This window comes from Neocloeon triangulifer, unplaced genomic scaffold (assembly GCF_031216515.1).
Source record: "Neocloeon triangulifer isolate White Clay Creek 2 clone unplaced genomic scaffold, ASM3121651v1 ptg000002l, whole genome shotgun sequence".
Taxonomy (NCBI): Eukaryota; Metazoa; Arthropoda; class Insecta; order Ephemeroptera; family Baetidae; genus Neocloeon; species Neocloeon triangulifer.
The window spans coordinates 7,368,592-7,656,949 of record NW_026775545.1 but is presented as its reverse complement, the minus strand read 5'-3'; the positions used below and the strand labels follow the sequence as shown (position 1 = coordinate 7,656,949).

The following is a 288,358-nucleotide window of genomic DNA, read 5'->3' as shown; positions in this document are numbered from 1 at the left end:
CCGTATGTCTGATTAACTGTGATTAATTAATATTGTTATCGTTTACTTATTAGTAAAAAATAAATCAATCTGATAATTTTTGCGTAATATTTTCAAACGAAAACGTCCCCATTTTACAACTGACCTTTGTGCCACGTGTTCTGAAATGCCCTTCACAGACGATTTCACCCGAGTTTCTTCCATTACACAAAAGAGTATTTATCTCAGCAGCACCGCACCTTTTCATTACACGTTTCTGTCTGTTGTCTCCCAATCTATTTCAAGCATTCCCGGGTAGGCGTTCGTTTACACCGAACAAAAAACACACCTCCAGCCAGCCAGATTAAGGCGAAAACAACAAGAGCGGGCGACGGCAGGAGAATTTTATTAGAAACATTCCAGACCGTCGTTTCCCAAGCTGATGGATGCCGGTCCATGATGAATGGGTGTAATTAAGGGAGAAGAAAACCGACGGCGGTGACAAGAGAATTATTATTGCAGCAACCCCTGCAGATTGAATAAAGCAGCAATAATAATAATAACAGCGGCTCCCCCGCCACCAACATGTATAGGTGGAGGTAATTATTATGCGATGTAGGTCATTAATTAAGTCGGAGAGAGAAAGCGAAAGCACGGCAAAAAGCGTGCCGCAATCTTTCTCGAGTTGGCCCGAAATTGCTCTCACGCGTGCATGCGGTGTCATTAAGCAGCCTTTTTGCCACGGCAAATATTTTAATCTACCTCATTTATTATTTCCCACGAGGGACGGCAAAAGAAGAACTCGCCTCCTGAGAGGCTGGAAAGTTTTTGCCAAATGCGAAATTCATCGCGGAATTACAGAAAATTGCTGCGGCGGCCAAGGTACTAAAACATTAAGCCCGTTTTAATTGCACTCGGCGGGAAATTGAGCCTCGATCTCTTTTACAGGTCTACTTTCAGTAATTCGCCACTCCACCAGGTGTTATTGGCCGAAGCCCTTTGACGGTTTTTGCCAAACAGAAAAGCTAATTTCAAACGAACGCGTGTTTGTTGTTGCGACGGCTTAACCGGCAAACAATGCCTTTTGTTTTGGGCTCGCTGTGGAAAAAAGGCGCCCGGAGCACCGCCGGCTTCCGCGAGTTGTATTTTATTCGCGCATGAAAGAGCAAAAATTTCGCCTAATTTGTGTGTTTTCCTTTTTTGCGGCGTGAATTTACATTTTTCCTCTCTGCTGAAAAGTCTAATGAATTCTGTGTGAACACAAAAAAAGGGGATGAAAAATACAAATTTGCAAACAGAAAAAACGTGTGCAAATTTTTTGAGGTTCGATAGACGGTGTAAAGGGCTTTGCTTACCCGTTCAGCAGCATTTCGCCTCTGTTCTTGATCCAGTAGTTGATAGTGTTGGGAAAGGCCTCCACGTAACACTCGAGCTGCACGTCAGTGCCAAGTGGTGCACCCAGCAGCTGATTCGGCACTTTTACGACGGGCGAGACTGAAAACAGAGGCAGTGAAATTGATAAAAATCTGTAATAAATAAAAGTTCGTGACTTCAATGTGCTGTAGAAGAAAAAAAGCAAAGGTGTGAATTTGCTATAATAAAATTAGGAGTAAAAATTATGTTGAATTTGCATGTATTTTATCAAATGTAGGCACAGCATTTACATGAAAAAATACTCCTTTGCTTTCAAGCAAAATTTGTTTGTAGAAATTTTTTTATTTGTTTGAAAAATAAAAACGTTTTTGTGGTGTAAATACTTATTACAATACTGCATTTTCAGACGGCTATGTGTTTTTTTTTTCATTAAAAAAAAAAAGAAACTAATTGCTTGTTATTGGAATTAATTTCAAGCAAAAACAATCATAAAAATGCATACAAAATCTTATACAATTTTTAATATATGAGAATTATCAATATATTTTCAGACTTTTAAAGATAAAGTTTCAAATTTACTAAATTATCGAAAAAATATTTCAAAGTTTTTATTCAAAACTCAAAGATCCTTTTTCTAAATGAATTATAAAAAATTTACAATTCTATATTTTATTTCTCGGCGTTTATATTTGTTAAAATTTATTTTTAGATAGCGTTAAACAAATTGAAACTTTATCTTCAACCCCATAACAGCAAAATTAGATCCAGTCACGTAAGAACATATATTATCATCATTCGACTTAACAGCAATGCCACTTGTTTGACTTTCAAATGCGGGGAGGCGAACACACCAACTAAACTGACGCCTTTGATACAAAATTCTCGCGTGTCTCGGTTTAACGAAGCGAGAGCCAAGCTCACTAAAATTCCTCGCCAAAACAAAAGGACTTGACAAGCGCAGTTCTTGAGAGAGCAGTCGACTCTCATTTTAATTATATCAATTGCAAGCGGCGACATTAATTTGCAAGAATTAATTAATTAGGTCTCTGCATGCCTGTACATTTGAGCTTGAGAATTGCGAGGTCTCTCGCGCCCTCGCTCTCCGGCCGTTGTGGACGCTCATTATTTACCACGTGCCGTATGTACCTGCGGGCTGTGAGCTCGCTCTAATTAAATGTGGCCACAGTGCACCTCATCCTGTGTGCACGGCGCCATACTCGGTAATACCATTGACTCGGCCATTGTTCCCGAAGCAGCGGCCTTTATCAGCAGCTCTGATTGAAACAGTCCATTTGAGCTCTCTCCCATTTTTTCCCATTCTCCTTCGAAGCGCGCAGTGGCCCTTTGGCAGCTTAATATTCATGACGGTTGCCGTCGCCGCGCCGAGCAGCCAAATGGGCCCTAATTATGCATTCACTTCATAATTACGTGCGCCCGCTCTTATTTCGCAGCTGCCACTTGAAACCGGCGGTTTTAAAAATTAATGCTGTATGACGAGACTTGTAACAGAATGTTTATACAGTTATTCATAATTGTACATGCCCTCAGCAGGATTTAAATTAAGTGGGTAGGATGGTCCTTGACGCTCCCAAACGGACGATAAGCAATCGAGTGCAAACAAAAATATGGCGACTTGTATTTTTTTTTTAATATCAAACAAGAACTAATTAGCTTTGGAAAAAAATTTAGTTTCTACGAATTTATCTTTTAGTAATTGAGGAAATTAGTGAGGGTACGAAAATATTTAAAAACCTATTTCTCTCTGGCTTAAACTATGTCGGTTGTAAGTTGTAATATAAATCACCATTAGATAGTGATCTTAAAGGCCCAGGCAAACAACCCTTTATGTAGTTTGATTGGCATATTAGGTTTTTGGATCTCTATTAATGATGTTTAAAACAGAAATGTTTAAATTTTTAGGTAAATAATTATAATATTTTGGTGGCTTTTTTAAAAAAATATTTTCACTCAAATTTATATTACATAATTATCTATATTTACTTAGTATGATGTGAAAATGAAGATATCTTAAAGTTGTCACTCTTTATAATTATAAAGTTTTAAATTACGATTCAGCGCTAGGAACTTGCAATTGAATAAGAACAGCTCAGTAAATAGGACGTTAATATCTTTAAAAGAATTAAAAAACGTTTGCACATAAAAACTAAGGAAGATAAAAAGTCTTTATTTAAAAAGTTTTGCTAGTCAGCTAGGAAAAGTAGTAAATGAGAGATTACATCTTATGGAGAGTGAATTTTATTCCCTTTTTTCTTATGAACTGGGAAAAGGCCAGCAAAAGATGCTGGGCGCGAGTCTCCGCCTCTTTTTTTCCTCGATAAACAAGCGTAGGCGACGAATTGGGCCACGAAGCAGCACGAGCCAAATGGGGCCCATACATTTTATCCTGCCCGGCATCTATTTATCAGAGCAAAGTAGCTGGGAATGAGCCGCAAATAAAGCAGCCAAATCCGTTTGATATGAAAAGGGAGCGAGCGCCGCCGCGAAACACGCACTATACACTTTATGATGTATATCCCCGGCATCTTTTTTTTACTCCCTCGTCCGAGCGCTTTTTCCAAGATCCACGCGTGATAAGGGATGAAAAAGCGAGCGGCTCACAAAAGAACAAAGCCGGGACGCAATTTATAAGCTGGACGAGCGGTAAGAAGAATAATGAGCAAAACTTCATATATTGCGCCGGCCGATCAGATCTTGGCCAAATATTTACCGAGAGCAAACACTTTTGTCCTCCTCCGCTCTATAGCCGCAAAGTGATACGTTGTAAATTTTGCGAGACGCGCCAGAGGGAGACACAAATTGAATTCGCCGCCAACTTTGCTCAGCTCTGATGGCTTCACTTTCTACGCAGATATCACTTTTGAGTGGCGCTGGCAAGGCTTTTGCTATTTTAGGTTCCGGAAAATGTAAAAAAGCTTATTTATTTGCCGAAACTTTGCAACAAACATTAAAAAAGCACTCAAAATTGTGACGTTGAAGCCTAAAATTTGTGGAATCAAATCTAATGGATTCTAGGAAATTCCTGCCAAATAATTATTAATATTTTCAATTTCCCTTTTTAGAATAAATATGACTTAATTCTAATAATTTTAAGAATAATGCATAAAAAATACTGTAGCACAATTTTTAAATATTGAATAACCTTAAATATTCAGTAAATTTGGTCATAAAATATTAATTATTATATATGGTACATTAAATTCTGAAATTCACAGGTCTGGTCTGAAGTAACGAGTTTTAAATTATTCAAGTTACAATTGGCCTCGTTTTTCGTTGTAGCTTTCTTCTTCCTCTTCTTTTTCCATCTGCATACAAATTGTCCGTGCGCGTTTAATTACATCGAGGTGGCGGCAATAATGGCGAAACTCTTCTCGGTCGCGGCACGGCACCGTGTGTACTCTCTTTATCTTTTATTATTCAGGCGCAGCCCAGGTAAAAAGCAGGTAGCATTCAGAGCAATTTACGGCGAATTGTGATGCAGAATCCCATTAGAGCAGAAGCAATTTCACGGCATTCGAAACGTGAGCGCGCACAAGCGCAGCTCTTGGAAAATAGGTAGAAAAAGAAAAAGATATTGTACTCGTTGGCAAACGAGGTGAAAAAACATTTAAACGAACAATATATTTTAGGTTTTCAAAATTATTTACAAATTGAACATTTAACACTAACAGCATTCATTGTTCAAATATAAATTTTTTCAAATAATATATTTTGTATTTATGGTTTATTAACAGTAAATTTTTAACTATCTGCCATATGATCTCTTAAATTTATTAAATAAATATTAAATCATATACATTACTGTAGATTATTGTGTCAATTTTAACTGTAAATTTCGGGAAAATTAATATATGAGATTCATGAATTCTTCATTTAAACAGGATTAAATTTGATATCAGCTAAAGAAATTATTATCAAAACATTAGTGACGACATTAATTTAGGCCTTGAACAATAAAAAAAAAAATAGCAAAAAATTATATATATTTAAAGTAATACTCACAGTTGACGTTGAGGATGATTCGTTTGCTAACGGCAGGGGGCACATCGTTGGAGGCGATACAGAGAAAAGCTCCCATCTGCCTGCGATCCAGTCGCCAGAAGTGCATCAGGCTTCCGTTATACGTGTCCACTGGAACAACAAATGACCCCGGCGTGATATCAATTCCGTATTATTTCCTCTATCTGGCGGTCCGACCGCGAGAGATCCCAGATATGGAGAGGCACCCGAAGTGAATTTTCCGCCTCAGGGACGAGAAGAATAAGGAGCGAGCCAGCGGCGCGGAAAAGATTTATTTGAAATTCTAATTCCTGGCCCCATTTTTGTACCCATATCCACTGGGTGGCGCGAGGAAATTTTTATCCAATTTATACCCGCGGGCGGCCACGCGCTGGAATAATATATAAAAAAAGCAAATTCCATTTGTCTTATTGGATCGGGCGCGGCGCCTCTTAACTTTCGAGATTTTAACCTGTCTGCTGTGGATTCAATAAAGCATCCATTATTCAACGCGGTTCGGAGGCGAAATCTGCGGCTTGAGGAAGAGAGAACACTCGCTTCTGAGATATTGCGTCTGGCCCGCCGTTCACTTACTTAATGCGCACTTTCCGCGCCACGGATATTAAAACGAAGGCGGCGACCTTGTTCATCTCCGATGAAAGGTTTTTGTATTCAAAAAAATATAAAATGAAAAAAAAACTATACATATGAATTAAGAAAGGGTTCTGAATTTTGTCAAATGCGTAAAATTATTATTCTATTGAAAATTCGTGTGCCAAACAGCAATTTACGCCCAAACATTGACATTGACTGCAGAAATTATTACAAAATTGTTTTAAACAAAAATCCTGAGAGGTAGAAACGATTATATTTAAGATTTTAAAGGAAAAGCTTCTGCAAAATTCTTATTTACAAAAATAACAAACCCTAAAAAATGCTTCTTTGTCTCTTAAAATTTCTTTAGTTTTGCCATTGTTGAATCGATGCGAAGTATAACTATTATTACAATGATACATGACTAATAAATCTCTCGAATATTCAATTTTTTTATAAAGATTTACCGTAGAATTTCTTGGAAAAACATTCAAAGTCAATTAGTCAATATTTTTGTTGATACTGACCACGCTTATTTTAAATTAGAGTTGAAAGGTTGTTTAGCAATTATTATTAAAAAGGGCCATTTTCCCAAATAAAATTTTATTAGCAGTCCCACGCTTTGAAAGCGTATTTACTTGTGCGAGAGAATATGAGAAAAATCCCGGTTCGCATGAATACAGAGAGCGCCATAAAAATACGTTTAATTAGCAAACATTTAATCAACGCGCGGAGGGCGAAGAGGGCTGTTCATTCCCTCCACGGCTGGTCCAGATGCTCCGCTCGTAAAAGAGAACTGCTTTTAATTTCACACATTATGCAAGTGCATGGCGGCGAAAGGGCGGTGTGTTTGTTGCACCCGAGAGCAAGAGAGGTGCACAAAATGCAAATCGCCGGGAGGTTTATCCAGCGGAAAAATCCGCGCTCACCGCCATGCATACCAAATTGCGCTTTGCTGCTTCTCCTCCTCCACTGCATCGCTTTACTTTTTTTTTCCACTTATGAATAATAATTTAGGCATTAGAGCTCTGCAAGGAGTACAATAATTGCATTTTATTTAGCTATATAGAGTGTAATTTTATCACTCTCGGGTGTCGTCTTTCTGCAATATTAGCCACTTTGTTAGGGGCGCAATCTGCGAGCGTCCTTTCTCTCTCATTTTCACCACCGGGGATGCTCCAGCTCGATCCAGCCCCGCCGATATTGCTTTTCCGCACCGTTGCTCCTTTAATTAAATAATTGATCAGGTTTCCGATTATTACTTGTCGGGCTTCGCCGCTCTCGGCCTGTCGACGGCTTTTGATTTTCCCATCACGACGTAGGCGGACAAAAACGGTGAAATGTCAAAGCTCCGTTCGTTTGAATAAAAATTTGTTTTACCCCTACATAAAAAAATACGTTGAAGAGAAAAGTCCTGGATAAAAATAAGAGGAGGTGAATTTTTATACTGAAAAAAGCTCACATTTCATGTAAAAAAGGAAACAAGTAAAAGAGCTTATTACAAATTGTGTTCACATTTTAACTTCAAGGTCATCTTTGATCCGATTTCATTTTTTTTTTGGCCAAAAATATATTTTCTTTTTCATATTTTAAGAAGCACCTCTATATTTTTACCTTTTGTTATTTCTCTATGGCCTTTCCTAATTAGGATTGGATCTCCATCTTCCCTTCTCCAGGTGATCCTAGGCGGTGGATGTCCAGTGGCTCTACACACGAGAGTGGCATTCTCTCCTTCCTGCACTGCCTGGTCCACACTCGTTTCGTCGTAGAGAATATCAGGCGGAACTGAAACAGAGTGGCAAAATATAAAATAAAATTGCGATTTAAAAAAAAAGAAAAAAAAAATGTAGATTAAGATATTGTTAAGCTCAAATCTTTCCTTTAAATTGATGTTTTGACAAAACAACAGTTACAATATTATAACTATTTAAAGCTTAAAATAAAAAATAACATCTATTAGGCAATCTATTACACTGATTTAAATTTGTTTTGATGTTGATCAGAACTGGATTAAAAATATACATAATTATGTATTTTTTAATGCATATTTGAAAAACATTTAAATTTTAAATTGTAATTTTGTACACTAATTAAATTTTAAATTAATTTACAACTTGTTCTAATACTACAGTTTTAATAAGACAATTCTAAACTTTAAAAAAAAATGAACTTCTTTTTGACACATTAAAAATTTAACCATGCTATTCGGTAGCGAAATTAAAGAAATTTTCCTAATACGACTGGAGGAGTAAGTAATACTAATCACTAATTAGTCTCCACCCAAAAACTTTTAATTACACACCCTTCAGCAAAAATTAAGAGGAGCAAACGCCGGCTTCCCAAAGAGAAACATACCGTCGCTGAAATTAGCAAGCGGTGGCGCGGCGTTGCATAATTAAATGTAATACCGTCGTGAGAGACACTTTATTAATCTCAGCATAATTAAACGCGTCAGAATTAATTTGCCCTGGGCTCTGTTTTGCAGCGGCTCGTTTCAGAGCAGAAAAAGCAGAGCTCGCAGGTATGTAATTATGACAAACGACGTGCGACGCCGGGCAATTATTATTATCAACGAGTGCACGTGGCGCCCATTAAAAGTGAGTTGCATAAAAGATGGACCGGAGAGGAGCAGAGGGTGGGTTGGTGCCCGCGATGCGACCCAAGGGCGCCCCTCGTCGCACACAGAGAAACACGCCCGGCGTTTACGACCTTTCCGTTTGTGTTTATTTTACTTTGCTCTCGCGCAGCAGCTCGGGGGCCATGCAACAAAAAGTAATTATCATAACATGGCCGAGTTCGGCCATTGGCGCAATCTTCAACCATGTACAATTATTGCGATGTGGCCGCCGCCGCCGGCAAATGGGTTGCTGCTTTAAAGGGGTGTAAACTATGAAACGCAATTAACGGCCAAGTATAGTGTGTGTGTACACATATGCCTCCGGCCCAAGGCAAAACATGATCACTCTCGGCTTATTTTCAGTTTGGGTCTGTGTACAATGCAGACTGACCCTTTCAATACTTTTTGTGATATTATATAATTAGTACCACTCGGCAGCTGAAGAAGAGGATTTAACAACATTAATTGATAGTTTGATAATTCTTGCTGCGCCGTTATTACAAAAGATTTCAAATTTTTCAAAAAAAGTCTCCCATAACTTGAACATATTGTGCAAATTTTCTATTTCTCGGTTGTTTGATTATTAATTAAGTATTCATTGAGATACGGGATACTTTTATATTTGACAATTAATTTTCTTCATTCATCGGGAAGAAATTTTATTGAAATATATCGGCAAGGCAGAAATCATTTAAAAGTTCACGAGGTAATGGTTAAAAATTTAACGAAAAGAATTATCAAATTTTCAATACATATCTAAGAAAATGAACCGTATTTTTTAAAAACTGAGAAAACAGCAAAATTGTTGCTCGTACCACATTTATATCTAGAAAAAATGCTTTAAAAATAAATGAAATGGCAGCCTGAACACTCAAATTTAAGGCACAATTGCTCAGTAATATTGCAAAATTGAAGATCCCAGTATTTTTTTAAAAACTGAGAAAATAACTTCGCTCTAGTAAATTGAAGATCACTATGTACAAGCTATAGATGGCTATAAATAATTTATATAATTTAAACAAATCTCTTAAATCTAGTTTTTGTTAATGGGACTGGTTTAATGAGTACATTTTCATCAATTTTAAATTACCATGATTCATGATTTATTTATATTTGTAAAATTATTTAAATAATCAAATAAGTATGATGAAAATTTTATAACATTTAAAAAATATGAATAATTAAAAAATTAAATATAGGAAAATTTTTCTAGCTATTATCATTATTTTATATAAAGTAAATGTTGTCTTATTTATTTTTTTAAATATTTAATTCAGCTGTACACCATTATTATATTATTGATTAATTTTGAAGCGGAAATCATAAACTATTTTTAAATAGATTTCATCAAAATTAATTGGAGTTTTTTGCTGCATAATTACAAACATATTAAAATAATTCAGTTCAAAAGTTCAAACTTAATATTTTAAGAACAATTTGTTCGTCATAAATTCAAATAATTTTCAAAGCCCGTTTTAATTAATTCAATTCAAGATTCCTTTTGTGTTGTGACTAGTTTTACGCAAACATTTAAAAAATCCTATTGTAATTATGATAAAGTGCAGCACGTTAGCTGGAAGGGTGTTGAGGCAACAGCCAAAAAATATGAAATCTGATCCTCAATAAAACGTCTGGCTGCCTTTCAAAGCGCCGTCCCATGTACCATAACAAGTGAACGCGTACCGAATGTGTATATTCGTACTTACACTGTATGCACAGTAAACACAACACCCAATTCGCGTCTCGTCGTAAATTTGTTTATACGCAATTTCTCGGGCTGGCGCGCGAAAGCTGACTCGTCGTAATCTGGCAGGCGGATTTTCTTTTGGCAAACGCTGCTTTTCCATTATATTTGATTCTGAAAATCGAGTGTGCTGCGTTTTGCTGCCGCGGCACAGAAACAAACCAACCAACACAAAACACACGCACGCCCGCGAGAGCAGAGACAATTTGGGAAACAGAGCATGAAAAAAAATAACGCGCTCTCGGGCAGCGGCGGAATAAAGAAAAATAGTTTATATTGACAGAAGTGACATAAAAACAGAACCCCTTCTCAAAAGAGTGCTTCGCTCCTGCAGCTTCTTTTCCCAAAAGAATGCGCGCCACGCGCTCCTTCTTCCCTCGACGACGACTCGTTTCGGTTTTCCCACTTTTTTCAACTCTATATGTGCGCATGATGGTTTATCATTGCGTTTTCCGTTTTTACTCACGGTGCCAGAATGTATATATAAAGCTGCTTTCGGCAATAAATATAAAAATTGGCCGTCTTTCCGCGACTACTGCGGGCATAAAATAATCATAAAGAGCGGCAGAGAGCATTTTGCGGACGGCCGATCCGCTATTAGTTTCTTAAGTGCCGCGTATAAATTACTGCCGACTTTCCGAATCAGATGCGTCTACATATACGCAGCACATTCATAAAAAATTCCTTCTCAACTCTTTCGCGAACGCAAGCGATGACACAGGCGAAAATTTATATGCACGACTTTTGAAACGAACGTTATTGAACTCCAGAGTGGTAAGAAAGTTTTAAAAACAGATGAAAAATACACATTTTAAAATATTGATCTTGAAATTTCATATTTCGTTCAGACAAAGATTTTTAAGATACTTTCCTTTTTTTTTAAATATCAAGTGATATTTTTTTAACCATATAATATCATTCATAATCCATACAATAAAAAATCAAGAGTTTTAAATTTAATAGACAAAAACAAAAACCAATGTTTAAAAAATTTTCAATGACAATTTTTCAGATATGTAAAATTACCATAGTAATTTCTGCGAGTGTATAATTTCAATTGTCAATGTTTATGCGCCTTAAAAATAAGATCATTAAATTTAATTCTCCTTTGACTCAAGAATCTAATTTGTAAGTGATCCTAATTTCCCACCCCTGCAAATGTTGTAAAATCTTTCTTTACTACTCCACTCCCGCGCCATTAGATGATACACGAGAGTGCAGTATTTGTGTAACAATAATTATTATTGCACTTGACGTGTTTGTGAGGGGAAATCTTTCGCAGCGTTTCATTTCAACTCGAGCGTGCACATAATTGGCATGCAATGGCAGCACGTGTGTGTGTTTGCAAGTGTGAGTTTCTCAGCGAGAGTTTGCACGTTTAGTTGATAGTGCGGCGGCAGCGGGTCGTGGGACTCGAGACATCTGCGTTGATGATACGCAGCTTATCTATCCATCTCCAAGCAGCTCCCCGGCAATTATTAGCGCTTTTAACAACTCCGGTTGTGATAAGCAAGACGAGGGAAGCTTTTCCGTAATTGCATCCTGTAAATCAGCATTCGTCGGAATCGAGACGAGCACCTCGAGACGCATGAAACGTAATGACTACGGTGGAGGAAGGGGAGCGGCCGCTGCAGACTGATTGGCGAACACGTCGTCATTTATTTATTACGTTATTTGGAGAGGATTTTGGTCAGCACTGACTCCCAAGGGAGCTGGGTTGTTAGAAAGAGACACCCTTGCAATCCTCCTTTCTGTCTTTCCTTGATAGTTTTATGTCTGCGCGAGAAAATGAACTTTTTCATATCCTCTTGTTGAGCAAAGTAAGCTTTCATTTCGGCCCTGCGGTGCGAATAGGACGAAAGTAAAAAGAGTATTATTTTATTTTTGGCGAATGACCAAAACTTTTACGAGGGATATAGAAATTAAATTGTTGTTTAGTTTCCTGAGGTAAATATTTTAGTATTAATTGTTTATAAAATAAGCAAAAATATAAATTATTTTTGTTAGATAATTATATATTCAGAATATTCAGAAATTATCAAAACCATGCTGCCAAAATCAATTTCTTCACCAGAGAGAATAAAATCTTAGATTTAGAAATACTGCTCTCATGTCGCAGCGGAGTTCCAGAGCCGGAAGCACCGTTTGGATTAAATTAGGCCAAATCCGCACTCGGGCGTGCGAAAATGTACGCGGACGATTCGAGCAGTCTTTCAACCAGTGGGTTCTGCGTGTGCCGGCTAAATAATTCAATAACGCTTGAAGGAAACTTAATTTGGCTGACATCTTTCTCAACCCTTCCGTCACACACTGCTCCGGCTGGAGTTGAAGAAAATTTCCGCCGACGAGCACGTCTGGGCCCACGGTGGGCGGGAAGAGGCGCGGGTGTCGATTTTCCCTTTGCTCTCTTCTTCTTCAGGGAAAAGCTCTCGACGGCGGAGGAATGCGCGAAAAGATTTTCACGCCCAGCATGAAATCCGTGGTGCGGCTGTTGGATTTCCACGAGTGGAGAAGAGGAATGCAGCTCGGTGTTGTTGCCGCTCACTCTCTCATGAGATATTCAACAAAGGGCGCGAACAAGTGCTGCATCCGAATAAAAGATGAGACGTCGGAAATCACAATTGAATTAAATCTCTGCTGAATGCCGTTTTCTCTATTATTAAATTTTTTCAACTCTTACAATATATTGCTTAAATGAAGGTCGCTATAATTGGATGATAACTCAATATTTTAATCCACAAGAAAAAAACACTCTGGACTCTGTTCTTTTTTTAATTAATTGCTTTTCAAATCACTCATGTAAATTTATAATTTTTTTTAATAATGAAACCCTCAACCATACGAATACTGTTTTTTTTTTTTTATTCAAAGCAATCAATATACTGTAAAATTTTATTATTAATATATATTTTTTTTTTTTTTTTTTTTTTTTTTTTTTTTTTTTTTGAATAAAATATGTGCCACATAACTTTCATTTTAATGCAGAAAAAAACCTTCCCATATGTTTAACTGATTTAACTCGCGTGACTGCAAGAGACACTTTGATTTAAATTTTATTTCTGAAAAAACAATAAATATAAATTTAAATATAAATTTTTTTTTGCACAAACTTAATTTAAATAATCTAATTTTGGTGTCAAATTTAGTAAATTCTGGTGCACCTACATCATGAGCTCTTTAACATCCGGCTGAAAATTAATTTACAAATGAATTTGGCTTTCGCAATTCTTCCTTCATGCAGCACACAGAGATGAGAGTGGAGGTGGACGGCCGGCGGCGAAATTAATTTATGAATACGCGCGGAGAGGTCGCGTGTGACATCAAAAGAGATTAAACGGGGCTTTTTGCATAAAAGCGATGCCAACGCTGTTGCCTGCTCTCTACTTGCCACGTATATACATATATATTTTGTTACATTTTATTTCATAATCCAGAGTTATGAGCGTTAAGTGGCTTTGGTGAGTTTGGTGGCGCCACTCGCGCATAAAGCACTGCTCCTCACTGCATTATTTGCAATTCTATTTTACATCCCCGCCGCGCCTTTGCAGCTCTGCTCATTTGCACTGTTTGCTCTCACGGGGAAAAATGAACGGTCTATGTCCAACAGTGTAATCATTTATTTAGAGAAACAAGACTGTAATTTGTTTACAACATGATGTAAAGCACAACCCGTTCAAGAAAAGAAAATTACATAAAAATGCAACTCATATGCTTTGAAAAATACAATTTCCTCCTTAAATTTTGTCGGCTCGTCATGATATTGTGCGACGTTTTTTGCTCGATTTATGAAGCACGTATAATACGTAAAAATTGGAGCAATAGCTTGATTAATTAAATAATTATCTGTGTGCCGTCGATATAACCATGTTAATTGATATCAAAGAAAAATGGCGCAATTTGCTGAAAATTACAAATTTATGAAATTTTATTTTTAAATTTATTGGTTTATTCAGATCAGATGAGGTTAAAAAATAATATATGTTGATGACTTACAATTTTGTTTTTTTTAAATTATAAATAGTTATAATTTTAAAAATTTCTAATACTGTTGCTATTAACATGCTCAATTATGGTTCATCTGTAATGAATTTTTAATGTATATTCTTATTAATTTTTTTTTTATTTCTTTACGTCTTGGAGGAAATAAGAAGTTAAAAATTTTATGCATTTAGGTGTTCCCGTGATTTATTCATAAACGCGAGCCAAATTTCTTCACACAAATATTCATGGCCCTCATATTTCCACGCACAGCAATTTGCAACGTTACATACCGGGTTTTGCAAACCAAAAGATGAGGAGCGATGCGAAGGAGCAAATCTTCACTTTGCGCCATTTATCACCCGGCTGGGCCTGAACAAATTGCACTGCGCAAACACAATTTGCGCTGCGAATTCCGGCGAGTGTGCTTCATACCTCCGTACGCCGTTTCTACCCACGCACGGTCGCCCAGGCCATTTTTTGCCGTCGCGAAATTGCACAGATCCGCGGCCATTTCTGACCGCAAACCGTCCTACTCCATTTGCCATACAGATTGCACTACGTGAATTGCGGAAAAGGAAAATAAAAGAAAACTGTTTCGTGCAGTTTCGGCCTCCGCTTGTTTTTGTTTGGCCAATCCTTTACGATTTGATTATATTACCATCTCCATTATTGTCAATTGCCTTTTTACTGGCGTCCCCCTTCCGAACCCAGAAAGGCATAAGGCATTACTGCGCATATAAATGCCCAAGTGCCCACTTTCGTTCGAGCGCAAAATAAACTCGCCGCTGGCCATTTTATAAGCACTGATGTTATGGGTTTGTGCAGCCTGGTCCCTATTTTCCCAAGTCTTATCTATAATCAAAATATTGCAAATTGCAATAAAAAATATTGATATAAAATTATGCTCTTTTAAGGTCAATACGAGGTCAGATCCATTCTAAATTCTAAACAAAACCAATTATTGCAGCTAGCAAAATATTTGTTCAAATAATTTTTTAAATGTTTCAGAGTTAAAAAATTTGCAGAAAAAAAATATTTCTTTAGTTCCTATAATACATAATTCATAATATATCTATTTTTTTTATAGATGCTTCAATTTTATCAAAATAGTAGAAATACAAAAATTAAACTTTAATTGAAATAACCCTCCTCCTAATAAATAATCGCTCCTCTCTCACACTTTTTAAATGAGTATTCTATCCAATCATTACTTTGCCCTGAGCAAACTTGGCTCACTCAAGATAAGTTTTACTCGCAAATTGTAACCTACTTCCGCTTCCAATTGAATTCGCGCTGTGAAATGAATCGCAATCTTGTGTACTGGATACAATTTTTCCCTTTGTATTGTATATTAGAATCTGAATAACCCTGCTGCTCTGTCGCTTCAAAACTACTTCGTTGCCTTCATTGGCCGCAGTGCCGGTCTGTGTGAGCGAGAACGAAAAGAGGATTCTTTCCTACATTTCATTCTATTATTTAATACCTAGTATATGCACGAGTTTCACCGCTGCGCGCTTTGTTGAAAGAGAGGATTAGTTCTCACGGGCGCTTTATTGCGAGCTTCGTGGAATGAAAGTACTGACGCTTTTTCAATTTTTCCTCATTGTGAAATATTTCGCAAACTTTCTGCTAGGTTATTAAACGCTCAAAGGAAGCAAAATAGAGAAAAGTAATTAGCTGATGCTGATGTTAATAATGTAGTAATTGAAAATAAATTTCACACAAGGTAAATTGGCTGTTCTACTTTTGTTCTGGGTTCTGGCCTAGAAAGTTTTGCTAAGCCATACAATGTATATTTGTTGGATTTAATAAGATATTTAAAAAAAATGTTTATTTTTAGTTTACGAATTAACTTGAAATGGATTAATTCGTTTCAAATTTTAATATGTTTATGAAAGCTCTTATCCCCTACAATTTTACTATGCAAAATTAGTAAAGCCATGTCAAATTCATGCAATTTCAAGAATCTTTACAATTATTTTGAATTATCTCAGATCTCCATTCGGTTTCATGTGCAAAGATTTGTTACTTTTAAATCTAAAAACGTCACCAATTTAAAATAACTCATTCTGCACTCTCTAAGGAAATGGAGCAGCTAAAAACATTTGTAAAAACATTATCAATATTATGTTTTCAAATCGACTGTCAAGATTTCTCGGAACAGACACACCACATGAGTAACCCTTTTGGCAAACTTTCGAGTGCGGCAGAGCGTACGTGTTGCCAACGGCAGCGGTCGGCAACAAATCGCCAAAATTTGATTAATCCCCTGCTGCACAAATAGAGCAAATAAGACGGGAGCACATTCGTCGGCAACGTTTCTGCGTAATGTAACGCAATTTGTTGTCGGCGGCGGCACACGCCAGCCGCAATAATGGAATTTGAAATACGGTGGCCGCTCTATGGCCGTGCTTGTGAGCCCTGCTTGTCATATATAGGGCGAAAGAATAACAGCCTGTGTTGCAGGCGGAAAAGGTCGGCCCAGGCCTGATGAGAAACGGACCCGCTCGGCCAAGATGGAGTGGCCCTCGTATATTTTCGCGTGGCTGCCGCAAATATTGTTTTATCTGGGACAAAAGCAAAGCGACGAGTCTGATGCAGCAAAGGGACTCACGCGTCAAAATATTATTCAACTTGGACCTTCAGGGGCATAAAATCCGAGCTGGTCAGGTTTTGCATTTCAAAGGGGATTAGTAAAGAAGTTTTTTACATCCTAACGTAAGCGCAATCATCTCCATTTCCGATATGATCACCACAAATTTTATGCAATTAGTCTACAAGAATAATTATTCAACAATTAAGAATATTTAACTGATTTTGATGAGATTTGGAATTACATTTTTAATTGACATCATGTTCTCTTAATTTGCTCAAATTAAAATATTAATTTCTGACTTTTATTATTATTGTTGCATTATTGATTGAAGTTATTGAAAAATACGAAATCATTCTGCAAACATTTTTAAAAATTTAAGTTTATTTTAGCTTTTTAATTAAATAATAAAATAGTATACATAATATTAATAAATGACGGTCATTAGTTTGTTAATTGATTTTATGCTAGAATTTGTAAAATATTTATTTGTTCTGTACAATATTTTTTGTCTATTATAAAAACTCCTGTTTGGAATGGGACGTAGTACAACCTTGCATTATATATTCTAAAAGTCCAAAAACCAATCAAGCCGAATGGCAGAGGCAAGTCCTCTTTGTACTTCCCCTTTGAATCATTACCGAGTCAACCCTTTCCCGGCAAATATATATATTATGCAAACGTGTTCCCTTGATGTGTTTATGTCAATATTTTCTCATTCAATGACGAATGAGTCAAAGAAAGCTGCAGCTTTGAAGTTGCAGGGAAAAAGAGCACCCAAGTCGGCCCACGAGTTCGTTAAGATCAATCTTTCTCGGCGGGAATTCGCAGACTTCACAGGAATAATGACGGCGACGTTGGCCTTAAATTGGATGCTGCAGGAAAAATTTGTGCCACGTCAGCTGGATATTGCACTGCAGCGGAGGTTCGTTTATTTTGTGGGACCATGAAAAAGTCGAAAAGGCTCGCTGCGTCGCACTAAAATATGCCAGAGGGCTGCTCGAGTAATAAAAGGACCAGTCATATTAGTTAGAACTTTGAAATGCAAATTCCTGCAGCTCTGTAATGGCAATGCCGCAGTGACAAGAAAGTTGCTATTGAAAATAATAAATCTAATTTAAAATGTGAGTAAATGTGGAATATATTATTGCTAAATATTTTTTTTAACCAAGCTTCAATTTCTGTAATGTAAAATATTCATATTGTTATTGTTTCAGTTCAGTGTCGCAAACAACGGAAGTAAACAATCACAAAATGAATTGGCTTTCTGCTATTGGGAAAGGAAATACAAGCAGTTATTTACTCCCCTGTGACATTTCCTGCTTTACAGTTTTGTTTGTTCGGCCGGCTCGCTATAGAAACAATCGCAAATTTTATTGCACGCTTTTCCGCCTAAAAAACCGCACGAAAACTTTGCAGTTGGTGGAGCCCAGTAGGAAAAAAGGAAATAATATAAATACACACACAGGAGGAAACACTTTTGTCGGAGGTAATTACGGTGCTGCCTCTTTTGCGCCGACACCTCTGTTTCTCACAAAAGCGCCAGTGGTGGTTGAAGCGAAATCTTGACAAAGAATGCTAAAAATGGCGTCGACCACGAGCATTTTGTTAATTAGCGCACCAAGTCCGCCTTCTGGCTCTCTCTCTTTTTGCAGCCCATCATTTACTTGTCTTCGTTTCCTCATTAAGCAAACCAAAAGAGAGCGAAGCCGGCAAAAGGATTCGTTTGTGCAGAACAAGCGTCTAATTTGCATTGTTCCGCATTAAAATAAATCCGCTGCGAGCGCGCCGGAGAGCTTTTTTACCGTGAGGTGAGGATGGGATTTGCATTTTTGCCGTGTTTTTCCTCTCTTGATTCTGAATAATGAATGCCACTCTACAATTTCAAAATGTTCACATTTTGTGAACCTCTTTGCGCTTTAGTAAAACAACTTACTTAATAAAAAATTTAAAGAAAGGAACATTAAAAATATAAAACACTTCAAAGTTGGATGGAGTAAATTTATGATGGATTTTGTAAATAATAAATAAATTTGCTGATGAAATTGAATACTTGATTGTGTTTGCTTCCACTTACGGAGAAAATGTTGAAAATGGAGAAAGTTTTGTTTCTGAGGAAAATTTAATGCTGTTTAAGTTTCAGAAAAAAAATGACTTATTTCTTTTTAAAGCACCAAGTTCGTATTTTTTGTGGATTTTCAGTTCCAAATAATAAAAATAAATCAATCTAAAACTTTCTAGACTATCAACTGCAAGATATAAATTTAGCTCAGTTTTAACGTTTTTGCGGTTGACATAAAATTTTACACTAATTGTAAGCCCACGTGCATCGGTTATGCTTAATTTGCTTATATTATCATTCATGATTCGACGAAAATTTATTTTTACTCATTTTATCTCCTTATAAAAAAAATCAAGGTTTTTTTTTTACTCACCGTGAACATCGACGCATCCGACCTGCTTCTTCATGATGTTGGTGTTGATCTGACACATGTAGCACCCTCGGTCAGCCTCCTTGACCTGCTTGATGTGTAGATTCCACGTGCGGTGGTTGTCGTGGGTCACCGAGATGCGCGAGTTGTGCGTCACCACCTTGTTGTGCAGCGTCAGAATCGTCTGGTCCTCCGCTCGAAGCCAGCCCACCTGCCAAAATAAAAATAAATCAACAAACACAATAATTGCTGCCGTAAAAATAATGTTTATTTGGCGTTGTTTGGTTGTGTTTGTTTGACAAACACGCTGCTTTGTTTTGACGCCGTCCTTTAGCAATGTACTCACAAGTCAGTTTGCCAAACGCCAAATAAATAATTAGTGTGGTTCCTCGCTATATTTGTCTTTTGTCATTATTTGCGTGATTCAAACTCCGTCAACAAAAAATATCATAAAGGAAAGAGCAGAGCGTGTGATATTTAAGATAAAATAACTCACATATTTCATATTCAGAAAGTAATCATTAATTGCTTGTCTTACTAATATTTAATTGTATTTAACAAACAAGGAAATTCTCATTCAAGGTTTGATCATTTACATTTTGTGAAATTTGGATCTTCCTTAAGGCGCCAAACTTATGAGTAGGAACATTGTTGTTTGCACTTTGTAAATAATATAATACAAACATTATTCTCATTAAATTTAGAGAGAGGAAAGTTTAATTAAATGGCGAAATCGTGCTTAAATTAATAAAATTAAAACACAGTTTTAGATTTCTTTATAAACAATAATATGCAGGGCAAATTTTTTTTTAATTATTCAGTCAAAGTTTATTTCTTGGAGAATTTAATTTTAAGCTTCAAAAACGTTTAATGCATCTATTAATTTACGAACTAGTTGAAATTTAGTTGAAAAGAGTATTATTTTTCAAAATAACAAAAAAATAATTAATCAATTGATAAACTGAACATTTGAAAAATGAAGCAAATACTATCAAATATCAAAATTATTTGACCACGCATTGTGTTCTGATGTGTTCAATAGCATTAAATTTAATTATATATTTCTCATGATCTGGGAAGATTATTTATGATTGTAATTATTTAAAATGTAATTTTATTGAACTACAATGCTGCCTCTATATTATCAGTAAAAAGATGAAATTTATCGCGTATATATTAACGATAAAGTATAATATCTTTTGGCAAATTCATCTTATAGCACTGCCTCGCAATCACTTTGCGCGCCCACGCCACTTTTCTGATGCGCCCTATTGACGCGCCCGCACCACACATAAAAGGTGTGAATGTCGATCGCTCGCTTTTTGCGTTTAAAAGCCGAAAATAGCGTGTTGAATGAACTTCCACCGCAGCCCTATATACCACCACTAGCTGCATTGCCGACGAGCAATCAATAGGCGAATTGTGTTGCGCGTCGCTTCAAAAGCATCAACGCTGCAGGCACTACAATATATGCAAAAAAAAGTAAATGGTGAAAAGGGAGAGCAAGCTAGTGGCTTGCTCCTTTATTGATTGTACCTCGACGGAGGAAAAAATAGTGCTGACAAAAGCGACAGTTTTGCGTAATGTTCTGAAATCCATTTATCCTGATTGTTCATTGTTAAATTTTTTCCATCAATCTTAAGTGTGATTCCACACAAAAAAATAAAAAAAGAGAGAAAAAACCAATTTTTTACGGATGCAAATAGTCGTCAATTTGCAATCTTTTATTTGTCTTATCAGAAGGAATTCATTAATTTTAAATGAAATTTTATACGGATTTTAATTAATTTATAATTAATAATTAATTTAATTTAAGACCAAAATTCCGTAAGATTTTGTGAAAATTTTTTATTTTAATAAAAAAAAAATTAATTTTAAATTTATAGTTTTCACATAAAATTTGACTTTGTTGTTCCATGTTTGGAGAAAATAATGTTAGTTTTTAAGCAGGATCTTATTTAAAAAATTTCAATTACAATTACAAAATATATTATCCAGTTCATGAACTTTTGGAAACTACATATCTTTGCTTATATCTTTAACACTCACCAGATCTTAGTTCATCAAGATTTCCGGGACACGTGCACACACATAAATATGCAAATGATCACATTAGCTGCGCCTCTTTGACTGACAAGTTTAGTTTGCTCAACGAGAATCCATTCGACGCCACCTGGCGCGTGCGAGTTGCTGCTAAAGAGCTGCTCCTAGGCGCCAGGCTCGATACATCCGCGCCCTCTCATTTATGCAGGCAGAGCAAACCAAATAAGAAATGCAAACAAAGGGGAGAGAAATTGTGCTCGATGCTCTCCCTCGGATTGCAAAACTACTGCATCGTGCACGGGAGCTGAGCGCTAATCCGGTGGATGCCCCAGGTGCGCGCCGAATTTTCCTTATTTCACTCTGGGCACCGATCGCGCGTGAAAAATTCGCCACCGCGGAAGGATTGGCCATCAATCTTGCAGCTCGGTCTGACCCAATTTCGCACAAGTTTGGCAGCCGGAAAATCAGAAAGTCAAACAAGAATTATTTGTTTTTAAAGAAATTTTTTTCCTAAATAATAATTTATGCGTACGTTTCAAATAAAAATATTCATATTTTAAAACTATCAACTTGATTGTATTGATCATTTTGGATTTTTTTTTTTTTAAATAAGAAGAAATCTCACAGTAAATTAGTTTAGGGGATACAAGCATTATTGAACAAATCAATATTACCTAATAATACATAAAAAATGCATAAAAAAATAATAGTATTGCAAAGTAAATCATGATTGTTTAATTGACACACCATCAATGGATTATCATTGTTGTGTTCTGGTGTTCAGTTATAGAGAAAAAACTACGGCAGAAATAAAGTCAAGTCAATACGATACATTGAAGAAAAGCTAGTTTTACTTCCACTTTCGCTCAAGCAGAACACATAAAAAATGCAATAACAAATAAATCACTAATTTTATTTTATTATCAAGCATAATTGCATGTTTCCATGATTATTTATTAATTATTTATTTATTAAATTCTAGGATGATGTGAAAATCTGAACAGATCAATAAATACATAATGATATTGAATTATTTATAAAAATTTTTTTCAAAATATTACACTAATTAATATAAATTTTAAATTACGCACAGCTTCATAAATTCAACATGCCAATAATTTAATCTCATTAATAATAAAAAATGACGTAATTTTCGAAAGAATAAAAGATTTAAAAAGAAAAAAAAGTTTTCTTTCTAAGTTCATTCAATTAGAGAATGAAAAATATATGAACCAATTAAGCAAATTGCCAATTTTTTAACGAATGACGGTGGATTTTCCTTAAAATTTTTTTCTTTTCCTTGCAGATTAATCTTTCTTTCCTTCCGAGGAGAAAAAGTGCTTGAGCTTTTCAAGATTCGCATAAATCACGGTTTGTTTGTTCAGTCAAGTGCAAAATTATAAGGATCCAGTAGCATTGTGAAAGTTAGCAACTTTCCGTTCAAATCAATGCTCGGCCGAATCGACTGCTACATGGGAAAATAATTTTCCAGCGCGATAGCTGCGAATATTGAAATTGATTTTCAATAATTGAGCCCAAGAGGCTCATTAATTGGCGCGGGTGAGCTCGCATATAATAATAATTCACCACTACCTCTGCCCGCTATCCCAGTATCATTATGTACGTGTGTGTGTGGGGCGGTTGGTACATAGGGCAGTGATGAATTACGCCGCGCCGTGTTCGCTCTTTCGTCTTATAGAATTTCAATAAGCTCCCGCAGGAAAAATCATGCGAGACGCTGCCGAACGGTTTTTTCCTCGCCGCTCTCATTTTGAAAAATATATCGAGACACGCGGTGATTAATGACCTTGTTTCTGATCGTTCTCGCCTCTAATATTTTCGTCGCAAATTTTCGTACAAAAGCCCTTTGTGGCGCGTCAGTTATTTACGAGCGGCAAATTAACACCGATAATCTGTGAATGGGAAAAGCACGCTGGTGAGGGAGGCGGTTGGCACAAAAAAAAAGGGAAACGCGAGCGACCAATGAGTGATGACTGCTCCATTTTTCACGAGAGCTAACCGACATTGTCGAAAGCGTGCCCAATCAGTTTCCCATAAAGTATGTGCTGGATTTTCGAGGAAAGTTTTGCATAAAAGTGCTTTTAAGTAGTTCACAATGCGAGCTGCCACTCCAAAACGGGGAAAATGCTTAAGTCATGTGCGAGAGCTTTTAATTGCAGAGAATTGAGGAATGAAAATTAATAGGGAATAATTTAAATACAAAATTTGTGGTTTCTTATCGGTTAATTCGATTTAATTATAATCTTCGCCCCCCTCTCCTTGCTTTATATTTATATTTATTTGTTCCTTTCAGGGCCTCACTAGAGTCTCTAGAATTAATATTTATTCCTAAATTCCGTTAAGAAGAATTTTTTTGTAACTGATTTCGAAATTGCGATCCAAAACTGCACGCTCAAAATGGTTAATTTCATCAGGAGTTGAAATTATTTTTACTTCCAAGTGTATAATTTTTTACTGAATTTTTACAGTTCCAATTAACGAAACAGTTAAATAAAGTCAGTTCAGATATGCACTTTTAATTAGATTCAAACAATTGAAGCACCCTCAGCTAGCTTGGAATGCGGAAAGTTCAAACCATGCATCGCTATTTTCCACTTCACTTGATAGTTCTTCATCACTACTGGTTGAGTCTCACAAACAACACTGAAGCAGACAAATTTGCACATTATCAATATTGTTCGTGGAAGTGCTTCAGTATTCACTTGATCTAGGAACAGGTGAAAAAGTCAATTGAAATTTTTTGAAATAAAAACAATCTAATTTTTTTCTTTCAAGGAAAACACTGTGGAAAAAATATTATTTTTAAACTATACATATTACTTGCAATTAAAGATTGGTTTTTCTTCATAGCTTCAATTTTTTTTTTCATTTTAGTGATTCAAAAAGAAACCTTAATATTATGAAGATTCAAAACGAGACAGTAATTTTTTTGTAACAAGAAATAATCTAAAAAGCTTAACAATTTATCGCAGTTTATTTTACCAATAAATTTCTGCTAAGAACATAGCACATAAATGCCAGGAAAAACGATTCACTTCCTCGAAACCAGATGCAGAAACGAATGCCGTGCACAGTGTTTAATCTTGCATGCATTTTGCCCCACGTTTTCCGTTCTTTGAAATATCATCAGTCGGATAATCTTTCATATACGCGTGCCTGGCGCTTTTGCATCTTTCTTTTCCGCTGCAAAACGACAACCAAGAGGGTTTCCAGCGCATATTATGTACTATCGTACGGAAGCAAAAAGCAGCGCCTTTCCGCCGCAACCAACATCAATCATATTTCACAACAACGCCACGGACATATGTGATCCGAGAGGCTGCTTCGACGAATCAGACTTTTTTGCTCGGCAGCTCGAGTTCAATTATTTGATTGGACTTCTCGGGAACATGGGATTATTTTTATTTTCCGTTTTGTTGCCTGCCGGTACAAACCGCGATCCGACACAAAAGGCGGGGAGCAAAAAAGGATAGAGGAATTGGTCCGGATTTGTGCATCTCAACTGACCTCGAACTGAATTTCAACAAAATTTCGTGATTAGATTGAGTTTCATTTCCTTCTTTGGCTAATTGAAATTAAAATTATTTTAAATCAATAAAAAACCTATTAATTAAATTAGGTAGCTCCGCACAACTCCATTGATAATAAAATTTTACATTTTTCCGTCATAAGAAACAGAAAAAAAAATTTCCAACTTTGGCGAATGAGCTGTTTTTGATCTCTGAAGTATTATGAAAATCTTTGTCGTGTTATCCAACAATTCAATATTTTTTCCTGTCCTTTCTTTCTACGCAAATTTTAGTTGCAAGAAGCAAACTAAAAAAATAAATAAATAAATAAAAATTAGTATTCAGAATAAATAATTAAAGAAATGAAACATAAAAAACCTGTTAATATGGAATATAAAAAAAGGTGATTAATTCTTTAATTTGTACTTTTGAAATATTACAATAATTTTGGTGCAGGCATGAACATGAAATTTTAAAGAATGCTTGCAATAACGTTATTAATTGTCCTCTTTTTGCTACATTATTATTAGATTAACGGGGCGCAGAGCACGCATCATTAATTTCAGTTTGAGAATGTTTGCTCAAGCCTCTCAATAATATTACTTTTTTGCTAATGGCCTCTATCAATTAAGGTGAGTTTCCGTCCGTTCGAATTAATCCTTCCTGGCTGGGTAGGCCAACCCCGACACAAACAGCCTCCAACTCAGATTCGCAAACAACAGATCATTTCCTAGCCGACTGCCGAATCTCCGGAGCTGTTATAATTGAAGCTGAGCAAAATGGATTTCGCCCGACCCGGGGTGCCTCCTAAGCAGCTCTGCTAATGGAGGAGCGCGCTCTTAATAATGAATTGATGACGCGGGGACAAGAGTGCCGACGAGACTTTCGGCCGCGTGCGGTTTACGACGTGCGCGATTATGGACACTTTTGCTAATGGATTTTTGACACAAATTATTTAATGGTGGCAATTCCCCTGGGTCGCTCTATTTATAAAAACTTGCGGCTCCATAAATATTTTTAAAGTAGGTAATTTAAGCTAAATAAAACCGATTAAATTGTTTTCATTTGTCTCATTTAGGGAGTAGAAATTGTCTTGGAGAATTGGAACCCGGCTATTCGTTTGTAGATGGGATATACATTTTAAAATTATATTTCCACAGAAACTTGAGCAAAACGAAAATTATTTTAACTGTCAACTTTTAATAGAGTTTGATATTATTATTCTTCATCATTAAGTGTTAAGATTAATGATATTTATAAATATTTTATAGTACATATAATAGTAGTCTTACTAATAAACGTTACCTAAGCATATCCTTAATAAAGGTAATGTAAAATTAGGTTTCTGTCTGGATCATAATTGTATTGCCCGCTGTGGAAATAAATATAATTTACAATATAGACTATTCAAATTATGAAAGATTTTACATGTTATGTAACAATTGTTACAATTTTTATAAGAATAAAAATAAAAATTGTTAAATAAAAAATTAAAAAAATTAACAATTAAAAAATAAAAACTGTTATTTTATTATCTTAATTAAATATTTAAAATTTGATAATATAATGTTGATTTTTTCTGCAAGTTAAAAAAAATGATTAAAAATTAAACAAAAATAAATACATATGTTGTAATCTCACGACTCGTCTCATTACATGTTTCTTTATAAATTTTCCTGGAAAGAAAATATGCTTCACTTTATCTTATTGCTTTCTGAAAAACCATGTAAGCATATTGTAACGTATTTCAAAGTGCTGCCTTTATTCACTCTCACGACTTCTCCCTTAACAAAAAGACAGCCAAAACTAGCACAATTTCTAACTTCCCAGCTCCCGTCAGCCTTGGGAAGAATTTAATTAATTAATTAAACAGCACGAACTCGTCTCCGCGAAGGGAGATGCTGAAAATCTCTCTCATTTGGAGAGTGAAAGGTTAAAACGTCGAGTGAGCGTCACTTTGCCGAATTCAAAATAAATCCCGACGGGACAAAAGTGGACGGACGGGTGTCGGCGACAAAGTTTGATCTTATCCGAGCCAGTGGCAACAAATAACGGAGTGCGTGTGTTCATCCCTTTGACACCTCGGGCGTTTGTGTATGGAGCGGGTGTTTATGGCGTGTTTATCTCGATGGTCGTCGACACACAACAGGGGGCTTACTTTAAACAGTGCCGACTGATGGCCAGTTAATCAGAGGTGACAGAGCCTGTGTGTTTCGTGTCGCGCAGACAAATATACGTCGGCGGTCCACCGCAGCAAAGAGAGTTTGTTCCTCCCTTGCTCTCTTGTTGTTATTTGTCCGTTTTGCTTTGCCTTTGCACCTTTATTTATCGCACTGCCGCAGCCGACCGCAAACTGGGCGATAATAACGCGCCCACCGCCGGGATTAATGTCCTGCGAATTTCCAGCCCCACACGCAACTCGCTTTTGCAGATTTAACTTTGAAATGCATATGTGTGCGCCTTGTTTTTTTGGCTTCTCACTTTTCGCTCTGCTGCGTAGATGCTTCATTAAGTTAATTTGGTTTTTGCTCGCTTTTGATGTGTGGTGTCAAATTCTGATGTTTTGCGAAATGAATTTCAAGGGTGTTTCCGTTTAACATTATAATTTTGCTGATTAAATTTCAAGACTGATGAAGTTATCTTGCCCCGTTCTTGTTTGAGAACCTAAAATATTAACAACGTTAAAAATGGCTCAAAATTGCTTCAGTAATAGTTTTTCTTTTTATAAATGTTGCCTCTTTCTAAATTAGCGCATCATCAGGAAAAGTAGTAAAGTCTACAGATCACATTCAGGAAAACCCAAATAATATATATTTAGTATTAAAAAATTCACCTTGACTGTGAGCTTATAAAAAACTGCTAGAAAATAAACCAGGTAAAAAAGGTTTCTTTGAATTTGTTGCTTCTCTTGCTTTTCAATAATTATAAGAGGAGCTTAATTTTCCCTCTATATTTTGAGATTTTTTGTGATTTTCCTACGTCAATGTTGCTACTTTTTGGCAACAAATAGTAAAAGCAAAATACAATTTTTTTATTCATGTCCTTCATAACGATTTTACTTTAAGCTATTTTTTCACTCAATTTGCGAGTCCTAAAAATGATATTTTCTCCAGTCTCAACTACAAGCATAAATATCAAGATAAAAAAAAATTCTAAAAATTTAATATAATATAGGAAAAAATCGTTGCGGAAATAATTGTAATAAATTATACTTATTTAACAAGCCATTAAACGATCCATGAATCTTACCATGGCTAATATCATGATTTGAGGGAGGATAATTTATTTTCATTTTCTAGCAAAATAAAAAAACCTGCACTTTAATCCAGAATATATTTCATGCCGTTAGCGTATAAAGGCAGCATGAAGGTACCTGTTTTTCTTATTTTAGATTCGGCTGGGCTCGGCCGTTTTGGGAGTGGTTAAAAGCATGTCTTCTTTGAAGAATGGTTCAATTTGCAAAATCTTCACGTGGGTCTGTCTTTTTGCTCATGATCGACACACATACGCAATAGAACGAAATTGGTTCAATCTATGATCGGTGGTGCTGCAGTGGATGGGCGGCGGAGAAACTTTTTCTAGCATGTGATGTGACATACTATACAGACTCCATTATCCGCCACGTTTGGCGAAGATTTTCCTTGTAAAAGCGTCGCACGCATCGTGAACACAGTGATTTCGCGCGCGCGATTCTTCCACCTCCTCTTCAAACTCTTACTTTTTTCCTTTTCTTTGCCGAAGAGACGCCGCGGAGGCAGAGAAAAATCGCAATTTTGTCACGCTCACTTTGCGCGGAGTAACGAAATTTGAGCTCAATCCAGGCCGTGCAATTTTCTCCGTGTGTGTTCAGCTCTTGCTTTCTTTCCTGGTTGCTTCGCCCGAGCTCATCCGCGAGTGCGCGACGGTGCGTGTGACAGATTCTCGTTTTCCCCAGCAATAATCTCCCTGCTTGTTGTTTGCTGCCTGCTCCCTCAGCCTTCGAGACATTTCGGTTGCATTTGACATTACTTACAAATTGCTTTTCCAAAACTTGGTTCAAAAACACACATACACAGCTTCCAAAGTTGTCAGTGTATTTTTGTTTGGTAAAAAAAACGACAGCAATTAAAAATAAAATTAAATAATTTTTGGGGTTGATGCATCAAAATTTTTCCTCTTCTATAACCACACGAGTTTAGTAATTAAAATTATTTATTTTTTAATGGTATTTTGATTTAAATAATATCATCTACAAAAAGCCTCTTAAATTCCATTTTTAATAGTTATTTTTTCTATATAATTGTTTGGAAAATACTGAATTTTAAATCAATTATATAAGCACATTGTGAAATAATACAAACGAGTTTGAAACAATGGTCTGTTCTATTTATGAAGTTGAACAAAAGCCAGAACCCCTATTTAATTTCCCTGCCCAAACCCCGTGATATGAATTTAAAACTCTCGTCTGCCTCACAAAGCTCCATTCCGGTTCATAACCCCATCTCGGAAGTGGCCAAAGTTGCACGGCATAACTTTTCATTTTTCGCCTTTCATCTAAAATAATTGCGAACGACTCAATTCCCCGGCCGGCCAAACGAGAACGAGCTGCGCAGCCCAAAATATGCTCACACATTTTCGTATAACTACTTGTTAGAGTTTTTAGCTTTCTGCTGGTCGTTCCGGGGGCGTGTAATTGCGGGTCGGCCGCCCGTATTTGAATTCGTCGGGGTCGACTCGCTCGTCTGCCTGCGAATCGAGCGTAATGTGGAGCTGGGCGAGCGAGAGAGGGAATTGCTGCTATTCACGGTTATGGTGTGTTGGTATCATAATTATTTATTATTATTGTTTCGTGTGTTGGTACACGGTCGTAAATTTGGAAAAACACAACAAACGAACACGTAATCTGCCTCCATCCATTTGTAAAGAGCAGCCGCCCTTTATACGAACACAGCGCTGTTTAATCTGCAGCTAATGCGCTTTTAGCCGATGATATTTTATTGCACACAGCGGCCCGTCCTCCCACTAACCCGTCGGATTACCAGGAACAAAAGGTGTGGGCGAGATATTCAATTGGAAAAGATGAGTTCCAGTAACGATCACTTGTATGTTATAAAAAGGATTCTTTGCCGACTAAGCGAGAAAGAACAAAAATAATCGAGTTGGAAAATATTGGTTGACAAAATTTTCTCAGTTTTAAAGGAGAGAAAATTTGGAGAACACTCCATGAATGTTTCAATAGAATCTATTCAATAGACACGATAATAATTGCTTGAGCATTGCATGATAAAATGATTTGTAAACTTCATGTAGTTATTTACTATAATTTCTGAAATATTATTGTTTTTAATAAATCATCTATTAAATTTATATCATTTACAGCTTCAACACTTAATTTTATTTAATCGTATCTTGCATTATGAATTTGATGTTAATATATTAAGTAATAATTAAAATATGCAGTATAATCTACTGCAGTTAAGAAAAAGTAATTTTTATAAATTCCATAGATCGTTTCATTATCTAATAAATTAAATGTCTTTCGTTTAACTATTTTTAATAACATTTAGTTCCAATACAATCTGTATCATGCCTGCATAAAATTAACACATATTAGTCTTCTATATTGAAAGAATTTTTTTTAAATGAAGACTTTCATATTATAATTCTATTCAATTAAATTATTATCTTCATTTAATTAGACGTGTGACCTGAGGTACCTCAAAAATTATCATAATTCTGTTTTATTTAATAGCAATTCCATCTGCCTTTGATAATTTTGAATTAATCGTGTGATCGTCCAACGAGATTGGAGTCTGGTGAGTCAAAGGACATCAACTCGCAGCGCACAAAAGCGGCAGCCGTCCGTTTTCGCCGGGAGGATCAGCACCCAGGCCAACATGCACACACAGAGGCCAGCCGGGCACAATAATTGCCCTCACAGATAAGGGTCAGCCGGCTGGCGGTCGGCGCGAATCACGAGAGCGTGCATATTTATTATTAAAATGTCGCCAGCACCGAAAGCGGGCAGTTTCATCAGCGGCCCGCCGTTTGCCATCAAGGTGGCCTTTGTTTAGCCCACGCCGCTCTTTGCAATAACAATCTTATGCCGCACGGCCTTTGCGACAAAAGCCCATCTTGATGCGACGTAATATGTACGGCCTCTCTTTTGTTTGTTTTGCATAGGCCAGTTTATTAAGGGCCCACTCATTGTTGATGTATGTTACGGCTGCCTCGTTTGATGGATTTTCCGGATAGCTGGATGATGAGCCGGTTGGCTGGATCTCATCACCCAAATGGAGAACGGGGCCAATTACTTAAGGAATTGACAAAACAGATACACAACCTGCTTTAAGGGCGATAATTTATTTGAAATTCCTTTCATATTGTTTTGTTAATTTTGTTGTTGCTCCCTGAGCACTGCCAAAATAATGAAAAATTATTTTTTTTAATTCATAAATTTCTTATCTGTATAACAAATTTTCAAGGTTTAATTATTTAAAACTAAATAAATTTTTCAGAACTTTTGGTTGGGAGGGACGATTCGTAAGTTTTTGGGTTTATTGGGAAAAAATATTTGATTAATATGCATTGTGGTATTATTATTTTTTTAGATACTTATATACTTAGATTGAGTTCTGATTTTTTTGTTATAAATTTCTATATTTAAAAATTACCCTTGCCTGCCCTGGCCTTACATGAGGATGTCTTTATTTTATATAGTTCCATGAAATATCTAAACACTATACTACTATTGTTTACAATTGATAGTTAATATCACCTGAAATCACCTATTTGATGAAAAATTAGCTCAGACTATTTTCACTATCAAAAGTAAATATCAAATTATTTTCATCGTGAGATTTTTCACATTTAAACTTTATTTTGTGACACACAATTCCTTCTCTTAAATCATCCAAAAACAATAAATTATTATTCAGAAAAGGATTAATTAACTATTTCAGCAAAAAGAATCAATTGAAAAATGCCTATTTCGCTAAAATAATCACACATTTTCTAAGCCTTTTCCACTCTTGTGCTATTTGTTTAAATTCTAAGAAGAATTTGATTTCGAACAGAATATTCTTTGCGAATCAATTTTCATAATTTTCAGCGTCACTAAAATAGCTCAGAAAAGTGTCACCCAAGTGTTATTGACTTTTAAGATGTTTATTTTGCGCAGCTCCCATCGTGCAGGCGAGAATTATCTCGCCGGCGCAAAAGCGCAGAGGACTGATAGAAGGTAGGTGAGCTGCTGGGTGCTTTAGTTAATTAAGCTGACGACGCGTTTTTCGTCCGTTCGCTCTTGAACGTCCCCAGCAGACCATCGAACCGATTTTAATTGGACAAGTGCGCCAGGAAGAGAGCAACTAACTAAGTACACGTCCCGCGAGAGAGAAAGGGAGGGAATGATAAAAATGGATTCGCACTAAACGAAGAAAGGAGAGAGAGAAGTGGCTGCGGACTTTTAATCCCTCGAAAGCCACACGAGCACCGGCGGCGGATAAAATTTTATTCAATTCGATTACGAGAGAGAAAGAAAGAATTGAAAGCGCCCCAAGAGGTGGCAATTTCATCCCCAGAGCTTTCCTCTTTTATCTTCCATTCAAATAAGCGATCGCACAAATTTCTGAATTTTACGCTGTGTGGCCTCAATTGGCGAAAACAGCGCGCATGCCACGTCGTTTATCACGCGCAGCGGCTGGCCAGGGACAATATCGGCCGCAAATATTAGTCGGCTGTAAATTTTGATGCACAACATTCAAAACACATGGCGCTGAGAGAATTTGAGAGCACATCAAGTTGAGAACTCCTTCCTTCTTGTTCCAAACGCCATCACAACCAACTGCCGCCGCCCGAAGGCTTTTTTTTGCGCAACCTGAGCCACTCGTCCCAGCAGCATTCGGAAAGAGAATTTGTGAACACGCTTAAAACATGAATCTCTGCTGCAAACGGTGCGAAAATGTAAATTTTATTGCTTCGAGTTCAACGCGGCAACTGTATGATCAACAAAAAAATTATTTTTATTAAAATCATTGCGGCATTGCGCTGCATAACCACAAGAGCGCCTGAGAAATCATAGGTATGCAACCTGCACTACTGAATTGTCTAGCATGTTGCATGATTATGTTTATAGGGTCAGGGTTAATAATTTGGACCTGTGAAAATATATATATCTTTAAAATTCAGCAGTTCACCTTAGGAGCGCATTGTAACTGATATTTTTTTTAAATTCTGCTGCATAGTTTTTCTTCAAGGAAATTTGAATATTTACACATTACCAATAATTTTCAATCTATAAATTTATTTGAAAAAAAAAATAAATCAAATATTAAATCTGGAAATGTATAAAAAATAAAAAAAAGTTTAATTATTTTTTACTTTATATTTATTGTAGGACTTTTATTTTATTTCTACAGCGTTTAGCTCAATATTTTTTGCCTTATGCATGCCACTATTAGCCTTGCTTTGTGACGCTCTATTTACGCGTTTTTATCGTGAGACGACACGCCAAGCATGGGAAGTTCCCCGGCAGGGCGTGGTGCGGCCGAATAACAATTTCTCAAAGGCTAAAGGCCAATACATAATGATGCTGTTGTGGGCGCTCTTTTATCCCCTGGCTGCCGGTGCTTCCGTGATCAGCCGGCTTAAAAGTTGGTTTTCCTTCGACTTTTCCTTCCTGCCGTACGTGCAGGGATATTGCTCCGCATAAGAAGCTATTACCAAGTCTCGTCGCGAGGAGAAACTTTCGTTTTATAAGCGTTCTCGGATTGAATTTGTACCGTGAGTTGCACAGAATTTTTTTTTATATTTGCTGGATCAAAATATGAATGGTTGAACAGGTAAAGAGGAAAGTGATCAAAAGCGTCATTTCGCATTAAATATATTTTATCGCTGAATTTAAATTTTGTGATTTTAAATGAACGCATTAAACTTGAAACCGGATTCAGTTTGATCCAAAAAATTTCAAATTGGTCGAGTAATAAAGTAATTTGGCAAATTTAAAATCGAAATAACCCATATGAATGCTTTTGAGCTCTGATACAAAATAATGCCAATTCCCAGAACCCGTATTTGCAAAATCGACCAAATTTATTTGAATTATCACGCACGAGCATCAAATAAGCGCTTTGATGAACGAGGCAAAATAAATCTTCATCATTTCACTTTCGCGTGTGTGCGTCTCGCAGAAACAACCTGTTATTCGTCGCTTTTGAAATTATATCGCATTCCCAGAATATAATTCTGCACAGCGAGCGCCGCCTAATTAATAATGTGGCTCGCACACATCCGCCATTTGTATTCATTTGTACTGCAGTAATAGGATATAACAAAGATTGATCATAATTAATCGTCCGCCCCGCATGGCGGCCAACGAATGAGAAGCGGCAGAGCTGGCTCGCGTGCTGACTTTTTGTTCCTATGTTATCTGACTAAATTACAAACATACTCAAAACTACATGCAAACAGATTGAGATTATCAAATTGCGGCATTAGTGACAAGAGATAATTTCAACGTGGACCATCTACAATGTGGGCACGATATGAAAATTCGCTTTCTTTAAAGTGCCTCTAATTTATCAATCATCATTAAAAATTATATGAATCAAAAGCTAATAATGTTTTATTGAATGAAATGTACAATCATTGTTGAAACACCAAACTTAAAATTTATTTAAAATCCTAATGTGATCTGCTGCAACTTGATTCTGCAAAATAAAAATAAAATAGAACCGAAATAATTAAAAAAAAATAATCATAGAAAACCAGAAAATAGAAAAACGAAATTTTAAATTCCTGCGAAGAAATAAAATATCATAAAAATCGAGCTTGAATTATTTTCTTGAGCAAAAGTATAAGTCAAGCATTGAGCGAGTCAATTATTTCCAAAGAATGTCCATCAAATCTGATGAATGTCAGTTGCAGCTCTGCGCTCAAATTTAAACTTGGCCTCCCTAACAAAGTTGGCTCGCCTCTTCGATAGAAGGCAATAATAATTGTAATTAGCAATTCTCTATGAGCGCGCGCTAATGAAGCCGAACAAATTAATGCCACAAAATGAACTTTGTCTGCGCGCGGGCACAAAGCGAAACTGCCGAGTGCGCACTTTTTACCTGCAGGCCTTTGTGCCTCATCGACTCCCTCGCCCTTATGCCAAATGAGCCGCACCGACTTTTTGGTGTGCGTTCAAACTTTGACCTTTGTCAAGGAGAGCCGCTTATTGTTAATTGTGAAACGGGGGGAAACTTCATTTTTTTCCATTCAGCCGGTTGAAAAATAAACGAGGAAAAGTAAGTTTGTAAATTCAAAAATGTATTTTTACCTTATATTTGCCTAGGTGGTCCACCACGCAAGACAGCACCACTTCGCGTCCGAGGGGCACTGTCGCGTTCTGAATAGGTTGTCCAAAGTCGGGATCCTCAATCATTCTCGCCACAGACCATTCTGAAAAAGAAGATTTTCATGAGCTCGCACATCGACTAGATTCTTTTTAATTATTTTTTTTATTTTTAATGACATGATTATTAATTTGAAAGAAAATTTTTGTACATCAAGACACTTCTGGAAAAAAAAAACAATCCTGAGATAGCGTGACACCAGATACGTGGTGAAGGAAAAGCAATGCAAAATTATATTTTTTATTTATTAATATTTTTGTTTATTTGTACAAATGTTACTTAAAGCTGTCTCCTAACCATCATAACACATTAAAAGTATTTCAAATATGTAAAAAATTAAATTATATAATTTAAATAATGAAACTCTTATTTTGAAATTTTTATAGAAAATAAGTAACAAATCCTTTTTATAATTTCAAATTTATTATAAATTATTACATTATAATAATGCAATTATTTGATTTATATTTAAATAACATTGAATTTCAATAAAATTGCATCACAATCAGGCTCCAAGTGAGTATGCCATTATATACTTTTTTTATTGAAAAAATCTCGTTACAAGGAAAAATAAAAAATTTAAAGACACCCGACCCCAAAAGACAATCTCGAGTGTTAGCATTCCTTTCTAATTAATGTAAATAATCAATGTTATAACTTCATTAATCTCCCATGATGATCTCCTTTGAATACAGTTATTGAATTTTTTTTCTAATTTGGGACGAGATGAAAAACCTCAAATATGGTAACGAGAATTCCGCCTTCTATTGTGTGCGTTTGTTGCACGTGAGTGTGCCGGCCGGGGTATAAATTGGTCACACCGCTGGCGATGATGGTTTATTGCCAATTACTGGCCAGCAGGCAGGCGGGCACGCTATTACGAGAGTATGTGCATGTGTGTGTGTATCCATTTCCCAGCAGCCGAGCGAGAGCGACGCTTTATTGTTGTGGACGAGCAGTTGATGGCGAAATGGCGTTATGATGGCGCTAAGTGAATATAAATGGCCCATCAAACATGCACAAAGAACAAAAGTGCACCGATGGCATATTATTATACATCCACGCGCCGGGTTGGGCTCAGCTGCAATGGGCCGGATTATTTTATGCGAGTCTACCCTCTCTGTTGACGCGGGAGTTGCGGAGCAAAAAGGATAATGAGATTTGCCGCTTTTCTATATCAGTCGGAATTTGCAATTCTGATTCACCCACCACTGCTCTCTGCGAAAAAAGGCGAGCTGAATTACCACCAATCCATGTATGAATAATTAATTGTTAGTTAGTACGAACGCTTTTGTTGAACTTTTTAATGGATTTTGCACCGAGGCACGTTAATTACACGAGGATATGAGAGAATGGATTACTTTATAGAACAAAAACTGCGCAATTAATAGAAAATTTACATCAATTTTTTAGATTTTAGCGTGGAGTTGTGGATGATTCGTTTCAAATAATTGTCCGGCGGATTAAAAAATATTTATAAGAGTTGACTCTTGACCTCCTGATTCGATTCTTTCTGACACCAAAGGAATAAATGAATGAAGAAAGTGTAAATTTTTCAATATTTGGTTATGTACAGTATTACAATTTAGCGATTTTCTAATAAAATGAATCAAATTCATTCAGATTTAATTTTGATAATAAAATGATCTTGAGACTTTCACGTCAGGCCAAAATAAATCCATAGCAATAGTAGATTTTTGTCAGTTTGAAACTTGGTGGCTTTTCTGAAACTACGACAATGAGAATAATTTTTCCTTTCAAGGAGGTTGCCTGAAATCCATACCATGAAATGAGAGCAAAATTTGCATGATACAAAACTAACAAAGCATCTAATATATATCTTGATATCTTTGATTCCCAGCCACATAATCTTCGCGAGCTGTTGGCAATTTCCACGAGAATTTATTGTTTGGTTTTGTAAGAAGCTTTATTACTGCTCTTTATGAAATGCAAACTCAATGTGCATTGTCTGAAAAATTACATACAACACATACTTCGTGATTTCCGCTGCAGCTCCCACTTGGCGCTACTTGAAAGTGCAGAAATCTGCAGCGAGCTGCTGCAAGTCCGTATCAAATAGAATGTATGTAAGCACCATAAAATTCTGCTAGGAAGAAACGGGGAGGCGCATTAGCTCTGCGCCAGTAACTTTCTTTGGTTTTATTTCCCGGCGAACAGCAGCGAGATAAAGTTGTGGAAGCTGCTGCTGTTGCTAGAGAGAGGGAAAGAAAGACGGTGAATCCAAGATTGGATGGAAAATTTACTCTTCCCACGCTTCCTCACATTTTTTATTGCAGTCGGAGAAAATTATTTTTATCCAGCGCTTCACTCTACCGGGAAATTTTTTTGTTTCGTCTGCGTACAAAAGTAAAAAAATTCAGAAGAGGAAACAACACACATGGCTTGTTAGTTCTGGCAAATTGGCTCACAGTGTAAGCCAGGTTCGCAACACCGTGAAGCCCAATCGCAATCACGTGGCCAGAAAGACGTCGTCACGGTCTTTGCTTTCAGCTCTCATTTAATTATTCAAATTGGATTTTTACATCTGCAGTCAGAGAGGAAGGAGAGATTGGAACTTTTTCGTTTCAGACTTTCTATTCATGAGATCTACCAAGATCACGATTTTAATCCGGACCTTTTAATAAATTGAAGAATACAAAACACTTTTCTTTTTCAAATGTTCAAGAAAAAAAATTATTTCATTCCTCCAGCAACTGGCTGATTTAATTTTGAATCATGTTATTAAGACGCCGATTTTTATTTAAATAATAAGAGTCTGTTTATAGAAGAAGATAATGAAGCAATGGAAACAACATATTTTATAACCACTATCTCATAATTAAGAACATGGCCAAATATTTAAAAAGAAATTGTAAAATAAAAAATTGATAAGAAACGCTTACTAATTATGTACGGTGTTTGGCTTGACCCTCAATGATTTTTTATTTGTGTATAGTTTCATAGGAAATACAGAGCAAGAATAAGAAACGTTGCAAAAACGCGTGCCAGGGGCCAGGGAAGAATAAAAATTTAAGCATCAGGAACCAACCATCAGTTAGGCAATTTTCCTACAAATCTCTAAACTATTATTAATTTAAATTGATTTCACTTGTTTCAAATCTCCAGCAAGTAATGAAATTCTGAGTCGCAGAAATATAGAACTATTATTATTATTTTTATTTTGTATCTAATTGCGAATATAAACAAGAAATTTGAAAGCTTAACCACAAAATTAAAATGTCTGAAGGTGGTGGGTTGCGAAAATGAAAAATTGCGAGACATAAAGCATAGTGGGTTGAATTCTTAAAGGAACCAGTCAACTCTTTGGACCCCTAGCTGAAGCTCATTAATCATTAATTTCATTTCGCCCGGCGGCGAGAAGTGCATCTGGGTTGGCGGCGCGAGAAACGACTTAAGTTGGAAAAATTCGCGCGGCCCCAGATACCATTACCAAAGTTTTGGTGTGAAATATGAGTGCGAAAGGAGAAGAAAAAGGCCAGCGCGAGATGAAAAATGCGAATGGCGCGAGAAAAATTGCCACGAGTAATTACCTTCCTCGCCGCACACAAACACACGCTTACATACACTTGGTAATTTTGCAGACCCGACGCGGATTTATGGCGAATTTTATTATGCCACCCGTCGGCTCAGATTAATTTTCTCCTGCTTCGGAAATTATGCAAACATTTAATTGTTTTTCCCTCTCGTCTCTGGCTTTATTTCAATCTTCTGCTGGATTTTCGGCTCAACGTAGCAAATTTTCACAGAAAAGAAAATTGGTCTACCGAAAGGAAAATATCTTTTAATCATCAAAAGTTTTCCTTTCGTTTATCCAGCGCGCTCTCGCGAGACTTCTCGTTTGAAAAAAGAGAAGGAACAAGATAAAAGTTGACTAAAAACACTGGTGGAAGAAGCAGCAGGTTTAAAAGTCAACCGTCGCCCACAGAGACTCGCTTATTTTTGGACTTTCAGAGGGAGCGCGTGTGCTGCAGGCAGATATTATTAACGACGAGAGTCGCGTTGTGTCACCGGGTCGATTTCAATCGCAATTTTTCTTCCGAAACAAAATATGAATGTAGCTTGAGCATTTATTTGCGGTCGAGAAAAAAATTATACTTGTTGGCATTGCATAAAATATGAGTGTTTTTTTTCTGGGATACTTTTACGCCCACTCACCGTAAATATCAATTAAAATGTAATGAAATTTCAACACGATGATAATAGAGGAACCTCGGTGCGGAGAAAATAACACGGGAAACACAGCGGTCCGCAATTTATCACCTGCGCTCCATCGGCACTCTCGTTTTACGCGGCGAAACTTTTATGAGGCTAAATTGAACACGTTGCGAGCGCCAAATTGAAAATTGTTGCTTTTTGCATCGAGAAGGACTGGCCTAATAAAAGCTGGCCGCCGTGTTATCGTCCACCGCCCACGTTGGACACACACGCGAGGGAGAAGAGAGACACACACGCGAAGTGCACCGAAGACTACAAAACAAAGAGAAGGTAATAAATTGGTTTATGGCACCACAGGAAAGAGAAGGGAGAACGCCAACTTTTGGCGAAAAGTTGAGTTTTCTTAATGACAAGTGGATTAAGGCCATAAGTTTCTATATAAAAATAAGCAAAGAAATAAAAGCAGGCATTTGTGTGAAATAGTGAAGAATTCAAAATTTGTATATAGGGAATATTTAAATATTGTAAAAACTGTTGTTAAATTTCAAATAAAGCAAATTATTATTTTACACAAAAAATATTAAATAAACTCCTATAGAAATAAATATCAGATAATGACACTTTACCTTATGGAATTTAATATTATTGTTAAGATCATAATTCATTTTTTGAATATTTTGTTTTAACTTTCCTTTGCTTGCGGCCCCTGTGAGCTATTTAGGCTGTTGAGTTGATCTCTTGCCGTATAGCCAAGCACCCTTAAAACCCTTAACTAAAATAAACCAATATGTTTGATTCCTTCTTTTTTCCGGTATCGAATCACACAAAAGTGTATAATATTGACAAATTACTATTCACCGAATTTGCTGCAGTGCGGGGGCAGACCAGAGTGCAATTCATTAAATGTTCCATCGCGTGTGCCGATCAGAACAAAGCACTCGAGATGGATTCAGTGTCGCGATAACGCACACAAAGCGCCGCCACCGTGACAGTTGTAATTAATATTTCCCGCGACCCGGCGAAACATACATCATTATTAAATGTAGCAGCCATTGTTCCGCAGGCCCATATGCAAACCACGGTCTGATACGCGTGTGTGTAAGTAATTATTTGTATTGCGCACACACCCTGCTCTCGGGCTGGCAGGTTTTGGGCTCATAAATAGTGTGGGCGCGAACGAGAGTGATGCTGGCTGGTGTTTGAGCCGTGCAAGGGCGGGCTGGCAAGCAGCCTCTCTGCGTGTCACACTGTTTGAACAGTTTTGTAGCTACTCACATTAACGACTATGTTGTTTGCATGATGGCTTGCAAACATTGCTTTGCAGTACTTTTTTAGTTCATTAGCTGATACACTTATTTATCTTTCGACGGGATTTTAAATTTTCTTTTGAAGTTAAAAAAGAGAATAATCAAATTATGCGTGCAAATACAAAATTTAATGTGTTTGTATTCAAATTTTGCATCACTTAAATTATTATCTAACTATCTATTCCAACACAAAAACAGGGTTTTTCTCAATGTCTAGAAATGGTATCTGCATAAATTTGGTCAAATTCATCTTTGAAATTGTAAAAAAGAAATCATTTCTGGAGAGCAACTTTAACAGAAAAATGCTTCACTTTCAGGGCACATGTACCTGAAAAAGTAAAAAATTACGTTGGAAATTTTATTAATTATTTAGTTTTAATTAATTTTATATTTTAATAAAACCAGTTTCTTAATTAACTATTTAAATTAAATGCGTCAAATATATATAAAGCGCGCCTTTTAACAAACTCTTTCCGTGAGTGTCAACCCAGCATAGTACCTGCTGTTCTCATGAGCGACGTTTGCTTTAGCTCGCAAGCAAAACTTTGCTTGAGCGATAATTGACACACGTACAAACCGTACCGGCTAAACGCGAATGTACAGGACGCTCGCTCGTTATAAAGCTTATCAAGCAATTAAAATGCAGTGGAGCTGTCAAAACACATATTTGCACGGAACACAGAGAGACAGAGTTGGCAGCAGTCGACTTTCTTGCCGGCTTTCATCTATCCGCTCGTAAATAAGTGCGCGACGTAATCGCATGCATGCATGCAGCAAGAAGAAGGGCCCTCAAAGGAAAAAGGAAGGGGCAGAGAGAAGCCCTGGTCGGCCGGGTTGCATGCTTTGCCTTTCAACACACCGTGGCATTCATTTTTTCTTCTCTTATGCACAAACATGCATATTATATTATAAACGCCGTACAGTAAAATTCTTTAAGCTTGCAATATCTATGAGAAAATGCACCCATAATGATTTAATTACAGGTAGTATTTTTTTTACATGTCATATTATTTTAAGAAGATGGATTTTTGTAATTCAAATTTTAGTCCGAAATTCCCAGAGAAAGTTGTGTTAGATGAAAACAACTTTTTAAATAGTTAATTGAGTTTAAAATACTAATTTATTTTGAATTTTGTGTCAACCTGCACAGTTACATAAGCAATTTTATAACTTTTTGAATAACTAGATTGCGCGAGAGAGATAGCGTCTGATTGCGAGCGCTCTTGCTTTGCACAATCAAACAATGCAGCGGAAAATAAGCAATGCGACGGAATGTTATTTTATTTTTCGTTGTCGCATGCACGGAGCGAAACACAACACTACTGTCATTCGATTTGCTGCTCTAGTTGCATCCAATTTATTGTATATACACGCCGATGATATCTGCCTTTGTGTGATATTTTGCAGAGGGCACAACTAGCCAGTTGCCATTTGCATAGATTTTAATTGAAAATAAACAGAGGATCCACTCGCATACACAGACGGCGTGTTTTGAATTATTCACCCGGCGGCGTTAATTTATGCTTGGACCGGCAGCGGTCCTGCTGCAAATTCAATGCAAATATTTATGTCCGCTCGCGCGCCACATCTAAATTGATAATCTCGGACGAATGGCTTGTGTTCAGGGTGTGTGCGTCAGGCGTTGTATAATTTTCACTCTCCCTTTCAACGAGAGGGTAATGAGATGAGCTGATATTGTTTTGTGTGTTTTGACACGAGTTATTGTGAGCACGAAAATATGACGCAAGCCCGCAGGAAGCGTCACTTGATTGTGAAAAATGCATAAATTAACCCCAACTGTCAGTTTGTCAGAATCATTAATTTCGTGTTGAATGATTGATAGGGAATGTTATTTTCCCTTAGGAATCGAGCATTAGAATTTCGAAATAAATGAAAATGAATAATTTGCAGGTAACAATATTGATAGGAACATGTATAGCAGATGTCAACATATTCATTTTTTATTAAACCTTATGCTGAAAAAATTTCAATTTTTTTTAACAAAATTTTGAATTTTATATTTTTGTGTTATAAATTAAAAGTTATCTTGGAGCATTGTTAAATTAAGCTGAATATTTGAAAAATGTGTAAGAGTGATTTTCTTTTCTAGACTCTTATAATTTTAAGATTGAAAATTCATTAGTTTGAGTGAATAATAAATCCGTAATATATTGACCAATCAGGACTTCCTTGCTGTTGTTTTTTTGATTCAACATAAAAACCGGTTGTTTGATCATAAATGAGGATTTTTGCACTTTTGACTTCATATTTTTTCCTCCAAAATGATTAAACTTTTTAATGAATTGAGATTTTTTTCTATCTATTATATTTTTTTTTAAATAACTTTTTTTACAATTTATTTCCTTCTTGTACTGCGCCTTGGGCACACTTTAACACCTCCATCCCTAGTCCGCACTGAAAATCACAGGGAGGTACAAATTTATTGCATGCAACAGTCAGCCGAATGGCTATTCGATGGCCCTGGAGAGCCGTTCCATTCAAGAGCAATACATAATAATGGGTCTCGCGCGCATACAAAACGGGGGCAAACTCGATATGGAATATTTTTTTTATCCTATCCACGGTCAAAAAGCGGAAAAACAAAACACCGGTAACATGCAAATTGAGCAAAGGAATTTACTTTTATCTGGGGGCTTAAGTGGCGCCGTTTATTGTCCAGGCAAAAAGTGGCCCTTAAGCAGGCGTGTCATTATCTCGCGTGTTTTCTCTCACACATAAGTCGCACCTTTTCCGGGAAAGCCCGTTAAGCACACGAGAGTTGAATATATATATTTTTTCTTGACGATCTGCGGATTAAAAATTCATGCTCGAGCTTTCAGCGGGCTGGAAAAATTCATTACCCGTCCCGCAGGCTATATAGCTGGCCGCTGTTCTCTTTCATAATGAGAGTTTGCTTATTAACACGGTGAATTATGCACGGGAGATTACTTCCGAAGAGTGATAAAAAGTGGGAAAGAGACCTTTGTGCGCGGCGGCGGCAAAAGGCAGAGCAAACGTGAGTTACAAGCCAAGTGAAACACGGCTACCGAGAATTCATTAAATTTACAGGCTTTGATAATATTTCAGAGAGAAAATAGTACTTCCTTTACAGCACCGTTGTGAAAAGTGAACAACATGATGGAAGAAGTGATATCATGAAGGAATGATTCCCAGTTTTTGTAAGAAAGAAAACAAGACCAGACATTTTTTTTATTTTCCCTTTAACAGAAAAATTGAACAAAGAAATGCCATTTATTAAAGCGCTTGTTTTAGGAAATTACTATACGGTGCAGTGGCGCAATTATTTGGGCTTGATTTTGAATATATTAAGAACGTTTATTTATTAAAAATTTTAAATTTGTTAAATGGAAAATTAGGGAATGCAAATTTAATGATAAAATTAATCAGATTTTAAAATTTCAAATTATTTGTTCTAATATTATAAGTTTGGCCAAACTTTGATTTCTGCTAAACGTTTTACTTAAATTTTAGCAAAGTTCCCATCTTAATGTTAATTGATTCTTCCGGTGCCTGACTTATGCTGTTTTTTTTTTTTTTGCAATTTCTAAATAGACTGAACGTGCTGGATGCCATTATTAAGAGACTTTGATTAAATAGAAAATGAGTGAAATTTGGGTAAAATTCAATCAGTTTTAATCCCCAACCAATCTTAACCAAATCAGGCCGGCCATCGAATAATGCTTGCTCGTTAAAAGTAATATGGACTCTCCCCAAGTTTTGACACAAATTACAGTTAAAAAGGAGTGAATTTTTTTAGTTACTGAATGATAATTTCAACCATGGTCGCTGCTCGTCTCATTATGTTAAAACAAGTCCGTTTCGTGTCAGAACAAAAAGTACCCGTCGTTTACCTGGCGTGTTATATTTGGAAGCATAATTCCATTTAACTCGCTTGCAGGCAGCACTCTCTCGCTCGCCAGCCAGGCAGATAAGAACAAAAGTCGTTAAAACTTTTTACTCTCTGGCTTCTTCGCTCTGTTTGCAGATAACTATTCTCTCTTTCTGCTCATTAGGTGGAGGTTCGCGTCAAGGTAAACTCCGTTGTTTCCAGCACGGAAAATGAAAACTGCGACAAACGCCGAGCTAATAAAAAGCGAGAAAACATTATCAGCTATATTGCATTTGAAAGTTTTTGGTGCGAGCTAAGGGGAAAGTAAAATTGGAGCAATTCGGCCTAGAGTATTTCGAACTTTATTTGAAATCCGTGTCTTATCTTCTTAAGAGTGACTTTAGTTCTTAGTTTTACTTCAATCTTCAAAATAATTGTGATTTTCAAATTACGATGACAATCCTGATTGAAAATTGTCAAAGATTCTTAATTAATGCTCTTAAAAAATAATAGTAAGTATAATTTGTGTTGAACTTCTATTGAGATATTTAGAGTATATAAATGTTCTCAACGAATTTTCTTCACTCTATACAAACACTTCCCAAAGTTCCAACTTCTTCTCTCAAAAATTTAATTATTAAAAAAAAAAAAATAATAAAATGGAAAAATTAAATGAGCTAGGGAATTAAGAGATTAACTTCGAGTCATTGTGTTCTGTTATTTTCATATGAGTAATAAAAACAAAACGGTGACTGAAGACTTAACATATTTAACTTTGTTCACCAAAATTTAACTCGACCTTCCCAACAATGGGCTCTCTCTTAAGCTCACGTGTTTGCTTTTGTCTAGACGCCGTGCAAATAAACAAGACAATCAAACTGCACTTTGTTGCCGTACGTTCCGCTCTCGACGGACTATTTTTTTTTTATTCCTCTCGGGAGAAAATTAAATTTTCCGCCTCGGGATGGGCCAATTACGCCGCAATTATTTCATACTTTTCATCCGCAAACCGTGGATGAGGAAAGCCGGCGCTCCATTATTAAACAACGCGCCGCGTGCTCTGCCGGATATTTTCCACGTCAGCTGCTCGTAATTTTTAATCTGCTCTCTCTCGCAGCAAAAAAGAATATAAACTCCTGTCGGCTGCCGAATCTCACCGAACCAGCGAAATATAAAGAGCATGCATATCTCGTGCCATCCAAGATTAAATTTTCGGCATGAAGAGTGGCTTTTATCTGTCGGGCGGCGCTCTTGTGTGTGACCGTGTTTTGCGCGTGGCATTTCGCCTTTTTTTAAAGCAGAAAAAGCAGCCCTTATGAAATGCTACGCTAGATTTAATCTGTTGTCAAGCGAAAGGAGCTTACCACGCATGAAAGCATGAAATGCAATATTCCAAGAGAAAGGGAAAATTCTGCAACGTTTTTACAAAGCTGCAATCATGCATGTATTGTTTTATTTAAATAAGTTTGTTGGATAACTTGTTTTAATTTTGGGCCAAGGCAATTTTAAATCTATCATCCTGAACTCAAAATTTCAATAGCAGCAAGAGTTCAATTCAATTTTTTTTCCCAATATTTTGATGGAATTTAATAACATTTCAAAATGGAATATATGTTTATGTTATGTTATAGTTAAATAGCAGTAAAATTTCAAATTTAATTAATTTGATATTATTAATAATATAATTAATAACAATTTTTCAAGTTTAAAATTTTATTCCATAGAAAAAGGACAAATCCCTTGGAATTCCGAGCAGGTCAGATTAATGTTGTACAATCTTTGTTTCCTTCCACTTTGTGAGCTTAATTTTTCACCTGAAGGATCAGCGTCTCTTTTTCTCTCAACAGCAAACAAATGTGTTTTCATTCGGATCGGAAATCACCAGTTGATTTCCCAGGGTGCTCACTTCATTACCTGCCTTCTTAGACTTGCCTCTCTCTCTGTTTCTCCCCAGTGGTCTGCTGGCCGAAGGGCTTGGCCCAGATTACTGTCTCTATGGCAGGGCCAAATTTGCGACAAACAAGGGTTCGTAGAGGTGCTTTTTTGCTTTCGGTCGTTTTCCCTTATTGTAAGCAACGAGACGGTCAATTTTCGCCGGACTGCCTCGGAAAACACATCAATAACGCTTCGCCTATATCGACAACCGAAGAGAGCGAAGAGGAAAAGATTGACAGGCAGATGATTGCAAACACGAGAGCATGTTTTTCAAATGATGGATTGTGCACCTCGGCGTTAAGAAGAAAGGATGACTGTCAATTTTTCCCTGAAATAACACGAAATATTGAATGGGAAGTGGTGATTTTTCCACGGAGATTTGAATGTTTCGGAAATGTTTTCAGTTTGATCAAAACGGAAAACAGAATATTATTCAAGAAGTTATTGTTAAATAAATTCATGAATCTACAACAATTTTACAGAAAAATATCCAAATTAACATGAAAATTAATCATGTTTTCAGGAATCATTTTACCAATGCTATAATTTCCAATTTTATATAAAATTATTAAACATATTTGCAACTGAAACTTTAAAATAAAAATAATTTTAAATAAAAGAAAATATCATTCAACATTCTCTCCTCTAGCAGCAAATGGCTCTGTGACGACCAGCATATCATGAAACCAGATGCAGCCATGGTGCTCAGCTATTTTTTCCCCTTATTTTTTTTCTTCTTTTTATCGCGATAAAATTCTCTTTGTTTACCCTCTGCAGGGATAAATTCCCATAGGAATTAGAATGGGTGTGCATAAAAAAAGCACAGCTATGCATGCAGCACCTCATTATTTTCATTTAACGGCGGCTCGATCTCGCGGCGAAGTGGAGTTGCTTGCATGCCACTGGTCTTATTTACCCATTTCCCGTTTTCATCTCAAGCCATTCATTATTGGCGGCGGTGACTGCCAATGCGAGGAATTATGTGCAAATGCTTTTCAAAGGCTCGCCGACTGGAAAAATAATCACGTCAGCTGATAAAGGGATAAAGTGGTGGGTTTCAATAAATAGATTAATCCTGGAGATAAAAAATAATCTTAAAGCTAGATATTTGAGAAAAAAATATTTGACTTACAAAGAAGATTTATGATTAAATTGGAGTCAAAAGTCCGCTATTTTGTTTAATTTTAAGGTGACAGATTTTTTTTTATAAATATCAAATTTTTCATTTTTTTTTTTTTATCAAATTGATAGCATTGATTGACAGTTCAAAAATCTGAACCTCAACATGATGCACCTTTCAAGAAGTCTATTACAAAGTTAGGATCAATTTAAGCAACATTTCACGCTCCACTAGTTTTTTCAATAGCCGAGAATATGTGGATGAACTTTTATTGCCGTTCGAGAATTTGCGCGCATCCCTCTCGATTTCACTCTCAGGGGTGGAACCAATAGAAGTCGCACGGTTGGCCGCCTTTTGATAATTTATACCCTCCACCAAGCGGGGTTGCAGGTGTGCATAAAAAGTGTGCGCCGCATTAAGCCCATAAAAAGCAAGTAGTGCCGACGAGAGAGAAAGAGAGAGGCACGTCATTTTTCTTGATTGCATTCCCTGCTTTAAAAACGTGCACGGCAGTGCCATTAGCCGCGACTCGCGCTGGAAAAAAGCGCAGGTTTTTTTGTTTGCCAACAACGGCGACGGCCTTTTCTTTACGTTTCACTCGTTGAGTAAAAAGACGTGTTGTTTAATCGGCGAATCGACTGCTAGGCTTGCGGCGCCTTTGCCTATTTTATTCCCGGCGTTGGTTGCGGCTCGAGCGGCGCCTGGCGCGGATCGCCCGCCGCACGTGCAAATTATTCACACGCTTATTTGCCGTGGGCAGCTGCTGGCAAATCCACCGCTCGCCCACGATATGGTGAGAAAACTGGGGAATTATTTAAAGGGTGGGATCTGTTGCTATCTGCTTCCTTGGCACAAAATGGCAAATAAAATTTTTGCGTAATGATATCTGTACTTGATTCTTATATGATTTGATTGAAAAAGGTAAGTTTATTCTTAACAAAATTCAAATTATCTTAATAATCCTGGAAAATTTTCCCAGGGAATTTTTTAAGAAAAATTTTAAAAGCAAAAAGATGGAGAAAAGAAAATATAAAGTAAGTTTACAATTAGTAAAAAAAGCTATAAGATGCCTACTTATGACATGAATGGGAAATTTTTTTCTCAGTCAGATGGAAAAATTAGTATAATAAAAATCTGTTACTGTTGTCTTCAAAGGTAAAAAAACGCACATTAAATGTATTTTTAATTTTTTTTTAAATTTTTATTATATTTTTCATTTATAAATCACTTACATGAAAGTATCAAAATGATATATTTCGCAAACTACAATTTCTATATAGAATGAGAAAAATGCAATTTAGAGTAAATTATAACATTCTGAAGTTTTATCAAGCCGTTTTGCCGATGCTTTTTTAATGATGAATCCAGTATAATATACTTAAGAAAATTAATAATAGGATGCAGAGAAAAGTATGAAGCTGACTTCTGCATTCATTAATAAAATTGTTTCAGTGACTCATTTTATGTATTTCTGATATTGTGGCGAAAGATTTGAGTGCGTGCTCTACTTTTCCTGTGCACTCATCACTGCGCCCTTTAGCATTCATTTCTGCCGTCCTTTGTTTGAGAGCGGAGCTGCATGCGCTTTTTCAACAAGGTTGCAGCCGCACGGAGAGGCTTCTTTAAAAGGACGGTTCAGATGCCTTCCACGAACGCACACAATGAGCAAGGACGATTTTTTATAATTATCTATTTGCAGGCTCTATTGCGATTCCGTAATGATGTGCTGTTCATTTCTTCTCCAAAGTGCAATCACTATAATTTTTATACCCTCTCTAGGATATAACTGCAGTTGGCCTTCCCTAGATCTGGGAATTGTCTACTTTTTTAAATTGAAAATCTAATTGAAGCACAAAATGTTCCAAATGAAGCTCATTTCAACTACGCATTTTCCAAAATATTTCTTCACACTTTTCTAGCAAAAAACGAATTGTCCATAGATTGCTTCACTTATGTCTCCTCGAGTGACAACATCTTCACTCATAACGATATTTTTCCAAAATAGTCATAATTACTTATTACAACATTCGTGGAAGTCAATTTTGAACACGTCATATAAAAAAATATAATATACAACTGTACAACTGTATATGTTTACCATTCAGACCCTGAATACCTCATGAAAAATTCAGTGGCTGGGTAAATCTTGTTTAAATTCCTCCACTTCTCTACTCGCATTTGAGGAATTAAGTTAGCTTCAACTTTCCAGGGGTACGTTTATCATTCGCTAGATAAAGATGGCTGTGGCACCCCCCGGTAAAGAGAGACACCTCCACCTTGAGCCGATCCACCCCTGCATCCACCCGATACTACGTGCAGATTTCGCCTTGGTCTTTTTATTTCTCTCTCGTGCTTATTGCGAGAGACGCGCCAGCCAGGTTTCCATCCCCTAGCTCAAGAGCACACCCTCTTACATGCGCGACTAATAAAAGCTATCGCCCCTCGTGCGATGAGCAGGAGAAATGAAGCGAGAGGTATTGCGCCAAAGAAAAGGAAAACTGCACGCTTTTGGCGTCTTCGCCGTCTGCGTTTTCGCTCCGCCGGCGTCTTTTCCGCAAGGTTTGGTTTTAATTTTCCCCTTTCCCGGAGGAACATCTCTCGAATGACGTCTGTCTGCCAAGGCAAGTTAAATTGGACTCACTATAATGACAAAAGAGAAGGTGTTTTGTTACAATCTTAACTCGTCTATGCATATTTTGTGATTAATACAAATAATCGGATAAGTTCTTAAAAAGTTCAAATATTTGCATGGTGGAATTTCAGTGGAAAAGAGTGGTTTATAAATATTTTAGCTACAACCTGAAATTTGGAAATCTGGCCTGTAGGGTTTTTTAAAGAAGCTTTTTCAGGAAGAACTACACTTTCCGTTCTAAACTTATTCTTATTTTGAAAAAACAAAACTTTTTTATGGACGAATAAATCATAGAAAATTAAAAAAAAAAAACACCTTACAAAGATCAAAATTTAATACTTTTTGTTAAAAATTATTTTCTGTTAAAAACAATTTTATTGTATATTTTTTTTTTTAATAGATTCCTTTTTTGGCTTGTTTGTATAACATTAAAAAAAAATATGAATTTAAAAACGGTTACAAAATATTGTTATATTGCATGCAACAATTAGAAAATTCTTCTCTCTGTCACATAAATGGGTTACAATATGATGTATAAGACACTTTAATTATCTAATTGGATTGTAATAATTATATTCTTTATTTGAAACTCATTTGAGTACAACTTCAACTTAACTTAAAAAATTTTACAAAGCAATTTTCAATGTGGTGCGCGACAAAATAAATTGGATTGTAATGTTTATAATTTTCAAAGAGATGCGATGCATAAATAAGAGAAAAATATATAATTTTAAGAATGAGTACATTTGAAATGTTTTGATACATAAAATTTAATTTCAATCTATACAATTTGTTGTCGTTTTATATCAGAGAAGCGCAAATAGGTTTACTTAATTTGTACTAAAAATAGGCCACTGACAAATTATTTCACCTAAAATTAGCCGACAACTAATCTTTGACGGATAAAATCAGGAATTTGGCTGTGTCCATCTAACTATTTGATCAGTACCTATTTATTGATAATTTGGTCGCCCATTTCAGCTAGAAATATTAGACCTAAAGAGCTGCTAAAATCTCATGTTCTTCCCATAATTTGAACAAAGGTTTTGCCTATTGCTTAATTACTATGGCCTTGCACGCGTCACATATTAATTAGCTCCTTAGAAAGCTATGAGCCAAGCTGGCGGCCTCACACTTGTTGCTCGATCAAATTTCTTGCCAGCAGCAAAATCATCTGATCTGCCGTGAAGATAAAATCAATTCCTCCAACGTCGCCTTCCCAGCTTAAATTGACCATTAGACACGTGGAGGCCAAGGGGCGAAGGAGTTGCCAGGAGAAATATGAGAAACTCGTTGCAGCAACGGCGGGGGCACATTATTAACTTTATGATAATGAAGCGGAGCTGTTTCTCTTTCTCGCAAAGTTTCTCGCCAGCAGAGAGTCTATTCACACTTCATGTTTAATGGAAATTCAGGCGCCGTGCCTTGCACACACCCACCAGCAGTGGCGCGGCAACTTTTGCACCGCATTAACTCTTGCAGGAAATGTTTCCGTCCGTATATATAGGGATGGTTTATGAGACTTTGTACGCACGTGAACGGCCAGCTTTTATTTATTTCGCCCTCACTGCTCTGTTCAAATAGGAAAAATCCAAACAAAGACCACCGCTTTTTTACCGGCCGAGAGTGGAGTTGTGTTTGACTTGGCTCGTGGCAAAATAAATAGTCGGAATTCATTTGGAGCGGAAAAAGTTAAGAGCGTGCGAATTAGTCTCTCTCGCGGAGGAGCGATTTACGGCCAATTTTTCTGCTATCACACTTCGGCGAGATTCTTTCGTAATTACACGCGCAAGGCTCAGCTGGAAAAATGCGGTGGCGCGTTCTTATTAAAAGAAGAGGAACGACGGAAAAAGTTGTGCGGATTCTGGTTGGCAATAAAATAGAGATGCGGTGTGGCGTGAAAGAAAGTCTTGACAAATTCTTGGCCAAAATGCCTTACACAAAAAGGAGATGAGTTTTGGAGATGTGCTCATTTTGTTCTGTCCAGGGGGTCGCCTCTTTAGCTGACAATGAGACACAGCCGGCTCCCCTTTTTTGGCACCAAACTCCCTTAAAAATAATGCTGCGAACACTACTTTCAAGGGAAAAAAGATCTAAATTTATAAATCTGCTGCTTATAATTTACGTTTGAAAAATTTAAAAATGTATTTTAATTAAAAAAAATAGAAAACTTTTAAAAGTGACTAAACATTTTGTTTCAAAGCATATGCACTTTGTTTAAAATAAAAGTAATTTTAGGTAATGAAACAAAAATAAAATTAATTTTACTTGTATCAGTTGGAACAAAAAATACAGATCCTCTGTGTTTTATTTTAGAACTTTTTTTTTAAATATAATTTGGTCTGCTTCAAGGGTTTAAGCTTGGTCTCTTAATCAGTACAATGCGGTTTAATTTTTATACATCATCTATAACTTGGTTGAGCATTGAACCAAATTTATCTTTGGAAAAGCTACTGCTTCATATTTGTACAAGGCCAAATTTGTATGTAAAACGTAATTTGACGCTCCCATGACACTGGTGAGCTCCACTTTTCAGCAAAATCACACCCTTCGCCGCTGCAAACGCTGAATTTTACAACCGACCACTGTGCCGAACCAAATTGGATTAAATATATCCAGGCGTCGACGATTTTTTGTGCGGTGCGCACGCGGCCAAAAATTATTCTGCAGTCTTTGCAAAAATAAGGTACATAAATTGCAGATTCTGGCAAGGTTTCAGATATCGTCCCGAAGCGCGCGCGGTCAATTTATCCGCGGCTGCGAATTTACATCTGATTTGCATTTTAATCGGACGGAATAGAAAAGCCGGTTTATTTTTGCAGCGCCACCAAGTGAATTATTCGGTTCGGCAGAATGTCAGAGCGCGGAATAAAATACCTAAATGAATTCTTGCGTGGTCGCCGAGCGACCGGCGGCGCTGGAATTTTTCGGCTGGCGAAACAAAGCGAGTGGCAAAACCGTTCGAGAGTCGGTTAAAGGGTTGACGGATGGGCATTCCGCCCTTTTGCTCCGACGAACGAATGTGTGTTGCCGCTGCGGCAGCGAGGGCTGGATGCAGAAGAGTCGTGCAGTAGAGAGAATGAGAGGGAGAAGCACGTCGGTGAATAATATTTGCGCTTCAATTCACATCAGGATATTGTGGCTGAATTCTGATGAAGCAGCTAACGAATTCACATATAGAGAGAGACGGGGTGGAGCAGTGCGCGAGAGGAACCCCTTTCGTTCGAGTGTCTTATTTGCGGCAATGGGAGTTATTGACCATCGATTAATTGGATGCGGAAGGGGGATTTCGCAATACGCACTTGAGGTTGAATTAAATGAGACTTGCGTCCTAATTGCATAAGCCGTGTTGAATGAAGCCAGGAAATCAGTTTTGATTTTGAAGAAATATGAGCTCCGAATTTGTTATCAATTTAGGTTAAATGGTGAAATATATACGTTTTATTAAGCATTTTTGACTTATTATTTCCATTAATTTTGCTGATTAATTCACTATAAAGAATAATAAACTGTAGTTTTAAAATGTGATTTTAGGAAACATAATTAAAAAAGAAAAGAAGTCACTGAATATTGGAAAGCTGGTGCAATTAAAATATTTGCAAAAGGAGGGAAATTTAATTGATTTAGTTGTGTGAGTTGTAAAATGAATAAATTACAGGCCGCAGAAAATTTAAGAATTAAAGAAGTTAAAAAAAATCTGAAATTTCAGAATTGCAAGCATAAAAATATTGGATAATTTGCGCGTTTTAATTAACCATGGGAATTTTTAAATTTACTTTTTACATAAAACGAAAGCGAGCATGGGATTGTTGCGGCTGCTTTGAGTATATTGAAGAAGGTAAATACTACAAAATAAATATTATTTAATGCTCATTAAATAATTTTCATATTTTAAACCATTTTTTTAATCAACCTGTCAAATATAAGAACCATTTACAGGATCAGTAAATATTGAAATACAGTTTCAAAGTCGCAATTACTGATTATTCGCGTGGTTTTTATTTTATGAAATTAATTTTTGTATTCTATACAGAATTGGTAAATATTTAAATAAATAAACATACTTTGATTTAAAAGTTCAATTGCTGACAAATTTTTGTTTCATATTTTATTATTTTATCAAATTAAACTTTGATTCATCTCAACAGCTTCTAAATAATGTACAGAATGATTATATTTTGGTTTAAAGTCGCAAATGATGATAAATACTCGTTTGATATTATTATTTAATAAAATTGTATTCCTATAAATTTTGCCAACTTTAAAATAATCCAATATTTAAAAAGTGTCACAATTTATAATGAATTTCTCCGAACGCAAAATTTATCAAGTTTGCTCGGAGGGCAAAGAGAGAAAGCGACGTGCTGATTTGTGCGTGCTCGGCGTGCGAGTCTCACAGACAAGGCGCGTCACGTTTTGGCAAATCTGCCGTTTGCGAGTTGTACTCTCCGTGTTGTTGTCGTTGCTGCTGCTGCGGAGAAAATGGCTCAAGCAAGTTGTAATCAGTGCGAATTGTTGCGGAATTTCGGCCTCTCCCTTATGGCCCGCCCTGCTGCTGCAAACAGTTGCGGCCGTAAAGCAGAGCGGCGCGCACATGATGATGATGATGGTGGCGGTTATTTGCATGTGCTACGGCAAACATAAGCGTGGGACACACGGTTTCCTCGCTTGGGTCTGTAGGGAATGAGCAATTGAAATATGCATGGCTTGTTCACACTTAGAACGGGAAATTTTAAAGTTGTATATGTATAATTTAATTATGAGTGGTTGAATGTAAATAATAAATTTATTAAAAGTTTAATGAATTCAAAAACAATGGAAAAAAGAGTTGAATTGATTATATCATAAAAATATGAATGTTATTATCTCAAATTCACTAAAGTGTGTAAGTTTAGCACTATTATTACACCACCATCATAAAAAAATGTGGACAATCGAATTATGTAATGTATTTTGTCTTTAATTTGAAACAAATTAGAGCAAAATCATACAATTTAAATGAAATAAAATAACTGCCGATTTAAATTTTTATGAACAAACAATTCACAAAAATTTTGTCTCACAATCAGACGGAGCAAAATTTCGAGCCGCTATAACATTCCATCGGACTTTTTATCAAAATATTGCCAAAATGCCACTTTTTTGTTTCAACTACTGTTTTTACTGGTTTATAAAATTTTGTAATTTTTTCCATTTGACTTGTCACACATTTTTTTTTTTTTTATTTGCCGAGTTCAATCATGAAAAAATAACTTATTTCTTAATTACTTCATTTATCTTTTACCTTGTTCTTTACAGATTGTAAGCTTCATTCAATGGGCAATTAAGCGTGGATCTGTACGAAAAATCCGATCCCAATAGGCCACAAACGCATGTAATTAGGGTACACGGCAGTGGGCTGTTTTTGTCCCGTCTTTTGGTTCTCATTACCGCGGCATTAGGCGAGAGCTAGGCGTCGCAGACAAGACAATTTGCTCCGCAAATATTAATCCGAGAGTGGCGAAGTCCGATGCACCCATTCTGCGGCGCGCACAATGGCCGCCCTAATGAGAAGAGAAAGCACGCCTTTAGTTCAGATGCGTCTTTGTCGTCTTTCACAGTCTTCGTTATTATTCCGGACTTGGATCCAAAATAATAATCATTGGGCGCACGAGCATTTTTAATGAGTGTTCATCTGTCATCGCGCCTTGCTAGTCTCTCCGCGATTAATTTTGTTTCTTTCGTTGCAGGACACGACGACACACTTCTTTGCGCGACTTGCAAATTGGATTAGTTGTCAGCGCGCAGCCAACGGACGAAATTAATGAATTAAGGCGACAACGTCGACGACGCGCAGCTGGCAATTCACTTGAGATTTAACGCTTGAATGATGTCCTTTCACGGAGGGACTTTCCAAGAAACACGCAAATCGTGTTTTCAGTGTGAAAAGCAGCAGGGGAGAAAAATCTTATGAGTGACACATTGAAGATTCCATTGAAAAATTAATTTAAGGCAACCAATTGGAATATTCTTTACTCAAAAATTGCGTAATTTCACTAATTTCTTTAATTGGAGATAGACTTCTATAACAGGAAACTTTCGCTTCAAAAATAAAAATGACAATTATGTAACCGATTGTGAGATTGTTCTTTTTAGATTAAATTCAATTGATTATTTTTGATTGTTATTTTGATTAGAACTTTTCAAGTAAAATTAGAACATAATTTTTTTATTGGGTGACCATCTTTATAAATACAAATATTTTTTTTTTCAAAGATTAATTGTTTGCAAAATTTGAATTGCCTTTCAATACGCCAGCTCTTTTGCATTTTCCAATTTCGTCCAAGATTGAAACACCAAAGGTGTGATGATATAGTGATAGGGTAATATTTCTTGCCCGTGGCCCACAAGTAATGGAAACACCGCCATTTATAAGTCGCAATTTTTCAGCTTTATGTACCGGTGCAGCCCGCCGGTGTATGGCATTTTCGTTCCAAACCACCTTATATTTATGGAGAAAAGAAAAAAGAACAAGATCATCTTCGGAGATTGTCCAGTCGCACTCCATCGTGTGCAGTATAAAGTGCCGGGGGTGGAGCCCGAAAAGGGCAATTTTATTTTCTGTTGCTTTTTATTCGGCCGCTGGGTGAAATCTTTCAAACTCGTCCGTAGACGTGTTTATACACTTGCGCAGAGATTAAATTTTGGACTGCGTGCGGAATCCCCACGACGGCTCATAAATTGAATTGCTGTTAACTCTCGGATATTGAGGACATGCCCGGAATGGCTATGCCAACCAAAACAAACCCCGAGCTTGTTTTCTCCTCGGCAAAAGCCACGTCGGCTTTTATACCCTCGGTGTACATATTTTGGATCTCTCTTGTGTGTGGGGAATTTTTTTCTCTGGCGGGCGGAAAAAAATTGGCTCTGCACACGCGGCAAGGCTCAAGAGTGAAAGAGGTGAGGGTGATTTATTATTCACAAATCTTGATTAATCTCATCATAGCGGCGGAGGTGAGAGGGCGAATGGAAGTTTTTTCCTTTCCCAGCCGCTCTCACTCGCGGATAAAACGCGCAAATTAAAATTTATGATATTCCGCAAGAGGAAACATACGGGCGCGTGCATTGATGGTTTTACTCCAATTGGATGTGGAGAGCATCCGGATTAAGCTCGCGGTGAAATTTTATACCCACATTTTTGGCACCAAACTGTGAATATGAAATTTATTTCGCTCATCTCTTAAAAAAAATCATCAAAAGGTGGAAATTGCGATTTTTAGAATCATTATAAAATTTTAGTTTTTAATTGTAAAGATTAATTAAATTAAATTAAATTCAAATCAAGTATGCTCATTTTTATCATAATCAGTTCATTATTCTTTTCTTTTCCGCAAGTCCCGACTGAAATTGGATAAAGGAAAAATCTGTAATCCGCTAATTACAGCCGCCTTTTTTGTTCCAGTCTAATAATGGCAGCGCAGCTGATGAGTCAAAATACTCTGCAGTGAAAAAAGGAAGACTTGGTGTGTATCGATGAATAGAAGGCGGGAGAGATTGCGCCTTTTTCTCTCATCAGGTGGTGGGTCTTAATTATCATGGGAATTATGAATCAGCCGGTTGGATCTGCTGGAGCATTATTTTAGTATCTCGACGGGCACGTGCTAGATGAATAAGCCCTTTCGCGTGTGTGTTAATTAAGCCCAGGCATCCGCGAAATTCAATTATGAATGCACGCGCTTCAAATGCACGGTTTCATTGCGGAGTGTGTGTTTGATCCGCCGCCGAGCAAGAATTGAAAATGTAAATGTGCTGCAGTCAGAGCTGAATCACGGAGAGATATATTGCACAGTTAAATCATAGGATTATTTCATAAATAATTCCACTTGATTCAGTGGCTTATTATATCTATAATTCGGTAATTTATAAGCTGTTTATAAGTTTGATTTATTTTTTAACCTATTTAATTGGATTGCTGAGATCTAAATTTGTATAATAAATTTAATATCATTTGCATTTTGAATATTTAAATAATTTAATCACACTAAAAATACATTGTAAATTCACCATTCTGTACTTTTTTATTTATTTGATTTGATATTGGTCTAGCGAAGAGAGGATAATATTTCTCGACCGCCCTTTTGCGCCCCCGATCGCTCACCGCAGAAAACATCATCCATCACGGTGGATCAACACAAAAGATTGAATCGTAAAAATAATGCGAATCCAATAATACGAGAGGGGCGATACATAAATCGCGGCGAAATATAACAACTCGTACATATTTCTGATTCAATAGATTGAAAAATGATACACACCCAGCATAATTTCCTGCCCCGTCATCGCTCAACCCCGCAACCCTAATCGCCGTCGGCTCTCGAGTTCTGCCGCTGAGAGAAATATCATTATACAATGTTACACAATAGCCGTCCGTCTCGGGTCCGCCTGTGCGCCGATACAAAACAAGCCGCCCAGACCGTCAAACGCCCAACGAGGACGCGGGGGAGAAAAATTCAACGCTGCTATCTGGGTTATTAATCAATATCCCGTCGGCGTTTTTTGACAAATGATATCCGTCGCGGGATGAAAAGGAATTCGCCGTGGACCACAACGATGCAATTTCGCTATAAAAACCGCTGCTTTCACTGATGTTTTTTAACAGCACTTTTTGTTCAGGTTCTTGATTGCTTTAATTGCCAAGGCATGGGCGAAAAGAAATATGTTTCATTTTTATGTTGCTGGATTCTTTTGTTTTTGCAAGTTCAGTAACTAAAAATGAGACACGTGATTATTTATAATTTTGTTCAAAATAAAACTATATCAATTAAAATGTAATTTTTTCTTAACTAATTAAATAATTATTTTGTCCAGTACTTTATGATCATTTCATAACAAAGATCCATTTTTTTTTTAACTCAAAGATTAAGGCAACTTATTTTTAATTTTTAGCCTAGGCAGGTTTGGCTCTTGAATCGCTCTATATTAAATTTGGTACAAATGTTAGTTGATTATTAGGAAAAAGGCAAGGAGTTTAGGATAACAATTAAACGGAAAGGCAAAATAATTACAAGCTCGTTTGAAAAGACAACTTGATTAGAAAGTTTTTCTTGCAATAATAACTTTAGAATCTTTCATTGCAAAAATTTATATAAAAAAAATCATTCAGTTTTTTATTCCCTTTTCGAAATTTATCATACATCGTTTCACGTGTCACTTTTATGAAACATTGGAAATTTTTTATTTCATTTAAAAGCTTTACAACTCTGGCGTAAAATGCGGCACCGTTTTTACGCGCGAGAGGTCACAGTTCCACCATGTTAAATAATCGCAACGCAAATGCTCAAAGTTCAGTCGCCGTCAAAAGGCTTCCGCTGCAGCGCGCGACTGAAAGCAAACAAAAGGGAAATGCAGCGCCGCCAATTTGGAAGAACTAAGATTTTTTCAGCCACACGCTTCCGCAGTACGATTGCTGGCGTGGAAACGCGTCCGGCCGACAAAATAAATGCGCGGTTTTGTTGGCAGTCGAATGCACTTAGGCTGCCAGCGCGTCATAGCTGCACTGCGGGCACGGTCAGGCATAATTTACAGGGGCATTAACGCCAAGCGTGGACAGATCGATGGACTTTTGATTAATTTCAAGTGCCGTCCGATTGTGTTCGCAAAGGGTCGATGCGAAATTGCAATAATTTGTCGGCAATTATTTTTAGTGCCGCGAGTAGCCAGTGGCGGACGAGAGCAATTACTTTGTCCGCCTGCGATATTTAATGGCCTCTGCAATTACTCTGCACTCGAGCGGATTAGCCTCTATTATTCACGACTGATCTTGTTCACTCACAGCCTTTTATTGGTATCTATTTAGCCATTATCTGGAAGAAGAAGAATGGGGAAAAAGCAATGCAATTCTTTTTAATCTTGCTATTTTTATAATTGCAGCTAATTGTTTGTGAGCATTCATTGTTAATTAAACTCGACATAGAATATATTATTATTAGGAATGTACCATAATATATTTCACACATTTAAAAAAAAGCGGTGGAAATAATTTATTTTTTTCGCAAATAAAATAGATTTTTTTTCATAAATAAAGAAAAAAACTTGAAATATTTCCAGATTGGGGTTTATAATTAAAAAAAAAAAAACACACACACATTTCTGATTTTAAATGTTTTTAACTATCATCATATTCATTGTAATAAAAATTGCAATGAATGATAATTTTAATTAAATAAGTGTTTTGTCATTAATATGATTTGAAAATGAAATTGACAATAGCGATCTAAATCATCAGGTACTATGCTTTTCATCCCGGTTGTCTGATTGAATAGCCGCGCCCGCACTAAAGTCAAAAGCAACCCATTACTCAAATTTCCAAAACCGGACTAAATTCAGCGATAAGCCAAACTGCATTGTTTGTTTGTGAGCTTGATGGCGTCAAACTCTGTGGCAAAGCCAGTAATCCACGACATCGCACTTTCCAATCAGCGCCGCTGATCAATAGTCATCAGCGGCGGAGCAGTTTTCAAGTTTCGGCAGCATTAAGGGTTAGCTGCTGGAAATAATGAAACTTTTTAATTCTGCCTCTCTCGAGTAATAAACTCTCGCTCACTTCCCACCGCCGGCGAGCGAGCATCTTCAAGAGCTGAGAGAGGAAAGGCCTCTTGTGCCAGTGAACTTTGTTTTCATCATCAAGCACCGGGCCCGCCACCGCGCCGACCCATTCAAATCCCAACTCGCGCCGGGGCGGAGGAAATATTATAACAACCCTCCATCCATCCGGGGCTGCTGAACAAGTTTTAGTACGTCTGAGATTAAAATAATTAGCCCGTGCTTGACACACTTTTTGGCAAACGGAGAGCGGAGCAGAATAAGATGACGAGATGAATTCGGAGAAGCAATCTGCGCAAATGTTTGCAGATGAGATTTAATATTCTGTTTTTTTTTTTTGTGATTAAAGAAAAATAATCAGAAAGCATGGTGGTGGAGTCCAAGGATTAAAGCTAAAAAAAATTCTCAAATTGATCGGCCGTCACGGTTTTTGGCTAAGTTAAACAAGTAAATCAGTCTTATTCACGAGCCTTATTTAAAGTTATCACAGTCATAATTTATAAAGTTGCCTTTAAATAATGTAAAAATTAAATTTCATAAAATTATCCTCAAGGGGTGAAGGCAAAATATGAATTTCATTTAATTTCGCATCCTCCATTTTATAGCATATTTAAATCCGGCGTGAAATTTTTCCCTAAAAAAGAAAAAAATGCTTAAATTTTTTTATTGCTTTTCACTCCAAAAAAATCTAATTGAATACGGCATATATGAATGACTTGGCGTTTTATGCTGACTTAAAAAAGTACATAAATCAGACTTAATTATGAAACTCGTAGGTGAATTTGCTAAGCAAGGGGAAGAAGAAGGGAACTTACATGTCATAATTTTCCGCCGGCGAATCTGACTGGCTTCAGAGCTGCTCTGCTGAGATTTCAGCTCAGCTTCGCTGCTTCGATGACTGCAGAGCACGTTGCATTTCGGCCGATTTTGTCCTCTTTCGGGCCGAATTTGGGCTCAATCTAGATCCTGGCGAGACGCGATGCGAGCCCTAATTATGAAACTTGTAGGTGAATTTGCAAAGCAAGAGCAAGAAGGGAACTTATGTACATGTCATACTTATCCGCCAGCGAGTCTGATACTGGCTTCCGAGCTGCTCTGCCGAGCCAGTTTCGCTGCTACGGTGACTGCAGAGCTCTTCTCACGTTGCATTTCGGCCGATATTTGGCTATTTCAGGCTGAATTCGGGCTCAATCTATAGATCTTGGCGAGACGCGATGCACTTTGTCATCAAAGGAAGCCATTACAAATTACTCACTCATTACATACTCAAACAACCCCAAACTCATTACGTCATTACTCATATTTGGGCGTGCCCGATTGTCTTGTGTCTTGTGGGAGAAAAGCGCGGGAACGAGTCTAGCAAGCTGAGGTTTGGCTCTTGGCTCCAGGCGATGGCAACAAAAGTCAAGAAGACACGCCCACAGCACATACATATAATTATGAATTAGTTATGGCTTTTTCTGGTGGTTAAGTGCACCGTGTCTTGTCGGCGGGTCATGATTGAGCCCTGAAATAGGACAAATTCGGCCGAAATGCAAAGTGAGAAGAGCTCTGCAGACATCGCAGCAGTAGCGAAGCGGATCCGAGCAGCTCGCAAGCCAGTTGGACTCGCCAGTGGAAAAAGTAAGTTCCCTTTTCGATTTGCAAAACCTACGAGGCTCATTTGCTTGTTCAATTCGTCCAAAAACCCAATGTCAGCCATAGGGTTAATAGTATGATAATTATTTTTAGTGAATGATGTCGAGCAATAAAAAATCATGACGTATATGTATAGAAATTATAAATCAAATATATTGATCAAAATTCTTTATAGCTTCAATGGCTTGAAAATTTTCCATTTTTTTGCAGAAATAAATTTTGAAAGAAAAGAAAAAAAAACCCTCATAATATACAAATAACAAATGTTTAATTTGCTTGTGCTCATAATTTCTATAGCATTTTTCTGGTAAACTTTTTTTAATGCAAGAAATTGTTGCGAATATTTATACATAATTTTGAGCTATTTATTGCGCCCATGTTGCCTTCAACGTTATCCATTCTCACATTTCATAATATCTCTTTCACCGTACATTTTACTTGGCAAACAATTTCATTAGTTGGACATACAAAAATAAATTTTTATATCCTGGAAAAGTTCAAGCTGGATTTTATTGCGCTAGAAAGTAGTGTCATGCGAAATTAAATTAAATTCATATTTTGCTTCAACTCTTGAGGATAATTAATGAAATTGAATTTTTATATATTTAGAGAAAACTTCAGAAATAATGACTATAATATTATCTTTGTTGTAAAAGACGTACAGAGGAAGAACAATATCCTGATTTGTTTTTATCCAGCCTTACATTTTTCATGAATTATGGCCCAAGTAGATTTTGTCTTTTGGCGTACACTTAGAAGGATTTGCGCTTGAAAAAGTCTCGCAGCTGCATGAAAGGGAAAAAGATAAATTTGCAACAACGCAGTGGATCTTCGGCAAAAAGGATGCGGCTGAAAGCAAGCTTTGCGCACCTCGCGTCTTTCCTGCTCTTTGCAGGAAAAAAGATGAAGTAGTGCGTTCATACTTTTAGAGCAAACGCTGCTCTCTTTCTTTCTTCCTTTTCTCCACGGATTTGAGAAGCTGCACGAGCGTCCTTTGAAACACGTCCTCTCTCTCTCTTGCCAGCCGAGCGACCATCAATAAGGTCTAGCCTTTGAGCAGACGCGAATATTTTGACAGGCGAGCCATTTGGCGACTCGAGTGCAGCGTGTAGTGTCAGCCATCATCTTTCAAACGGCCACAGACGATGAGTGTCAGTTAATGCGGCAACGCGTGTGTGCGCGGGCAGTGAAAAGCGGCGTCAATATTGACCATCGAGTCCGCTCACTTCCACCCTCAATAAACTTTCATCCATCCGGTTTGATCTCTCCAGGGGTGAGTGAGATGACCGAGATCATCGCTCCCGCCAAATTCCACTCCTCACTTTTTACTGCCGCCACCATTAAGCTCTGCGGTTTCCGAACAGCCTGAGTGCATTTTTGCTCCTGATGTTATTTTGATAGGGGACGATGGGCAAATTAATATCCTAGCCGGAACGGGTTCACGAGTTTATGATACAGAGAGATGGGTGCCGGACCCTATCCGTTCGGCAATTTCATCGTAATGATAAAAAATGATCTAATTCTGAGTGTTATTGGACAAGTTTTGGAGTTTTTCTTGATGTCGTTGATTTAATTTGGAGTTAAATGATATTTATTATACTGCACTCTCAACCTTAAAAGTATAAACTTTCTTTCTCTTGACATAGCTGAAAGTTTTCTGCGGACGTAAAAAACCTTGGGAAGGTCAGAAAGCTCTCGAATTTATATGGCATTTATTTGTCACTTGAAGACAAATAAATAAGTCGTAATTTTTTTGATTAAATGATGATTGCTATTTTAACCATACTGGCCAACAGAAGAAGCTGACAATTAGCAAATCAGATAGGGTTGGAAAGAAACAAAAAATTTAATTTTAATCTTGATAATTTCGGCTAAATTCAATGCAAGCAATTTCCTTGAATCGAAACTAACTCTAAAATTTAATTTTAATATTATATGCTTTTTTAACAGTGGCATTCATAAAAATTTACAAATGAAATGTCTGATGTCAAATTAAAATAATTCTTGTGAATTTTGAAAAAATTGACCAATTTATTTTTATAAAATAATCAGTGCCACTATGTTTTTGTTAATAAAGAATAATAGAATGAGCTACATTTTGTGTAGTGAAAATACCAGTTTTAATGACATTATTTCTCAGTTTTTTAACTTGGCACTATGATTAATAATTAATTTGTGTGCATGCTGAATAGCATTAAATAATATAATATTCATGCGTTCACAAAGCTACCAGCATGTTTTGTAGAGTGCAATCGGCGAGATAAGCTAATGACATTGTTCAGGCTTCATCAGCCGACGGAAAACACACACATCCATTTCACTTTACTATCGCACGTACGTATAATACTCCTGAGGCAACCTGCACATTGCTCTCCATTAGTTTTACCCGGCGCCGCCATAATTAAAAAAGTGCGCGAGCGTGTTATTAATTTTTATTGGGCAGTAACTCCCGCGGGTCGTAAACTCGGCTGCCAGCTTTTTTAATGTGTTTGCTTGCATGCCGATTGAAATGCACCTATAGCGCGACGAGATGTGCTTTTAATTAAAAATTTAAATGCGTCTCTCTCGGTGGCACCGCTTAAATGCGCGACGAAATAATTTGATATCGGCGCCTCTGGTGCATGGAAATAAGAAGTTTAATTGCTCATAAAGGCACAGCTTTTATCTGCCGAGTGCAATCAGCCGTTAGAAACGCGTCGCAGGCAAAGTCACACAGTTTCCGCTTCGCAAAAGGGGGAGACGGAGGGATGCTCCTCAAGGGATTCTGCTGGAATTTGGGTTTTAAGAAGCTACAAATCTCGAGCATTTTGACGTAATGTGCTGCCATTTCGGAAGATTTATTATGACGCTAAAACTTTGTGATGGCTGATATAATTTTTGCATCCCAAAATAATTTTTTCCTTTCTTTTCCTAATTCTTCAAAATATTCAATGACACTATCGTTCAAAAGGTAGCACAAATTTTTGATAAAATTTTAGTTATAAACAAAAATACACAGAATTGTATGTAAATTATAAAATTTATAAAAACTTACATAATAATATATTCATTTACAATAAAATTCTATATTGCAAATACACACCAAAAAACGTAAAACTATCTTACTAGAAAATTTCATCCCTAGATTTGATTGTTTTGGAAATAAAAGTAAGGTGATCATTTAATTATAAAAACAGATTTTTCGCTATTAGTGTAGACCCATTTTAATTGTAAACGCCTTAATGAAATTAGACATTAATTTAAATGAGACCGTTTTTATAGCCTTGCTGCAAAATTAAGCAGCCAAAATCTGGGTCCTGAGGGCCATGCTAGGGTTGGTGCTCTGTTGGGGCTGCGTTGCCTTTTAATGGGGTTGCATGATTATGCGCGGCCGTCCAAGTTGCAGCGGCTCGTCAGCATCAAACGCCGGTGAGAGTGCGCTTGCTGCAATTACCAACGGCGTCTCCGGAGACCCGGCTGGCTGCCCGTCTGCCAGAACGGTGCAGGGATGCTTGCTTGGCCAAAGATAAGCAGCTAGGCTGCCGAGGGGCCGAGCTTCAAGTGTCGGGCCGGAAATCTACCGGGAGGCGACGGACAGATAACGCGCGCGTGGATAAAACACAAAGGCAAAATAAACAGACACACAACTATATCGCCATCGCGCTGTTTCTCACTCGAAAAACTTCTTCGCCGGTGCTCTTTTGCAGGGGAGTTTTAAGTGCTGCCTTTTGCCGCGGCTGCCGGATAAGAAATTGATTTTCATGCCTCTTTAAACCCAGCCTGCTTTTCACGAGGCGCACGTCCGAGAATAGTGTTTCTTTTTTGGCGGAAGCACCCGCGCTGCTTCTTATTCTATAGTTGCTGCTTTTTGGTGGAAAAAAATTCTTAGGCTGCTTGAGAGTGTGAAGGCATGAAAGGGAGAGCCCCTGGGGTCTCTCTTTCTCACCGAGAAATGAAGCTTTATTTCGTTAAACGCACAGAAAAATTAAAGAAAAATATTTCTTAGATAGATGATTATACAATTTTTTTTTTTTAAATAAAATCTTTATTTTATAATGGTTCAATGTATTAAAGTTATTACATTATTGCTTTAATTGAGTCTCTGAATGCTAATTAGATTTGATAAATATAAATGGAGGGAACTGCTTGAACTGGACTGCATTTATTTTTTTGAAAACCAAGAGATTACCCTAAATTGTATAAATACCAAATCAACTATTTCTTAAATCCTGAATTTTTCATTATCTGAACTTTTGTATTTATTATTTAATCAAAAGTTGTATTTTATATTGAATAATATTAATGAAAATGCAAGATTTACATGTTAAATTTAAATATTCACTAATCAACTTTTCCCACAGAGTTATCAATGGAATTTATTTTTGGTGACAGTTTATCAATCACATGAATTAATTGAAGCACTGCATGTCAAAATTTTTAAATCAATTAATCTTGTACAAATCAATTTAAATGCGTGTGATTATTATTGCTCAAAGTCCATAAAATCCTCTGTCAAAGATACAAAGCAAAAGTGGCGCTCTTCATCAAATCGGTCCGTCGCGATTTCAATCCATTCTCCTCTCACACTCCTTCTTGAGAGAAATAATTAAGCTTGATGGATTCTCGCTCTATCCGCCGGCCGGAAAAAGCACAGAAACGGCACTTTTAATCACAATTCTGCCGATTTGGCCTTTCCAGAAGCACTCTCGACGGAGACAAAGAGCAGCAAATTTCCATTCACCGAAACAAATTGCTTCTTCCCTCGCGAGAGTAAAAATGAACTCGATCGATTTGACGTCGCCTTTGGCTTGTTTCGAATTACTGCCATTTTTTTCCTCTCTCTATTTCCAAACAAACCGTCCAAAACAAACTGCGGCCAATCATTTTGGGTGACCGTCAAACGAGCAATTAATCTGCCGAGTGCGTCAAAAAGAGCGATTCGGCAAATTGAGAGCTTCCCCATTTAGGCTAATTCATCATCGCGCTGTGTGTGTGTGTGTGTGTATAATAATGCAACCCGTCAAGCGCCCCCTGCCTTTTTGTGGATAAATGAGCGCGAAAATTGATACCTGCCCGCAGGCAGCATTGAAACTCTTGTGGATGGGGTGCGTGTAATTTTCCGCTGAAACAGCCAGAAACAAAATACGTACGCGACGATATCCAATTGACCCAAGCGAGACTGCCAACGAGCGAAAGGGGAGAGAAGCCTTTGAAAAATTATTCCTACGCGCTGAAGGAGCAGAATTATTGTTAATAAGGGGCCTGTTCCTTTGTTATACTTATTACCCTCGCTCTACAAAAACACACACTCGATCTTGAAGCCGCGTACATGCACAACGTGGCGTGTAGTGGTGCGTTTTATTGTTATTTTGTGCATGTAGGTGCGGAAAGCCAACATACCAAAAATGTCCGGACTGACATAAGGTTATTTTATTTTATAATATTTTTTATATTAAATGGTAAATAATGAAAAAGCATTTAAAACAATATTTACAATATTTATTATACTATACTTAACCAGAGTTGCAAGAAAAGGTTTTTTCTTGAAATGGCTTTTGTCTAAATGGGTCTTACCTGAAATCAAAACAGGGAAAAGTTATTATGGTTATTATAGTGGTGATCGAGAGATAAAAAAAAATGCAATTTTAATTATTCAAAGCATACAAGGGCATAAAAGAAGTATTTATTTGTACCAAACGCGCAGCTTCACATCCGGTCATAAGGATATCAATATTCAGTTAATTCTTTACATAATTTAGCAAAAATCAATTATAAATAATTAAAAAAAGAACAGGCAATTTTATATTTGCTTGACCATGAAACAACAATTAGTTTTTTCTTCCTTTAAACCAATATAAAAATAAATAAAAATAGTTTCATCAGTTGAAAACTATTCTATTTAAGTATTGACTAAAAATCCACTGCTATACTTCAGCCGACCACTGCGGCATGGAACGTCTCAATTCAAAGAAAAATCCGCTTCCTGTTCAAACAATAAGCCCTCTTAGCAATTCCTAGCTCAATTTCGTGCGCAATCCGTCTGAAAACGGCCATAATCTGACCGATAACACAAAGGGAGCCGCACAGTTTTCTTGTCCCTAGTTCATTCAGCACCAAAATAAACGTATTAGGGGAGCGCACACGGTGGTGCACTTGCCAGTCCGTTCCTGCAGGGGTGGTCTCTCCCTAGCCGAGGACGGCTCTTTTTATCTTGAGAGGGCGAGGGTGGGCGCACCATCCTATGCGTACGTCTGTGTACCTCCTGCGTGTTTCTGCTGCTCGCGAGAACAGGGCGAATTCAGCTGCTGCTGGAGAACATTGAAAAGAGAGGGTCTGTCTTTCTCTCAGGAGGATTAGCAGCACAGCAATGAAGACCTCCAAATGGAAAGGGCAAATCCCAAGTGCTAACTGCGCTACAACGCACAACAACTCCGATATTTAGAGAAAATGGCTTTTTCTATTTCCTTGCCGCTCCCCAGCCTTCCTTCAATTGCGGATTTTGACCGGTAAACAAAGAAGATGAAAAGAGTAACTCCATCTCGTTCGCATCGGTAAATTTATTCTGAGCTGAAAGGGCGAAAAGTTGATAGAAAAGTCGTCGGAGTGTCTCCAGGGAGGCGCGCTGCAACTTTATTGTGAAATATGAAACAAAAAATATTTCCATAATCTTATTTGGGAGAAACCGGTGGTCCCAGTTGGAAATATAATATAAATCTGAATTAACTTTTGCACAAAAAGTTGCGCCTCCGTGATTATGGGGAGAAGTGAAATTCAAGAAGGCGAAAAAGATATTAAGTTAAACTTGTGACGTCGAAATTGTTTGGAATAAAAATTTAATAATTATAATTCTTTAATATTTTACCGTTGAAACATATCTCAAAATAAATAAAATGAAGAAATATTGCTTTATGATTATTGATTGTTACTTTTGAAATCTTTGGATATCCTTATTTACATTTAAGCTTGATAAAATTATTTATTTTTTTAAACTGGAAAGCGCTTGAAAAAAGTATTTGATGCTTTATCCGCATTTTCATGGCTCCCTCTCATTATTCCGCATAGGCCTAAAGCGTGTGTCGGCTCTGAGGGAATTATCTCAAGTAGAACATTGCATCAGTTCACGCTAGAGTGGTTGGCAGTGCCGTAGCGTCGGCGATAAATTTAATGCAAATTAAGAGGCATTTTTCCGCATCTAACGTCTTCCTTCAGAACATCTGCCGGAATTCTCAGCTCTGAACAAACGTGAAACTATTTTGTCTGTGCTCCAAAACAAACAATTTCCCCGATGAATTATTATTGCTCCTCATGAAAGAGGTCGATTAATTAATCCAAGCAAATAAATTTTCCATCTCGACGCAGCCACTTGACCTCCCCTTCCCAAGCAACCTATGTCCTCGTCTGAATAATTAATTAACTCCCTAAAATTCATCCATCGATCTGCAATTAAAATCGGCATGCGTAGGAAGGAAGGCGTTAAATGCCTTCCATTATTCTCTACCGGATGGTTGTTTGTTTTGGCAATGCATGCAAATTGACGAGGGGTGACGAATAATCGTTTTGCGTTTGTTCCCCGTAGCCTTTTATTCGCGAGGCCGTATTAATTGGGTGCGACGTTGCTATTTTTGCCCGCCTGGTAAAGTGCGTGAATTATCATCATTTTGGTGGCTGCCGTTTTATTATTTGTCAAATCACTCCCTCTCTGTTTATAGTCGGTGGGAAAACATGCTGCCAGCGCTTTTTGTGCACTACGAGTTAGATCGATGGTATACGCTAATGGACACAAATGAGCATTTAAATCAACTATCTGTGCAAATTCCAACCGCGACTGTTGGCAAAGCGTGCGACAAAAAATAAATAATATCACGAGGAAATCAAAACTCTATCAAAGCAAATTCATTTGTTAATGTGGAAAATCAAATTAACTCTTGTTATGAAATCGTCCCAATATTTTTTATTGTTAATTTTGTTCACTCCACTTGAAGGAGCAATCAAACTGAGTGCTTGGCAATTTCTTAAACACACTTTCTCAATAAATAAATAAAAAGGAAAACATTTCAGAATTTGAATCTTTGGAGAAGATGACTATTTAATCAGCGTTAATTAATTTTTGAAATTTTTTAGGACAGAATTTTCATATTTAAAAAAAAAATGCATTCCATTTCCATTTATGTTCCATTATTTTGTATCATATATGACGTTATTCGAAATCTTTTAATTTTTAACACATATCATCCATATTAGAATATTATAAATAAAATAAAAATTAAAATTGAACTTTGTAAAACGAAAATGATAAGTAAAACGTCAATTTCATATTAAAGAACATGTTAAGTTAGCTAGTGATAATTGCTCTATCTTAGCGTGAATATCGCCCCCATTGTTTATTTTATCAATAAATAACATAGTATTAATGTTCTGCAAATTATAATCTTAATTGAGAGTTCTATTTAATATTCCACTACAAAAATGTATGAGGTTAAAAATGTTTGGGTATAGTTATATTACATATTCAACTTGAACTTAAGATAATTGAAAATTGTATTCCATATATATATATATTTTTATTTTAAGCAAAGTGATTTAAGTTTTTAATCTTTCAACTCAGGAATACCAGGAAACTTTCAACTGCTTTCAACGATGGCGCGTGTTTGCGCACTCTTGAGAAAAACAAATAATCAAACATGCCTAAACTGAATGTATCGTCTCACTTTCCCGGACGGAATCTTTGCGGAACCGAAACTCTCCTGCTTGCCTCAAATTTAATTAACGGCGCACCTCCGGTGGGGCACGACCCCCGTCCCGCAGGCACCCCCCAAGATTGCTTTTTCGGTCGTCTAGAGAGCGGCGCCTTGGTTTCTCCGCAGCGCAAAACGCACTCATTTAATCAGAACGAGTGCACGCGCCCTATCCATTATGCGGTTTGGACGAAATAAATTCGACCGAGAGCGGCACAACAAATTGCAGCTTGTTTACCTGCCGCCCTGGCTTCTGCCACGGTTTGCTTTAGGAAATGAGAAGCGAGCGAGGAGGCGAGAGAGGCCGTCATAATATTGTAATAGCGAGTGCCTGGAGCGCCGCCACCACTCTGGTCGGCATTAGCTCGAGGAACCAACTTGCACACACACCTGTTTTGCCCGGCCTAATAAACCTGACTGCAAGACGCGCTCCTCCGCCTAGCTCTCTTTGGCCCGCTTCATTATTTATGGATGACACTGCACACGAGCAGCCTGCCTGTTCATAACATTCTGCGGCATTGTGGCAGCTTTTTCGCCCCTCGTGGACCACCCCCGCCCCCCACCCCACTCGGGCAAAAAGGACACGCGTCGCTCAGCTCGGTTTGTCTCCGACGCTGCTTTTGTCGCCCTGCAGACGGGCGAGGTGCGACGCGACGGATTTTTTAGTTTTTTTTTATCTAGATGGTAATTAATTATGCTGCGGCTGCTGGCAAGGCAAGAGCAAAATCAGGAAAAATTTCAGTGCAGTTTTAGGGCTTTCAAGGTTATAATAGTAAGGGTTATTGCGAGTTAATGCATGAAATGAAATATCCGATAAACCCTATTTACCCAAATATTCCGTCTGCTATAAAACGTGAACAAATAACGTGGATATGCAACACGCTTTACAGCAGAACTCTGCGGGTTGCGTCAAGCTGCTTTCAACTTCTAAAAGCTTTTTATTCCAATAATCCAAGACAAAGAAGTAATTATTTTCTTCCCTTTGATGAAAAGTTTTGAAACAAATAACATCCTCCACGACTCTTTGAGAATATCTTCAGTGCAATGCAATAAATTGCAACATTATTCGCACCAGAATGTTGAGAATAGTTTAAATGGTTTAAATCATTCGAGTGGCAACAAGTACGTGGTCTCGCTATTGACGAGTTGAGGAAAAAGTTTTTCGTTTACTTTTATTACTGACATTCTGTTTTTCCCTCAACGTGAACGAGACACGCTTTGCGAATGCAATAAATACATTTCTACACTCTCGCAAATTTGTTTCATCAGACGAGAGGCAGAAAAACAAGACGACGGTAGTAGGGAAGAAATACCGGTTCAACCACGTTTTCACTTCCGGTATGGGCAAATGGGCAAAAGGTCATGGGCAAAAGGTCATGGGCAAAAGGTCATGGGCAAAAGGGTCAGGGTCAAAAGGGTCAGGGTCAAAGGTATATGGGCAAAGGTGTATGGGCAAAGGTATATGGGCAAAGGTATATGGGCAAATGAATGGGCAAAAGGGTCAAATGGGCAAAAGGTCAAAAGGTATATGGGCAAAAGGTCATGGGCAAAAGGTCAAATGGGCAAATGAATGGGCAAATGAATGGGCAAAACAAATGAATGCTCGCGCATGCGCAGTTGAGTTTTAATGGTGGAAAATTTAATTAAGGTATATATGAAATGTTAATTATTGATCTAAAATTATTGGAAATAAAATTATTTATTTTTGTTAATAAAAATGGCGATAAATGGGATAAATTATTAAAAAATCGAATTTCAGTATTGATTATTGATTTATTGAGTCAAGTCTTCTTTTTGTCTGGCACAAATCGATATTTTGAAATCCTTATCTCTAGACATTTGACCATATTGAAGGAAAAACCAGAGCCCATAAATTTATATTGTTCTGCTTCCTTCAATATACTTTCAAATTGTGACCTAATATGGTCATGAATATCAGATTCATCAAATAAAGCATCGTTAGTTGTTTTGAAATTAATATCTCGACTAACGACTAGAGGATTAGCATAGGCACACACAATAAACATATTAGCTTTAATAGATTTTTTTTCACGTAACTCGGCTCTTAACAAATTTTCAACTCTACTTTCCTGCGATATTAAAAATTGATCAATGCTTGCAAATTTCTCAAAATTAGGTATAAGATAATCAATATATGTGTTATTGAAGAGAGATTTCCCAATATATATGCCATCATCAAGACTATAATTAAGATTTCGTCGGCGAATGTAAACATCCTGACTCCGAATGTCACTGGGATTCATTGTTCCGGCTTCGAGCTGGAGGTGCCTCTTATATGTTCCGGCTTCGAGCTGGAGGTGCCTCTTATATAGCACCCCCTCCCCTCCCTCAGTCAACCGCGCGGTTGTATAAAAAGGCTGCATGATATCTTGTAATCATTCATCATGGTGTTTAAGAAATGGGAACATCCGGTATCGGTGCTTTTGTACGGCGCCTCGAATACAGGAAAAACCGTTTTAACACTAAAAATATTGGGCGATACTGATCGTTATCTCGATAAAGAGATCCACGAGATATTGTATTATTATAATATTTATAATGAGATTTTTGATCAGTACAAGGATAAAATTAAATTCATTCAAGGGCTTCCCGATTCATTTCCAAATGATGGAAAAAATAGAGCAGTTTGCATTGATGATGGGCATACTGAAGGCATTAAAATCGCGCAATCATTGATGGTGCGAGAGGCGCATCATAAATCGATATCATTTTTTTATTTGATGCAATATTTATTCCTGTCGCCGGCGCTAAGGGTTGTTTCTCTCAATGCAAAAGTCATTATATGTTTCCAAAATTTCCGAGACAGTGTTAGTTTTCAAGCGTTGGCACGCCAGCTGCCGTATAACACAAACTTCATCACGAGTATATATAGAGAAGCGAGCAAGAAAAGATATGGATATTTAGTTATGAATTTTCAAACGACGTGTCCAAGATTGTTGCGTTTCTGCTCTGATATAATAAATTCGTATCCTGCTTACTTTGTTTCGTCTGAAGAATATAGCGGATCGCCAATTCAAATAAATGAAGACGACTAAAAGCGCACTGTTACACATTTTGAACGCTCCCCCAGAAGTGCGCGCTCTTATATTAAAAAGCGTAGACAAATTAATAATTAAAGAGTTTTGTGAAGTGCTCCACAATATAAGAGTGAGCAACGTAGATTTGACTCAGTCACAGATTGAAGCACTTAAGAACCAGGCATTTAACTGCAGGTGTATTCTACAAAAAAATCAAACTTGTAAAAAAAGAAAGTTTTACATTGCAAAGTTGAGTGAAGAAACCATTGACTTAATAAAAAGCGTACTGGAATGAATTTTAATAAGTTATTCTTGGTCGATCAGAGTGATCTTGACCTTATAAAGTCAAAGAAAGAACCGCAATTGCTTGATTATAACGAAATGTATGACCTAATGATGGAGCCGAGCAAGCAGCCGGAAACGCTTATCAGCAGATTACCTGCTAGAGGAAAAACGCTGTATGATGCAATAATAAAGACCAACAAATTCAAATGGGGCGCCGACGGTGTTTATTTTCAAGATGAGAAAATTGGAAACGACACGATTTTCAATTATATTTTACAAACAATTAACCCTACGGAGAAAATAGTTGAAGATTACGCTCCTTTTGCCAGGGCACTGGAAGAGATTGGCTATAAAAAGCCGGCGCAACGCAAAAAGTGGAGTAAATACGACTGGTGAACATGAAGCGCGTTCTCGACAGAAACTACTACGATTTGAATTACGATTCCTCTTTTACCAGTAAAACGAATATTGTAAACAAATTTAAGGATCAGTTTCCAAAAAATGAAATAATAAAGTGGACGGAATCAGTCCCTGAAATTACCAAATTTGCACAAAGAACTACTAAATTTCCAACCAACCCTGCTTACGCGTGGAGAGTTGACGCAATTTGGCACAGCGACCTAGCCGATTTTCAAGCATTAAAAAAATATAATAGACAATTTGGCTATCTCTGCGTGTGCGTCGACGTGCTCTCTAGAATGAGTTATGTGTTTCCAATCAAAACAAAAAGCGCATCTCACGTCACTGAAGGATTCAGAAAACTTTTCAAGAAACATAAACCTGATTTTGGATTGTACACAGATCAAGGCACGGAATATAACAATAGGATTTTCAAAAAATTCTTGAGCGAAAATAATTTACAATTAATGTTGGCGCGAAATGAGGAGAGAAAAGCTTTTCTCAGCGAAAATCGAATAAAGTTGATAAAATCGCGCCTATACCGCTACTTTGATCATGCAAAAACCAAGAAATGGATTGACGTGGTTGAAAAAATTAATACCGCAATAAATAAAACAACAAACAGAAATTTGGGTATGGCCCCGATTGACGTGCTCAAGTCGAGAGCCAATCAAAAAGAGGTGTTTCTGAGGCTATATAAAGACTACCTTTCAAAGAAACCCAGCAAGTTTGCTTTTGACGTGGGTGATAAAGTTCGAATTCCTTATTATAAATCGCTCCTGAGCAAAAAATACAAGCAGTCGTGGACCGACGAGGGATTTTTTATCTCGAAAAGAATTTCAAAGCCGTATCCGCTCTACACGATAATTGATAAGGACAAAGAGGAAATCCTAGGCCGATTTAGCAGAAGAGAATTACAAAAAATAACATGATTTTAATTGCAAAATCATCATCATTTACCAATATTTATACGGCAAACAATAAAACAAGTTTCACGGTTCTGCTTCCGTACATATTGGAAACGAAAAACAAGAAAATTGCACTGCTTGAGGCCTATCTCCCAAAACCCAAGAAAGAAAAACCTATATATATAACGTGCACGGGCATTCGTCATTCACTTGTGGGAGAAGAACAGAAACGACTACTGAGAAAAGCAGTGATACAAGAATCTGGAGTAATTGAAATATCGAGACCGCTCTTTATCGAGTTTGATCAAGATTATATAAGAGAACTTGAATTTGAATTGTTTAATTCTGAATTTAAAAAATTTGATTTTTTGAAAACCGAGGATAAAAAAGGAGAAAGTATTCTCGTTATTCAGATAGAATGAGTTTCGGTTGCACAACTGGAGAAACCTGTCTCCAGGGCCTTGCAATAACTGCCGGCTTAATGAATCCAACAATTGAAGTGGCTAAAAAAATTGTCAAGGCAATGAAAAAGAAATCTGCAAAAAGGAAAGCTAAAAAAGATAAGAAAGCTTCCGGTACTGGCCAGCAGGGGGCGGGCGTTAAACCACGCAAAAAGTATAAAACGAAGAAAGTCAAGAGAGCGAACCATAAGAAATCAAGGACTTCCACGAAACGATTATTTTAAATATGACGTCACTAACAGGAAAAATTGACTCGTCGAATGAGTCAGTTATCATCAAGTATAAGCCCATATCATTGCAACCAAAGGTGAAATTCCTCATTCCCAAGCAAGAAGACAGTGCAATTGACCTATCTGCAACGCAAATTGGAGTTCGCTTTCGAGTTGTGGACGCTGAAGGAGCAGTAGTAAAAGCAGTATTGGACACCGAAAATCTCTCTGTGGAAAATAATGCGCTCGGCTCATTGTTTAAAACTCTGGACGTTTACATCAATAACACACAAGTGTCTAGCTGCCACCTACAACATTATTTGTCATACATTTCTGTCATTTTGAATTATGATTCAGAATTTCGAAAGCATGGTTTGAGTATTGGATATAGCGAGGATAAGCCCACTGCAGTTGGCGACTCTAAGGGTGCTGGTGTTATCGATCGCTACAATCTAATTAAAGGGGGAAAAGATGCTATTTTAATTGGTCCGATCGAGTCTCCGATTTTCAAAACTCAGAGATATTTGCCGCCACTCACTGAACTCTCTTTGGAATTTGAGCAAAATAGTAACGATTTCTTTTTACTGACAAACAAAACTGGCCTGAAGGTTGAACTACTTTCTTGCGACCTTTTCATTAGACATGTTAAAGTAGAGCATTCAATAATTAACAAAATACAAGCGGAAATGAACAAGAGTGCATACAAAATTCCTTTCAACCGTATGCAAACAAATCATTTCACTATCCCGGCTGGCTTGAACTCATTTTCCATGCAAAATTTATTCCTTGGTAAAATTCCATCTCGCGTCGTTTTCTTTTTGGTTGAAAGTACGAAATTCCAAGGTTCCGCGTCTGCCTCAGGGTATAAAATGGAAGGTCACAACCTAAATTCATTCAAATTTAATTACAACAACGTAACCATTCCCACATACACAATCCCATTCAGTTTTAAAGATAAGAAGGTGACCGAATTGTACAATTACACGCTTCAGCAATTGGGAATTTTGAAAAGTGGAAGAGATAAGGGCTTGACTCTTGAAAAGTTCCAAAACGATACGTGTTTCTTTGCACAATCATTGAAAAACGATATAGCGCTTAACCCACTGAGCGGCCCAGGTTCAGGTGTTTTGGGGCTAGAGCTTGGCTTCGAGGTTGTGACAGCATCAATTCTTACTCTTGTGCTCATTTCCGAGTTTGAAAATTCGATTATCGGCATTGACAAAAATAAAGTAACTGTCGAGTGATGGATAGTATTGAAATAAATGAAAAGATAAAATCCTTTGGTGAATGCTGGGCCGGCGACCAGCTTCCTACTGGAGAGATAAAGGAACCAATTTTTTATATTATCAACACAAATTCTTCGAAAGAAGATAAAATCGGACACTGGATTGCTTTGAGCATAATTACAGTCAATGGCGAAAGAGTTTGCTCCTATTGCGACAGTCTGGGAATAATTCCTTGCAATTATCACATTATTCAATTTATCAATCGAAATGCTGAATCAATTGTTTGCAACAAATTTCCAATGCAAGATGAAAAATCTGATACTTGCGGAATATTTGCTATTTTATTTATCCTACACATGTATAACGGAAGACCCGCGCAAGAATTTTATCAACTTTTCCTCAATAATGTAGAGGAAAATGAAAAGCTGGCCTTAAAAATGTTTGAAAAAATTTATAAAACATAAATAAAATGATTATTTTCAAAAAAAAAATTGATTTTTTATTTGAAAAACGAATACCAATAGATAAAAATCGAATTATTTGCAAGAAATTGACAAGTTTTCTTACTTTTTTGCTAGGAAATGATAGGTTTTCCTAGTTTTTTTCAATAAATTGATAGGTTTTCCTTCTTTTTTGCTAGAAAATGATAGGTTTTCCTAGTTTTTTTCAATAAAATGATAGGTTTTCCTAGTTTTTTTCAATAAAATGATAGGTTTTCCTAGTTTTTTTCAATAAATTGATAGGTTTTCCTTCTTTTTTGCTAGAAAATGATAGGTTTTCCTAGTTTTTTTCAATAAAATGATAGGTTTTCCTAGTTTTTTTCAATAAAATGATAGGTTTTCCTTCCTTTTTGTAATAAAATTACAATTTTTTCTTCTTTTTTGTATAAATATGACAAGTTTTTCATCATTTTTGTTAGAAAATTCAAGTTTTTCCCGGAATTATTTAAAATTTAACTGCGCATGCGCGGGCATTCATTTGTTTTGCCCATTCATTTGTTTTGCCCATTCATTTGCCCATTTGACCTTTTGCCCATGACCTTTTGCCCATATACCTTTTGACCTTTTGCCCATTTGACCCTTTTGCCCATTCATTTGCCCATATACCTTTGCCCATATACCTTTGCCCATACACCTTTGCCCATATACCTTTGACCCTGACCCTTTTGACCCTGACCCTTTTGCCCATGACCTTTTGCCCATGACCTTTTGCCCATGACCTTTTGCCCATTTGCCCATACCGGAAGTGAAAACGTGGTTGAACCGGTATTTCTTCCCTACTGACGGTTTTTCTGCGAAGCTGGCCGGAGCAGAAAACGCCGGCGCTTTGAGTGGCTGCTGCTGCTGCTTCCTTCCTGTTTTGAGGAGATGTTGTTGCAAGCAGCCAACTACTTTGTTCTTTTATCCAGCTTGGCTCAAAGCGAGAGTGGGGCAGGCAGGCAGGCACTATACTAATCCACCCACGGCCGGGTACCTGATCTCTTATTTTGCCTCTCTCATGCACCGGCAGATTAACTTGAGAGAGTGAGCCTCATTTGCCGAGAGAGCCTGCTGAAGGGATGCGTTACGCAGGGGCAGTGCCGAAGAGAGCTTAGTCCACGTTGCCTAAAAGCCATGGACGGAAACTTTATGAAAAGTTAATGAAAAAATATTTCATCACTTGCAAAGATTGCACACAAATGGATTTGTTTATAATTTTAATTAAAACATTGAAATAAATTTAAATATAAATAATTCAAATTTGAACAACACAATATTTCAATTGTTTTTAACTTGCTTGTTCATTTCAGTTCAATTATAATTATTTTTATATTAATTTAAATATATTTAAAAATCAGCAAAACTCATTACCTTTATGTATAAATAATTGAATTTGCCATTGAATTTCCGTTAAAGAGCAATTTATTTGCGACGTCTACATTATAAATTTATTTTGATCCCGTTAACATTGTGAAATATATTCAAGGAAGAATTTTAATTCATATTAATTTAAATAATGTTTTTATTAAAAGTTCAGGAATTCGTTATAAAATCTTTTATTTCAAAAATATATATTAAGCATGTCGAAGTTCAATTCTATGTTGTAAATTTTTTTACATGTATAACGAGGGGATTCTGATTGTCAATTATTAAAATTTGTCCGATCTTTGATTATGGCCACTACTGATTCAAACCCACTCACAATTTTATCAAAATTTAGATAGGTAAAGGGGTATGAAAGTCTCCCTTTTACCCTTCAACAATAATATTTATTTCATCTTTTTTATTATCATAATGCAATTTTAGAGCAAAATTGATCAGCAACCCTTAAAATATTTTTCATTTCACTCTTTCATCCCAAACACACTAACTCTTAAAAAGTTCCATATTTTTTCTCACTGCCCTTGGGCTAACTTGTTCGCTCACATATGTGGCGCTTTCAACCGAGTGTTTTCATTTAATTATTCATAAGAAGCAATCGATCGCGTGGTTATAATTGATTCGCTAATGCCTCACGCCGACGAGGGATTTTAATTTATATCAGCTTACACGCCGCCGGCTGCGCTGCACGTATTTAAAGATTATCTCTTCCGCCGCTAGCTGCTCTCCCTCGCCGTCGGACGTGAAAGGGAGAGATTTTTTCTCTTTCCTGCCCATTCTCCTCGCGCCGAAGGTGGCGAAGCAGGAAATTTCTTTATTAATACTGTCGCTGGAGCGCTAACGGTGATAATTTTTGATAAAAGCGTACGGCGCGAATAATAGCCGGCCAGGATCGATTCGTCCGCACCGAGGCAGTTTCAATTTAAACCAGCGCTCTATTTCAGAGAAATGCCTGGGAGCGTATTTTGGGTTGGTCCTCTATGTGAATTTCGGTTGGCATGGTCGATAAGAACTCTTAAAATTTTTGTTTCTTATACTCTAATATGAAATATTTAGTTTTTCGATAATATTTTGCTTTCAAGTAGCAAATAAACCAAATAAACTTTCTGATATTTATTTTTTAAATCATTTTACTAGAGATGATTTAAAGTTTATATTTTAAAATTTTTCATTTAATTTATTTCCGATTAGTAATGTATTTTATATTCGCGTTTAGAGCAACGTTGAACTAAAAATCATTTCTTCAGATTTGTTAAAGCTATTTTATGATAGTTATGATTCTCAATGGAAATATGCCACGAAATTGACAACTAATGTAAAATTGTTTCGGCATCAAAATAATTTGGTCCCGTTTTTTGCTGTAAAAACAAACAAAAAGTTGAAATGCCATTTTCTCAAAATTTAATATAAATATATCAATGACTTTCACCAAATACATTTATTGAATATTCATAAATCCTTCTTTGAACTCCGTTTATTGTATCTAAAATCCATACATTTGTGTCAAAAGCTTTGCTCTTTGTTTATTTTCTAGTAAATTCAGTTGCTTTCAAAACCATTCATCGCGGTTGTCAGGTCTATCCGAGCAGGAAAATGTTTGTACAATAAATCAGTCAGCAAAAGTGAATCACGCATTTGAATAGCATTTCCTCAATAAAACCCAATTAATAATCATAACTCAAATCAGCCCAAATCAGAATTAAGCACAATCATTGAACAGTTTCCTCGAACACGGCAAATTAATTCTGCATAGTTCGACGTGGAGCACACAGATGGAAAGTTGCGAGACGAGTTCAATCACACGCTCAAAGGGCAAACACAATTTGCGTCGGCGAGCAAGCAAGCAAGCAAGCGAATGAACGAACGATCATGCAAACGTGCACAACTCGAATCAATTATTCAATCGCGAGAGACCAAGAAGTTTCCACTGGTAGTGCTTTGAGAGCTGCACAGAGAGCTGGAGGTGTTCAATAACGCAATTATAGGCAGCCATAATCATGATAATAATTTCCACGCGCAAAGGGAATAAATTCGAAACGCACACATGTGAACGACGAGAGAGACCCTTTCCAATAATACGAGACGATATTGCGGTGCGAGGGCATTAGGAACTCGACGACTGTTCTCCCAATTATGCGAGCATTAATTTAAGTTTGCCTTTAATTTCGCCTTTTGATTTCTGTCTCGTGCAGGCAGGCTGCTTCGTCGCACCCCTTGCGCAAGGGATGAAAGGAAGAGGCAATGGAAACGAGCTCATGTATAATAGAAGATCGCTTTGCTTTGTGCGACTCTCTCTCTGACTCGGTCTCTCGCTTTGCACTTTGTTGTGCGACGTTTACATTTATGCGAACCACCCCAGTCCGTAATACACGCCCTTCTCATCTCCTGCCGACCCACCCTTGGGACACGCACGACGAGAGACATAAATCGTAAGGTTGCCCGCAAATTCCTATCTAACAAGTGGATTTTAGAGAGGAATGTTGATAAATTTTGCCCTTTGGAAGATACAAGTATGCGTGTCACGCAGTTTTGGGACACATAAAAAAGTTTGAAGCTCCAGGGCAAACATGAAAGATCGTACAAAAAATTATATTGAGACTTCTAGATTTTTCACTTAAATGGAAAGTTAGTGAGGACTTTATAATTTTTTGTTGTCCTTAAAATATATTCCATTTGTAGAATTTGTGATTGGCGCCAGTATTGAATTAATTAGTATTTTAATAAAAAATTTATTAAAAATGGGAATTTATATATATATTATGCAATTTTTATATTATTATTTAACTTTAATTTGGGAAGAAAATTACGCAAGAGATCTTGTTTTATTACAATTAAGAGGAACAAAAAATTGACTGAATTAAAATTCACGATAAAATCATGTGCCTTTTCTTTTCCCCTTGCTAAACGAACGTTAATGTCGCTAATAAAGAAATTACTCGCGTTGTGCTGCAGCGTTGCGTGAGACCGTACGAGTTGAAAACGGGCAAACATACACGTAGTGAATTCTCAAGAGAGACCTTTGGTGCGAAGCGTGAGCCTGTTCAGAAATTCGCTCGCACGTTGCCTGTTAAATAATGCACAGTACTCACATCTCACGCAATTAAAATCTGCATCACTAAGTAACCGCAAAAGACGGAGCAACAAATTTGTCTCTAGTGTCTGTTTTCACACAAAATTCTTTTATGAATTTTAATGATGTATATATACTTTAAAAAAGAGATTTAAATCATTTCTCTTTTTTTCTTGAGAAATTAGTAGATTAATAAAAATGTATGTGACTATTTTAGTTATTGTGTATTCCGTATTCCGTATGAGTCATCTCTTTAAATAGTTATAAATTAGGGAAAATTCTCATCAAAATTATCTTCTCCTATGCCATTTATTTCGGCAGTAAATCACGTTCCTGGAATTTTGTAATGGAAAAGCGTTGTTTGATTTGGGCGCTTGGGGCTTATATTATGCGATTCACGTTCACATCGCAAGCCAAAGCGTCGCTTCCGAAATAACTGGTGGGCTGATGTTGGTGGCAGCCCCTGGCCGCAGACGTGTTGTTTTAATTGGAAAAATCACCCCACGCCAATTTGGATCAAACTGATTTCCAAACGCTGGCAGTCACACTCCACTGGCTCAAATTAGCTGCTGCTGTTTGCTAGTTAGCCCTGACGTGATGCCTACCGGTCACATTCTACGTTCAAGCATCTCATGCAACAATGAATTTCATTGGCTGATATAATATAATAATGCTACAGAAAATCCAAATTACCGGCATCAAATACATATTGTTGGAAACACTGGTCCTAAAGAAATACCGATTATTAAGCAAATGAAATCAAATTTTAGTAAACTATTATAAATTTTATAAAAAGGGCACTATGAAACGATATTAGCAGCATATTGAATACATTCATGAATTATAAGAATATCACTTATTCAATTAAGAAGAGACTTTTTTATTATTAATCTAAGATATCAAAAGTTACATAAATTTGAAAATTTTACTATGTCTGTGTCAAATTCTTACGTTTTTATAAAAAAAATATGTATATTATATAAATTGTCAAATTATTAAAATTTAAAATACTTGTGCTATGTATAAATTATAACAAAATATTAAATAATGTAATTTTTTTTTTTTTATAATTAAGTTAATTTGAACTTGAATTTTTAGCAATTATTTAATTAAACTTCACATTAAAAGAAAAATAACGAGATGCTAAATCTAAATTTTACCAGGAGTGGTGTTAAGCAAAAGAAGAAAACTAAAATCTATAAACGAGTAATAGTACAAGACTTTAAAGACGGGCAACGTCAGATATACTACACTTGGAGGGTAAGCGGAGAGGAATCGTAACACATTTTGCACGAGTACGTACACGACCTGGGCAATAAAAGATGAACCAATATCATGAATATTGCAGGTAGCTGGAGGCCGGCGGTACGTATCACTGCCGCAGTAATAAAAAGTCGAGTTACGGGAATAATTCGACATTACAGCTGCCTTCATTCTATCGACAGAGAGAGCGTCTCTCTTTTCTCTATTACCATCAACGGCACTTACACAATGGACGGATAGAGAAAGAAAGAAGAAGGAAATGATGGTAGTGCACCTCGCGGCCGATCATCTGTCCTTTCCGACTGGGGCACTATTATGATTGCGCTTTGCAGCTTGTTCGTCTCGGCAATAAAAAGCTCCGTGCCGAGCACTTGGTTCGGCGCCACACAAAGAGGTAGCAAATGGCAGGGGGTGTTCTTTGGCGCGCAATTAAATTTTCTAGCGTGTGAGATCCTTGCAAAGTGATTAACGTATCTTATGGAAAAGCAGAGCACAAATTAATTCAATATTAAAAATTGAATTTCAAAAGCCAATAATAAACAAATTCCAACTTTTATATTTCAAAAACTATTAACCCTGCTGAAGAAATGTTAAAATGGAAGTAATTAATGGACGAATAGTCTAAAAGAATACTGAAATAATTTAGATAAAAATATTGTGTATTAGGTTCTTTAAGTTTTATTTATTTTTTATTGCGATACAAAATAGCCAATCTAAACGCACTGCGGCAGAGATAGTCTACGTGATCTCAAAAGTTTTACCAAAATTCATGCAAGTGGTGATGTCATTTTACTCATCTGTCCTATAATTCAAAGATTCTCTCCCTACTATTAATTATTTTCCATTTGTTTTTATGTATTATGTTAAAAAATCTTTTGTTACAAATAAAAGAAATAATTATTATAATTTTCATATTGATTAACAACTAAATTGATAACTTCAAAATGAGTAAATTACAAAAATACTAATATTAATAATTACGTGGCATGTTTTTCCTTGAGGGAGTTTTTGTTATGTGTTATTTTTTATTGATTTGTAAAGCTGTAATATGGATTTGTTAATGCTGATATTATATTCCAATTATTCAATGAAATGTTCAATTTGTGCGCACAAATAAATAAAATACCTGTCAATTTAGGCTACATTAATCAGCCTGATTGTGGGAGTAAATGTCAATTTTCAAATTGGTTTTTATAACATTTGCTTAAATTTAGGGTATTATAAAAGGAATCGTAATTACCAAACTGTGTTTATCACGATTTTCAGTATCAAATATTTATGTAATAATATCAATCAACCTGGAAGAGGAAATGCGAGACCGTTACTTTTTACTTCACCAACAAAAAACCTCATAAAAATCCAGCTTGCGCCGTCACGGTCTCGAAATCCGTGCATTGATATTAAAATGAGCGGCGGCGCAATATTTTCCGCGGCACAATTTTCCATTTCACTCGGAAGGCAATAAATAAGCACGCGTTTTAGCACCACAGGAGCAAAAAGCGACGTCCGCCCGAGAATAAAAAGGCGTTTGTGCCTCCGGGCTGGGTAAAATTCTTGCCAGAGCCGCGTGCAATATTTCAGGCCGCCGGTGCTTCTTATTGGCCGCCTCGAGACAGGTCGAGCAGAAATAAGAGCCCAATAACAATTTAAGCCTGACAGCCTGAATCGAAGTGAATTCGAGCCTTTATAATGCGAAAGGGAGCTCGAGAGAGTCGCACACGGCTCACTTGCTCTCTCGCCGGCAAAGAGCAGCCCTGGCCAAGCAGATACAATTGTGACATCGATACTGATGCCTCCATCCGTGCCGCCGTCGCGAGAGAGCGCCAATAAAAATAAAAAATGTACCGCATGTGTATTTCGCGAGTTTGTTGAGGGTGCATGGGCGGGTTGTACGCATGATTTGAATTCCGCCTCGCTTTCGATTGATGCCAGGCGGGCGCGCATAAATTCACCCGCGCGCCGCCACCACAATTTCGCACGCTCCGTAAACATCTGGCTCTCGGATATATATTTGAACGTGTCGTCTCGTGGCATGCAAAGTTTATTGATCTTTCAAATCTGAGATCCCTGGTCGAATTTAAACTGATATATAATCAGACGAATTGCTTTTGAAGAGGAACTGCACACAAAATTTGTTGAGAGAAGTAATTTATTTGAAAAGGTTGATGTTGATTCTTTGACGGAACCCAATTTCATGTAAGGAAATGCAATTTAATTTTGATTTGTTTTCAAAATAAATTTAATTAATTTAATGAAAATTCAATATATTAAATAATAATCTGGTATATGCCTTGGTTTCTTTCTGCTTGATTGGAAATAAATTATAAAAATATTTGATCCAAATTAGTTCCATTTCAAAAACCTTCAATAGCTCAATTTAAATAAATAAATAGAAATTCACCTTCAAATTAATGAAACAAAATATTGTTTGAAAAATCTATGTTTCATAAACGATCACTAGATTATGTGTGATTCTCGGCATGCAATCCCCAAAACCTTGAAGCAACACTTGCATGTTATGCAATATTAGCTACACTATGCCGTGAGCTTTGAAGTAGTTAATGATAATACGTGCCCTCTCCACCTTTTTTCTCTCTCCATATATTCTAAAACTATCGCAAGAACAAAGGGGCCGGTTATGTATCTGCCGCTTTAAGTGACTTCAAACTGCTCAGCTTGGAGATATTTAGTGCGACCGGTGCAATGAAAGTGTCCGTTGCCATTCCACTAGCAATATGGTTGATCCTGATGATTCATTCAGCAAGTACTGATAGCAATGCGGAGGGATGTACGACACCTGATTATGGGACAATACCAGGTTATGGGGCAAACTCAGAGTATTGAGAAAATAACATTTAAATCCTTTTTTACTAATTTATACTTTTAATATGATAAAATCAATGCAAGGCGATACAATACTTTCTTTCGTGGCATGTACCATCAGAAGAAACAGAAGACAGATACGCCGCACTCAAGTAGAAGGTACGTTTTTTTTCAAACCAAATTTATTTGCACTCGGATCAAGTTCTTAGTTATTGAATCAAAAAGTTTTTAAACATATTTGTCTACGGGTTGAATCAATTTTTCATTATTTATTATTTGATTCTGATTCCAATAATAACCATGGAACGAACGTTTATGATTTTAAAACTATCTCAGGTGAATAAAGATATTCATATTAACTAATTATGCTCTTCAGCAGGGACATACGTTTTACCAAGTTTAATGGAGAAACCGTTGTACAACACCGACGTCAAAAAATGAATCAGTAGTCTGGAAACTGCTGTTTTGTAAAGAAAAAAATGACGTTGTGAATGTGGAACTTATTGGGGAAGGTTATGGATTGAATTTTATTAAACTTGTAAAGTGACGTAATAATTCATTTTATGCTTGCTTGTTTTGGAGTTTTTTTTAATTTTTTTTTTCAAATTGCATTTTCATTTGTTACTTCTTTAAAAGGTTGAATAAAATTGCCCTGAATTCGAACCCAATAAATATTTCTTGAAACTAAAATTGAATACATATCGAATGCTGATTCATTTCTTTTGCATTTTCCTTATTTTGAATTATTTAATTACTTTTTCTTATTAACATACAACAAATTTTAATGGCATATTTTCAATTCATATTACTATATCCTTCGCATTAAATATCTGAAAAATTAGACGCTTCTCTTGAAAAATGTAGTGCTTTGATAACCCAATGCACAGCTGGGCATTTGTGTTCCTCTTTGAATGTAACCTAAAACCTTTTAGGAGCACTTATATGGGATTTTAGCAACACAAATGCATGCTGTGAGTCATTTTAAGATAGTTCATGATAATGTGTGTATATATCCTCTCCACCACGTTTTTGCAATTCTAAAATTATCGCAAGAACATACAGCTGATTTATAGCTATTCGCTCCTTATTTACCAGTGTTTTTAAAACTGCCTAACGAATATATACCTGGTGCGACTGGTGATTTATTTTGACTTATCGGCTCGTGAGCGCCAATAAACTTTAATCGCAACCTAAGTTCTCAGTAATTGAAGCAAGAAATATTTAATAAATAATACAATTTTTGAGAATAAGAATATATAGTGAGAGATTTATTTTGCGTATTGTTTCTAATTTGATTTTGCTGTCATTGGCAGTAAATAAATTGTTGCATTTTATGCATAATATCACGAATATATATTGTCGTTAACATCCCTGTTAAAAATCAAATTGATTTTGTTTTTTAATTTGCGCATCTTAAAAAATATGTATTTGTTTGGTAACAAATATGTATATTGAGTTGAAACATTCAATTTTTTTCAATTCCACGTTAAAATTACCCAGCAAAAGAAGTAGCTAATTTTATATCAAATTGTTTTTCAAATTGAAGATCAATTTTAGATGAGTCTTAGTTTTTAGGTAAACTAAGGAATGAAATATTCATTTTACAATTTTTAAGCGTTTTAATATTATGGAAAAAAATTAAATTTTAATACCGGGATATTCTTAATTTAAATAAAGTAAAACCGATGTACCTGCGGTGTGAATTTTTCTCTTTCGTTACAATTTAGTTTTAGTATATGGAGTTATGATTTTGAATTCAAGTTTTTTTTAAAATAAATTAGATAATCAATTCATAAATTTGTTTGCTACCTTAACATTTTTAAGCATTTAAATGACATGATAATATACAAATAAATAGACGATTTCCTCAATAAGTTGATTAAATTGAAGTACCGTTTGCGAGAATTTTTCTCTTTGCAATTAAAGTCTTTTAAAAGTTATAGTGGCGCTTTCACACAATTTCAGCGACTCACGCTGTGATTCCAACGTATAATTAATGTTAATGCGTGCCCTCTCCCCCTTGTTTTTGACTCTCAATTAAGAACAAGGAAGCCGGCTAGGAATTCACTTCTTTCGGTGATTTCGAACTGCTCAGCTCGGAGGTTTCAGTTGTGACCTGTGCAATGAAAGCGTCTTTTGCCATTCCGCTAGCCATATTATGCTTGATCCAGATGATACATACTGCTAGTGGTACTGATAGCGATGAGGAGAATCAGACGACACCAGCTTATGTGACAACACCAAGTTATATGACGACAACAGAGTATGGAAAAAAATATAATTCACGTACTTTAATACTAATTTATATTTTCTATGATAAAATAAATGCAAGAGATGGCAAAGAAGGAGCTGGTGTCTTTATTAATGATGCGAAGAATGCAAGCATCGGCAGTCCGCAAAACAAGAAGCGCCAATTGAGCAGGTTAAAATTTTAGTCTTAGATGTTAATTTATTAATTATTTTAACAAAAAGCATATGAAGCATAATTATGTTTGTCATTGACACTGTATTGCATCAAATGGTAAGTGGATAAAACCAGGAAACCAGAATGCACTGCGACAATGAAGCAAATAATAAAAAATTTCTAGTGACATGTAGTGCATAACCGCATGATTATTTTAACAATTTTCTACAGAAATACCTCTTTTCGGTTACGGAGAAGAACAACCACTACAACTCCGACGTCAAGCTAACCGCCAGAATCCATATTTTGGAAATTTCGTGTTTTGTAAAGAAGAAATATTTAAATTGGCAACTTATACAGAAGGATTTGAGATTGGATTCAATTGATTATTTCAAACGGCAGAAAGATCGTTTTGATATGATTGAAGCTTTTCTATTGCAATTGTAATTGTAAACCATAAAATAGTGAATAAATATTAAATGAATGTATATTTTGTGCTCAAATGAATAAATAAAAAAAATCTAATCTAATCTAATCTTTATTCTTGTAAAAAGTTCACATTTAATGGAAAAATCGTACACTGATAGTTGAATTCTTTGTGTCTTATAAATTAAAATTTTACTTTTGTATTCCAAATTTGTATAACAAAGATCAAATTTTCATATGTATAATGATTGATCTTAAAATGCATTAAAAAATATATACTATATATAACAAATCGAAAAAGCCATAGTAAAACAGTAAAAGGTTTGATATTTTATTCGGTTTAAAATTAAATACTCCGAAGTAAACCAATGGGCCAGCTGAGAGAATATTTGTTTGTTTTATTTTGCATGCAAGTTGTTTACGTCACCAACCTTCTAAGGGCACATGCAAACAATTTACTCATTTTTAGTAATATGGTGTTAGTGGATAGTATTGATAAGGCGTGACCTCTCCATTCAATTCTAAATTCATTCCAACAAAAGAGGCCGTTTAGATCTTGTTTAAATTATTTTGGCATTATCAAATCAAGCAGAAATCTGTTGACTTCACTAAAAAAATACCGGGTCGACGCCTTTTCCGGTCACCAAGCGAGTGAAGGCGGTTAATAGCTTTGTAATTTTGGCACTAATTATTCATCAAAATGCCCGGAAAACACCAACGTGGGTTCAAAACTTTTCCAATTTAATTAGCGGACAACGCCGACGGCCATTTGGGAGGGTGTTTGTGCGTGTGTAATTTTCGGCGGCGTGTTGCTGCGACTAATTAATTCAAAATAGCTTGGCCCGGACTTGGGCAATAAAAAAGCCCTGGCCAGCCACAACGGCGGAAAAGGAACCAAAGCCGGAAGCTGGTCCTAAACTCAGCGCCGTTCATTCAATATTCATCCACATTCGCGTGCCAAGTGGGCTCACGCATGCAAGAATGTAGGCAGTTTTTAGTGCCGAGCTATTGCAGAGGGAGCAAGAGTTTGAGATTTCATCGTGATTGATTGAATGAATGTACGCTGAACGGGTCCGTTTAATTAAGCGATTGTGGATCTCATGGCATGCTAAAATATCCCACTGCGCTTGTTGCTCAATCTATCTGGAGTAAAAAGTGATTGAGTGACTTATTGATTTATTGAGGATTCTGAAATTGGTTATAAAAATAAAATAGATGGAAATATTCATGTCAGAGGAAGACTTATTCGTCCCATTAATAAACTTAAGTTTCCAAAACCATTTTAGAATAAATTAATTTTAATTTCTGTGCAGAAGGTTCAATAAAACGATTTAATGATTTTGTGTAATTCATCAAGTACATAGGAATTATTTATAATTATGAGCCTTTCGTTGACTTATTTATACATAATTTTTTATAAGTTCATCGTTGCCTAATTGTAAGGGGACTCTTCTTGTAATAATTTGAGCAGTTTCTTCTTGGACGAAGAAAATTTTATTTGAAGTTAATTTTTTTTAGTTTAATTTTCAAGTTTTAAAATTAATCAAACCCAAACTTTAAATTTTACAAAATTAAAATAAAAAATTTTATCATCTCTCCTTTGAGGGTAAAATAGTATCCACTAGCAAATAACAATTTGCTACCATTATTTAAATTTTAGGTGGTGAAATTCAGAATCAAAATAATTTTGAAGCTCTGTAAACCCGAATTAATTAGACACCTATTCAAGTGAACCCGGCTTGAATATGCATAAGGCAATTCACTGGTTGAGCGTGTACGCATATTTAGGTCTCAGAGAGCGAGGCTGAACACAACTTTATGCTTTATTGTGTACGTGGATGTGAGTTTTATTTGGCACAAAAGCCTTTTGGCGGCATGCAAGCGAAATAATAATAAGCATGTCGCGGCTCTGAATGGCCGAGCACTTTCTCGCTCCGTCCTTTTATGGGCCTACTCTGTTTATTCGCCCCGGCGTTGCGTGCACGTTGTTCTCTTTCTCGCTCTCTTGTTCCATTAATTAATTTTTTCCACTCACTCCTCCACGCGTGCGGTTTCTGCGAAAGTGGAACGCCGCCGCTTTTGCTTTTCTTTCTTTCCGAATTTCCTTCCTTTGTGCGTGCGCGACTGTATATGTACAAAAATGTTTTGTGTCGCGTCGAGAGCGCGATAATAACTCACGTACTTAGCACTGCAAATGCATGCCATTGTCCCCGGCACAACAAATTTCGCCCTGCCGCTCGCTGGCTCGCCCGACCATAATTCACCGGCGCCGAGCGAATAATAATGCAAAACAGCAGCCACAATCTCTCTCGCACTTTCGGACGCGTTTGCACCCAATTTCGCTCGCCAATTCGAGCAGCCGCGCCGTTTCCGCTGTCGACCTCCACTGATAAATTTGCTCCAAGACTTTTTCCGCAGCCTCGGTCATTATTTCGGGCTTGCAAAAGCCATTCGCCGACTAATCTGATTGCGAAAATTATGGGCGTTTCAACACATTAACCAAATCTCTACAGCAATTGCTCAAGTTGTACCACTTTTATAGCACCTTTTAACTAAAATGTTGAGATTTGTCCATCTTGAACATTCGAAATTAAATTATATGTTGTGTAAATGTTAAGAATATATTCTAAAAATCCATCAATGTCTGTTTTCATTGAACAATAGTTTTGATCAATTCATTCCTTCAAATTTCAGACTTTTTTTATTATAATAATACAATGTTCATTGTTTTTTTTATTCTTCTACTTCTTGAAAAACCACTTTCTTAAAATATTCATTTGTCGGAGGAAAATAATGAATTGTTTGAGAAAATTGCACGCCATTAGCCGTAATTGTTTGCTACAACTTCCTAGTTCAAAAAGACAAGCCGCGGTGAGATAATATAATTTATCCTATTTGTCTTTGCGACTTTGTATGACAATTAATAAAATTATTAGTAAAAAACACTGTCTAGCCCGGTCTAGGTCTGAATGTAATTATTTTTAATGCAGCAATAAAATTAAAAAATGCAACTTAAAGTAAACAACTTATTGATCAATGTAGACACCATTGTTTATTTTTTTATGTATTGCCTATGCAATACTAAGGTTCTCAATTAACTTCTCCCAGCAGATTTAATCTTAATTAGCAGAATAGTTCATTTTGGCAATGGTAATTTTTTCCAGTTGGAATATTTAAAAAACGTTACAGAAAACAGGTCAGCAGTATCAAATTATTTCTAAGTATTCCCAGATTTAAAAAGAGTAAAATTTGCATCCTAACACTTAAGTAAACGTGAAGATCAGCCGTTTGTCGGGGTTTCTAGAAGCCTGATGGCCCCATAATAATAAAGAGCTGGCAATTTTTCCGGCGCTGCTTCTCTCACTTTTAGTCACTGCAAAAATGCATGGCCCGCAGTGAGAAATGAAAAAGCCCATTCGCGGAAAGGCATTTAAAGCTTTTTTGAGCGTCATCCTTGCTCGGCGCAATTTTCCACTACATTGATTTTCCCCAGCCGCACATTCGGAATGAACGCGAAAGCGAGCTCGCGCCGCGCGTATATAAAAAGTTTTACAACTCGGCGCGTCCTCTCATACCTGCTGCTGTGTGTTTTATGCACGGGGGCGGCCGCTTTTACGCCGAGGCACACACACGGAGGTTAATATTAAATTTTCAACAGGTGATGAAGGAATAAAAATAATGGAGTGTGCGGTGAGAGGAAGATGCGCCGAAAATCATTATTTGCTGGACGGCCAAGAGAAGACAAAAGTCTTAAGTGGATCGTAAAAATATGGCCACACTCTTGTTCATCCGGCTGTGGCGAAAAAGTCCGTCTCCGGGTTCGCTCTTTGCTCTTTTGACCTGCGGCAGTAATTTGTCCAGCAGCCGTCCGGTCTCTCGGGGATCAGGCCAAAGAAAAGGAAATCCACTCAAAAGCGGAAAGTAAGGAAGCGTCCGTCGGTGGTGAATTTTTTCCGCTGCCCACGCAGGCGGCGCCGGCGGAACAACTTTTTATTAATCAGCTCATGTCAAATTTGTCGCCGCCGGAGACGGACATTCCCAGGGTGGACAAATTAAGCGGGATTTTTTGCAAGAAAACGCACACACTCCGCTTTTCCTACGGACTAATCTAGTTTTTAATAACGCAAAATGTTTCGTGGTTAAATTTTGAGTTGCATTTCTAAAACTCTAATTATAATTTTTTCCAATACGATAATATTAAAAAATTTAATTTATTTATATAAACATTACAAATTTGATTTTGATTCTCTTCTTTTATATATATTTAAAATAAACGAATGTAAACAGCATTTAATAAAAAGTATGCATCATATTCTGAAGTATAATTTACAAATTGCAAGATTTTCATTGTCTTTTTTTTAGGAATCTTAACATCAATAAAAGCTTAAATTTTCAGTTTAAAGTCTCTTAAAAATTTCCTCTTTCTTAAATGTAATAATTTTCAGTGCGATTAATCATTTAGTTTCAAATTCAGATAGAAAATTTGAAGAGAAAATGTTTATTGCTTGCGTGGTTTAGGATTCAGAAAAAGACTATGAAATCGTTTATATTCATGGTTTAAAAGACATTTTTAAACTTTTGGACTGCCCATAATTGTCTCTGATATTCATAATAAAAAATAAGCAAATGAGGAAATTTGAAAAAAAAAAAAAACTCTAATTTCATTTTTATGATTTGTAGGTTTGATTTTATGGATTTATTTGGCCTTCTCCGTCATTATTGAACAAAAAAACTGTAGCATATTGAAAATAACTTTCAATAATAAAGCGGTTTATTTAAATTAAATATTTTTTTATATCAGTTTAATCACATAAATCTTACCTTATAAAATATTATTTTTCAAATTTAGACAGACAATAATTGTGCTTTGGTTTCAAAAGTTTGTTTATTGGGTTTACACCTTTACCTCTGAAATTAAATTTCTTACTCAAAACCTTTAAAAAGTTTTTCTTGCACTAATTTTCAAACCATCACTATCCTGTTATAATCTGTGGCAATATAGCAATATTCAGCACTGTTTGCAAGTCGTACTCCAGAGTTGTATGCATGAACTTTGAAGATAATGTAAATATCTTACTTGTGAATATAATACTAGCAGCAAAAACAAGAGGCACGCGGAGGATGTAGCAAATTAGACTCTAGAGAGATGGATACCGAAAATTCTCAGAATCAAAACGTAGTTTCAAACGGGAAAACTAATAAACAAACCTTGGTAGGCGAGCGTCGAGTCGGTCAGCAGCAATGTACAGAAAGCCCAGAGGAATTTAATTAGCTCCTTCATGATTTTGTTTCACCAAGTCCAGGAAATTATGTTGACAACAACTGGTTGAATTTCGTGCAAAACGATTGTCCAACTCGAGTTCGAACGCTTTTCACACTCCTTCACTCATATCTGTCCAAAAGAGGCGAAAACTTGACTGGCAAGGGTGGTTGCGGCGGAGACGTCGTGGTCGTCGTCGGGGTGGCTGTGGAGTGGCGAGGAGCAAGCGTCCGACCGGGGGTGAGTCTTTGGTGCAACTGAGCGGCGGCGGGCGAACAGCTCGACCGTCGTTTGCGGCCGGTCTACCTGCTCAGCGCGCGACTCGGAGGGTTGCGCTTGATGTGCGCCAGCGCTCTGTGCACCCCCAAACAGACACCCTCGCTTGTTCCCAGCACCCCGGTACACGATATGTATATAGCTCAACTGCTCTTTTTTAAGTAAACTTTTATCAATTTACTCGCTCTTAGAATTATGCTGATAAGATAAAGTATTAAAATTCATAGTTTAAAAAAAAAATGCAATAATTTTAAACGTGGATATTTTATATGTTTTATTGATAGACACAGTGAGACACATCTATATAGATTAGAGAATTTTAAACTTTATTTTTTATTTCATAATTATTAATAATTATTTATAGTTTGTTAATGGTGATTCAAATTTAAAGTAAGCTTTAATATATAAATTTATTGCTTTGTGTTTTCTTATAAAAAGCAAATAAGCTTTTATACTTTTATTCAAATTATTTAAATCCTTTTTTTTAAATAACTTATGCAAGTAAATTCTTTCTTCCATTACTTTCAATTACTTTAATTGTTTTATTTAAAAATCATTATTATTAATATTTTATTTAATTTTATATTATATAACTTTAATTATTTATTAGAAAAATTAGTTTGAATTGCAAAAATTATATTTACTCCTGAAACTCCCTATCACAGCTGAACATAAAGAAATTGAGCGTGAAAAAAAATGCATTTTTATTGATAATTATTGTTTGTGTATGCTTTGCTTTATAAAATTATAAATGTAGTGCAAATGTGTTTAATGTCTTTTTTTAAAACGGTGACTAAGGCGAGTGTGGCACGATTTGGCGCTATCAGTAATGAGCGCGAAGACAACGAGGTGGGAGTGCATCACACTGTGCTGATTTTGATAACATTGCGTCTAAATTACGTCATGAATAATTCGTGTGTTGAAAATTTCTTATGGAATTGGATGGTTATAGGAGAGTTCAGGGAGAGTGCGTTTTTTTTTAATATTTACAATGAAATATTTGTTATCATTTCATAATAATTAACAATAATGTTATTTATTTTCATTTGGATCATTTACAAAATTTACAATATAATGAGAAACCTTCAAATGTTTTGGTATAGAGAATAAAAACGAAAATAATCCGCTCGCACCCCCGCATATATTATTATATCACAAGAAGAAATTCAGCATGAGACGCGACGAGATATTTGCACTTGGCGCCGTTTATCATTGTCGTGGGGGCGCAATAATCATAATTTATAAGCGCAGATTTGATCTGCCCCAGTTAGGGCGGCACTCTCATTTTGCACCCCATTGCCCTCCGCGAGCAGATGTCTCTCGGTCCGCCAGCCGCAACCGGCAATTATGAAAAATCTCGCACTTTATGCTTTCAACAGTCCTTAACGACTTTAATCTCGGGGTGAGAAGGTTAAGGTTTGTTTTTCGGTGCGCGCCCTGTCGCTGACAGCTCGTCTATAAAATTTTAATTTATTTTCCAGTGCGACTCTAAAGCGAACTTTTTTATGATTAGCATAAAAATACAATTAAAGTGGGTGAGAGACGGAGCAGGTGGACGAAAGGTGCAGCCAGAAAGAATGCGCCCGCCAGCAAACAAAGAATGAAAAAGTTTCCAACTAACCAAGTCGAGTGGTTTTGTGCCGACTTTTTGCCGATTTAATATCTGGAAAAGGTGCTCTCGGCTGGCTCTCTCTCATTATAAAAGTTTTGCCAGTTTTTCTTTCGCTGCTTCTTTGACATCGCGACTGCTGCGATAATGAGACGGGGATAACTGCAAATGACTGCTGCGGGGTGCTTGAATTTGCATACTTTGCCGCCCTGAAGGAGGAACGCCGGAGTGTGCCTGCAATTACAGCACGTAGCCTACTTTATCTCCGCTGACGGCCTTTCGTCTACGCGCCGAGCCAATTAAAATTCTAATTTATTCACTGCCTGACTGAAGCGTGTCGTCGTTTGGGCAAAAGTCGACCTTGGATGAATAATAAAACGGATCTCTTGCATAGGAATTTGATACGCCCTCTATTGCAAATTTAAAAAATAACACCACCTGCTTTGTCCCAATGAAAGAGCCTAAAAGTGAGGAATTGTATAAATATTATTTTGAACCGCTTTTCAGTTTATAATTACACATCCTTCAGTTTTACGTACTCAATATTGAAGTATTAAATTATTTTTAATTGGATCTTACAATTCATGAAAATATTTTGATACCCATTTTTTATATTACAACATTATCAGAATAAAATGCAACTTTTCTCAATGGTCGATGACAATTTGAATGATGAAGTTTACTTTTTCCAACTCCAGGTGAGCACCGATTTCTAGGAAACAAGCAGTTTGCTACTAATATCAAATTTCAGTTTGTTTGCCCTGCTCTTGACAAACGAACACGAGTACATAGACAGAGCTTTATGACCCTAACTGCTCGCGAGTACGACCATCGCAGCAAACAGGGATTATTTGCGGATAAATTGGAGTGTGTTTGACCCTTTTGGAATATTACGTGTGGCAGCTGCTGAAATGAAGATAGGCCGTCCACACACTCACGGAAAGCCACACAAATGCTCAAAACTCAAATGCGATCTCTAGTGCTAACACCTTCTCGGGTGTCTGGTTAAATTTTTGCTGTTAAAAATAATATTTTAAAATATTTAAAACCATTAATCTTTTATAACTGAAGGTTTAGTTAGAAAAAAAGACAATTCAACAGAATTTTTTTTTCTAATTGGTAAATAAAAAAATTAGATAAATTAATTACAAATATTCTTATTTTTTTTTTAAATTTTAATAACTTAATATTTTATCGCATTTAAAATAATTTTATTAGTGCAATCAAATTTTAGTGAAACATAGGTTTCATAAAATTTGAAAAAAAAAAAATCCTTATTTTGAGAATCCGTGCAGTCAGTCACCCACACCGCACAAATGCCGTGTGGGATTGAGCGTGTGGCCGCCGCAGCAGTTGTCAATATGCGATGCCACCTGTCAGCAGAATAGAACGCCCCTTCAGCAGGCGAAAGGTCCTGGGCACACGTGACCCGATTTCTCATGAGCCGATTTTCTGAAGGAGTTCGTGCGGTCATCCCCTCGGCTTTATAATAAGCGCCGGGCCGATCGAGGAGGCGAAATAGAATCACAATCGCCGCCTCCATCGCAATTCACTCGGCGGAAATCCAGGTGCATCTCTCTGGCTTTTCTTCTCGGCGCAATCGATACAAAATAAATCCGGCCGGCCGAGTGACCAACCGCAGCGAGCACACCGGATTTCAGCCGACGCGGCAGATGCGCGACCTGAATGGCAAAAAAGTGGCGAACAGGTGAACTGCTGATGAAATCAATTAGGCTCTTTGTGCTCCGAGCTCGCCCTAGCAACTTCAGCGTAGTTTTTTTTTGCGAGGAAGCGTCTGAAAATTAAGAAATCTGAAGAGGGAAAAAAACGTTGAGAGCTAACAATAAGAAATCGTATTATAATTTATAATAATTATCATTTTCAGGCTACAAGCACCCTTGAAAAGATTTTTTTTTTAATGTGCGCAGAATAATGGATTTCTATAAAATTTTATAATGTTTTTAAAAAGACTTCTGTACTTATCAAATGAAAGTACAGTTAGGGTACAAATTCTAAATTTTTCGTCATTATTATGATTTTTTTTTTAACAATCTACTTATTCCTAACAGAGAAATTTTTTTTCAATAGCAATGCACTTTTTCGCTCCACGCTTGTTTCTTGTTTTGTTCCATTGCTTATTGTCAGGAATTCTATCCTTGGGGATGTTCTTGTTTATGATTTTTTTCTAGTTTTAATAATTATATTTATTGAAAGGAGTGAAAATTTAAAAAAAAATTTTTATCAAATTTTCAAAAGTGCTTAGAATGTTACCAATTGAGATCGATTACCTTATAAAAAAGAACTATATGATGGGATAGAGTATAAGCAAGCACAATAAATTTCTTTACTTAATATACTTCAGAGTGTATGTTTCAAAATTTTACTGAGGTACCTTGATCAGATTTAATGCTACCCAGAATTTTTAAGCATCTGGATCTCATTAACAGATTAAAGAAATGCAATTGGTTTAAAACAAACAAAGTCACGCGCAATTGTAAAGTCTCACGCAAAATGTTAGCCACGCAGACCCTTAATTTAAAGTAGCACCATAAAATAAAATAAAATGCAATCAGACGAACAGGGCAAGTTTCCTTTTCTACAATTTTGGCCATAAAAAACTTCTCTGATGATGTTCTAAAAAACTGCTCTGTGTTATTTTATGTGCCTTTTTTACGTTACAATAACCTGCAGGAACTCGAGAAAAACAGCGAAATAAGTTTTTCGAGAAAATTTTTGCCCAAATTCATGAAACGTTTTTTCTCGCAGGATCATATAGAAGTCAAGCCTCTTGTGCTAATTAATTTTTCCACGTTCCGCGACGTCATTCTCAGCGGCACACGCACGCACCGGCCGCGTGAAATATGACGACGCCGAGTTCAGCGGGTTGCCTAATTTATGTGGCTCGAGATAACATCGCAGTCTCGTAAATTCGCGTTTCTTGTGCGTTCGGAACGAAACCTGCCGCACTCTTGATTAACCCCACGTGTCTATTAAAACGGGAGAGAGTGTGTGTGTACCGCGGAAATACATTTACACATATAATGTAATTTCACCCACAGATGGTATACTGCGTGTGAGCGCGCAAACTTTATTATTACAGGTGTATGACTCTTTTAACGTTGAGAGGAGAACTTACTTCTCTCTGCTGCATGAGCGCCTTTCTGTCTCGCACACTCATTCAAAATTCCTTGAAGCTTTTACAAAATGGAAATCCAACCCACGTCTTTTACAACTTGCAGCTTTGTTTTCGCATGCAAATTACGCAATTTCAAAGTTTCTAGAAATTATTTTTGGGGAATTTTCCTAAATTTATGCACTAAAATAAGAGGAATTTCAAATTTTTTTGTATTGACCGAGAAGAATAAAAAATCATATAATTTAATTTTCCTCTTCTTGTATCATGGCGGCTATGAGAAAAAAATTTAATTGTATTGTTACTTTGTTGATCCAATTAACCCGTTTCTAAATTTATATTCAATTGAAAAAAAAATGAATAATTATCAAGAATTATTTTTAATATAAAACATCAAAATAATAACAATAAGAACAAAAATTTATTTTCCCTTTCAATTTTTTTTGCTGCCTGTAAACATTTTGTAAAAATTTGGACAAATATACAGAAATTATTAAAATAATAATTTTAAAAAATACCTGAATTGCGTAACGTTCCGTGGTACAAAGTTCAAAAGTAAATCACCTCCGCAATTCCACTATTGCTTATCTCTCTTGTGTTTCCTCGCACAAAGCGTTCGAGTCAAGATCGATTTTCAATAAAATTTGTTTGCAAGTTTGAAGCAAAGTGCAGTGCATGGGGCTTATGTTGAAACACACCGACCGGTATTAAATGGGCGCGTGTTTTCTTATCAGCTCTCCGGATAGAACGAAGGGCTCTCGGCATGTTTTTGGTGCCTCAAGTTTGAAGCTGGGTGATGCAAGAAAGTTGCTCGTCTATGCATATTACGTAAAACTTGTTTGTGGTCATTACCCTAATATATGAGTGAACTTGGCAAAGCCAGCTTTGCGCCGTGATGCAAATAATTAACATTTCCTGCGCTCCTTACTACTTTGCCGCTTGCGCCTTTTAATTTGCAGCTCCCGAGCCGAGAGCAGTAACTTGCTGCCAAGCACCTACTTGGAATTCATTAATCACGCGCTACAAACAAGTGTAACGCTCTAAGCTTTGAATGAAACCAGTCTTCTCTGGTGAAACTAGATGAAACTGTTCCTTTATTCCACTTTTTGCAATGGCATGAAACTTCGTCAGTACGTAAATAATAAATATTGTGTTTCAATTTTACAAGCATAAATCAATTGGTTTTCGAGGAATTTGAGATTTGATTGGATGCTTTGGTTGCTGAAGTAACTGGTACTGCTGGTGTACTCGCAACTAGATTTTTTGTGTTTGAACTTGAGCTAATGCTCGGAGACATCAAGGTGGCTGAAGATGAAGCGACAGGTGGTGTGGTTACAACAGGCATAATAGTTGTTACAATTCCAGGCATATTAGTTGATCCATTGACACTCATATTGACCATTCCATTTACAGGCATATTGACCGTTTCATTTCCAGGAGGCATATTAGTTGTTCCATTTCCTGGCATATCATTTGATCCATTTCCAGGCATATTTGTTGCTATAATTCCCCACCCTAAAAATTGAAAGTTTAAAAAATAGCAAACAATTTATTATATGACAAATAATTTTTGTTGAAAACATAAAAAAAATTCTGAATATAAGTAACATCTGGTAACATCTTAAACAATAAAAAATTAGAACATTTCAGATGCAACATTTAGCAACGAATTAATTCCGTTTAAATTTTTTTATATAAATATTTTTTTTAATTACTTAAATTAGCATAATTATAAGCAAAAAAATTAACTATGTTATTATCCAGGCTGAAATGCCTATATTCAGAGGAGTCTACTTACAATTAATTAATTAATTTAATTTCTAATGTATTTAATGTTAGGCCTTTCAAGAAAAGGTACCTTCATGGCACCACTTCTGATTGGTCCACACACTATGGAAACTGCTTTGATTCGGCTTTTGAATTGGTTCCAATTGAATTGAATTGTATTATTACGCTTTGAGAGCCACATTTTCTTATTCAATGTAAATCATATAATGGGTTTTTTAGGAATTATAGTTTTGAAGTAATTAATCGATTGCTCCATTTTTAATGAATGCATAATTCTGTGATTTCTCATTGTATGGTTTTCATTGCGAAATTCAATTACCGAAAACTTGAGAGTTATACAATTATTTTTCATGCATGTATTAATCAGTATTAATGAAATACATATTGCATTCATATTTTTTGTTAAGAGCCAAAAAGGAGAGTACAGAAGAGGGCCAACACAAGTTGAGAAGAAGTTAAATATTTAGCTTCTGGGAAACCAAGGGAGGCACAAGGGAGCAAACAGATTGGCGAGAGGCTTAAGTCTGGGACGTTATCTCACCCTGATCAGGTCCAAGAGGCGCGAACTCAGGGCAGTTGCGGTGACTGGTGTAGGAGAGATAATTGCGCGAGAGGTTGTTGCTGTCTAGGGCGCGTAATCCCCTGGTCAGAGCGGAAGCCTTCGGCACTTTATCCCTCGTCCAAATCATGGTGTTCTCTGCGTTAAACAACACGTTATTAGCGCGTTCGTCCCGCCGAGCTCGGCGGGTGGATTATTTCACTCTCACCGAAATGCAAATCCTCGTCTGTCGGGGAGCAAGACCAGAGCACTGCAAAACTTGTGTAGTCCGTGTCGAGCAGCACCAGCTCGCTCATTGTTCCTGAAATATAATCATCATCTACTCAGTCAGCTAAAACTCGCTCACTAAAACACACCCCATTCGCGAAAATTTTGCAAATTTTAAGCTGCTTCTTTAAAATAAAAATATATATCAAGTAAAAACTGCCGCAAAAACTATTATTATTTATTTTATTTTTCAAGAAAAAAAAAGCGGAAAGGCTTGCATAATTTTATTCAACCATTTAATTAATTTTTTGTTTTTTACATCAAATTCAAAATTTTTCTTGATGCTATTATTTTGAAATGCTGATTGGAATTAATTGCATTTTTTTCCTGATGGGAAATTTTAATAATTTTTTTTTTAAATACTGCTTTTTAAAAATCCTTCAGAGTTAAAAATAAATCAGAGCACTTACCATATTCAACAATATCGAAGACCACAATGCCTTTTGAACTGCCATCGTATTTCTCCAAAGCAATCTCTGCGTCACCCATTTCCGTCATTACTTTCTTGAGCCTGCATCAAACGAGCGAATTTTTGGTGAATATAAAAATAGCAATCGGGACGCGAATTCCTTACGTGGGACTGTAGGTCTGCGTTACGTAGGAAATGTTAAATTGAGAGTTCATCTGCAGACTGTGAGTGACACATCCGATTTCGGTGCCCACCCATCGCTTGGTGCGGATCATTTCGTACCACGTCCCGGTAAACTGGGGGAGAAAAAATATATTCAAGATTTACATTTTAGTGTAGGATTTCAAAGGCTATAGAGCTATGAATGACAATATGATTAACTTTTCTTAATAATAAAAAAAAAAAACACATAAAAAATATATAAAATGAAAAACAAACACGAAACTTACATCGTTGGTGTCAAAAAAGGACATGAATTTGACCAGTGTAGGGCACGTGGCACCATTCATAAGAACCTGTGCCTCCGAAACAGTGGCACTCATGAGCACCACAGAGAGGAGCAAGCACATTGTGGACCACATTTGCACTAAATTATTATGTTTTCATGTAAAGCGTCTAACTAAAAGTGTTTGAGAAACATTTTGTGCGATGGCTTATATTGGTTTCAGGTGCGTGGCCATGTGATTTCAGGTGACCGATAAGTATTATCTTTCAGCCGAAGGTTGCTTTGAAAGGGATTTTTTAAATTCTTAAAGGGAATGGCAGATTGTTTGTATTATTGTTACATAACGTTTTTTTTTTAATTTTATTTCCCAATTTAAAAAAAAAAAATACTTAAAATAGGATTGGAGGTTACATTTTTTGGAAGGAATTTAAAATTAAAAATCTATAAGCAATCAATATTAACAAATTTAAGTTTATTAAAATGAGTATCAGTGAATTCTCAGGTCTATTTTATTTGTGAATTACCTTATTGATGATTATTTAAGGTTGCATTTTTTTTTTTAAGTTTGATCGCTGAACCAACAATATTTTAGTTGCATAAGAGAGCAATTGTTTTGAAAATTTCTGATTGATTATTTTATGCGTATTTAAATTAAAAACCAACAACAATGCCATGGCTGATTGATTTGAATATTGCCTCAAATAAACCAAAGTAGACTCATTTCCTTGGGTATGCATAGATCACTCAAACGATTCTATTTTTTAAGAAGACTGAAAAATACAAATTTTTCTTTTGATAATTCCGATAATTGAAATATAAAATGTTTTGTCAGTTGATAATATGATCTAAAGGGTTTAGAATAGACTCTGGCTTACGGTAGACACAGCAGAGGCTCATTATGAACGTGACAAGGTCGTGTCATTGTTGTCAACAAAACACGCACAGCAGTCAATTCCAAATATTTTCCCTGCTTGCGTAAAAAGCCAGTCGCTCAGATAACAGCACCTTTTGCAACGCGATCGCTGCTGTAATAATGTCTTCCTTTTCTAGAAGAAATTTCCAAGCCAAAAACATTATTTCACAAACTGTCACGCAGAGAGAAAAAATGATACACTAGAGCTGATCAAATGTCCCTCCAAGTCGCTTTTTTGTGCTATTTACTAGTTTCTTTCGCTGACATGTTTTCCACACGCTAACGCACGAGTTTGATTACAAATACGGGGCTAGGTGGAAAAAAGAACTAGCGAGCCTGTTGGATAGGAAATTGCTCTAGCCAGTGGTGCAACGTGAAATAGTGGGAAGCTCTTTGAAACGAGAGACGAATGGCCGCCCACTCGGCCGAGTAATAACAATTGGGAATACTACCCGCGCATTAGGTACAAATGATACCAATCACTGCGACCAGGCACTTCATTGAAAGATAAGACAATATCAGAGACGGTTTAATGGCACTACTGGCACCGGCATTAACCCAAGAGAATTAATGCTTCTTTTCAAAATGGTTTTTAAACAATTTTACCTTGTTTCTTAAATTCGTATTCTAGATTTTTTTTAAATTATACTGAGTGAACAAATGCATATAAAGCACTATTGCCTTTTAAATAAAATGTTTTGTGATGGATCAAAATATAGCTGGTAATGAACTGGTAAATATAAAATCTCTTCAAAAAGTTCTCAGATAATTGTTAAGTGTGCGTGTGTTTTTTCTGTTAAAATTAGTGTAGAAAAGTGTTGCCTTTTAGGAAAAAGAAAATAAATAAATCGTTTTTAGTGTCACATAGTCTATATATAAATCGAATTATATATTATATAGGCACTTAAATTTTTATAATAGCCTCAATAATAAATTTTAAAATATTCCAGAATCCAGAATTGCAAAAATATTTTTTTATTGCCGCAGAAAAGTAAAGCCCGTCATTAAAACAATTAATTTAATAATCTAAAAAAAAGCTAAACTGACCATATTCACAATAAATTGTCAGGATTTGCAATTATATAATAATAATTATTTTTCGTATTAAGGAAATTTTTTTAAATAAATGATCCAGTGAAATAATTTATAGGCAACAAAATAAACTTCCTTTTGCGAAATTGTCATTTAGTTTGTAAATTTTTCACCCTGCGCTCGGCCTGCGCTCGGCCTGCGCTCGGCCTGCGCTCGGCCTGCGCTCGGCCTGCGCTCGGCCTGCGCTCGGCCTGCGCTCGGCCTGCGCTCGGCCTGCGCTCGGCCTGCGCTCGGCCTGCGCTCGGCCTGCGCTCGGCCTGCGCTCGGCCTGCGCTCGGCCTGCGCTCGGCCTGCGCTCGGCCTGCGCTCGTCGCTTTTTCATTAATAGCACAAAAGGAAATTTAATTCTGAATGCAATGATATATTTTAAAACTTAAATTTTAAAAGTAAAAGACGTCATTAAAATAATTTATTTAAATAATCAAAAAAAAGGTAAACTGACCATATTCACAATAATTTGTCAGGATTTGCAAATATATAATAATAATTTTTTTTGGTATTAAGGAATTTTTTCAAATAAATGATCCTGTGAAATAATTTATATGCAACAAAATAAACTTCCTTTTGCGAAATTGTCATTTAGTTTGTAAATTTTTCGCCCTGCGCTCGGCCTGCGCTCGGCCTGCGCTCGGCCTGCGCTCGGCCTGCGCTCGTCGCTTTTTCATTAATAGCACAAAAGGAAATTTAATTCTGAATGCAATGATATATTTTAAAACTTAAATTTTTAACCAATTTTATAAAATTATTAAGAATGCGCATTTGAATGAATTGCAGCCTTTCTTCTGATTGCAAAAATGTAAGGTTTGTATTTTATTTCTGCATTACAAATTATAAGGATAAATATAATGAAGAAAAATACTTTTTTCAGGAAAGACTTTGCGTGGCATTTTCCTCGTTCCAATTAGAGACTCGAAACTCACGGCCTGCCTGGAAAAATGATTAACGATTGCAATTAGAAAGGCCTCGTCGTGCTTGTTTCAGATTTCAGGATATTGCATTCGCCGTGCGCACAACTTGCGACTTTTCTTCAACAGGCAGTTCAGAGCGTGATAAATAACTGTTCACCGCAAAGACATTCGCAGGGGAAAGTCAGCCTCGACTTTTGAACTGTGCGAGAAAAAAATCTGCAAACTTTCCGAGCCCGTGGCAATTCCAAATTTATTATATCCGTCTATAGCGAGGGCGGGCGGTGGAAAAGTTTCTCAAATCCAACACCTCTGGCCGTCTAATATTGCGACATTGGTTTTCGGCAAAAGGCAGGAGGGTGAGAGGATTTGAATATTGACATTGCTGCGGTAGCCAAAGTTATTGCACTTTCGAGTGGCAAAAGTATTGACACTTGCCACTTGAGGTGCTCGAAAGCAAACCCGATATCTGGGGAACCGTAACTTATTGCTCCGCAGGCGCGCTCTCGTTTCATTAGCTGCGATGGAATGGAAACTCTTGAGAATGAGTATATTGACAGGAGGAAATTAAAAAGTTTGGAACTGTTTAATTAACTCCAGTTTCACGCAATTTCACTGCTTTATTCCTCATCACATGTGTAGGTAAAATCTTTGTTTATTTAAATAATGACGACTGATGACCTTCTCGTTCAATCAATTTATTTTAATAGGAACAGAAAGTGATACTACCAAATTTGATGGAAATTAAAAATTTATTAAACCTGGAGACCGCAAAAGTGTTCATTTTAAGAGGATATTCAATTTTATAGAAGAAAATTGATTTTTTTCTTAGAAATCGTTGAGATCTATAATTTTTGTCTGGATATTGATATCATAGGCCGCGTGCACTAAATAATAGAACACGTGGGTGTAGAACACTAAGGGTTAAAAATTTCAAGCGAATTTCTTCCCTTTTTGTGAGCCTACAGGAATGCGTTTTATTGAAAATTCTCACGTGCCAATTCAAAAGGACAAGGCAGCGTCTTGTGCTGCGTCATCCGAGAAGAGGCCGACAATTCGAAATTAGTTCTCGAGACCGCAAAATTGGTGGAGACCTGCAGGCGTAATTTTCATGGGGGACACATTTCGCTAGGGCGAAGTAGGCGAAAGACATGCATATATGTATGTACTAAAAGTCGACTGGTTGTTCCTCTCAAGAAGAAGAAGAAGTAAAACTTGCAGCCTGGACTGCGACAGGCAGCCAGCCAGCGAGTCAGTTAGTTTGGTCTCTAACCCTTAGGGGACCAGTTAGCTGAGCAAAATATGAGCCGAGTTTTAATGAACTTCTGGATATCGTTTGCTGCGCGCCAGCCGGGCATGGAAGTAAAGGCGGTGCCTACACGTTTTAAAATATACTCCTCATAGTCCTCATCTCAGTGCTGCTTTTTATGTAGCAAGAGTGCATGTTTTTCACGGGGTGTATAGAAAATAACTGGGCCACGCAAGCGGCACTTTTCAAAGTTTGAAAGAGGCGAGTAGCGCAGCCAAGTTAGGATCAAGAGCGAAAGGCACAATGAAGAGCTTATCATAACGCGCTTTGTGTTTGAAAGCAAGAAAATTGTGCTTGCTATTCGTTTTTCATAAACTTTTAAAATTTAAATTTCTATTCATTTTGTTCTACTTATTTGTTTTCTCTAATTAAAAGCATTAAAAAAAAACTGATTAAGTCATACTGCGTTGGCCGGAGAAATGGTTCTTCAAGTCCTTCAATAGCAAACAACTTGAAAGCTCGGCCACTCTCTTGAAGCAGAGTGCACAGGCCGCAAGACCCATTATCAAGGGGGCTGTATACTGATTTTGCCACAAATACGCCTTGCAAAAGGGGTTGGAAACTATGTCACGGAACTCTTCTTTCAAAGCGTGTGGCAGGTCATTACACGGATTCAAGAGGAGACACAAATAAGTGGCTGTAGAGGATAATAAAAATTGGTAATTCATAAATATTATCTTGTTAAATTTAAGCTTAAATATGACTTCAAATTTAGAAAATTTTATAAAATAAATAAGAATAACTGTAGCAAATGCTTCATCACAACAACCATTCAATCAATTCATCTTTAAAAATTGATCCGAAACTACTTGATGATTATTGAATTAACCAAATTAAACAGTAACAAAGAAGTTTGAATTAACAATGGTTTATGGTTTTCAATTTGGAACCGTTTGAAAGACGTCTATTTAATTTCTTTTGAAATTAAAAAAAAAAAAAAAAAAAAAAAATCCTCTGCTCCATTGACTTTTATTTTCATCATAAATACCTTTGCGTAATTAATGTTTGAAAGTTTAATTTTGTTTTCAAAAAGCATTTAAATTGAATGGTTTCAGATCTTTTCCAATATATTACAATAAAAAGTTAAAAGCTCTAGTGGATTTCTCCTTTCTTTGAATTAGAAATATGGTGCTTCGATTAAATGACCTGCATGGTTTAAAAGCTATTCTCTTTCTTTTTTAATTTTTTTATTTGCGTATAGAGTCCATTTAACTTTTTTCCTTTCAAATCAAATTCATAGAATTTTGATGTGGAATTTAAAAGTGTCACTCGGCACAACAACCCATCTAATTATATCGGCGGTCCATTCAGGTCGAAATGCAACAGAGTGACGTGTATGTGCGAGATCGAGTGGCACACATTCATTGACGCGGCGGCCGTCAGTCATCCGGCGTAATTAGTGGCCATTAATGCAATTGCAACTGCAATTTCATCCGGCAGGCGCACCGTGAAAATTACAATTGTTAACGAGCTCTCCGGCACGCCACCTGACAGGCTGATGAATTTCAGTGCAAAATCATCTCCGTCTCGCTGCACCTGCGATTCTTTTTTTGCTCTTTGTGATTCATTGTTTGCACTCGTCGTGATTGATATATATGCCGTCCGCCGGCCTAATTAGGCCACTTGAAAAAGATGGAAATCAGCAACAAATTATACCTGCTGCTCTTTGTCTGTGCGACTCTTGCGCTGACTGATTGTTGGCTCGTGACTAGCGTTGTTGTCACGCCGGCTGCCATGTAATACACCGCTGCCAGCTGTGCTGATGCAATTTAGCTGCGATGGTGCTGCATCACCATGGGAAATTTATGCAAATTTCATTCGGCTGGTGACTTGATGCAACAAAATGCACAGTCCAATTAGTGTTCCGTCAAACGAAGCTTGGTATGTTATGTACCTCTGCATCACTTTCTTTGCTCTCTGTGAGGAGCTTGTTCACTATAATTTTCAAATAATATAATCATTTTCAGCAATATGAAAATACAAGTTACAATAAAATTCAACTTATCAGAAGTTGAAAATCATACCGAAACCAGAGGTATAGGTAAATAAACTGCAATTAATTTTCAGGAAAAAAATACAATAAAGATTGCGATTTTTAAATTTGTTATAGAATTAAAGTTAAATTAATAACCACAAAGAAAACTATAAAAAATTAATAAATCAAAACAAAATAATGTGTTTTACAAAGATACAAAATATAATTACATCTCTGAGCGATAAATTATTAAAAAAAAAAATTTTGGTGTCTAAAATTCTGATCAATGAGGGGTTCCCGCACATATTATAATTTCACCTTTTCTTTTCCTTTCCAAGTTTCCAAAATTTTAACAATTACTCCTAATCTCATAATCTCCCATTTTGTAATTTAAAAAATATGACATATAATTATCTTCTAATGAAATAATTGAATCCGTTAAATTTGATTGACTTTATACCTGAATTAGTAAGTCCTCTTGAGACCATTGAAATAATAATAGAGGGGTAATAACATAGCAAACAATCTGTGCTCGAAACACATTACCGTACTTTTTGTTGCTCAGCGTGCGTGATTTGATACAACAGTTGAAACTTTGGCTTGAACATTTTCCGATGCTGGAAGCAGAGCTCTCATTGCGCGATAGTTTATTCTAGCCATTTGCAACAGACGTGTTCTCGCGTTTAAAACGACCGGGCTAAAAGTTTAAGTTTTCAAACAACAGCAACTCGCGATTGAGCTTTTTGTGCGCAACAAATAGCGGAATAGGAAATTCAACGAACGTCAGACGCAGACAAATATAAATTATCTATTCGCATAACTATAATTTCTCGAGCTGAAAGTTTTGATGCAGTGCGGCAAGTTCTCTGTGCCGACGTGCAAAGACAATCGCAGACTCTAATTAAAGCAAATCTTGCGCAGGTACGTAATTACAGCAATTGCTCTTTGACTTATTAAAGCCAAGGGAGGGATGGATGAGAGAGAAGCGTTGCAATCAAAAGAACGATTTTCTAGCTGCAGGCTCCGACCGTCGTGATTGCTGTCAGAATAGTTTCTTTCGAGTTATGTGACTCGAATAAATACAGTTCACGTCGCGATCAGAGGTCGCGGCTCCGATCAGAGCCGTCGGGTGGATTTAACTTTAAGAGATCTGACTTGAGCTTTTTGCTCGTTAATGAAATTCTTCGCTGTTTGCTCTGACAGTTAAACTGGCCGCTAGTTGCAAAATTGAAGATGGAACTTCAGCCTGATCGTGCGATCTTCAAAGAAACGAGTTCTCAATACAATTAATTGAAATCACTGATTAACTGCTTAATTCACTTGCAGCGTCAATTTGAATTAAAATTTTAATGAAAGGCAATAAAATGTTTAAAGAAATCAGATTGCAATAATATGAAAAAAAATAACTGCAAGAAAATATCACAAGAATTTTAAATTTGAAAAAAAAAACTAAAATTAATTTTTATTGAGATTAACTTGAGTGACATAAAATTGAGTTTGTTTGCCTAAACATGAGCATTACATGTTAATCTTCAAGTTTAAACTCAAATTAAAATATTGCTATTAAATTTTTTTTATTAACACTTTACTATAAATTTTAAATTTATTACCAGCTAAAACTACAATAAAATTAATAAATTTAATTTATTTTTAATATTAATTTAATATTGTTAAAAATAAAAAATTTAAATTTATATGTTTACAGCACAGATGTGTTTTATCTTTTAAAATGTTTATTGAATGAGAAAATATTTAATTTTATATTTATATTAGGCCTTCATCCTCCATGTGTCATGATCTGACAATCTTTTTGTAATTCTGCACCCCCAATGTTGTTTTTCAGCAGTATGAATTAAATTTAAATAACACAAACTGAACAGAAAAAATTAAAACACGATTATTTTAATTAAAGAATGAAAATCATTTAATTGCACACTTTTTTCCTTCTATTAGAGGAAAACACGTGCAAATGAGGCTGCATTATTCACTGCGCGTTTTAGGGGTTCAGACTGGAATTGTTTAAAACGGAAATTTACGAGCTCGCAGGCATTTAATCCCGTTAAATTCCAATAAAATCGGCGGCGAGCAAATTTCCCACGTTCAGGGAGACGCACGACGGCAAATAAGTCTGAATAATTTGATGCGACAAGCGCCGCTGTGCGTAAACAGCAGCAGGTTAATAAATGTAAAATTGTAATTTACGGTTATCGTCGTAATAAAGGGCGGCGTGGTGTTGGTGCCGCCGGCACTGGGAGACAAACACACGCATGCACCTAATAATAAATAATCCTGCTCGGTTGAATAATAATCGCGTCTGCAACGCGAGAGAGTGTTGGGGAGCCTGCCCGGCTGGTTGCAGACCCAGCCAGGGGTTCTCCCTCCTCTTTTCGTCTTATTAACGCATTTCGCATAAACAAGGCGATAACTCATGTTCGCCCGGTGCCTCCTTTGTGCCGACGCATTATATGCCGTTTAGGCGTCCGCAGAACTTGCCGCAATGTCGGGGTTAAACGAGCATGCTGTATGCCTAAGTACCTTTGTGCTGCCTTATTTGCAACAGTGCGATTGTTCGTTCGTACGTACATACATAGCACATGCGAAGGAGAACAAGCGAGAATTCATTGGAGTCCTTTTTCGCACTTTATGTGAATTTAAATTGTTGCAGGCTTAAGCTTTTTGCCCACGCGAATACCGCAAGCAAATGTTTCGCCTGCAGCTTGACCGCTGACAAAAAAAATTGTTTTCATCCTGCTGTCAGTGAATTTAATTTTGCATTTTATTCTGGCGTGACTTAAATTTATTTTAAAAGAAATCTATATGATTAATCTAGGCTATTTTTTTAATAGGTCAATTCGTTTTTAGATGTTAAATTGATTGAAATGAAAACTTGTCTTTTATTCCAATTATCATTGTTCTCTTTTTTGAAAAGCTCACAAAATTTATGGCGAATCTGAAATACAGCTCTGCAATTTGAAGAAAATAATAAAATGTGTGACATTTACCAAAATCATTTTCCAGTGGCAAAGCTGCACAGTGAAAAAAATTGTATGAAACCTACAAAAATAATTAATTTAAAAATTTTCACCATGAGATATTACAATTATCATGGATACAATGTCGACGAAGAAAATGCCTTTTTCACTTGATTTGGAATGAACTTTAAAAACGATGTTATAATTTCCTTATACAAAAATTGAGGCTCGTCTCAAAAGCCCTCAAATTTTATCGACTTTTTCTAAAGTCCCGCTATTTCTTGTATTTTCTTATATTTTTTTCGTTTTTTATTTTTCTTTAGGTATTTGGACTTAATTAAAAATTATAATACCAAAATTTATTGTAATTTCAGTTTTTTCCTGTACATAAATTTAAATGAACGAAAAATTATTTGGAAACAGCAAACATTTAAGAGATTTGTTTGGAAAAAATAAACACCTTTCGCACACATCACACACATTCATGCTCAGGCAGCATTAATTCCCATTAAAAATTCACTATGTCGACGCCGCGTTTCAAAAGCTCTCACTGTTGGCAAACACACGCGCGAAGCAGGAAAGCGGCAGAGAGCAAAATTTCACTCTGGAGCGGCATTTTCTTCTCGCCGACGCAAACAGCAGCACACGCAGCCGATTTAAATTTACGTCCGATGCAGATGTCTGACGAAATACACATTTTCGTGTTCTCCCTTCCAACATTGCTGCCGCTGGAATTGCTTACGACTGAAAAGGTGAGGTTCGTCTCCAGCATTTGCATGTCGCCTCAAATTTCAATTACCGCGCGCGAGAGCGACTCGAAGGCGCCAAATTATTTCAGGCTAGGCCTTTTCAATTCCGGTGACACTTTCGGTTTTAAAGGAGAGAAATAATAATAATGGAAAGTGCAGAAATTCTCGTTTCGTCCGCGACATATATTTTTGCGAACGATTGCAGAAAGAGTTTTCGACTCCTCACGATTTAATGAGCCGACTGACAGGCGCGCGTTTAACAAGCTCTGTGCTGTCACCAGCACATGTGCAAAAGCCAACTTTGTTCACAGTTGACGCCGCGTGTATATTTTATATTCCTCTGAAATCCGCATTTGCAGCTCTCGCTTGATTTTAAAACGCGGGAAAGGGTTGCAGCCTTTTAGCTCTCAGTCAAAGAAAGAAGCTACTTATCAGCATCAAAGTCCAATCACCCGCCAGATAGAAAATGAAATAGAGAAACTCGCTACTGGAATCATCTCATCCGCTCACTTCCCTCGTTTTATTTTTCCATTTGAATTGCGCTGCGTTTTTCCTTATCAGTACACCCGCCAACGCGCAACAAACTCATGCATAGCTAAGCATGCGTATACATTTATAACATTCGTCTTTCTCGTACGCATTTCGCAAGGATCTTTTACCTTTTTTTCTGTTATGCAAACGACTCGGTGCTTCTTTAAGATGGCATATATATTTGCCCCATTTTGTTCAGAAGCAATCCTTTGAGGATTTTAAATTACTGCAAGTACGTTGAAGGAAGTTCATTACGGCAGAAAGCACAGGGCTGCAATTAACGTTTTGCAAATGAGACGGCTCGAGAGTCATTGGTGTGAATGAAGCCAAGTACTAAACGAAGTGAAACAAACAAGACCAAAGAAGGGTCTTTGATGAGATGAAAAAGGCTCGTAGAGTTAAATTTTACATTGTATAGTTCATATCTCAGTTAAGGAATCAAATTAAAAAAAAAACCCATCTTATAAAAAAGCTCCTAAAGTGGCAGTCATTGGCAGTAAAATTATGTGTTCAACTAAATTTTTATTTAAACCTTTAGTTCTATTTATAAATAATTTGTAAGGAAGTGATTTCACAACATAAAATTCTTATCTCTAAGTAAATGTGCAATAATTTCACCTAAAATGTTTATCTTATCACAGCTAGGGATTTTTTTTATTAATTCATAGCAAATTAATTTTAAAAAGTATACTTTTGATGAAAAAAATTCAGAACTATATTTAAACTAAACTTGAATAACTGAACATTTGGCAACAGATTTGTTATTCAGGTGACCATTTTAAAATGGCACGTTTGAGGTCACTCATCCGTGCACCCTCTCTCAGGTCTGAATCGTGGAAATGGCATTTACGGGGCGGCGACGGGTGACTTGAGTGGGTCTGGCCACCGTCGTGTTTGCCCTTCAAATCAAAAGCAATACCTCCAGATTGGCTGCGTGGGGGTCTCGAAAAGCACGCAGGCACGGTCCGTGTATGTGCTGCAGAGAGAGTGAAGCCCCAGGTCCGCACCCGCAGGCGTCCATAAGTTAACATTTGTGTACCGGACTCGATAAACAAGATAAACACAGTCCGTCTGCAAAACATTGCGTGCGGTAAATGGCAAGTCTGTCGACCGAGCCCAGTGCTTTTGAGACCAAATGTGTGTACTTTGCCTCCGTGTGCGTCGCTGCGGAATCGAGCTGTGGGTGCGCGTGTGAGAAAGGAGCAAGAGGACATGACCCTTTTTTTAATTTGAACTTTTATTTTCTAGTAAAATAATGTGAATTATTTTATTAAGCAAAATTTTTTAATTATAAACATTATGCAAATGCCAAAAATGTATTTTTTAAATCTTTTTTTGGGGTTGGGTTATACTACATACCAGTGTCTTTAAGTTTTTATCTTATATTTGTTCAAGATATAATAATTTATAAATATTCGATATTTTGAGATTATACACTAAATTACTGTAACTATTTGATAATTTATGTGGCTGTGTCTGTTATTTTTGAACAGGGAATTATAGTAAAATCACTTTTTGTTTGATTTTGCTTTTACTGCAAGAAAAATTAAATAATTCATTAAAAGCTTCAAGCAAAATGATTTTTGTTCATTATTTACCTGCTAAACTTGATCTATAATATGAGTCATATGAGTATTGATGCTATTCTTAATTAAAACGTCGCCAAATGTATTATTAAATAATGAATATTTTTGAGGCTTCGTAAACATTACCAGAAAATTAAGTCAAATATAGTAAGAAATAAAAATTATTGAGTCGCTTTTAAAAAAAATAAATACAATTGCATTATTTTTCTTCTGCTGTAGACACTATAGCTCTAAAGCCTGAGCAAATTCCCAGCGCCTTATTTGTGCACAGTAAGAGGCAAAAGTGCAGCTTTTGTGAGTGCAAAAAGCACTCAAGGCTAGCGCGAGTGGGATCAGGTCAAAATCCGCCGGAGAACGCGAGAGAGCGGTGTGTGGTCGGCAGTGCTAAAATGATCCCCGCGCAGAGAGACAACGCGCTCTTTGCCAGCAGCAGGGTGGTAATCAGATTTCGCATACGCACGCAGAGAGTCCAATTGAGATAGATCAGCACCCACGCCGCAGCTAAAGCGCCAGAGAATTAAGTTAGCCCATTGTTGTTTCGGGATTTTATTCCGTCTCTCTCTGCCGAGGCAAAAGAGAGATATGGGCCGACGGGATTGTTTTATTGCCTCTGCGCCCTCAAAGGCCTGTTAAGCCGCTTTATATCCGCACTGCGAATTAATTTCCCTGCTCGGGGTGACAGAAACTTTTTGCACTCTTCTTTTTCACATCGGCTGCTGTCAGGAAAAAATTGCACTCAAAATTTTGAAAACCATTAAACGCGCATTGCTTGGGTGCAAAAACTTTCAACCCTTTCAACAATTATATTTGCTTTTCAGGCAGATTTAATCGGGATCAATTGAAGAAAATCAGGTGCAATTAGTTACGTCACTAGTAAATATTAGTTGTTTATATTTAATGTTCTGGCAAAAAATCAAAACTTATTCTGACATCAACAATAATTATTTATAAATTTTTACTGTTTATTTGTTTAATTTTTTACAATTTCAATATTTTAAATTCATTTTTCTTTCAACTTATTGTTTCTTTATACTTTGCCATACTTGTGTGCGTTCGTAATTGCATTATTTCTTTAATTTAATTTAAATTTTCTAGCAATATTAGACATAAAATTAAATTGCAAACCCAGATATTGTTTAAAAAATTTTAGGTAAACAAAAATATATTCAAATCACTTATTCGGCTCCATCTTCAAAACATATTCTGCAGCCAATGTCTCATCTCTAAAATCCAATACAAAAAAGGCATAGACGCTCATAATTGGCATAGTTTAGAATGTAATCCGAAAAGCTTATACGAAAAATGACTTGGCAGCAATACAAGACTAAACTAATTCTTTGCGGCCCATGCTTGGCTGGACCATTCTGGAACAAATCATTTAGAGCCGGCTGGGTGGAGGGGTGGCTTTTTATTATTTTGTCAACAGACCATAAAGCAAATTTAGTGTGTCCGAGAGAAACCGATGGCATTTTCCATTACTGTTATTGCGTTTTACCAATAGCTAATTTTTTTAGTCTTATTTTGTATTTCTTTTAGATGCCAAAATTTATTATAATGCAACTGCTGGAGCTGTGATATAATGCAGTACAGGCTTGCTATGACTATAGCGATATATGGCGCACATATTGCCAATATTTCATGCGAGCAGACAGCCTAGGGTTGCATCCCCACCGTTACGGCTGAAAGAGAAAAGAGAGAAAAATACACATATAGCGTTGGTGCTGTGAATTTATTCCTGCGATTTTTATTTTCAAGTCCTCTCTTTATTGTTTCGACGGCACGTGCGAATCGAGCGGCCTCTGCGTGTGTCGCTTTGGCCCTGTGCGGGGAGACGGGGCTGGATTACGGCCCGAAAATGCAAATCGTCACGTTTTACAGTGCCGTGACACTTTTCCGCGGAAAAAGAGTTGTTGGCAGGGGTGATTCCCACGTTGCGTGTTCGTGTCAAAGGCACACGTCGTATAAATAAAAACGTATGAATACAAAATTGCACACACACTTGTGAGACCGCGGGGAGAAAAACAATAGAGCAAACTTCATTAAGTTTACCTTTTTACGAGTTGCTTTTTTGATTGTAAAATTTATCATAAACATGCTCAAGCGATTTCCGTTTAATTCAAACATAAAAAAACCAATTAAAAACGTCAAATCATAATTATAATAGTGGTATTTTAACTATCAATTATTTTTTGTGAGCAGCACCTAAAAGTTGTGTATTTAATTAATCAAATTGAGGCTATTTTTTTTTTTAATTTCTAAATACGAGGTTATCGTCAAAATTATTTTTTATTTCTTGTATTTGTACTATTTTCTGTGTGGTGAAAATTACTGGCTGGATTTAAACTATCACTTTCTTATTGAAATTTAAAATTGTTTATCTCAATAATGTAAAAAGAAACATGTATTTAGTAGCTGGGTCAAAACATGTTTAAATCGACTAAATCGAGATTAACTACATTTTTTAGAAGAAACGTTAATAAGTGGTTTTGTACGTCCTTTCAATTAATAGGAATGTCCTGGCTCACCTAGCTCATATATAAAATTTAACCTTTCCATCAGCCAATTCAGAATTCAAATGATGAAAATTTACTAAAAAAAAAAAATAATGTCAATTGTTAAAAAATCTCTAATCTTAATCCTAAAATTTTCCCCATTTGTCGCAATCCCAAAATAATTGCTTGGGCCGTGACGAAGCGAATCTGCGAGGCAGATATTCAAGTCCATTTCGATTTTATCTGCAAGGTGGAAAATTAAATCGGTCCGAATTAAACGCACGTGTTGTGGCAACGGAGCGAGAGAGGGACACAAACAAGCTTTGTTCCTCGCTGCACCAATAATTTTCCGCGTGACGTGCAACAGCCAGGCTGTGTGTGTCGGTGTTTGTGCAGCGCTGGCCGTAATTAGGCTCCTTATTCCGGCCTCGGGCACAGCCTAAGCGGGTCGACGTGTTTGCAGACGACGCGCGGCGGCCGACCGCACTACTCTGCTCTCCGGGCGTAATTTGCATCGGCCTGGGCGGGGGGTGGGGGCTGTGCACCCGACTAAAGGGTTGCAGCTGGTGCACACATGCACTTGCAACTTATTCGTGTGGCGGCCTATCCGTTTACGCCGAGAGCTACAGAGTCTGCGGCTGCACCAACACACACAAAGTCGAACCGTTCGGCTGCACCACCACAGCTGAGGACACGTTCTGCGGTCAATAATTGCCACTATTTGTGTCACTGCTGAAATAAGAGTTTTTTAATATGTACATAATGTATATTAAATTTAAAAATTTTATATAACATTTTTTCTTATTAATTTTTATAAAATATATTATTTTATTTTTATTTAAAACAACTTTTTGTTCTATTTGTCCATCTATGTTATTGGTGTATTTTTTATTTTTTTTAACTTCTTTAAAGTCAAATACATATCAATCTGATTTAAGAAAAATTCTAAGATTTATAAGAGAAACGTGATCTTAATTAATTAATTAATTGCTCTTCGAAAACTGAAAATAGAATAATTTTTATTTTCAATGATCAATAAAATGCGTATATAATAGGTTATTTTAAACTGTAATATGTAAAAATTTACGACAACTATTGATCTCCACTTCCAAACTTATGTGACAAGAATATGCAAAATTTAAAGTCGCGCGGTGCAATATGAAACTCCTGAAGATTATCCCTTGATTGATCATCATCATAAACAGCCTTAAATTTCATGAACAAAAATTAATAAATATACAATTCATTGATCTTAATGTGAAAATATTGCATTTTACAATTTTTCAAGAAAATATCAACCCAAACTATTCCAGAATTCTTTCTATGTGATAATTTAAATTCAACAACACAATCTTATATATTATGCTTTAGTTGCTAAAAATTAATGTTTTTAATAAAATAATTATATGTATATTAGATAAAAGGCGCCAGCAATTAATGCTGTCAGTTCACTGTAATAAATTTCGCACCTTTTCTTTGCTTAGCATTAATTCTAGCTCAAGCTTCAGATTGCCGAGCAAGAAGGAACGAGCAAAGCGTTATCTCTCAACAAATAAATATAAACGCGCCTTCTCATACCAACCCTACGCCTTTCTGTTACCGTCTGAAAACTTTGAAAAACTTGCAAAACCAAAATGAGGTGGAATTAAAAATTTCTTATTTTTTTTTATTTTTTTTTTATATTTTTTGAGGTTTCAAAAACTTACAATTAGGCTCAAATTCAAAATTATAGTTTTACAACTTGGCAGCAGACACAAAACTTGTCCCTTGTAGAGTTATCTTGGCTGAAAATGTATAATCTATAGAAATCGATGCTGCACAAAGTTTCCTGGAAAGATTTGGAAGCCCATCAATCATTGCAGTATAAAATCACGTGGAGCAAATGAAGTCGATATCTCTAGTCCGCAAAATAACCTCTCAGTTTGCTGGCGGCGGTGGAAAAACCGAACGAGATCATTGTCTCTGTCAGTCCGGATAAAGAGAGAGCGCAGGAGAATAAACCATTATTCGTCTTGGCGCGGCGGCGTAATAATGTGATTGTCACAAAATAAGAATGGCGTCGTCTGAATAAAGGAGATAAATATTGCCAGTGAAATAGATACGTGAATGAAATGCCAGCTCCTTTTTCACCAGCGAGCGAATCTATCTCGCGTGGAGGAGCGCATTATTCTCTTGTGAGGCCGCTGCTTTTGCTTGTTCTTCTCTCGCCAGGCCTGACATCATTTATACAAGAAAGAATTAGGGTCGTGTAAGGTCGGAAAGACAGCTTGACAAATGAAAATACCAGGTGGCTACGTGGAACTTGGCCCGGAATTCGCATCTTGCGCAAAACCCGTAGAATTTTGTTAACTGTAATGTCAAGTGAAAGACGTACGTCTGTTTTTTTCACTGGAGCAAAGTGCAATGTCACGAAAGATTAGCATAATAATCAAAATAATTTAAAAGATGAAAGTTAAGATAAAATGTCTGATAATAATTCTTCTTTTTAATAAATTGTATAATTTTTTTTAAATATAAAATCAGAAAAAATTTGATCGTAAATCTATTAAACTAATGCAAATTGAAGTAACTTCTTTACTTACAATTCACATTTTTTTATTGGAACACAGAGAATCACACGATATTGAAAAAATACGTACTTGATTTGTCCCAACACTTTTGAACGCCAAATACAAAAAGCCTTTTTCTAACTGGTATAAGTAATTATTGTTTTTTCTACTGATTTTGCAATTTAATTTTGTATTTCTCTTAAATTTGCCATTCTTTGAAAGAAAAGTTTTTGAAACCATCGCACACAGACCTTCGAAGATCCTCTAAAGCTGACGAGGGAGCCAATATATCAGGTGGAGGGGTCTCTGTGATCTCATGATGTGAAAATGTAGTCAGCTGGGATGTGACACTTGATTTAGGTTTTACTTGCGCCTCGCTATATTAGATGAAGACATCTCACACGCACTTGAGAAAGAGAAAGCGAAAAGAGGAACGGAGCAAGGAAATCCCAACGGGGACGCACTGCGAAAATGGAATGACATTTTCCTCTGTTCAAATCTTCGATTCGTGGGCGTTCGTTCTCTTCGTATCGGGAATTTATGGAGGAAACGGCAACGCTTGACTGACTGACTGGAAAAACAACCTGTCTGTTTTATCAGCCAGATGAAGTTATGTCAGCCTAAAGTCGGCTCCCTCGCACCACCAGCCATGCAGAGACACGCTGAATGGAACTTTTGCACAGCCTTAAGACGCTGCTTGTGAAAATATTAGCTCGTCTTCAGTGAGCACTTTTCGTTAATTGAATTTCGGTTTGTGGAAATATATTTAACTTTTCGGTTTTGCAAGATTAATAAATATAATTTCCAAGCATTAATTTCATACATCTAGGGACAGTTTTCTTTGCTTATTGATCTGCTTTTCAAAGAAAATTAAATGGAGATTTTAATTATGAAAAGAAGAACGATTGTTTTCAAAATCAATTTTCAGCCCAAGTTTCCTCTATTTTCTTACTTTGTCTTCAAGCATAGAAAATTCACAACAAACAAAAACACTGCTTTATAAAAAGATACTCAAGTCAGAGTGAAAATTGAAAATTCACGGTTTTATCGTTTCAGTTCACAAGGTTTTAAATTTAATTCTCATTAAAACGGCAGTTTTTCCCTCATCTCACAAGCAGAAGGAAAATGGGCATATTTTTAAAAATTATTTGCTATTAAGTTTTAATTAAAGTTGAAAATTAATTTGGCCTTTTTTAATTTACAGAATATTTCATCAGCGGCTGATTTTTCTTTATTAATTTCATAAATTAATAGCTGAGGCAGATCAACAGTGAGAGTCACAAATTTTTGTATACGGAAAGGCAAAGTTTTATGGTCACATGTTGTACCACAACGCAAAACCACACACTTGCTTTATTATTCAACACTTTCCGTTTCACCCTTAATGAAAAGTATAATGTGGGTCATGCATATATACACATTCTCTGGTTTATGTGCCGCTCTGGCTCGCATACATTATTATTGCGGTACATAAATAAATTTATATTTCCGGCTCACTCGCGTATATTAATGTGTGCGGTATGTACGTAGGGCATGAACTCGACCTCACTTTACACATGCATTGGCATGCACGCTCGCCGTCTTGGCAGAATTTTTATTAAAAAAGTTAGCCCGAGCGGCAGTTTGGTTTAAAATTTGTGGTGTGGATTAAGCTGGTGGAAAATATTTTAATATTTTCATGCAGCTTGGAAAAGAGCAGGACGGAAGGAAGGAAATTGCTTCGAGGGGAGAGAGAGCCGTCGTGCTGTGTGCGAAGAAACAAATTAAAACTGCCTTTGAAGTGGAGTATTGCTGGCAGTAGATGGATAGGCAACCGGCTGCGTCTTGGTGTTTAGCGTGATGCATAACCGGATACTTGACGGGCGTTCACTTTGCTGACTGAAAAGATGTAAGTAAATAAATTCTATAAAAAAAAAATGCAATACAACGGTCAAAAAATTTATGCTTTGTTACTTCGATGAAAGTAATAACAATGAAAAATAATGAAATACAAGTGCAATTAAAGAAAAATTATTTCTCTTTTTGTAATACTGGCAAATAAAATAATATTTTTTGATAGGCTATCAATGATAGCAATCAATGAAAGAAAAAAATTAATAAATAAATTAGAAAATATTCCCTTCTTAAAGAATTTTTTTTTTCTAATTATAAATTTATCTAATGTACTGATCATTATGTGTTGTAGAGGTCAGTGGACTGTATAAACAAGGCGGTGGCAAAGAGATAGATCGGTAATTTCTGGCAATCTAAAATAATAACTTAACAATGGTTGATCAAACCATCCTTCAAGCTCAACAAGCAAGACAGTCATTCGCTAACCAACTGCCATGGTGAAAGCATACATTTTCATATTGGGCATTCTTGTCCCCCTTTCTTGGGCCAGCTTTTGCCCAGAGCTAGAAGGAAAGCTTGATTTCAAGCCAGAAAAGGTAATGAGACAAAGCTCTCTAGTTCATCAACAAATTATTATTATAAATCACATGTCTTTTTTAGATTTTTTTTTTATTTAAACTTCATAACTCAATTGAAAAATCGTGATAAACAAAATTTCACAGGTCAAGTTTTTACTTTTACAGCATTGATTTATAGGATGTAATTTTTATTTTAAATTCATTTTGGGGTTGGCTAAATTTTTATTAATTATTTTTTTTCAGTTTGTTGGTCAATGGTATTACGCTGCATACAACACTAATCCAAACCGACCGTGGCAAATTAAATGTGCAGAATTCAATGTGACCTCTAGGCAAGTGGAAAACACCGGTCGACACAAATTGAACTACCTGTTCAGCTACATTTCCAACGAGCGCAAAATCTACGTCACCATGCACACCGAGAGCGTTGACCCCGAACTACCCGGAAGCTTCTACAGCGTGGGAAAAAGGGTGCAATCTGACTTCTGGTCAGGTAAAAAAATTTGGTTTATTTTGTTATGATTGTATTAAAAATTAAAATTAATTTCCTCGTTCAGACGTGCACAGGGCAGCTATAGTGGCAACTGATTACGAAAACTATGCCGTCGCTATCTTGTGCTCGCCGGTCTTCAGAGTGGACACTAAAGATTTTGAGGCCTCTGTGTGGGGTTACATCTGGACAAGGTCAAGAGTGCTGGATGACGAAACGTTCAGCGTCCTAAAAAATGTTCTCATAGACCACGGAGTGCCCAAGTCGACCATTCAAGACTCTCGTAACGAGGAAAATTGTTGATATTTTTATTTATTATATTAATTATGCTGCAATTTCTTTTGCTAACGAAAATTGGGTAAATTTTTAACTATTGAAACAATAAAAATTGAAATTAAACTGTCGAAAACGTTTTCTTTTGAATTCTCTTAAATGTAGCTTAAATTTTATTATTCCAAATTTGCTGATTATTTGCTAACCGGATACAACGCAGTTAAAATACTTTATAAGAATTATCTTTTTTTTAATATTATTTTTCTCGTTTTTCCATACCATTGTGATGGAAATGGGAAAAAAATTATTTTCATAAAAAAATCAATTAGTTATATTTTCTGTAAAAGAGTGAAATGAATATTGACTTTTTGAATTTATTTTATCTGTTTTTTTTTTATGACAATTAATAACGGAGGTCAAAGGTGACGTTCAAATATTTGTTAGTTAATAGATCCACATTGATGGTCTCATTGACCTGTGCCTCGTGCCCCTATGCAATGGTTGAGTAACAAACTACCGACTGCAACATTTACAAGTCAAATTAAATTATAACACAAAAATTATTTACAAAATAAAATTGAAAAAAATTTTTAACTAAATAATCCTTTTAACACACACCAAGAACGTGATGAGGAAAGTGCGCATCAATAATATCTTCAATTTTTGGCAATTACGTACCCGTCTGTCGCGACAGACGAATAAAAATTAATGTTTTCAACATATTCTTGGCGCAGTGCAGTTCAAGAGGTCGCGGGCAATGCAGTCGGATGTGATAAAAAAATCATCGAGAACTTTTGCTTTCAGTCTGAAGGCCATCGTCAAGCCGAGTACACACGCTGGAGTCAAAATGCGCCAAGAGGCTATTTTTGTGTGCGCGATTTTGTGTACGCTCGCTTTAGCCGACGACACGTGTCCGGATTTCTCCTCAAAGAAACCCTTTGACGCTGCAAAGGTAAAACTGACAATATTCAAAAACAAATTATTATGGTTTAAAAAATGTAAATACTAGACACACATAGCTTTATTAGTATTTAGTTTTGAACGCAATCTGAAAAATCTAATTAAAAAATATTACTTTTATTTATTTATCTATTTATTTTATTTATTTATTCTCCATTCAGATACAATGAAAAACACATACACAACATCTTACATCAAGTCAAATAATTCGAATTAAGGTCGAATTAAGTATTAATTCGACCTTTTTATTGACTTATAAAAGAAGGAAAAAATGTAATTAATAATAAATTTACTTCAATGCAATTTTAAAAAGAATCATAAAAATTATATTATTCTGAATGATAAAAAAAAATTACCTATCACATATCTAGCCTTTGTCTAAATCGGAAATTATATAAATGCTTTGTGAAATTTATATGTATTATCGCCCTCATTAAATTTTCAATGGCCAGTTTGCAGGAACATGGCACACGCTGGCCTACATTGAACACCCAACTCACACGGGACCCATGAAGTGCGGAAAAGTTGAAGTGACCCACAGCAAAAACGGCGCGGGAAAGACAACGCTGAACTACAAGTACGACTACTTCGAGAACGGCAAACGCAACGTGGCGTACAAACTTTCGCAGGCTCTCCACCCTGAGACCCCCGGACGGCTGCAGAGCACGTGGCGCATGGAAGGCGAAACCACCTGGTCCAGTGAGTGTCTTTTCAGAGACACAGAAAACTGTCTCATTTTCTGCAAATACCGGCTTATTTTTGGCACTAATCTTCATTTTTTATTTTCCCTTGGTCTCTAATTTCCCAAAAAAAAAATGTATTTCTAAAATAAAAATCCTTAAAAGTAATAAAAGTGCGTGGATAAGGAAAATTAGAGACCGAGGACCAAAAATAAGTTGCTGTTTGCAGAAAACGAGACTTGAAATAAGCTTCGGGTGGAATTAAGAAGCAAATTATTTCTCATCCTCGAAAGGCTCGTTTATTTTGTATGGAAGAAAATTCTTTATAGAGAAAATCTGTGTGCTTTTTTTCTTCAATCTACCTTTTTTGCCAGAGGGAAATCTTTCCAATATCAGCCCACTAAAGATGCATTCAAAGCATGGAAGAAATATTGAATACTCCTTTATTTACCTTAATATTTTTAACTGAAATAAATATTTTTCCTATTTTAGATGCTTACGAGTCCAGCGTGATTGCCACTGACTATGAAAATTATGCCGTCGAAGTTCTCTGCGCCTATTATTATATTGAGCCACACAACGCCTTCATCAGGTCTTATTACGCACAAATTCTTGGTCGCAAGACTTCCCTGCCTGCGGATACTCTGAAAACTCTCAAAGAAATCCTCACCAATTATGATATCCCGCAGAATATCATCAGAGACCTTGACAACAGCAACTGCGCTAATTAATTGAAAGGAAAAAAAATATTGTCTTCTATTTCTTGAAATAAAGTTTAAAAAAATTATGAAAAATTATTCACAAAATTTCTTCCCGAAATTCGTAATTTGTATAGTGTTTCTTAATTTAAATTATTAACGAAACAAAAATAGGAAAAGGCACTTGACAAATTTTAGATGGTATTTTCCCTGCCTCGCCTCAAGCTTGAGTCTGGTATCTATAAAGTTAAAAATAAGAATAATAACAATGCACGATAGCGCACTAGAGAAATTTTGGCCTTTAGTCTTTTCCTCCGTTACGAATTATTATTCTTCTAGAGGCGACACAAAGAAGTCAACGAGAGCGACAAGTTGTTATTAAATAACACCGAGAAGTAAAGAATAATCTGGAGCATAACATGCGCCGCTCGCTCGCGGCGCTGTCACGTAAATTATTAATAGCAAGCAGTCTCGCCACACACTCAAAGTTTAAAGGTCAGCGAACGAAGAGACCGTGTCGCTGTCGGCAAACAAGTGCCTCGCCATTTATTCGATACTCGGGCAGATCATTAAATTGATACGACCTTTAAGCTTTGTGTGCAAAATTAGCTCAGATATTGTAGATCATATTACATAATGATATTGAATCTTCGTTGAGGAAAATTAATTGGTATTAAATACATAAATATTTTTTTGTTGGATACAGAATATATTTTTAAAGGAATATTTAAAATAAAATACTCTAAAGAACATCTTGCTGGTTGGTGTTGTTGCTTTTTGTTATATATTAAATATTAATTAAAAATGTTTTTTTAGCTTGAATAAATTTTATTTTTTATTTTAAATAAATTTAAGATGCACTTTATGTTCTTTTTTTAGTTTATCCTTTGAATTTAATGTTAATTTTTTCAAAGTTTTTTAAATTTAATTTGTAATTTATATTTTATTGTTTACATTGGTGTTAAAATTATTATAAAAAATGTTTTCATTTTAAATACATAAACATAAATTACTGACTTCATCAGAAAATATTTATTGAACAAAGTAATGCACCAAAGGAATTGTTTTTAATGTCGAAATATTATTCTCTGCTCAAATAATTGGATTAGTCATTTTCGTGGATGATCTTTAATTGAATAATATATGGATCTGATATGTGGCAGACATATCGCGCGCATCACCAAAAGCCGTTTGCAATTCCTTCTCGCTTGAGACGAGCGCTGCTGGAACGCGCTTGAGATGCGAAACACAATAAACCACTTGATAATACAATCATTCCGAATTGAAATGGGATCTGCCAGCGTGAACGGGGTGACGTCAAAGTGCGAGTCGCGCCAATTGGCTCCGCATAAATTAAAGCACTCGGTCCTGCACGCGAATATTAATGCAGCCGACGTCTTATGTAAGAGCCCGGCGTCACTGTTTTTGATTTGTAAAATGTCACTCAAATTCAAGTGCTCGTAAGGTGAAAATAAAACCTGCAAACACATTCAGCTGGGCGTCTTCGTACGTTTATGATTGATAATCGACAATGTGGAAAATTACAATGTGAGCAACGCTCGTCTGCCTGACAACAGAGATAAAATTGAATTAAAGTGAGTGCCGGGTGAGTGCCCCTCCTACAATTGGCCAAGGGCACACGACCCACTATAAAAGTGGCCACCTTATCCGAGTGCATCCACACTGACCGTCTACAGGGAACATCAGCAGTCCGATCATGCTGAAATTCTGCGTCCTCCTGTTCGCCGCCCTCTCGGCCGTCCAGGCCTTCGACAGATGTCCGTATTTCTCTGCCAAAACACCATTCGATCCTTCGAAGGTATTATACATTTATTTTTTTTTCAATTTCGTTAGAATGTGAATTAATATAATTTAAGTAAATTATATTTTCATTTTGCGAAATGTTAATTTAATTATTAGAAGACACCGGTTTTTTTTTAATTCTTGATAATGATTGTGACAATTATTAAATTAAATAAAGGGAATTAAAAAAATTGCAAAACCTAAAGCCTTGTAATCGGTTTCCACCTTTAAATATTTGAGGAGAGTCAATGTATATTTCTGTATAAAGGCGTCCAGGCGAAGCAACATTATTGCTCCATTAAACTTAATTATCATATAAAATGGAAACAATATAAAATTTAGATTTATCACTAATTTTAAAATAATTTTAAATTACTTCTATTAATCAAATTGACATTAATTCCCAAGAAAGATATTTCATTTAGGTATCATTTTATCTGCTTCATAATTAATCAATTTTTTGCACCAGTTCGCCGGTCAGTGGCAGATGGTGGGCTACAACGAACGCGCCGATCACCCAGAGGTCACGCGCTGTCTTAAGGTCGACATTGTGACTGCTGAGACCGAGGGCAAAACGTCCGTCACCTACAACTACGACTACATTGAGAACGACAAGCCCAAGAAGGCCCAAATCCTGTCACAGACCTTCAAGCCTGGTTTCCCTGGACTCTTCTACGGAGTGTGGAAGAGCGAGGATCTCACCAAGTGGTCTGGTGAGTTTCAAACTAACATTATTTATTTATTTTTTGTCGCAATCATAAAAAAATAGCTATTAAATTTTTATGATTATCAATTTATCAATTAAAACAATGAATAAATATTTGATTTTAATCGAGTAAATTCATAGGAAACATTCATAAAAATTGTGCTTTTAATTTACTTTAATTGCCTGAATAATAACTGAATAATATTTCACATTAAACGGGAGATTCAGGCAAACACAAAATTAATTTAAATCAGATATTTTTTGTAATATTTCTATTTTTCGCTTTTTGATCTGCTTCACTATTATATTTTTTTAAGTCAAAATTTAGAAGAAAAAAAAAATATGTATTTTTAAAATAAAATAAATATATAATTTACTTTTTATGTTTCCAGAACCTTACGTGACCAGCATTCTTGCCACCGACTACGAGCACTACGCTTTGATCGCCGCCTGTGCCCCTACCTATGATGCCGAGAACAAGACTTTCGGCAGGTCGTTGTACACTCAGATCCTCAGCAGAACAGGCACCCTGAGTGACGACACCTACAACACCCTGAAGAACGTGCTCAGCAGCTATGACGTCAACATTGACTCCATCAAACTCATGGAGCAGACCAACTGCTAAAGTTTGGCTCCAACGTCTTGCCAAAAGCTACGAAAAGTGCATTTTCTCCAGCAACTGCCGATAAAAAAAAAAGAAATGAAAAATAAATAAGAATCGTTAAGAAATCATTTAATTTTTTATTATATATTTTGATCGCAATATCTACTTCTGTAATAGTATTAAAATTCTTCATCCAAAAATTAGAGTAAAAACATTGATGAAACATGAATTTTTTGAAAAATTTCACAAAATTTATATATATATTTTTTAATTTAATGCTAAAATTCAGCTGTTTCACGTTTAATAAATTTAAATTTCAATAATGGAATAGTTTTAAATGTGCTTGTTAATACAAACTTTGTAATGTGGGTTGCAGGTACTTTTTAAAATTTATCTCTTGGTACTTACGGGCTGAAATGAAGATTCTGGTTTAAAATTGATGTAGTTGAGCCGAGTTTATACTCAAGTTGAGGATTTGTTGCCAGAGGTAATTAGCTCATTATCTGATGCGCCGGCAGATGCACCACTTCTTGCCGGAGCAGATTTGCTGCTCGGAAGTGTGTCTCGTGCGATGAGTGAAAACAAGTTTGCATAATCTCTCGATGGAGAAGAAGTCATTGTGCAGATAAAATTAAGCTCTCTTGCAGCCTGAAGTTGTGACGCAAAGTACTCGAGACGGAAGAGTTAACGCTATGTGTGTGTAGTGCATACCCCGTAATAAGGTTTGCCTTGCATGGTAAATGAACAACATGCACGGAATGGGAAAAATAAGTGGTGGAAATTTTCAAAGTAAGCACACAAGAGCTTTTCCCACTTGCAAAAACTCACCGGCTTCACATGCATACAAGTATACACGTGGAGTAATTGGCTGGGGACAAAAAGAGAAGAACGGAAAATTGTGCTCAAAAAAATTTCGTCTCTCACAGCCATGAGTTATTGACTTTTTTATATTCCATTCTTCTTGGAAAGTTGCAAATAAAATTTCCTCCAGTTGTGGGATAAACTTTAAACTTGTTCCAAAAGTTCGCCACTCACGTCAGCAGGATTTTCCCTAAGGCGAACTAAAGGTATTTATATAAACCAAATATCGCCAATTTCCTTTCCTCCCATGGGCATTCTGAAGTGGACTTTTCATGTTTTGTGTCTCTTGTAATATCAATATGAGATTCCTTAAAGCAATCGAAAACTTACAAGAACTAAAATACAAGATTGAAATTATTTCATCGCGCAATTACCTGAAAAGAATGAAAATTCACCATTAAACCAACCATTGATTTCGTTTTTAGTTCTGAAGATACAAAAAAACTCTAAATTTAAAACCAAAATATAATAATAGGCGCATCTTCAAATTCACTATGCAATATTATAGAATTAAAGTCTTGAAAAAGAGAAATTTTAATTAGAAGTGGCATGAAGGATCCGCTGCAACCCTATGAGAATATCTTTCCCAAGAGCATAAATTTTCCTCTATTTTTGTCGCTTCCCACGAGACTCTTTGCCTCAACCCTTTTCCTCTCCCTGTCAGTTCAGGCACACTTTCAGCTGCCCAACAACTAAATGCTCACGGTCACAGACGCTCATACTTGACTATAACGCAAATTGAGCAAATACGGCGATGCTAGCTGTTAGTACCGCGCCTCTAATTTGAGTTTTAAAATAATTGCTGTTTACAAACAGTTTTATGGGCCAGCGTGCAGGGCCCTGGTGGAAAAGTATCCGGAAATTACGGCGAATAAGCGGCCGTGTTGTGTGCCGCCTGACGCTGCATATTAATTGCAGACAACACTCCGGCAGCCAAAAGTTTGCCTCCTGCCTTTTCCCGCCAGACCAACTTTTAGTTATTATACACCGGTGGCGGTGGCGCGAGCCACCATCGCCCTGTGTAATTACAAATGCGCTGTCCGTGCTTAATTTTTAAGTACGGTTTTCACGTGCGTTTCACTTTTTTTGTTCTGGGCTGTGATTTCCTTGAATTTCATCCTGAAATACAATTTTGCAGTATCTTGATTTTGGGGTTCAATGAAAAATAGCAAAGTAAGCATAATTTTCTTTTGTAAAACAAAAAAGTTTGATAAATGCGAATAATTGAAAACTAATTGTAAGATTGGGACGAAAAATCAATTGAGAAGTTAATCATAAATGAAACATTGTTAGTGTGCGTGTTGTTCTAATTATTGCAAGTGTCTTAAAACCTCTTAAAAATTATTCAATTAAGCTCCCGTGACGTCCCCCATATTCTTTTTGTGTTCTCTATGTTGGCGCCATCGTCGTGTCTCCAAGTTTTGCATTGTGAAGTGAGCTTGTGTGCGGTGGAAGATGATAATAATTTATCCTCTTTTGACGCTTTCAACTCTGATGAGGAGCTTTGAGGTTTAAGCGTCTGTGATAAAGCGTGACAACTCATTATGCTCGAGTGTTTTACAACACTTGAATATTTAACGCTCTTTGTATATCATCTCGTGAGAGGGAAATATCTTATTACGTACTAATAATGTGCTGGGTAACCTTGTTTTCCGCTTTCAAAGACTTCTAGTAGTTGTTATATTTAAGATGCATCGCTTCTTATTAACTATGGTCTGCCTGTGACTTAATTTGAAGACTTCCTGTTGTTCAGACTCAAACAATTTTAACTGTGTAAAATTATTTAAGTTCCTATAATAACAGTAAATTTTTATAGGTTTCAAACAGGTTATAATCTCCATAAATAACCTTTGACAGGTCAAAATTATTATATTTGTTTAAAATATAAACCTCAAATTAAGTAAGTTGTAAAAAAAAATTCAAGGTAACTCTTGAGCGTGTTTGAACGCATAAAATTATTTCAGTGCTCCTCAGTTTTGAAAGCATTATGCTGTTTATACTGATTAAAAATTTATAAGGATTTCGTTTTTCCCATTGTTGGTAAAAGCCACTTAAGGAAGAAGAAAATTGTATTTCTCCTGCTGGATAAAGGATTTCGCCTTGTGAAGCAGTGGCGGCGTTATTGCGAGGAAGAAAACAAAAGACGTTGCGTTTTTGTGTTGAGGCCACTTCACTCTTTCTCATCCTCCGCCGCTTTCTCTCCGGCAATTAGATAATGCGCGATGTTTCGCCGAAACGAGAGCAGCTCCAGAGCGAAATCTGCCGCCGCCGCCGCTCTCGAGTTTCAAAGAAGATGAAGGAGTTTTTAAAAATGTGTCCCGTGTGCCTTTGTTTTCGCAAGAGAAGCAACAGCGGAGCCTTGCAGGGTGGAAGTTCGGCGGCGACGCGCGGGCAGGTTGGTTGTAATTGGATTCTCTTTACAGCGGAAAAATAATGCCAGAGGTGGTCTTGTGAGAAACGCAGGCAGGGTCTCTCCTTTATGCACACGCGAGCGAGCTACACACCAGTCACTCACTCATTCCCTTATTCAATTTCTTTGCCAAGTCAAGGAAAGTAAAAAACGAAAGAAAACACGCCGCCCGGCATAAAGGGTTGCTTAAATAAGAGAGAGCGAGCGGTTCATTTCGCCATAGTAATTATTCTGCATTCAAAGCGCGCGACACGAGATGGGAAAACGAATATTAAGGAGCCGTGCGCACGCTTCTTATATATTTTTTCAAAGGGCAGTGCATCCAGGGGAAAGAGAAGCCCTCCAGCCACGCCACCCATTCATAAAGGAAAGGCTAAATTGGTTTTCTCTTCAAATGTAAAAATATGTACCTTACCCTTATTTGATCAGAAATACTTAATGAAAAAAAAATTAAACTTTTTTTAAGAGCACAATTGAAATGTGGAATTTGTTATTGTCATATAATAATATGTTCAGAAATTTGGAGGTCACGTTTAATCCAACAGTAAAAGTTAGAATGTGTTACCGAAAAAAAAATTGAATACATTTATGGAAATATTTGAATAAATTGAAAAAAGAATAAATAATATTTATATTTATAAATATATGTAGCCAATTTTTTTCTATACAACAAACATTTTGAAAATTGATACACAATATAAAAAATATTATACCCATTATAGTGAGAAAAAATTATTTTGCAATACCAAAGTTAATTAAAAAAAATTATATTATGTCACAACTAATTAAACAGGAGATCACCTGTCATCTCTTTCATCCACTAATTCATTTGAGTAAAATTTATTCCAAAAATCAATTTCTATTTTGGGTAATGTTATAGTACGCGCGACGTGTTTCCCAAAATCCCTGATTTCAGTTGGCATCACTTGCATTACGTCGCGCGTTTAATAGTGGTTTTACGTCGCGCATACAATAATGGTTTTACGTCGCGCGCTCAATACTGGTGGCGGTAAAATTGTTAAGAAAACCGATTATTCCATCGATACCTCGGCAACATGTATAGCACGCGCGACGCAATTCTTTTCCTACAATCTTAGTTAAGGGGACTGCTAGGAAGAATAGGGGCCCTTGGGATGGGTTCAGAATGGGGCAAGACGACCTCTGGAGGGCCGTGCGCACCCTTATAGCAGGCGCGACGTATCATTATGGGACGCGCGACGGTCGAAAAGCGAACTCCGGAGGGCGCTTTTCACCATCGTCAGAGGCGCGACGCACGCTTATAGTACGCGCGACGCATGCTTTTAGTACGCGCGACGCACGGCAAATTAATTTAAAGGTGTTGCACGCGGCCGGAGTTGTGGGCGCCCCACGAACCGGCAACTCGGAGGTGGGCAACCCCCAAGATTAATTTTTGCAGAAGCCGCGAGCGAGGGGTGGAGGCGCAGCGAGGTCGAGGACGTGGGGAAGGCCGTGTGGAGGGCGAGGACAAAAGGGCGGCTGTGTTCATGAGGGGGCTCCGCAGGAGCCCCCTCACGAACCCCGCCCTTTTGTCCCGCCCGGAGCCGGCCTTCACCACGTTCTCGGGCGAGCGCGCCTCCAGCCCGAAGCTCGCAAACCCACAACGGAGTTGCCCACAAAAGGTGTTGTCTGCAAAGGGAGTTGTGGGCACCACACTTTTTGCTTTCTAAGCCCTTTTTGCAGACAATTCCTTTTGAAAGCAACTCCGTTGTGGGTTTGCGAGCTTCGGGCTGGAGGCGCGCTCGCCCGAGAACGTGGTGAAGGCCGGCTCCGGGCGGGACAAAAGGGCGGGGTTCGTGAGGGGTCTCCTGCGGAGCCCCCTCATGAACACAGCCGCCCTTTTGTCCTCGCCCTCCACACGGCCTTCCCCACGTCCTCGACCTCGCTGCGCCTCCACCCCTCGCTCGCGGCTTCTGCAAAAATTAATCTTGGGGGTTGCCCACCTCCGAGTTGCCGGTTCGTGGGGTGCCCACAACTCCGGCCGCGTGCAACACCTTTCAATTAATTTGCCGCGCGTGTCGCGCCTCCTATAATCGTGCGTCGCGCGTACTATAACCGTGCGTCGCGCGTCCTATAACCATGCGTCGCGCCTCTGACGATGGTGAAAAGCGCCCTCCGGAGTTCGCTTTTCGACCGTCATAGTGATACGTCGCGCGTGATATAAGGGTGCGCACGGCCCTCCGGAGGTCGTCTTGCCCCATTCTGAACCCATCCCAAGGGCCCCTATTCTTCCTAGCAGTCCCCTTAATTAAGATTGTAGGAAAAGAATTGCGTCGCGCGTGCTATAGAGGTTTCCGTGGTAATCGGGAAATAAAATCGGTTTCCTTAAAAATTACACCGCCACCAGTATTGTACGCGCGACGTAAAACCATTATTGTATGCGCGACGTAAAACCACTATAGAACGCGCGACGTGATACTTTTACATGGGAGCATAAGTGCTGCCAACTTATGAAAAAACACGTCGCGCGTACTATAACATTACCCTATTTTGTTTAGGGACGAGTCAAATATAAAGAAACATTTTCAAATCTTTAGTTGTATATAAATCTAATGCATTGCGTCAAAAAGTTGGCATTTTTTTACATTTTCACTGTCTGTCTATTGGACGCTTCAAAAGCAGTTTTTTTTGCTTTGTTTACTGCCCAGGTCGGAATTTTGTGATGCAATTTTTAATAGTGAATTTTATCATCCCTAGCTAACTTATATTTTATTTTATTCTTTTTCAGAATTTAGTGATTTGAATCAAATGAACGATAATAAAAGTATTCTTTGACATTCCATAAAAGCAATTGCGTTTTTTCTAGCGATTACTTGGTTTGTTTGAAAGCACATTTTACTAAGCAGGAAAGTAGTTTGCTTTAAACGCACACTTTTATTTAGCTTTTGGAGAAAAGCAAGCAATTGCTCTCCCTTTGCATTATTTATCTCCAAGGAACTAGGGTGGGGCTTCTCTTCGCATCAAAAGATGCGAATGTGGAGAGAAGACACACTCAAAAGGGAAGAGGCTGCGAGCATGGAAAAGAGAATGCGATGAAAAAAATACACTCCTGCGAGAAAGTAAAGTAATAAAGGACCCACTTTGTGCGCGCGGCAGTCTAGCTTTGCCAGGCACAAAGGGAGAAATGAAAACAATGATATATTGCAATAAATAAGGAAACACAAAACTCTGTCGCGCATATACACGGTTCTCCAGAACGAATATTGTCCCTGCTCCCCATATGTGCTGCCTGCTACAGATAATATAACTGTGATGGCTCTATCGATTCAGACCATCGGCAAATACCTTGAATTGTTCTTGGATTTTCTCATTTTACTTCTTGTAAAAAGATGTGCACCAGGTATATTCTTAAAAATTTAAAAACACTGATCATCGAATTTATTCGTGATGAGGACTCTGACGACAGGCAATTATATACATATTATAAAACATGGTAATACTGGTGCTGGGAATTTACATAAGACATTCTTTGGGGAATTTATGGTTTTCTGCATTTTTCCATGTGGATGATTAAAATTTTTTGGTAGCTTCAACGTAATGTTCTCACTGAAAAGCTGTTAATTTTAAATTATTTGCGATTTTTTAAATTATATAAGTTTCACTAACAAGAAAATGCCGTACTCTTAAGTACCAGTTTCTTCTAAAAAATTTTAATTTTTGTATAGAATTTAAAATATGTGAACACATTTTTTAATAAAAATATTACTCTTTTTAATTTTCAGTTGGTTACAGTTTGTTTAGTTAACAGAATAAGGTTTATTCATGCTTGCTTAATTTATTTTTTTATATGCACTCTTTCCATGAAAATTTAAAATAATAATATTAACTTAAACTTAATGAACTTCCAAAAGAATATCAAAATATAATAAAAGAAAGTATGGCAACTTGAGTCTGATGAAATTTTCCGAACTGGACCAAAAGTTTGCCAGTTGCCCACTTCGCCGTTACTTTCGAAAGTTGGAGCAAGAGAAGAGGGGCTTGTAATAAAAGGGTCGAACGATTTCGCCGAAGGGTGAGCTGCTGTTTCACGATGCGGAGCGCCTCTGCGATCGGTTCGGCGTGCTGTTGCTTGCGATTCGCGCGCGTGGACTTGCATTGAGGTGTGAATGATTAATGGTTGCTGCGGTTTGGACATGCCCTGTGATACACCAAAGGCGCAGAATTAAATGGAATCTAATTTATACAGCTACAGTTCCGTGGCGTGATGGAGTGATTCGCTCGGCAAAGTACGCGAGCACAACGTTTGATTAAAGGCAACTTGTCGATAATGGCCCACCTAGCTTCATTACGGCTAAATACGTTCGCGCTAAATTTTGCCTTGTTGGCCTGATAGACTACGTAACACAAATAGCCTTGATCCATATAGAATTTTAATTACTTGCAATTCACATAAAAAAATTTAAGCAGGAGTTTCTTAATTCAAAATTAACAAGGTGCTAAGAAAAAATATTTACATTGATTTTTAATCATTTTTTAAAATCATGCAGTTTCCTTCAGAATAAGTCGAATAAACGTTTCCAATCAAATTTTGATTAAATTATAATTTTTTCAATACATTTTTGTAAATTTTATTTACTAATTATAAACAAAAGCCTGGAAAATTAAAATTAAGATCTGGTTTGAAAAATAGAACACAGAATTTATCACAGAAATTTTGTTGGGTCCCGTAATCTCACCAAATAAGATCAAACGTCTACGTGAAGCGCAGACACAAGAAGTTGAACTCTTCCTTTCGGTCTCCTTACGCCGTCTTTTTTCAGCGCTCTACGTAATTGAAAGATATTAGCAAGGTGAAAAATGCGAGTTCAAAGTGTAGCGAGTTGGGTGAAAAAGTCTCATTCCGCAGCAGTTTGAAAAGAACTAGACGTGCACGGCGCAGACCGAAAAAATACGGAGCGCGTTCCTTAAGATTTCCAATATTCTTGATGACAAGGTTTAAGTGAAACTTTTTCTCTTTCGCCCGCGTCGTTCGCACTGCGAGCGAAGTTTCTTTTGCACGGAGCTGATGACAGGTGGAAAGAAAAACGATTTTGTTTCAAGTGCGCGGAAAAACTTATATATAACCGCTCGCCTGCGAGCTGCAATATCGAGCGCCAACTTTATGGGACGCACCGCTAATTAATGACACACACCTCCACCGACGCACAAAGCGGCTGGTAAGGGGCTATTTCCGCCTGCGGCCGCAAATTCCATCACTTTTTCGCAGATTGGAAAACTTTACCTCAGTCCCGTTAATTGCTTAGAGGACGTGTTTTTTTCTATTAAATTCCATATTAGCGCCGCTTTCAGCACAAGAGGGGTGCTTCGTGGGCCGACCGCAGGCCGAACTCCCTTTCCTTAATCAGCGGTAGTAGTTGCGGCATCCGGAGAGCAAGTCGGCGAAAGTCGGAAATAAAATACCACACCTAATAAAAAGTTTGCCAATCTGGAAATGCTTCTTTGCTCTCTGGCTGAGCTTTCTCTATGGTATCTGTCGGTCGTTATATAAATCAACAAGTCTCTTTTTTGCGAAAGGCAAAAATTTCCAGCTTTCTTCCGTTTGTTTTCATTCTTGAATTTTCTGAAATAAGATATTAACTATTATTCATCTTATTTTGAAACGACTACTTAATTTAATTAGTTAAAATTTCACCAGTGTGGTGATGCCTTTTTCATCGCACCCCTTAATAATTTCATAATTGATCATTCAAAAACTATGTCAGCGATTGGACAAATCAATGTAAACAGCAAAAATTTAAATAATTATTTTGATGACCTTATTAAATTACTTGCAAGTCCTCAACTCTTATATTTAAAATTTATGTTCAATATTTAATATTGACTTAAAAAGTAATATTCTTACTTTATGCGTCTTGTAAGTATAACATATTCAAAACATTCCTACGATTCCTGACTGTTTTTAAGCATCTAATGATCTGATGAATGTACATTTTATTATCATTATTCACAATTATTCATTTCGATCTAGCAGATATTAAGCTTTGAGAGCCTACTTTTGGAAAATGCAAACATCAGGCATAATCAAAAACTATTTTTTTTTTATCTGGAAAGACATTGTTTTTCATTAATATTTATAAGCACAAATATAAAAGACACTTTTTTACATGATTATGCATTATGAATTTGTTACTCATTGTCAAAGATATTTTTTTAAGGAAAATTTATATTGGTTCTTGGAGATCAGAGAGAAGTTTTGTTATTTTCCACAACTTATAAATTGTATATTATTCTAGAAAAAACGCTTTTACTCTTTGTCAAAAAAGGTATCTAAAAGTATCAGATTTAGGAGACTTTAAATGTTTTTGCTTGCTCTTTGGTAAACTCCAAAGCTTTTAAGGAAACGAAGTCATTAAAATAACAACATGTTGCTCACCCATCTCGGTAAAGCGCGTCTCACTCGCCCCATTTTCGCGCATCAGCCTGGCTGACGACTTATTATTGAACGTTACAATAAAAAAAAAACACTCTGCTCTTAGAGCGACACACGCAGCGCACGCAAAAAAATTAGACACGCGCACTCAATTCTTTCTTGCAACGCACCCTTTCAAAGTAAAAGGGCTTAAATTTATTTTGCACAAGGAAAGCGCCGTTTTTGTTTCACTCCGCCTCGAGAAATTACCAAAATTTGAGAGTGTAGTCTCGCTTGGAGTTTAAAAAAAAGGCAGAGAAAGGACCTCCTCATTATCCACCACGATTGCTTCGAGGCAAAACAGCACGCGACATGCAAAGTAAACGGCCTACTCCTTTTATTTCCATAGCCGCTTCTTCCCGACATGGCAAGGAGAGAATTTTTTAAGTGTCTCCAACGTCGCGGTGGTAATTTTTAAATGCTTCCCCTTTGTCTCTTTGTCCAAGTTGTTTTCGTATAATTTTCTCTTCCAATTTTTGTGTTTAGCCACCGGACTTTCTTATTTCTGCTTTTGTGTCCTTTCTTGGCTTGGAAAAGCTACGCTACCTTTTGAAAGGTACATGCATATTTTTGACTCAGTTCCTTTCATTTCAATTACAGTTTAGGTAATTTTGTAGAAGTAATTGATTGATGCTATTAAGCAATAAATAAATTCATGTTTTTTTATGAAAACAAAACATTTTAGAAAAAAAAATAATAATTATTGAAGTTCACACTCATGTTTTAAAGAAATCATATAACTAATTAATTTTAAAAGAATAATAAGTTGTCTGGCTAAATAAGTAATTATGTTTTGAAGTTTTAATTTTATTTTGAAATAATATACAAACATAAAATATTGTTTAAAACGTTTTAAGCTTTTTAACATTTACCATTCATCTTTTTATGTTAATATTTCTTTGGCCAAATAATGGCTGCTGGAAAGTTCCTTTGGCCTGCTGCATGAACACAATTCACCTGCTGTTATCAAACCACTTGCGGTGAAATATACTTTATGAATTCAAATTTGCAAGGAAAGAAACGGTGGGAGCAGCTTGAAAAGGTCACGCGCGCATTCAAAATGACGTGCAGAAATTACTTTCCATTTCCACTTTTGTCGCCCGCGTCTCGCAGTTTGTACAAAGAAAGCAGCAGGGAAATAATGTGCGTGCAGAGGGCGAGTTTAAAATGGCGCCGCTAAAAAGGTGTAATAAAGGGCCCTTCAAGATAAGATTTCGCACGCACGCTCTCTCTCTGCAGCAAGAAGGCGGGCGGGTGACTTCCATTTAGCTCCTCTGGCAGGGCGAGAGAGGCTAAATGAATGATATTAGGCAGACACAAATTAAGCCTCATTTTGCAAATGCCTTGGCGCAGATTGGCGTGTAATTTGGGCGTCATCGCTTTTACCAAGGACAAAGAGACAACCAAAGACACGCTCGCTCAGCGCGTTGGCTCGTTTTCCAGAGAATTTCTATTTAAGGAATTTCCTGTGACCGAGGAGAAATTATCACGGCGGAAAATCTGCTACCTTCGGGACCAAAAATGTAATTTGAAATTTTTGTGCAGCGGAGATATTTTTTAAATTTCTTTTTGGCTAATGAAAAATTCCTTTTGCTCCAGCCTTTTACAGAATCTGTGCAGTGTTAAATTTTTCAATTTGAGTTAATAAAAACCCTTACGTTAAACTCATAAAAATTTAGAATGATCAAAATAATTGTTTTTCTTGATCTCTCGCACGGTTTCAGAAATCCACGTAAGAATCGGTCTTCTAATCGTAAAAATTAATTTGAATTTTGTCAATTATTATTATTATTTGGCTTTCTTTGACGAAATTTGTAAGGAATATCTGCATAGCCATTCAAGTGCACTGAATTTAACACTGCGATCAAAATTCAAAGTTTGACGCTGAATGGGTTTTTATTTATATTGATTTATTTAAAAACTTATTTTCAAATCCATGACAGTAGCAAAGTTAAATTAAATATACCATTTAATTATTGAACCTATACTCAATCCCTCGATTTCAAAATAATTTATATTCAATTATTGAAGATTGTTAAATTTAAAAAAAATCCGTTGTTACAATCCGCAAGTTTCACTCTAAAAATAATCATCTATAATTTTTGCCACGTTGAAAAGTACAAAGTACCAAACGGTATCAAAAAAGTATTTCGATGCGACACTGCATTAGGTGTGAGTGTTCGAAACGTGCAAGATTCGGCACCAAGTACCTTTTCTCGATCTGCTAGCTTCTTGCGCGCCGCTCCTCTAGTTCCTTTGCTCGTTGCTTTTTATGAACGTGTTAATGACATTTACAGCAGACGCGAATGGTTTTTGCGCACTCTGGATGTGCTTGCTTCCTCGTCGCAGCTCCTTAACAGACGGGGGAGCTGCTCTTTTCACCTTTTTTGGCCACACTGCAGAGCTGCAAATCGATTCTGCAGTAGGAGAAGCTACGTGAAAACAAAAAACAAAACGCGGCCCACCGACAAGGAAAGGGATCTTTTGTTGTTTGCGGCGAAGAGTGAGCCTCGAGTTGCTATTTTTGTGTTTGGCAGCTCCTTTGTGTCTCTGCGAAAGCAAGTCACTTGCTGGCGATAATTAATTTCCAGAGAACAGCTCGGATTCGATCAGATCTCTGAGGATGTGCAAACGTCTAATTGAAAAGAAGATGAGAGCCAAGAAATCTCGTATTATTGGTGTGCAAAATAGAATGCCAAAGTCTAGAAAATAAAATAAAATTTGGTATATAGCATGAAATTACCAAGCTGAAGAAAAATCATATCCACCAAACTATGAATTTCACTTGTAACGAACAATATACTTATAAATTTTATTACTTGTTATCTATTTTTTTATTAATTTATTATGAACAATTGCATATACCAAAAAAAAATTATAAATTTTAATTCATAAATTAAAAATAAACATAATCATGTTTTTTCAAATATTAATTATAAATTAAAATAATATTTTTTTAAACAAAATAAAATTTTTTATTTTTATCAAATATATTTATAAAACTTGTATTGGTTTATGCTATTTAATTTCTTGAAAATTTGTACACAAAATAATCAGTTTGAAAATAAAAAATATAAAAATTGAGTTATACAACTTTCTAATATGCATAGGAAAAACTGATATTCTGGAATTTTTAGCAAGGTTAGTTAAAAATTACCAATACAATTAAACTAAAAATTCCATTCAAGCGGTGAAACGAAATCAAAAGGGGTGCTAAAGTTGAAAGTTCAAGATTGATTTAGGGCACCTGTGCGGCGCAACTATCGAGAACCAAATTTATTCCACGGCCCCTACAGCCGCGCAGTTAGCTGTCTTGGGTTGAAACGTACGGCCCAGAGCCGGAGAGGTGCCACTCGCCGGTGGTTTTAATACTTCCGAGATGCTTGCCTGAACGCGGCGAGGCAATTACAAACTTCCTTCTCGCCGTCGAGCGAAACGAAAGAAAGCGGCCGTCGTGCCACCCCCGGCACGCCAGCCACACCGTGCTCGCGAATTAAATCCATCTATCTCCGACTGACTTTACCATAAAACATGCATTCCGACAACATAACTCACTTAGCCCAACGGTAAAGACTGCAGAGAGCCTTTTACTCTCGTGGTCGTTTTCATTACGGGCTGCAGCCGCGGCGCACAAACTACCCATAAACTGCTGCTGCTGGCTGGCCTGCGAACCGTCAACAAGTTCTTGCTGCTGGAACTGCAGCAAAGTCAAACAGAGTGGGACTAATTGTAAATCTCTTTGGATGTTTGCAGAAATAAAATAAAAATGGCTTACTTAGTTCAAAGTTTCAACAGCTGCTCATTTACTAAATAAAGAATAATAGAATTACACACACTTTAAAATTCTAGCACTAAAAGTAATATGTGACAAATTTCGAATTTAACGTTGTTTATTTCCTTTTTTTCTCTTCAATAATTATTTCGCACTGTTGTGATCTTTTTCATTTTTTTTTTTATATATATGTGTCACTTTTATAACCTTCATAAATAATTATATTAGATTAGATCGGATTAGATATTAACTTTGTTGACAATTTACATACATTTCATACATTTTAAAAAATAATTTATTATTTTTTTTAAAAAAAATTTTAAATGTTACAATAGTTTTAATTTCACAATAATTAATCTTTTCTATAATTTAATACATTTTTTTTATATCCAATAAATTATGCTTACAATCCAGTCCTTTTCCTCTGAAGGCATCATAAATTTTAGAAACTTTTAATCAAAATAAAAAGTAAGTATCCAATGTATGAATCTTTAATTTAAAATATGAAAAGTAAATTTCTGAATTTTAAGTACTTGTTTTGTAGGTGATTGTATTAAAGAATTACTGCAACTTGTAAATCAAACTTATATTACGTATCTTTTTTTCTAATCTAAATAGACCATTAGACACAGGTTTAGAGGTCTAGATAATATTAATTAGCGATAATTTAATATCTTTTTGGACATTCCGCACATCTTAAAAAAAATCCCACCCTCAGAAACTACAGCTTTATGCACTATATTTATTATAATTTCCAAAACTTTTTTCAAATAAATTTTTTGTAATCAAAATAAGGATTCCGCTTGTTTTTGGTCTTATGATTGGTTATTTTTTTCCAAAAATATTGTTACGTGACTTTTTTTGAAACTTACTAAATGATGCCCTAACGCCTCAAACCCACCCAGACCCAATCTCAAGCATTGAAAATTCGGTCACCACACATATTTCTATCCTTATCCTTAACCAGAATAGATCTTTTCAAGATTGGAACATTTCTCTCCACAAATGAAGGGTTGCTGGAGGGTGTGTAACTGCATGTGCCAGTCAGTGTGCGTGAGAGTGACATGTCGTGTCTTTCTCTTTCTTTCTCCGCCGCACATTGAGCTGACAACAAAAGGCACACGCGGAGACAAAAGAATGAGCGGAAATAAAGCATTTTCACATTTTATCTCTTCTTCTTATGATTCTGCAAAGAGGATTTGAAGAGTGAGTGAATCATTAAATTTACAAGCCAGAGAGATCAAATTTAGTTTGACGGAATCTAAAATAGAGAGAAGAAAAAAATAATGCTGATCGGTGCAAAAGTAGTTGCATACCTCTCAGGCTATATTGGCTGAGACCTGTCGGGCGACTACCCACGCCCTTTCCAAGTACTTTTCCACCTCATAAATCGTGCGAGAAATCGCATCGAGTTTTCGTTTGCAGTTTCGATGGGTGGGCTAGACAGCCACGAAGGTATACCTCGACAAACGGTAATGGTGAGGTCTGCAAAGCACCTTTTTTATCACACCACGTTCTCTCACTCCAATTCATTTTTTGATTTGATCAAATTCTTTATTAATAAAATATCTGATTTCCAAAGAGAAATTATACATAATAGTCTGATTCAAATATTATTATTTTTATTTATGAATAATTGTGGTTTTGGGATCATGAATTCTAACAGTCAGTGTGATCGACCATTTTAATAGAATCAATGTCGATATCAAAGCCGGTCATGAATTCGTGTAAAATTTCTAAGGTTCCTTCAGGCAGACTTTTTTCTCTGGAGTAGACGTGCGCGCACATAGAGCGGTCCATCTTCATTATTTCCGTGTTGAAAACCGGCTGACAGGAAATGGTAATTGCGAATGTCTCGTAATCTGTCGCCACGACATATTTATTGTAGGGACCTGAAAAATACGACAATTCATGTAGTTTGATGATCACAAAGTCAAAAAATATAAAAATAAAATTAAATACATACTTAAAAATAGACTAAGCCAAAAATTATAACATGGTTTTCTTGCAATGTAATTTAGCACACAAAACCTAATTAAAAATAATTTAAATAATAAATTTTTTTAATTTATTTTTTAAATATGTTGAATAATAATAACAAATAGTTCATATAATTATTTTTTTATATTTAAATAAAAAAATACTACAATTTAAATTTCTTGGCTAGCTTTTTTGTTGTTTTTTCATTTATTTTTCCATTTACAATATATTACTTGGAATAATAATATTATGTTAAGCTTTCAAAAGTATAATAATATCTATTACAAAACAATTAAAACCAAATTAAGTACTTATAAATTTTTCAAAATTAAATTTCTCCGAGTCGTTATAATTGTTACAAATAAATGCATAAATAAGTTAAGTGAAATTTAGGCTTTGTTTCTACAATCTACCCGCTAAAAGCTAAAACTTGCCCTATCTCGATAAACATGAGCAGGAAATTAATTTGAGAGGGTCGGTTGTAAATTGGGGAGATACATGCCTGACCATGTGCCGTCCTGCTGCTTGAACACCGCAAACGACTCGGCCGGTTTGGTCTTATCCGCCACGCTGTAGACCATGTCCGTTTTCAGTTGGCCGTCCAGCGTCTTGTGGGGCAGCTGGTAGTCGAGAATGGTCGAGCCTCCCGTCGTATTCACGGTCACATTCATCCTCGAGCACTTCTCCTCGGGCGAGCCGGTCTCCATGTGCGAAATCATGTGCCAGAGGCCAGCAAACTGTGAAATTAACCCATAAAGTAACACGCACAAAGTGTATAAAGATCTTGAAATCAGATAAGAAGTTTCTGAGCGTAAGGAAGGTTTGCAAAAGAAAAAGGATTTTAATTAAAATCATAAACCTTTCACTTGATAAGCAGTAAATTTAAAATAATTCTTTATTTTCAAATTTGAATTTTATAAAGTTCATATTATACCTTCTCTGCGTCAAACGGAGTCTTTCCAAAAACCTTGGGACATTTCTTCACGAATCCTCTCTTCTCGTTTTTTCCAGCAGCCACAACGGCCAGCACGCAAAAAAGGATCACCAGGAATTTCATTATTTTCGAGTCTGTCACTCTCTCCGCAACAAAGCGCGATCGAATGGAAGATCTTTGCTTGCCGAACTTTATATATCTAGGTGCTGACCGCAGAGGGGCAGAACATTGGCCACGTTATTCGAGAAATAGATGCGAATTTTATTCTGAGCGCAGTGACCCTGAAGAAGTGCACCCACCTGCAGAGCCTCCAGTTATTTGCGATGACGGCTTATCTGCAGAAGTGACAAGCAAATTCTAATAATTTTTCCTCATTATAGGGTCAACCTAGAACGTTGATCTTACTTTTTTATTTCAAAAATTTAATTACTTATCCAGAGCAGATCTAGAACATGAATGGCTAGTTTATTAATTAAATTTTTTAGCACCGACAATTAGGAAAATATGTGCTTGAAACTAAATACGCAAGAATATAAATGAGTAAAAAATATTCAAACAAAGCTTCCAATTAATCATTAATATTTTGATGTATTTAAAAGATTCATAAGCGACCCCAAAAAAGAAATCATCTGTACACGTAACATGATCAAGATCATTTCTCAGTAACTACAAAACTAAATAATTATAACACTGAATTTTATTTACACAAATATAATCAACTTGACCTCTATCACAAAAAAATCTTACCCAAAAAGGTATCTTGCAACAACAGAAATCACAATTTATGCTTGTACAGCAAAATATAGCTTGCATTATAATATACCATACATACAAAACTAGATAAAAAATTAGTATTTTATATTCACTCAAATAATATAGCACTTAAGCTAATTGTTCATAAATCATTGCACTTCGTCCGAGTGAGTCTATTGCTTTGACACAGAGAAACTATCGGCACTCCAAGAACAAAAATTTCGCTGTTCTTTTTTTTATTTTGCTTTTCAGATAAAATTGCACACCAATCATGCTTTTTGCAATTGTATTATTGGAAAATCATATATTTAGCTCGTTTTTTTTTACTTCTTATCGATTTTCCTTAGATTAATTTATATCTTGTAAATTAATGTTTCCTTCCTTGTCTGTGTCATATAATTAAACAGACTTTTCAACTAGCAATGAAGAATATAAAGTAATTTATTGTGTCTGAATGTTTTTTTTTACCTCTTATTGATCTTCCATAAATTAATAAATTAATTTATCATAAATTAATATTTTCTTCCTTGTTTGTGCCATTTTAATGGACTTTTCAACTGGAAAAGAAAAATATATAAAAATATTTATTATGTCTGAATTTGAGCACAACTTTTTAGAGATAGAAAAAAATATTCATTAAAGAATTATACTTTAATTAAAGATCTCATTTTTAAAATTTATTATATTTTTTTATAAAGAAACCGTGTAGGAATGGTTGCTGCATATAAAGACCATAATAAAAAATTGCATTTGATTTTTTTGGGGTTTTCTTCATTTTTATTATAAAAATTCTCACATTCAGGTCAGTTTGCTTCGTTTTCAAAATTGCGTTTGTCAAAAGATGTTTCAGTTGCATGAAAAGCTACAAAATCTAGGATTAAATGCTTCATCAGTCCGTGTGGCACAGCAGAGGTCGTCATAGGTTTAAATTTTTAGCAGTTGGTGTGGTCCATCAGCTTGATGCTGTCGTATTCAATGTCGTAGCTGGTGAGGATGCTCTTCAGGGTCTTCAGCTTATCCTCGGGCAGGGTGGCGGAACGGGCGAGGATGACGGCGTACAGGTCGCGGCTGAACTCCTTGGTCTCCTCATTGAAGGTGGGCCTGCAGGTGACGCAGACGGCGTAGCTGTCATAGTCGGTGGCGACGATGGCCTGCTTGAAGACGGCTAAAATGGAAAAAAATAAAATCAATTAAAAACGATTCAAAACATCGTTACTTTGGTTAAAAAATTTTCATGGCAAATTGATTCATGATATATTGAAATAATTTTGATAGTTCTTTAAAACAAATAAAAATTTGTGTTAAGCTCAAAAGTGGAATAGAAAATTTAAAACAACTTTTCGCGAGCATTACGAGCAACGCAAAATGATCAAATTCTACTGACGAGAGAACTTGCTGGTCTCCTCCTTCTTGTAGGTGGAATAGGACATGGCTCCCTTGTCGCCCTTCAGGTAGCTGATCATCTCACCAATCTTGGCCTTGCCGTCCTGGAAGTAGTTGAACTTGTAGTTCAGGGTGGTGCCAGCTTCGCCCTTGAAGGCGGCCACGCTCAACTTGGTGCACTTCTTCTCACCGAAGTTGGGGTTGGGCACGTAGGCAATAACGTTCCAGTCACCGGCGAACTGCAAAACACAGACAGAAAAATAATGATGATTGCTCTTAAGCTGCGTGCGTGCGGCAAAGAAGAAAAGCTGTGCGATTGCTTTTCCATTCAATCGGCTACTGATCTAATGGCGCAAATCGCAATAATATTTCGTAAAAAGGGTTAAAAAAAGGAGTGCGCAAATAAATCTTATTTTATTTCAACAATTTATTTGGAAAAAAAATTACCAACAATTAAAATGTTACAAAAAAAATCACGTTTTTATTAAGAGATAAGTGTTCAATTATTGAAGTTTTAACGGGCAAATAATAAAATTATGAAAATAATAATAACAGGTTTATATCTCTCAATAAAACGGCTCTTGACTTTCAAGTAGTTTTCGACCGGCGTATATAGTTTGCAGCACTAATCATCGGCCTGTTGGCGTTTTTGATTGACAGGCACACTAACCGTGCTGCATAATCGGCTGCCTAAGAGCCGGGCATGGAGCGATAATTGATTGACTACTCCATTAAGGGGCGAGCGTGCAATTACACCGCGGGTATATAGTGCGAGTGCGTGACGCCCAAAATCAATAATTCAAATGACACTCTATAGAAACACAGACCGAGCTCGGCGGATAAATCGGACAGCGAAATGTGCGTGCGAATTAGCGAAACCGGGCACGTAAAAAGAAGAGCGTGGAAAGATATTCCGCTCGGCTGGTGCGATGAGAACGGAAAACGGCCTCATTTTCATTCAGGAGGCGCATCGGACGCGTTGCATAAATACAATCTCGCTCCCTCGCTTCTACTGATTTCAATGAGAATCGCGAGAGAAAGAGATAAATAACAAAATTACGCGCGCCGTCTCCGATTTTAATTTGCAAAGAAAGTAAATTTCCTATGTTGACAGTTCGATTTGGGAGGAGGGAATAATTTACATTGAAATTTAATTACCCAGAAAAGAAAAATAATAGTTATCGAATGTTGAATAAAAAAAATTGATTAATCAAATTAATCTTTTTAAAACTTTATCAAACTTAATAAGATTCAACTTATTTTCAAATTCAAATTCAAAATAATTATGTTTGATACCAACATAAAATTAAAATCGTATATAGTTAATAATATTTTCTCAAATTTTCTCACCTTAGACTCGTCGAAGGGGTACTTGCCAGTGACCCAGGGGCACTTCTTCTGGTGGTGGTCGGCGGCGGCGACGGCCAGGAGGGCGGCGAGGGCAAAGATGTAGCGATTCATGGTAGCTGATGGACTGTTTGGCCTGATGTGGGACGAGACACTGGAGAGCCGGTCCTTTTATACACCAGGAGCGCACGCCAGGAGAACCGGCTTCGCACCGTGAGCACCTTTTGGCATTGACCTTGGACGAGAGCACACACTATAGCAACGGGCCAGGTGGGAGGACCTGACAGGGAATCGCCGAATCATTTTTCAGGTAACATCATCTGCTGACAAGCCTCCGCTGTTATCTCTGCTTAAATGCTGCACAAAAATTAACGAATATTAATTTGAATTTTTTAAGAGTATATTTTTGGACTCCTCACAGTTTTTTCATATTTCTTTTGGAACACTGATTGTGAGATTAAAGATGATTAGATGTTTTAATTTAATTTACAGGAATATCAATTAATAGCATGTTCATCTAATTTTCTACCTCTTTTTTCAGAGTGACAAACTCTTGCTTAGTGTTTTTTTTTCATTTCCCAGTTTGAAATATAAGTATAATGTGTATTATAAATTTTTCCATTTATGTTTTGATAAGATCATTCAAAGCAGGTAATTAATGGGTATGATTAACAAAATATTACTAGACTAGAGACCAGATAGATTAAAAAAATTGCATATGTCATCCAAATTGAATTTTAACTTTAATACCTTACTGTAAATGCGGGATAACTTTTAACACAAAAAATGTAGATTTTTGTTTTAATTAAAAATTTAATGTAGGATTGCAATAGATAAAAAATGAACACAAATTTATTTAATGATAAATCATTTAAAAATGTTTTTTTATCACTTATTCACTATAAACATAAAAATAAAACCTAATGTTAATATTAAATTTGTGGAGATAAATTATTTTTAAATATTTAAAATAAATTTACAAAACAAAAAATTGCATTTGCCGCTTTTAACAGAATGCTCTAGAAAAAAAGATAATTATGCTTGTAGTTTCTCATGTTGCCTGCGGCGCACGTTATGAGAACAAAAAATTGAATGCCGGTCTTAATGCATCTCTCGTGCTTAAATATTATTATTGCCTGAGAATAAATCATGCTGCGCAGAACATCATGATTTTCGGGCGAGGGGCATTTAAAGGGTAAGAGTGCGATGACCGTGCGAATAATATTCGCTCTGCAAACAATTTTTATCTTCTTTCTGCATCTCACGCTGCTCTCTGCAAATCCCGATACACGAGAGCACTATACGGTCGTGCAAAATGTTTATGACTGACGCTGCGAAAAGGGGCAGTGCCCAGAAAATGCCATGAAAGACTCTTTGTTAATTTTTATTTCTGAAGCCATAAAAATATTTAAATTATCTTCATTTTCATGGATTTTTTTAATTGTAACTGAGCAACTATTTCCAGACAGTTCTAAGCAGATATGCAATGATCTTATAGTTTCTTTGTTTTTAAATTCTTTTAATATCAGAAAAAGTAGTTATTTATTCAAAATCAAAAAGAAAGAAATCAACTAAAAAATACTACTTCTTGAATTTAAAAATATTAGTAAAATTTAAAGTTTATTTAATTTTTTTTCTTAACTCTTTCTTTTAAATAATGTATAAAATTTAAAGTTAAAATAAATAATTTTTAATTTTTTTCTAATTTTCTCAAGAGCAGAATATAAAATTATTTTTTTTTATAATTTTGATTTGGTATTTTTTTTAATAAATTTGGTAATTGTCTGCAACCATTTTTAAAGGTTGTTGATTAACAAATAATTTCCAATTACTTGAAAAATTGCTATGTATACTGCTGTAATAATATAATATTTTTAAATATATGAAATCTTTAAAATTATTCATTGGTATGACAAGATAAAACAGCAACGTTGACTGATTCATGATTGAATTATCTGTATACAAATTCCTTTTAATGCTTGTGTTTATCTGACGACAATATTTAGTGTAAAAATTCGCGAACTTTCGATGATAAGGAAAAAGCTCGTCTAAAAATTTTGGCCACTCTCCCGCGGCGGTTGGTGGTGGAGGTGATTTATCTTGCAGAGGCTGCGCTCGGCTCTTTCTCTGTTACCAAGGTACCTTTGGAGGCGCATCTGCCTGCCTGGCAACAGCATGCGTACCCTTCCTTCACCTTCGCACACAACAAAGACGTGCTCATCCTCTTCTCTCCTCGTTTTTGCCCGACCGTATTATATAATTTTGCACTTTATTTTTTTACGGCACATCAACTCCCGACGAAAAATCTCCTTTGCCTGCAATGGCCTCGGTACGCGTCGGATAATTATATTCAGCACGTTATGTAAGCAACTCGAGTGTATGTAATGCCCTGAGATCGGAATTCCTCTTTATTACCTGTGTGGTTCTGCTAATTGTAAGTCATTCGCCTGTAAACTTTGTAGCGTGGCGAATTATTTACTGCCGTAATTCGAGCACAGGATTGGAGTTTTATGACCAGATATAAGTTTTATCTTCCTAGAGATACTTTGAAAAATAAATGCTACTTAATTGATATTTATATTAAAAATATTGATCCAATTTTGGCTAGACTAAATAATTGCAATATTTTTTCAATGCTTATTATTTAAAAACAGCGTCTTTGTGTAAGCAGAAAAAAATGGAAAAATTTATTGCAGTTTGAGCTTAGCGCCGGCGCTCCCAGATCGCAGCATCCGTCAAGTTGTGCTGCTCTTTCCAAGGGTTGGAAAATCAATAGGTTTGTAGCAAGCCAAGTTAGTGCTTTTAGCGGTCCACAGAGAGAGCACAAGTTCAAATTTTGTTGCTAAATTTTATCTGAGGTCTACAAAAATTTCATTGCAATAAAATTATTGTTTTTTAAATAAATTTTCCACAGTTAAAATAATTTTTGGATTGTTCTTAATTAATTTATTTCTTGTGTTATTAAATTAAAAGTAATTGATAAATTTTAATATAGTTACTAATCAAATATTATGCCAACATTATTTAAAAAAAAATTAAACAAAGTAATCTTGGTGATCTTTTATATTGAGTTTTAATAATAGTAAATATAATTATTTAAAATATCTTTCTTATGTTATGAGATGCCTACACATGCCTGCAAGAGCCGTCAACTTTTCTTTGCCTTATTATTCATGAAGGGTGATTAGATTTATCATAATCATCATATATCCATTTTTTTCTGACAAATGGACGTTTCAGTCTTATTGTTTCGTCTATAAAAATATGAATAAATTTGAATACTAAATATCTTATTTTCATGTGCTTGAGTTTGAGAGTTCTACAAATTTGAAATATTTATAACATTAAAGGGATTCAAAATTCCCATATTCAAAAGCACACACAAAATCGTGGCGTTAATTAGTTGCACCCTGATCAAAGAGCGGTCTTTTTAAGTACAAACGCCGCGCACTCTGGAGGCTGCGTTGTTTGAACTTTGACTTGGCAAAGAGAGCCGTTTGACTGTTTGCGCTGATTAAAAAGGCTGATTACTGGTAATTCTTTGCGGCTGCCCAAAGAGAGGAGGATGCTCGCTCGTCATTCACTTGATAAAAGTGCCGGCCGCTTGCTTTCTGGCTTGATGTGTTCTCTCGTTAACTCCTCTTGTTTCTCCGCACCCATTAGGCCCCTATTCAGCGGCTTCTCTGCAACCGACCACTCTCTTCATGTTTGCAAATTGATATTTTCAGGCGAATGACATGAACGAGGAAAATTTCGCCAAAATATTCACAAACACTAATTTTGATACATTTTAGTCGATGAAATATTTTTTTTTAAATAAACTGAGGTTATTTAAATTAATTTAAATAAAATAAAATACATACAGAAATAAAAGAAAAGGTACAAAATAATTACATTTTGGTGTTTCTGCTGAATCTTTTGATAAAATGTTTCTAAATATTCTGCAACTGAATTCGATTTTAATTTAATGTTAAGAAACTTCAAAAATAAAAGTAGTTTAAAATACTCTAATTTTTCTACTTTTCAATGTGCAAACTAACTCGCACATCAATTAAAAAAACCATAGCTTTTTTATGCCGTTATGTTCCAAGTACTTGTTTTGATATTCAATTGACTATCAAAACGGGTTTGTAAAAAAATATATATTTAACTTTTGACTGGGGGCTTTTTGCGAACTGGAACCAGTTTTGCAGAGCGAATTTGGCATTATGGCAACTTATCACTCTTTAACTGTATTTGGAGTGACAATCTGGTCCACCACGCCCTGCATGATCTTGTTTTTGCGATGCTCACATTGGAGGCAACGACCCTTGCCTCCCACTAGAGATAAATCTGTAAAAAGTTCGCAACTGTTCTTCACTACATGTACTCGGATCGAGTGATACAAAAAATTGGCTCTGCTCGTCTGAATAATTCACTATCGAATATGAGATGAGGAGTTCTTTCTCTAAGAAGCCGCTTGTGCACTTCAAAGTAATAGAAATGATAGGAAAAAGGAGCGACTTGACATAACTTTAACCAACAAGATTATTTATGAGCAAAATAGAGAAGATTTTAATAATTTTTATTTAAAATAAAATATTAGATTGCTTAAAATTATAGAAAAGAAATAAAAATTGATCAAAATGTAAAATAAATTTATTAAATATTGAATAAAAAAAAATTTATTGAAAAAAATAATCATTACATTTTTTTTTAGCAAAAAACTGTATTAAAATCTATTTACATTTTTCGTTTAATATTTTTAAAATTTAAGTAAGTAAAATAAAAATTTAAAATTTTGCTAAAAATTTCAATGTTTACCAGATGTTTCAAAGATACCATTCAGTTTGATTGGACAGCAAGGGAGTGATAAATTTCTTGCCATTTTCCGTGCTAACAACAATTTAGAAACGTTTACCTGAGCTGAGCTGCCTCGTAGCTACCAAAATTCCTGAATTAATGATGACAGCATCTCATCCCATTAACAGGCTCAGTGCAAAATAGGCAATAGCAAATAGTTAACTCGCCCCTACTATCAACCCCTTGCATAGCCTTAACACGCAAGTCTTTCTTACGCTTTCACCATGTTTTTTTTTTTTGTTTATCAGTTTCGAAATTCAAAATAGATAAAACCCTAATGAAATCATTTTTAAAGATTAAAAATTTTTAAATAGAAATTAAGTTGCGGTAAAACTAATTAAACTCACAATCATATTGTTCGCTCCATTTATTCACAACCTGCAGCATTTTTATAAAATACACAACAATTTAATTCCATTTGGGACTAGTTGAGGTTTGAAAAATCATCATTATTTGTTTGTATGTTTGTCTACAGCACGTTTAAAACAACCAAAGAAAATATTTTACAGTTGTTCATGTTATCAATTTTCAACCCACAAAAAATGAAATGTCATCTCTGCAAAGTAACACATTGAATGGTTCATTTATTCCCAATTTAATTTAGTTTCTTAATCAATTATAGATTCTCATGTTTATCATTACATCACAGTCTTTAACAAAAACAGCACTCAATAAATTAGTAGTGGTTGCAAAATCAGCAGCACCTTGAAAGAAGCAGGCAAAAAATAATTATTTATTTTCATCCAATCGCGAAAATTACTTCCTTGGATTCCACTGGCAAAAGTGTGTGTTTTTATTAACATCTAGTTATTTTGATTATGTATGTACATTGCATATTAATAGAGGTTTTATAGAAACGTTCGTTGTCTCCCAAAGAAATAATTTTCTGCATGATTTTAAAAATTCTCTTAAATGCGTTTCTACTTTGATAGCTGAGTGTGTCTTAACGTTTAATGAATTTGGATATAGCCTTGAGATATGTTTTGAGTTTTGAAACTTCTGAAATGGAACAGAAATCTGCACAGAATCTAGAAACACGACAATTCCTCATCTTGAATCTCGCACGCAACATTTTGGCACCAATAAAAAAATTGAGACAAAAATCGGAATGAGCATCATCCGCATAATTTCCACCGTTATTCTGCGTGTAATTTTATTTTTTCGTTACAATTAACCAACAAGTTTGTGACAGTTTCCACGTTGCACTCTCTTTCTCACTTTTGCTATTTGAAATTTATTTATTTTTTTGAGGTAAATCACTTTTCTTTCTTTCTCTCTTTCATCTTCTCTTGCGCGTCAGTCTCGTTACTTTTCACAATGTCATCTCGCGGCCGCACTCATTAACAACATCATCACGACGACGAGGGCGAAGAGAAGGGATGGACACGTGGCCGCCACCCTGTGCGCCGCAGCCCTGCTCGCGTCGGCGGTCACGTCTTTGGCGTCGCGCCCGAGCAGCACCTCGGCCTCGTGAGCCAAAAGCGGAGGCGCTGAAAAACCAATCAGTCTCTCCTCACTTGACGACAATGACAACAGGTTGGATTTGCGTCCTTAAGACGAAGATTATTCATGCAGAGGAGGGTAATTAATTTTCGGCTTCCTGCGTTACCATGTGATGGGAACAAATTGTTTCAACTCATCTTTCCAAGCGTGGAAATTAATTAGGAATAAAATATGCGTAAAAGCTAATTGATGAATGTGCTACGACGAAAAGGCATATAATAAAAAGGAAATGCTATTAATAAAAAAATTTTCGTAATTTGAAAGCGAATTTCTGATGTAGTAATCAAAATGAGACGGAATTATTAAAGATTTTAATTTTAAAAGATATCAGGAAAGAGCAAAAAAATAAAATACAATATATTTGCCTTTCTCAAAAATTTGAGCTGTTAAAATGTAATACAGCAAAAGGAAAATAATTTATTTCTTAAACTTTTTATTATCAATTTTATTTCCTTGTTAAAAATTGATTGGATCAACTTTATTTTGACATTTGAATTTCATCTTCGCAAAACAATTTATCCTAAATTCTCTAATTATTTACACATAAAAATAACAAACTCATGACAAGGAAAACTCTTTTAATTTCATTTAATTTTAAGAAGACCTTAACAATGTTATTTAATTTATCCAATTTATCTTGATTATTTCCTCTCTTCTAAAAAAATATCTTTATTATTTTTTAATCAACTTGAACCTCCTCACATGTATGCAACCTGCTCAACAGATATGCTGTGCTGGTGGCAGCTATTGTGGAAATATTTCTTTTTCAAAACTAATTTTGATTTGAGCAAAAAGGTCTCTGTTTTTATTTCTTAGAATCAGATTTCGTTTTATAAATATTTTTAAATTTAATATGTTAACTCAATGTTTGATAAAAAGAGTTGCGCTTTTCTAAATCAACTTTTTTTGTGGCACAAAGAACTAAAAATTGACCATTATTATTCGGTCGCAATAGTTACCAAACGTGGTGGCAAGGTAGTAGATCTCTTTGATCTTGGGTGCCCTCGTCGGCCGGCGTGTGGTGGTGCTCGTTGTTGGCTGGGGCGTGGTCGTCGCTGAAACCATAGGCATTGATAATTAATTAATCCCGCTTTCATTTTCAAGCAGCAAACCCGTGCTCAGATTCCTATACTTACTTGGCGTTGTAATGACTGGAGGCTCGGTCGTAATTACGGGTGGTCGCGTCGGCACTTTGATTTCTGGAAAAACATTGATTATTATTTTTGAAACTACTGTAAATCATTGCAAAGAGATTTTGATAAAACTGAAAACATCTGCTAAAACAATCCAAGTCAAAAAAAAGGGGAAAAAACGAACCACCACATATTGTATGCAATTAAATTTTATCATCTTGGTTGAAATATCACTGTAGGTAAGAAAATCACAAAAATTTTACTGCAGCAATCACAGGCATTTTGATTCTTATTGAAAACGTTTTATATTAATTTACGAATGGACGATTTTTCTTAATGGGCTTTGACGGCTGATGCAGGAATTTTATTTTTACATGATAATATATTTGGAATCAATTGTATACCAAAATTATCTCCACCAGAATTAACTTTTATCCACTTTGACTTCCCCAGAGATGGCTATATAACATTTATGCTTTGTAAATTCCTTGATAATTTATATTTTATTTGATATTTTTCATTACAAATAGTAAGAATTTTAGTATTTACAACAAATGGTCAAATGTATTTAATAAAATAAATTTAAAGCACAAATACAGAAAATTTGGTGTATTTATAAATACATATTATATTATGGAAGAAAAATATCCAATACAAAATTTATATATTACATGAATAGTAATTAAATAACTTTTTTAAATATAGAACAGATTTAAAGTGGTGGTTTTGAATGGAATATATATAGTTGACTATAATGGTTATCAATCCTACCGTATAATCGAATAGTCCCCTCAGCCTTTCCCATTGAGTTGGTGGACACACAAGTGTAGGTGCCAATATCCCTTTTACTGAAGTTCCTGATGGTCAGCTTGAAGTGAATAGTATAAGATTTCTTAATTTCGTCCACAACATATCTCTTCCTAGAACAGAAAAATGGAAAATATGCATAAATTCATATAAAAGTGTCAAATTAGAAAAAGAAGCTTGCTACAATTATTCTATTCCGATTTAATTTGGAATTCAAAAGTCAGAGAAAATTGAATTATTAACATGAGTGAATTTCTTTTTCCTTCTGTTGAGGAAGAACGGCAAAAATTCAGTGGCGTCGCAGTTGAAAATTGCATAATAATTTTTTGCACGGTGAGTAGGTCTGAACAAAAGAACTGCCGGTGCGAAATGTAATGAGAATAATTTATATATTCCAAAGACAAGAGAGAAGAAAGAGCAAAATGAAGGACGGTGGCGGATATTATTCCAGGCAGAGAAGCAGCAGAATTAAATATCCGTGACGAGTGCAAAGCAGAGATAATTTTTCGCTCTCGAGCCGACGGGCGGAGAGGAAGAAAAATACAATTATACACGAAGCCGAGTGGAACTAAAAGGGGTAAAAGTGGCAGTCGGTGCTGGAAATCGGACGGACAAGCGGGCAGGAAAAATCAAGGAGGAAAGTTGGTTTAACTCGGTTCGCTATTCTTGGCACCGCCGCCGCCAACGCCGCCGCGTCCAAACACAAACACAAAGAGCGAAAAAAGGGCTTGCCAAGACTGACTGACGAGCAAGTCGCACTTTTGCACTTCCAGCTCACGTCCGCCGCCGCCGCCGCGCTCCGCTCGCGATGCGTTTTATCCCCGCCGTATTTACACACAATAAAAAGACGCCGGGTTTGCCTACTTTTTTCCAGCACAACACCGACGGGTGGCTACCCAAGAAAGGGCAGTGATAAACAAAGTCAGAATCTGGTAATTGTATTAAAATGCTCACCAATTAGTCATTAATGCGAGTTGTTTTTCTTCGAGAAAGAGGACCGGAAGACGCAAGATGAGTGACAAATATGTGATCGTTCAATTGAAGAAAAAACCCGAATGGGTGATTATTTGTGCATCTAAATTTATAAGTGTGGTTATAATTAGCCATTTTGATCTGAAATAAGGCTTTTAATGAGAAAGTTTGTTGTTGTAAATAGGCTGTTTTTATACAGATGTAGGTTAAATGGCTGCTTAATTCTAACTTAAAAAGGGATCATTGGGCTCAGTAACTTTTGAGAAAAATATGAAACGTTAAAAACTAAAAAGTAATCTATTTTTATTACCATCCCTATTTGGTAATTATTATAGATTACTTTGGTACTCTGAATTTTAATTAATTTAAAAAAAGCACCTTTTGAGAATTAATATTTTATCAAATGAAGTGAGTTTCTATAAATTGGCTGAAAGTGCTCTCGAGAAAAAGAAAAGCATTTATTTTCCCCCGCTCAATCTCGTCTGTGACTCTAGAGCCTACAATAAAAGTATTTTTATAATGAATGATGAGCAAGCATTTTTATTCGTATAAACTGCTCCTGGCTTAATAAACTCAATAAACTCCAATTGACATTTATGGCAAACTCAAATCAATAACAATCAGCTCATAATCATCCCGGATAAGCAGACTGTGACAGAATGCTTTTGTTCATGTGGCGGAATTATATAGGAAAAGGATGCGGCGACAAAACAAAAGCCTCTGATAAAAAAGCACGGTTAATTTGTCACTGCCCTGGGCGCAATGAAATAAAAAAAGGTTGCGCGCACAAACAGAGCGCAATCTTTTTCTGCCTGTGCAGATCAACGAGTCGGAACCGATCATTGGATGCCTTTTATTTCATATAATCGCGGCCTCTTTTCGCAGGCAAACAAACATATCAGCAGCCGTATTGATTTGGGCTGGTCAACTGGAAGACGCGGAGAGAAGAAAAAGATTTGATTTGTCCGTGCTGAGATATAAAATTTATAAGCCTTTCATTTTCCTCCTTTGTTTCTGTTCCCAAAGCAATTTCCGTTCTTTCGGTTCCACTTTTCTCGCGGGCCAAAATCCATAATATTCGGAAGTGGAATTGGTCCCAATCGAGAAAAAAAAAATGGAATGGAAGAAGAAAAAATTGACAGTTTTCATTAAAAGCGAGGGCTTATCGCGACGCAGTGGGTGGCGAGCCGGATTTATCATTTTTATTGGAAACAAATCCTGCAGTATATCGAGTGAAACTCACTCGGCATGGCGTCCGATCGAGACAAATTAATGCGGTTGCACGATTCGTGTCGCAAACGAAATCCGCTCATTATACGCATTGAACCATTCTCCCAAATTCTAATTTGTATTGGTTTCCATTTGGTTGGATAATAGGCTTTTCGAGCCTAAGGGGAGGGGGGAATTTTTATTGTAATGCAAAGAATGAAAAACTGAAAGTAATAAAATAATTATAAAATATGAACAGAAATCAATAACTGTATTATTTCGGCCATGAATTTTACATACAGTAAAAGTATAACGCTGGCAGATTAACAATTAAATCAAAATTATTTCTAACTTCATCATAAAATTTTAAATTATCTTTTATATATATTTTATATAGCAAAATCGTACTAAATTTCATAAATGTGTAGCAAAACTAACTAGTTATTGCTGCAAAATAGCTTAATAATAAATGCGAGCTACTAGCTTTGAAATAAGTGCTCTGGTTATTCAACGTGCAATACAACTGTGTGAAGCAAGTTGCATATCTCCTTTCTTAAAATAGCACTTTATTAATATTATGACAATTAATCAATATATTCCTGCTTCTGAATCTAGCTAAGTAAGTAGTGGATGGACATGCAAGCTTTTTACATCAAATGAGAACTTCTTGGATAACTTAAAATTTACTTTCCCCTATCCTTACATTAAATTTGTAATATTTTGGCTGATTTAGGCTACGATTACCAATAGGACTTCTGTTCCAATTCGTCTTTGTATCATACTACAGAGCAGAGAATTAAAGAAATAATTAAATAAGATTCAAATTAATTAAATACAAAAATTTCAAACAATAACATTTCACCCTCCTCTTGTTAACCCTTTATTTTTACACTCATCTTTGTAAATTTTCAAACATCATCAAGCAAAAACCAATAAAAAAATACAAATAAAAATAGCATTCCATTTCATCCATTGAATAAACGACCTTGTGCACAAATTCGGGGGATAGGTTTGAGTCTCCCGCAGGATCCGAACACGCAACATTAACTGCATGTGTGGCAAAGTGCGAATTGCCTTTTCCGAGAGCGACTATAATAAATTCAGCGGCGTGGCATGTGCCGTGTGCGGCTAAATAATTTAATCCGCAAAATTTATGTCTGACGCGCGGCGCACACACGAAATGCAATTACCATTTACGCGCGACTAAATGAAGCGCGGCCCCATTGGTAATGGCCCGGCGGTCGAATTTAAGTTATGGTTTACTTAATTAATGGTAAGTGAGCTGCGAGCACGGGGCCATTGCGAGATAATTGCTGCAAAGTGATTTCGACGCGGTGCCGCGAAATTTTAATCGCCTCTTTGCTTGCAAGGGTGGCACACACGCACGTGCACCGGAGCTCGGAAAATAGCGCTCGCTTATTACTTTTTGATGCATTTATAATTGAAATTAATGAAAATACAGTGTTATATTATAAAAAATAAATTATCAGTAAATGGCTAAATGCAATGTCAACTAATTGGAAATTTACAATTGATAGACTTTACAAAATGCTTATCTTATAATCAAACCAATAATCGATAACTCTTAAAAATTTTGAATTCAATTGTTCAATTTTGTTTAAAAAATTGCTTTGTGTCAATATGTAAATTTATATAATTTTTCACAAAAATGTGTTAATTTGAAAGAAAAATATTTTTAAAAGATTAATTTTTGAAATAATTTTTGTCAAAACTATTTTACAGTTGGTAATTTTCAACATATGAAAGGACAATTGTTTATTTTTTTTTTTTTCAAATAATTTCTACTGCCATAACTGCCATTATACATACAAATACATGAAGGGAAAAAATTTTATTATTATAAACGGCTTTCTTGTTTTCTGGATAAAAAGTTAAATCATCCTTAGGATGAAACTTTTGATCCATTTGATTGGAATCTTCTATTATTTGCAAATGGAAACATACGACAATGAATCTTTTGAAATCAATCACAGTCAGATTCAATCAAAGAATAGGTAAATTGTATGCTTAGAAGTAAAAACGCCTTTTCTATCAACATCACCGACAAGTGTAATAAGAAAAGTCGACGAGGCGTATGATTTTCCGCAGCAGCAAACCGGATAATAAGGAAAAGCCTCAATGCATTATATGCGACTCTGCAATCCACCAATCAATATAGAGCTGCTTGCAGGATATGTATATTTTCATTTATTAAAGCAGGCGCAACGTAACCTACTTTCCGCCGTTTTCATTTTTTGAATAATGTAACAAGCAATTATCATGCAGCAGCGGTGATAAAAGAGTCTCGCTTTTTTCCATCAACTTCGATTATAATAACGGTGAGGAAAAAATCGGAATAAGTAGCTTTGAGTCTGTGTGTTATTCCGGCGGCTCTCATTATCCATTCCCTTGATAATCCCATAGTAATAATGCAAACAGAAAATTAGACCAGCCGCCGTCAGTATTGGTTTCAACGGTGCAGATCGAAGCTGTTTTCTAATAAAACATTGCAGTTGGTTTTTCACTGATGTGCGCTGAGCAAACACTTTTCTCGCCTTCAAAAGCTCCGCTCTGTTTGTAGATTAAAAGCAGTTTGAGTTTGAAGTGTTCTTTTGAAGTTTTTGCTTTGATTTGTCCACGGGGAGCAACTTCAATATGGAACTTGTTTTACTTCAACTACTGAAGATATAAAAATTACACTAAATTTATTAATTGCGATATTTGACTGTAAAATAAAATCGGGACTAATTAATTAAAAAGTACTGACACACAATTTTTTTGTGCTCTGCTCTTTTTCCCGAGGATTAAATACAAATTAAATACAAATCTCATGCCTATTTTTCACTATAATGCCTGAAAATATAAAAATTATAATGAATTTCTCATTTAAAGCACAATATGAATAAATTATCCAAGATATTTATTTTTATTCTTATGTCATCTTTCAGGAAGGGAAAAAATATTTAAGGGCCACATAATAATGATCTTACAAATTTACTCATAGCAATTTTTTTAACCAAATTGTAAGAAAAAAAATCTGATATCATGGAACATTTGTAAGATGATTTTTCGTTTACTTTTATAAATTTACTGCAAACGCATGTCAAAAATCTCATCAGTTCTGACAGAGGTATGCATTCAATTGAAACGCGATCTGGCGTCAGCATCTCACCAGGGGTTTCTAACCAGCAAGCGTCAAATCCATACCACAGTTCACTTCTCTGAATTCTGCCTCTGTGATGCCGTGGAAAAGTTTTCGCCTTATTGGCAAATGATCCGAGTCGGAATTGCAGCAGACAAGCCGTCAAGGTGAAAACTCATTTAATATTTCAAGTGGCGCGCGTGCTGCGCGAAAAGCTCCTACGGCTCTCATCTCGCCGCACCGCCGCTTTTTAAATTGCATGGTGTGGGAGAGAGATTTTCTTGTCAGGGTGTGAATATCCCCGGCCGGAATGCATTTTACAACCCCCGGTCGACGCGCAAGGGTTAATCTTGCACGAATAGAGCTGCCCCCGTCCTCCCTCGACCATCGGTTCCCGACGGGACCGTCTAGCGAGGGGCCCACTATCGCCTAATTTGAATAAAGTGTGCAAGTATGTACTTTGGAAAAAGGGGAACGAGAAAAGGAGCTCAAAAATTTTTGGAATAATTTATTTGGCACTGGTACTGTATATTTTTAAATTAAATTGAGGGATGAAATCAATATGAAATTTTTTACGTCAAATTAGGCTTTTATTTCAAACTTGGATTGTAATCACGTAGCTGCAAATTAAAAACTTACAAAACTCGAAAAATTTAGATTTTTTTTTTAATTTCAATTAAATTTACATCTACAGGTTCGGAGAATTTGCAACTACTGCATTCAAAAGATAAGACTTTTCAATGGAAATTGGGGTCAAGAGTTTTCATCGTAAAGTTAGGTGGCTCCGAGTTCGCACGAAATAACGATGTTTGGCTCGGCAGGTGTATTATACGCTTTCGACGGTCCGACACTTTACGCCCCTCATTAATCAGACTTTACGACGGACGAGCGGTGCAATTTCGGTTTGTGCTCTCGGCACGAAAACAAGGGGCTCTTTTTGCAGCACACTTAAAATTTTAATTGCGAAACACAATGCGTCACTCGCTCATTACGCGAAATTGAATCATCCAACTTTACGGCCCCGCAGCAGAGGGCACAAAACGAGATACACAATCTCCGAGTGAGAGCAGGTGGAACTGGCAGCGAAAAGGAGACGAAAAAAGGAGCGGAGAGGGATTTGCGCAGTTCTCAAGAACGTTCGCCGGCTTTGTGGCTTTCTCTCGTGTACTTTTCCTTTATTTTTTTCTTTTGCGAGAAGTTTGCAAATGAAAAAAGCGCAGGCACGCTCGTTTTGAATTTCTGCGAGCTGCTCTACTTTCATTTGTCTGCCTTTGGAATTAAGTAAAAATGCTTTTGAGCTGAAAAATATCCCTTGCAAATGGCGATGCAAGCGAAAGAAGTTTTAACAACTTTTCTGAGAGAGAGATGCCTCGAGTTTTCCTGCTCGACGTCGGTTGGTGGCTTTTGATTGCGAGAACTTACCCGTCCATCAGCATTTCGCCTCTGTTCTTTGACCAGTAATTGATGGCGTTGGGGAAGGCTTCGATGAAGCAATCGAGGTTGACATCTGTGCCGAGGGGCGCCCCAAGCAGCTGGTTAGTCACTTTGATTACTGGAGCGACTGAAAGGCAATTGCAGATTCCGAGTTAATTAAATCAAATTATAGCTGAGTGTGCAAAGGTGAAGGGCTTTGAACGTGGGTCAGCAAGGAACAAACTAATAATGATTAATGTGAACATGCGTAAAAGTTAGGTCGATAAAAGTTTCAGGCATTTTATTTTAATGTTGGTTTGTTGCAAATGTTTAAATTTTAAAGTCATCTTGTTCTGATATTAATATCTATTAAAACTTGTGTATTTTTAAACAGAATTTAAATTTTTGTTTTTAGTTTTGTTTTTGTAATTTATTTTAAATAACAGAAAAAAATTATTTATTTTCCTAAACAAAATTTTGAATATAAAGAATAAAATAAAGTAGCTTATTTTTATTATTAATTAATTGAAAATACATATTTTTTCTCTTGCATCCTGCGATTTTTCTTTCTCCATATATAACATCACTTGTCAAATCAAAATATAATTTTTTATAATTGAGATAGATTGAATTACAGAAAAGAGAATTTTTTTAATTCATCTTAAGTTCTAAATCCCAAGTCAATCTTTTACATCAATAGTTTTTTAATAAACAGAGAAAATCAACAAAACACAAAACAAAATTTATTCATATTTTTATTAAATACTTCTTGATTTTTCATGTGAAATCAAATGTGCAAAAAAATCAATAATAATAATAATCTATTTCTACATTAAATTTTCTGGAAGGTAATTTCCAGACAGATGTGCACAGACTCCAGTTAGAGAAACTAATTTGTAAAAAGCAAATAAACAGCATCGTTTTCAGCCGAAATTACTCTCCCACAAACCCTTAGAGACCCATCTTTTTTAGATATCAAAGGCGAACTCTATACTTCGGGCCAACAAAAATTAATCACGCCGTGTTTGCGCAGGGAGAGGCAAATTTCAGTTAGATTCATATTTACAGGCGACTGGTCAGCTCTGGGATCAAAGCGGGCGCGTCTGCAGAGCAAAATTCTGGCCGAAAAAGGCACAGACAGAATTTGCATCGACGGCAGACACATGTGAGAGGGTGTGCAAATAGGACGTTGTTTGCTCTACTTACAGTTTACATTGAGCGTAATCCGCTTGCTGACTGCCGGCGGGACGTCGTTGGAGGCGATGCACAAGTAGGCGCCCATTTGCCGACGCTCCAGCTTGAACAGTTGCAGAGTGTCGCCGCCGAAGGTGTCCACTGGCCAAACAAACGAGACGAGCGAGAATTATTTGATTTGCACTTTGTGAGCTTGAGAGGGTGAAACTTTGAGATGGGGCATCACGACTCGTGAACAAACTCATAACGGGCTAATTAAATCGATTCCCCCGCAACCAGAGTTGTCCGAGAAATTTCAAAGTTTAAAATTAATTCAAATTCAAATTTAAGATTATTTTTACTTATTTCAAAAATGAGCTAAAACATATTATATTAGAGGAAGTATTAAATGTGCTGTATGCATAAAAATTTCCACTTATTTTTAATTCTTGCCCAGATCATCTCTTTTAAACATAAATCTTTCTCTTTTTTTTATTTATAAAACTAATAGAAGGGTTTTCTATGCAGCCCTGCCTGGCCCAGGCTAATTCAGCGCGACATTCATTGCATGGCGGTGGAAGTTTGCCTGGAACCTGGACTATATTAGACTTTTTGATTAACCTCAATCGTTGATTTGTCTTGGATTTATTTTTAAGCTTTTAACTGAAAATTAATAAAACCATAAAATTAATTGTATATTAAATGGTCAGGAATCAAATTTTTAAATAAATAAGGGCACAAATTATGACATTTTGCAATAAAAAATATAGAAATAGTGTAAGTGCTAGTCGATAATTAAAGTAAGCATTTAAGCAAACCTCAATGGAATCAACACATTAATAAAAAATTTGCGTTGAATATTATAATTATTATTATTTTCGTCATAAATGAACACTAAGGGGAGTGTCAGCCAGTTCCGTAACCACAAATTGATATATGGTGTGTCCACTACTTTTTGCCAACACAAAAAGCAATTAATAAACCCCAACAAAACTGTTCGTCAACCGAACAAAGGGGCAACAAAAACAGGTTCGGATATTACTTTCTGGCAGTGAATGTCATCAGGTACTTCGATAATTTGTTACCACACAAATGCTGGTACCCCTGGCAAGAAACAACGCGTCCCGTTGTCATTAATCAAAGCCTGCGTGACGGCAAACAAACCGCCCGAAAGAGCGAATTGGAAACCAATCGGCAATCGATACCGCTGCTGAATATCAAAAATCCGCGGCTCAAATTAATTTTGGCGACAGCGCTGATCCGCTGCATATTTTACTCGATGCATTACCCAACGTTATCCATTTCCACGTCGAGTAACACGTGCAGTCTGCTGACTGATGTGTCCTCTCCGGCAAAATCCACTGCAGCGGATTTCGAGTCGAGCGCTGCACGGCTGTTGCGCAAAATAAATAAAACGACACCAAACGGCTGGGCCAGTGCTGTATCAATATTACACCGCCGCTAGATAAATAAATAAACAAAAGCTCCAAAGACCCATTTATCATTCGAGGCGTGAATATCCAGAGAGAGAAAATTAAATCCGAAATAGCTCAACTGAACTGTACTTTCTACTCAGCCAGAACAGCAGCGCCCAGCTCATGTTGAAAAATGTCAATATTTCTGCAATTCATTATGTAAATTTTTTTTTTTTTTTTACAAATAAATAAATTAAGATATAACAAGCTATTTTTAACAATACTTAAATTACTTTTTAAAATATATAATTATATTTATAAATTTTTTGTAAATTTTGATATATGTATTGTTTATAAGCATAATATGCTAAAATATTTTTACTTTGATTTACAAAAATTATAAAAACAATCATAAGCAAAATTAAAATATATTTGTAATTCCATTGCCAGTTTAAATCATCTGAATTTAAAAAATTTTTGCATGCTTCGGTTCTTGTCATGAGATATCAGTTGTTAAATTAAATACATTTGATATAGATTTTTGATTGAAATTTTAGTAAATTTAATACACTGGGGTTCAATTTAATTAATATGCAAAATAATTGTACTAATTCAATTAAGGCTCCTTTATGGAAGCGATTTTGAATGCACAGAACTATAAAAATGTAAATTTCATCCTGATCGCGCTTCTCTCGTAAGTGTTGCACCTGGCACAATTTTTCCGGCAAGTTTCGCAACGAATATAAACGACAATTAAAACTTTTCCGCCCATTATATCCTGCAGCGAAAGGGAGCCATTTGTATGCAGTGCGGGGCTAAAATCATCTCATCAGCCGAGTTTCAACTGCAGCCCCGCGCCGTAATCGGGCACTTAGTTTTTGAGCTAATGTGCATGTTATTATTAAAGCAGCGCGGGGCCGTTTGCATGTGAGGCGCGCTATTTACGGGTCGGAACAGGTGTAATACTTTATGCCCTTTAATCTAGGCAGGGGCAGATAAAGTAAGACGTGTGGCAGCAGCGACACGTTTATAAATATATGCGCCTGGTTGTTATTGCCTCGGTGCTCTCATATGCACAACGCGCGAGAGAGAACAGCAAAATTTATGCTGCTATTCCGTTCTGCCAGCGATAGTGGCTTTTTAATATGAATGGAATTAAAAATTAAACGAGTTGCGCCTCCATTCAAGGATTAACAAAGCGTTCAGTTGGGAGTGAGGCAGCCTTTCTGTAATTATACGAGTCGAGATGTTTACAGCTAGAGAAGATTGCACTTGAGGTTTTTGTTGAGACGTGGAAACAGAATGAAATAATTACATTCTGTGATATTTAACAAAATAATTAAACAGATACAGAGCAACAACATAGCATGGCTACAATATCACGATAAGCGTCAAGGATGTTTTGAATGTGAATAAAAATTAATGCATGCTTCATCTGCATTAACATTCCAAAAAAAAAAATAAAAATAGTTCAAAATAATAAATATAAATATAATAAAAGAAAGAGCTGGACTCTGAAAAATTTCAGTATTTCTTAACTTCGTAGGTTTTTTATTATATCTAAGAAAGTTCAAATTTAAATTGAAATGGTGGGAATGACTTTCAAAAGTTATATTTAAAGCCAATGTTTAACTTTACTCAACGCTTTGATATCTTGAAAAATAGTTTTTGGACAAATATTATGAACACTTATGCAGGTTGGAAAAAGTTAAGCTTATAATGGGAATAGGACAATTTGGAGAGATCAATCAATTTGTTATAGAAAAGAACCAACAATGTTATTAATAAGTGAATTAATTAATAGCAAATAAGGCGCAAATAGTATTTATCATTAGTTAAAATTGAAGGGTAAAAAATCACCTAAATTTCTTTCAACTATTTTGAAACACTGTACAATTTGATTTCTACTATTTACATTTTCACATTGTCTCTTTCACCTAAAATCTCCTATTGCCACCAATTTCAGATAATAAGGCACCTAAATAGGTTTAAATGTTTTAAAATTGATTTAAAATATAATAAATAATCATTATTTGTAAAGACTCTAGATTAAAATATCAATTCGTTGAGGCATGTTGAACACGAATGCAATATGATATGCCAATCAAATCGAACTCAAGTGCAATCGGCTCTCTAGCAAATAGTTAATTAATTGCTCCGCGGTTGGGTTAGCATGGCAATAAGGGTGATTGCGCGCCACTTGGGCTGGGTCTAAATTAATAATTAATCGACGAGCTCCGCAGAGAATGGTCTCAGTGTTTTGTTGTGAGAGAGTTGCGAAATACACCCATGTGCATAAATTTGCAATGCAAAGTGCAATGCATTAAGCGTCGCTCGGACACACATAATTACACACCTGCTCTCCCTATGTGTGCGCCCAGAAAGCAAAAACAAGCATTTATGTTGTGCGAGCGCCGAGCAAACTGCCCTCGCAGCGCCAGTAAATAGTGGCACCGTGTTGAATTAATGCGAGTTTTTGCACTCGGGTGATTTTATTGAAACTTTTTCGCTGTTTGTTGTGAGCTTCTCGCGTGCGAAAAGTACATAGGTGAAATGGGAAGTGTGTAATTTTACGGTTATGGGCTTTGTCTGCTGTGAAAAATGGGCATGAACTGTTTGCTGAGGCTGGAAAAGTTACTCAATTTTCCGGATGAAGAGATAATTTCTAGAATTATGCAGATATTCCAATTTAATTTAGATTAATTTTTATAAAATAAAGCTACATTTTGAAATGGTGTTTTTAACGTTTAAAATTTATCAGGGAAAGATTTATTCTGTACACATGGAGTGAAAATTTGCTTGAAATAATTGCCACACCCGATTAGGTCACGGTCTGCAACCATATTTCAGGAACAGAAAAAGTATTAAATGGATTAAAAGTAAAATAGAAAATACCGATTTTAAGTTCTGTCTTGCTCTTGAAATAGGTTTGATGATTGGTGAAATTAAAATTTTTATAAAGCCTGTTATTCACATTCTTATTAAAATTTATATTTTCCAAATACACTTTGGAAAACCGAATTCACCGTGCAATTCTCATGAATAATTTTAATTATTTTCAGTGCAATTAATTTTCACAATCCATATTGAATTTGAGCAAGTTTTAATTTTTGCTGATTTTGAGAGAATTTATTTCACACACGCGCCTAGTGCTGACGGATCAGTTTGTGGCAAAGTGCTCCATCTCGTGATTACAAAGTTTGCGGCTGTGAGGCAAAAGCGCATTTCAGCGCGTCACGTCATTAAACTGCTGACAAAAGGGATGCATCTTACTCTAGCCGCTGGTAATCCCAAACTTCATTAATGGCAGATCAATAATAAAGTGTTTCCAGCAAAATTCCCTGTTGCAGCGGGATGATTGCAAAGTGCAGGAAAACTTTTCGCCAAACGAGATGAGAGTGTGTAATACCGTCTGTCTATTAATACATCCCGTGTTCAGAAAAGGTGCTTCGTTGGAGATGAATCCATACAAAAACGAATGAACTTCTCCTGATGCAACCAACAGAAAGATGCAACTTACATCACACATGTGAAACTTACAAGCCATGTGCTTGAAGTGGAGCATCCCGATTTCAATGAAAGTCAACTTGCAACACCCTTGAGGACTTTGGAACGACCGTGATTATTTAATAATAAAAATAGATGAATATTATGCCACATCTTTAAATTCATATTTAATCATGTCGATAAACAAATTCATTTTGGCAAGGAAAAATTAAAATTATCATGGTGGCTTATGGGGTACTTTTTATCGCTGAGGTTTTAGCACAATTTTAACTAATAGTGATCGTTTTGTCCAATAATTCAATGCCCTTTCAAAAAATAGAGCTTTTATGTTCATTTTTCGTTTCAAATATTGGCCAACTGAATAATGATAATAAAAATAGAATTAAATAATGCAATTATCTATTTCATCGTCTATATTTTAGTCCCCATGTGAGTGTATATTCATGTTAATTCTCAGCTTATTGTCATTACCAAAGCACCTCTCACTCAGACATTCCTTCCATATAAACTGTTCTTGCGCGACTTTCGCGAGATGGATCCGCCACGTGCATACCGACATTTGCGTCACGTACAGAGCAAGTTGGTTAGCGTGCATTATTCAAAGGCGCTTGACGAGCCCGAAGTCGTCGTCATGTGTGTGCGAAAGCGCGCGGCAGCGAGAGGACTAATTGATTTATAAAACGCTCGCGGCTCCCGCAGGAGGAAGCAGAGCAAGCGAATCTCCGCAGGCTGACGTACCTGCTTGTCTTTCGAGAGGACGGCTGTAAATTTATCCGCGTGTCTCGTCGTCAAGGGCTGATCTATTATTTAGGGAGCGCGCGCCACCAACTTCCTGATTAAGAATAACTGCCGGGGCCGCGCGATGTGATTTTTATCATCAGTTGTTGGTCTCAAGAAGCCTCTCTCTCACGGGAAGGTCCCGAAACTTGTGGAAATGCGATCACGCGAGGACACAGATTGTTTTGACTAATTTATTGTCTTTTCTAGGAGCATTGGGGCGTCTGATACATTTGTATTTTTTCAAATTATCATTTTCAAAGGTTCGGATCACTTCTAAACTTTAAAAATTACTTGAAATTCCATAAAATTAATAAAGTTGATTTAAGTCAGTGTTTTTTTTTTTTAATTGAACGACGGACGACGGCTCTCCATCCTGTTTCTTTTCCATGAAACAATAACAGAGACATTGAGGAAAAGTCGGACGTGCATTTAACTCCTAACATCACTAATTAGCCCTTGATCTTGGAAAAGTTACAATTTATAACTAAATATTTCCTTTATAACTGACTGCAATTGCAATCACGTGAACATTGTTTATCCGGAAGAACATTCCAATTATCATTTAATGACTATTACTGAAAATAACTAGAATGAAACACCTTATTATTTATTTTTTATTGACTATTATTATATGCAATAAATCAGCAATAAATAGTATTGAAAATAAATAGGTTTAATAACGCGTAAAAATGATTGCAATGTAATAAAAAAAAATTTAAAAAAATTTAATTCTACATAATTAAAAATTAAAATTAAATAAATTTTTAAGTTTGTTATTTTATAAACATTATATATTTTTTTCCTTCCTTAAACAAAAAAATTTGCGTAAACAGTACGCAATGAACCACAAATTAGAATATAATTATTATTTATACTGCGATGCTCCAGTTTTTCTTGACTTGAAAATTTCTTTTTATTAATTTTGTTTTTATCTGAAAAGAATTTTTATTTTTCAAAAATATAGAATTCCAAATATTTAAAATATTTATGATAGTTATGAAAGCGACAATTTACTTTCAAACCATTATCTTTTGTCAAAATTTTAGTGGAGGCAGTGGATTCTCAAACATTTCTTGACAACCGTCTCGTTTCGTTGATCCACGCAAAACAAACTCGTACATTTGCAGCAGAGAGAGAAGGTGACAAAATTTTGGAGAAAAGGGAAGGGATTGGATACACGCACGTCAGAAGAAAATTGCGCCTCTCTCTCTCCCTCTCGCGAAATTCTCGATAAAAATTTCACAGCCGGAGAGAGAAAAAAGAGGCAGAGCGCATATATGTTTTATTTGCCAGCGCGACGCCTTGTTTATTCTCGTATGAAGAAAATAAGAGGCAGAAAGCAATTTGCCGCGCTCGCACCCCAGCGGGGAGAAATTGGCCCGGGTCGCATTGAAAAGCCAGGCCCTGCCACTAAATTTGCAGCTTTTTCTCATCCATTCCGGCCACACCGCAACAATGCACTCGGCGTTATTTTAGCTGCAAATTGTCCCAGGAGAAAGAAAATATGTGGGAGCGGCGGCAGACGGGGGTGCAACATTCACTCCTCGCGTTAAAGCTCCACGCAAAACAGTGTTTGCTTCTTTTCGCCTATTTACGGCCTCTAAAAACGCGCGGCATTAACAAGATAAAAGAATTATTACCCGAGCACCGGCGTCTCTGGTTCTCTTATTGCCCCTTTGGCAGTGATCATAAGCAGTAAAATTTTACAACTACCGCTGCACCTGCACTTTCCGCCCTCTGCTCGGAGGGTGGCTCGCTATCGATTTTGCGTTCGCAGACGGAGACTATTCGCGATAAGACGGAGAGATTGTCAAATGGAGCTGAAGGTTTGGTGCCGCTGTCACTCAGGAATGGCAAATTGGATTTCCTTTTTAACACTTTTTCCGAGACATGCCGTTTTATGACCTTTTAAAAGTTTCAATTTTGTTTATTATTCCCCGTCAACATGCGTAAAAAGGTCAAGTCGATTCAGTTTACTTTATGAAGAATGGGAAATACAAAACTTGTTTTGTTGAATAAGTTCACAATTCATGTTTGTTGAAGTGAAAATTCTCCTTGAGCATTGCATAAATATGAAACTTTGTTTTACTAATGGTGCTTATATACACAGAAAAGCAGCAGGATGTTTTTGTATTACTAAACACACGAGCAGAAAAGCACAACAGAATCTCATTCATTTTGTTCAGGAATTGATGATGATGAGTTTTATATATGATAGAAAATCTTCAAATTATATTTTAAAAGTAAGAAATGTTTTTGTTATAAACCATTTTTGTTTTTAATTATACGTTAGTCTGGATTTAAGAAGTAATGTCTATAAAATGAATACTTTTAATCGCTTTTAATTTCAAATAATTAATCAATATTGAGCTGTTTAATTTTGATCTCTTCATCAAATCACACAAAAAAACCTTTGTCGAGATCTGAAAATCCAACGCTGAAAGCATATTAATCTGGACTTCCCTTGTCGTCTGCCAGCAATCGGTTTCTTAAATGATTTATTAATTTTTCAATCTTATTTAATTCCGTTTCCTTTATATCCTTCAACATTATTCTTCTGAAAGAAGTCCCACCTTTTTGTTAAAACGAAAAAAATAATAAAAAGAAAGTCAATTTTCTACTTCAATTATAGCGGTGCTCGGATTATATTCTCCCCAGTCAGAAGTCAGAATAAATAAACTCTTTCCCCGAGTTTTTCATTTCTTTCATTCTTTCTTTTGAGAGATCGACATCGCTCAGAATTTAAATTTGTGAAATTAATTTGTATTTGAAGTATGCAAATGGGTTTTATCAGACGGCCCTCACTCTGCACCACGACCAGCAAATTGCTTTCTTCCCTCACTATGCTGCAGTCCTCGAGTTTCCCATTCTTGCACTGCGCTGAGCGCAGATACTGCACCTCAGGCAATTACATTACAGTGAATGGAGAATTTGAGCTCCTGATTTAGTGCTGGTTTTTTTTATATTTTTTATTAAGGAATAATGATAAAACCGTATCTGGAGTCTACACAATGGAAAAGAAGATTAAAATAATTATCTGCATCAATGTACCATTAATGGAAGAAAAAGTATTTTCAAATTCACAATAATTTTTAGCTCTAGATAAATGCGAGACAGAAATTTAATCTGCTGAAGTATGTATGAACAAAATAAAATTGGAAAAACGCTATTTTTAGTGAAATGGGAAAAAGCTAATTTTAGTAGAATTGGCTAAAAACCAATTTAATTAAAAAAAAAAAAAAAAAAAAAAAATCAAACAAAAATGCTTAAATGAGTTGGAGAAAGGCCATTTTGGCAATCATAGAAAATTTCACTAATTTGAGATTGACAATAAAAAAAGAAAACAGTCGATGAATTTTTAAAGGAATTTATTTCTTGCGGAAAATAAAAAATATCTCGGGATAAATAAATTCTAATTAAAATCAAAGTTGACTGAAACGTCAAAATGTTGCTCAAACTTTGAGCACAGACCACTTAAATAAAACAACTCTCCCGGCTCTCAAAACTTTACAAATTTCTTAATTTCTTGCCTGCAGCGTCTCAAGAGAAGACAAATCTGATTCTGGCCGCAGAACTCGCAGCGCAATATTATTTTCTTCCCTCGAAATCCCCGTTTGCCCGCCGTCGCCGCAGCAGATTTAATAAACTAAACTCCCTGCGATGCAACACAACGACGGGAAGGAGAGAGAAGATTAATTTTCATCAAGGCGCCGCCGACTACAAGCAACTCGGGCAAGTTTTAAGCTCGTTTGCTGCGCTGGTTGCATATACACGTCGCTCGGTGCAGTGCAAAAACACGGCTTGTGTGTTCCTTGTTAGGGAGTTTTGCTCTCTCGCCGTCCCTCTCTTTTTTATAATTTATTGCACAAATGCAGCCGCCACGGACCGCAATCATTCCGCCTAGAGCAGGCTGTTGTTAACTTTGCAGCTCTTTCACCGCCTCCCGCCGAGCAGGACAAAACTAGACACCGGGCGAGAGATCGGCGTGCTGCTGGTTGCCCATTTATCTTTTATTTTAACCTCGAGGGAGAGCCGCTTGGGAGAGTAAATATAGTGGCTAGGCAACGAAACCGCAAGAAATGTACATTTTTGTTGGCAAGATTAGATTATTCAGAGATTCCGTAAATAGAAAAATCTTGTATTTTTGTTTTCAATTAATTAAAGATTATTGTTTTTGTTCAAGTAATTTAGGTGATTATATATATTTAAATCAGCTCATCGGAATATCAAAAATTCGTGCTTTTTAAAAAAAAATTAATATATTTAGTGTAATACTAAAAAAATTTTATTTAATTTTGTGTTTATTATTTCAATTTTTTGGATAAAAAAATTTTCTATTAAATATTATTTTTAAATTATATAAATATTTAACAATTTTACTAGTTTTAAGGAAATATACTATATTACAATTTTACTGCGAACTATTTATCTAGAATAAACCATAAAGGCATAAAAAATTTAAATCATTTTTATATATTTAGGTTTGAGCGAGCAATTACTGAACATAATAACTTATTAAGTTACTTATGTGGTAATGTACGTCTTTAATTAAGTAATAAAAAACAATAATTGAATAATCCTATAATAATTAAATTTATGCTAACATAAAATAAGCCATGTTAACAAGATCTGCTTTGAAAAGATATTTTAAGAGTGTATTCAAAATTATGTAATGCGTATAGGTCTTATTATTATTACCGTCGATTTTTTTTTAAGAGCTTAAACGGAAGTGCGAGAGTTGAAAAATATATCGTTTATGCAATATTAAACTTCTCAAAGTTTCAAATTACAACAAAATAATTTAAATATTTCGCAACACTTTTGCGATTAAAAATTTCATTTGTAGTAATTTAAGTGTGCTTTGGGAGGATATACTGAATATTCAGTTTGTCCATCGCCCAATTCAAAAAATTTACTTCACGAAAATTTGATTTTGAGTTTTACATTATCATAATTGGCTTTAGGAAATTTTTAAAATAAGCAATTGAATCCAAATTAATAAAAAATTATGCATCCCTTTTTTTAAAAAATTATCCAGTCGTTTTTTCTAAATTTCATCTGTTTTTTGTTCGATGATTTTGTTTAAATAAAAGGCTCTTTTTTGGCTTAAAACGTCACGATTTATCCTTATTTTATGATTTTGGACGCCTGTGTGCAGCAGTTTTAATAAAATTTGCAAGTTTAATCAAGTGATTATCGTTGCAAACAATGTGAAAGTTTAAAAATGAAAACAAAAATTAATCACACGCGCTGCTCATTGTCAGTCTTCAGAGGCTTAAATAAATCATGCTGCCGGCACTTAGTGTCAAGCAAAAAAACGTCTTCGCGCCTTTCTCTCCCTTGGCACTTCATTTCAACAGGCGAGTGCGAGATTTATGGCCCGCGCCGACTTGAAGCGCGCAAAAAGCGATAAAGCGTTGACAAGTGCACTCGGTCCGAAACAACCGTGTGGCTGAGAATGGGAAGAGGGAGCAGAGAATCGAGTCAAAGGGGTACGTACTCAGCTCACCTCTGGAGGCGCCCTTCTTGATCAGCAAGCTCTCGCCGTCCTCCCTGCGCCACAGGATGCGTGGTGATGGATGGCCGGTCGCTTTGCAAGTGAGGGTCGCGTTCTCGCCCTCTTGCACTGTGACGTCCGAACTCGTCTGGTCATCCTTGATGTCCGGTGGAACTAAAAAAAAACAAATTGAGAATCGATTAGTGAGTGAAGAACTGTTTGACAATTTATTCCGTATTGCTCTTAATTAAGTAGAAATTATATTTAAACGCTGTTTTAAATTTCATCTTGCGTGGAAACATGATCGCGTGATAGTATTTTTATAAATTACTTTATAGCCATAAAAAATGTGAACTCGCCTCCAATGCATTCATGCCAAATATAGATCTAAAACAACATGTATGCATGTCATTATCATAATATTCAGATAATGAGTGCATTTCCTTATTTTAGCTATTTTTAATTTCTATGAAATAAATTTAATTATTGTAGTAACATTGTAAATTGTGCATTATAAGCAACAAAATATTAATTATTGCACACAAATTTAAATTACAATGTTTTAGTAAAATAATAAATTTTAAAGTAACGTAAAAAACATGCATTTTTCTTTTATCTATTGTAATTTGCAAATAATAACCAAGTGACAAATATTTTGTCTTTATCATGTTATTTCTTTTTTTGGAAATGTATTATTCTTCATCTTTATAGTGCAAATAGCGTGCCTATTTTAAAAAAAAAGTTAGATTCACTTCACACAATGCAGCACTTTATTCAGTTATTGAGTTACCATGCAAATGTTTTCCCGGCCATAAAATATTTTCCTCCCGGAGGAAACTTACTTTTCCAACAACCCATACATTGTCGGGCCTTGCGCTCGAGGGAGTCGCGGCTGAGAAAGATATGCGAGTTGGGACTCGTGGCCATTATTTTATTCGCTCTCACGCAGGCCCTCATTTCGGCGGCCGGCTAGGTGCGTTCTAAGCCCCTTTCTCTCTATTTCGCAGTTTTATTCGGCACACCCTATTCTCTCTCTGAGAACGGCGGGTGCGAGAAATTCAAGTTAATAACACCTAGTCGAGCGGACGGGGTGGTATTACGGAGAGAAGGGCGCCCTCGGAAAATGGTCGCCTGGTTTTATCTGCAAGGAATGGCCGCGCCCTGCGAGAAAATCGTAAAGTGGAAGATTTGCAATGCAACCTTTTTATGATTTTGCGCCATTACGGTTAAGTTGGCCGATCGCACTGCGGCTGAAGGGTGAACACAACGTGAGAAGAACAAGAAATAGAGGACTTATCAAGGGAACTTAAATAATTATATAAGTATTAAGATTAAATTTTACGTTATGAAAAATGAATTTGTGAAAACTATTAACCCAATTAAATTTCACACGTTCTTATAATTATTTTATTTGCCATTTTTTATATTTCAAAATCTAGGAAAAGAATAATTTTCCATGTGAATTTTATATTATGCGGGATTTTTTTACGTTTCTGTGCAAAAATAGTTGATGTTTCAAAATATTTAAAAATCTCATTGAATGAAAATGTAATTGGGTCATTGACATGGCGGCTGCATGAAAGGAAATTTAATCGAATCGATAGGAATCTAATAAAGCGCACCATGTACCTAGTTTTCAAAGTAAACCCTTTGAAGTAGGAAGAAATTCGCAATATATGTCATCTGACAAATTTGCAATCGCTCTCTGGCGGCGCAAAGCGAAAGGAAAAGGGAATAAAATGCTCAGATACACATAGAGGAGAAAAGTTGGAGTTGCATTCCCGGCACAAAGAGCGTCTCGGGCATCTTTCCATTTGCGTTTGATTCAGAGAAGCAATCTCTTTAGAGGCACTTTGGAATTCCTCGTCTCTCGCTCTCAGCGAGCGCTAGTTTGGAAAAGAGCACAAGATGCGAAAGGGATAATATTAGATTAGATGGCCCGGTGTTTGACTGCAATTTCGCCTTGTTCTTATTCGTGCCGGGCGTAAAAAGCGTGAGAGCTTCATGAATTCTATATAGCAGCGAAGCGCGAGTACTTTTATTACACGACACATTAAACTCTGATAGCTAATAAAGAGCAGCCAGGCAGCGAGCGGGCCAAATTTGATAATCGAGCGCTCGTCGTGTAATGATTGTCAATATTGTGCCAATAGGCCCGAATTTTCCGAAAGAAGCCGTGCCGAGACGAGCCAAGGCGGGCTGGGTTAATTAGATTTCGCCCGCTAGCCTGTTTGCTGCATGCCAATTAGCTGGCGAACATTGTCTTAACGGCGAATTCAGGAGATAAAAATTGAATTACATCATCGCTTTGCGAGAAAGTTGCGCAACGTGACCAGAATTGCTCATTTTGTAATTAAATCGCGATTCACAAGGCCAGAGGAGTAAAGTTTAACAGAGTTCACGCCGGATAATTTAAATTGGAAAATTGCAAGTCCTAATAAACAAAATTTAAACACGATCTTGAAAAATTAATTCACTGAAAATGAAAAAATAAGGATGAATTTAAACAGAATTCAGATGAATCCAACAAGATTAAATGAATATTAATAATTTTAATTTTCTTCACAGGGATTATGCTTCAGTAAAATATGAAATTTCTCTTTAGATTCCAATATTGTATCAGAATTAAAGGAATGTTGAATAAAAAATGATTGTGTGAAGTAACAACATTTAAAAATAAACTAAAAGTGCAGCCATACATATAAGCTATGGTAAATATATTAAGAATGATTTTTATCACCCAGTGTTAGAAAATTTAAGATTAATAATTATAATATAATTAGCGCAAAAGTAGTGGATAATGTAACTCTCGTTCCTTAATTGCATAATTATGTTTTGATTTTTTTAAAATTATATATCATATTAATAAAATGAAATTGAAACACGAATTTAGCTATTTTAGGTTACACAAGTTTAATCCTGTTGACCATTAAACTGACGTTTTCTTACTTCAATTTAAAATAGCAAGCAGCTCTGGTTTATTTATAAAATAAAAAATCTGCAAAGATTGTATTAAAGCAAAAATGGATTTTTTAATTTATTTAAAATTTATGCGCACATAACATTCAATTAATTAAAAAAATTTATTACAAATAAAATAATAATATTAATAAAAATAAAATAAGGAAAATATAAAATATAAAAATAAAATTTAAAAGTTAAAAAAAATTATTAATGTATTGTAAATTTTATTGCAAATAATTATTACTGCTAGGTGATGCAGAAAAAATTTTGAAGATGCTAAATTAATGGCATGACATGTGACATGTGTAATAAAACGTCTATGGATTTTATATAAAATCGTAAAGTAACGGAAGACCAATTAACTAATTTTGTCACGTTATTTACAAATTTCATTTCATATATAAAACGATTAAACTAAATTGTTTTCAAAGACTTTCTACACCAAAAAATCCGCACAAATAAAACTGATTTTACGTGTTCATGCAATTTATATTTTTGGTTACATAAAAGCTTTCATCCATACATCAATGTATAAGTTTGATACAATGATAACTCCTTCATTTCATTCTCTTGTACATTCATTTCAATTTCACGTTTTTCGCGGATGAAATCGCGGCCGCAAAATCACGCTGAGCTGTGCAAAAAACGACGGCGGCGCTCCAATTAAAACTTTTAATGACGTCGTGCACTGATTGTGCGCCGGCCGGCTGGCCAGGGACGAGCAAATAGAATTATTATCGATATAAAAGGGAGATTCAACGTCGGTTGGATAAATTCAGCGGCTAATTCCGCTCACTGACGGACGCACGCGGCCCCGAAAAGCAAACACGGCCGCCAGACGCAAGAGCAAACTCGGCTGGTTCAATTTCATGCTTCAATTAGCCAAATTCTGGTGCAGCTGTTTTGACGAGCCGCCGTTTGTGGGTCTCGGAGAAAAATAGACTCACTCGTTTCCCCCGAGATTTTGTCTTTCTCTCTCTGCCAGCTCTCAATACCAGAGCTGTGTGTGTAAAGCCCCCGAGAGGCGCACTTTACTGCTGCTATTCACACAGCTATTTTTCCCTCTAACTCCCGCACGACCTTATATTTATAAATAAAATACGAATGCTTTCTTGTGTCGACGCCGCCAATTGATTTGCTCGGCGTGACGCTTCCGTGAATTAAATTTTTACATCGTGTGCGCCGATCAATCAGAAAAGCAATCCCCGCGGATTTGGCCACTCCCTGGTATGTACGGTGGAAATAGAGCACGTGTATTATGGTACCTGAGAGCCATTTTGGCCGATACAAAGAACGGAGGAACGTGATTCAACTTTCATGACTTTCCTATACTTTTTTTTATTTGTTGTAAAATTCGCCCCGTTAATCCCAAAAATTTAGTTTTTGGATTACACATTCTTTTGGATAAATTTAAAAAAAAAAAGAAAAGAAAAGATGATGTATATTTCTCTCTTTTGAACGGGAGTTACAAAATGAAAAAAAAAATCAGATTTACGTTATAAAAATGATAAACCTCATATATTATTTCAAACCAAATCCAACATTCATTTTCATACACAGTTGATCAAGATTGATCATTTTTGAAAAGTAGTATTGTTAAAATTTAAAATTGTGGCTACTGCCACCTGATTAACTATGAACGTTATAACCATACGGAAGAAAATTAATTAACAAATTATTCAAAAACTAAATTTAATTTCATCCCACTTATAATTATGGTCTAGATTATACCAATTATTAATCTTCCAGTTGACGATTTTATTTCAAAAGATGTATTTCAACTTGTTGGACATAGACATATTATGTTCAGTAATAAATATAATTTTAGTAAATACACTCTGACTAGATATTTGAAAAATTTGAATTTTCTCAAATTATTTATAATAAATAAAGTAAAATAAATTTAAGTAAGAAATTAAATTAAAAATATGTAAATTAATTTTATGTAAAACTTTTGTTTTTATTATTTTTTATTAACTTAGAAATTTCAAACAATTTTTTTATTTAGCATCTACTTTATTGCCATTTTCTTTTAACAAAAAAATTAACCATTAAACATAAAAATAGCAATTTTCAGAAGGGAAGAAAAATTGAATTTTGAGACAGTCAGTTTCACAGACAAAGATTTAACAAAAATTTCCAAGACCCCAGCCAACAACAGTGAGCCTCTGTCATTGATAATATGTGCATAAACATTAATAAATTTAAATTAAAAAACCGCAGCAATATTAAATCTTCGGTTCAATGGCAGTGAATGCATGCAATCCCGCTCAACGGCGGAGTCAAGCAGGTTGCATATCTGCGGAAGTGCGAGCGAAATTTTCAATATATCCCCTCAGCGAGCGACGACACCGAGCCTAATCCGCGGCGCATTCAAATCGATGAGAGAAGTGCCATGCTTTCCACCCCAGATAATTTCCAAACGTGTTTCTTCAGCCGCGCACACATACACGCGTACATAGCCTTGATCCGCCGGTTCGTTCCGAGCCGGTGGCGAAAAGAGGGCGTAATCCGCTCCGTCTATAGACCGAAGCCGCAATTTATGGCACTGCAATCATAAATTTCAAGGAGCGGTGGCAAAAGACCCGTTGCGTTACATCCGGCAAACTTCTCTTTTCTCGTGCGGAACTATTCGAGAGAGAGAAACCAAAGCAAAGGCAACCGACACCTCTCGCAAAACGGCACGACGGGTGGCAAACAATCCTCAAGACAAACTGCAGAATGTGAGGGGGAGAGGGAGAGAGTTTGGCTCAAGTTAAACAGCAAGTGGCAAATAATTTGCACGCTCGCCCACCCCTCTCATCCATCCATCAAGCCTTCGTTCCGAGCGAGGTGCAATTTCAAAGCGTGTTTTTGATACGAACGCTGTTTGCCGAGTCTCAACCCGCAGCTCTGCTCTCTGTTAATTTCGGGCAGTGAGGAAGCGCGCGGCAGTCGCAGAGGAACAAACACACGATCGGCTCATCAGAACGAAACTTGGCCTGCGGGCGTGAAAAGCGGCTGGAATTTCCTTGTTATACGCACTTTAATTTGGCAGAGTTTGGAGCGAATTTAAATTAAGCGGGAGTGCGATCGGCGGAGTGGAACACTTTTCGGTGACTATGGTGAGGGAAGGGTGAACGGCGCAAGACGTTAATCGTGGCTTTGTTTTAGATAATGGGAATCGGGGGAAGATTGCCCGGCCCTTTGGCCTTTCCGGATTTTATTTAAAGAAAGTTTCTGATGGTTTTGCGAAAATTAATTAAATGATTCTATTGTTTGCTTTCATATATAGAGCAAAATTAATTTGTCAAAACCCTTCAAAAATCTTTTTTACCTTTAGCTCCTTCTGATTTGGATAAATACCATGAAAATATTGCCTTTTCAATTATAAACTTTCATAAAGACTCAATTCAAATTCATACCTTTTAAAAAAATCTTAAAAATAATTAAATAACCAATAAAATTAATTTAAAAATATTATTTAAAATTTCTAACCATCGTAGATTTATAACCCATTTTCTCGATTTATCTAAACAATTTGAGTTTGTGTATGAATTTCATAATTTAAAATTTGTTAATCATTTTATTTTGAGGAAGGATACAAAATACAAAATAGATGGAAGAATACATTGGAGTCCCTTTCAAAACACAGTCAGGCAAAGAAAATAAATGGTTTTTGAAAACGGGACTGCACTTTTTTTTATCTTTGTCTCCTCCAAAGAATTATTGTAAAAGTTTGCGACTATTTTTCACTGCCCCAGGGATGAGAGTCAGAGAGGGAATCCGCGCTCCGGATCCTTCGGGACCGCAGCCATGAATAATGTTATTTGCGTCGACTCGGGACGCCTCAGCTCTCGCAAGGTGTGCAAGTCTCGCTCTCTAACTGCCGCGTGCCCACACACCGGCAGGGTAATTAACTTTGTTGAATCGCACACGTGTGTGCTGCCTTAATTCCGAGTCGGCGAAATCGTGGCCCCAGAATCACGGCCATGATTGCAGGCTTGAAGAAGAAGCAGCGCCGGTGCTGTAATTTGTAAAAGCAATTGCGCGCCACGGCAGGCTTATCTGCAGTTCGCACCGCATTGTCACAGTCGCGCAGCTAATTATTTCAGTGCGTACGAAAGACGCAGAGGCTGACGGGTTTGACACTTTTATTGCCTCTGCGGACCTTTTGCAACTTTCCAGACACGTTAATAATATGAGAACGATAAATCCTTGCAGTGACAATTTTTGTTTTTTAAAGTGAAGAGGAAAGAGCAAAGTAAATTAGGGATGATTTTGTTGCATTAAAATTTAAGAATTTGTATATTTTTTTTGTAATGACTTAATTTTAATTTCTCATTAAATATCAAAATGGTTGATTCATTTTCCCATTGTAGAAAATCGTTTAAGAACTGTATGGCAATCATATATAAAAATAAATGAAGATAAAATAGTTAGAGTTTCCTGAGATTTTTAATATTTTAAAACAATTGCAGACCCATATTAAAGTGAACTATTGCTGACCACCAATAGCTGAGATTAGGTTAGTCTTTTGCTCTCTAATATCAATTTTCAACACTCATTATCAATTTTATCGTTGGTTCAATATTTAAAGTATATTGGAATTTATCATAAAAAGTCTAGCTAACTAAAAATGTAATAAAAAATATAAAATATGCAAAATTTCTTGGAAATAAGATAATCTAAAACAATGGAAGAAAATCAGTTATTAACAAAGGCAGCAAATATTTTGAATTAAAAAAAGAACAATTGCAGCCACAGAAAATTTTGATAGGCATTGGCAAAATAAATGTGAAAATTCTAGTTTCTGAATTGATTTGATAACAGAGAATTTTTTTTTTAATTATTCGCACATATATTATACTCATCCATTTTTCATTAAAGGTTTTACACTTAAATGATGTTTGTGAAATCCAGCTTTTATGTAAATATGTAAATTATTGAGCTTTTTGATCAATGAAAGTCTAAAAAACACAATGTACGCACAAAAAACCTTTTTCTTGTTCAAAAAATAAAAATTATTTGATTGCAAAGGAAATAATTTGCGTAGAAATTTTCAATAAACTGACAAAAAAGCGTTTCCAATTGTTCACCTGCCAGAACTTCAGAGAAAAATAATTATTTTCCCATTGTGCGCATTGCCAATCAGTCGATGTGAAGCACAAATAAAACCCGCCTCAAATTTGCAAAAAAAAAAAGGGTTTTTCGTTATCCACTCCAGCTCCCTTGTGGCCACGTGCAGAGGCAAAACAATCGTGAATTCAATTTCAATTCCCTTCCAGACAATTACCCCGCATTAGGCGGCGGCGGGCCGAATTGAAAAATTGGTATTCACCATCAGCAATATGGAAAACGCGGCGGTCGTCGGCGAGTGAAAAAAAGTCCAATAAATTGCCAAGTACTTGGCTGCTGCCGTTCTCTGCTCGATCCTTCAAAGCAGGCACAAGTCATGAGCAGCAAACCATAAAACCGTATCAGAATTTCAATTTCACCCGACGCGAGAGACTATAAATTCTGGTGTGTTGCTCACGCACAATGCCGACTGTCTTTTCTTCTCGGCAAATCGCGTTCCGCGTCTCTTCTTTTGAGCCGACCAGCCTGGCTCGACAAAAATAAAAAAGGAAAACGTTATTATACCGACGGAAAACAGAACGCGCGCAATGTAATAATATTTTTCGTCCAACTGGAGTATTGATTTATTATTCCATTAGCCGCGTACTCAGTCCAATAGATCTTATACTGGGCGCCTCTTTTTGCTTTCCTAGTAAAAATAGTTCTGATCAGAGTTTGGGATCGTAAGCAAAAAATTCAAGTACAACTCATTTAATGTTTTAAATTGAAGCATTCAAAATAAGATTGGTTTAAAAATTTTTGTTCAATACAAAACTTAGTTAATAATATTTATGTGACAAATTTTATGAATTTTCAAGTAATTCACAATTTGAACGGTTGAATATCTGTTATCAAAAATTAAAACTAAAGATTAGGTCAAATTCCAACTAAATAAGGCCATTCATTGGTTGTTTCATTAGATCTCCCCTTTTGATTGAAGTATTAGATAAATGTTGAAAAGGGGGAGTAAAATTATTACATCAAATGGGGTTTTGCTGCAACAAAATAAATTGAAAAAAATATCTGCTATTCCCCAAAATTATACCTTATACGTGGCAGTGCGAAAAATAAATTTGTAGTAAGGAACAGTTTTGAGCAGCAGGCGGACCCATTTGCACACTCCAGACTAAAGTGGACGACCCGTAAATCCCACTCAATCTCGTTATTGCCAAAGGATTTGGTCCTTTGTCGGATATGAGCCTGTGCGTGTGCATGTGTGTGTGTGCCTGGCCGGAGAATAAAATAGAAATCTCGTAGACAGCAGGAGAGATGGCCGGATAAAAAGCGGTCGAAGGCGACACACTCGCAGAAATTGTAACACATCGGGCCATCAATTGACCCCAGCTGCCCCTGCCGAGCCGTTTTCACGCCCCTCTAAATCCGCTCTCCCATTTCACGTTCTAACGCGCGCACCGGTTATAAATTGTTATTAACACCGGTGGTGCCGATTGTTTATCACGCGCGGCTTGATGGAAAAAGAGGGCCGGTTGGTCCGGCAAGGCGAACCAGCGACTCACATCTGCGGCTTCGCGAGGAGAATTATTTGCATTCGAAAGAGAGACGATGTGGGTCACCGACGGAATGAAACGGATAAGCTGATTAGATTAGAATTCAAAGCCGAAGCCAGACAGCAATATTGCTAATAAATTTCCCAGGCAAAGCCGATTTCATGTGGAAGGAGATTAAACTCTCGAGAGGCAGAGATCGGGCTTATATTATTCTTTTTTGATGAAGGAAAAAATTGAAAAAAAAAATACCTTAAAATAAGAAATAATTTTTATTTCTCTCAATTTCCTAGAGATTGATTTAAGACTTGAATTTTTATTCTTAAAGCGAAAAAATTTCCTCCGTCTCTCTTCAGGGGCTAAAATCAATTGAAAATTTCAAAAGGTGCCATTACCTTATTTAATTTAAACTGTATTTTTTTCCATTTAATGTAATATTCATTTCAGTTCTGGAGGACGAACTTTTTTTTAGAAAATTAATCTTACCTCATTTAACAGAAATTTTCTATCTTTCATTTTTTTCTGAACTTCATCTTGATTATTTTGTGATTTCGTTTTTGCGCGGTAATTAATTGAACTTAAGCAGCAAGCTTTAGATCCCACACCGGAACAGCAAAAAGACAGACAGAACCCAATAAACGTGATTCACCTAGAGTTTCTGTTGATTGTCTGTGTTAGGAGGGAAACCTCAATTACGGCGGGAGGCGAATTCTGCCCTTGTCTTGCTCGCCTGCCTTCTTGCCACACAATAACTTGGTGCAGAAGCAAAGTTTGGCTTATTAATTAAGGAATTTAGTGGTGCCGCCGCCAAACAATCCCTTAATTACTCTCAGGAGGGCAGCCGCGGCCACCCGTCGCGTTTCCTTTGAGCAAGAAAACGACTCGGGATTCCAAAAGTAAACAAGCGCAGAGATGAAATTCCGCTATGTGCACGAGTCTAGCGCAAATATTCATTACTGCACACCTAGCCCTTTACAAACAAGCAACCAAATTGCTGCTGCTGGTCGTACGCAGTGTGCTTGTTGCTGAAGTGTATAATATGATAATGATAATAATGATTCAAAGACTGTATCTGCTTAGAAAACCAAAAGAATACAAATATATTTTGCTCTCTAAGAGAAAAGAAAATTAAAGAATATATTAATAGTAACACAAGCTAAATAATCTTTTTACTATAATTTAAATAATTTATAATATAGTTTGTTTGTATTTTTAAATTTTAATGATTAAATTTTTATTAAATAATTTTTTTTCGGTTATTTTAATTTTTATGTATTTTTAATAGGTCAGCATTCAAAGTAATGGCGGATATGTCTCTCGCGCATTACTTTTCAATGTTTATTTATAAATATTTTGTATAAGTGAAAAATTTAATATCATAATAATACCAAATTAAACATGCACTAAGTTGATGCGTTCCGTTGTAATCTAAATATTATGAACTAATATAATTTTGTTGCACTCAATTAACACTACTTGATTAACGATTTAAATAAATCATTTTGTGCATCTATATTTTCAGAAAAAAAAAATAACTATTGCCTACGTTGGTATCTGTCAAAATAACAAAATATGTATGTATTTTTTCTTCTCACAATCAAATATCATTAAGAATTTTCTTAAATTATATTTTTCTTTTCCTGAAACTAAATATTCCGGTTTGTAATTATTTAGCTCATAATTACTCTCCATCGCGTGTTAAAAACAGCTCAAAGCCTCGTCGCTCCAAAAATTTTCCGCCTTTTCCTCAAACAACCGCTCTTTTTCTCTCGTTTAAGGGCCTGCAACGCTTTTTAAATGAAGCCATTAAATTTTAATTGCGCTCCGGGCCGTGTGTTTATTATTACGGCGCGTGTTGTTGCCTCGAAATTAGCATGCCTAACGGCGTAATAATAAGTCAGGTGAGAAGACGGAGCAAGGTGTGTATTTATTAACTGGCGCTTCTCGTACTTTTTCCATTCGCTCTGATATTGCCTTTTCAGAGAAAAAACGAGGGCGCGTAAATCACCCTCTAGGGCTTTTGATCACCATCGGCTGGAAATTACGCGCGTCGACAACAAAAGGCCAAGATCATCGTCACCCTCCAGCAGCCAATATCGATTTCAGGGCGCAAAATAAATTAGTTTTCTTCGTTTGACAGAACCGTGTTTCTCTGAACGTGAATATTTTATTATTTCCCAACCAATTTGCAGACATTTGCGGAGCGAATTAATAATGCAAGAGGTTGATTGGCGGCGAGCGGCGAGATCAAATGAAGTCGCGTCGCCGCGCGTTGGTGGCGGGGACAAATTAAGACTCAAAGACTGCGCTGCTGGAGGACGTTTTTAATTGGGCTGAAGCAGTACGTGCTTTGCTCAGAATTAAAAAGCGCAATTAATTTGCTGCCGGAGTCAACGTGCGAGTTTTGTTGAGTGCATTGATTCAGTCTTTTAGGGTCGTGTGTGTGCGAGTCGCCTGCTGATTGGTGATTTCTGCACGTTCCACCGGACTTCGCTTTGTGATTGCGAAACGACTTATTTGCATTCCAGCTGACTTTGTATATTGCCCGTTGGCCCGAACCTGCACTCTAGCAAAAACGCATTTCGGCGAAACAGTTTAATTATAATTTCATTTGTATTTGTCTGCATGGGTTGAACAGGAGTTAGTTTAGGTAAAACAAGAAGCATATATTTGCTGCTGGTAATTGAATATGTTCAGATCAGATCTGATCTAAGAGTAGAATTATGAGCACAAATCAGTAATCATTAGACAAATATCAAATTTCATTTCCATGGATGATTTGTTTAAAAATAAACTTTATGTATTCATAGAATAAAATATTTATATCATTTAATTTATTTCAACGCATTTCAACAAACCTGAAAAAAACTCTACATACTCAAGTCTTATTTATTTGTTCAGGATTTTATCTTGGCCAAAAAGGTGGATTGAAAATTTTCTTTAATTTAGGTAGGCTTGACTGGTAAAGAAGGATCTTTAAAGAAAAAAAGGCGATTTAAAAATAAAATTTTTTTGAAAAGTTCATTTCTGAGCTAACCTAGAAAGCCTATTTTAGGCAGAAGTAGTAACTTCCAAAGAAATTATAATTATTTTGCTTTCGGAAACCTTGTGATTTTAAAGAAGTTTAGCCACTTCAAAAATATTATTTTAATCTACAGAATTGACAAATCGCAAAATTCCACTACATTGCCAAAATCTTGTGAAGGGAAAAAGATTATATAATTTTTTTTTAACATGGCACAATAATTGATCATGATCGTTACGAACAATTTAATAAATTATTATGTATTTACATAAAGATATTTTTATATTTTTTATACAAATGTAAAAAATTAAAGTTTTTATTTCGTTTGCAAAAGACATATTTAAACTTGATACCGAATCACTGAATCAAGACTAAAATTGCTGATTATCTACTTTATCGTTTACATTGAGTGTTTGTTCAATTTCTGCCCGCCTACCAAATTCAGTTCCAAACACACCATCAAATTGCAGCACGCCGCGTGGCGCGCAATTAGCAGCAACTTCATTGGCCATATTCGTAATTGCTACACCTACACACGTGTGCGTGGCTGTCATAGTGGGCGCAATAACGTTAATGGAATAATTCAGTGTGCCGGTGAGTGTACCAAGTACCCGATTTCGTCGAGTCAATAAATAAAGGGGTCTGCGCGTCGTTTGATGGGGAAATTGCACCTGCGCGACGACGTGTTGATTAAAATTGCAAAGCGCGAGTTTTAATTAGCCCGGAGAGCAATCAACCACGCCTGTGATTATTTTGGTCGATTTTTTTTATCTCACTCACCGTGCACGTCGACACAGCCGATTTGCTTCTTCATCACGCTGGTGTTGATTTGGCACATGTAACAGCCGCGGTCGGCCTCCTTCACTTGCCGGATGTGCAGGTTCCACGTGCGCTGGTTGTCGTGGGTCACGGAGATGCGAGAGTTGTGCGTCACCACCTTGGTGTGCAGTGTAAGGATGGTCTGGTCCTCTGCTCGCATCCAACCAACCTAAAGTCAAAACAAAAAGAAAATTTAATTCTAATTAAATTAAATATAAATATCAATTTAATGTGGATTTTTTATTCGTGGCAGTAAATAATTTATCAGTTTTTTTGTCAATATTAGCACTGCAGAGCCTAAAGCGTAGAAAGCCGTATTTCAATTGAGCCTTTCGTTTATGATGGTTCGCTGGATGGGCCTTGTGCGGAGATGATGGGGCGTAATGTTCTTCTAATTTTTAAGTGCCAATATAAAAAGCAACAAAAGCAGTTTGGAGCTGCGGACGGGCGTGCCTGCAGAGCTATCATCCGGCAATTTGGTAGAATTGCCGCCTCCTCCGCCAAGAAGGGATGCTCTGCCAAAACATTTTTATGGCTGGCTGCAGGCCGGAATTTCTCTCGCGTGTGACGCTAATTGCAACCCCGAGTTGGAAGCGTGCCTGCCTGAAGAATAACCATCAGTTATCGGCTTATTGGGCGCCCTCGATGTATCAAGTGGCTGATTATAATTAGCGGCAACTCGAGACGACGGGGCCCTTTCAGTTCTGGGAAGTGAATATCGTTACTATACGTCTCGTGTTTATTAACAGTCCAATGAGAGAAAAGAAAGTCTTTGATAGCACAGGCTTCTAAGGGCGGGAAAGTGAGCAGGGTGCCAATTCGCTCAATTCAATTGGTGACTTTGAAACGGAGCTCTTGATTTTAACATCAACTGCCGCTCTTGAAGAGAGGAAATAGGAGCGATGGAAGAAATACATTCAAGTTAATTTGGCGTTTCCCGTTTCAATTGCTAACAAAGACCAATGGAGGTGAATGATTTAGTTAAAAGTTAAACTCGGAAAAGCAAATAGTTATTATAAATTAACAACATTACTTTTGAAAGCCACAAAATACTCAAAAAAATTTAAGAAAATGTTTTAAGAAAAATCCAAACTAAGTAAGGTACTTATATTTTTTGTTTTTTCAAAACAGATCAAAGACACAATACAAAGTTCTGTGTTAAAACATCATAGCTAGCAAAATACAAATATAAAACATACTTGTTCTCCAGGCAAATCAATAACTCTAATTTTTTTTTAACCACCATTTACAAAGAAATTGAAGATTTAACAATCAGCTTTGATGAGTGTACAGATTTAACAATTTTTTTAAGCTAACCATGAGAATCAAAACTTGACTGAAAATCAAAATATGATTTATATTGTAGAAATCTGATTTGTTTGTTCCGTTTGAAGTTTTTATTATTTTTGTTTTTAATTTTTTGTTTTTTTATATTGAATAAAGTTATCTACTTACTAAAAGTTGAGGATAACTAGAAGTCAAAGTTTCCACACTTCTATCTCTCTTAACTCTCAGCTGGCACAAACAAGATTAAGTGAGGTGCACGCTATTTTAAAATCCTCTGGTTTAAAGCAAGCGCGGAATTTCCATACGCGGGAAGGCAATTTTCGGCGCGCTCCAACTTTTACGACCGCAACCGCTTTCAAGACACGCGAGAGTGCCAAAAATTTCTCTCGCCCTCTTTCATAATTGAGGCCAAATTTATCTGGCTGGGTGCGAGAGAAGAGCACTGCGACTGCTGCATTCAGTAACTTTTTCGAACAATTTTACGATCCCTTAAAAGACTCTGGAGAGACCCTCGGAATTAGTATGCACATAATGTCGGCATATGGCGTGCACTCTGCGAACGAGGAATTTATGCAGCGAGCTCTCGAGAAACTCAATTGATAAGGGAGCCATCGGAAATTTTATTCTTCCCTGCTGAATTAATGGCCTACAAAATTCGCCGCGTCCAATTATAATCGAAATTAGCTTTTTATTCAAATGAATACACGAGATTCGGTGCAGGGGAGGCAAATCGTCGGTTACTTATTTGCTATTCCTCCGACTTCTGTTAAAATGTAAATTACAGAACGTGACATTTTATATTTTGATCCTTTTGCACAAATAAAAAATGGGAGAAATGTACAACGCAAATTTCATAGAATAATAAAAAAGCTATCAGTTGAAATTAAATATATTATACTTCATAATAGAAATTAATTGCAAAAACTTATTTGTGATACAGATTTTTCTAATTTTCAATCATAGGTACAACATTAGGAAAGATTATAAAAATAAAAAAATTGAAATTGAAATATATTCTATTCATAATAGTGTGTTATAAATTTTAGTTCTTGCAAATTTTCAAATTATTTTTCTGAAACAACTTATTTTTATAGTAGATAATTTATAAATATTAAACAAAAGATTAAAATGAAAATATTAATAGCACATATTAATTTTAGAAATTAAATTAAAATAACATATATTTTATTAAAACAATCAATGACGTTAAAAAACAAGCTTCATTAAAATGATCTATATACTACATTATTTTTACCTTATAATGCCCAAGTTCTGTGACAGAGCAGGCTAGAATTGCCTCCCTGCCGACAGGGACGGTCACGTTTTTGATGGCGTGTCTGAAGTCGGGGTCATCGTTATTGGCAGGGAGCATGGGTGCGGGAGTGACGCTGACCATGGTGTCCAAAGGTGCTGCAACACAAAAGTACAAAAAATTACTCTCCGATTTTTTTTTCGCGCACTGCGTATAAAACAAGGATGGTTTTTTTGGCCCTAAAAATTAAAAAAGGCCGCATGTTGGTGTGCTTTTGGGTGGTGCGTAATAAAGTACAAAGCGCGCCCTTGTTGACACCCCCCACCCCCTCAAACACCGACACACGCACAATAAAACTCCCCTGAGAAATTTAGGACTCAATTTCGCCGTCGTGACAAAAAGCGTAACCCCGTTGTTGTTTTTAGTCCTCTCTTTTCGCATTAAAACAGTTTCGTCCAAATTAGAGAAAATTTTCGAGTAAATTTTGGCTGATGAGAATAATAGGGAGCTGTGCGCAAAATGCATTTTTGAATGGTGTGTAATCTAATTAAATTTCGCCGCTTCTAGCAGGGGTGGTTTTATGCCCTCACTCCAAAGCAGTCTGCCCGCCGGTCATTATTGCTCTAAAGCGTTATGGCCTCAGCAACTTTTAACTCGGGCTAATTGCGTGATGATGACGTCGATGGAGGGGTTGTTAGTCTGGGTACATATCAAGAATATTCCAGACTAGATTTTTGGGTTTGGAACTTCTGCATATGCACTGGCTGGTTGCTTTAAAAATTAATTCAACTATCGTGTTAAAATTAATTATGAATTCCAACGTGATTGTGAAATTTTAATAAAAATTATTTTTAATTGCAGAAAGAGGTTCTCCTTGTTCATCATTTCATTTCCATGATCGAGTGTCAACTTCTTCAAAACAGATTATATTATGCTAAAAATATTTTTTAAACAATGTCATATATTAAAAATAAATTTTTGCACCAATTTTTTTAATTCAATTCAATTGTGTAAAGTATTATTTAGAGGCAAAAATTAATTGTAAAGGTGCATTAAATATAAATTACATGTCACAAAAGTACATAAATTTGTAGCCCTCGTGTTTCTCAAGCGAGTTCCAGCGAGAGGATAAATTCGAGACGCGTAACAAGAGCCACTAGCGCTCCATTTCACACTTAGGTAATTTTAATAAACGTCAGTGCGTTCTTCGAGCAGCAAAGTCGTCTGGAAAGCCGGAGAATTTTAATTACAATGAAACAATGGGTGGCCAGGCGGGCCATTGTCGGGAGAAATGCATCATCCGGTGTGTTATACGAAACTTGTGACACGCTCAATTATGATAATACGGCGGCAGATAACCAAGTGTCTCGCCCTTGCACACGTTAATTTAAATTTCTCAAGAGATAATAATTCGGGCGGGCTCAGCAAAGTCCATTATCCGACTTACGGCGGCGCCACGTGCGCGTGATTTATCTCCTGCCGGCGAAATTAGGCCCATTATTGCCACTGCTTGTAAGTAGAGCGAGAGCGAAGAGGCTGCACAACACACAACATAATTAATTCGAGCCAGCAGCAGCAGCATTGGAAGGGTAATCAGTTTCCCCGCCGAGCCGGATGGGATAATGCCACCTTGGGCGCGTGAGGCGAATCGCAACTCACTCCGCCCGATATACCTGCCGCGTCTCTTTTCCCTTCCTCGATCTTCCCTTCTCGTCTCGGGAATATCAATTTCGTGCGTGTGTGTTTGATGCTGGCCCGCAAAACACACGCATATCCATCTATCTTTCCTGGTGTGCGCCGTTTTCAGCCGCCGGAAGAGGGATTGCGCCCCGGGAAAAATATATTTTATTTTTTCCCTTTCTTTTTTTAGCTAAATCGTCGTCGCACGACAGGTATTTTTATTATTCGCCTACGTGCGCGTACAACAGCCCATTTTCCGCGGATGAAATGGGATTTTGCAAAGTGTGTGATCTGCCTTCGGATTGCGTCCAGACACCGCCTAAATAAAAAATTGAGAAAAAAAACCTGTGGATCTAGAAAATTGGTAATGAATAATTATGTGCTCTGGTGGTTGTTTTATTTCTACATTATTTAAGTAGGAGATCAAAAATGGGCATTTGAGAAGCCGTGCATAAAATGAAAATAAATACGATAAATACTAAGACATAGTGTAAAAAAATATGTTTTTTATTCAAGTTGAAAAATCTCATGCTTCATGATCAAATAAATATCAAAAACAAATTTTGTTATAAAAAAAACAAGTTTAAAAAATACAAAAGTTTATTAAATTTACTAAACACTTTTATTATTCCCTTGTATTTATAATATTAGTCATTTTTATAATAATAAAAAATTAAAAAATATTTTATAGATTTTTTGGTAATTTTTCAATAATGAGTGTTGTAAATTTTGACCAACATTACTTTTAAAGATTTTTGTTAATTAATTTTCATAATAATTTTTTATATAAAATATGTTTGAGATTCAGGAAATGAAATAACACTCTAACAAGCAAAGTATCCCAACTAGCAAAAATTGATCTTAATGAAAATTGGCATGGAGGTAGGGTTGACCTTCAGGAACAACGTGTCGAAGTTCATTAGTCGCGATCTAGCATGGTTCGGCCTACAGAGCCGCCGAAAGTTGCCGATTTTTGCGTATGCAACCCGCTCCACGTCCCCACCGCCGCGCTCTCTTCTGCACGCTGCTGATAGAGCGGCAGGCGGAGAGGCGAGAGCAGCGCGAGAGGGGCTCGCTCGCACAACGCATGGCGAGTATAGCGATTTTGATTAACTTTGAATCGCTGTCAAAATTCAACGGCTGCTCGTACTTGAAAAATTTCAACGCCATAATTAAATATGGTCCTTTGAAAACAACACCCTTAATTATCATATTAATCCGTCGACGTTTTGTATTGTTTTCTGGCCACCAAACACGTGACCAAATGAATAAATCCTGAAAAAATAAAAATTCCAAAATAATAGTAAACCGTGGAATATTTTGATGAAAATTTACAAATTGGTTTAATTCAATATAGGCAATATATTTCCAAGGTCAAAATACTTTATTTTCACTCCACATTAGTTTTACATAAGGGTTTGTGTTGAGAGCTGTATCTCGGTAATTACTGGACCAAATTTCAAAACATAAAATTTAAAATGATCGCGAAGAACTGTTCTTTTTGGTTATATTAAGCAAAAAAATTTATAAAAATTACAAGCATAAAATTTATGGAATTTTTTCAAAAATTATAATTTTTTGATGATATTTAAATTTTTTAGATTTTTTTGCTTAAAATAACCAAAAAGAACAGTTCTTCGCAATCATTTTAAATTTTATGTTTTGAAATTTGGTCCAGTAATTACCGAGATACAGCTCTCAACACAAACCCTTATGTAAAACTAATGTGGAGTGAAAATAAAGTATTTTGACCTTGGAAATATATTGCCTATATTGAATTAAACCAATTTGTAAATTTTCATCAAAATATTCCACGGTTTACTATTATTTTGGAATTTTTATTTTTTCAGGATTTATTCATTTGGTCACGTGTTTGGTGGCCAGAAAACAATACAAAACGTCGACGGATTAATATGATAATTAAGGGTGTTGTTTTCAAAGGACCATATTTAATTATGGCGTTGGAATTTTTCAAGTACGAGCAGCCGTTGAATTTTGACAGCGATTCAAAGTTAATCAAAATCGCTATACTCGCCATGCGTTGTGCGAGCGAGCCCCTCTCGCGCTGCTCTCGCCTCTCCGCCTGCCGCTCTATCAGCAGCGTGCAGAAGAGAGCGCGGCGGTGGGGACGTGGAGCGGGTTGCATACGCAAAAATCGGCAACTTTCGGCGGCTCTGTAGGCCGAACCATGCTAGATCGCGACTAATGAACTTCGACACGTTGTTCCTGAAGGTCAACCCTACCTCCTTGCCAATTTTCATTAAGATCAATTTTTGCTAGTTGGGATACTTTGCTTGTAAGGGTTAATTCCAACTCAATCTCTAGGATAAAGTGATATTATGTATTATAACTCAAAGATTATTTCACATACACATAAAAAAATTTGAATTCAAGCGATGAAAAATGAAAAATATAAAATTATTTGTTGATACTAAGGAAAGCACATTTTCCGCTGCGTACCGATTTTGAACGTTATCCTATAAAATAGCCTTCTATGATATCTGCTCTATTTCTTTCCCTCCGAACCACTTTCTCTGAGAAAAGGGAGGAAGTTTGGCAAATTCAATTTGACGGATCTCCTACGGCGCGCCTTTCCCAGTGTCCACCACGCAAGGGTCAAACGGTAAACACACAAGGGATAAAGCAAATAAAATTTGAGCTCCACACAAGCATCTCCTTTGCTGCGAGAATCTCGTCATCATCGCGCTCAAATCGCAATTTTTACCTCTCGCGTGAATTTCGGGTAAAAAAAGAATAACACTTTAGCGTGGTCTGCTTCTGCTCCGACGGTTTAGGCGAAATTACTTTTTTCTGTACGTACTACAGTGCGCCTTATCTGCACGGACGCTCGGCAAAAAATGTCATTATTGCTGGGTCGAGCAAAGGTTGGTCGGCAGCGAACTAGTCGTTTACTTTTATGTGCCGGCGTGCAATTGTTATTACGACACGACTCGTTTTTTTATTTCTCAATTCGCTCAATTTTTACTGCTAATTGTGATTTTTCCAGCGGCCCATTAAAGCGTAGGGAGGAATGAGGACTTTTCCTTGTGACGTAATTAGCACTTCCCTACTGTAGAAGGAAATTAGACGTTTTGCTGCTGGAAAAAAAGACGATAGAAAGATTCAGGCCCAGGTATTCGCATACCACGATTCTCTTTAAAAAAAACGGCTTTATTGTTTTTATTAAGAAAAGCAGTCAGTTGAAATAATGCAAAAAAGAAATTGAAAACCTTTTTTAAGGTCATAACCAGTCCTAACTACCAATTATCAGAAATTATACCTCTTTAAAAAGAATTAATTTTTCAAAATTTTAATCGTTGCATTAATAAGACTAAATTAATATTATTTATTTATTTAATAGTTTGATATATTTTAATGAAAATATTATTTGGGAAAAGATGTTACAAAAATATGTATATCTTAAAGATAAAAACAAAATTAGCAAGTTTGTAAAATAATATTTAGTTGATGTTTGTAATCAGTAACATAAGATGCCTTTAACACATGTCATTTTAAAATGACAGAACAAAGGTCTGCGTTTTAATATGTGCATTTTGTGAGTTCATTGTTTTTTGTCCTAAATGAAAAAAAAACATCTCATAGATTGTATAAGCAAGATGTACATTTAGTGTTACCTTGTTGTTCACAGAAATAATATAATAACTGCAGATCAATATTCAAAAAGCAGGAAAATTTCAAAAAACAAATAAGCAGAAATTTTAACAATATAAATTTACAAACATTTGAATACAAAATATCAAAAGCAATTAGCAGCGTGAAAATAATAATGCCAATTCCATTATATTTTGAAGTTCTCCGTAATTAAAACTCATTCAAAAATAATTACAATTTTGTATTGAAATGTCATGTCATAACTTAAATTACGATAAAAAATTTCCAAACATGTGAAACCCGTGAAATGTCCGAGAGAGCAGCTTTTTGTGCACAGGAATAAAGTACCACTAGCATTTTATTTTTTCATTCATTTGCAAATATAAAAAGCACAACCGTGCAGAAATTCGAAGCAGAAAAAGCTTTTGATGTGCGGAGTTTCACAGTTTTTGCTTCACAAGAGCACACACGGGCGAATTTTTTCCATACACTCAAGCATAAAAGCAACCCTCTGATTGAATTGAAGAGCAAATAGAGAGAAAAAATGTGCACCAACGAAATTCGTCTCGTTATTTGTTGGCTCGCTTTATATGTAAGCGCGAGGACGGTCGGCCATAAATTGCGGTGGAACGGGGAATGTGTGTGTTGCACACGGATTTTCAATTGTAGTCACCCCGTAAACAATAAAATCGACGCTCGCCCGCTTTGCCCTGTGATTTATTACCTGCGGCTGGAAAAACGGTGCTTTTTGCAAAACCGACACAGCAGACAGGCCACAAAGAGAATTTGTCATATCACGTCGCTGTGCCGCGAGCTATCGAGCCGGCAATCAAATTGATGCAAATGGCACACACTCGGAATGGGATTTCGCATCAAACGAACGAACCACATCGGGCTCGCCGTTTGTAACGCAATGATGCTGGATCAAGATAGAAGAGCCGGGCCGACTGCAAATGTAAATTATCCCGCACAGGGCCCACATACATTATGCGTTTCGATCCCTCTCTGCGTTCAAACTAATTCGGCTCCGTGCTGTATATCCGCAGTTCATTTGCCGCCGTTATTATGGATGCGAAATTTGATGTGCGATCTAATGGCAAGCCGATATAGATTGTGATCGTGAGTGCGGTGAATTCTATTGTGCCCTAATGAAGGATGGATTTGCGAGAGAGCTATGTGGCTCTACACCAAATTTGGAAAGAGTAACTCATATTATAATGTAAACAAGAGAATTTTTATTCGCATGGAATTTTTAGTGAATTAAAAGATAATGAATTAAAAAAAAAAGAAAACTGATGACTAATTTTCCTAGCTGATTTAATTTTAAAAGAATTGGTTAGCCTCTACTTATAGTCTACTTCTTCATACGATTTTCAATGTTGGAAATTTTTAAAAACAAAATATTTTAGTTGTTGTAAAGTGTATGTAAATCATATTTAAATTTAAATTTTGCACATCTGGCATGCTCGTATGTTAAGTTTGAAAATATAAATTATTCAAAAAGATTTAATCCTCATACCAGCTCAATCTACTTAAGCAATTCATCTCATACATAATACTCTTGTCTGTGTCAATAAACTCCTTGAACCAATTCGTCAGCATTGCGAAGAATCGCACGAACTCGCATGCATTCGCAAATTAATTCGCTGAAGCCAGAATGCAGCAGTGCATAAAGCTCTCGCGGTGTGCAACGGAGAGAGCACTTGTCGCTAATCCGCAGCAATATTTAGATACGGGTTCTGTCTCTAATGAGCTCGTGCAGCGTGCCAGCCAATTTGCATTCGAAGCGGCTCTCGTCAGTCATGCCATGTTGACAGATTCGCACAAATTATATCATATATGACGGAGTGCAGCTCTTTTCCACTTCACTTATTGCACGACTCGTGTAGCTTTCCAGTGAATTATTACCCATCAGCATCCGATTTCCAGCGTGGATCAGACGGTGTAAACGGTTTCTGCCTGCGGCTGCTATTAGCCAGTTTTGCAAAACCGATACTACTCGAGCTAATGAGTTATTAATCACCAGGCCCTTTTCAGTGGTTGAGCGAAAAAAAGCGGTGCGAAAATTCGGTTGGAGGGAAAAAAGAGGAGAGATTGCTCGTACAATTTTGCCAAAGAGAGTAATTTTACGAGAGGCTAAACTGCTCATACAAAATTCACGAGACAAAGTGGTTGGTGCTGGGCGCGCCAGGTCGGCGTTCAGTCTTTGGCACTCCCCAGGCAATTCAACCAATTGCTCCCTCCTGATTGGTAAATTGGTGAATCAGAGCGCGCAATGTCACCTTTTCATTGTGGTTTCTGACCAGTTACTTAAAAGCCTAAGGTGAACACATATTTTAATAATAATAATAATAAATTGCATATTTGACCTGTTGTGAGAGAATAAACGAATTGAATTGAATTGAAGTATGAATGAATGATGAATTTGAAGATGGAAACTAAACAAAAAATTAGTTAAAATTGTCAGAATTTTAATTTAAATATGCCCTCCTGTGTTGAAAATGCCCAGTTCTATTTTTAATTTTATGGATTCTGAAAAACATCATTATTTATATGACATTTTGGCAACTTTTATATTTGTGATTGACGTTTTGAGCTTAATTTAATAGCATCAAATGACACAAATAAACAAAACAAATAGAATCCTTAGAAATTTGAAAATACTCAAATCAATTGAAGAAAGTGAAGCTGAAGCATCTCCATATACACACAAAGAGCGATGAAAGGGCGTCGAAAGACTGATTGCGAGCGAGGCTTGAGAGGAGCGAGTGCAAGTGATTGAAATGAGAATCGATCGATCTCTCAAGGCCTGGGGTGTCAAGTCAGTCAGTGAGTCGGGGCAAAAGGCATCAATCGGAAGGAGCATTTGTTTTATTCCACGCGCCGCGCGCAGGACGACACAAAAACAAAGTGCCTTTTTTTAGATCCGAGCGCCCTCCACTCGCGAGCATAATTCATTTATCCTCGGCGGCGGTTTGATGCAAAAATAAAATTCAATTGAACTGAAAAAAATAGAAATGGAGTGGAAAATCAATACTTGATTGATACACACTGGAATCAAAGACCTTTGATCTCCAGTCAGCACCGACGTGATAATTTCGCAGTCAGGACGGCGCGCGCTCATTATTATTCAACCCCCTCACACTGCACCACTTTTCTTTTATTAAAATCGATTCGCTATCAGCGGTAGCAGTCGGGCGGGAAAAGTTGCTCGATGATTGAAATTGTATGCAAATTTTTCTGGAAAAGAGGTGCTTCTTCGCAAGGAACCCTCGACCGTCAGGTGAACGGGGGGAACGGTTTTCTCGTCATGCATTTTTCATCGATTTAATTAGTTGAGTAAAGAGAAGAAGGTGCTTGAAAAACTTTGACGCTTCGGAGAAAATTTAGCACGGGTTTCCAATGTTAATTTAGGCGTTAGCAGCAGATTGAGTGGAAAAACCGCTGAATTGCTATGTTTGTTTTCCCCTTTTAAAACAGTTATCCACGGTCTTAACAAGATAATCATATTTTTAACAGATTGCCCAGATTGGAGATTTGATTTAATGAGAAAGTAATATAAAAATTCAAATATCTTATCTTATATTTGTAAAACTTAATTTTATAAACAAATTAAAAATATTTTTTAACAGATAGATGAAACAACAAGATTATTATTTTATATGCATGCTTAACAAATGAATCATGAGTTGCAACACTATTTTTGGGACAGTCTATATCAATTAGTTCGTGGAAAACCAATGAATAGATCGTTTGTGTTTGTTTTCCAGGTGGCACTTGAATGCTTGATTCACACGGACAAATAAACGACCCACTCGGAGTGGCTAAATTTACAGCGCCTCCCAGTTACAATAACATAATTAGTCGCACCGTCGGCCATCAATTGCGTGAGCGGCTAGGGAGCTTTTTCTTTCTTTGCAGCTGCACATTGAGTGGCAATGCGAGCCGAAAGCGACACGGAATTTCTCTTAGCCTATCTAAAACGCCATCTTCTCTGTTTTCTAACGCGAACCGAGTGGAGCATTAGGGCTCGGCAAACGACCAGACGCGGGGAGAGTGATATCATCTCAAATGGATCGACTCGTCTGCTCCATTAGAATCGGAGGCAAATAATCTGATCCGACGCTGCTCTTTGCATCTGCCCGAGCCTCAGACGTTTTTGCATCGAATTGCTTCGCCGAACGGTTCCTGGCTTTTTGTGCAAGGCCGAGGAAATTTAACGCTTTCAGTCAACATAATATATATTCATCCGATGAACCAAAAGCAGGCTGTCAGTTATCAGAGTCTTGATGTATGTGGAGGATCAAAATAGTATGGATTTCGTGTTATGACAGAATGTTTGACTAAATCAAGCTTCTAAATCTGTGATGGTGTGTTTGTGTATTGTATTGATTCACTAAAATGCACTAAAGTTGTCATATTAATGGCTTCCTAAAATTACTAAAGAATTAATTATTATTATTTATAATCAATTTATTTTTATAGCAAAAAATTGTATATTATTACAAATTAAATACTATTTTAATTTTTAATAAAATTTTCATTTTAATGAATTAATTGGAAGATATTTAATTTATTTATATTAATATATATTTATATTATTATTTAAAAATTACAATTTTACTGATCATGATAGTTGTTACCTGTAGATGATGCACTATCTAATAAAAGTATAAAAAAATGTACCTAATTTTTTTTTAATTAAATAATGTCTACTTCAAAATGCCAATTATCAATTATGCAGTTACCTTCAATATCTTCTGTTTATATTTATCTTAATTAATGACAACACATCAAATAAACAATATTAAAATTTTTAATAAGTGAAGATTACGAAAAAAAAATTTATTTTTTGCATAAAATGCTTTTTTTTCCAAAATGCTTTTTCATACAACATTTGATTGTAGATTTGAAATAAATTTCATATTTTTTCGAGGAATGGTTTTCATTTCCATTTGTGAGATAAGCTTAAAATCAGTCAAGACTATAAGATTTTAATTTCAATAATATAATATGTGTTTAATTTTGCTCCATTATTATAATAGAAGGTGGGAATGAGATATGCGCATTTTGTTTTTTCTCTGCCCCAGATAATCCATAGCTTCTGTATGAATACCTCGACTACACTTAGACTAATCAAAAGCTCCGAAAAGGCAGTTCAAATTCGTCACCGGCGTAGAACATTTGCTCTCCTTTGAGAGCGGAGCACTTTCTCAGGAAACCGCATTCCCTATACATAGCTGACGGTGGATGGGACGCGGGCCGCGGGCGTATTATTCTCAGAGGCGATCATCATCCATCACACAATAGCTGCTCGGGCATAGTCAAGCGCGACGGTGGTGCAATGTGTGTGTGTGTGTGTCTGTGTGAAGCCGTGGAGAGAGGGCGAGGGATGGACGGGGTGGGAGCCGCCGCAGCTGTGCTAATTGCAGCCAGCGTCCTCGCCAGGAAAATACACACCCCGCAACGTGAAGCCTGAGTGTGCAAATTCTGTGGAATATTCGCTCGCCCCCGCGGGCCAGCATTAATACATGTATAGAGAGTGAATATTCGGCGGCTTCATTGCGTGCTTCAGTAGTTTCTCAAGAGCGGCTTGTTTGAGTTCTGAGTAGGAGAATATTTGCACTCCTGGTCCTACAATCACGTTAAGGTAGAAGATTGTTGGATTATGATAGGTAATGCTAGAGATATATTAATGAATTTTGCTTAAAAAATTACTTAATCTTACTTATTATTTTTATATTTTAGACAAATTAAAATATTCTTATTTTATTTAAATTTAATATAATTATGATAAAAAGTTAATAATTATAAGTTTTATCTGTAAAATTTTCATTGGATGGAAGTTGCAGATAATTTTTTTTGTTAAATTTATTAAAAACTTAATTATTACACATGCTTTAAATATAATAAGTATTATGGTAGATACTCCTAAAAAAAACATAGTGAAGAGTGAATTGTTAATTGTTCCAACATTAATGTTACTGTTTCGTTACTTTTGTCTTATGATTGTTGTATGAATTTTATTAAATGAAACGGAATTTATTTAGTACCCTAGCTATTACTGCTAAGATATGGTGGTTTAATTTAAGGCTTCATGTCTTAGGTCATAGGACTAATAAGACTGATGGCAAAAAGAATTGCTATAAAAATTTATAATTTAAATCTCAATTGCAATAATCAATGATGTGAATTTTGATTTCAATAGAAATTTTTATTTATGATATATTAATTTTTTTAATAAATTGTTTCATAATATTTTTCTCTAACTAAATAAGATGTAGCACGTTACGAGTTTTTCCATTTTTCATCTATAACGCTTTATAATTCTATCTATAATTGTATTTTTCTCATTTTTGTCATCATTGTAGTTCATAACTTTTTATTATAATTGAGACGGATTATGCGATTTCAAATTGTTGCGGTGAATGTGCAATAGAACCGAATCAACAAACCACTTTCAGGAACATCAAAATTGTCCTACTGAATTTATCGCGTCTGGTGAGGGGGAACAAAAACACACCCATAGCATTATTATTTGTTCCCATCAGCCATACGTAAAGTTTATTTTTGTTCTCGCGGTCCATTTGCATCGCAAGAGAGCAAAAACACGGGGTGGGAGCGTTTGCGTGTTCTCTGGCAAGTGCGTTGTTTGCGCGCTACTCGCAAATAATGCACCAAAACAAACGCCGCTGCTCTCTTAAACCAATTAATCCAGCGAACGGATCGCGCGGCTGCCGCGTTTCGCAGACCGTGAGCTGATTCGGTGGCAAAGCGGCGCAGACCGGCTAGAATGGATAGACAAACAAACACGAGCAAAATGCCAAAGTGCATAAATTGTCCAAAGTATGTTCATCTCAAAAGCAATTCTCTAACGTGGGTTTCTAGGGCTGCAGACAATAACCTAAGAGCGAGAAGTTTTTATTCCTGCATTGAAAATTGCTATCTTAATCTTTGTCTTATAATAATTGATACTTGCATTTTAGAAAAACGGTTTTAAATTGGCATCATCTGACGACACTTTAGTGTAAAAATAATTGCGCAAGTTTTATTTTATTTAATTTATGATATATATACAAAGTGAAAAAATACCCACTTAAAATTGTTTTTATGAACCTCTCTTCAAGTGCTAACTTTTTTATTTAAAAAATATTGCAGCATATTTAATATTTTTTTCTTTTGATTTTATCATTTGTACTAAAAACAATGAAAAACACTCCAGGAATGGTAGAGAATCGCGATAGGAGACAACAAAGTAGAGTTTTAATTATTAGTGTTAATTGCATACAATCCATGCTCAATAATATTTTACCTATTTTTACTATGTTTGTTTATATCATCAACTCATTTTAAATTAATTGATTTTTATACCAAACTGTATTGCTTTTAATCTGATACCTTTAAGCCATCGATTTATGTCCACATAATTGCAAAAAATAGTGTTTTGCTCCTATTTTTTAATGCAAACTTCAAACATTAAACAAATTTTTTTTCAATGCCTAGAAAACTCTTTGTAATTGATAATAAAAACCTAATTTACAATTTTAAATTTTCAACGGTTAAAATTTATTTAAATTTTGCCTGAAGATTATATTAATATAGGAAAATATCGCATAGATAAAATTGTGTGCTGATTATATTAAAATTATCAGGAAATTGACAAGCCTATTAAATTATTCTTGGAACGAAAGAAGTCAACAAGGGTGTTTTGACAGACAATAAGTTGGCCGGTGGAGACAGAGGGAAAACAAAACGGCGCCACTTGAGACTAAAGAGCGTAAAAGTTGCTCTGGCTCAGAGGCTGTTAAGGTGCATCATTGCCGCTTTATTTCGGCCATTGAGCGCGCTGTGGTGGACGAGTTGATGACTCTCGGTCCGTCAGCAGCTATCATTGGACTGGTGACAAGCGTATAATGGAGCCAACGCCGGCTGGATTTATTGCCAGAGACAAAAAAACAGGGACAAGCACCCACTTCTACAGAGCGAGAGAAAGAAAGCGAGACGCGCCACTTTGGCTGAAAAACAAAACGCGCTGCCTGAATCCAATTTTTCGACGCGCACTTTTCCATCTGTTTCTCTTTGCAGTACCAAAGAGAGCCGGAGAACAAAAGCAAAAGGAAACAAACAGAGGGTCGGGAAATATCGGGGCAAAATAAATGCCGACTACGTGGCTGGATCATTTTAAAGCTCCTCTCTAATGGATTGCGGCGGTCGTGGCCACGAGCAATATTAAAATTTCCCTGATACTCTCTGAAAAGAGCCCCTCTTTCTTTCTCTCCCTTTTTCTCTTTCCAATAAAAGGTTGCTTTGAAATGCTGATTTTTGTCTGCTCCTCGCATTAGGCGAAAACCGCAAGGTATTTCAAGCAGTCCAAATATGTTTGATAATAATAAATATAAATAATAAAACTCTTGCGAAGGAAAAAATTGGATTGTCCTTGTTGAAATTTTTTGTTACTGATTCAAAATAACGAGTTCCTGTAGCGATCTCCAAATTTCTTTTATGACCTGGCTCATACAAACCACTGAAAGATAATTATTTTCTTGTTTCCTCCTATGGTTATAAAATGCCAATATGCATGGTTTTAATCAAAAACTTTCATCGATCAATTTTTTAATATGCCACAGAGATATTGGTATGAAAGAGACACTGAAAGATTTATTTTCAAAGTTAATAAAATAAATGCTATTTTTAATATTTAACAAAAGAATTGCACATATATTTTAGCATATGAGAATAATTCTGGCTCTGATAATTTATAACTGAGAAAATATAAGGAATTTAATTTAATTTATTTATCCGTCTTTGCAGAAGCCGCAAAATTGAAAGTCAATATCAGCTCTGTTTTCCTGATCACAAAAACACGAAATTCTTGTGTATTTGTTTACGTCGTCTGACATTGGCAGAGTTGTTGAGAAAACCCTCGCCATTTCACCTTTTGTCTTTCGCTCGATGTGCGTGTTATTAAAATACCTCTCCCTTTGTCTTTGTTCGTTTTCAATATTATTTTATCCCTCACAAAATGAGAAAGAAAAAAGAAAATGGAACAGGTGTGCGTTCACTCAAGCTCAAGAGTAGTAGGCGGCCGAGATAAAAACTTTTTTATTTGATATCGAAAGCAGACGACAAGTCAAGCAGTCTCTCTTTCCTCTTCTCTTAAGAGAAGTTTCCAGCGAGATCTTTTCTTGCGCCACTCCAAGAACAAGAAGTTTTATACTTTAATTTCCATCCACGGAATACTTAACGAACGATAATAATTGGCATCCTCCAAATCACCTATTGGCTTCCTTTCTCAAGGGGGGGAAATTTTCAGAAGCCTATCAAATAAAGGCTTCCATTTATTGGGAATTTTAGAAACTTCTAGTTTCATATGTGCAAGTTTAATTAATTGAAATCGAAGTTTGTGGTTTGAATTAACAACAGAAATTGATAATGTAGAAAATAGTTAATCATTTTATTTTTTTTTTAATAATTTATTCATATTTTGAATTAAAATAATACACAGGAGGTAAGTTAGAACAGCTTTTAATCAAATAAAAAACATGTGCTCATGGATTCCATTCAATCAGTTTTAATTACTTTGTGTGGGTTGGAAGCAGTTTGATTGTGATATTTTAAAATTTGAACAGGGTTCGAGTTGTAAGAAATTTGTAAAAGGATTCCTGAGGAAGGAGGATTATTAAATTTAACGTGGGCGTGCGTTCTTCCAGGCACAGGCTAATTAGAACAACCGCTCGCTGGCTGCGCAGCTCGTTATTTCGATTCCAGCCGAGAAGCGTCGGTCGGCCGACTTTGCAACTCGCGCGTGCACCAATTTGGGGCGAATGAGATTACGTATAGCTCGCGACGACAAACAGCAGCCGCTTTGCAAACTGCGGCCAAAAGCTAATAACGGGCAGGCGGGATGAAAAATTGAGTCAATTACGCGCCGGAAAATAACGAAAGAAAAGTTTCGGAATCATCGAGCGAAAAAAAAATTAAATGGCTGCACCTTTCTTTCGTGATTAATGCGAAGACTGACACTTTTATGCCCGTCGACGACGCGCGGAAATTCCAGGCCCCGACCAACTTTGGCATCGATCCTGGACTAAAAGTTTGCAGGTGACGGTATGCAACCGGTGTGCTGCATTTGACGCGCCGATTGCCTAAATCACGCACACCAAGGGGCCATTATGGGCTACGTAGGGTGCTGCGTGGCGGTGATTTGTATACTGTGTACCCGTCATCCGTCAAATATCCGATGGGAATTTATTTGACGGCTGTTTTGATCAAAGCTGGTGTAATATAACCGCCACAACCGCAAGACATAAATTGGAAAATTTAATGTGAATTTTTATTTCATCTTTGATCAATATTTTGTTAATGGAGCGTTTTATAGGACTAGATAGATCTGTAGAAATTAGATATTACATAAAATGTTTTTTTTTTCTTTTTGACTCGAAATTTAAATTTAAAACAATTTTATTTAAAAAAAAAAATGATATAATTAATTTTATTGTGGAATTATGAATATGATTACAGCAATACTTAAGTTCTTTTCGTAAATTTCTAGCATATTCTTTCAAAAGTATAATTTTAGGGGAAGAAATGATGGTTTGATGGTGGCGAAAATTTCATTGGAGATGATATTTATGTTATTTTCTTTGTTAAGACTATGAACCGGTAATAATGAGCGCTAAAAATTTATAGTAAATGAGCTTAATGAACAATTAAAAAAAGTTTTTTTTTTAAATCAGCTCTAAAATTTGTAAATTAAACTATTTTCATAAAAAATAATCATTTTGAAAATATATTTAAAAAAAAAAGAAAAAAAGATGGTAACAGCCAAAAACTCTTATTGTTAATTAAAATTTAAAAATAATGCCATAATTATTTTTTAATTTTCACAAAACTGACTATTTTACCTTGTATCGAAATCGCCCATTTTCCATAGAAATAAAAGAAATCTAATATTTTTCTCAAGCCTATAGTTGGAAACTTTTGAGACTATATGCTGTATATCTGTTTAAAAATTATTCATCTCTAATAAATATTATGACAGTCACTTTTTTTTAAATCGGCTTTTCAGATACAGTTCCCATGTGAATGTCTTACTGCTTGGGCAGGAAAAAACTTTCAGGAACTTATGGGCTCTTGCCAAGCAAAGTTGCCGAATCGTTTTGATCCATGCGCCAGAGATAACACTGATTTGTTTTCCCGCCAAACAAGACGAGCAGGCAAAACAAAGACGTTGCCATCGAAGCCGGCGGTGGCGGAAAAAAGTGCCTTTCGCATGCACGTCTCCTTTCCTCTGCGGCAAAACAAGCCATTTTAATACTGCCTGTTATCAATAGGCAAACACAAGAGCGAGCAAAAAATGGGCCCAATAAAGTCGTCTGCCTTTTCTAAGTCGCTTTATTATGTATGCCCAGGCCAAATAACTGGCTCTCTTCCCACGCAAACTTTTTTCCTCCTGCAGCAAAAGAAAAGTACAACTATTTTTATTTATTTTCTTTGTGGCCCGCACGCGTGCTATTGGCTATATATTGCTTCCTATTGAACTCTAGTCCTTCTTTATTGTTCCCTGCGCTGCCTGAGAATTCGCACCACACGCCGCCTCGTGTAGTGCAGGAAAAAACTACACTGCTTTTTTATTCTACTTTGCACGCTGAATTGAGGGCACACGCTGGTGCTAAATAAAATAAAAATGAAATATAAACTTGAGTATAAAAAAACATCTGCAGTGAAATTTAATTATGCAGCTCAATTTTGAGTCTCTGAAACCAAAGGTCTGAGATTTTTTGAACATAATAATTATTATGAAAATATGGAGATTAAATAATATTAATTAATACTATTGTTAATTCGTCCTAATGCATTGATGTAATCACAAGTTTTTAATAAGATGATTATATAATTTTAAATCCATCGAGCATCCAAGGTACTAGAAGTTAATAGATTAATATTAATTTACAAAAAAATGAGAGCATGTAGTGTTCGTTATATACATATTGTTTAATTCTTATATGTTATTAAATTCACCATATTTTAATCAAATTTTTTAAAATTTTAAAAAAAAATAATAAGCTATCTGTAATTTAGCCAAAAAATTCCACTTTATATAAAAATGATAAAAATTATTAAAAAAATAAATAAAAAATTGCAATGTATAAAATATTTGTGTTAAAAAATTTTAAACGCGTTTATATTAATATTTTGTTTTACATATTAGAAATTTTTTTTTTTAATTTTACAAAAATGCAAAAATTCTTTTTATCAATAGCTTTTGATGCCAAAGTTTATTTTACGCCATCCGCCTTTGGTTCGACGCGCCTGCTCGTCATCCAAACTTATTCCCGCTTATTCCCATTTCCATGCGATTGCCAAATGGAGCCGAAAAGCTGGCGATAAAATCGTCCCTGCGTCTCGGACGCGCACCACTTGGGCCGCGAAATCGATTTCCAAGTGGGCCGCAATACCTGCAGTCGTCGTGTCGGTACATTCATTAAGGGGCAGGCGTCCGCAGGGAATTCACCCTTGTTCCGAGAAGCAGGTGAATCGCAATCGTGCTAACTTCGAACTTAATTAAACTCGGAATTAAGCAACTTGCGCGCCGCCCTCCACTTTTCCACGAATTTTCGCCAATTCAGTAAATAAAGTAGTGCGGCAATCGCCAAAAAGGGTTCCCCTGCTCTTCTAAAAAGTAATTTGACTAGAAAACTTGTTTACCTTAAAAGCAACCCCTGCGCGTTTCAGCGGAAAATTTCCAGCCTCTTCTTATAGCGTCGGAAATGCGGATTTTGTTTCCTTCCCGGCGACCGGATAAATATGCCGTTCGACAAACGAAATAAATCGGCGTGTCCGTGCCATTTATCGGCGATAGACCATGAATCTCCCTGCGGCCTGAGGCGTTCAATCTACCTGCCAGGAGTGCACACCATTGGCACTTTATTCCGCCGCATAAATATTGCAGTGGAATGTGGGGCACCGAGATAAGGCGGCGTCGGTCGCGACCGTGCAGTTCTCTCTCCTCTCTTTACGTGCGACTCCATGCAAATGTGCATTTTTATCAGCACACTCGACACGAGCCACTTTTATTGTCTGCAGTTAGTTGGTGAATCAGGTTTTTAAATAAAAGGACTTGGTTGCTGATTGATCATGATTTAAGTTTCTTCCTTTTGTTGCATAAATAAAATATTTGAATTGTGGAACTTTGCTTACTTGAAGCAGATTTTTTTTGAAAAATGAAATGGATAAATCATCATTCTTTACATCGATTTTTAGCTTTCGAAAATATATTATACGGCTATTCTTTGACTTTTTAGTACTCATTAAAAATTTTCTAAAAGCATCAATTTAAAATTAAGTTGCTAGTTGCCCAAGGAAGGGTTGTGTCAGGGTTGTGTTTTCATTGATATTTTTATAGACAAACAATCTGGAATTTGCAGCAACAGAAATAAATTTAATATTTATTGTCTATTAATTATTTTAGTCGGAACAATTCATTATTATATCTTCTTCTCTCCAACAGGCTAGCACACCCTATTAAACCAATATTAGACAATCTATTAAATATAAAAAGAAAATACCAAGGCGACAAATAATTTTTTAAGTTCATAATAACATTATGTGATTATGGTATCTATAATTTAAATAATTTTTTTTCAAATCTATTAAAATTATTTATGAAAAAAATTATGCGGCTGATATATGGTTGAAAATTTACTGCTAAACCTTAAATAAAAAATGAATATTAAAAAAAATTTACTTGAATGATAATAATATAAAATATAATATACTATAAAAATTATAAACATGATTTTTTTTATAAAATTATGGTAGATATTATAATTTTAAATTAACTTTTAACAAAATATTGTAAAAAAAAAATTACAGAGGTCAACTGAAGTTTTGAGTCTGTGGTATTTAAATATTGCAGATCCTCAAAGAAGGCCCATGTACTGTATTTCTTAGGCTTGCAATTCGCGCTTTAATTTTTTACGCTCGTCTAAGTGGACGTAAAAGTTTCGGTGAGAAGGCAGAGAGCGAGAGAGAACGAAACGAACGAACCGGCATGTATAATTTAATTTCGCTAATGAACCCGTCTGTGCCCCTTTTTTGCACCACCGGCGTTGTTGCAGTTTTGTTTTAAATTTCTTTGCTCGCACGAATGTGAGCAGAGCAGGAAGGGAGATACGAGCCCTCTCACAAAAGGCCCATAATTAATTTTATTCTTATCCGCGCAGCAGGAACAGGCGCCTCATCGCCAGACGCTGCGCTGATCCTTTTTGCGTTTGAGGAATTACACGTTCCCTGCCACGATAATTTGCCTATGATGAAGTCTGAGGGTGACGGCTAATCCACTTCTGCCTGATCCACTTTGAGATACACCTCTCTGCGTGTCACGCGCAACAACAACACACGCAAGAGGAAAAAGGCCGAGAGAGAGAGCTTATCCCATCCGAAGCTTTTTAGCGCTCGCTGCAGGCAAATCCGGATCTGGAAATTTGCGGTTGTTTGCAAACTGTAATTAAATCAAACTGACAGGCCTTTTCCAAGTCATCAAAAAGGCTTTAACCAACCATAAAGGCGGCAAATGGTGCTGATTAAATTGGCTTTTTTCTCTCTTTAAAATGGCGCTAATTTTATTAGTGAAATTTTATCAAATATTAATATTCCGCATGCTGTCAAGTTTAATTATTTTCTTTATTATTTGAGAGCCTTAATTAACATGAAATGCCATTCCCATTAGGAGAGTTTAATTCATTTTTTTTATATTATTTTATTTCAAAGGGGACAGAAATAGGCACAAGATGTGGTAATTTGTTTATATAAATCGAGGCACATATAATTTTATAAGATTATATAATATAAACACTTAAAACGCCTTGCCAAAATTGACCGCATTTATATGAAATTAAATTTTGCTACTTGTATTCAAATTAAGCTTAATTTATTTGATATGATAGGCAATTCTAAGTTAGGTTAAATGTCGTTGGTAGAAATGCATAAAATGTAATATTTCAAAACAAATAGGCGTTCTGAATTATTTCAAGATATAAGGAAATATATAAAAAAACTTCTTCCTAAATTGAATTTGCAACACATTTAATTATAGTGAAACTTTTATAATGCAAAGGCTTATTAAAACCACATTACATTCAGCTATTTAGGCTTTCAAAAAATTTCTCCAGAGAAAACACTAAGCTTAAGCCACGGGGAGACACGAGAGAGACGAGTGCGAGCAGCTCCAGTAGATTTAGACTAATTACTCAACTCGCAGAACACGATGGCTGAGTCTGCAGCAGCGGCGGCAGTAATGACCATAAAAGTTTAACACACACAGCCCCTCGGCTGTCGTCGTGCACAATATTCCGAGCCTAATTTATTTATGAATAAAAAAGTCCTCTTTCTCTCGCCGGCATAGGCGGAAAGTTGTGCCGGAATTTGTTTTCGCGGCGATGGCAGCAGTTAAACAAAGTTCTGGGCGAAAAAAACCTACCCACGTCCGCTCTGGGCACTGGATGGATTTAGTCCTAATTTAAAGCATAAGTTCATTGGGTGGATTTTTTTGTCAAAACAAAAACTTCCCCTTGTGCTATTTAATCTGCCCCGCAGAGCAGTCTGGCCGACGAGCATTAATCTCTCTTTAATTCAGAAACCGAAGGAAAAATATTGTAAATTTTTTTACGCATGTCCATTATTTTCCTTTTTACGATCGAGCATTCAGCGCGTTTTTATTTGAACAAAATGTATCCGAATGTGGAGGCAGCGCGTGAAATATGGATGTTTGCATTGGAATATTAAAATGTCACCCTTTCGCTGCGTCTGCTCGACTTCTTGACACTGCCTCGGATTGCGTGTCGGAATTTCTAAGCAACCAACTGTCTCAAGAAAGAACAAAACACGACAACTGGTGAATATTTCATGGATGCCTAGATTTGAATCACCGAAATTGAGGAATACGCCACGCCAAAAAAATTTGCACCAAAAATAAAACAAACAGATCAGTTTGCGATTTTCCGGATTTCTCCACGCTGATATTTCGACTCCCATTTTATGCAATTCCTTATTTACTTCTTTAAATTTACTCTCAAAAGTGGATAAATAGGGGGTGCCGCACAATGTCCTAAAGATAATTTCAGATTTTAATTAGTGGAGCGTTTTAAAAGTAAAGGTTATTCGACAATTTTTTTTTCCTTTTAATTTCATTTTCCATCGAACTAATTATTTAGAATATAACTATCATAATATTTTTTTTTTTTTTTGGCAACTGTTTTTCATACTTGCCGTATTCTGGGTCTATAGTTATAAACAAACGCTCCTGGATGGCTCACCTGAAACAGTAAAATTGTAATTTTAAGTACATAGAATTTTATGATGTAGCATAATATTGGGATTATATACAACTAGGATGAAAAATTTTGTTAGCAAAATTCATAAAATTCATTATTATTTACAACTTTTCATAGAAATTAATATGAATTTTTGTCAGTTTATTTGTTTTTTAAATTAAATTATTTTCCACAGTTTTTACAATGACATTTTACTCATTTTGGTATTTATAATCAAAATGGATTATTTTGATGAACTTCAACAACACTTTCTCTAATTGTGTGCAATGCATACTGTGAGTCTGCTATTTATATGCAAAAATATAAACACAACAACACAGCCGCAAAATATTGATTTGATCGCGGGCCTCTTTTCCATAAAAATTTATTCCCACCACGACGATCGCTGGCTCTGCATGTATATGTTTGCATGCCAACGATAATGTATTTTCCGCTTGTGATGGAAAGGACCCAAACTGCACTTAACTCCTCAATATTTTTAGATGCGTCCGCCCACCGCTCTTTTGGGCCATTTTTCCAAGTGTGGGTGCCGCGTGTGTGTGTTTTCATAGGCGGAGGAAATGACGAGATCGGCGGCAGGGAGAGAAATTCGCCACACGTGCATATCCAAATAAAAATATCGGAGTGGTAGATTGAGCATGGCATTTTTCTTCTTCGGCGTCGTTTGCATTATTCACGACTTACGGCTGATGGTGCCGGGGTGCAGGAAAAAGCAGCGGGAACAACGCTCGAGGGCAATAATGCCAGAGCCAACTGCTGATGGAGAGGCAAATAAAGGAGGAAGGAGTGTGTGTGCGAGTGGTGGCGCCGCAAAAAAAGCAGACGCCGCGTGAAATGAAATTTAATTCGCGTTTTTCCACGCGGGAGCGTTTACTTTTATCACTTTGTGCGAGCACAATTGCAAAACTTGGCGATTTATTTTGTTGCTTCCGGAGGCGCCGAAAGAGACACCCAAGGAGCAAAAGTAGACATTAGGAAAATAGCCGCTTGAACACTTGTGGCCTGATACATACTGAAATTGATTAAAAATGTTACTTGCTCTGTTTTTTTTTTTTTAATTTCAAATTCAAGGAGGTAGAGAAAACCTCCAACAGTAGCGAAGTACAATATTAAATTGTTCAAATATAAATAGGCCATAAACTTTAACTCTATTGAAAATAAGTTTGAAAATCATTACTTAGCCTTTGTTTTGTCATATTATGTTAGTGAACAGAGTAATTGTATATTAATTCAATATAACAATAAATATTTATTTTTATTATGGATATGTTTAAAAAAAAAAATTTTCATATTATTTATCGTTTTAATTAATTTTATTGTTGTGAATCATTTAGAACAATTTAGAACTGATAATTGTACATTGCATATTGCTATACTTTTAGTTCTATTTTTTTGTATACATATAAAATTACGTACATGATAACTGAAGAAATTTTAAAAACAAAACATGTACCTGACTGATTTTCACCCATCGGATACTATTTAATCATGAAAAAATTAGCATATATATATAATACAAAAAAATATTAATTTTCTATGAGAAACAATGAATTGTTGTTAAAAAACGACTCCAATGCTAACCTCCGAGATCAAAAAGACCCAATCCACAGCAAGTAGGCCTAGGTTGATGTAGAATAAAAAATAAAATAATAATAATAAATACCCTTTCCCCCTCAAAAAATAAGAGCGCTCTTGCCTTCTGAACTTCTGAATGCTCACTAAAGGCAAAACAGATAAGACACTCTTAGCCAGACTATAAAAAATTGTTTTGTTTTGTTTTTTTTTTTTTGGTCATAACCATCTTAGGTACACCAAATTATTAAAATATTTGGGAGTAAAATATTGTTAGCCTTCATTTTCACTTATTTTGTATCTATTCTTACCGAATTTTCTGATTATATTATTACATCAAAAAAGCTGAAAATTTTTGTAAATGAATAACATTGTTAAATGTACAAATAAAATGTATGTCTTTGACCTCAAATGGATTTTCCAATAAATCAAAATCCAATTTGCTTGAGGATGAATTGTAAGCGATTCCTTTATATTTATTTCACTCTCAGCTTGAGCAGCTTTGAATCAAAAGTTTTTGAGCGACGACATCACAAAACCGCGCGGCATTGACCGGAAAATTGAGGATAGTTATTTGGCTCTTTGACGGGGCTCGAAATAAACCCGTCGAAACCAGCCCATCAAAGAGCGCGCTTCTAAGAACGAAAGAAAAAAAAATCGCTGCACGGCGAATTGATGAGCTCCTCCAAAGCGAATCGAAGCTCAAAGCGACACAATCCAGCCTCACTGCGATGTCGTTTACACACAAAAAATGAGTGCACACAGAGCTCTTCTCATTCTTTATTGACAAATCCGCCTGTTCAAGTGTCGCCCACGGATTCGAAAGCTCCCTCATTCAACTTTTGGTGAAATAAATATTTAAGGAGGAATCTTTGTGTCAATTTCTGATTGACACAAGTGGCAATTGATATATAATTCCAACCGTCAAAAATATTTTTACTAACCATCTATGATTGCTGATTTGTGGATTAGATTTTGTTTGGAAAAACACTTGAGTCATGACGGTTACTGCAAATATATTATATTATTTCTATTTCATGAGCTTGAGGAGGTACTTCAAAATATCCAAATACAGAATGCTAATTTTGTGTCCGTGTTAAACTTTTATAATTAATTGGCGGTCAAGTTCTGTTTTCAGTGTTAAATATTTTTGATCCTACCGTCTAAAATTACTAAACGTTCGCGGAAAACAAAAGGAAAACAGTCCCATTTCATCAAGCAAATGAGCTTGTAAACTCGATCCTCTGTTTTGTTACAATTTCCAAGAACAATTTCACGATGTGCAACAATGTTGCCCACGCAGCGTCGGATGTCAGAACAGCGTGTTTGTCATTCACTTGTGCGTTGCAAAGGCTGTTTTGTTCCATGGGCTGGCCAGCAAGTTTGTTGTGCGAACAAACTGTTATTCTTGACTAAGCCTTGCAACCCCGGCCTGGAAATAAAGTTCATTGCCAAATCCTTTAACTGTTGAATATAATCCAGGCAAAGTTTGAGACAAGAAGGAGGGGGTGGCTGCCGCAAAAGTCTTGGAATTTGTGTGAGCCTTGCCATTATTCCGCAGTTTGCCAGAAGAACTCTGGCTGGCATTAAATTGGAGGAAATTTAGCTAAATTTAGTTGCGCCTACGACCCGGCATTAGCACTGCAAGTTTTGTAATTTATTTATAACTCCAAAGACGCTACGATGGGAGCTGATAAGTTCGTGTTGCAAATTTAATTTCAACAAACTCTCAAAGCTTTCTGACTATGAGAAGAATTTTATTAACAGCCTATTTAAGTATTATTTTTTATAATTTTAACTAATTTGATGTTAAACTTACGTTTTAATTCTTGCATTATGAATTTTGAAACTAGATAAAAATATTTTTGTTTAATAATGTTTATCTGGCTTAAATGGTAATAAAATTTATTTCTATTTATTTTTATATTTTTTTCAATTATTGGACAATCCAAACGACACCTCTTTTTAAATTTGTAGAAAAATTAATTTTGAAAATATTTAATTTAAATAATTTGATCAACAGATATAACATTGAATTATAATTTATAAAATAAAGTTAACATATATTTGGATAGGGATGATGAGAAAGAAAATTGCGTTAAAATTAATAAAATTCTGAGCGAGTTACAAAGATACGAGTATATGCTTGTTAAAAACTTTATCATTTGCCAAACTTAATTTTTGACTAAAATTATCATCAATACTAAATTTCCTGCATTCAACCCACTGATCAATTAGGCCCGAATAAAGGCCTGGTATTAGTTGATAAAGCAATATCATGGTGGTTTCCATTCGCATATTTGACGGCCCTTCACCTTTCAAAGTGACCATTGAGCCGATTTTTAACCCCTATTGTATCACATCGCCCGGGTTTTTGGTCCGTGATTGATAGGCTGGTGAAACTGGACGCCCATTGTGCCCGCCTGTCGCACAGAGAGAGAACTGCGCAAATTTCAATGCACGTTCCTCATGCTTGAGAGCATTAATAGGCGGCGAATTTCAGCTGCGAATGTACGTGTCAGCTATTTGAGTTTCGTCATTAGGTAATGGCCGGGCTCGAGAGTTATTAGCGCGCGCCGGCGGGAGGATTAGTCGCTCGTTACAATATTGCAAGCGAGCTTTATGGAATTATGAGTCTGCTGGTATAGCATGCGCATAATATTGTTTGTGTTGTTTGTGCCTGCATCCTACTACACAACGGCAGTTTGTTCTACACAGAGCAAATGAGCCGGGCGTCGTAAACTATTACGACTTTCTTTGCCCCGGGATTCTCCGTTTAATTCTATTAAGCTGTCGTTTGCGTTTATCATGCAGCTAACGGCCTTCCCAACGGTTGAGTTGGTTTTGTTCGGAAAAAAAAATAGATAAGGACCGTGACGGACAATTTGACATTTCTGTGTGGAAGAAAAAGGGTTTACAAAAGTTTTAGATCCAGCCAAAAAATCAAAATTTCCTTTAAATGAGAAATTAAAATTTAAAAGTTTAAATCAACCTGATCATCATAAAAAAAGATTTGAACGAAATAAATAAGGCACCGTTTTGATTATTCTTAAAATATCCGACTCCTTGAGTAAAAACTTTAAACAGAAACAAACGTAAAAATATAATTGATATTTAATAAAATTTACTCTCTCAATTTAAATTGATTAATTCTAAAAAATTAAAAATGAGGCAATGTCAGATCAGATACCAATGAATCGTTTTTTTTTTTAAATTTAAAGAAGAACGGTATGTTTCATTCAAATATTGAATTTTATGACTTCGTTAGGCAACTTGCTTGACATAAGTGTTCACCGGGCTTGCATAGTTTTAAATAGGTCTGTAAATTTTTAATTTTTTTTTTTAAAAGTACCACGACTTTTCAATGCTTCTAAAATCTAACTTATTCACTTGAAGATTAGCTCTTTAAAAATGCAATTTTTTCCCAGCTTAAGTACTTCAAGGCAGCAGAATAACGACCTTATTTGAAGCATTGCTGGTAGTTACGCCAGAAAACTTTGCAATGGCCTTCTCCGATGAATTATTGGACAGAGCTCGCCGCGAAGAAGAGCTAATGTAATGAACGGAAAAAAAGTTGAACAACTCGAACGGAAAGCGAGAGCGAAGTTTCCATCTGTGCTCAATCACAGAAATGGATTCTCCGTCGGCGGCACTGAGCGAGTAGAAAATCTGTCTCGAGGGACTTTTCTCTCTTTCATTGAATCTCAAGAAGCAAGGTCTCTGGTTCGACCTCTTGTGCCAACCAGCAGGTATCTCGTCGCCGCAGGCAGATTATTAATTGAACACTTGAGTGGACCATTATATGCGATTCCTCTCGTTGGATACGGAGACCCAACGGGGATGAGCACTTTATAATGATACCCCACGGCTAGAGAGGCTTTTTATTTGGGCAACTCGGAAGAAGAAGAAACTCAACCGACCGCCGCGCTTGAAAAGTTTTGGGCGAATTGCAGACGGCTAGGAAAAAAGAAGAAAAGGGAAAAAGAGGATTTTTACAGACTTTTCGCGTTAGTGGATTTGTTGTTGCGATGAAAGGAATTCAAAATGCTTTTGAATGTCAGTTCAAATTTTATAAAAGAATATTTCGGCATTACACATGAATAATTGAATACCCGTTTCGAATACTTAATTGTATTTATTACTGCATTAGATGAATGGTACCATATCATAAAATATCAATTTTGTACACTGGTGGAGATCTTTCCATGCTTTATTTAAATATATATTTTACATATAAATATCTGGATTCACCTTGGAATTTAAAAATAATATTTACCTCAGCCAAACTTTTTTATTTTTATATCATATAAATGAATACCCATAAATTTACAATTCAATAAAGTCATTAAAATGATAGAAATTAAAAATAAATAAACATAAAGCCAAAATCATTTATAATAATAAACCAAACAAAAAAATATATTTTTATATTAGTTTCAAGTTAATAAAAATTTAATAATATTGTTAAAAATTTGACAAAAATCAACCAACAGTATTTAAATTGTATCATGGTGCGGTTAATTCAGAGAAAAATTTCGAGCTTTGCCAACGAATTTGCGTGCCAATTATGAATGTCCTAAAACATAAACACGTACGCTGGGAGAGAGGGGACGCTCGTAAATTTCGCTTTTGTGGCAGCGGACTCGGCCGCAGCAATAATCTCGCAATAAACCCGCCAAAAGTGGATTTGATTTATTCGATTCGCGTGCCCAGATGTGGCCTCGCCACAACCAAACATACGAATAAGCGTCGGCTTATCACCTGGCCTTTATACCTGTGCGTGCGTTTTGACCTGCGAGCCAGCGAATGAACACGGTTCTGTTCGCGACCTGTAATTTAGATTGAGACCCTCTAATTTACGGGCCGCAAACCGGAAATCGTATGTTGCAACGTGGACATGGACACTTGTGGGATTTGTTTCAAATCAGATGTAATATGTTATTTAACACAAAGTTAAAAGATTACATTTTTACAAGAAAAATTTGGCCATTAACTAATAAAATGGTGCATAATAATTATTATATAAGAACAGTAAAGTTATATTGACGTTTATGAATTATAATTATTTCTGTAGAGTACAAGTATCTCAAGAAAAATTTTATGCTATAATCCCTATTATCAAACCTCATAACTTCCAAATTTAATATATTAATAATTATTATTACTAATATAATTTCGTTGCAAAACCCTGGAAATAGAATATTGTTTTAAAATAATTAGATGTATATGCTAAAAAATAAATTATAAAATATTAAATTAAAAAAATAATCATTTTTCTTTAACTTAAAAAATAAAACATTACATGAAATTATATTTATGTTTTTTTTTTTTTTTTTTTTTAATTTTTCTATAAATTTGCAAACTGCGGCATAAATCTATATATTATCCTCTTGCAAAATTAAATATTTCTCAGCATCGAATTTCAAGCAAAGCCGTGTGTATAAACGCAGGCTCAAATTGTGCGGTGACTCGGTAGTGCCGGGGTCGTGTGCGATAAGGTGTTTGCTCGTTGGTGGCGGCTGTGCTCAACGTCACGTGTCAAACGCGCCGGTGGCTGCCGCTGCTGAATTGTTTGGGCCGGATTTGTGTTCGCATTTTCCACCAATTTTGGCGGCTATTGATTCGCCGCCCTCGCACCAGCAGCTATTTCCTCGCTGATAGGATTGCGAAGGAGAGAGCGTCGTCGGCCCGAGATTGATTCCCGGCGGGCTGCGAACCGAGGAGTGGTATCTTCCTCGACTACTTTCTCATTCCGGTCGCTTTCCAATCGGTTGTGTTTAAGCAACGAATAAAGGAGCAAAAAAAGTAAAATGTCACACACGTGTTGGGTTGACTGATTGTGAGAGAGGGAGACACGTCTGCCGTTTGTTTGCCTTTTGCAAGAGAAAAGGTGCTTTGTCTTTTCAGTTTTTTTTTTCAGCAGCGTAAAAGGGAGGCTCTTCTCTCGCTCACCCGCGACCGACCTACCCTCGATCTCACACACGCCTGAAAAAGCTAATTTTGCAGACGAGTGGCACCGCAGAAAGAACAGACGGCGGAAAAGAAGAATCTCGCTTTCGATTTGCGCCACAGGGGGATGAATTTCCTTTGCTCTCTGGTTTTGATTGCCGCAAAGAGTAAAACAAACTCTGGCCAAATTGGTTTCAAAAGTTTTGCATGCGAACGAAGCCGCAGCCGTGCGTCTCTTGGCTTTGCCTCAAAGTACCACAAAAGCGATTTCGGTGCATCAAAACAAATCCTCCCCTTATTTTGAAAAACGCTTTGAAATCTTCTGGTTTCAATTTGAAATGGCAAGAAACAGGCAGATAAATCCATGTTCTTGAAATTATAAATATTTTTAACTCCAGAAATTACTTGAACACCCCGGGCACTTTTTTAGCCAATATTTTATGCAAGAGCTTGTTTATCAGTTTTTTTCCCCTTCTATTTTTTTCTTTTTTTTTTAAGTAAAATTCGTTGGGCGCACCTTAGACGACATATGTGAAAAGTGGCCTTTTCGAAACAATGAAGCGCCTGAAATTGGGCAAAAAAACTTCACAATTTAAATTTTAAATTATGATATTGTGATAACCCACAAAAAGAAATTACATAATTTAGTCAATTTAGAGTTTAATTAAATTATTTTTTATATGTAATTCAGGCAATGAAAGATGATAAATGTAAAGTGCATATTTAAAGAAAAAAAATTGTCTTGTTCTGATAAACAATTGATGAATTGGTGATTGCAAAATCTGCTAAATCAGAGAACTCAAAATGAGCTAAGAAGGGATTCAACCTGGAAAATTCTATAAACGTTGGCTAATGTTTCGACATTTGACACTCGGAGAGATTAAAAGCTTCGCTTTGCTCATTTCTCTTGCAGGCAAGCGAACACATTCGCGATTGCTCTCGGCGCTCAACACAATGATGTCAGGCCGAGCGGAATGGATGAGATACAACGCGGCGCACGTATATTAGAGCTATCGAGTTTGCTGAGCGAGTGACACTCGCCGGCTTTCATTGTGCCCGTGCCAATTTGTCAGACCCCGCAGCAAAACATGTTTCGATTCGTACAAAAGCGGTGGATAAATCGAGTCCTATAGTTGCAAAATACATACCAGGTCTGAGCGAAACAAAAACAAAGAAAGGGATGCCCAAGGAGGTAAGACATTTTGACCATGCGCCGCATGGACAGTTTGCCCTTGCGACGAATGCACTTTTGAACTTGCTTAGATTGATTTATGTAATTGAATTTGCTTTGCTCAAGCTGAATGATATCATAAGCAGTCTGACAATGATATGACATTTGGAGCTCTTTGGCTGCTCATATCAAATTCCATCAAAGTGGGTTTCCGTCAGCTTTCGCTGCTTTTCATCGTAACAAACCAAAAGCTAGGCCAAAATATGTGATGAATTTATTACTGTGTGTAGACATCGTTTAAAATCCTTGATTGCTTACAATTTTCGTCTGCTCTAGGATATTTCAAAACTGGGATAATATTTAACTTTCTTTTGATTAAAAAAATCCTACCTCTTTTATTTATAAAAAAAAAAACATTTTCCGCGTTGCGTTTGCTATAGTCATATACATTTGAGTGTATCTGTTCCGATTTTAATGAATTTCTTTTTTCGCCGCATCCAATATCAATCACGTTCCTGTCACACAATCGAGCCGGTCAGCAGACAATCAACTGGAAAAAATTTGCCAGGCGTGCATTGGGACACTTAATTAATTAAATCAGTGATCGGCACAAAAAGAGCGTATTTCGCTTCACAGAACCCGCCGACGTTTATTAAAAAACTTGGACCTCTGTTTGTCTCATCAGTCAGAGCGAGGGCATTTTAATTACGCGCACCAGCCCGACGCTGGCAGATCGATAAATTTCGGCGAGTTCCGTAGTGGTGGAAGCAGCCAGGGTGCTGTCACAACACGTTTCTTGTCACTGCCTGTGCGCCCTTGGTTTTGATGTGCGTCGAGGAAATGAAACTTATTTGAATAATACACACTTCGCTCCATACCTGAAAGGCTTCGCGGAAAGAGCATTCGCGAAACTAAGCAAGTAAGGCCATTTCGCACCTCGACTATATTCATCCGCTGCCGTAAGGAAGGCTTTAGTAGCAAGGATTATGGCGAAAATATTTAAAACAAAGAGAGATTTTGATGTTTCTCTTTAGTTTTAATAATAATGCTTACATTAAAATAACTCATACAACTTTTTTTTGTTTTTAATTTTTATGTTTTCTTAAATGTTTTATAATTGACTTCTTTTATTTTTTTTTTATATTTTTTTATAAATTATTAATTCACAAATTTTTTTGGTACGTACTTAAGTTTATTTTAGCTGCAATAATAATTTTTTAAGTTTATTAATAATATCAAAAAATACAAATAATACATCATAACAAGAAAACATTTAGGAATTTTTTACAATATACTTGCATCAGGCCCTTCAGGACCGTCATTTAAATACAAAGACTGTGGATGTGGACATTTCTTCCACATAAATTTTGAGATTATTCTATCACTAATTTATTCCATAGAAACAAATCAAGACGACGTTAAATTGTAGACCCGTGCAATGCTTTAAAATATTGCTTGCAATGGAGTTACCACAGATAATACCAGATAATACTATTTCAAGAAAAACATGAATCAAATTTTTGATAAAACGCATAAATCACTGCTTTCAAGATATGATTTTTATAATCATCAAAGGCTGCGTTATCATCCAGAATTGCACAAATTGTGGTCAAAAAACAGCTTCCTCTTCCCACGCCTGCCTCAAAGAAAAGCGTCTTTAACCCTGGGTGAAAAGTGACGAGCCCCAATTTCGCCGACCCCTGAACACATAATTCTAGCATGGCAGGCAAGACGAGACAGCATCTCGGAAAGAGCAGTGTTTCGTATTATAAGACAACATTCTTGACGTGAAATAAGATGAGTGATGAAAGAAAACAGCAGCTGCCGCGAATAAATGGCTAAGGCTGCTGGGAAATTTATACGCACCTTAGCTTCTTTTCCTCGCCCGCTTTTCTGCCTTGTATTAAAATACGGCCTATACCATCTGGCAGGCATGTTAGACACATATTTTATTGTCCCCGCTTTATGACCCTTGGCTGGCGTAATATTTTCGCCAGCACAGCTTTTTTTCCTCCAGATTTTTTCATTACGGCGCAGCTTCCTCGCTCTGGCTCTCTTTCTCGTTAATGATGAGATGCAGAAAAGCAGACGCCGTCCCAGAAATGACTTCGTTAACAATGGTACGCGTGTTAGCTGCGTGCCGAAAGATCTAATTTGGAGTTAAATTACTAATGAGACGGAGAGGTTTATTCATTTTGAACGGCCGCTTTTACGTCACGTCAAAGAGTCTAGTTTGTTTGCCATTGTTAAATAAAAATGTAATTTCGCTCGCTGAAAAAAAAGCTCCCATTTCATGAAACTGGGAAAAATGTCCGCTTTTACAATGCAATTATTCATAAAAATGAAATTGGATCATTTTTTCATTCAAGTTTCAACTGATAAAAAAACGCCTGACATAATACCAAAAATTACTGGTAGATATTTGCATCTGATTGAATTAATAAGCTCAAATTAATATAGCTCTCTAAAATAAAAAAGTCTACGTTTTCGCATGTATAATTATTGCTTTCTCAATCTTCGATTTTATGTGTTAATCCCTTGCACAGAATGTTTTCAATTTTCTTTCTTTTTTACTTTAACATACTTTTTTAAATGAATCGAACGAACTTGAAATAAAATTCCGTGGTCACTATTAGCTTATTTTAATTCGGATGCAATTAATATGTTCTAGTGTGAGCTAGTTAAAGTAAATATTTATGAATAATGAAAGCATAATATTCAAAGAAATAAATTTCAAAAGTATGGCCTGGCAAGCCTGGCCCTCAGTTTTTTACCTCGTATGAAGCATGTAAAATAGGTTATTTACCTACAGTTTCCAAATTGAAAAGCTGTTCGTTTAAAGTATTCAAACAAAAACCTGAATTTTAATAATGAAACAAATTATTCCTGTAACACTTAAATTTAGTCACAAAAATATAAACAGCTTCAACACTAACGTTTCTGTGTTTTTGTGATTCAATGGAATTGTCTATGTAACTTTTTAGGGAGATTATTATTTAAGCATAAAATATAATACTATAATTGTACGCAAATTTGGCTTTCCATCAAACGGAGCGGACCAGACTTGACAGGGTGCCTCTCTCGCCCTAATTATTATAAAGAACCCACGTGAAACGGGCCGCTTTAATTATGCCACCCTACCGGTTAACTTTGTTGATAAAAAGAGGAAAATAACGCGCGCGCCGGCGAAAGCAGCGAGCAGCACCGTGGCAGCGGCGGGCGTCCTTTGTATGTTTAATTAAAAAAGCAGTCAAGTTCTCTCTTCAAAGAGATTTGATAAGGTGGTATCCAGAGTGCAGTGCATAGCAGCAATTTTTTTCGCTCGCTCTCTCTTTTGCTAGCGTTCCAAATTTTATAAAAAGCAAAAAATGGGAGACGAGTATTTGGCATTTTGCCTGCTGGAGTAATTATGCTCGAGGCAAACGGCACTTTAAAGTTTACAAAATATATCCAGTCAGAGAGGGTAAAAAATTCAAATCGGACGCTTTGCAGAGTGTTTTCGCTCGAATTTTAAAGTCTGCGGGAACTTCTGGACATGTTTATGGCGCAATTTCATTTTTAATCTCATTATTCCTGTGGCTGACCAGTGCTGGACGCTGGGGGAGTTTGTTTTGGCAGCAAAATATATATTTTATTCTTAATTTACTGAGGATGAAAGATCCCCAAAATCCACAACACAATATAATTTTGAAAAAATTTTACTAAAAATTATGACATCATTCTTTTCTCAAAAATTAGTCTAGACTAAATTGTTTAATTTGTTGAAAATTTCGAATAATTTTTAATTGTAATACATCATTTATTAAATTAAAATTCATTCATTTGAAATTGCAAGTGGAAATTCTTTTTTCATTTACAGCAAATTTCATAATTTAAAGGACCAAATTCTAAAATTTTCTTATAAATTAATTGATTTTCATCGTTTCTTCTCTATTTTTTCTTCAAAATTAAAATTAAATATGGCTTAAATGTACCGTATTTAAAAATATTATATAAAAAAAAATAGTTCAAACATAATTTAAATCTTTTGATAAAGGGAAGCTTAAATTAAATGGTGTTCATTTGAAAACTGAATTTTTTTTTAGCAAATCTACTCGATGATATTTTGCTGAAAGAACGAGCTGGAACTGCTCGTTGTTAGTTTGATTATGTTTTTGATTAAAAAATTCGCCGGCGTTGGCGTTATTTTCTGCAATTACGGCGGCACAAAGCGCCCAAATCCGCTTACTGAAAGAAGCGTAGTGCGAGCAAAAAAAGTATTTAAGTTCAAATGTCGGGCGGACCGACTGGTACAGGAGCAGCACCTGGAATAATTCAGGCGTAATTCAATTAGCAAAACGCCGCGGCAGCGTTGGAGGCTGCGGCAGGGAGAGATGAAAACGCTTTTGGCCGCAGACATCAAACACGCCGGCAGCCTTCAACGAATTTCATCTCTCGGCTGCCAGTGGTGCTCCGGCGGCGATAACAATGCGCGTGAAAGAGAGAGAGAGAGAGAGAGAGAGAGACCTCCTGCAACTGGGCGCAGAACAATATATTTTGCAAAAGGCAGAGGTCTCTGGCCAATTCAATTACCGGTCACATTGTGTCTCAGGCATGGCAGGAAGGGTCTCAGGGAACAGGGGTCGAACCTCTGCACACCAACACATGTCCTGATAAAGCGGCTGCAAACGCGAATTATAACTCACTTGTGGGGGAAGTGAACTCTACGGACTTCTATCCTAAATTTATTTAACTGCATTCAATTAAAAGAACAAGTGATTAATTTTTTTTTAATTATTTAATTGCAAAAGAGGAGTTTCTTATATAGCAATGAATCAGTTATCAGTTTTATAACTGAGCAAAGAGATATAGCATATAGTGTACTTTTTGAATAAAAATGAACGTAGAATAAAAAAAATAATAAAACCTTGATGTGATAAATTAATTTCCTTTGTTAAAAATAGAAAATTTTCAATATTTTATAAAATCTTAATTGAATTTTATTTAAATATAAATTAACCTATCGCCTAATATGGTCAGCAGCAGTATTTTATTTGCAAATGATACTAAGTTTGTTGGTTACAAAAAGGCTGCTCATATATCCAGCAAAATGAAACAACCCTTCAAAATATTGTTGAATAAAGACGTACATTTCAACGGACAAGTATCTAAAGAAAAAAAAAATGATTCCAAAAATGTATTAACATTGAATTTAAACCAAATTTATCTATGTGTAATTTATTTACACAGAAATATCCCAATTTTTTCACTGAATTTTCGTATATTTCAATGAATAGATTCATCCACGTGCCACTTCCCTTGGTCATTAACATGTTGGTCAGGGTTGAATAATTTTGGCACTGACGCAACGATAATAGCGTGGCGTGTTGTGGGTAAACATTGAGAGATATAAATGTATATTTATTTGTGCAAGCCAGCGTATATTCTGCTCAAACTCAAATACAATTTCTGCCAGGACGTACGCGTGAGTTGTAGAATGAAGGATTGCACAGGACGTAGCACACGTATTACGTCTCGCTGACGAGCACTGCAAACTCCCTCGTGGTCAACCGATCCTCGTGCGGGAAACTAACTCATCTCCGCCCTCGTTAGCCCGTGGAGGATAAACCGTCCACCAGAACAACCCCAGCAAGATTACATTATCACACATACACCCTTTTAATGAAAATTTGGAAACATTCAAATATTTTTTAAGTATAAAAATTGACCAAAATACAGTGTTTGAAGAGAAATTTTATTACCAAAAATAATTAAATTTTTTGATATATTTTCTCCTATTTCAAAATTCAAGAGCAATTTTCATTTCTAAATTAACAACTCGTGCCTCAAAAAAAGCAAGGGCAATTTCAAATTAATTCTTTTTGAAATTTCAGTCAAATCATTTGAAGGTCAATATCACCCCTTTAAGTTGAAAATTTTCCGTAGCATTTCAATATTATCAATATAATTAATTTTATGAACAATTTATAATTAATGTAACTGCCGTAATTGGAATACTTCTAATTCAATAGTTTATTTTTTTATTGTATTAATTTATATGTTGGATTTATAGAGTAAATTAATTTTAAAACAATAATGTTTCATTAGAACAAATTAAATAAATGCAATTATCAAGAAATGTAATTAAATTAAAATGTTGGAAATTAGCAACAACAATAATTTATTTCAAATGTGAGGCGTAATAAAAGTGACGAATGATTTCATTTAAACGTGCTCTTTCATAAATTTACCTGCGCTAAAGTACGAGCTTCATATTTCTCGCGTCAGAAACTAATGGATGGTGCGATTGGCGCCCATACAAATTGTCTAATTATCCACCTGAACGGAGTTTATTATTGCGTTGGAAGTTGGAATTATGGATTTTTCCGGGCGAACGAGCGGCGATTTGTGATTTTGACGAGCAGCATTTTCCTGACATTTCCCAGATGAGACTCGCAGCCTAAAAAGAAAATTAGATTTGCCAGCATCCGGATGCCATTCAGCCGGAAAGGATCCTGTTTTTCCCTCACGTGCCGCACGTTATTTTGTGTGTCAGCAAATAAGCTGTCTGTTGTGGGTAAATGGAGTTTTCGCTATTTATATTTTGTAATATGGCGGTGTGTGTCAATGTTATTTGATGTTAAGTAGGATGTAAATTAAATATTCTCTCTGTTCTTTGGCAAAGGCAAAACTCTTTATGTATGACAAACAATCGAATAAACCCTCTGTTTACCCCAAACTGAACAAAGAGTAAAAAATATGTAGTAATGAATAAAAAATACGGATAATTAGAGACTTGCAACACCAGAAAAATAAATTGTTATAAATAAAATAATCGTACTTTTTCAACGTAATAAAAATCTTACAACAAATGCAGCAGCATTGTTAAATTCAATCATCGTCATCTCAAATTACTTATAAAGAATATAAAGATCTCTTCAGTTAACTTTTAAAATATCTCTTAATGACAAAAATCTATAGATATAATTAAGATAATGTTCCTTGAACAGATACATACCAATTTTGTCATATAGCTTGCGCACGAATATACAAATGGGTTGTTCAAACAAAGGAGTTTTAAAATATAACCCACACACGTCAAAACAAATTAGATACTTTTGTACCTTTTAAAAAAAATCTTTTTCTTGAATACGAAATAGGTTGATTTAGACGGTATATATTTCAATACTATTTATTTGTTATATGATTTTTTAAATTTAAAATAGCAATTAAAAAACAATAAATTAAATTTACAACCTTATTATTCTAATTATAAAAAAGTAAATTTATCTTTTAAATAAATTGTTTTTTAATTTTATTGATAAATAAAATTGCAGGTAATAAAATGTATCATAACATTACTGTAGGTCCTATTTTTTTATACTACTGCTGCACATAATATTAAAAGCAAGCAAGCGCAGCTGTCATATTATCTGAAATGACTTTCCAGTCTTTCCACCACAAATAATAAACGCAGCACATCCAAATTCCGCAGATTCCTCGCTGCCTATTATTGTTTCACCCTTTCTCTCATCGTCACTCTCCCTCGCAAATTACTTTATAAAAGTTGTTTTCTGCGCGCAAGTGGTGTGGTGCTCTCTTATTAAATACTCGGCCTATTCTCTTTCCGAGCACAATAAACAGCAGGGCGACGATTTCACCCTCTTCTCGAAAACGACAAATTCATTATGCTGAACCGCGATGGAACTCCTCCAACTTCAATCGCGCCTTTTTGCGTCTCAGCAGATTCGATTAAAATCCGGGATTCTTCTTTAATTTTAATTAGAAGCTGCTGAGATTCTGATGACGCGAAGCTTTACAGCTGCGAGAAAATTTATTAGAGAGAGGCGGTGCCGAGTTACAACTCACTTCTTCAAAGGGACAGAGATGATTTTTGGGGACCGCCTGCAGAAAACTGATTACGGTGGAGATTATGACGCGCCCCAATTTGCTGCTCAAACGAGGAAGGCATCTTTGACTTAAATCATCTTGATAAAATACAATTTTTAGAGGATTAACTAAGAAAGAAGGCGGGTATAATTGATCGCTTAACTTATTAATTAAAGGGGAGAAAATAATCTTAAATAAATGATTCATTGATATTTTTAAGTCCTTCTAAAACATTTTGAGATTTTCTTTAAAGCTTTATTTTTTCGTTAAATTAAATTTTTTCCGGGCTGTATAACAACTAAATTTATAATTTAATATTTAAATAATTAATTTGTTTCAACGTTTGATATAATTAGGAAAAAAGGGGGGTTCATGAGCTTTCTTTTTTAATGCAAAATAATTATATCAATATGAGATCTTTTTGATCAAGGAAGATTTAGCTAAATTTTTGCCAATGGTGTGGTGTATTTTTGTCTTAAAATTCAATATTTTTGACACACACAAAATAATATGAAATAATAAATGTTCATGGGAAAATGAGCATAATTAGTTGAACTGCTTGAACGTTTCTTCGTTTTAAAAAATTTTTCGATCAAAATTACAGTATCCAAACAAAATTTTAACCAAAAATCCAGAGATAAATAAATCGGTTGAATAATTTTTAATTTTTTCCCAAAATATCTGCAGTTATTCTCACTAAAACTATATTTAAGAATTTTTTTTTAATGTTTATTTATGCTTTGGGAAAATTCCAAAGGAAAGGATGTAAAGCGAGAAAATTCAAAATTGCAAGAAATATTTAAAAACCCCGAACAAATATCAAGAACTATTTTCAAAACAATGAACTGAGGTTCAGACACCCCAAAACTCGCTACTAGCGAGTGGAATTTCCCGCAAAGAAAATTGTATGTAATCTGCATTACGCCCTGTGGTTGCAGCCCAACCGAGACAAAAAGCCGGAAGAGTTGAGACTAAATTCGGCTGCGTGCATATAATAATTCGCAAGAGTTGCGGTGGTGGCGGGGCGAGTAATTAAAATTTTCCGGCCGACGGGAGAAGCAGTTTCTGCGGGGAGCGAGATAACACGGCTGTGTGTGTGCATGTGCTCTGCTAAAACTTCTTTACCCGTCGTCGGTGCGGCACCACCAAGACGATGCGCGACACAAAGGCTGCAGCGGCAAATCCAAGCGAGAACTCGCTCTTTATCTCGAAATTTATTCCCCGGGGGGCGCTGCCGGGTGGCACCGTTTTTCGCGCCTCTTGTTGCGCGATCATGCGAACCGATAATAAAATAAATACACACACTTTCATCAGCAAAAGGCAATCGCTTCATCACTTTCGCATCAGCACGGCCCCTTAAGAATAAGCCCAGTTCGATATTATTCCATCAGCACCCACTCAAACAACAATTTATCGCGATCCACGACTGCTTTTTTCCAAAAGGCCGGTCGTGTTGCTTTACGGCTCCGCGCCAAAGTAAAAAGTGCCATTGTGCGAGCCGGAGTGCCGCCCAACTTTTTCGCACCCTCTCTCTTTTGCAGTCTCTCGAGGACTCTGCAGAGGGATCGAGAGCTCAGACTTGTTTCCGAGAAAGGCGGAAAAGGCAATTTTATCTGGAGTTTCGGGGGAAATTCTCTGGAAAAGGCAATAGACTTGTGGCGACATTAGGAGAAATGTCAATATTCAAATGGATGGCCATTAGATTTGATGATGAAAATATTATAGGAAATTATTGTGAGGCGTAAAAAGTCTTGATTGACCTTAAAAATTTCATAATTTTTTTAATATTTTAATAAAGTAGCAAAAAAATTGTTATTAATTATTATTGTTTAAATTTTGTTATTCATTTTTTAAATGAATAAATTTTTTTAGATCTATTTGAATTTTATTAAATTATTATTGTTGTTTATTTTTCTACATTGTTATGAAAAAAAATCATTATGAGGTATGGTAACAAAATGTTTGTATTATAAGGCATTATAGGTGGCAAGTTAACAAATGCAACCAAAAATATAAATTATAAATTTTCTAAGCTATTCTAAGTTGTACTCAACTTTTGATTTAATAATTATTCCATTTGATAGCTTCTGGTGCCCCTGGTATCTCTCAGTTCATCGAACATTGTTAATGACTATCGTGCATCCTATTAACATTATTGGCATTGTTGAAAGCGGTTGAAAGAATTGTTGTTGAATGCAGGTGTCACTGATGGATAATAATCCTTCAATCGCTTCCACTTAATCATTATGTTCTACAAAATTTATAATTCATACCAAAATAGGCATGACTTAGAGCAAAAGAAAATCATCTGTATTCAAATTATTAAAAAAAAAAATACAAGTAATACAGAAAAAATCATTTTAATAAATTAATCAGAAAAATGCTGCTAGTAACGCAGTTTGCTTAATTGTTGAAACAATGTGCCACAGGTATGACGTGAATGCCCAAGAGGCTGTGCTAGCAGAAAAATTCACCTGCAACATTTCAGAGCAGGCACTTGAGTGATCCTAAAAAAGGTGCTCGCCGTGCTTTACCCTTTCGCCCTCTTGTCGTGTAATTGCGACTGAGTACTTGTGGGAACGTGTGTGCAGCAAGGTAATTTCAGCGGCTGTTGTGTTTGTACTGCCAAGGGTGCTTAACTGAACCATCACATGCAAAAGAGGCCGGAGGGGGATTATGAAAAGCCAGACGGGCCGCCGCGTGCGCACACGAGTTGCCCTTTATGGTCTTTCGAGAGAGCGCGCAAAAATTCCGCGCTCTTAAAACAATCAGCGCCAGAACAACCGGGGAACATGCAAGCAAACATACAAATAAATATCTCCGACGAATTAAATTGAAAAGTGAAAGAAAATTACATTATATTAAATAATTAGAGTAACAAAATAATCCAATTTTTATATTATTTATAAATGCGCATGTTTTATTAACAATTTTCCAAAACACTTAAATGATAATTTTATGTTTAAAATTGAAAATGTTAGATTGTGATATAAAAAATGGTGTATTTTGCATTTAAAAGGTTCGCATTTTCTGTCCAAGGTATAAACATTTGAATCCCTGTGTTTCACCTCTTTTTAGGAGTGTGAATTTTATAAAATGCTATTCGATTTCAATCATGAACTTTCCTATTATTTTGAACTGAAGTAAAACAAAAATATCGGGAAAAAAGGAAAAATAATGTTTTTAATGATCGCAAGATAAAAAAGATCTTTTTTATTTCACTGGCAAACAGAATCCTGTAGAAGGTTTTTTTGACCCTTCTGCGTTTGTACGCATCACAACTTAATTTGTTTGGGCACGCCAGGATCAAGTTTCTGCTATGTTTGCGTTTGCAATGAGATTAGCCTTTTTCTCGTTATGTCGAGCGCACACTAGATCGTTTACATTACAAAAGGATTTCTGCAAAGATTTTATCTCATAAATTGCAAAAGTTCTCAAAATATAGCGATTTTTTAAGGAAATTGCTTGTATATTGAAAACTTACAAATCGAGTAATAGTAATTCTTCTACCGAGGATTAAAAATTCAAACTTTTATTAATGTTTAAGGTAATTGCTCAACATAACTCATGTGTGTGAATCCTGTATCAAAAGTAATTATGAAACCAAAACTTTCTACAGGCGTCTGAATTTACGAAAGTTTAAACCGTTCGTTGGAGGAGAATTAAACGAAAAATGTGAATTGATTAATGGGTAAAAATCAAACAGAAAGATTTTGATTAGAAAAATTTTGAATTTTAGTTGAATTGATTTGTAAAATTTAAAAAAAAAAATTATATTTATATATTTATAAATATAAAAATTTATTAACTAAAAAGGATAGGCTTGATCAAAATGTCTCCAAAAAATTATTTTTTAATTTCCGATCCAAGCTAAATAGGGTATGTTTGATAAAAAAAGACGTAACGAATTTTTTAACTTCATCCCCAAAAAATATCTTCAACCTCGCCTTTTGACAAATTTGCTCTTCTGCTTGCGTGCGAAAAGCTTCCGCTAAGCAGGCAGCAGCTTTCCACTCTAATTGGGCGGCCGGAAAAATGACAGCGCCGCTCGGCGAACTTGAGAGACAAGCAACGATCGCGTCTTTCGCCAATAAAGAGTTTCTGTTTGATCCGCCCGGCCTTCGAAGGCACGTCGGAAGAAAAATCCATCCGCAGATCGTGTCACCGGCTGTCTCATATTTCAGCCCACGATTTTTTTCTCACTCTCTTCCTGTCGTCGAAGTATAAAAATACTTAACGACGTTATTAGTGGTTTGGAGAGACTCCAATTGCGCCTCTCTCTCTCTTTCTCGGTGGTTGTAACGCGCCAGCTTTGCATTTTATCTTTTGGCTTCGGTGGTTTTTGGCTGGAGAAGAATTCGGGAGGGATTTTATAGAGGAGATGGAGGCGCGAGACTATTCTCGGTGCGCGACACAAGCTGCGGTTTAATTCGGGCTCTGCAAATATTATTTCTTGTTCGCGAGTGTGATTTATTGTCGGTCGCCGACTGATTTATTGCCCTGTTGGACATGCAAACTATTAGCGGCTGTCAGAGCACGTGGATCCTTGACGGCTGCAAACAACGTCTATTTTAGTTGCCGCGGAGACAGGCTGCGCGCAGCGTGCGAATATTTGCTTGGGCTGAAAGGAATTCCATTGAGCACCGGAAATGTTAGGAAAAAATGCAGTTCTCTGTGGAATCTTCTCCAATGCAACGTTAAATTAGAGTAAATCTCAGAAATGAATCAAATTAAATATTCAAAATTTAAGTTAATTGGGCACATTAATTTTGTTTTCTTATTTTAGAAATCGTTTCAGTCATTTTCAGTTCATAATTAATTTATAATTATAATTCTAAATTACATTAAAAATATGCAGTTAAAATTAAGAAAACGAATCAATTTAACACATTAGACTGCAAAAGACAGAAGACTTTTCTTCAGCAGTAAATATTATAAAAATAAAAATGTTGAACTTAAAAATAAAATTAAAAGAACCATTCTACACAAAGATCCATTCTTTCTTTTAAAAACAGACATGTATAATCTAAATTATTAACTAAAAAATGATGATTTCCAGAGTGGAAAGTTAAAAGTCCTAACCATTAAAAATTTCCGCAGAATTTGTGCGTGAAATTTGAGCTCTTCGGATTGTGGCCGCGGAAACGGTGCTCATCGGATTACACTCAATCAAGCGCAATTGGACCGCTTTCTCGCATTTTGCGCTGACTGCGGCAGCTTTCTGCCAAAAAACAAATTGTGCTGACGTGTGCCGGCCGTAAAATTTAAACCGTCAGCCGTCGAGAGTGATGATGATGCCTCAACCGCCGCAGCCGCCACTTGCAAGTAACAGTCGCCGCATCTCATCTCCTCCTCCGTAAAAAAAAAGAAAAAAAGCCTAATTTTATACGACGGGCCAGAATGAGAATTGATTGGATGATCTGCCCGTCGCTCGTAAACCACCCAGACCGTATTTTTATTCAAATCGTCTCAATTTCCACCAAAGGCGGCGCCGGGCGTAAAACTGCGATTTTACAGCCCATTTCGCGTAAAATACAGCCGCTGCACGTGTGTGTCTGTTATGCCCGTGGATAAAAAGGAAAAGCGGCTGCAGTCTGGACCCATTTTTCACACCGGCGCGGACGTTTGTATGCAAACAGACTGCGAATTTGCGACTCCTGGAAATGAAAATGGTGCCCGGGAGGGAGAAAAGGATAGACTGGCCCTTGGGTACCAAACACTTTTCTGCAAAATTTTTGCTGCCTACGATTCCATGTAGAAGAAAACGGCTTAAAACATTGGATTTTTACTCATAACTATCATGATTTGTTATTTTTAAAAATTAATTATTATAAAAAAGGGAAAATATGTTACGGTTAATACAAAAAATAGTTCTAAATTTTAAAGCTGTATTTTTTTTCATTCTTGCAGTCATATACTGAGAGAAATATTAATTGTATGGTATTTAGTAATATAATTTAATAACAGTATTGCAGGTGAAGTCAGACTTACAGAATCAATGTTTATTTGTAACTATGAGCATTGCTTAATAAAAGTGGAGGTTATATAATACAATTAATAATTATAACACTCCATCACATCAACTTAAAATGACTTTAAAACATAAAGAACGCGAAATAAAGGTATCAATAATTATTTCTTAAATTAAATAAAAATAAACCTTAAATAAAATAAAATAAATTGATAAATTATTAAAAATACATATTGTAAAAAATAAACGTAACTTTAACATAGAGTGCTTGAGAAATTTCTTTTGTTTCTAACAATTACACATTGATTGTAAAAGGTAAGATAACAAGAATAAATTTTAATTAATTTGAAATAAAAAACTATAAATAGTTTCAATTTGGTTTTATTAATCATTATTTTTTGGCCCCACCCCTGTAGATAATTAATGAAAAAATAAATATACAACTTTTTTTATTTTAAACACATTTTGTGAGCCTGATCAAAATCGGTATACTTTCAAAATTCTATCAATCTCAGTCTAAAATAAACTGGCATGCTCTGTCGATTAGGCTGAACAAACTGGTTGATCTCGTTGTCGAGCGCATTTCAAAATCAACGTGATGGATTACCAGCCGGCGTGTTTCATTCTTCTTCAACTCTCGGGTCGACAGAACGCTACGTGCACCTTTGACACCAACAGCCAGATTTATTTCAGTGAGAAACAGACAGAAAAAAAGTGTATAAATAAAAGCAGGAGACGTCTAATCGAGGTCCCCGAGTGAATAAGTAAATAAATGGTGCGCATCTGGGAGAAGCGAGAAATTCTCTCACAGCATTTTTCTGGCGCGCCGCCCACACCAGCGGATGGCGTGCGCCAGGAAATTGGTACGCTGTCCATTCATTCATTCCGAAAGTGTTTTATTTTTGGGTCCATTCATTCGCATAATGGCGGTTTGATTTCGCATCCAGCCCTACTTTCATTTAATTGACTTGTCAAATTGAACTTTCATCTGGGTGTGAAGCGAATACAAGTTTTTCCCGCTTGTTTTGAAAATGATAATGTGTGGAAAGTATTAACAGTTGTATTTATTGGGAATTAGTAAAAATTATTTGATGTATGATATTGGTGAATTATTAATATTGTTTTAAAACTTTTTTATTTACTGAGCATCAGGAAATTTTTGCTAGAAACTAGAACGATAAACACTTCACAGAAACACCGGGTTTTAAGTGAACTACTTTCTGGTCTCATTCAATAGACACTTCGATGTTGATCCAAAATTATTCGTACAATTTTCATACTCCAAACCGGAAATAGAAAATAATAATTATAGAAAAATTTCATCATTAGAATATTAGAATTCCTTTCTAACGTGTGAATTTCTCGCAATTAACATGCAGGAAAAGGGAACAGTCATTCTACAATGAAATAAAAATATTTATCAATTGTTAAAGAAATAATTATACCATTGTTCGTATCTTGTTAATATTAAATCAACTTAATCAACTCTAAGCGAGTTTCATTATGTATACAGAAAAGTATAATTAAAATAGATTGAATTAAGATTTTTGGACTTTGCGGAACTTTTTTCATCAGTGCTTTAGAAACATTACAAAATAAAAAATAAACTTCTTCAAACTGCCACAAAAATACAATTTATTTTTAACTAAAAAAATTCATGTACTTATATTTCAAAATTGATCAGGATAAAGAACCAAAATCTTATTATATAACTTTTCTTTTCGAAAAAGTTCTTCCAATGGATAATTCCAATAGAAGAATAAATAAATCTTTTGCCTTCTTCTCTTTTTACATATATGAAATATACAATCAGGCAATAACTTTTCCTTTTGCAGCAGGTGACAGACGCAAACCTAGCTGCGATTCATAAAAATATTTTTCGCGCATACACATGTCCGCATTTCAATCGGGCTGCGAGAAGGCAGCATTTTTTCCACGCAAAAGGCGTCTCATCTTCTTTGGAAGCGAAGAGATATTTCACACCTGGCATCAGATCAACGCTCGCGAGCAATGTGTGGTGGTTTGTGGAGAGATGGAGATAGAAACACGCGCGCCGACGGCATCCACCGCACTGCGCCGATGTTGGAATTTATCAAACGGCGTGACACCGCTACTCAAAATAAATACAACCCCTTGACACTCACACGTGAGACTAACTCGGTCGGCGCCATTTATTCCAGTCGGCTATCACGGTAATTAGGCCCATTTGTTACTCTCTCGCTCTTTTATTTCTTTGCCTCCCTCGAGTTATTCTACTCTTTTTCTCTTTAACACAACTTTTGTGTTTTTTATCCGGGTGATAAATAAATTCCGAGGCTTAATCCCCTGCTCTTAACTATGGATAAATTGCGCTGACAACTTTTTGGCTCCTCCGACTGTTGAAAGAAAGAAAGAACGGAGACGTATACACACTCACAAAAAACGACTTTGCTCGCTGTGTTAAATCTAGTTAAAAAGTGATAATTCTCGTCGGCTCACTCAGTTGATGAGAGCTAACTTAGTTTGTATTAATCACGGCTCTTTAGATTACTCTCATTACTTCAAAGAAAATAATAATCTTATTCCCTTTTTGAACTGGAAAAATTTATTCATTTTTGCAAGATAAGCATTATGAAGCGTTATGTATTTTACTGTTATATTATGAATACTATATTTAATAAATCTATCAGAAAACTTTAAATTTGCAAATGTAGGAAACTTTTACTGAGTCTTTTATTATCTCTTGTTAAATAAATCTCAAGGAAAATGAAATTTGGTATTATTAAAAACTTCAAATTTTCGCTCTCATTAAAAATAACTACGACTCCAAATTTTTGCCCAAAAAATATATTAACAACTAATGTATTAGTTCAATGAGACGGAAAAAAATTAAAAAGTTTTCGTAAAGAAGAGAAGGACTATCTTGCTTGAAATTAATTTCTTCCTGAATACATAAAAATTGCGTCATTCGCAAAACTGACCTTGAATTGCAGCACAAACTCCGCAGAAAATGAAGACAAAGCAAACGACTCGCGGCAGGAACTTCTCCATTCTCCGGTAAAAACGCTTTGGTCCTAATCAAAATAACAGCAACAGTTCTCTCTTCTTTGTGAAATTACACAGAAATTCAGCAGCTGCAGTTGTTTATCTTAGGTGAATTCGCGCACTTGGCACTCGGCAGAGGCAGGCATAGCGGGCGGTGGACCGGAGGACTGGCAGAAGGCGACTGTGCCGCTGCTCGTCCCGTCAGATTTGCCATCCTTGGGTCTGCCTCGAGGGTGGGTGGCAGCCGGAGGGAGCGAGAGGGGTGCGCAGCCGCCCTCGCAGACAGCGTGGCTCCCCAATTTATCTCGCGCTGGCTGTTGCTTTGCTCGTTTTTCTTTGCGTGTGTGTTTCTTGGACCGTTTGTAAACTCCAAGTAAGTAACACTTTAATAGAATACGGGTGATTATTTGCTTTATTACCTCTGCTTATTTGTTATACTAGCCTGTCTCAGATGTACAACGACCCCAGTTGTTTGCTTAAAAAGTCACAAAACTTATTTTGTGAATAGGTATTAAAATCTTCCCAAGTTACGTCAATTTTGAAGTTCAATAATATATTTAAAATTATTTGAAATCATTGTCATTGAGATATAATATTGGTTTTATTATAAAAAATCTTTTGTCTATGAATAAGATCGCGTAATAAATTAGAGCAAAATTAGTTGTTAACATTTAAAAAAATTAAATTGAAACTACTATCCTGCTTGAGTTGCATAATTGCTTTATGGAAAATGATTCATTTTCTCATCAAAAATATTTATTTAGTTGAACTAAAAACCATAATATTCATTTTTGTTAAAATATTCCGATTTTACAAAGCCTTTTATTGATTTTCGTTTGATTTTCTTACTTTAAATTCCTCATTTTGTGTAAATAAATATAAGTTTTAAGCGTTTTAAACAGTAATTAAGATGGATTTAAAAATTTTATTGTGTAGCATCAACACATTTTTGCTAAATGTATAATTACAAATCTATATAGAAGGAGCAATATTTCGTCGTTACTAAGCCCAGCTAAGCCTACCTTTTCTTTTCTCCGTCAACACAAAAATTGTGCCACTTTTTTATAATAATTTATATCTTTAATCATTAAGCAATGGTTTAACCTGAAAATGAATCTTTTAACTTATAAATTGTTTTCCTGAAGAGAAATCTTCGGTAAGAGTCACCAATGTGACTGAATCCGTTTCAAGGCATTTTCCAGCAATTAATCTCTGAGCCGAGCTAGAAAGAAAGAACTGCGCTGTGGAATCACGTAATCCACACTAATTTTGACTGAACCGGGCCTCCTCCTTCCCGAATTGCAGCCTCAAACTTTTTCGCCGGCAGTTGCCGGGATGAGGAAAAGTAGAAGAAGAAGAAGTGTGTGTTCGGTGGAGAGCAGAGTGTGCTCTCGGCCTCTTTTCTCTCGGTCACAGCGAATTTTTTGCTCCTCATTCAGCTAAACCCGGCTATTACGACTCCGTCCATGATATGCGGCCGCCGAAATTAGGAAGTTTTAAAAGATGTGGTGCTGCAGACAAAGTCGGAAGCGTATCATAATATGAAAAAAGTTTCCATACCACTATTCCTTGTGGTTGGTTTGTCACACTGGCATGAAGGATGGGTCTGGCAAAGGCCCTTTTCTCTCTACGCCGGAATATTACGCCCAAATGATCACAGCCCGCCGAGCTAGCTCCGACAATGTTTCATTAGCTCTCCCGCCGGCGACCTTAATAAGCGCGTTTCGCAGATAAATTAACGGCCGCACAGCCCATTGAGATTGAATCTGCCCCTGCGGAAGGAAGCGAAAAAGCCGCACAAGCCCGCTCTCGGAACTCGTCCAAGCTGTCAAGGCTTTGGAAACTTCAAAAGTTTTTTTTTTTAATGGCCTTTGAAAGAGAAATTGCTTTAAAGAGAGGGGGAAATCCAAATGCTGATTGCAAGTAAAATTGCACTGCACTTCATAACTTTGCAAATAATCAGAGTAAAACTCTCTTTAAAAAACTATATAATAAGATGTAGGTACCAAATGATTATTATAAAAAAATAAATTACTTTGTAATTGAATATTTAAAGGCTTGCTGTGAAACATGGGATGATCCCTCTGATGTTCTAGCAACATAAAATTGATGCCGTTTGTATGTTCAACAATTCCGTTTCACGCTCAACCAATGATGGGTTTCCAATTATGTATTATATTATTTAACAAAAATAAACAAATAGATAATAAAATAATTAAAATTTTAACTTCACAAAGCACAATGTATGGCTCCGGCGAAAGTTAGACCCAACTTTTTTTATTTTTACATACAGATAATTAAAAAAAAACATTATTGACTTATTTTCAGGTCAATTTTAATTGCGTTAAATTTCTTATAATTTACTTTGAATTATTTTAATATTATCGAGGCGGTCGCGGCGTTCGGGGCGGACGCGGCGGTCGCGGCGTTCGGGGCGGACGCGGCGGTCGCGGCGGTCGCGGCGGTCGCGGCGGTCGCGGCGGACGCGGCGGTCGCGGCGTTCGGGGCGGACGCGGCGGTCGCGGCGTTCGGGGCGGACGCGGCGGACGCGGCGGTCGCGGCGGTCGCGGCGGTCGCGGCGGTCGCGGCGGTCGCGGCGGTCGCGGCGGTCGCGGCGGTCGCGGCGGTCGCGGCGGTCGCGGCGGTCGCGGCGGTCGCGGCGGACGCGGCGGTCGCGGCGTTCGGGGCGGACGCGGCGGACGCGGCGGTCGCGGCGGTCGCGGCGGTCGCGGCGGACGCGGCGGTCGCGGCGTTCGGGGCGGACGCGGCGGACGCGGCGGTCGCGGCGGTCGCGGCGGTCGCGGCGGTCGCGGCGGTCGCGGCGGTCGCGGCGGTCGCGGCGGTCGCGGCGGTCGCGGCGGTCGCGGCGGTCGCGGCGGTCGCGGCGGTCGCGGCGGTCGCGGCGGTCGCGGCGGTCGCGGCGGTCGCGGCGGTCGCGGCGGTCGCGGCGGTCGCGGCGGTCGCGGCGGTCGCGGCGGTCGCGGCGGTCGCGGCGGTCGCGGCGGTCGCGGCGGTCGCGGCGGTCGCGGCGGTCGCGGCGGTCGCGGCGGTCGCGGCGGTCGCGGCGGTCGCGGCGGTCGCGGCGGTCGCGGCGGTCGCGGCGGTCGCGGCGGTCGCGGCGGTCGCGGCGGTCGCGGCGGTCGCGGCGGTCGCGGCGGTCGCGGCGGTCGCGGCGGTCGCGGCGGTCGCGGCGGTCGCGGCGGTCGCGGCGGTCGCGGCGGTCGCGGCGGTCGCGGCGGTCGCGGCGGTCGCGGCGGTCGCGGCGGTCGCGGCGGTCGCGGCGGTCGCGGCGGTCGCGGCGGTCGCGGCGGTCGCGGCGGTCGCGGCGGTCGCGGCGGTCGCGGCGGTCGCGGCGGTCGCGGCGGTCGCGGCGGTCGAGTCGGGCGAGATGAGCGAGATTCGCATATGAGTTAAATGAGCCGCACGAGTTAATCGAGCCGCAGCAGGCAACATTTTGGTACCTGGAGTTTTGTTCTAGCATCATTACAAGTAACGATCATAGATTTTGTGCAGCAAAAGTTGGAATCCTATGAAGAAATTATTTAAAAATAGCTGTAACTTCACATCTATTGATGCTAGAAGAAAACACCGGGTACCAAAATGTTCCTGCTGACATCCTCTTTCCATCCATGTTTCACAAACGTAAAAAAAATTCAGAAAGGTCACATGTAACCAAGGGGTCAATGCCCTTTTGTTCCACCTCTTGTTGTTATCGAAGTTTTTATATCTGAATCAATATTTATCAAATTATTTCCGCAGTTTCCGCACTTCATCTCCAAAACCTTAAGATTCAAAGAATCAGCTTCCTTTTTGTTCTTATTTCCGTGCCAATTCACTTCCTCCTGCAAACACAAGCTAAATTTCCCTGCGCGAAGAAAGCAAGCAATGCGAGTTTGCCACGAGTTGAAAGTAAGAATAACAATGGGGAGGCTGAAAGGACCGGGGAGAGAATGAAGTTCGTCTTGAATGGCACTTCATAAAGCTACTCTTCTCATCTGCGTAGCTCTGTTCCTCCTCTCGCATTGCGCAAAATACACATACGTACACGTACTGAGATCTCTAATGCAGCAGCGCATGAAGACTTACTCGCTTTCCTCGAATGAAAGCAGAAACTCCCACTCGCAGTTTTTCACAGTTGAATAAACTCATGGTCTTAGAAATTTGCATTTGGAATTCTTGGAAGTTTCCTCTCCAAATCAAGGCAATTGTGACTTACAAATTTGATCCGGCTCTCTGATTTGAAGTGATTTTATAATCAAGATTTTATAATAATGTTTAATGGTTTATGCTACCAGAGTTCTGATTGTGAGAACCATAAAAATCCTTCCATTGCAAATTAATTCATTAATTAATATCCCAAAATATTCAGTTTTGCTACATTGAACATCAAACCGCAGACAGATCAATTATGGCATCATATTATATTTATATAATACAATTTCGCTCAAAGGCGACCTGGAATTTTGGGTGAGTTTGATCAGGATATTATTTGATATTTGAATACATTATAATTAAAGCATCTAAACAAAGCAATTCCTTGAACATCATGTTAAATTTGTGGCTTGCTAAATTCATATTTGACAATGTTGACAATTCTCGCGGCAAAGCAAATCGAAAATTGAGCAATCTGTTCATAGTATTGAAACAAATAATAGATAATGCATGAACAAATATTCCCATTCAAATCAAAATTGAAAACTCCATTCGAAGCTTTTTTTAAGAATTGAGAATTTTATATAGAACAACAAAATTAAAAATTTTGATAAAGATGATTTTTCGTTGTCTATGATCCTCATTTAAATTGATAATTTCGTGACTCCATATAAAAGATAAATATGTGAACAAAGGCATGCATAATTAATAGAACAAAATGTCACACACGGATCAAAGCGGACTGTGCCGAGCAAAATAATTAATTATTAAAAGTGGCGGGCAGTGTTGCTGGTAATGAATTTGCGACCGAATATTAATGCGAATCGCAAAGGGCCACTCGCGGTGCGAATTCACAAAACACACGTGCAGCGAAAATTCAAAGCGGTGAGTGAGTGAGAGGCCCGAAATTAAATTCAGCTGCGATGACGCTAATTCCGCCAGCAGGCATTTTCCAACAAATAATCATCACCAGAAAAGGCAGCCGCAGTCAGGCCGAGGGCGGAGAAAAATTCCACCTTCATTATTATTCCATGATTAAACGGCGCCGGATGCCTGTCATTTTTTTGGAGAGGGCCGCCAGTAATTATGCCTCGGCAACGGACATGATATTTCTTTGAGCTCTGCCCACGCCGCCGCCGCCGACCGCCATCAGCAGGTCCGTCAAAGGATTAAAGGGGACTCTTTTATCCGAGCGCACATGTCGAGAGCAAAAATGGGCCGAAAAGCTTTAAATTACGAGCGATTTATCAGGATAATCCAGTGGTTGCTTTTTGCCCTAGCGAAACGTAATTAATTGTGCAGCACCAGCAAGCCAGAATAACGTGTCAAATAATTTTCAGCCTCACCAAATCGAGCCGGATGAATTTATGATACAATGTGCGAGACCGCTTTTGGTGACGGACATGGACATGCGCGTAATTGAGGAAATTTGGTGAAACGCGGTTCATCATGGCGGTGTTCCTAGGCTTAATTTTAATTATTCACTTCTCTCAGTTTCAATGTGATGAGTGATTATTAGTTTTAGACTACAGACTTTATTTGTCAAATAAATTTAACAAAGGTGAAGGAACTTTCAAAATTCGTTCATCTTTCAAAGAGAATCTATCAATTAGAATGTGTAAATTATATTTAGAAAATAAAGAAAAACAATCATAATTTTATTCTTCTAAATTAGAAATTGGAATTTTTTCGCATTTAAAAAGCAGAATTTTTACTAACCATAAGAAATCAGAAAATTGCTCACCAAACTAACTTAATTTAAATCTCAATAGATTTTTGATGAAAATAATCAAAATCATTATTTGAATGTTCTATGAGATTTTGCTGTGTTTATTTTCAATTAAAAAAAAATCCTTGAACAAAATTAATTATTGGGAAGAAAATTTGGACAGAAAGGAAACACCAAAGCTAGAATTTCACTCAATTTGGACACACATAATTGATCATAATAATAACTTGGTTTTTTTTACTTCCACTTAATTTTTATTAATGAAAAGTCATTCTGCTTAAACCATAATACTTTAATAAGATTATTTGCAATTATTGAAATAAATTTTTTTTTATGATGTACTTTGTATCCTTTATACACAATAATAAAAAAATTATATATTATTTCAATAATCAAATGTTGACTAAAAATATCTCTGGAAATAATTCTGAATAATATGAATGCAATTCAATAATGAAGCTGGCCCAAAATCATTATTTCCACCCTCACTAGGTGCCCCAGCTGAAGAATGAGCACCGTCATCAGTCAGTAGTTGGACGTGCATCAAAGTTAGTTAATACAGGACTGCGACCCGCACCATTAAAAGGTCCTTTTTGGGTCAAAAGAGCACCACTCCGCATGTATGTGTGTTTACCTGCGAGAGCCACCCTGGCCCATTTTATTATTTACGGCTGCTCTTCTGCGGACCAAGAGTGAATTTGAATTTGCACCCCCGGTGGGTGGGCGAGCGAACGGACGTGACGGTGCAAGCTGTGAAACACACGCGCTCCCTCAAAACGGGTTAGTTTTGGTCCAGTGGCGAAATTTGCGCATAGCACACTCGCATGAGTCGACTGGGATTTCATATGCAAATCGGACTAATGGGTTAGTTGCTTTGGTAACTTAATTAACTTGTGACAGAAACAATTTTGTGCTTGGTATTCTTGTTATCATTTTTTTTTTCATATTTACTCATTATATCATGGTCTGCCATTCTCCATTCTATTTAAAAAAAAAAAAAAATAAAAAAAAAATAATAAAAAAAAAATTTACATAAACATAGCCCACTGAGCGTCTCATCAGTTTTAATTGAAATGTAGAATATATTCAAAATTTTGCAATATTACACCCAAACTACGTCTCAGAAAAAACAAATACAAAAATACTCCAATAAGGGGTTTACTTTTCCAGGTCAATTTTTTCAACAAAAAGGAATGCATAATATGTATATGTAACGGCGCGCACTCTCCGCATAAGTGCCAGGGTTCCTGGAATAAATCTCGACAGAATTGCATAATCCCGTTTCGCTTCTGCAGCCAGGCCGAGTGCCACTTTCCTCTCTCAGCTTCACTTTTTTGTTCCATTTCTTTGTATTTGCTCGCGAATTCCAGGCACGATCCCGCAGTTCTATTGATATAGTGGGGATAATCGCGTTTGGAAAAATGGAACAAACAGGGTGTCGCTTGCCCATCCCACGCTCCCTCGCGAGGAAAAATCACTTTGGCCTCTGCACCACACTTTTGTGGCACAAAGGGAATCCATCTCCTAATACCTAGCCGCAAGCTCACAACAAAAGGGGAGGGAAAGTGGAAACCCATCTCAAGAAATTGATAGATGATATTAATCTCCAAAAATGTGAAAGCAAAACAATATAATAAATTAATATTTTTAATTTTCAAACGAAACTTGCATGTATAATTTTGGCAAAATAGAAAGTTTTGTTAAAAAAAGTAATAAGTTAATAACCCATACCAAATAAATATTTGTTCATGAGCACAAAAAGTTTTTTTTTAAATCCTTTTAGCTGCCACTGAACAATAACAAAGTTTCTGAAACTCAATATCCGCACCAGATTAATTTTCAGAACGGTTGAGGCATTTTCGATTTCCTGTACTAAATAACCTAACCAGCTTGGCACGAACCATTCCCGCAAATCGAATATACTCCTGCTCTTCCCTCTGCACAAAGCAATGTTAATTTATATTTGCCGCCTGTTTCGGTACTATAAGTGCTATAACGGTAAAGAAAATGCCTCTTCATTTCAAAATTTTCTAAAATTATAGCAATATTATTGTAATATTTTACTATATCATTTTTTGAAAATTACTTCTTAAAAACACCTTATTTTGTATCAAAACAGATTTTAAAGAACTAATTCTTTTCAATCTCTCCAATAAATAAACAACAACCCTGAAATCTAGGTTTACATTTAGTATTAATTAATGAACCGCACTCATCAATAATTAATGGTATGTAATTAAATAGCATCGAAGTCTGCATTTTCACTGTTTATTTGCAGCTTTTTCTTCTCTGATGAGTGGGAAAATTTACCACACAGTTGTACAAACACGTCAAACTTTCCGGGTTTAATTCCCTTGCGAGTTCTTGAGCGGTCAACGTCAATTTTATGTAAATTTCTGGCGGAAACGAATTCAAAAATTACACCAACGACAAATAAGAGACGCGTGTGCCTGTTTTTATGCATGTATAAGCAGCGTAAAAATTTGCGGCGGAAATCAATAGGTGGCGGAAAAACACGCGCACAATTGATGCGGTAATGCCGGCGGTGCTCATTGCAGCAATTGGGCAGCGGCGACGAAATAAATTCGCAGCAAAACACGATTATTGCGAGATGAAATATTGAAACTTTATGCAAATTTGATTATTTTCCCTGGGCGGACGGACGAAAAGAGCACCGGCAAAAACACGTACACAAAACGGGCCGGCGGCACTCGTGGGAGGCGCCGAATTTCACATTCAACCGACCGAAATCATAATGGTCTTGTGCGTGCATAAAAATTGCTCGGGAGTGCGCGAAATGTATATTTTTCGCCATCTCCCGGGAAATCTGGCCGCCGTGAGAAATTAGATTTTCTGATGCGCGACCGCAAAACACTTTCTGTTGCTGCCGCTTGCATTCAACCTGTTTTGCCCTCGGATTGCGCCGGCCGGTGGTTTCCCTTTGAAAACAAATTGGCTGTGGTTTGCGCGCGTCAAACTTTTGCGCTCTCACTCACTCTAGAGCAGCAGAAGCAAACTCACCAAAGCCGAGGGTAATTCAGAATTATTGCCAACTGCAGTCACTTTCACGCATGCAAGGATAAACATTCTGACCAGATGTTTTCTTTAGTCCGATTGCAACTCAGGAGCGTTGGTTTTAATTAAAAAAAAAAAAAAAAAAAAAAACGTTTTCCTACTAAACTCTTTACAGAGATATAGTCAGTGTTAAATCACAATGCAACAATGTTTATAATAACACATTATGAAAAATAAATATTTTTTAAATATCATGGTTTTAGAATGCATTTTCATGTTCAATTAGTTTATACTTTTTTTTATGCTTTTAAATTTTTGTATAACAACCAATTTATTTTTATGTGTCAATGCATTTGTTTTTAAATTTTATAAAACTTGTTCTTATTTAAAATTTGCTGTTCATTCACCAAATTCAGCAAGTAAGGAGGGGGCAACATTCATTTTTTTGGCTCGAGACCATTTGCATATCAAAAACTACCATAACATGATAGCATTTTCCTAAATTGTTGCTCGCAATAACAATTTTAGCCATTGCCTCATTTATCATCGTCATGCATTGATATTTAAATTATTGATATTATTTATTTTCAAGGACGACGGGCAAGACCACTAAACTGACATCAGCAATCATAATAATCATTTATTTGGAGAAATTCACTCTTCTTGAGGAGATGCTTGTGGAAGTGAAGACTTGAAGAGATCTGGATCGAAAAAAAGTCACTTTCGTATTTATTAATTATCTAACCACATTAAATTTCCATCAGAATCAACAAAATATGAATTTTACAGTACCCATAACTTCATTATAGCAAGAAGTGTATAATAAAATTTAGAAAACAACAAATATAAAATGATTATAGGTAATGAGATCAAGTTGCATGCACTCAAAAAAATATGTACATCGTGTTGCCAAAGATATTTTTTGAAAATTAATATATTTTTATGATGGAGTTTCAGAAAAAAAATTCAACTCGAAAAGTTTTTAGGAACGAATGAAGAAAATAATGTTTGGAACAGATATTGAAAACAAGGAAATTTACTGTTGCCATGCGTCTTTTAGCACACATTTCAGCGAGAAAGGCTGTGTTGTGAAAGGGGTGCTATTCCTCAGCAGCTGCAAATAATCCACCTTGAGCAGAGCATCTTTGCCTGTCCATTAGGCTGCCACCGAGGGTGTAATCCGGGCGCATTTTATTGCTGCCGGTCGAAGGGGGCGAATGCCTGAAAGGGTTAGATAAGCACTTGGGCGCGAACAGGCCGTAAATAAATTTGCACGCACGCAATGATAAATGCGGCTGTGCTCTTTGCCGCTCCATCGAACTCCGATGATAATAATTGACTTCGGAAACTGCTGGTGGCAATAATAAACAAATGCGCCGAATAATTACTTTGCACCTGACTCGATAAATTTCGCCAGCGGCACCACTACGCTCTTATCGCTTCCCGTCGGCCGTGAAATCGATGTTTGTTTTGTCCTCTGCACGCTTCCTTGCGTTTCCGCCTGCAATCTTTCAGCCAAACTTCTTTGGACCGATTGAAAACGTATTAAACTTTTTCAATTATTTGCACTCGTCGGGCTTACGTGCGTGTTTTTATGTGTGTACACGTGCAACGGGAGCGGCGCGTGCTGCGAATTCAAAGTGCCGATTTTGCATGCTGATGAGCAGATGGTCACCGATTTATTTTCTGCCCTTAAAGCAAGTGAAGGAATGAGATTCTTATCCCCTATTTCAAAAAAAGAAGGATAAAAATCAATCTTAAGTATGTAATTTCTTAATCCATATTTTGATTATGATAATAGCTCAAACATTTTCCCATTTAGAAATGTTGATGAAATTGATTTCTGTCATTCAATTTCCTACACAAAATTAATTAACTTTACTGATTGTTAGTTAGCAAATAAAATAATTATTATGATTTTAAATTCACTACAGAATTCATTAAAACATTGGGCTATTGTGATTTTTCGCTTTTTAAATCAATAAATTTGACCCTAAAATAATTTTTTCACAAGAGTTCAAGGTACCAAATTATTGGTTATTAAGCAATTCATGTTTTTCATTAATATTTTTGGACAAAATTCACTTTTGATTTAATTGCCTTGTCTTCTTTTATAACCAGACTAGCTACTTTTGATTATCAAAGTATTAATTACATGATATTTACACTGATTTATGCATGAAAAAAACTACGCAACTGTTCACTAGGACCATAATTTTAATTTAATTTGAAAGGGTTTATGCTTTCCAATGGTCCCAGGTGTTGAAAATCTCGACTCCATCCAGCATTTTTTATGCTCGGGACAAGTTTCCCTTTTCCTCATGCTATTATTTTCACCAAGGCGAAAACTTTCTTCTTTTTGGCAAACGGCGCTGTCAACGCGTCCACCGCCGCGAGAAAGAAGAAAAAGTGCCACACGCTGCTGGGCCGGGGTGCATTAGTGTGCCGCCGAGCATTGTGTGCGCCTGCATTGTTACAAGCGGCGGCGGTGCCTCTTTCCCTGGAGGCCCACGAGTGTGTGTGTGCGGCCATTTATCTCCGCGAAGAGCCAGGTGGACGGGAGAGGCCGTCGTTCTCATGCAGATGACCCTCTCAAACCGCCGAAACCAAACCGTGCCTTGCAATTTACGACTGGGAGGGAGATGTATACGCAGAACAAAAAATTTGCCTGTTGCCCATTTAAAAAAATTAGATTATATTAATGAATGCAACAGAGAGTGTAATAAATAATTCTTGAAGATCTTTTTTTAATTTTTGACTACAATACAATTTAATTTATAAAAATAATTCCTCTCGATTCGTTTCTTTTTTTATAAATTTAGTTGAACCCGAAATATGAAAAATAAATTTAGCGTTGCCTTCTGCACCATTAGTATAGGACAGGCCGAAAAGACTTTGTTTAGGTTTGAACCTGATGAAAAAAATTTAAACATGGTTTAACTCTTAAATGTTAATTTTCCCTGAGAATTTTAACTTCCAAAAACAAAAAAAAGCATTGAAGAAAGCAGAAGGACAAAATAAATGCTACTGCTTTTAATATGCTTGACAATAGCGCTTTGTAGAAAGAAAATTTTATAAAATTTATTTATTACTGATACTTGTCCAAATAAGTTTCATCACTTCATATACTTTTCATATACTTCATTTAAAAAAAAAAAAACTTTGTTAATGCTCCAAGATATTGTTGGTGTTTTCTGTGTTTTACTGAATTTATATTTTTTACTTCTTTTTCTTAAAAATATTGTTATTGAAATTTACTATTCAGTTTGATTCTCACTCAATTTTATGTTTAACAAATTTTTTAATTGAATATTATTTTGGTATGAGCAGAGACTGCCTTTTGCCTTGTGGTACATCAATATTATAAGCATCATTTCCAACTAAAGAGGCATAATTCAAACAAGTGGATATAAATAATTTATTATTAAATAATAAATTTTTTACTTTCTTATTGCATCATAATATTTCTCTTTTTCTTTTCCCAAGGCAATGTGACCATTTTATTTCGAGAAAAAGTTATAAAATGATGCATTAATTGATACATTGATAAAAATGATTTGCCACTTAATGATATCAATTATGATTTGTTGTATCAATTCCTGCATATCTAATATTTTCCTTATAGTTAAATTAAATATACCAAAAATTTCATTCTAATATATAAATCTATAGTTTCTTCGTTCCGAGAAGAAGGATTTGTTTAAGACAAAACGCAAACATTGAGTCTCCATCTTACTTCTCATTCCTCCAAAACTCCGAGCAGGAGGCTGGTAGGAAAGGGTTTTTTTGCGAGAGGCATTTGTGGCCTCGGGAGAGGAAGCGATTGTCAAATAATCCGGTTCAAGGAGCAGCCAGCGGTCAATCGGGGGCCGAGTTTGTGTCAATCAAGAACTCAATCAGGCCTTGAGAGTCCTTAATAGCGTCGGTTTGTGTGCGAAGCCGTAGGCGCATTCACCTCCACTCTCGCATCGACCCGGGCCAATAGGGCCGCCATTAATTATGGCCTGAGCAAACAACTACTAATTTGTTGCTCAACGTCTAGACGATAATTACGTAATGAGAATGGCTCTTGTGGCTCGTTGCCGAAATCAGTCCCTTTCCAAATCGCCGAAGTCATGTGAAATTTAAGAGGAAAAGTTGCCTAGATTCCATCGCCCTAATGCGATTTATGTGCCCGCGCGCTCTACCTTTGCCTTCATTTCCGTTGAGCTCCACTTTCAGCAGCAGCCCTTTGCAATTCTTTCTCATTTATTCGCAGCGCTCTGGGGACCCACCAGTGCGCTGTGTAGTGATACTTTCAAGCAAAGCTTGCAACTCAACGTACAGAAAATGATTTTGCTTTGGCTTTTATTTCAGAACCTCTTCTCTAAGGATTTAATTTTGTAGGTTTTACTGAGCTGACTCGAATTGCAATTTATACATACTAATAAAATTGTATAATATAATATATTGAGCTTTACACTAGCAAACTTGTAACTGAAAAAATGGAACAAAAGAAAAAATTTGATATTTTTCCGAAAAAAAGAAACGAAAAATGCGAATAATGGTCTTTAATTTTATTAAATTTTTTTAGACCCTCAGACCAAATTAAATGCACGAGCCAAGCAACAATATTTTTCGTAATTGACTTTTTTGGAAGTTTTGGACCATAGAAATTGGAAAGCACGTGTAGCCTTGAGAGGCCTCCTGAATTTCGTAGGGTAAGTAGTGTTAATTTTTCAGTGTAACAGAACGCGTGGAGGAAACATCCGGCCAATTCAAAACCTTATTTTGGTTTCCTGCTTGCAAAATTCCTATTAATTGGTCGAATGGGACCCACGTCAAACATAATATTTCAGAAATCAGTTTCCTTTACGGGCCACTGCATTTTCAGAGAGGTAGCAATGATGAGGCCAATAATAATTATTCTAATTATGATACTGGTATTTATGATGTCTTCTTGTGAATGTGCAAAAAAGGTAAGTTATTTTTACTTACTACACATTGATTTTAGCAAAGTGAAAAAGATCTAGAGGCAAAATTAAAAAACGCCTCCAAATATAGGCCACGTTACACTTTCAAAAATTTTTATGGTATTTCCTTTTTCTTTAGGAAACTCGCATGACAGGATACAAGATATTTCTCCCAAGCGCAAACAAACCAAACAAGGAAGGTAAAATCAAGATTCATCTTGAAAAGATTATACTTGATATAAAATTTTAAAAAGGCCCCATTCATCTCTCACTTGGAAAAATGCTTAATAGAAGTGATAAAAGGAAGCTAGTTATCAAGTGCTGCGGTAATCAGAAATGTTCGGAGGGAAATAAAACCAGAAGGTTTACGCAAGTGGTTTTGCAAGGGTCTGGAGTCAAACAAAGCACAGTGAATACCCATGAATCACGAACTGACACAAAAACTGAAGATGTTAACAATTCAAGTAATTTTTTTAATATTTACAAAATTAAATTTCGTATTTGTTGCCATAGATTATAAAGTAATTAAAACGAAAATGTTACATCGCAGGTGCAACTGGAGCACCAACGATCAATCAATCTTCAATTACGTCTCTTGAAACAATTATTACAGTGTTTACTGATATGAATCCAAGTAACAATGACAACCTTGTTTCTAATTCACTCGCGTCGCAATTTTCTTCGACTGAACCTTCCATTACAACAACTGATTTGACCAAACCATTCAACCCCATTTCACCCCTTTTGACGACAATTTCTGAAATCCAGAGTTCATCTTCAACTTTTGCGGCAACCACCAAACCAACATCTTCCACTTTAACCTTGATCCTAAGCAATTCAAAAATGAATGGCACGGTGACTGTCCCTACTAGCTCCTCATCAATCGAAACAATTTCTTCAACATCCACTAATATCAACACAGCATCAGCTACTAATACCACTGTGGCAACAAAAACAACTGGTGCTCAGAGTACCCAGACTATGTCGACGACCAAAACTACAGCATTGGTCTCCACAACGCAAAAACTTACTGTAAGACTGAATTAATCTGCATATAGGTCAAATTTATAAAATCAACACTAACTTGAAGCCTTGCATTTTGACCTGCCAAGATTTCAAAATTTCGAATCAGGTAGTAAGACGAAAAGGTTAAAAATATGTAAAATAATAATAAAAAAAAATCAAACGAAAGGCTGCAACGCAAAAACCAGCAGGTAATATTTGTAAATTTGACAGAAAAGAAGTTCGTATTTAATTTTAAGTTTTAAAATAGTTTGTAGGCATTTCTTTATATTATTTTCATAGAGTGAGCCCAAAATTCTAATTTTCTCGCTCTTTTTTAAGATAAATTTTCATTATTACCTAAAAGACTATTTTCTAAATTTACTCAAGGGAAATGATTTATTTACATTTAGCTGATGGAGCAATGATAGCTTCAAGCTGTGGCCAAACGTATTTCATTTCTACGATAAATGTAAGCCCCACATAAACGAGTTTATCTAAATTATGGTCTAAACTGAAGTAAATATTTAAGGTAACACGAAATGAGGCCGCACTAAGATGCAAATCGAGAAATATGACTCTTCTGGCAATTAACTCTTTAAACGAAATTGAATGTTTTTCAAACGCTAAGAGTAAATTCATATTTTTTTCAATAAATTTCATGACCCTTCTGTTTATTAAGAAAATACATTCTGGACGAGTGGTTCAAATGAGGATGGAACGTGCAACATTGAAGGAAAATATGCGTGGTGCTCCGGGGAAGTGCCGATTAATGAAGCCTTAGTGATGGAGAACAAATTCTGGCTAACAAGAAACACAACCTCCGACCAGGAGCGGTGCCTTGCATTGCAAAATACAGGCATCAAAAGAGGAATGGTGCACAAAAAATGCACTGACTTGCTGCCCTATATTTGCGAGCTTTCTGTCGAGTGTCCAAACAAATGCAAGAAAAATGTAACTTTATTTCTTCTGGACTTCATTTTTTTCAATTTATTTTATTTATTAAAAAAATATACAGATTTCTCTCTTTGATGAAACTGGTAAATTAAAGGGTGAATATTGAAATTTATTGAAAAAAAAAATTGATGTGTATTATAATATTGTTTTTTCATTTCTGATTTTAAAAAGATAAAAACAAGTTGGGATTGTGGTTTAACGTCTGTAACTACACTTATTTATTTGGTAATCGGCCTGTAAGCTTGTTCTAAATAGTTATTTTATCTTATTAAAATTTTCAAAAAAATTTGTGCAGGTTCTTTGGTCAGAGAACTGGGACGTTTGTTGCAGCCTAGGAATGGAGGCGCTTAACATAGACTCACTGGATGAACAAGAGTGCTTAACAAATTTAGCTAACGGTATTTTCTTTTGTAATTCATTTGTTGTAATTAAATTTGCTGTCTCTTCAGGAAGTTGGAAGGGGAATTTTAATTATTGGACCTCCGGCACGCAAAAAGGATCTGCAGGACAGTATTCATTTTGTGAGCCTACTGGATCGACAATATTCGACAAGCTACTTAATTGGCAAGTTGGACAACCTGACAACAAAGGCGGAAATGAAGACTGCATTCATTTGCAATTTATGGGCTCTACTGGGGCAGTACTAACTGACCGGAACTGCACTGGAAAATATATTTTTGCATGCAAAGTACCTATTAAACCAATGAATAATAATTTCCCTATAATTGTTATTCATCCCAAGGCACCTCAAACAATAACTCCAATTTCATCTTGTGTTGCTACTTGCCCCAATGATGAATGCCCTCGGAATGTAATATTTTTGTTTTCCTTAATCCTTGAACATTGAACAAAAGTTTTAAAATTTAGGGAGACCTTTTCACTGCATCCGGCGAGCTAAATGGTAAATTAAATTCGTTGTAAAAATTTACCATCAACTATTATCATGCAAAAATATCGCCTGTCTAGATTTCAATTCTTATGGCTCATGGATAAGCAATTGCGGAAGAAATTTTCTGTTTTACGGGACTGCCGTAAACGCACAATAAAAACTAAAAACTAAAGTATTAATGAACACAGGGTTAAAAATTAGGCAAATTGGTCCACTGCTTATAAAAAATGCTGCGACGTCGGTTTAACTTTGGCCACGACAGAGTCAATTGGAAAACTGGACTGCATTTCGAGGATTATAAAAAGTTTTCAGTTTTCGCTTTTTTCCAGTACTTTTAAAACTAAGATATTAAACTAGAGTACCCAAATGTTGCGACAGGAGATTTGTGGCTATCAGGGACTGACAAAGGTTGTGACGGGAAATACCAGTGGTGCTCCATGCGAAAGGGTTTTACAGAAAACGAGATTCGCTGGAAGTCGGGTCATCCTTTGCCTGGTTTTGACTGCGTATCGATGGAAATAAATCCAAACGCAAACGACACTCAACATTTACAATTAACCTCAAAAAATTGCGCTGAAAATAAGAAATTCTTGTGTGAAGTCCGTAAGAAAGGAACTCCAGGAAAGTCCATGCAAACGGAATGTGCTGAAATTTGGAACATCCTTGATGGTATTTAGACTAAATTGGATGTAATCTATTTTAAATTATGCTTCCCTGTGTTCTAGCCGAAATTGACATTCTTTTGAATTTGACTGTTTTCCCAACATTGAACATTTCTCAAAACTTAAAGGTTCAAAGTTATATAATTAATAAAGAAAATATGACAATTGCATGCGTTCCATTTTTGACAGTGCTTTATAAAATGCATTGGCGTAGAGGTTGGAATGGTATGCAATACATATTATGTTATTTTTCCAAATATTCAATTAACTGAAATAATATGAAGTTCACGTTGGGAGGACTTGATGCAATTGAAGCATTAAGGCAAATTGAGCTGGCCGCTCAAAATGATCCAGTGGTATTGGAGCAAAGCTTTTCCGCATATGATGAATGCAGTGGGAAAAGTATTCATATATTTTTTAATCTCTATATTTAATAAAAAAAAAAAACAATAATAAAATACTAATTAGCATCTGATGATGAATGCGTGATGGCACACGAGATATTTAAATGCGGCCAAAATAAAGCTCCTGATATCATTAGCAAAATAATAGATAACAACAAAGGAAATTCTTCCATTGTATATAAGTGCAAGATTCTGAAATAATTTTGATAATTAATCTGTATTTCAGCTTATCCCGCCTGTGCCTTGCATTACTCAACCTCGAGATTGTTTCATGAGAGACAATTATCCATGTGTTTCAAATGTAGAGCCATTTTACCTGTTTCTTTTGCTCTCCATTTAATAATGCATTCTATAATACTGCAGCAAACGCTTATTGCAGAATTAGCCGCAAACAATTTTAGTAAAGTTTGAGTTTATAATTATCCTACATATAAATTATATTCAAAATTTTCAGCCTCAATAGGCTATATGAGTGACGTATACACCCCTGGCAAGCCCTTGTTTATTTCTTATGATAGACCATCTCTGGGCACTAGTTATGTAATTATAAAATAAGCAGTACTCCAAAAAATTACTTTTTCATATTTATAGCACCCTGTAGATGCATATCTTTATTGCTGTTCTATTGGAAAAAGAATGTGGGAGCCCAATCCGGATGAAACTGCTAAAATGGCTGCAATACATAGTAAGCGAAAATTGAGATTTTTGCATTATTACATAGAAATATTTGTTCAATGAGATTAATCATAAATAACACATTTATTTAAAAATAATAGTTTCATAATTTCTTTTCAATTTTTAAAAGTTTAAGCTTTATAAATAGTTGATTTTTTTTATAAAAAGTGCTCTCACTAAGCTTTCTGATTTATTACTGGATTTTATGCACGTATGTTTTTCAGTTTTTTCCCCTTAACTTTCTTGTAAAATTTTTAATTTTGCAAATCTGAATGAAACTTCTGTTGCAACGCTTTAGTGTGTAGAAAAATGAGTATACAAATAGTCTCCGAGCAATCATAGATTTACTAATTTGACACAATAAGATAAATAACTTATATAGCTATTAAATACAACTCAATATTGATAACTATTTTAACCAGCTGATTATTATATTGCTTACATAAAATAATCATTCAGCACTTCCAAGTGAATCTGAGGGGTTGATCGAAGGATTTTTGAATATGGATTAACATTATAATTAGATTTTTACACATGTTCAAGAAGGTCCCTATGAGTGTCCACTCACAAATTTTTCGGCCTTGAAATGGAGTGTTGGCAACAACAAGTGTTAAAATCAAAGAAAGGTTATTCCATCTTCAAATATTTTAATCGCCCCTCAGATTCACTCAGAAAAAATGCTCTGTTTCATCTCATTTTGTTCAATTTAATTTTTTATGCTTTAAGTGAATGACCCGTCTGAAGGCATTGCGAGCGAAATAATTTTAGGAGAGACGCAGGGTTACAATGGAACAAATGAGATGTGGTGCAACAGCGGAGAATTGATTCCTTATTATCACTATGTCAATGGAAACTACGAAATTACATTAAAATGCACAAAAACGATGCTTTCATACAATAAGTTTTTTCCAAAATATAGTGTAAGCAACCACTTTACAACTTGGGCAACTCCACACCAATTCCCAATGTTCTTGACGTATCAAGTTGAAGATCAGTTCTTGAGATTTGTATGCAAATAATTTTGGGAAATAAATATGTACAGGTTGAAATACAAAATTTTATTTTATTGATGTTTTTAAATATTTTAATTATTTTTATATATTTATTTTTGTATTAATAAATTTAGCTTTTCTACTTCAGTTGGCTCTATAGACGTTTGTCTCTATCATGTAGCACTTTGATACTCTTTTCATATCCACATTATAGCTACCGCTAAGCTGTTAATCAAGATGGTGTATTTTGCCAGAGAAAAATAGTCCATTAGTTTGTCATACATTCTAATTTATTTCGTTCTCGGAGTAGCTTTGCTTATTGCTTAAATAAATTTTAAATTCTTTTAATTTTTATAAGAAAACATTTTAAAATTGCTTTGCATTTCCACTTATATAATTCTCCGCCACTTTTTGACGTCAGAAGCTGCTTAACTCTGGTCAGGAAGCGTATTTTTCTACAAACGACAAATTTCCCCATCATTAATAACCAACCAAAAAGCAATACATTTACTTGCTTTCTAATGTTTGTGGAAAAAATAGAGCTGAATTAATTTATGCTCATCAACTTTTTTATTATTATTCATTCCACAAAATATAAGCAGTGAGAACATGCTGGAAGCGCATAATTTATTGCTATATTGATGCAGATTTGCAAATGGTGTTTACATTGAAATATTTTGAATATTGATTAACTTTATTTATGATGTCAACCTCCATAAAAGTGATACCTTAAAAGTTTAAAAATTTTCCTCAACGTAAAAAATCAACAATCCGCGGAGACTACAAAAAATACCGATTTTTCCTATTTAAGCTCTTATACATGCTCTATTCAGGGTGAGACCAAGACAAAATCTGGTCCCGCTGTACCTTTTATTGGTTCTGCAGAAGACCTTTATTACCGCTTTATTAATACTGTTTGTTATCTTACAATTAATTTTAACTTTCAATTTTATTTTTCAGTATTTATCAAAATCATAATACATTTGCTAGCATTTCCTTATTTACGCTTCATGCGTTCATACGGTACACAGTTGAAATTGAAAAAGGAATTAAGGACAAATAAATTCTTTAAAAGGTCACGTTACGGTTTGGTATGTTTGAAAACTTCAAGTTTAGGCGTGTTGGAAGAATGTTTTTGCAATTTTATTTGACTTTGCTTTTTTATTCAACAGCAGATTAAATAATATATAATATTAATTAATAATCAAATTTTATTATCATTTTATTTTTCAAAATAATTTAACGATTAATTTGTTATTTATTTTCATATCAATGTTTATAGGGTTCCAGTGTGAGGGCAATTTAATTATTATTATTGTACATTCTTCTTAAATTAAGTCACATATGAATTAAAGAAAATAAATGTGAAGAAAAACGGCAGCCCCTTTGGCGTACGGCGTACAAGGTGCTAAAACGCGAAGCCTCAAGAGAGGTCTGAGCCGAGATGGGTCGCGGAATTATGCTGCGGAAGACAGATTTTTTTCATATATTCCTATATGTTTGGTTTTTTTCAACTCTCGTTTTCGTTTTCAACACAATATACGACGAGTGCGAAATACACTAACCTTCCATTAAGCTCTCGCTTTCGTCAAATTTGCATCGGAATACTCGGCACACATCCCAGGATTAAATCCCGACTTGAGTGCCCTCTCGTCGCCGTTCTTAACCCAGGTATTATATAGTTTGCGTCAATTTGAAAACAGCGCTTCCTGAATATAAATTTGTTGATGAAAAGAAGAACGTTTGTGTGCTCTGTTGGTGTATGGAGCAGGATGCTCGTTGTTGTAGTTAATGAAATTTTCGGCGCTAACTTTTTTAATATCTGCCGCCGGCATATTTCTCTCTGGCACACCAGAGAGCGGCTGGTTTGCTCCCGGCACATCACACGAAAGGCGAACCGCTTTCGCCATGTTTTCAATTGCTTTACGCGTGGACGTTATTAAGCCTGCTTTGGGGAAAGATTACGAGTTGCAAGCCGCCATTAGGCGTGCTGTAAAAAAATCACAATTTTTTTTATAAATTTTGATCGTGACTTTTTCCAAACATGATAGGTGTGCATCCATTATCAAAATAAGAGAAAAATTTGTCAATAACAACACATCAATAAAATAGTCTCAATAATTCAGAATTTCGTTATTCAATTATTTATTTTGTACCAGATTTTTTCTAAAAGAAATTATTTTCACCCACATATTTAATATTTGTTTCAAATAATGGAAACTAGTAAAAATCTGAGGAATTTCAATTTATCAAATGTTTTTACTCTCCTTTATTATTAAAACTTTGATTATTTTTAATTTTAAAATTATGAACAATAATAGCTATATTTTTACTTGAAGATTTATATTAGTTAATAAATTCACTTTAATGTTAATATTTTTTAGCAAAATATAGTAATAAAATTTTCGAATCACCCATATTACTAATATATCATTATCAGATATACAGTACAGCATTCAAATATCTGAATTAAAATACATGAAATTTAAAACATTATTTCATTTCATTTAGATTTTTTCCTTAATATGTGTGCTGGCTTTTGCAAAAAGAAGTTATAATAGCACCTTGTTTAATTTAACAAGAAATTTTAAAAATAGCTCTACTGATACTTTGTTTTTATTCTTGTTTTACGACATTTAAAATTGAATGGGGCAGAGAATTTGGGCAAGAATACATTCAAATATTGTTAATATTTTAAATATTTTATTTTACTGTAATTTTCTTCATAACATAACTACGTCACAGCTTTTCGGTTTTTCCTTTGAAAGGAACTATTTCAGCTCACACGTTTCTGCTCTAGTTAAAAAGTTGCCTCAGCTGCGAAAAGTCGAATTGCGACGTGCAAAAACGGTAACGGCCCAGCCATCTCCCTTTTCCGGGTGCATTTTTTTGCGTCGCAACCTTTCCTTTTCTCGGCACCAACAGCGCACACTTTCGCAAACGGCCTAAAAACAATGATGAGGCAAAAAGCGAGCAGGCTGCTGGAACTACAGCACTCATTTAGACCAGAGGTACATCTTCGGCGGTAAGAAGACATTACGAAGCCGCCCCTTCCATTGTTATTTGCCCACCGGCTGAAATATTTTCTTCGAGAGGCGCAATGCGGCCCAACTTGTTATTGAAGAAGTTAAACCATGATGAAATGTTGTGTTGTTATTTCCATTAGTAAATTTTGGAAATTATCTAAATATAAGATTCAAAATAAAATGGATAATCAGGGCGTATTCAAATTAAAACAATTTGAACAACTTTTTCTTATCTATATTGATTATTATTATTTAAGCTTTTTGCATAAATAAAAAAGATCACTTTTTAACCTGAAGTTTTGAAGTTTCCACCTCTTGCTGGCAAAAGCCCTATCGGAAATTCTACTGATTCTACAAATGTAACTCTAGCCATTTGTAAAAGCGCCTTCCAGGAATATTTCCTTCTTGCCGACCCATTAACATTTTTCTCGCTCTCAGTTTTCTCTTCTCGGTATCAACAGACACGTAGAACCAATAAAGAGCATTATGCAAAGGTGAATGCAAATACTCCTAATGGATTTTATGCGCGCAAAATCTTCCACCACCGTCTGTCGGCAACACAAAGCTCGGCATTATTGTTCGGCACGGATCTTGTCCATTAAGAGTCATTATATGGAAATTTTCCAAACCCATGAAAAACCAATTCTATAATAAAATGTAGCATAATTCAAATTTCTGCGTATTTTTATTTATTTTTTTTTAAACTATGCAATACTTGCCATGGATTGAATTTTTCACGAAATACTTGTTTCTTTGGTTAATTTACTTTTTGATCTTCATCTTCGTGATTTTAAACATCAATATATATTCAAGATAAATCGTGTCTCTGGCCACTTCTCGTCATTTCAACTTCAAAGCTTTCTGTTTTTCTTTGCAAGAGCCGAAATCTCAAACGAATTTTCTTTCACAACAAGAAAGAAACACGTTGAAATCTAAAGGAGTGCGTCCCTGTGTGTGTCTCAATCGAGGCAATAAAATGTAAAATACGACGGGCAGCAAATAAATAAAGGCGGTCACAGGAGGATTTATTTACGCAACTTGAAATCAAAACTCGCTCTCGGGAAATGAGCTCGGCTGGAGAAATGCGAGAAAGAGTGGAGCGGAGCAGCAGCAGATTTCTCTACAAGTGGGGATTGATAGAGAAACTTTATTATTGCACGGACGACGGAAAGGACGAATCAAAGGGAGAAGATCTCGCCGGCCGATCTCATTTTGCTCAATACTTTTCGAGTGGCCTCTCGCTCGGCGCTTTTCCTTTTTACGGCGGCATCTGGGGAGTTCATGCATAAATGCACACATCCTTGCCCGGCCGCTCTGGAGCAGCATCGAATTTTATTGCATCCTCGTCCGCACACACGTCCTTCTTCTTCCCATTTCCTCGGCCGCGCCCGCGAGTAATGACGCGCTCGCTGCCCCTGTCTGATTTACGCCACCGCCGCGCGTTTGCATACATTCCACCCTAGCGCCTGAATTATTTATCCTCTCTGCCCGATACATACTCACTTTCCTGCAGCTCACCGTCAATTTTTCACACAGGTGAAGAAATACGGCCGTGAGCCAAACCACACAAAAAATGGCACTCTCAGCTCGCAAGAACAAATTCAACAGTTGAAGATTATTGTTAAAATGAATTAAATTATTTGTAACCATACAAAAATTTATTTTTTAATCATTTCATTACTTAAAAAAGTTTAACCAGAAAAGGTTTACAATCGGGCTGAAATGTTTAATTTAAAAGTACGGATGGGGAAAATTTTAAAATAGTTGAATTCAAATCACCCTTTAAACCTATTTATTGGAAGTAAACTTAAAGAAACTAATAAAACTCTCTAATTATTAAAGCCTTTTTTAATTCAAAATTAGATTTTTGAATTACCTAAACTCACCTAGTTCATCTATTTGAAAAAAACCCTATTTTCACCATCTATAGAATTTTCAATTTTAATAAAACGTATTTTGAACTAGAAAATTACAAAATTTTAGTTAGCTTACCTTATTTAAGAAAAATAATTAATTTAAAAATTTTTTGCCTCAAACTCTAAAGTTCCATATAATTGGTTATTTGGTTTTATTTTTGTTGTGTCATTTTTTCCAACGCTCCCCTTCTTAATCAAACGAATTGATAAAAAAAATATATTATGATTTATGATTGATTATTTTACTTTTCTTATAAGCTTAGAATCGATCTCTGCTTCAGACAAAAAATACTTGATAAAGTACAATTTTTTCACTTACATGTACCACAGTTGAATGGTGAAGTTATAAGAATTCTATTATATTGTATATAGTTGTGTGATATTTTCTTCCCCAAGGCGAAATGAGAAGTGACTATGGATCTGTTTCTCTTTCCCTTGGGCAATATTGTTTGTTCGCAGCGAATGTATTATTATTGCAGTCTGCTTTGGCTCGGCCGTCGACTCTCGGACTCTCTTTCGCGTTCTCCGAAGCACAAGTGCAAACACAAGAAAAGAACCTGCTGCTGGATATTTTCCTCGCGCTCGCTTTTTTCGCCGACTATGCTTGCAAGAAAAGCGCAACTGTGTGCCCAGAGAGTGCTCGCGAAAGAGAGCGCCAATCCATCCATCTGCTCCTCGAGGAGAGAAATTTATGGATCGGAAGAATGCAGCGTATTATATATTTTGTGAGGCGCAATATCAAAAGAAGCAACAACTGTTCAGTGCATTCGAGCTCATGCATATTGCATTTATTTTGATTTTGCAATTGCCAGCTAGCGAATTGTATTGCGGCTGCGGCACAAGAAGAAATTGACGTTTATTAAAGTGGCTCGAATGGTGAGCATCGAGGGTACTGAAGGGGAAATGGAGCAGTCTCGCAGATATCGTGGTCGCGAATTGTAATATTATTGGAGATCGAGGGTGGAAAAACTGGGGCAATATAAAATGATCCTGTGATCCAATATAATTTTATTTTAGTCTCCAGCCTGCCAAGTGTAGGATCAAACAAAAAATTCATTGAATTTGGACTTGTATTTTGATTATTATTATTATTATTTTCTTTTTAATTTTGAATAGAACAAGGGCATTTTTAAAATGCAGAACGAAAACCTAATTTCTTTGAAAAAAAATTCTCCTATTACATAGAGATTTTCACTGGTTATATCATCATCTATTTTGAAGACTGAAATTTAAAAATTTAATCTTAAAAAATTCAAATTTTACCAAGCGTTCATCAGCAGATAGATTAATTGTGTCTTGAAATGAAAAGCTCAAAGTGAAATATTTTGATTGTTTACAAATATTTTAGAATTCCACAACATTTCAAAGACCACCCTATAATAATATTTCACGCTGTGAGAATAATTTCGGAACTTAATTTAAAAAGCTATTGATTCGTCCTACTTACACCTTTGTTTACACCTCGATGTGTTTCCCAACCGCATCTACCCACAGGTCAGAACTTGTTTGCCCTTTTCTTCATCAATGGCCGGTGATTTCGCCGGCAAACAAGTGGAGGATGAATCGCCCTGCCCTCCAACCCCTAGTCATTTGTTGAGTAGAGAGAGAAGCATGAGACGTCACTCGCTGACGTCCACAGGTGGGTTTCTCGCACGTTCGCCGACTGTTTGCCCGCGGACCAGGGCCTTAATTTCAAGAGAGTTCAATCAAGCTGTCAAGTTGGTCGGACGCCGCTTACTAATCGATGCGGTCTTGCACAGCGGCTAATCGCGTGGTTGCCCTTTCTGACTCTGGTTGCACATGAATACATAGGCAATTGGCCTTGCACAACAACGTCACAAACTATAATAATTAGAGTAAGCATTATTTACATGTATTAAATTAAAAAAGAAAATTGCACCGAAGTCAAATTTAAGATTTTGCCTCTGAGAGAGGCTTTTTATTTAAAAAAATAAGGTGTAGGAAAAATGAAATGACTTTTGGTTTCGCAAAAAAAAATGAAAATGGTAAATTCATGATTCCAGATTTAAAAAAATCCGCATTCTGTGCTCTGGTTATTGCGCCGCAAATGAATAAAACATGACGAGACGCAAAAGCAAGATGGGCTGGCGAAGAAGCGAAGCTGTGACATCCTGTTACGCAGTGCATAAATCAACTTTTTGAAGCAGTGTCGACGGGCAACGCTATGAATTTATGCGTGTTGCTTTGTATGGCAAAGAAAAATAAATAAATTATACACATATACTATGCACTCAGTGGAATATACAGTACATGCAACAAGCATTAATCAGCGCTATATAAAAGTTAATTTTCAAGATTCTCTAAAAAAAAACCATCCAAAGCCACTACTATCGTCAACATTTTCCTAATAGATTTTAACCAAGTAAAATATTAATTTTTAACAAGTGGTGTATTTCTCTCTCTTTAATATGCAGCACAAATGAATTATGAAAAGAGAAAAATGAATTAATGAATTTTGAAATCAAGAAAAAACACGACTAGCATGATGCACAGATTCGTTACTCACATCTAAAAATGGTGTTTCTTTGATAACGATTTCATAAACTTTAAAAAAACTATATAAATCATTCATTGAGTTATGTTCTTTAACAAAAAATTAACTGATTGAATTAAAAATTAATTAATAAGTTCACTTTTTTAGTTAAGAACTGACTTGTCATTTATAAAGTTTTTGAGTTTTTCAAAGTTTTCAAATCGTACATTAATGCAAATAAATATATTTAATTATCAATGCCCTTTTTGCAAAATATGTATGTCATCATCATTGATCGATTGATTGCGAAAATACCTGCCTGAGGTGAGTGTCCACCATTTTGAATGGCTAACGATTGTTTGAGTTTGATTTGCATGCATTTAAATGGCTAATGTGCCCACTAATCCCCGTGCAAATAAACAGAGGGCGCATTTCGCGGTGTACAGCGGCGCAGCGCGTGTCAACAATGCCCTCACAACGAGCGCGACAACCGCATATTCTGTTCTGTGTGTTTTGTGTTGACGAGCAATAAATTCATCTTTTTTTCTCGCATTATTCCGGCGGCTGCTCATTGAAATTTATTTCGCGTGCCGGATGACAAGTTTATCGAAACTCGTCGCGAAAAGTTTTTATTGCCCCCGCGCAGAAAATTTATGCAAACTCGTCTAAGGCGGCGGAGGCGAGTGGAGAAAGAGTCTAGAGCCTGTGGCGAATGGATTTTCAATGACGCGTGCAGTTCCCGGAGCAACAATTTTTGTTTGCCTCGCTTTGCATAATAAAGATAAAGACGGACGTGCTCAGAATCCGCGCCTCTTGTTCGTCGAGTGGCGACACAAAAGCTGTGAGACAGACGCTTCAGGTCAAGAAAAAGAAAACACTAATTGTATATTTGAAATTTAATTTAATATTTTTGGAATGTTTTTTGTTTCAAAATTACACAATTCAAACAAAATATTTATATTCAAATTAACTTTCATAAGATGATATTTAAAAAAAGTCAATTCTAATTGGCAATTACTCATCTAATTTTATTTCCTTTATGTATTAAAAGAGCTTTTTAAACGTGCTTAGATCTGAATTATAAACTAAGCAAAACAGTTCTTGGATTATTAAGATTGTCTAATGACCAGAGCTATATAAACATGCTTAGACCTCATGTTTTGAAAGACATCATAGTAGTCCCTAAATTAATTAGATAACTTCAAATGTGCAAGCAAAGAATTGTGGCTTAAATTGGCAACTATTTTACATAAATTTTTTTATGTTGCAAGAATGGTTGCTTTTGTATCTTATTTTATTTTTTTCAAATGCACATTTTTTTTATTCGAAAATGACTCGCAGGAAAAATATTATCGCTGATTCAAAAAAGCAAATTCCTCAACCTGCTCCCTTTGCTGGCTCACGGTGAAATGGTCCTAATCCAATACATTCCTCCTCTCTGCGACTTTTTGTTGTGCAAATATAAACTAGGGGCCACTCTTTTTATTTATTGTGCTTGATGACGTATATCATCAAAGGGCAAATAAATAAACTGACGGATTTAATATCGCTGGTTTGGTCAAATATTTGCTTTTTAAGCATTTTCGTTCCGTGACGATATCGCTGTGTGCCACGAGAGTTTCCTTTTTCCTGCATATAATCTCCTTGTTTAAACAAAGATTGAACGAAAAATTCGCGCATAACGTTTTAGATTAAAATATTTTTTCCAAAAGAAGATTATTATTCCAACTTTTTTTTATAAAGTATTACAATTATTTGCTTCAGATTCGTTTCTGATGGACTTATTAGAATTCTGGCATGTTACAGAAAAGGTTAAACAATGCCATTTTATAAAAAAATTCTTGTTAATTTTTTAGAGTGATAAATATCAAAAGATATTAAATTTATACTAAATGAAAATTTGTTGTTGAATTTTTTTTTTTTTTTTAGCAAAATAATTCATTGGAACATATTATCATGATACATTTTCACGAGAGATTATGTAAAAAAAAGTCCAAACGCGTGAATAAAATTTTAATACTTTAAAATAATTTGATTTTTCAGTCAATTTTAACATTAAAATAAAAGAAAAATTATTTTTCATCATTCCCTTTAATGAATGAACTGCGTAAAGAGTTTCTTAAAGACAAACTCAGACGAAGAAAGAGCATTAGGGCAAAGGAACGGGACAAAAAAATTAAGTGGCAAAAATCGTTGCTAGTTGATTTACAAGTCGAAAGGCACTGTCGGCACGTTTTTGTCCTCGGGTGTCGCGCGATAAGACACAGCACTAGCAGAGCTTTGGGAAGATGCCGAGGATGGAATCTGCATTTAAAATGGAGTGCGTGGGCAAAAAGGGGTGTCGGAATGCACGCTGCCGGCAGGGTGATAAATCATACAGCATCTGAATATAATTGAGCCGGTGTCAGCGACGACCGCTCCAGCAGTGGCTGCGTGCCATGCCATCGCCACCTAAATGCTGCTGAGTCACTTTCTTCTGCCTTCTTGCGTGCAATGGCTGTCGGGCAAAACGGCGAAAAAATCTTCCCAGATGGATTTTCTTTCCCTCCACTGACGATGCTAGCAAATGAAAATGGCGAAGACCCTTTCTTTTCCACCAAAAATGCGACTGGGCAAGATGCAGATGAAAAAACGGAGTGGTCTTTTTCCGAAAATTGTTGGGCAAACGTGGTTTTCATCTCTCATCTGCAGCGAGAGGTGTGTGAAATATTGCCGTCCTACTCTGATACTGCGGTAGAATCTGCCAAATTCAATCAATGGTAAAGTGAGAAGTTCTGTTTGCAGGCTTTATCCGTTTACACACAAAAATACTTTTTATTAAATTGTATTTTATACAAAAATTAACATATCTTATTAAAATTCAATAAGGTTAAGAGAATTTTTAAATAATTTAAGCTTTTAGAGTGCAAAAAATATAATATATATTGATTTAATTTGGGTTTAATTTTATTTAAAAAATAAAACCAGTAGTGTTTTGCTAGCTTTTGAATAATCAATATGTCTTCAGATACCTGCTAAAATTTGGAGCAGAGAGCAGAGCTGCGCTTTCAATATTCTCTTAAATTTATAAATAACTTTTAATTGAGCCTTTTTATTTGTATTCCTAATTTAATTTTCTCATTCATAGATTCTTAAGACTCTTAAGAGTACCAAAAATAATTAATTTCAAATTTAACCTTACCTGCACTAAATGAAATAAAGTTAAAAAGTGTATTTAATTCCCATTTTCTGTTAATCTGTTAGATAGGGATTTAATTTGTCACCTCTGGGCACCTTTGAAGCTTTTTCGAAAGCAAGAAATTACCAAGGCTTTTCGTTCACGCACCGTCAATCGAACACGTCCCTCTCCTACTTTCTTTTTTACCCTCCGCAAAGAAAAGAGTGAGCCTTTTTGAGCACATCATTAATTCTCTAATCTAGTTTTTAATTGCAAAACTTGCTCCACCTCGTCGGACGCAGTAACAAAGTGGAGAGCAGCCAACTTGGTCTTCGGAGAGGCCTTGAGCTACGCCAATAAGAAAAAGATGGAGCAGATCGTTGCCGCAAGGAGAGGCGAGCGGATTCAATATGATCGCCCGTGCGTTTGCATCAGCAAACCTCGAGCGTCGTTAGATTTCATTAAAAAACGTCTTCGGCGAACACAGCTGGCCGAGTGCTTAAAACTTATGGCCGCCAATATTCCTCCCAGCGCCTGTATTACAATTTATTAAGGCACTATATGGATCCTTTTTAAGCTTATCGTGTCGCTCCAAAAGCATGTTCTTAGTAAGGATTGCTGATGGTCACTTTCTTGCAGAATTTTATTCATTTGTTTTTTATATGAATCTTTAATTAGAACTAGATCAATAATAGAAAACCAGGCAATATAATTTTTTTATTAGATTGAACTAAAATATTTTTAAATATATTTAATCTATGACATATTGTTTGTAAATTTTACCATAATATTAAATTTTAAATTGAAATTACATTTTTATTTCAAAGTAAAGAAAAAATTAAATTTCTCAATTATTGTATAAATAAATTCATTTCATACAATTTTGAATGCATTGTAAAATTAACGAACAATGAGAGAGAAATTTGCATTGTCAGTACCTTTTTTGCAGGCTGTAATTTCTTTCATTTTGATTAATACAATCAAAGAGCCCAGTGATTTTAATTTTGAAGTATGCAACGAGCACAACATCCCTGACGAGCAGGTTGCATAAACCTTGATCACTAGTTAATCTAATTAATTAAAAGTTAAGCACCCACCGTCTTAATACCAACCCCTTAATTAATATTTACCTTTTCCCGTGTTTAATCAGCACTACTTCAATAACCCGAAACATCATCATGACAGAGAAATTGTATCTGGGCACGGCAATCGACAAAGAACGTAAATAACCTGCAGCATATCGAATTTGCGACTGATTTCCACTGGCAGCATTATTTTCCACCGGGCTTATTTCATCACACGTTTGACTGCGCGAGCATGTGATGCGAACTGCCTCCACTTTATCGCTGTAGCTGTTATGATTAAGCGCACATCGTCGGTTGCTTCCTCGGAGGCTCCTTCAGGCGTTTGCAGTCTATTTACGTTTCATACATGTTAAACCCAAGACACTGTTTTCCGAGATCATCAAGTGCGCACCTAAATTGATAAGACGTTTAAAATAACGCGTCTGTGTAAGAGTACTTGTTAATAAATTGTGAGAATGATGTTTAACAGTACAAATTATTCTTTCCAGAGCTATTGATAGAAAGGTAAAGTGTAAAAATCGATTACACTTTCTATTTTGTAAGATTAAAAACTATCATTAACTTTTTAATAGTGATTATGATTGCGAAAATTTTGGAATGAAAATTTCATTGTGCCATTTTAATGAATGCTGTAAAAATGCTTAACTAAAGCTTCTATAGTTTTTGTAGTTTATATGAATGATATTTACACAAAATACAATTTTAAAAACAATTTTGTTAGTTAAGTCCTTCTCCTCGGCTTTCACTCAGAAACTGTAAATCCGTATCCGTTCTCTTGCAAGAAAGAGCGGTTTTCAGCCAAATCGCGTCTTCAATCTAACACAAAATAGCAAACAAAGCCGCAGCAGAGCGGCTCGCAAGCTGATGCGCAGAAATATAAAGCAATAATTGATTTATACTTGACAAAGTTTCGCACTGCCAATGCTGCAAAATCGAATCACGCATTTGCTGAGTTGTTGCTGTTGCCATAATTGGATTTGGGAATTATGTGGAGCGCTCAAATGTTCAACTGGTAAATATTTTGTGCAGTACATATTATCAATATTCCTACAAATTGCCGACAAAGTGATTTCAAATAATAAAAAATCGGATCAAAATGAAATCGATTTAAAAAAAATTGTAAACAAGAACTGAATTAATAATCGAATTAAGTTTACAAACTTACCATTATACAAGTTTTCAGAATTCTTAAGTTATTCGAATCCCTGTAAAATTACAAAATTTTGACTGGCAATCAAGTCTGACTCTGGAATTAACAATATATTCAAGGCAAATAACTCTAAAGCAAACTGGAACATATACCTCACAGTTGCATTATTCAATTTAGTATATATGGTGTTGCTCACTTCTTGTTTGCGAAGTGAGTTAATTGCATCAGTGCATTTTACTCGCTGGTGCATAAGTTGGCCACGAGTGTGGAAAGACAAATTGAAGTGAATTTTGAATGCTTAAATGGATATGCTGTTTGTGACTGCTCTAATAGTGAAAGGGAACGAGTCCAATGCCTATTTGCTTAATAAACGACGTCGAGAATAAATTTACCTGCAATCTCAATTGCGCTTGCATTTAATTCCTCTTGGCTGGAAAAGTGGCAATATATTTGCAATCTCACCGGTTGGCTGCTACTCCATGATTTGATTTAATAGTTCATCTAATTTACATATATTGCAGAGAATGAATTCAACGTTGATCCTACATTTTTTTATTGATCATACAATATAACACAATCTTAACCAGAAATCTTTGTGATTTTTTAAGCTAAAAACATACATATCCTCACTATTTGTAGAATTAACTATTAATGGTATTTTATTAACTATTAAATTGAATCATTCAATTTATAACAAGAGAGTAGGTCACAAATGGATATTTTTTTGTTAATATCTTCAAATTTATTATGTGTGTAAAAATATCAACTGAAAGTTGAAAGTAGTGATTTTAATGACATATTTTATCAATTTTCTAATCAATGCCTCACAAAATAATTTGCAAACGCGATCCTCCATTGGTTTCGTCAATCGTTTCTAAGTAAGTGAAAATTTAATGCGGTCCCGAGCAAATAAAATAAAAATACTTGCGCCGGCGGGAATACAAGTGGGTGCCTTTCAGAGCAAAACAAAAATCCACTCGGGCTGCATTTTAATCTTTTCAAGCGATGACGGCCATGCATATTTGAAGACGTGCGCGTGGCTTTTTGTTCTCGGCAAATTGAAAAGCTTTTGCACACTTGCTTTTCTTTCTTTGCTCCTTCTCAGCACCAGCAAGAAGCGGAAAATTCTTTTGAGCGTCAGCCAGAGGCGGCTGCTGCCGCCGCCCTTATTTGAGCTTCGTGTCCATCAAATAATTCAAGAAAAGTAGTGCACGCTCTTTTCTCTCTGCTGTGTGTGTATAGGAGCTGCTGCCGGATTCGCGCTGTGCAAAATGAGCACCCTACATTAACACACAGCGCAGCATCTGCTCTCCGGACGAGAAGACAACTCGTGTCTCTCTTGATGTGCGTGTTTTTGCTTTCCTTCCACTGTGCTCATTTGAGAAAGAGCGGAAAATTTTATCAGTGCCGAGATGTCAGAGGAAAGACTGCGAGCAATAATAATTGCAATACATCTCTTCTTGAGTGCACCACATTTTTTTTTTTCATTTGCCTAATAAGCACAGAGTCATTCGCCTTTGCTGTGCTACTTGATCAGCGATTCTAATTATTTTCTCTCTTTTGAATTGTGAGCTAATTATTCTTATATGCTTGTAATATGCAGGCAATTTATAATTGCTCTCAGAGGGTTTGCAGTAAAATATTTTAAAAAAGGATCAGCTCAAAACACAGAAACTGATGCAGAATACATAAAGATCATAGAAAGTCAAAAGTCTTGTTGCGTTAAATTTAAACCAGCATTGCATCCAATCTAAAAATTTGAAGAAAATTTTATTAAAAGTCAACTTTTTTTATATAATGTAGTATTTCTCCGTAATGTAAATTTTTGACTCAGATGCTTTGACTTGTTGTGGAGAAATAAAACGAATTGAATTGAAAGTAAAATTGTTTATACAATGATGGATAATTATTCAAATTTGAAATTATTATGCAAGTTTGCCATAACTTTCAGCTCAAATTCTAATCAGTTGCAAACCTTTAAATTCAAAAAAGGTTTCAACAATTCAAGTATATTTTTTTTTTAAGATATTCGCAATTTAGATGGAATTGTGTCTTGTAGAATTGAAACTCCAATATTCATGGATGAATTTATTGCTTTGCTTTTCTGCTGTATTGAGATACTGAAAAGTGAGGAAGATATTTTTATTCTGTGCTTACAAACACAAGCAGAAAAACAATGTAGTCCCTAAAGTCTTCTACAAATAATGAAGTTTTACAAATAGTAAAAATAATCTTTTTCGGAAATTAATTTTTTACGGTTTGAAATTTTTTAGTTATTTATTTTCACTATTTGTTTGGCATTAAATAAAATGTAATTCTCGCGAAATAAAATAATTTTTTAAATTGATGTGTTTATTTTTATATTTTTATTTTATTATGATAACAGAGATGCATATAAAATTTGTAAAATTTGGTCTGTTTAAAACTAGCTCTGATGCCATTAAAAAATAGGTAGCTGCTGAATGCAACCTTATCAGGAAATTTGGAGATGTATTAAATCTCCAAAATACATGATATTTTCTCCTCCTCTCATCTATGCACATTTGAGCAGCTTAAAGCTCTGAAAGTCTGAAACAGCAATTTTCGAACTGATAAAGTGCTGAGAATTTCGTGCACAGACGAGAGACAATTACAATAACAGTATGTAACGTGAATGCGATAAGAAATTAAGCGGCTCTTTCTTGTGCAGGCCGCTTCTGATTTCCATTCTCAATTAATCCCCGCACTCAGCTCGGCTTGTAACAAGAAGCGGCGGCGGCTAATGAGGCGTCGCCATGTGCCTGCGACTTGTTCCCTTTGACAATTTCATAAAATAATTAGCACGCGCTGTGTAGCTCGCTGAGATGCAAATAGCACTGTGCGCGCACTTTGTCACTATCTTTCGGATGCACTCGCTCGAGCCGAATGAGGTCAGACAATTAGAATTTCCATTCACCTCCAACCACACAAACACAGAGAGCTTTGAACGCGCTATTTGTGGCTGCGCCAACCTTGCAAATGGCACGGCGTCTGTCACCACGGGTGCAATTAAGCTGCAAAAAAATTGGCTTTACCGGCAATCATGTGTCGCATGATACTAATGACCATTTAGAATAATAGGTTAATCGTATTATGATAATAGATTTCTCTGTGATTTTAATTAAGTGAAAAAAAAATTCAGGTGATTCTTGTTAAAAGCAATGCTAATTATATTTAGATAAGTTTTTCCATGCCTTTAAACTATCTTACAATATCATAATGGCGACTAAATGAAATTTTTTACTGCAACATATGTTCCAATGGCTATTTTGTTTAATCCAAAACAATCAATTTAATTTTTCAATTTAATAATTTTTCACGCCTATTTAAGAAATTTTCTTCTATATTTTAGCGGTTTAAGAAATTTCTCTTTTAATCTTGTTATACCATCATCCAGTCTAATCTCAATAAAACGTACTGTGATCTCATTAACAGCACACAAGTGAAAAACTAATAATAATTTTAAAGTTTTGAGGCTAAATGTCGACCAATGCAAGCAAAATACATCACGCACCATGCGATTCGGAAGGGCGATAAAAAGCCCACTTAAAGTTAAGATTGATGAGGCGAATTCACGAAATATGGTGCGTAACTTTCATACGAGGACTGCGAACAGCACGTTTGATTTTTATCGCTCTCACTTTATGTTATCCACAGAGAGAGCGGCAGTGCAAAGTCACTTACTTATTTTCAGACTTCTGACCAAGATTAATGGCCTTCGTCTGGGGGGAAATTTCTATATTCAAGCGGCAGAAGCAATTGCTCAAGCATCGGGGATTACTTGCAATTTGCAAAGCTCGTTTATTTCCGCGACGTTAATCAGCAAAAAAGCGACAAAGAGTGGATTGAATGTCGAGAAATCAAAGGCAAATCGCCCAAGTCCAATCACCATGACAAAAGTTTTTCCCTGAAAATCTAAAAGTGCCGACGTCGAAGAGAGGATCCGCGTGCGCCTCTCTTCTCCTTATCGCAATTTTCAGATGTTTGATGAAAATATTTCTGAAAGGGAGGCGGAGAAGAAAGGAAAGAGTAGAGGCTCTGCCTCTTCTGTCTCGCTCGCTCGCTTTTTCAGCTCCTTTTGCTTGAAATAAAGAAGTGTTTGAATTTCATACAAAGCGACGAGAGCGCGGAGGAAGGAGATGGAGAAAAATACACGTCACATTATATTAAAATGTAATAACTCAGAAGGAAAATAGCTCACGAAAAAGAAAAGGAGAAAGAGATCTATCCACCAGCAGCAGCAGCGCCAGATAAATTTGCTCATCATCACATCCTTCCGTTCATCTCGAGGAACCCAAACAATAAAAGAGACGCACTTCAAACAAAGAGGCGTTGCAAAAGGCAGAACTAGAAATTAAGATTTAATTTTGTATTCCTATTTCGTCAAATTAATGTTCCATTTAAAAAATTTTGCATATTAAGCAAGACTGAAAGGCTTCACACTTTCACAGTGAATATAATGGTGGAAATTATAAATTTATTCCTCTGAATCTAAGTAAGACCAATTTTCTGGATGATTTTTGACTTTGTTTAAAATTAATTGATACTTATTACATATTGTTGAGGTAAAAAAAATGCAATTTTAAAATATAATGAAAAGGAACAATACACACGGAAAAAAAATGGAATATGTAGCACATTGATGTGAATTTTCACAATATTTTAAATAATAAAAATTGATGAGATAAATTTTTTCTTATTCAAAAAATTGAAATTTGGATTTTTTTATTTCTCACCGAGGAAATAATTGTGCCCCAAAATATCAGTCTGAATAGTTCAGAAGACTGTAGGCAATGAAAATAAATTGTCACGATAGAGATTGAGTGGACGCACGCGTATGTACACTGGAAATTAGATAGCTTAATCCAATTATCTGCGGGGCCAGACGGCCGCTCTGCTGAATGACGAGGAGCCCTATTATCTCTGTGGCCCAACGACACCCAGTGTCTCCAAGATGTCGCAAACTCGCCTCAAGATTTTGTGCACCGCTTGACCGCCTGCCTAATGGCCGATGAGCCCCTGTTATGAATCGCCGCGATCATAATAAGCCGGGATTTCGTCTTGGGAAGAGAAACTTGCCCTTTAAGTGCAGCCTTGGTCTTAAGCTAGGCTGATATTAATTTGGGTGCTGGGTTTCTGCAGAAATTAGCCAAGATTATTTTACTCAAAAAACATTTTTATTTCAGTTGATTGTTGGTTTAATTAAAATTTAAATTTGTAACTTTTTTTATAGATAATTTTTTAATACATACTATAAATATTTTGAAGCTTATGAGTACAACTTTTTTTAAAGATTAGGCGAAGTATTCAGATTACGTAAGTATTCACAAGTCAGCTGGAAGTTAACGGAAGGCAGATAAATATTAATTTTTCTACTAAAATAAATTATTAATATTAATTTATTATATTGTAAAACTCAAACCGTAACTTAAAATTCAATATTTAATTTATCAAAAGATATTTTGCAGAATTTCCCATCTTTTTCTTGCGCATCCTCCGTTGCACAATTTAATTATTTTCTTGCGCTGTAATCAGAGTGTGAGAAGATTTTAATTAAATAAATTAAACTTGTGCAACGCTCTCGACCTAGTCAGAATTAATTAATTAATCTGCGTATGGAGATGCATTCCTGCATGTGCCGAGGGGGAACTTCTCACTTTTCTTGTTTTCACACTTTGTTAGGAACGGGGCGAGCAGTAAGTATTCGCTCAAAGCTGGCACGCAAACAATCCTGTTTACTACACACCGCGTTGTGTACTTAAGTGCTGTGTGCATGTTTCGACTTAAGCGCGAGCACAAGTGCTCCCCGGCAAATTTACTTTTGCGCAGGGGGATTCGCACCGAGCAAATTGTTTCAAGAGGCGGTTTTTGCACAATTCTCACTTCAGCCCTAGCTTAGCCATTCCTAGCAATAACACTTCGTTTACTTTGGAAGATTTTGTCCTAAATACATAGTCTAATTTATTTATTATATATGAATAAAAATTATTTTACTTTTGGCGAAACTTTAAATTATTTTCAATTTAAAGTCAAATTCAACTATTTTAAATAAAAGTTCTAGGTGCACCAAAAATGGAATATCTTATTGCAGTAGATGAATGAAAAATACTATTTTAATTTTTATTGATTTGTTACAGAAAAATTGATTTAAAAAACGCTTTATAATTAAAACTTGCAAATATCTCACTTGGGTACAAAATTTACATTTTTAATTATAAAATATATTTATTTAGCAATAAAATAACAATAATATATTTTTAATGTTTTCTTTAATACAAATTTTCTAAATTTTTTGTATTGCAATATTTTAAGTTGAATTTTGAATTAACTTAATTTAATTAAAAAAATATTATAATAATGGTAAAAAGTTTCCGTTAATATGTATCCAGTGACTGTTAAGTCTATATACTGCCTCAGTATCTTTAGTTGTAATAGTATAAAAATCTATAAAAATGATATTACAATGCATAATGAAGCCATGCATAGTTTAAAAACACAATAATATTCATATATTATATGACAATCCAGGAAGTTCAATGGTAATTAATCACACTGAACAAGAGCAGTGAAGTTCGAGGTAATCTACATTATTCAACAAATCGGATAACCTTCAATATCAACTTTCCTCATTTCCTCTATGCAAATTATGCCCTCCAGGAAAAGCCTGTGGACCGGACCGATTTCAAGAGAAAAACGGTGCATCCTGTTTTCTAAGCGCCTCTTCCGAGAAAAGCCTCAAGCATCATTATTGCTAAAAATGAGCCTTCCCGGGCGGCAGTTATTGTTCCGACAGAGATACCTATAATAACCCGTCCGTCCGGCCGGCCGCGCACCACCGGTTATTGGTGATTTAACTATCGTGTTGCAGCAGATGGAACATTACACAGATTGCGATCGCGCGCGCACCAGCAGCTCTATTACCCCCTTAGTTACCGAGATCGGCCGTTACAAAAGTAGCACTGCAATATATTTCTACAGCTCCTCTTTATTCCGTCCTAAGACCTGCAGTTCCATTCCACTTTTTTCTCTAACAGGTGCATTTCCTCTCATCTTTTGCGAGTGCAAGCTGGGAATAGCAGTACAAACGCCCGTCTGATTTATGGGCTTTTAAGAGCGCGGTGTCCTCATAATATTTTCTCGTCGAGCACTTCTCCCTGCAGCCTTTGTGCACACTCCTCGACTCTTTAGTTAGGGTCAAAACAACTAGGGCACACCGAATAGCGAATAGGCCAACATGAATAGAAATGTAAATTATTTAAAATATACAATTCCGATTTAATTTTTATAATACATCTTTGTTAGGTGAATATTGCTCATTTTCAAATTATATATTTTATTTGAAGAGGATTGATTATTTTAAGGTTTGACACCAATTCAATTTAATAAAATTACATTTTTTTCATTCATGATTTCCAAATTTAGTTTAAAAATTTCGGTTTTTGAGAGGAATTTAAAGAACGATCGCTAAGGTATTGAGCATTGCCGCAGATGTAATAAAACAAGAGCAATTTGTTTTACCTTAGGGCAGTATTTTAAGTCCGATTGGTTCCACCCCTGACTTGAATCAGTTTTTATAAGTATAAAATAATTATCCAATTTTGCTGATTTTGTGTATTTTCAAAAATCATATGAATTCTCATGAGAAAATTGTAAGCTATTAAAATCGATTGATGATGATCAGACTATGATATTAAACCCTTTTACTTAAGAGTTTACAAGAAGGTTAGGTCATCTCAGGTCTGTTAAAGTTTAACCCAAGTGACCCGACAATAAAAGTGAGCTGTGCCGGTGAGTTTGCGAGTAATTAGTGTGAGCAGTCACGAGTGCCTGTGATAGCCCCATCCTTGGCCAACTCTTGGGCTACTCAGCCGTCGTGGCCACGAGCGCGCCTTATTTAAATTCAGCCACGACCACGCACATTTCGCCAAGCACGAGACGCTTGTGATGACGATAACGAGAAAACCGCACGCTCTCCAAGGCGCTGCAAAGTTTATGTTGTGCCAAAGGTGCTGCATGCACTGATGCTGGTCCTGCGGGACAACTCTCGCCGACGTGTCTCTCCCCCCCCCCCTCCATATTATAATAAAGAAAGGAACTCTTCATCCAATATGAAAACAATTTAATTTTTTTTTAATATTTTATATTTAAACAAAATTAAACTTCCTTTATCCTGGAATGTAAATTTTTTTATTGCTGTCCATTTATTTATATTTTAAATAACATTAATTACCTTTTTGCTACAAATCGTTATTTTAATTTTAAACTCTTTTTTTTTTTGTTAATTTCAGTGCTCTATCCTAAACTGAGAAATATTATTCGAGTATTCTCATAAAAATGTATCTCAATTATGATGCATTTACCCTCAGTCTAATGTGGTTTTAATTCACTCGCTCTCATGAATACGGACAAACATATTACTCATTTTCCAGGAATGTAAAATAAATTTGGCTTTAATTATTATATCAGTGAATTGGATCAAATAAATATTTCAATATTTTGATTGCTATTCAATCTCCAAATGAAAAGTTTGAGATCCACACTTGGAATTGGGAAAAATACGCATCCTCGCTGAACTTCTGAATATGAGAATGAGAGCAGTGCATGTGTTGTGTGGCTTGTGCAGAAGGACGAGAGATAAATGCGAGAGGCGCCACGCCTTCATCTAGGTGATCTCTCAGGAGGGTCGTTATAAGCAGCAGTGAGTTGAGTGTTGCGGGTTGCAGCTAAAAGTTTTCGGCTGCTGCCGCCGGTGCTGATACTTATTCTTCTTTATAGCACGCAGACATTAGGGGCATCTGTTGTCAGGGCCCGTTTCAGGGCCTCCGTCGACACGCAGCCTGCCTCCCTAATGCCGCCCAATGCCGCTTTATAAATTTTGCCCTCCCAACTCACGTGCGCGAGGGTGGAGGGTTGGGCCGCGCGCAGATTTGCTGCCCCCGGGGCTGCTTGTTTGCGATGCGCCCTTTGCTCGTCTTAAATGGGATTACTCGTGTAAAACATGGACTGCGGTGTGAAGTACAAGCGGAGAGCGACAGGACAGTGCGCCGACAGCAAATGACCCTCCATATATGATCCTGTCCTTCCACGCACTTCAAATGCTATATTTCCGTAAAATTGAAATTCACAATATTTGAATTATTGAATAATTAATTAATATTCACAATTTCGTGTTTAAGTTACATCAAATTTTCTAATTTGTTGCTAATGAAATTCATTGGTGCCCAATTTGAGACGTCGTAAAAGATTTCAAAATATTATTTGCTTTAAATTATGTTGGATTCAAAATTAAATGCTCTGCCTGATGCATAAAAATATTTCATTAATGTGATATTTATGTGCCCTTGTACCAACTCTTACTAATTGATGATCACTTATAAAATATTAAATAGCATTCTAGTTTACTGTTTCTTATATTACTTTGTTCAATTCATTATTTTTGTTCAATATTAATTAGATATATATAAAATTCTATATAGCATGAATTAGAGCAAATAATAAAAATTTATGAGTATTTTATTATGTTCGGAATATGTGATATTTTATATAAGTAAAACAATGCCAAATATGGCATTTATTAAAAAAATATAACATATTCTCTAACTTGTTCATAATAATATAAATCAAATAAAAGTATTTTAAAATTAATCCTCCTTGTGATGAAAATGGTAATTGAATTCAAATTGGGTTCGCTTTAAAATTTCAAAATTTTAGTGTATAATGAATTTGATGAGAAATGTGTTTCCCTCGCGGACAGTGTGCCATGGGAAAACAAAAAGGTCGCATGACATGGCTTGTAGGATAATCTGGGTGGCTGGCGGCAGATAATTTTCTTTACAACGCGCCGCCGCTCATCAAAATTTATCTGCGGGTGGCTGAAAAAAAATTGTAAGCTACGGCTTGTGCGGGCAAAGTTTAAAAATGGCCCTCTGGGTGCGCGTTGGCGAGCGCAGGATCAGTTTTTGGCTTTTAGTCGTTTTAAAAGCGCATCACCTTTGTTGTTGTGCCTTGTTGATACGCACAAGAGATGAAAAGCTTTTTGAATAATGCCTGCAGGTGGTGGTAATGGGTAAACCCGTGTATCTCTCAAATATATATATAATATACTTTTTGTCACTCTTGACACCGCAATTATCTCTTGCGTGTTATGAGGAACATACATGCGCTGGTAGTTTTTTCCCTGCGCAAAAGCTTCCAAAAACCGCTAAAAACTATACGATTTGTTTTGAACCTGTGAAAGACAATAGTGAAGATTTGTTGAATTTCTTTCTGAATTTATCTTGGGAAAAATCTTTCAGTTTAAGTGATTGAACTTTGGAAATAAATAGCTGAAAATAACTCAAAATTATTGAAATTATCAAAGATGATAAAAAAATACTAAACAACCTAAAAACGATGAAATCGTACAAGAATTTATCAGTATGGTTAGTTTGAGAGGGCAAGCATTGTATCAGACATCCTAACAATTAAAAGAAGCTATTCTTATTTTTTCAATGATGAGGAATAATAAAATTATTTTTTTGGATTATCTTAAGGAAAGGTAAAATTAGAGGAGCACAATTTTTTTCTAAGTTTTGTTAATATCGTCATTTCTAACTGGTTGGTATTGGCATAAAAGTAAAAGAATGCAAGTCGAAGAGTTAAGAACTTTTTCTTTACTTTTCTGTATCCTTGTAAAAAAGGATGAACTTCTACGAATAAGAAATAAGACGGAAAAAAATCGTGCAAAAAGGAACTGTGTAATAGCAGACTGTTGCGTTCGTTGCCTAAAAAGTTGGTTCGTGTTTCTGCAGCAGTTTTTTCCTCTTCCCTCCCATCGCCTCCTATACTTCTACTTCTTCTTCTCATTCGATAACACTGCAAAGAAGGACTATCAGTGTATTATTAGGAAGGATGTGTGTGTATGCCGAGCGAGGAGTCGTAGGCAGCAGACAAAAAAGTTGGCGCTCGGAAGAGAGTAAATTGCCGAGTAGAGTGCCAGGCCAGTTTAATACAAGGAAATGTGGCGCGCTATGGTCTCTCGCACTCTCGCAGCTGTCTCTCTGCATTTCAGGCTTACTTGCAGACAAATTTATCCCCTTTTAAGCCCTTTTTATGCAAATGCCCTCTTTAAATTATTTATGGCCACTGTGCGCCTACTGCCGAGAGCAGTGCGCGTCAAGAACAAATAAAATGCGCATCTCGTTTGCTTTCATTTGAATATTTTCACTGCTTTTCTTGACGAAACACCACATTGTAACAGCAACACTTCTGTTTCGCCCATTAAATTTATAACTGTCCTGTTTCAGTGAGTTATTTGTTTATTCTGCCGGCTCTATCTATAATTACAAATAACCTCTTATAATTATACAAAATTATAATTATATAATATTTCAAAAGATTATATTGATTTTTGTTCAATACAAATAACTTTTGTGGGATAAATTTTTGAGGGAGTAACAAAAAGTTTAACGTAATTGAATTTCACGATTCACAAATTTTGATCAAAAACTAATTTCTTAAATTTGCAGTTTTGAAGATGAAGGAAAATTTATAATTACTTCTAAAATTGCAAATTTTAATAATTTAAAATATTCTTAAATATGATTTAACGTATAATTGAACAATTAATCACCATTGAAATTTTAAATTAAAAACTTTTAAGCAGTTTTTCGTCAAAATTTCTTGGAAGTGATTCGTAAATATTTAATATTATGTTCAAATAGTTTTCATGTAAATTTTTGTCATCGATAAGGAAAGAGAAAATTAAAAAATTTGCTCGTCGATTGGAAATCAGAGTTGATTGCATTTTGATGTGTCTTGTGTAGGACGAAGGTCGTCGGCAATTTCTTCGGAGCCAGGCTGGAGCAGCTGGCAACGAAATGAAGAAAGCCCAACAACCTTCCAGTCGAGAGAGCTGACGATATTCGGTTGTGCTGCATTATTTATAAGGGCACACGCGCGTCGGGGCTGAAAAGGGAAGAAAGCGAGCTGGCCGGAGATCGTCTCGAGAGCAATCAGATCGCAATCCACTTGCTGGCTCCATCCGACTTCCATTCCTAGACAGACATGATTGACAAGAATAAAAGTTGCCGCCGGCTAATGTACAAACAACGTGTGCACGCATCGAAGTTGTCCTAATTTTCTCAGATCCATCATCACGAGTGTTTCAACCCTTTTAGAGAGAGTGAAATTTTCAGAGGGCTTAAAGAACGTGACCATTTCCAATTTAAACATGTGTATTTTTCCTCAAGAAACACTTAAGGAATTTAAGAGGACCCACTTTCGTGCAAATTGCTTTCAAGGAAAGCTTGGAAGAGAAAGAAATGGAGAATTAGGCCGCTATTTGTGGTAAGGAAAAAGACCGTTAAATGTGTTTGCCAGTGAGAATATTCATAAAGTTCTGCTGACAAACAATCGTCATGAAGCGGGGATTTACTTAATGGACGTCTCTGGAGAACAGTTGGAATTAATTTGGCAGTTAAAATAATTCCCCTGCCATCATCATTCTTTCCAAATTGAGACCCACCGCGTGAAAAGAAAGGGGATCAAAAAGGGGAGAAACGAAAAGGACACTTTTCCCATTATGCTTCAGACTCGTGTAAATATTTCCTGTTATTTTGTTGCTCCACGATATTTGAATTTCCAGAAACAGCAGGTTTTACTTTCGCACTAAAAACCGAGCCGAGTTTTGGCGGAATCATTTGATATCACGGATGAGGTTGTAAATATTTTTATATACGCGCCGGTCGTCTCATTGAATTAATAAATTTTATTTACAAGCGCTTTTCAAGGAGCGCAATAAAACCTGCGTGTGCTGCCAGACTCGCTTTCGCCATTTTTCTTGAGCACATTCTTTTTATGGGTCTCTCTGCTGCCGGCCGCGCGCGTCTTGGAGCACATTGATGGATGTACATACCGCCTATTTATCCAGCGCGGAGGCAGCGAGTGCGCGGAATTTACTGTCTTTTTATGCTTCTTACGACGACCTCTGCCAGATAAGATTCCAATCTTGAAAATAATTTATCAATGCTTTTTATTGTTGGACGGGATTTGGCTGCGACGTGCTCGGCGAAATAAAAAAAAAAATCACGGCGCGCTGCACTGCTGCAGATTAAACTAATTTAAGAAGAGGTAGAAGATATACTGGTCTCCTTATTTGATACTTCCTGCCGTGAAATTAGTTAATTGGTAATGTGGGTTACATTACAATACAAGAAGAGAGTAAGATTAATTTATTTTTAATTGAGAGGTTTTTAAATTTCAAGACACTGTTCTGAATATGAAAATTTTGAGCCCTCCATTTGGAATTCTTACTTAGGGCTGAAATAAAGTATGAATGTAATAAGATAAATTTTGTTGATAAGTAAATTAAAAAATTTTCATGATTAAAATCACAACAAAATCAAAACGAATTATGACGAATTAGAAAAAGGGATTCATTTTTCATTTAAAGGTCATATTATTTAAGATGGAAATTTAAAAATACAATCTCTTCACAATAATTCCGAATTTATTAGCAGATTTCAAGATTAAATTAAAAAAGAATAAAAAAAAAACATTGGCCATTATTTATACTTTTGTTTCCATTGCTTCATACAATAAGAATATTCATACATGTATTAAGCTAATTTTTTAGATATATTTTTAATCATTTTCACATAGTTAAACGTTTACTGAGGTTGATAATAAGAGAAATGTGCACCAGCCACGCTTGGCTTCACTTTCAGTTCACCGAAGTTACCGCCATTCCTCCCCCGCGCCATAAATTGCAAATTTCCTTTTGCCGCGCGACATGTTTCCTTTCACGCTGTATTACTTTCTTAGAAGAAAAACTGAACTGCCGGTGAACATTCGCCGTTTCCCGTCGTTGCTTTGCGCTGTACCTATCATAGAAGCGCCTGCAACGATGCGGTTAGGCAACCCGCAGCGCACTTCCAGCGAACCGGTTGCATAGGCAATGAAGACGAAACGCTGCTCACGCCTGGCAAACAGACCGCGAACAAATGCAACAGCTTGTCGAACCGAGCACGCTGTATGGAATAAAACAAAGACGGGGGTGCATTTCGTACCAACGCATTGCCGCGCAATACGAAACAGGGTTCAATTATACGACTGGTAAAATGTGTTGCGAGCACGTTTTATGTGAACCTGGCTTGATGAGAAGTCTGTTTATTAGTTTGGCACAGAATGTAAAATACTTCGTTGGTTTGACTATTAAGTAAAGGGAAAGATATATAAGTTAATATTGTGCGAGCAATTGCTACTAATGGTGCTTGTGACAGAACAAAATTTTAAACCTAACCTTTTTGTATTTCAATGATTTTTATAAATTTGTTTGCAAATAAAAATGTATACGTATAAATTTTTATTATGTAAACAATATTTCAAAATGTGTGGCTTCAAATTGGATGGAGAATAACTAAATAAATATTCATATTTATTAAATTTAATTCAGGAATAATTATCAGATTTTCTGAGTCCAGACATAAAACAAAGTCAGTTTGTGATTTTTTTTTTAAATATTTATAGGAAACATTGTTTTTATCGGTTTTTAGTTTTTATTAAGTAGATTATTAATACTTTCAAGCATTTTCTTTTATTCAGTTAATACTTTTTTGCAATATTCATCCAAAAATATTGGAAATAACTTATAGCTCTTAAAATCAGACAGTGAAATTTATTGGAACGTGCAGCACAGAGCCCACATGTTTACGAACCTCTTCAAAAGCAGCAAGAAGGATGATCCATAAAAATCATACGCGTCCCAACGAAATTTTCGCGCACATATCAAGAGGCTATTTTTTGCAAGTATATTTACTATCAGCTGAGAAGGCGCAGGCTTTTTTTAGTTAATCCTCCAGCCAAGATAGAAAACGAAAATTGGAATTTTTACTGCCGGGCCAGGGATATAGAATTTTACGACTCATAACTGGGCGGTTTTGGGCCGCACAACACGAGCAATATCAGTGGCCGCGGCGCTCATCAACCCACTCGCCGCCGCAGCAGCAGTGCTAAAACGGCCAGGGTGAAGTGTTTTATATTAAAATGGGTTTACGACGAGATGCCGCGCTGAACGGGCCGCATCAAAACTTAATATACGAGCAAAAACGCTGTGCAGCCCAACTAGGTGCGAAAATTAGGGTCACGCGGTGATTTCAGGTGAAGGTTGTAAAACTTTCGCTCCAACCGCGTGACACCTGACCTTAAAACCTGTGAAAAATTTTGGTGTATTTTTATTCTTTTTCTTTATCGATGTATAGGAACATTTTTCGTAAACAATTTATAATTTTAAAGCTATATATTTGATATTTCTTGAGATGCTGAAATTAATGCTTCAATTCAGTATTGCAGTATTTTCTTTCATTGCAATCAGATTGCAATAAGGATGAAGTTAATCTCTGATATTATTGTTACTTGTTAGGTTGAAATTTAAAATTCAAATATTCTAATTTACAATAAAAATACATATACATACATAAATAATTCAATTCTAGAGAAAATGAATGGAATTATGTGATAGACTATAATATTTCTCCAATCTATATTTTCACGCTTTAAATTTTAGCGGTCGTTCAACACAGCTTTTATTGTGCTATTGTTACCATGAGTTGAAGGCTTCAGAGCGAAATCTCACAAATTCCATTAATTTTCACGGCACGAAACCAAAACGCGCGCGCGCCTGACAAAGTTGGTCCCTAGTCGGAGGAAGGGCCGAAGTGCGAGAGAGGCAAAAAGCCGGGTTGACGGGCGCAAAAAGCCGTGGAAAAGCTGCGGGACGAAATAAATATTTAGCAACAAGGGAGCGAGGCCGAGGCCTGTCTGCGGCAGTCCTCTTCACTTATTTCTTGCCGCTCGCAGCTCTCGCACATAAATTTAAATAAAACAATAATATACACACAGAGCGAGAGTTAGCTACTTGTATCTCATTAACTTGGTCGTCGACACTGAATTCATTAAATGGGGCTGCTGTTGCTGGCACACGGTCTCGGGCGCCAAATTACATTTTGCGGTTAGGCTTGCGATAATGAGGCCGTCGTGTACGGAGAAGGTAGGTAGGAAGAGGTCTCTTCAAAAACAAATTTCTTCTTTCCGCCTTCTTCTTGTGAAATTTCACACCTGCCTGCGGCTAATGGAGGAAAAGAAAGAAAGGGGGAGCGTAGTGAAAGAAATTCTCAACCGCCAAAGTGTGCGGCTGCTTGGAAATCAGAGAGCGTGGAAACAACGCGATGCTCCTTTTGGCGCGTGCGAAATTTTATTCATCCGCCTCTTTTGGCAACACATGCATGCACGCTCGCTTGGGGTGTTTAATTCAAGCGGAATGAAAAGAAAAGCAGCGAGGGATCTAATTAAATCGCGTGGGCACAAAGAGATACAATTACTCAAAGCAGCAATGAGCGAGCGCAGACGAGCGCTTTTCTTAATGAGGCTTTTTCATCTGGCTGCAGGATTTTTCGGGTAGAAAATCGTGTCTAGGAGAAATGGTTTTCAAGCGAAATGGCGCGCTTATGCGATAAAATTGCTTCTATCGCAAGGTTTGTTGAAAAGCTGGATTAATTTATTCTGAAACATTTATTTCAACGTCAACAGCTTTTTATATCCATAAGCATAAATGTTCATTCTTTGTTAGATAAATTAAATATCGCCTTCGAACATTCTTAATTTTGTATGATTATTAAATTAAAATGT

The 288,358-nt window shown here is 36.2% G+C and overlaps 8 protein-coding genes and 2 long non-coding RNA genes across 16 annotated transcripts in view; 5 read left to right on the top strand and 5 right to left on the bottom strand.

The window, feature by feature from the left end:
* LOC132205018 (lachesin-like) overlaps window positions 1–95,127 on the bottom strand; it is a 102,059-nt gene extending 6,932 nt beyond the window's left edge. For 2 of the 3 annotated variants that reach the window (XM_059633824.1, XM_059633825.1), the window contains exons 1-6: window positions 94,792–95,127; window positions 35,184–35,305; window positions 19,314–19,521; window positions 7,558–7,728; window positions 5,353–5,481; window positions 1,314–1,452 (exon numbers count right to left, since the gene is read on the bottom strand). In XM_059633824.1, the coding sequence (XP_059489807.1) occupies window positions 1,314–1,452; window positions 5,353–5,481; window positions 7,558–7,728; window positions 19,314–19,521; window positions 35,184–35,305; window positions 94,792–94,864 (842 nt within the window). In that variant the 5' untranslated portion in view covers window positions 94,865–95,127. Of the gene's footprint in view, window positions 1–1,313; window positions 1,453–5,352; window positions 5,482–7,557; window positions 7,729–19,313; window positions 19,522–35,183; window positions 35,306–61,675; window positions 61,849–61,907; window positions 62,095–94,791 lie in introns of those variants that run through there. The other variant, XM_059633826.1, reaches the window with a different exon arrangement.
* Window positions 86,634–87,395, top strand: LOC132205391 (uncharacterized). Its single transcript, XR_009442691.1, has 3 exons — window positions 86,634–86,767; window positions 86,838–86,912; window positions 87,130–87,395. It is a non-coding gene; the product is annotated as an uncharacterized LOC132205391 (long non-coding RNA).
* Window positions 88,837–89,644, top strand: LOC132205315 (uncharacterized). Its single transcript, XR_009442684.1, has 3 exons — window positions 88,837–89,016; window positions 89,086–89,175; window positions 89,389–89,644. It is a non-coding gene; the product is annotated as an uncharacterized LOC132205315 (long non-coding RNA).
* Window positions 95,128–100,930: 5,803 nt separating the features above from the next.
* Window positions 100,931–103,505, bottom strand: LOC132205031 (apolipoprotein D-like). Of its 2 annotated transcripts, XM_059633849.1 has the most exons (7): window positions 103,334–103,505; window positions 103,050–103,180; window positions 102,886–102,986; window positions 102,417–102,509; window positions 102,191–102,346; window positions 101,332–101,376; window positions 100,931–101,280 (listed from the first exon to the last, which is right to left on the bottom strand). In XM_059633849.1, exons 1-7 carry the CDS (start codon window positions 103,463–103,465, stop codon window positions 101,036–101,038), a joined length of 903 nt encoding a protein of 300 aa, XP_059489832.1. In that variant the 5' UTR covers window positions 103,466–103,505; the 3' UTR covers window positions 100,931–101,035. The 2 variants fall into 2 exon arrangements, with proteins under 2 accessions (XP_059489832.1, XP_059489831.1); XM_059633848.1 differs by having other exon boundaries at window positions 100,931–101,376.
* A 19,178-nt stretch (window positions 103,506–122,683) lies between these two features.
* LOC132205185 (uncharacterized) lies at window positions 122,684–123,724 on the top strand. Its single transcript, XM_059634119.1, has 3 exons — window positions 122,684–122,831; window positions 123,057–123,306; window positions 123,371–123,724. The coding sequence occupies exons 1-3, from the start codon at window positions 122,730–122,732 to the stop codon at window positions 123,604–123,606; spliced, it is 588 nt and encodes a 195-aa protein (XP_059490102.1). The 5' UTR covers window positions 122,684–122,729; the 3' UTR covers window positions 123,607–123,724.
* A 642-nt stretch (window positions 123,725–124,366) lies between these two features.
* On the top strand, window positions 124,367–126,010 carry LOC132205014 (insecticyanin-A-like). The gene is made up of 3 exons (XM_059633821.1): window positions 124,367–124,528; window positions 124,989–125,235; window positions 125,709–126,010. Exons 1-3 carry the CDS (start codon window positions 124,424–124,426, stop codon window positions 125,945–125,947), a joined length of 591 nt encoding a protein of 196 aa, XP_059489804.1. The 5' UTR covers window positions 124,367–124,423; the 3' UTR covers window positions 125,948–126,010.
* Window positions 126,011–127,571: 1,561 nt separating this feature from the next.
* Window positions 127,572–129,153, top strand: LOC132203628 (apolipoprotein D-like). The gene is made up of 3 exons (XM_059631533.1): window positions 127,572–127,733; window positions 128,187–128,430; window positions 128,816–129,153. The coding sequence occupies exons 1-3, from the start codon at window positions 127,632–127,634 to the stop codon at window positions 129,046–129,048; spliced, it is 579 nt and encodes a 192-aa protein (XP_059487516.1). The 5' UTR covers window positions 127,572–127,631; the 3' UTR covers window positions 129,049–129,153.
* Window positions 129,154–144,110: 14,957 nt separating this feature from the next.
* On the bottom strand, window positions 144,111–145,614 carry LOC132205301 (uncharacterized). The gene is made up of 3 exons (XM_059634269.1): window positions 145,412–145,614; window positions 144,980–145,214; window positions 144,111–144,389 (listed from the first exon to the last, which is right to left on the bottom strand). The coding sequence occupies exons 1-3, from the start codon at window positions 145,532–145,534 to the stop codon at window positions 144,157–144,159; spliced, it is 591 nt and encodes a 196-aa protein (XP_059490252.1). The 5' UTR covers window positions 145,535–145,614; the 3' UTR covers window positions 144,111–144,156.
* Window positions 145,615–146,919: 1,305 nt separating this feature from the next.
* LOC132203163 (uncharacterized) lies at window positions 146,920–149,059 on the bottom strand. The gene is made up of 3 exons (XM_059630717.1): window positions 148,898–149,059; window positions 147,549–147,786; window positions 146,920–147,329 (listed from the first exon to the last, which is right to left on the bottom strand). Exons 1-3 carry the CDS (start codon window positions 149,006–149,008, stop codon window positions 147,097–147,099), a joined length of 582 nt encoding a protein of 193 aa, XP_059486700.1. The 5' UTR covers window positions 149,009–149,059; the 3' UTR covers window positions 146,920–147,096.
* Window positions 149,060–154,094: 5,035 nt separating this feature from the next.
* LOC132204520 (lachesin-like) lies at window positions 154,095–239,584 on the bottom strand. Of its 4 annotated transcripts, none has more exons than XM_059633064.1 (10): window positions 239,355–239,584; window positions 192,240–192,394; window positions 189,659–189,866; window positions 176,291–176,461; window positions 165,122–165,250; window positions 163,925–164,063; window positions 157,144–157,292; window positions 156,376–156,438; window positions 156,199–156,294; window positions 154,095–155,226 (listed from the first exon to the last, which is right to left on the bottom strand). In XM_059633064.1, exons 1-10 carry the CDS (start codon window positions 239,422–239,424, stop codon window positions 155,057–155,059), a joined length of 1,350 nt encoding a protein of 449 aa, XP_059489047.1. In that variant the 5' UTR covers window positions 239,425–239,584; the 3' UTR covers window positions 154,095–155,056. The 4 variants fall into 4 exon arrangements, with proteins under 4 accessions (XP_059489047.1, XP_059489055.1, XP_059489070.1 ...); XM_059633072.1 differs by having other exon boundaries at window positions 176,300–176,461; XM_059633087.1 differs by lacking the exon at window positions 239,355–239,584 and adding an exon at window positions 210,237–210,330.
* Window positions 239,585–288,358: the final 48,774 nt, after the last annotated feature.

Bases quoted from the DNA above. Each gene is read 5' to 3' on its own strand.
- LOC132205031 (XM_059633848.1), bottom strand. From the start codon at position 103,465: ATGTGGTCCACAATGTGCTTGCTCCTCTCTGTGGTGCTCATGAGTGCC. The intron at 102,987-103,049 runs GTAAGGAATTCG...CGTTTGATGCAG, and splicing joins ACGCAGACCTACAGTCCCAC to GCTCAAGAAAGTAATGACGG. The intron at 102,510-102,885 runs GTAAGTGCTCTG...ATTATATTTCAG, and splicing joins CTTCGATATTGTTGAATATG to GAACAATGAGCGAGCTGGTG.
- LOC132205185 (XM_059634119.1), top strand. From the start codon at position 122,730: ATGGTGAAAGCATACATTTTCATATTGGGCATTCTTGTCCCCCTTTCT. The intron at 122,832-123,056 runs GTAATGAGACAA...ATTTTTTTTCAG, and splicing joins TTGATTTCAAGCCAGAAAAG to TTTGTTGGTCAATGGTATTA. The intron at 123,307-123,370 runs GTAAAAAAATTT...TTCCTCGTTCAG, and splicing joins GCAATCTGACTTCTGGTCAG to ACGTGCACAGGGCAGCTATA.
- LOC132205014 (XM_059633821.1), top strand. From the start codon at position 124,424: ATGCGCCAAGAGGCTATTTTTGTGTGCGCGATTTTGTGTACGCTCGCT. The intron at 124,529-124,988 runs GTAAAACTGACA...TTCAATGGCCAG, and splicing joins AACCCTTTGACGCTGCAAAG to TTTGCAGGAACATGGCACAC. The intron at 125,236-125,708 runs GTGAGTGTCTTT...TTCCTATTTTAG, and splicing joins AGGCGAAACCACCTGGTCCA to ATGCTTACGAGTCCAGCGTG.
- LOC132203628 (XM_059631533.1), top strand. From the start codon at position 127,632: ATGCTGAAATTCTGCGTCCTCCTGTTCGCCGCCCTCTCGGCCGTCCAG. The intron at 127,734-128,186 runs GTATTATACATT...TTTTTGCACCAG, and splicing joins CACCATTCGATCCTTCGAAG to TTCGCCGGTCAGTGGCAGAT. The intron at 128,431-128,815 runs GTGAGTTTCAAA...TTATGTTTCCAG, and splicing joins GGATCTCACCAAGTGGTCTG to AACCTTACGTGACCAGCATT.
- LOC132205301 (XM_059634269.1), bottom strand. From the start codon at position 145,534: ATGAAATTCCTGGTGATCCTTTTTTGCGTGCTGGCCGTTGTGGCTGCT. The intron at 145,215-145,411 runs GTATAATATGAA...TTAATTTCACAG, and splicing joins CTCCGTTTGACGCAGAGAAG to TTTGCTGGCCTCTGGCACAT. The intron at 144,390-144,979 runs GCATGTATCTCC...CGTATTTTTCAG, and splicing joins GCAGGACGGCACATGGTCAG to GTCCCTACAATAAATATGTC.
- LOC132203163 (XM_059630717.1), bottom strand. From the start codon at position 149,008: ATGAATCGCTACATCTTTGCCCTCGCCGCCCTCCTGGCCGTCGCCGCC. The intron at 147,787-148,897 runs GTGAGAAAATTT...TGTGTTTTGCAG, and splicing joins ACCCCTTCGACGAGTCTAAG to TTCGCCGGTGACTGGAACGT. The intron at 147,330-147,548 runs GTCAGTAGAATT...TTTCCATTTTAG, and splicing joins GGAGACCAGCAAGTTCTCTC to CCGTCTTCAAGCAGGCCATC.
- LOC132204520 (XM_059633064.1), bottom strand. From the start codon at position 239,424: ATGGAGAAGTTCCTGCCGCGAGTCGTTTGCTTTGTCTTCATTTTCTGC. The intron at 189,867-192,239 runs GTAAAAATAATG...TTTTGACTTTAG, and splicing joins CAGAACTTGGGCATTATAAG to GTTGGTTGGATGCGAGCAGA. The intron at 165,251-176,290 runs GTACGTACCCCT...TTGTTTGGCCAG, and splicing joins CGCCTCCAGAGGTGAGCTGA to TGGACACCTTCGGCGGCGAC.